We start from the raw sequence: 288,358 nt of genomic DNA, 5'->3' as shown, positions 1-288,358 counted from the left end.
TTAACTAGACTTTGATCTTGGGCTCTGTCTTTGACCCAACTAGTCCAGGTTTAGCAAAAATTCTGTTGAGTCAGTTTAGCGAAAATCCCTCAGCCTTGATATTTACTCTGGATATCTGGTCAAATTCCTTATCCTTCACTCTTAACATCTTATCACCTTAAGCTGCCTTAGGGCAAGAATCCTATTGAGTCTGATCAGCAAGAATCCCCCTAGCCTTGATGTTTCCTCTTAGTAATTTTCCATCCACTGATCCCCACCTGCTCCTTGACTATAAACCTACACTTATCCTGGTTGGTTTGGATTTGAGCTTAGTCTCTCTCCCCTACCACCAAATCTTAATTGCAGTAGTTCCTCTTGAATAAGTCTTCCTTACTGTCTTTGAGAAGTGTCATGAAAATTTTTTCTTTAACGTTACATTCACTCATTTATTCATTTGTTGTTTTATTAAGCACCTATTTCTTGCCAAAACTATGCTAGGAACTGGAAATATAATGACAAATAGGTTGACATATTCTGTTCCTTACAGAATTTATAGCCTAAAACTTATTGGTTATGTATCTTTCATTTTAAAAATATGTTGTTAATTTTTCTGTTGGGGCATTCATTTTTAAGAACTGATTGAAGATGCTCTTTTATTTATTCATTTGGTATGTACTGAACTCCTCTCATATACTAGGCACTGTTCTAGGCATAGGCAATATGATGTGGAACAAGATAAACAAATTTTCTGCTTGTAAAAGAGCCTACATTAGGATCAGGGTAAGGAAAACACAGTAAGTAAGCAAAGTCAAGAAAAATGTTGGATGATGATAAATACCATAAAATGATTAGAGAGATGTGTGATAAAAATTGTCTGAGTGACTAGATTAGATGTGCAGCTCTTTATATATTAATGATGTTCATTAAACCTGTTGTCACGTACATAGAAAACACTTTCCCCCACTTTGATCTTAGGCTTTTAGAATTTTTGATGAAGGGTTATTTTAAAATTTTTTTTTTCTAGGTAAAATAATACATGATCATTTTGTAAAATCTAGAAATAGAAAAGCAGGAAAAAGAAAAGCAGAAGGAAGAAGAAGAATAAAAATAATTAATCTCATCACTCAGAGCCCTCTGAGTGGCTCACATGGTAAGGAATCTGTCTGTAATGAGAAGACGCAGGTTCAATCCCTGGGTCGGGAAGATCCCCTGAAGAAGGGAATGGCCACCCACTCCAGTATTCTTGCATAGAGAATTCCATGGACAGAGCAGCCTGGTGGGCTACAGTCTGTGATTTCACCCTGCCTGTATATTTTGCCTTCCATCCTTCTTGGTCTGATCCCACCCTCTCCACCACTTAACTCCACTCATAAGTCAACTCTACAGCAGTTAGATGGATATTCTCCCTGTCATTTTCAGTACACATGTATATAACCTATGGATGTGTGTGTGACTAGTTTTAGTTGACAGAGAAAATACTTCATTAAAACCAACTTTTTCCACTACATAGAAAGACCTCTGAGGTCTGCCAGGCACTGAGGATTCTATAAAATGATAAGCAAAAACAGGCATGAGACCTGCATATTTTCTACTTGTATTTATATTCCATTTTTCTTTTGGCTACTCCTTGGTTTATTTTATGTTGTATTTATTTATTTACTTAATTTTGATGTTTATAATTATTTAGACAAATAGTTGGTATATTTGCTTTTTCTTGTTTCAAAATACAACTATTTAAAGCTAAAAGCTTTGATTTCAATAAATAGAGCTTTCATGTGTCACAGAAGTTTTAATTTTTCTCTAATCTTTATTTAAGATCTAAATACTCTAATTACATTTTACAATTTTTGGTCCCTCTTTATCCCAAGGGTTATTTAAAGTCATGTTCAGTTTTTCATCTTATTTTGTGTTTAAGAGCTTAGAATAATATAAATAACAATAAGAGTATAAGCTCTGGAGTCAAACTACTGGATTTGAATCTCAGCCCTGTCATTTACTAACTGTATAAGTCAAGGTTCAATTAGAAAAGCAGAAACCACGCTAAGTATTTCTAAAAGGAGATATTAAATATAGGGAATTGCTTACACAGGTGTTGGACTACTAAAAGGAAAAAAAACCAAAAACAGAGGCTAAGGTAACCTAATTCCAGGAAAAAGCTTTCACCTTATGTTAGTTGTTACTATTATGAAATTATTATTTTGTCTTTCAGTAATAGATTTCCCCATTTGAATTGTTTTGAAACCACAATTTTAAAATATATTGATGAAATTTTTCACTTTATTTAAATACCACCAAAGTATTCTTTTATAACATAATCTTTGAGGGTTTTTTTGAGTCATGTCTCAGCTGGAAATATGAGAATGATATGCTTTTAAAGGTTATCTTTAAATGATATGCTTTTAAAAGTTATCTGTGAATGTCTTTTTGTTTCTTTTAAAAGTGAAAGAGAAAAAAAAAAATGAAAGAGAAGATGCACCGGTTTGCCATGGAATTCCTGGATACAATTTTTTTCCTCAAATCTTTAGAAATTTCTCCTTTGTCCTCTAATTTCTTTGTTGAGGAAGAGTCTAAAACCGTCCCCACTTTTGTCTCTTTGCAGTAAGTTTTAGTGTAGGAATCTTTATCCTTAAAATTTTAAATTCACAAGGATAGGTCTATGTAATACATGCATGCATGTTAAGTCTCTCAGTTGTGTCCAACTCTTTGAGACTCTATGGACTGTAGCCAGCCAGGCTTCTCTGTCCATGGTATTCTCCCGACAAGAATACTGGAGTGGGTAACCATTCCCTTCTTCAGGGGTTCTTCCTGACCCAGGGGTCAAACCAGTGTCTCCTGCATTGCAGGCAGATTCTTTACTGCTGAGCCACTGGGGAAACCTTATCTATGTAATAATTTATTTTAAATATGCTTGCAGATTCAGGTATTTCTTTACCTCATGGAAGTTTTCTTCTATTATATGTTAAATTATAATTTTTTATTATTTGTTTGAATTTTCTTTTTAAGGTTTCATTTATGTCAAAGTTATATTTGGCATAATTTAAAGAGTCATCAAGTTCTCTCTAGTTTGTTGTGAAAAACAGCAGTCTCCTCCACCTTACTCTATTTCTCCCTTCCAGGAATTAATTATTTTCACTTCTCTTAGCTGATTATTTTGATTGTTAGCTCCATGTGTTTAAACAATATGTCTTTATTGCTACTTCTAGACTTTTTACTCTTTGTCCTAATCTATTGATTTCCCACTGTGGTACAGAAAGAACTTTGCTTTCTTTTTTCCTCCAGCATCCTCCAAGTTTAATTACCCTTCCCATGTCCATCTTCCAGTATAACTATATCATAATTTTGATTAGATTAATAGTGTTTATGTTATTATTAATAAGTAAACACCATTCACAGGGTGCTTCCCTGGTGGCTCAGACTGTGAAAAGTCTGCCCACAACGCAGGAGACTCAGGTTTGTTCCTGGGGTCAGGAAGATCCCCTGCAGAAGGAAATGGCAACCCACTCCAGTATTCTTGCCTGGGTAATCCCATGAACAGAGGAGCCTGGCAGGCCACAACCCATGGGGTTGCGAAGAGTTGGACAGGACTGAGTAACTAACACTTTTCAAACACTATTCACAGATGAGCTATATGATATGATTATTTCTTTTCTCACATAACCTTTTGGTTTTCCTAGCATTGATAATTGTATTCTTTTTTTCATTTCCTTAGCTTTTCCTTCTTACTAATTCAAATTCTTAACCAACTGTCAAGATGTTTATTCACATTAAGTTTTCTATCAATTTCGTCTTCTTTCTAGGAACCTTCTGACTTACTTCAATTTGGCTTAGGTGCCATCCTATGATCTCCTTTCACCATCATATTAGGAATTCCTTCTGCCTTTCTCCTATATTTGAGCCTTTCTTTTCTCTATCCCGTGTCTTCTTCCTGGTTTATCCTCTCATTTTGATGGAGTGTACCTCCAGTACCTTCTCCAGAACAATGCACACAGGTAAATTTTTGGAAAATTACTATGCCTGACTTGTTTTTATTCTACTCTGACACTTGACTGATTATTTGAGTACTATGAAATTCTAAGATAGACATTTTTTTTCTAGAAATTTTAAGATATTGCTCTATTATCCTCTAGCTTCCAGGTTTGTACTTGGGCAGTATAAAACCTTTCTGATTATTTGTAAGTGAATCAGCCTCTCTCTCTTTCCTTATAGGATATTCTATTTGACCTTAGTAATATTCTGAAAATATATATCATTCAGTTCTGGAAATTTTTCTTAAATTATTTCATTGGTGACTTTATCACTCTGTTTTCTCCTCCTAAATTTGCTCTTCTATTTTCCATCTCTCTATGTTAATTTTTTTTTTTCCTTTTCTCTCTTTCTCTTTTTGGGTTGAGTTTACTTTCTGGAGTATTTTCTCACCACGTGCTTTCAATTATTTCACTGAATATTTGTTTATCATATTTTAAATTTTAAGAGCTCTTTTTTTGTTCTTTAAACATTTTAATATAATCCTGTTCTTATTTCATGGACATAATATCTCCTCAAATATTAATGATTTTTTAAAAGTTTTCTTTTCCATATATATTCTGCTTCCTCAAGTTGTCTTTTACTATTTATTTGATTGACTTGATCTCTTTATCTAATATTAAATATCTAGAGTCCATTTCCTTAAAACTAGGCTGGTCAGATTTTCTCAGAGAAGACACTTCTAATATCCTGCCTGGTGGGTGAAGACCTGGTCACCTGTGTTGGAGGATCCAGTTGGGGAGAGACCTAAAGGAGCCAGTGTACACCAAACAACCATCCCCTAATCTTCTCAGCTTCAGGGCTGTACTTTGGGTTTCCACTTTGCTGTGTATTTTCCAGAGAAGATACCCTCTGTTTTACCCTTTTCAGACATAAACCTCCAGTCTTTTCCCAGAGCTGGAGGGGACAGTCACCTGGTCACTCAGTGTGGGGGAGAGAATCAAATTACTTCTTTAGGGTATTTTATGGGTTGTTGGGAGAAGCTAATGGACACCTAGCCAGATGCCTTCTTAAACTGGGACTCGGTGTTTTCATTTTGAAAACCTGTTGTATTCACTGAAATGGATACATTGAAGAATTGAACTAAGATGTACTTGTTATAATTGACATAAAACATAAATTGAGGCTCCTGAAGTAGTTAAGAGGAGCAGTATGAGAGTCCCTGTCCCATCCTTATTGAGTCACTTACTCTTTTTTTTAAATTGTGAATATTTTAGTCATTTTTGTTTACAACTGAAAGTCTGGGCATTCAAAATTAACATCCTTGCCCATGAGCTTCTTATAGACACCAGAAAATGTTTCAACTTTGTGTTTCACATTGTCTGCTGTGCTTCATCCAAATGAGCCTTTAGAAGCTGGCTGCTGTCCAGTTTGACTTGGATTATCTTGCCCACAATCTCATTTGGGAAAAACCAAGTCATCCAGGATCCCATTGTGCCCAGCTGTCAAAGCGAAGCTCCTGAGATATTTTTGTTTATTTTTTTGTACAGCTTTTTTGAGTTGGCTTAGGTAGAATTCTCCTCTGGACACTAAAGACAACATGCTTCCCCCTGAACTTTTTCTCCAGTTCACATACTAACTGGACTTGAGTTTTCTGAAAAGATTTCAGTTGAGGAATGGGAACAAAGATTGCAATAGCTTTCTGACCACCACCAACTTCATCTTCTTGGCTCCTGTTGTATTCAGCTTCCTTAGTGGAGCCCTGAGTTCCAAGTTGATCTCAAACTCCTGGAGAGCCTGGGAGGTGCCAGATTCCAGCTCCTGCTTCTTGCCATCAGGCGTCACAGTCTTAGTGCTCAGAACTGAAAGAAAGTGAAAGTGAAGTCGTTCAGTTGTGTCTGACTCTGTGACTCCTTGGACGGTAGCCCACCAGGTTTCTCCGTCCATGGGGTTTTCCAGGCAAGAGTGTGTTGCCATTTCCTTCTCCAGGGGATCTTCCCCACCCAGGGATCGAACCCAGGTCTCCCACATTGCAGGTATACGCTTTACCCTCTGAGTCACCAGGGAAGCTCAGAACTGAACATAGCCTAATCCTTTCTAAGGAGGCCAACACTCATTTGCCTGGCCAGCACCTGGCCTGAAAAGAGCATGGCATGGTTTGTTTTGTTTGTTTGTTTTGGTTTTGCTGGGTCTTCGTTGCTGCTTGGGCTTTTCTCTAGTTGTAGATAGTGGAAGCTACTATTTGTTTCGGTGCACAGGCTTCTGTGACTTCTCTTGTTGCAAAGCACAGGCTCTAGGCTCTAGGCACGTGGGCTTCAGTAGTTGCAGCATTCAGGCTCAGTTGTTGAGACGTATCCTTGAGATCTTTTTGCCATCAGTCCATAACCTCTTAGTTGGATGTTGACTTTAGGTATGTGATCTGTGTCTAGGGAACAACAGGAAGCTATATCTCATTCACACAGGCATTAACTTTAGGACTCTGGTCTCAGAACTTCAGCTCTGATTGCCTGAACAAACACCCAAACACTCACTGTTAGGATGCCCTCCCAGAGGTCTTATTCTGAATCTTTAGAATTATGATGCTTAGAGTGTGTGTTCTGTAGATGAATACCAGTCCATTGACTGGCCCATGGTGAGATAAGTGCAGATATTAAGAATAAAAATTTATACTATATAAATTACATATAATTTACAGAATATTTGAAACACTTTGGAAATGAAAAGGGGGATATGATTCTGCACCTCCAGTTCCAGTGTGTAGGGTTTTTCCACTCACCATCTATTCACTGACACTAGTTAGGTGTCCTACAATTTTACTCAATTTTACTCTGACACTGTCTCCTTGGAGATACCATCAGATCCCACAGGTTAAGGACTCAGTCCTACAAGACTGAAACCCCTGTTTCAGATGCCAATCACAAGTTCAGGTTGTCACATGTGCTTCTGACTGACTGATTGTGAATCAAAGGTTTAAGTGACCCACTCCTTGGGTTCCATTAATTTGCTGGAGCAGATCATAGAACTCAGAGAAACATTTTGCTTATTAGCTTATAAGTTTATTATAAAAGAATATAACTCAGGAACAGTCAGATGAAAGAGACACATAGGGCAAAATATGTGGGAAGGGGCTCAGAGCATCCTTGCCCTCTCTTAGAGCATCTACTCTCACATCATTGTCTTACAGCTGGGTGTTCACTAATTTAGAACCCCAGGTTTTGAGTTTTTATTGAGGCTTCATTACATAGGCATGATTGATCGAATCATTGGCCATTGGCAATCATTCAACTCGCAACCTCCATCTCTGATCCCCTCCCAAGAAGTGGGTGGGGAAGGGGACAGGGTGACTGAAATTTCCAATCCTCCAATCACACAATTGTTTCCTCTGACAACCAACCTTCATCCTTAGGAATTTTCCAAAAGTCACTTCATTAATATAAACTCAGATATGGTTGAAAGGGATTTATTGTGATTATCAAGACACTTCTATTGCTCTTATCTTTTAGGAAATTCCAATGGTTTTAGGAGTTGTATGCCAGAAGCAGGGATGCAGACCAAGTATATATTTCTTATTATAAATCACAGCATCATAAGGGACTACTAATAATTATGCCAGGACAACAGATATTACCTGGATTGCCAAGCAAACAGAAACATATGGTCACCTTCTCCATAGATTTCACTTGTGATAGAGCCCTGTGGTACGCCTTTCAAATGACCTCCTGAACCTCTCTCTTCCTGAGTGTAATATACCTTAATTTTCAAATTCCAGGCCCCATGCCCCTGATAAGATAGCCCAGCAATTACAGTTTTGCCCACCACTTCCTAAACCATTCTTGGAAATTGGCTTATAATTGGACATGCTGTCTTGTCTACTTGCCCCATTCTCAGACTTCCTTCCAGTGACTGTCTTCCCCCAAGAGGGTATTTCTGAGAGCAGGCTTCAGTCTTCAGCTGTACTGCAATGAGGAGTCATAAAATATGATTCATGGTCATGATTATTAAATAAACTACTGAGTGCAGCCATAGCTTCAATTAATTAGAAACTTCAGAGTTTAAGTGCTTCTTGGCAAATATTTCCTAAATAGTCCTGGTAGATTTAACAAGAAGTCAGAGATTAGACAATGGGAAAAATCAACAGTTTTTCAGCCAACCCTCTGCTAGGAGCATCTGTGAAATATCATGCATTTCTTGGGAATTAGTATAGTAGTCTTCAAATGTTTTCACTAACATAATCACTAAGTTCATTTTTAAAAACCCTATATTCCTTCATACATTTTAAAGCTGACATATAAGAATTTTCATCACAAGTCCAAATAATTACAGAGGATATAATTTATGCCATCTCATAAATACTGTCATTTAAAAGTGAAACTATTCCATCGCTCCTTTTAATGTATAGAATGGAGACAAACTACCATATATTTAATAGAATATAAATACTCACCATCATCCGTTTAAAAATACTCTAACTTCTTCTCCAACAACTAAGAATTTCACAACTATTCTTTTTTCTTCTAGAATGCTTATTTCTAATTCCCCCACAGAAGTTTATCCTACAGTAATAAATACTTGGTTTTCTTTTTTCATCAATTGAATCATTTTATTTCTTCACACTAAAAGCTAATTAATTTTTAGTTTTTAATTTCTTATAAGTATACATTTCTAAGTGTTTAAAAAATTTCTTCTGGTTGATGATTATTAGCTTTATACAACTAATTAAAACAATATAAATGTAACACAAAATTGGATAAATTGACAAAAAGTAAAAATATATTGGGAATGCTTTTTTTTTAATTTATTGATCTTTAAGGCAGGGAATGCATTTTTAATTGATGTATAATTGATTTACAATGTTGTGTTAGTTTCAGGTAAATAGCAAAGTGATTCACCATATATTTTATATATATATAATACATGTGTGTGTTATACAGTTGTTCTTTATTATTTATTTTACATATAGCAGTTTATATCCATTAATCCCAAACTTCTAATTTATCCTTTCCCCCAACCTTTCTCCTTTAGTAACCTAAGATTGTTTTCTAGGTCTGAATATGTTTCTATTTTGTAATTAAGTTCATTTGTATACTTTTTTTTTAAGATTCCACATATAAGTGATATTGTATGATACTTGTCTTTCTCTGACTTTCTTCACTTGGTATGATAATCTCTAGGTACAACCATGTTTCTGTAAATGGCATGATTTCATTCTTTTTATGGCTGAGTAATATTCCACTGGGGCTTCCCAGGTGGCTCAGTGATAAATAATCCTCCTGCCAAGCAGGAGACATGGGTTCCATCACTGGGTCAGGAAGATCCCCTGGAGAAGGATGTGGCAATCACCTCTAGTATTCCTGCCTAGGAAACCCCATGGACAGAGGAGCTTGGTGGGCTACAGTCCCTGAGGTCGCGAAGAGTCAGACATGACTTAGCGACTAAACAACAACAATATTCCATTGTTTGTGTGTGTATGTACATATGTATCACATCTTCTTTATCCATTCATCCACAGATGGACACTTAGGTTGCTTCCAAGTCTTGGCTATTATAAATAGTGTTGCTATGAATATCAGGGTACATGTATCTTTTTGAATTATAGTGTTTAATCTTTTCTGAGTATATGCCCAGGAGTGTGATTGCCGGATCATATGGGAACTCTATTTTTAGTGTTTTAAGGAACCGCCATACTGTTCCCCTTAGTGGTTGCACCAATTTACAGGAAATGCATTTCTTTACAAGATGAATAGGGCTTTTAAATTTTTAGTTCATTAATCCCATCAATTCTATGTCTAGTTTTTATTTTTATAGATGTAAACACTGGGAAAACTTGTTCAGTACATACCCAGATGGGACTTGAAGTTTCCTTCAGCAGGACCACTTATTTCCTTGCATGCCTGAAATATGCTGCTGCTACAGCTGCTAAGTCGCTTCAGTCGTGTCCGACTCTGTGCGACCCCATAGACCGCAGCCCACCAGGCTCTTCCGCCCCTGGGATTCTCCAGGCAAGAACACTGGAGTGGGTGCCCGAAATATAAGCCCCTTCAAAAATGCTATGGGATCTAGTTTCAAAAATTACTTTGAACGATATATCAACTTTAACTTGATTCATCTTTTAAAAATCTATCAAAAGCAAAAAAGAAAAGAAAAGAAAGAAAACTACTGCTCGCAGAAATTTTTTATGCAGTCATTGGAGCCATTCACATCCTTGGTTACTGGGAAATACATAAAAAAGGTTCTAGCAAGGTTTAGTAGGGCTTCCCAGGTGGCGCTAGCGGTAAAGAATATGCCTGCTAATCCTGAAGATGCAGGAGTCATAGGTTTGATCCTGGGTTGGAAGGATCCCCTAGCATAGAAAATGGCACTTCACTTCGGTATTTTCCCCTGGAAAATTTTAAGGGCAGAGGAGGCTGGTGGGCTACAGTCCACAGGGCCACAAAGAGTCTGACAGACTGAGTGACTGAACACACACACACACAAATATTTAACACATGACTGCTATTCTTTCCCTTACAGCCACCTAGTTTAACCCAATATTTTCAAGAGGTTGAAAAAATAGCAATGATGTTCATTTCAAAGCACTCTTTCCAATATTTCTTAATAAAATTATATTTTTATAATCTGATTTAAATATACTTTTGCAAAAACTATGGAGATAGATTTTACTTGTTTAATTTGTAAATTCATTTAACTTGAGTACTTCTTGTAATCTAAATAGTAAACTCACTCCTCTTGGTCAAAGCAACCACGTAAATCACACTTACTTTGTAAGAAAAGTCTGGCTTCTTTTTTCCCCCTTAACTTTATTTACGATACATATACAGTGTGTGTTTATATGTTTCAAGAAAGATTACAAAGCATTTGGAGGTAAATTATAGATAGTATCTGGCAACATTACTGAAAACAATTGAGATTAAAATACTATCGATCTAATATAGTTGGCCTTTTCCCTTTTTATTTTATAAAACAAGATGAAAAGAATATACTATTTCTTTATTATTTATTTTGGAATAATGAGCTAGCATGTGTAGCTGAAGTTACAAGAAAGTTATTTATTAAACAAGGAACATGAAAAAAAGCATTGCATGCTTTTTGCTAAATATGTGTGGCAGATATCAATGTTTGGCTTCTCATGTTAAGAATCATGTATAAAAATCAGAAATAGCCCTGATAATTCTTTAGTTATTATGGTCAAACTTTCCTTGTGTATCTAATAAAAAAGAAAGGTACTGCTAAAACTAATTGGCCTGGCAGCTGACATCTACTTTTAGTTTTTGCTTTTATTCAGTTTTAGAAAATATTAAATAATTGGATGAAATAAGAGAAAGATTGACTATAGCTGCTTTATAAAATAGATTTTAACATATTGATTCACACTGAATTTTAAACAAATTAAAATCTTCATCTAAAATCATATATTGTAGTCCCAGAAAACAGACAAATTATATTGGAGTTGTACTGCTTATTCAGTTTGAACATGCTTTTCTTTCCAGATAAGATATTCTAAGGATGACTATTAAGAGTTTCCTAAAAGAAGTGCTTGTATTTTAAAAAGCTGCTTATAGACTTCAATATTTTTCACCAATGCTTTCTTTGCTTTCCCCTCATGGGACTCCTCTTAAAAAATGATGTAACCTATGTTCAGTTCAGTTCAGTTCAGTCTCTCAGTCCTGTCCGACTCTTTGCAACCCCATGAACCTCAGCATGCCAGGCCTCCTTGTCCATCACCAACTGCTGGAGTCTACCCAAACCCATGCCCATCGAGCCAGTGATGCCATCCAGCCATCTCATCCTCTGTCGTCCCCTTCTCCTCCTGCCCCTAATCCCTCCCAGCATCAGGGTCTTTTCCAATGAGTCAACTCTTCGCATGAGGTAACCAAAGTTTTGGAGTTTCAGCTTCAGCATCAGTCCTTCTAATGAACACCCAGGACTGAACTCCTTTAGGATGGACTGGTTGGATCTCCTTGCTGATACTGTGTTACTCAATTATAAAAAGGAATGCATTTAGGTCATTCCTAATAAGGTGGATGAACCTAGAGCCTATTATACAGAGTGAAGTAAGTCAGAAAGAGAAAGACAAATATTGTATATTAATGCATGCATATGGAATCTAGAAAGGTGGCACTGATGATCTTATTTGCAGGGCAGCAATGGACACACAGACATAGAGAACAGACTTGAGGACACAGTGGGAGGAAGGAGAGGGTGGGATGAATTGAGAGAATAGCATGGAAACATATATATTACATATGTAAAATAGATAGCAAGTGGGAATTTGCTGTGTGACACAGGGAGCTCAACCTGGTGCTCTGTGACAATCTAGAGAGATGGGATGGAGAGGGGGATAGGAGGGGGCTTCAGGAGGAAGAGGACATATGTATACCCGTGGCTGATTCGTGTTGATGCATGGCAGAAACAACTCAATATTGTAAAGCAATTACCCTCCAACTAAAAAATATTTTAAAAATGATGCATCCTTTGACAATTGTTGAGGAATAGAAGAGGCAAAGTCATTAAATGAAAATTGTCATTCCTCCCCTACATTCACACTGCGTTAGATATATCCCAATGGGAACAAAATATTCCATTTCTAACCCCGAGCTTTACCTTCAACAGAAATAACTATAACATACAAAGCCTTAGAGCATGCTTTTGGTGACTACCAACAAAATTCTGTAAAGCAGTTATTCTTCAATTAAAAAAATAGACAAATAAAAAAAACTAATAAGATGTTTCCCAAATCAGTTGTTTCCCATAGTCCTTTTGTTTGGCTTTCTGGAGGATTTCACACAGTGAGGTAAATGATGACACCTATGCCTTCCATTTGTAAAGTGGGAGAAAGTCTATTGTGAAAGGGCAGGTAGAGAGTCAGCACACACCTTTACCATAGGCAGGTCAATTTTAGGACACAACTCGTATGAAAGTGGAAAAATCTTGAATTAATTTTCCTAAAATTGTATGTCCACATTCCCTTTGGCTTACAATTTATGTCTTCTCCTGTTGAATTACTACAGTGAAGATTACTACACTGAAGATTCTTTTGTTGTTGTTGTTGCTAACATTTATTTATTTGGCTGCATGCAGTCCTAATTGCAGCACACAGGATCTTTGCTGCATCATGCAGGATTTTTTGTTGTGGCACACGGACTCTAGCTGTGGCACATGGGCTCCAGAAATTGTGGAGTGCAGGCTCAGTTGCTCTGGGGCATGTGGGATCTTAATTTCCTGGCCAGGGATCAATCCCACACCCCAATCCCATGGACAGAGGAGTCTGACAGTCTACAGTCCATGGGATCACAAAGAATTGGACACAACTGAGCAATTATCAGTTCACTTCTTTTTCTTTTTTTAAATTTATTTTTAGTTGGATGCTAATTGCTTTACAATGTGTTGGTTTCTGCCATACACCAGTGTGAATCAGCCATTAGAATACATGTATCCCCTCCCTCTTGAACTTACCTCCCATCCCCCCCATCCTACCCCTCTAGGTTGTCACGGAGCACCAGGTTGAGCTCCCTATGTTGTATAGCAACTTCCCACTAGCTATCTGTTTTACATATGGTAATGTATATGTTTCAATGCTACTCTCTCAATTTGTCCCACCCTCTCCTTCCCCTGCTGTGTCCACAGGACTGTTCTCTATGTCTACGCCTCTATTCCTGCCCTGCAAATAGGTTCCTCAGTACCATTTTTCTATATTCCACGCACGCATTGCTCAGTAGTCCAACTCTTTGCAACCCCATGGACTGTAGCCCTCTAGGCTCCTTTGTCCATGGAATTTTCCAGGCAAGAATACTGAAGTGGATTGCCATTTCCTCCACCAGCTAATTTCCATATATATGCATTAACATATGATATTTGTTTTTCTCTTTCTGACTTACTTCACTCAGTATACAGGCTCTAGGTTCATCCACTTCAGTTCAACTGACTCAAGCTTGTTCCTTTTTATGGCTGAGTTATATTCCATTGTATATATGTACCACAACTTCTTTATCCATTCATCTGTCAGTGTACATTTAAGTTGCTTCCATGTCCTGGCTATTGCAAAGAGTGCTACAGTGAACATTGGGGTACATGTGTCTTTTTGAATTATGGTTTTCTCAGGGTATATGCTCAGTAGTGAGATTTCTGGGTCATATGGTAGTTTTATTCCTTGTTTTTTAAAGAAATTTCCATACTGTTCTCCATAGTGTCTGTATCAACTTCCATTCCCACCAACAGTGCAAGAGGGTTCCCTTTTCTCCACACCTTGCAGGCAAATTCTTGACTACTGAATCACTGAGGAAGTCTCTGCATAGTGAACATCACACATTTTCCCCTATCCCTCTGGTCCCTAACTTTCCTGCAGTTACTTATGCTACTAAGACATTTTTCAAAAGTTAAAAAAGTAATAGGTTAAAAAGCAATAGTATTTTTAGTGGAACAATTCCCATTACAAATACTTAGAAATGCTGGATAAAATATAGGAAAAAGTCTTTAAAAACATAGGTGAGCTTGAAAGAAAGAAGTCTGTAGATAATAAGAAAGGAAGCAGGTGTTGAAATTTGAGGAAAAAGATTCCAGCGACTATTGCAAATGAGTAGTGGGCGAGTTAGAGGGAACTACCTAAGTTAGGGACTTGGATTTTAAGGCGTATGCAAAAATAGAGGACAGGGTTCAGGACCAGAATAGAGGACATGTCCTGGACCAGGAAAGGAAACCAGAACAGAAATCTCTCTGAGAGGCTGAAACTACCAAAGGGTAGCACCCTCAACAAAAGGATAGTAGAAGGAAATCTGCTCACCAGCACAGAGAGGTAACAAGGAAGTCCATATTCCTTTGCCCATACACTGGTTAAGGAAAAATGTTTTAACTGAAACTCTGAAAACTCAGGCCTGCTTCTCACAGCAGTTTTGACTTTGACTTAACACTACCTTGGAAGTCCAGCAATCCCTAAGTTAAGAAATTAACAGAAAATTTGACCCTGGGCCAATGGAAAACCCCAAGGTACTTAGAGGAGCAAATGTAACATCCTGAAGGGATGATACTTCACCTAAGGGCACATGAGGTTCTCATGGAATAAAGCCAATCCAGGCACAATAGAGTTTTTATAATATAAGAGGATAAAACACACAAAAAAGAAATCAAACAGGAGTTCACTCAGGAGACATAAAGCAGAATTAGAGCCCTAAATTTCTGAAATATTAGACTGATAATCTAGAAAAGAATATAAAATGAGTATGCCTAAAATAATTAGATATGAAAGAAATGTTTTTAAACCCCTGCTTATTGGCATCTGTTAACATTGCACTGGCCTAGGTAAGCTATGTGGCCAAACCCATAGTCAGAGGAGGAGGGGAATACAGAGTTATATGGCAAAGGCTGTGAAGAAAGAGAGTCCTTACTGGAGGGCATTAACAGAATACACAACTGTGTTTATTATTGTTTTGTTGTTGTTTAGTCATGCCTTTGGCCACCTGATGCGAAGAGTCGACTCACTGGAAAAGACCCTGATGCTGGGAAGGACAGAAGGCAGGAGGAGAAGGGAACCCCAGAGGATGAGATGGTTGGATGGCATCACCGACTCAATGGACATGAGTTTGAGCAAGCTCCAGGAGATGATGAAGGACAGGGAGGCCTGGCATGCTGCAACCCTTGGAGTTGCAAAGAGTCGGACATGACTGAGCAACACAACCACAAGTCGTGTCTGACTCCGCAACCCCATGGACTGTAGCCCACCAGGCTCATCAGTCCATGGGATTCTCCAGGCAAGAATATTGGAGTGGGTAGCCATTTCCTTCTCCAGGGTATCTTGCCAACCCAGGGATGTTTATCTGTTTAATAAACTCCTTATAGTTCATTTCATCTTCAATTGTCATTCCCTTTCTTAAAGTAAAATTTCTTCTATTGTTATTTAAGAAACATATAAGAAAAAAAAAAAAAAAGAAAGAAACATATAAGAAACAAATCAGAATAGACAAGCAAAATGAATGTAAAGAAATATGATAATGACCCTCACAGAGACAATCACTCAATGAATAGTCTTCACAATTTTTGTCTCTCTCTACCTGTGTATATGTATTTATGCTCATGTCTAGATTGGTTATGGAATTATTTTAAAATTATGTAATATAAAAATTAATTTAGAATGGCTATTAGGTCTCAATGAAAAGTCGTGTTTCACAGAATGATATGTAAAATTCATCTGCTCATGGAAAATCATTGTCTTCAGGCACAGACTTTTATACTATATGCAACTTTTATCTTTTGAATGAGATGCCTCTTTAGCAATTGTATCTGCTGGTTTTCATGTGGTCACTGATATTACTACATGCCTTGTGGGATGCTAAATGTTTACATTTTATGAAGTTATATATTTATCCTACATTTTCTTGAGAAATTAAAAGTATTGAATTTTTATTAAACCTGCACTGTTTTTTTCCTTTGAGCTTATTTTTGTTAAAGATCTTATTGCGCAGTGTTAAAAGTGTTACTAAACAATAGCATAAATAAACAACAGTATATTATCACCGTGCAATGAATGGCAAAACCTCTGTGACAAGCGTGTCCAATCTACTTTCAATACACTCTGTTGCAGTACTGTTCAGTCTCTATTTCCTGCACATAATTCACATAATCTAACCTGGAATTTCCCAGGTTTCCTACTGACTGGTGGCCTAGCAGGCCTGGCACTGTTGTGTGGTATGCCAAATAGTCCTCAGGGACTGCCGCATCTAACACTTCCCCCACCGCCTCCCAAGGTCACACAGAGTTCACTGTCCTGGCCTGATTTTATCAGCAAGTACCCAGCATGCTGTTCTTGAAAGAAAATTCACAGCTACCTTGCCTCCGGAAAGGATTGGGAAAAGAGCTAACCAAATTATTGCTGGTTGTATTTCAATTTTAACCATGAGTTGCAGTGAGAATTCTTTTTGCTGCTGATGCATCTCACACACTAGAGATGGCAGAAACTAAAGTGCTAAGTTTGGTGGTGGTGGTTTAATCGCTAAGTTGTGTCTGACTCTTTTGCAACCCCATTGACTGAAGCCCACAGGCTCCTCTGTCCATGGGATTTCCCAGACAAGAATACTGGAGTGGGTTGCCATTTCTTTCTCCAGGGATCTTCCCAACCCAGGGATTGAACCCACGTCTCTTGCATTGGCAGTAGGATTCTTTACCACGAACTACCAGGGAAGCCCCAAAGTACAAACTCATGAGTTTACTGAACTCATTCTAGCATATTGTAATGCAATTATTAATAATAGTATGTGGTTTTAAAAAATTACAAATTTGAGATAAATGCCAAAATGGATTGCAGTTGGACCACAATAAACCTGAAGCACTGTTGCCCTAATTATAAAGCTGTGATAATTAAGACAAAGCATTGTGGGCAATAATAGACAAATAGACCATTGGCAGAATAGTCCAACTGACCAAAGGATAAATGGAAACTTGATACATTATTGACCTGTGAGGAAAGAATATTTCGTTTTGGGAAATCTGGTTATCTATGTGGAAAAAAATAAAAGTGGAGTGGACCTTTACCTTACACCAATCATAAAAATTCAATTCAGAATTAACTTAAGAGTGAAGGGCAAATGTATAAAATATTTAGGAAAAATCAGTAGAAGAGCTTTATGACTTTGAGGTGGGAAAGAGTCTTTAAATGAAACACACAAAAAATAAACCTTTAGGAAACAAGATTGATAAGTTTGATGACATTAATATCGATGACTTTTGTTCATAAAAAAAATACCATAAAGAGAGTAAAAAGAGAAGCTACAAACTCAATTAAAATATCTGTAACTCAAGTAACAGAAGTTTAGGATCCAAAATATGTAAAGAACTCCTATGAATCAACTAGAGAAATACAACACAATAGAAAAATGCAGAAAAAGACATGACATGACATTTAACAGGACAAAAAATATGAATTTCAATCAGTCCACAAAAAGATGATTGATCTCATTCATAATCAGGGACATGCAGTATGAAACCATAGTAAGATATTTTTATCACAGCCATCAGATTGGTACAAAGTTAAAATGTCAGAAACTGTCAAGTGGTGATGAAAATGTGGAGCAGTTAGAACTTTCATTCACTGTTTTTGAGACTGTACATTGTGCAAGTTTGGAGAACAGTTTGGTATTTTCTGTTAAAGATGCACAAAAATAACCACTCAGTGATTCATTCTTATGGGTATACATCCTAGAGAAAATTTTGCACGTGTGACCAGAAACAAGTGGAAAATGATCTTAAAGCATTGTTTTTAGTAGCAAACAAAATGTTTTGCAGAAACCAACACAATACTATAAAACAATTATCCTTCAATTAAAAATAAATAGATTTTAAAAATCACATTATGAACAAAGCAATTGGAAACTTTCAGATTGTAGATAAATTGTGGAATATTCATGAACTGCAGTTACATGGATCAAAATAGTTGACTGTAAAACATATTACTGAGTGAAAAAAATTCTCTAAGAAATAAAGAACAGTTTAATTTCATTTATATAAATATACACATTTCAAAAACTGCAAAATCAAACAATGTTTTTGTGATAATCTACATGTATAGAAATAGTATAAAAGCATGCCAGTGAATGACAACACCACTTTCAAAATAATAGTTACCCTTGAGGACAGAGAGCTTCTCTGGTGGGTCAGACAGTAAAGAATTTGCCTGCAATGCACGAGACCCACATTCGATCCTTAGGTTGGGAAGATCCCCTGGCAAAGGAAATGGATACCCTCTCCAGGATTCTTGCCCGGAAAATCCCTTGGACAGAGAAGCCTGGCAGGTTTCAGTCCATGGAGTCGCAGAGAGTCGGCACAATGAATCGGACACAACTGAGCAACTAACACTTTCACTTTCACTTTGAGGGAAGGAAATGGATTGGGGAAGAAATTCATGTTCCAACCATGTTATTACTTTATTTCTTTTTAAAAAAATCTGAAACATTAAAAAAAAGACTGAAACATTTATGGGAATGTGGGATGAAGCTGGTGGTGGGAACGTGAGATGAAGCTGGTGGTAAATATATGGTACTCAGTATATTATTTTCTTTTTTCTATACGATCAGTTGGCATACATAATAAATCTTTTCAGAGACAAAAAAAAATGTGCATAGGAGAAACGCACTGATCCCTGCCTTCCTGATGGGAGCTGACTTCTCTACATTTTCCTTCTTTGCTCAGCTGGCCTAGCCTCAATCATGACTGTGGGTGGCGAGGCTTCTGCTGTGGTTCTTCCTCCCTGAAGACTAAAGCACTCATGGAAACAGGAGACTGCACTGAACCTGGCCCACGCCGATGTTCCTTGCTCTGTGTCATCCCTAAGGTTAGCTGGTAGGGCTTTGGGGCCAGAGGAGGGGACCCTGGATCCCTTCACACACTCCCCTAGCCAACTTTCTACTATGATTCTCATACTGAGCCTGGCACAAAGAAGGCATCCAAGATGTGTTTGTTGAATCAACCTGAGAAATTGTCAGCACATCAATGAGCTGCTGGTAGGACATGAAAACAGTTACATGGTGATGTGGTATGTGCCAGCATCTGTTGTGTTCCCTAGTTTGGTCAGCACTCTAGCTAACATTCTCTGGGAAGTCTGGCCCATTTGCAGGAAGCTGACAGCAGGTATTCAAAAATTTTAGGATTTGGGCTTAATTTCAGATAAGCAGGATAATCTGGGCTCTGTGCCAATGAGAAACAGATTCTGCAGTCTTTTCCTGCCTTTTCAACATCTCAAGTTCTTATACTATCCACCCATATACAACTTTTCTTTAGAAAGTCATCTGAGAAACTGGCAAAAAGCACCATCTCAGTCTTTTCTATTTTTATTATGATGTGTAATCAATGGGAACCAACTGTGATAGAAATGGAGGATTATGAATTGATAAGAGCAATCTATTTCCATTTGTTTTTGTTCCTGGGCAAAATAATGAAGGAAAATGTACCTGATGCGTAGAAGTATAATGTACATTTTGTGGGTCAGCCTTTTTTGTTGGGTGTACTCAATTATTTCTGTGAGTTTTTTCAGAGAGGAAAAAATATGCTTTCTACATTTAAATTGGTTGGACTTGGGAAAAATTTTTATGGGAATAATTTTCTAGAAACATTGAGATATAAAATAATATTAGCCCTTTTTCCTCTATTTTATTAATCTGTGAATTTAATATCTATTTTCTGCTATCCTCTTACAAACAAAAACTATGTGTTCTCCAACTTGATAACACTCGTGATAATTTTTTTCAAAAGATCACATTGCAAAAATTACACCACTCTAAAAGTAAGCCATTTTTCTTTTCCTACATTCTTACTTTCCAGTCTTATTCTATACAAAAGCATTCTTTTTACATAGTGAATCACAGCATATAGATTTGTATTCTGCTATTTCATTTAGGGTATAACATGACTTCAAAATAAAATGGCACATGAGTCTCATGACTTTATAATCATGCTGATAATATATTATCACATATACACATTCACATAAAATAGACAGGTAAAGTTTTGTATATTTTAAAGTATCTCTATGCATTTTATTGTATGTGAATGTTGTGTGTACACTCTCAGTTTTGTCCTACTCTTTGCAACCCCATGGACTGTAGCCCACCAGGATCCTCTGTTCATTGAATTGTCCAAGCAAGAATATTAGAGTGGGTTGCCATTTCCTCTTCTAGGGGGTGTAAATAAATGTCACCTCCATGTAAGAAACATTTGAACTTTTAAAAAATTTTCTTTCTTTCTTTCTTTATTTTTGACTGCACTGGGTCTTCATTGCTGTGCATGGGCTTTCTCTAGTTACAGGGAGCAGGTGCTACTCTTAGATGTCGGCATGGGGCCTCAGCAGTTGAGACATGTGGGCTCTAGAGATTGGGGTTATATGGGATCTTCCCAGACCAAACCCGTGTCCCCTGCATTGGCAGGTGGATTTTTTTTTCTTCTTTGTTTAATCTATTTAGTTTTGGCTCTGCTGGGTCTTCATTGCTGCAAAGTGGGCTTTCTCTAGTTGTGGTGAGTAGGGGCTACTCTCTAGTTGCAGTTCTCGGGCTTCTCATAGTGGCGGCTTCTCCGGTTGCAGAGCACAGGCCCTTGAGCAGAGTTCAGTAGTTGTGGTTCTCAAGCTCAGTTGCCCCCATGTGTGTGGAATCTTCCCCAACCAGGAATGGAATCCATGTCCCCCGCACTGGCAGGAGGGTTCTTAACCACTGAACCAGCGGGGAAGGCTGGCAGCTTGATTCTTAGACAATGGACCAGCAGGGAAGTCCCATTTGGACTTTTTTAAGTTGGCTCTTTCAAACCAGCAGAGCTCTCAACCCAAATAGAGAAGAAATTTACTTAGGGCTTAAAACCAAACGAAGTTAAGTTACCTATTTGAGTCAAATCACAAAGTTAAAAAGTAGAATGGTGGTTACCAGGAGCTGGGAGTAGGGGGGATTGGGGAGTTACTATTTAACAGCAGTTCCTCTTGGGGAAGAGACAAAGGTCTGGAGATGGATGGTGGTGATGGTTGTATAAAAATGTGAATGTACTTACAGCCAGTGAACTTAAAAATTACTAAAATGGTAACTTTTGTTTGTGTATTTTTGCCATGAAAAATGCATTAAAAGATGAAACAGTTAATTAGCAAACTAAATGTTAAATAAACTAAACGAGAAACGCTGGGCTGGAGGAAGCACTAGCTGGAATCAAGATTGCCGGGAGAAATATCAATAACCTCATATATGAAGATGACACCACCCTTATGGTAGAAAGTGAAGAAGAACTAAAGAGCCTCTTGATGAAAGTGAAAGAGGAGAGTGAAAAAGTTGGCTTAGAGCTCAACATTCAGAAAACTAAGATCATGGCGTCCAGTCCCATCACCTCATGGCAAATAGATGGGGAAACAGTGAAAACAGTGGCTGACTTTATTTTTCTGGGCTCCAAAATCACCGCGGATGGTGATTGCAGACATGAAATTAAAAGACGCTTGCTCCTTGGAAGGAAAGTTATGACCAACCTAGACAGCATATTGAAAAGCAGAGACATTACTTTGCCAACAAAGGTCTGTCTAGCCAAGGCTATGGTTTTTACACTAGTCATGTATGGATGTGAGAGTTGGACTATAAAGAAAGCTGAGTGCCAAAAAATTGATGCTTTTGAACTGTGGTGTTGGAGAAGACTCTTGAGAGTCCCTTGGACAGCAAGGAGATCCAACCAGTCTATCCTAAAGGAGATCAGTCCTGAGTGTTCATTGGAAGGACTGATGTTGAAGCTGAAACTCCAATATTTTGGCCATCTGATGCAGAGAGCTGACTCCTTTGGAAAGACTCTGATGCTGGGAAAGATTGAGGGCAGGAGAAGAAGGGGACGACAGAGGATGAGATGGTTCGATGGCATCACCGACACAATGGACATGGGTTTGGGTGGACTCTGGGAGTTGGACAGGGAGGCCTGGCGTGCTGCAGTTCGTGGGGTCACAAAGAGTTGGACACACCTGAGCGACTGAACTGAACTGAACTGAAACAAATGAATAAAGAAAGTTTTCCTTAAAAGGAAATTAAAATGAAAGTTAACAGATGTGATTTGTAGATTCATGGGAAATGAAGACTTTTAAGCTGTGGGAGACCCAGAATTGGTGATTAGTTAACTCATCTAAAGTCTGTCTTAGACCATTCAAGCTGTTATAACAAAATACCAGAGACTGGGTGACTTACAAACAGCAGATACTGATTTCTCACAGTCCTGGAGGCTGGAAGTCAGAGATCAGGGTACCAGAGTGGTGGGGTGAGGACCCTGTTTTTGGTCAGTTTTCTTGTATCGTCAAATGGCACAAGTGAGTAGGGAGCTCTGTGCATTCTCTTTTATAAGGGCACTAATCCCATTCATCAGGGCTCCACTATCATGACCTCATAAAGCCCTCACTTCCAGATACCAGCACATTGGATGTTAGGATTTCAACATATGAATTTAGGAAGGACACAAACATCCAGTCTGTAGCAAAGTGTCAAACTTAGAAATGACAGAGACATGTAAAACCCAGGTAACTTTTACTAAACAGGAAAAAAGGATTAAGGTTTTCAATTCTCCTATGGACTTGGATTTTTAAATGTTATGTTTTAAGTGTCACATAGGATTTTAAGTTGTTTTAAAATTTGTTAAATATGTATCATTGTTCAGTTGCTCAGTCCTATCATATTCTTTGTTACCCCAGGGATTGCAGCACACCAGGCTTCCCTGTCCTTCACTATCTTCTGGAGTTTGCTCAAACTCATGTTGATTGAGTCGATGATGCCATCCAACCATCTCATCCTCTGTCACCCCCTTCTTCTCCTGCCCTCAATTTTTCCCAGCATCAGGTCTTTTCCAGTGAGTCAGCTCTTCACATTAGATGGCCAAAGTACTGGAGTTTCAGCTTCAGAATCAGTCCTTCCAATGAATATTCAGGGTTGATTTTCTTTAAGATTGGTTTGATCTCCTTGCTGTCCAAGGGACTCTCAAGAGTCCCAGTACCACAGTTAGAAAGCATCAATTAGCTTCAATTTTTTAAAGAAAATTGTTTCTCTGGTTATAAAAGTATATATGGTCTTTGTAGAAAATTTGGAAAATAAAGTATATAAAGATTAAAAATCATCTATATCTCCACCCCTAATAAACACTTGTTAATATTTTGGTGACTTTTTTCTAGGCTATTTCTTAAACACATAGTTGAAATTGCTATACATAAAATCCTTCAATCTTTTTTCATTTAATATTACAATATATGTCCTTAGTTATTAAAGATTCTTTATAAATATAATTTTACATGTCTTTAGGATATTCTGACTTATGGTTGCATCATAATTTGCTTAAATATTCTTTTACTGTTGGACATTTAAGCCATTTCCATTTTTGTTATCAGTAATGTAGTGACCTTCCTCACATATAAAGGTTTCATCTGCCTTTAAGTTATTATTTAAGAGAAAGTTCCATAAGTAGATTTACTAGGTAAAGATTATAAATATTTTTAAGATTCTTGGTTTTTGTTACTGCATTGCTTTTTGAAAAGTTATTAGGAATTTATGCTTTCAACAGAAATATTTTTTCACCACTGGAGTACAAATAAGGCCTAATATTCATTAACCTCTATTTTTTACTGGATACTAAGGTCTCCCTGGACACTCACGGACAGGTCTGTGTTAGTCTCTTGTGGGGTCACTGCTCCTTTCTCCTGGGTCCTGGTGGGCTCAAGGTTTGTTGGTGCCCTCCAAGAGTCTGTTTCCCCAGCCCTGGGTAAGTCCTGTGTAAGTTCGTAAGAAAGGCAAAGGAGAAAAAGGAAGATATACTCATTTGAATGCAAAGTTCCAAAGAACAGCAAGAAAATATAAGAACGCCTTCCTCAGTGATCAGTGCAAAAAAATAGAGGAAAACAAGAGAATAGGAAAGACTAGAGATCTCTTGAAGAAAATTAGAGATACCAATGGAACTTTTCATGTAAAAATGGGCACAATAAAGAACAGAAATGGTATGGACCTAACAGAAGCCTAAGATATTAAGAAGAGGTGGCAAGAATACACAGAAGAACTATACAAAAAAGAACTTCACGACCCAGATAATCACGGTGGTGTGATCACTCACCTAGAGCCAGACATCCTGGAATGCAAATTAAGTGGTCGTTAGGAAGCATCACTCTGAACAAAGCTAGTGGAGGTGATGGAATTCCAGTTGAGCTATTTCAAATCCTAAAAGATTGCACTCAATATGCCAGCAAATTTGGAAAACTCAGTAGTAGCCACAGGACTGGAAAAAGTCAGTTATCATTCCAATCCCAAAGAAAGGCAATGCCAAAGAATGCTCAAACTACCACACAATTGTACTCATCTCACATGCTAGCAAAACAATGCTCAAAATTCTCCAAGCCAGGCTTCAACAGTACATGAACCGTGAAATTCCAGATGTTCAAGCTGGATTTAGAAAAGGCAGAGAAACCAGAAATAGAATTGCCAACATCCACTGGATCATCGAAAAAGGAAGAGCGTTCCAGAAAAACATCTACTTCTGCTTTGACTATGCCAAACCCTTTGACTGCGTGGATCACAACAAACTGTGGAAAATTCTTCAAGAGATAGGAATACCAGACCACCTGACCTGCCTCTTGAGAAATCTGTATGCAGGTCAAGAAGCAACAGTTAGAACTGGACGTGGAGCAACACACTGGTTCCAAATAGGGAAAGGAGTATGTTAAGGCTGTATATTGTCACCCTGCTTATTTAACTTATATGCAGAGTACATCATGAGAAATGGTGAGCTGGGTGAACCACAAGTTGGAATCAAGATTGCCGGGAGAAATGTTAATAACCTCAAATATGCAGATGACACCACCCTTATGGCAGAAAGTAAAGAACTAAAGAGACTCTTGATGAAAGCAAAAGAGGAGAGTGAAAAGGTTGGCTTAAAACCCAACATTCAGAAAACTAAGATCATGGCATCTGGTCCCATCACTTCATGCAAGTAGACAGGGAAATGGTGGAAACAGTGACAGATTTTATTTTTTTGGGCTCCAAAATCACTGCAGATGGTGACTACAGTCAAGAAATTTAAAGATGCTTGCTCCTTGGAAGAAAAGTTATGACCAACATAGATAGCATATTAAAAAGCAGAGACATTACTTTGCCAACAAAGGTCCATCTAGTCAAAGTTGTGGTTTTTCCAGTAGTCATGTATGAACGTGAGAGCTGGACTATAAAGAAAGTTGAGTGCCGAAGAATTGATGCTTTTGAACTGTGGTGTTGGAGAAGATGCTTGAGAGTCACTTGGACAGCAAAGAGATTCAACCAGTCCATCCTAAAGGAAATCAGTCCTGAATATTCATTGGAAGGACTGATGCTGAAGCTGAAACTCCAATACTTTGGCCACCTCATGCGAAGAGCTGACTCATTTGAAAAGACCCTGTGCTAGGAAAGATTGAAGGCGGGAGGAGAAGGTGACAACAGAGGATGAGATGGTTGGATGGCATCACTGACTCAGTGGACACAAGTCTGAGTAAACTCCAGGAGCTGGTGATGGACAGGGAGGCCTGGCGTGCTGCAATCCGTGGGGTCGCAAAGAGTCGGTTACGGCTGAGCGACTGAACTGAACTGAAGGTCTCCCTGGTGGCTCAGTGATAAAGAATCCACCTGCCAATGCAGGTATGTGAGTTCGATCCCTGTGTATGTTCAGTGGTGTCTGACTCTTTGTGACCCCATGGGCCATAGCCTCCCCAGGCTCCTCGGTCCACGAAATTTTCCAAGCAAGAATACTGGAGTGGGTTACCATTTCCTCCTCCATGGGATCTTCCCAACCCAGGGATCGAACCCAGGTCTCTTGTGTCTCTGCATTGACAGGCAGATTCTTTACCAACTGCACCACAGATCCCCTGGAGAAGGAAATGGTAACCCACTCCAGTATTCTTGCCTGGGAAATCCCATGGACAAATAAGCCTTGTAGGTGACAGTCCATGGCGTTGCAAAAGAGTTAGACATGACTTAGTGACTAAACAGACAAACTCATTACTTAGTATGTATTAACTCAACGTTAAAATCTTTTATATTTTGGTGAAAACAAGTGGCCTATTATTTTAATTTCATATATTTAATAATTAGTGATATTGAGCTATATTTTATTTTTTAATTTTCTTCACGAGATTTTACATTTCTATGTTGTTAAATCTACTGGAGTTGTACTTTGTGATTCCTTTTTGCTTTAAAACACTTAATTGTATTAACAGCTCAGTAATAAATAAGATACATTTTATAAGTCTATAACACTCACTGCATTTATATTTCAGGCTTTTGCTGGAGGAACAACCAAACCAGATTCTTGTGCAAATATGTTACTTAACATAACTTTACATTCTTTACATAACTGTTCTTTTGAAGCTTAAAAAAGCTCTTTCTTAACAACCTATATTTTCATCCATATGGAATCGACTAACTATATGTAACAAACAAAATGAAATGAAGAACTATGGAGTCCTTAAAAGTCACACCATATACCTATATTTGGTGACACATGAGGATGTTAGCGACATTATTGAGCAGGAAGGAAGAACACAATGCAGCAAGCACAAAACGCGCCACTCCTGTAAAATTAAACATATATATGCACAGAAAAATGTCTGAAGTGACCGCCAAAATTCTGTCAATGTTTATTTCTCGCTCATGAAACTTCAGTGGATTTTTATCATTTTCTTTGTGTTTTTCTGGCCAGTTTCAATATTTTGCAATGAGCACATATCATTTTTACTAAAACAACTGACATTTTTAAAAGCATGAGCAAAACTTTTTTACATATAAAAGAATAATAATATTTGTCTACTTTTTCCTACTCTTTAATCAAATGTTTACACACATGAACAGCATTTAACATTTGCACAATTTCCAGAAAAGTATATATATAAGTATATATATTTCAACGTGTGGGCTAAATATACACGCTTATCAGTGAATATATTTTCCAGGAACCTTGGGACTTCTAAATACTGGATAATTCCTAGTGAAAAGAACTCTTAAGTGAACTATTCTTCTAATCTGCAGACCTTCCCAATACATAACTTTCTAGATGATGTCATACAAACCTCTTCCTGCATCTGGGACTGTTTCCAGTGGCTACATGTGGGAGCTTCCCGTTTTTGTTCTAAGTGAGTGATATTTACTGGAAATGGAGGTTCACTAACAAGATCTCAGTTCAGATAGCTTTGTGGGGACAGGAAAAAGTGATCGAGAGATGGCTTTGGCCAAAAACTTTTACTTTCTCCCTTGTCATTATCTTGTTTTGATAGGTTGACTTGATTTTGTTTTGAAATTACCTCTTGTGAAAAACCTAGAGGAATGATATGTGTTATCTTCCTCCTTCTCCATTCCTACCAAAACTCCCAACTTAAAAGTTTTCTTCCATTTCCCCCACTACATACCCACACACTGACTTCAACTGCAGAGAGTGGGAGGAGACAGCCAACATTTTACTGCTCTCTGCTCTTAGATCTGGAAGGGACTTACAACAATATTAAGATGTGAATAAAAAAGGCAAGGGATTTTTCAAGATTGTACAGCTGATTGGTAGTAGAACAAAACAGAAAACCTAGGCTTCATGTCTCTGAGTTTAGGGCCCCTGAGTTAAAACTCATAAACACTGTTTACATTTTTTGGAACTGTGTATAAGAGTAACTTAAAGAGTTCCAGGTAAAAGTTCCAGATTGTTCTTGCTGAATAACAGGACTTGGTTATATTAATAGGGTTTTTTTTTTTTTATAATAAAAATCAACTAAATAAAATTAAAGAAAAAAAGCTCCCAAATGTACTGAGTTCTTCCATATTTGCAGTTCCCCTTGATTGTAATTTTGTAACATCGGAACTATCTACAGTGTTTTACTAAAATACTTTAACATGAAAAATTCTCAAGACCAAATTAATAAAAAATTTAAAGATTAATATACAACATGCTATACTTGAGGAGGTAGGGAGACTGTTGTGAATTCAGATAATGATACGATATCACAGCTTATGAAAGATCAGGAATCTCACCATTTACCCATCATACCATCAAATTGTCATTACGTGTGCTAGAATATTTGTGGGACACATTTATTAGTATCAGAAAAGCTAAAGCTCCCAATATGCTCAAGTTATTCTTAAATGCTCTGTTATGGCTGTCATTTTAGAAAGTTTGATGGCTAACATCAAGTAAAGGACAGAATGTTCATCTTGGGACTACTGCCAATGGGGGACATGAAGGAAAGAGCTTTTCCATTTTCTTTGTTTCTGATTTTCATGGCAGAGACGATTTCTTCTCCACATAGAAGGTGTGAGATGAAGAGAATGAATCTTGGCAAGGGAAGATGGAAGCCCCAGATAGAGTGATGGAATGTGAAAAAGTCCAGAGCTGCTCCAAGTGACTTCAAATTCCCAGTTCAGAGAAATAATACCTCAGAGCCTTGAGAAAAACTTTATATGGGATCACCAAACAATTGTCAGTGACTTGCGGGACATCATCAAGAGAGATATAGCAGTGGGATGTCTTAATTTTTAAAAAGAAGGCAGCACCAGAAAAATTGTAGACCATTGTCTGTAACTTCAATCTCAGGCAAAATTCTAGAACCCATACTAGAGTAACAATTTTAAATACGAGGTGAAGAAGTAATGGAATCAGAATGAATTCACTCAGAATCAGCCAAGGCTGACAACCTCCTTCCCTCTTTGACAGGGTTACCCACCCAGTAGTTTGGGAAACTCCTTGTAGAGAGAGTATTTCAACATTGGTTAGACATCTAATGAGGATTTTCATGATATTCTTCCAGAAAAGATGGGGAAACATGAAATGGACTCTTGTGTTCTTTTTTTTTTTTTTTCTTTTTCTTTTTATCTTTTGTCTGTACCACATGGCTTGTGGGATCTTAGTTCCCCTACCAGGGATCAAATCTGAGCCCCTGGCATTGGCAGCATGGAGTCTTAACTACTGGACCACCAGGGACGTCTCATGGCATTCTTGATGATAATTAGTAAACCAGTAGATTATATGCAGAAGGTGCTGACTAACAAATTGATATCAAACTGTAAGGAAGCATATAACGATGAGTCCTAGGGTTGTGTCCCTCTTCCCCTCACAAATGCTTCCAGAATAAATACACAAAAAGTATGCTCATTAAATTTATATGTGACCTGAAGTTGGAGGTATAATGAATACTTGGATGATAGAATCAGTGAGCCAAATCTAAAAGGATGCAATTTGAAAGCTATTAATCGAAGATCTGATGAACTAACTTGTATCAATAAGAATGGGTTATACTTCTTTAGCAGAAGCTAAGAGCCTTAGCCCAATTTGAGTCAGAAGTATAAAGTGGTTGTCAAAAATAACAAAGATTTTAGATTGCATATAGGATGGCAACACACTCCAGTATTCTTGCCTGGAAAATCCCATGGGCAGAGGAGCCTGGTAAGCTACAGTCCATGGTGTTGCAAACAGTCAGACACGACTGAGCGACGTCCCTTTCACTTAGGAGTGCGGTGGTAAAATGTGACAACTAGCACTCTGGAGGAAAAAAAACACCTTGATTTATAGCACCTGCCAATTTCTGTAGTGTAAGTACTCCCACCATGGCCAGTTTCAAACTACCAGCATGATCTCACTTCCAGTTTGGAAGACATTTGCAGCAGCACGCCAGTGTGTGTGCCTCTGCTCAATTGCTTCAGTTGTGTCCAACTCTTTGAGACCCCATGGACTGTAGCCCACCAGGCTCCTCTGTTCATGGGATTCTCCAGGCAAGAATACTGAAGTGGGTTGCCACGCCCTTCTCCAGGGGATCTTCCTGACCCAAGGATTGAACCCGTGTCTCTTGTGTCTCATGCATTGGTAGGTGGGTTCTTTACCACTAGCGCCACCTGGGAAGCCCAGAGCACACGAGTACACGCCAGTATTTCCACCACACAAATGAGATCAATGTAAATAACCTCCAGAGAAGAGATAATAGTAATATGGAGCAAAATTATTAGGAAGTGATAAGTTTTAAGTATTTTCACTTTTGTTTATTATAACATATGTAATTGTAAGTTTAGGTAATTTAACTTGTAAGTATGGATGCTTATAACAACTGGCCCACAGAATTCTTAAAAATTGAGCACTCAGCTCTTGGGACTTTGTGTATCCAGGCTCCAGCCCAGGGTAACAAAAAAATGAGGCAACTGGAATAAGGGAGGTGATAGCCCTGATCTCTGCAGTTGTCAGACCACACCCAGATCACTTCATTCCAGAGCAGCACAAATTTACAAGTCAAACTGTTCTGAGAGGAAAGCAGAGAAGCCAGGATGGCAGGAAACCAAAGTCCTGGGTGTGCAGAACAGTGGACAGAATTAGAGCTGGAGCTCAAATGAGGGATTAGGACAAAAGGGCCAGGTGGATGCTGGTTTTCAAACATTTGAGAGACTATTGTGTGAGGAAGGGCTGGTCCTATAATCTACGGGTGGCAGAGATACCGGGAGATGGGTTTCTGCTCAGGATAAGAAAGAATTTTCAAAGCTGTCACAAGTGGAATGGGCTTAGGGTAATCCTGCAGAATGTGGGCAACAATATTTAGGAACAATGGAGAGGTGGTTCAAGCCTCAGAGGAGGGAGTAAGTTCCCCTCCAAGTCTACGACGAGTTCCTAAATTTTGATGCACCACTCTTCCCAGGTAGCGCTAGTGGTAAAGAATCCGTCTGCCAATGCAGGAGACGCAAGAGGCGTGAGTTTGATCACTGGCTTGGGAAGAGCCCCTGGAGGAGGAAAAGGCAACCCACTTCTTGCCTGGAGAATTCCATGGACAGAGGAGCCTGGTGGGCTACAGTCCATGGGGTCACAAAGAGTCGGACACGACTGAATCGACTGAGCATGAGTGCACACACGGAGCACTTGAAAAAGTTTTGTGTTTTCTTTAATCTTTTTGTTTTGTATTGAGATATAGAGGATTAACAATGCTGTGATAGTTTCAGGTGAATAGCAAAGGGACTCAGCCACACATATACATGTATCCATTCTGCACCAAGCTTCCCTCCCATCTAGGCTGCCACATGAAATTGAGCAGAGTTCTCTGTGCTAGATAGTAGGTCCTTTTTGGTTATCCATTTTAAATATGGCAGTGTGTACATGTTGATCCCAAACTCCCTAACTGTCCCTTCTTCCCATTCTCCTCCCTGGCAACCCCAAATTTATTCTCTAAGTCTGTGAGTCTCTTCCTGCTTTGTAAGTAAGTCATTTGTATCATTGATTTTTTAGATTCCACATATAAGGGCTGTCATACAGTATTTCTCCCTCTCTGTCTGACTTACTTCACTTAGGATGACAGTTTCTAGGTCCTTCCATGTTGCTTCATTATTTTATTCTTTTTAATGGCTTTGTAATATTCCATTGTATATATGTGCCACATCTTCTTTATCCATTCCTCTGTCGATGGACATTTAGGCTGCTGCCATGTCTCGACTATTGTAAATAGTGCTGCAATAAACATTGGTATGTATGTATCATTTCAGATATGTTTTCCTCTGGATATATGCCCAGGAGTAGGACTGCAAGGTCATATGGTAGCTCTATTTTTAGTTGAAAAAGTTTTTTTGTTAAGGAAAAAAAATTTTAAGTAAAAAGAATAATGCAAAGAATACATCACCTCACCAAGTTTCTATAATTATCAATTGTGTCTAATCTTGTGTCATCTATACACCTACCCTGGATCACTGTGAAACACATTCATGACTTCATCTCACTGCATCTATAATGACTTCAATATTTTTCTCTAAGATATAAGGACTCTTTGAAAATATACCCACAGTACTTCCGTCACACTTAAGAAATTAACTGATTCCCTAAAATCATCTAATATCCAGTCAGCATTTAAATTTTCCCAACTGTCTCATACATTTTAAAATCTGAATTTGCTCAAATCAGGATCTGTCTAAGGTCCACACATTGCAATTGGTTGATGTGTTTCTCAAGTTTCTTTTAATTTGTAGGTTTTACTTTTGTGTTATTTTTTTCTCCCTGGCAATTTATTTGCTGAAAATGCTGAGTCACTTGTCTTGTAGAATTTCCCAGTCTGGATTTTTCTGACTGCTTTATTATGAAGTGTTCAACATGTTCCCCTGTCCCCTGCATTTCCTGTGATCAAATCTATGTTTGATTTTGTGTATTGTTTGGTATTGTGTATTTCTCATTAGGAAGAAAAGAATGTCTGGCTCTCTTTTTGCTGTGTTAGCAGTCACTAATAAGTCCATTAATTTATTAGGAGTTTCAAATGGTGATGTTCTATCATTTTTCCCTCATTTATTAGCTGCAATGCTTCTCTAAAGAGAAATATCCTTCATCAATTATTTGTACTCTGAACTACAGATTATACAAGAAATAAAAGACAAATGCCTGATTATTCATTAATTTTCAAAATAATGACTTGGTTCCCTAGTATCTGCTGAATTTGACTGGTGAGATGCTTGATTTTGTTTTGAGTATCATTATGAACTCACGGTTTTTTTATGTATTTCAATCCATTACCATTACTATTACTATTAATATTCATTTGTGCCACATTTGGCCAGTGGGTTGGCTTCTGAGTCTTTTTCACATGATCCTGGTAATTTTCTTGTTTTCTAGTATAAGATTCCTTATATTCTAGTCTCAGCTCATGAATTTTCAGCCTCAGGTATGGAATCAGTCATTACCTCATGGGCTCTGATTCCTTTTAATGAGCAGTGAAATTTAGAGACAATAGTCTGGCCTCAGGATTCATTAGGCTACTGGGCTGATCACAGTTTCTAGGCTATCTCAGCAGGAAGAGTTAGGAAATACGCTTACTTTTTAAAAGTAGCTATGTCATGAGTTCAAATGACATTTTCAAACAAGACTACAGGATATTTCTTTCTTTCTTTCTTTTTTTGACTGCACCGCACTGCATATGGGATCTCAGTTGTCCGACCAGGGATCGAACCTGTGCCTCTTGCAGTGGAAGCAGAGTCTTAACCACTGAACCTTCTGGGAATTCCCAGGGTGTTCCTAGGATATTTCTCCTAATTTCACCAGTGCTACATTTGTATTTTCTTTCTCTCTTATCAAAAATCCCAATCTTCAAAGACATCAACACAAATTGCTTTATTTTACAATAAACATGCAACCGTCTTAGAAGAACTGTTCTAAGACTTCCACCCATAATATGATTACTGGAATCCATTTTTTTGGATTACTGGAATCCATTATGTAGTCATTTTTGTTTTTAAAGTATGTCATAACAAAGAAAATCAAATTAAAATCACTTGAAATAATTTCTTTCTGTGTTGCTACTTTTCCAACTACATTTTAGTTTATTTGTTTCATTTTGGTTTTAGTATTTTTTAAAAAATGATGAAAAAATTTTTAATGAAATTGTGTGAAATGTTTACCAGCTTCTGAAGTCAAATCCTCAAACCAGGTATATTCAGATTACAGTGTTGTCTTCTCCAGTCCCCTCCACCTGATCCTTTTCCCCAAAAGAGATAATTTAAAAACAAACAAAGAAACAAAAAGTTTTACTGTTTATTCTTTTATTTAAAAGGGAAAATCAAATATTTTTGTGTACTGAAGTCTCCCTTTTTAGATAAAACAATGGTATCACATAGACTCTGTTCCTACCTTGCCTTGTTTTCTCTAGCCCTCTACTTGCAGAATTGTTTCATGTATTTTTTCATGTATTGTTTCATCGATTTTTACAGCTGTGTTGTACTCTGTTGTGTGGATTGAACATAATGTGACTTGGATGTTACATCATGAAAATAAAAATTTAAAGCATTATAACATTGATCGTGGTCAACGGAGAAAAAATTTAGGCACCTCTCAAACTTTTCCCTCAGTTCCTCTCTCCCGTCTATTTAGGACCTTGCTCTGTCTGTCTAGTTCCTAGACCCTTACCCCTGGGACACCCTCTCTAGCCTTAGCAAATGGCCTGTATTTCTCAATTTTCTCAGGTTTCTAAATTAGCTCTTTTTTGTCCATCCTCTTAAAACCTGCTTCTTTTTTTTTTTTTTAGGTGACAATGCATGCCAAAGAGTTCATTTAAAAATAACTCCTGCAAAAGCTTTACCTCCTAATGAGTCACCTCTCTGAAGTAACCTGAGGCCCTGACTTCAAATGCACATATATCAAGGCATCGCTGGTTGCTTTATTAAGCACCATGTTTCAGTTGATAGCAGTTTAGGACTGTCTATAAAACAAACAAAGCAATTCATAATCAGAATGTATCTTGGGACCTCATTGGGAAGAAACACGCTGAAATAATTGACAAATAAGAATAATAATAAGTCATTGGTACATATGAATGCTGGGGGTGGAGACCGCTGCAGCAGTTTTCCTTATAGATTTTTATGACTGCATTATCATGATGTGTCTTATATTTTAATACTCCCTTTAGTATTTCTTATGTGGTTGTCAGAAATACAAATTTTACAAATACTCTACCCAGGAGAACCATCACTTGCATCATAAGCTTTCTGGTACAGTCTTTGCACTGAAAAACAGATGCCCCACTTAAGATGGAATGAAGGTAGGAGTTTATAGATAGAAGAGAAAAAGGGACCAGATTCAAAATTATAGGCTCAGGACTTCCCTGGTGGTACAGTGGTTAAGACTTCACCTTTCTGTGCAGAGGGTGCAGGTTTGGTCCCTGATCAGGGAGCTAAGATCCCACAGGCTTCTCAGCCCAAAAACCAAAACATAAAACAGAAACAATATTGTAACAAATTCAATAAAGACTTTAAAAATGGTCCATATCAAAAAATCTTTTAAAAAAATCAATCAAAACAAAATTGTAGGCTCAAAGGTTGAATATTAAGAAGTTGCAGTAATTATAAACACACACACACGAACACAAGCTATTTGTTGCAATGAGCCACTAAAACCTAGAAACTGCCACGGAAGCCCAGGCAGCAGTGGAGCACAGTCGGAAAAAGCCTGGGACGTGAGGCTCTAGAGCGATCCTGCTGAGCCGTCCAGATGTCACGTGAGAACAAATGTCTGCAGAATGAGAACCACTTGCAGGATCAGAGCTGTTTGGCCACTGTTGCTGGGCTTCCTAGCATATGTAGACTTTGAAGGGGTGTGGGTTAGTTGTTGTTGTTTAGAAACTAAGTCGTGTCTTACTCTTTGCGACACCTTGGCCTGTAGCCCTCCAGGTTCCTCTGTCCATGGGATTTCTCAGGCAAGAATACTGGAGTGGGTTGCCATTTCCTTCTCCAGGGGATCTTCCGGACCCAGGGATCAAACCCATGTCTCCTGTATTGGCAGGCGAATTCTTTACCATTGAGCCACCTGGGAAGCCCCGCGGGATTATTTAGTATTCAGTAATTTATCTTTCTTGAGGAAATCTCAGAATTATACCTAAATTCTAGAAAGCTCGAAATATTCTGCTGTAAGGAGACTTAACATATCAAACTCTGATTTGGGGCATGATGATTTGCATTATGCAATTTATTAAACTTTATTGAAACTTTATAAAGTCAAGGAATTTACACCTTGTTCAGTTCAGTTCAGTTCAGTTGCTCAGTCATGTCCGACCCTTTGTGACCCCATGAATCGCAGCACGCCAGGCCTCCCTCTCCATCACCAACTCCCGGAGTTTACCCAAACTCATGTCCATCGAGTCAGTGATGCCATCGAACCATCTCATCCTCTGTCGTCACCTTCTCCTCCTGCCCCCAATCCCTCCCAGCATCAGGGTCTTTTCCAATGAGTCAACTCTTCGCATGAGGTGGCCAAAGTATTGGAGTTTCAGCTTCAGCATCAGTCCTTCCAGTGAACACCCAGGACTGATCTCCTTTAGGATGGACTGGTTGGATCTCCTTGTAGTCCAAAGGACTCTCAAGAGTCTTCTCCAACACCACAGTTCAAAAGCATCAATGCTTAGGTGCTCAGCTTTCCTTATGGTGCAACTCTCACATCCATACATGACCACTGGAAAAACCATAGCCTTAACTAGACGGACCTTTGTTGGCAAAGTAATGTCTTTGCTTTTTAATATGCTATCTATGTTGGTCATAACTTTCCTTCCAAGAAGTAAGTGTCTTTTAATTTCATGGCTGCAATCACCATCTGCAGTGATTTTGGAGCCCAAAAAAAGAAAGTCTGACACTGTTTCCACTGTCTCTAAAAATTTTAGCGCCTTAGACCTCTATGTATTTATAAGTGCTAGGCACTTGGCTTGGAATTCCTGTTTCCTGAATTTTCACATCCTAACAAATCCCTGCTCACTGTTTAAGACCCAACTTCACGTCCTATAGTACTAAGTATATATCTCTTGTAACAATATCTTGTATTATCATTATTTGTTTCTTGCTTGTTTTCTACTGAACTGTGAATTCTTTTGAAAGAGGAGCCTATTCTGCATACTTCAGTGCCTGGCATAAAAGACTCAATGTTTATTAAGTGATCTTAGAGACCAAATACCCAAACCCTCTCCCTGGAGAAGAAAATGGCAACTCACTCCAGTATTCTTGCCTGGAGAATCCCACGGTCAGAGGAATCTGGCAGGCTACAGTCCATAGGGTCGCAAGAGTCGGACACGACTTAGCAGCTAAACCACCACTACCACCACCCAACCCCTCTAAGTATAAGAAACTGAGGCCCAAAGTGTTTCTTTAAATTCAGTAAAACAGCAAGCCTATGCTGAGTATTTACTATGTGCCTAGCTCTGTGTAAGTCTGAATGTCTTTAGTGTATTTTATGTGTGACTCAGAGTGCAATTTCCACTTATCCAGAGATTAAAAGATAAATACTGGTACCTGATGTGTCCTCAAAGAAAGATTAAATTATGCTCAGAATGAACTTACATAAATTAATTTTATTATATTCTCAGTGAGCATCCCCCAAATATACTACCTACAGAATGTTGACTTAATAGTCTCTGTGTGCGTTTGCAGTAAGTGTTGAATGCCCAATTCAATCTGGTAAACATTAAGTTAAATAGTTACTTCCCTGAAATTTTGATACAGTTAACAGTGATTAGTTAAATCTCTGAGAAAAGCATCTAATATAAGGTGTTTCCCAGATTCGTATGATAAGTGAAACTCCCTCTCTTTTGCTGCATTTATTAACATACACCAGAAATGGTGTTGTGAGAAACACATAGAGAGTTGGGAAATGAAGTGGTCATTTGAAAAGGGCTCATCCATGTTTAGTGAGGACGTTCGAGAAAAACAGGAGCCAAGGGGTGGCTGGTGAATTTCTAGTGGTGGGAAGTACCTGGAAGGGGAGAAGGGAAGGTTTGGAGGAAAGGCAGTGGCCAGGAGACTGGGAAGGTAGCAGGTTGCTATCCAGAAACTGAGAGTGGGGAGCAAGCTTGTAAGCTCAGTCGCTCAGTTGTGTCTGACTCTTTGCAACCTGTGGACTGTATTGCCAGCCTGCCAAGCTCCTCTGTCCATGGAATTTTCCAGGCAAGAATACTGAAGCAGGTTCCTATTTCTCTGCCAGGGGTTCTTCCTGACCCAGGGATTGAACACAGGTCTCCAGTGTCAGGTGGATTTTTAACCACTGAGCTACCTGGGAAGCCCCAAGAGAGAAAGGGGAGAGGGACCACAAACAGATATTTGAGAGATTTTTTCACTAAGCTGTGTGAGGCACTTGGGACACAAGCAAACCAGCCTTGGAGCAAGAGGTAAAATGTATTTACCGAGGGAGTGAAGAGCACTGCTGTGGGAACATCCCGCTGTCTGGGGACTCCAGAGGACATGGCACCCCGCCTGCAGTTCCCCAAGGCCTGCCGCACATCCTGGCCACAGTGCCTGTGGGCGCTGGGGAGGAAGGAAATGGAGTAGGCACGAAGTAGGTGACTGGATGGCTTCATCCACTTCTGTGAAACTCATCCCCAGAGGACCCGTGGGCATCAGGAGCGCTGAATTTAACAAGGGGTGTAGCAATGGGGAACAAAAGTAGATGGACCAAGAGCCAGGGAACAGGACCCGCTACAGAATTTGCAAGGCCCGGGGCAAAATTAAAATGTAGATCCTTTGTTTTAAAATTAAAGATTTCATGATGGCGACAGCAACACCTTACAAGGACTACCTGGAGTGTGGAGCCCTGGCAACTACATAGGTTGCCCATCCGGGAAGCTGGTATTGTTTGAGTTCTCACTGGTCCTGTGGCCCCATTTGAATGCCCTGGCTGGTGTGAGCTATGGAAACCAGGTTACACATGTGTCATGTAAAAGGCATGTTATCATATATATCATATAATATACCTGTTATCATGGAAACCCTGATTACTAGTCATTCTGGCTAAGCTTGACTTTACTCTAAGATAAATCTGTGTACACATTAAGTTTCAGGAACATATTTAGTGCCAAAATCCAGGCGCATCCGAGCTATTACCATATGTAGTTCTTACACCACAAACAACCTTCTCTCTTCTCATGCCAAGAAGAAAGAGATAAGCAGCCACACAGCAGAAACGGATAAACTCTGACTTTGTCCTGGAGTTAAACACCAGTGTTTGGTTGGTGCTGAGGCAGCATTCAGCACCCGTGCTGAGTTCTCTCAAAGTGAAAAACAAACTTAGGTGGAAAATCCGGGTCAGCAATGTCTTTTGCTATTTTTGGAGCCGGGGGAGAAAAAGAAAGTTGTGGGAAGCATTGGCGCAAACAACACAGAAGCACACCATGAGTGTGAAATAAAACAACACCTGCCAGCTCTTCTCGGTGACTAGATGGTAAGCACCCTAGTGAAGGAGAAACCACCCGGGGAAAGTTAGTGTCTGCTCACGGGGGAGCCACTGGCCTCCCAAACATCAGAAGGAAAGCATGAGTCACCTCGTGCTGTAAGATTCATCTCCAGCCCCACAGCAGTCCTGCCCCTGAGATAATTCTAAATGTCCATTTGGGGGAACAGTGACCACATGAGGATTCTCTTCACACGGAAGGTTTCTGAAGCTGAAAAAACTTCCCTTGAAGCCTCTCCACAATCTTTCTCCTCTGTGGCCTCCTTCCACTCGCCACTCCCCCATGTTTGTCCACAGGGAGTTTTGATTCCTCGAGGAAGACGGGCTGAGTGGGTCAAGTCATGCAGGGCAGCGAGTAGGGAACTACAGCAGGAGAGAAGGACTTCTGGATGGCCTGGGCCCCCGAGTGCTGTGCTGAGTCGCTCAGTCGTGTCTGACTCTTTGCTACTCCACGGACTGTAGCCCGCCAGGCTCCTCTGTCCATGGGCTTTTCCAAGCAAGAATACTGGAGTGGTTGCCGTTTCCTCCTCCAGGGAATCTTCCCAACCCAGGGATCAAACCTGCGTCTTCTGCATTGCCGGCGAATTCTTTTCCACTTAGCCACCAAGGAAGCCCTCTGGGCCCCGGGGGTGTCACCTATAGAGATGATGGCTCCTCGGGACAGACTGAGTTGTGAGCTTTGACCAGGTGGAGCAGGGAGGCCTGAGAGGTGAGCAAGAGTGAATTATTATTGCCTCCATAATACAGATGAAAAAACTGAGGCTCAGGCAGGTTAAGAGAAGAACTAATTGTGCTAGGAATTGTCCTTATTCCTCTAAGACTCACATCTTTTCTGCCCCATCAAGCTTTATCCCTGCTTCTCAGGACTATGATATAAATCACAAATGCTCTCCGAGGGGGTGTCTTTGAGTTGTGATTTCACTTAAGAGGGAAAAGAAGAGGTGTCTACCTAAACACAATAAAAATAGATTGATATTTATAATTTGAAACATTGAGTAAAAGAGGCAACATCCTTCAGCACAAAATAAGAGGATAAGGAGAGAAACCGGGAAAAAGCTAAACAACAAAGCTTGGGAAATATACTATGCTAATATCTTAAAGAGTTAGTAAATCAAAGGAAAGATTCAGGGGAGGGGGGATAACTGATATACACATGGTGAGGGCAGAAGAGGGCTTGATGCTCTCTGTCAAGTACCAGCATCAGTGGTGAGAACTCAGGGATAGCGGATAGGGGGCAGGGGTCTAGAGTTCATCTGCATTTCATGGATGAGAACACTGGATTTAAGTTAGTGGCCAAGCTGGAAGTTGGGGCTGAACTTTGCTCGCTCTCTCCCTGGCTCAAGTGTCCAGGGATCTTCTCTCTACTTGATCCCACTCTGAGAAGGAAATGAAAGGATCCTTCATGAAGACATGGAAAACCATCTGAAAAGCTAGATGATGCTCACATAGTGAGAAGTTGGGGCTTGGCACTTGCAATGGACATGATACCCTAAACACTGAGAGCTCCTGTGTGAAAAGAAATCAATGAAAGAGGTGCTGCAAATGAAAGATTCAGGACTACAGTTTTGAGACTTTCAAAACAAAAGCATCGATTGAAACCAAGAAAATTTTATTTTTCAAATAGGTACTGAACTTTCAGTTCGTGTTCTGTGTGTACCAAGTGAAAGGAGAGTTGTGGAAAGTGTGAGGCAGCACTTCCAAAGATGCCTCGATGCTGTGTGTAACAGCCACAGACTTAGTGGTTTTGTGTTTAGACAGGGAAGGGAACACCTAAGGGGAATGGAAGGAGAAAAGAATGGAAAAAAGGCAAAAATAATGTTTAATGTTATGATTTTTAAAAAAAGATTCCATTTCCTTTAAACTTAGAAAAAATTAAAATGAATTCATGCAAATTGGAGAAAAAAAATCCAAGCACTACAAAAAGATTTAAAATTAAATCTTACTCTTACCACCTTCAAGACTACTCCTTTCCCCACTATTAGCAATTCATTTAGAATTTCAGAAGAATATGTTATGGTTATATAGAAGTTAGGGTAAACATACCACATACACAAGCAACACATACATTTACTAAAATTTATACACAAGGGCCAAATCATACACACTCTGTGAAACTCTACTACCTTGATTATATAATAACATAATCTTAGAGATCAACCTGAAACACAGCAGGATCCTGCAGTGTCTTCCCAGGGACAGACCCCCTGTGCCCCCTGCTTCTTATTTGTAGAAAAGTTTTAACCTCTTTGGCCTTCCTCTTGTTCCAAAGACAAATTTACCAGAGACGTGAGAAAATGCAAAAACAAAGGTGAGCAGTTGAACAAAACAAAATAATAATAGTTTAGCCATAAAACAAAATCAAGGACCTTTAGTTCCCCCTCAAAAACTATAGATAATATCCTGAGCTATATCCCTGACTTGCTTTGAAGATCCTAAAGTCCCCACCACGTGGAAGAAGTTAACTGCCTGCTGACCATCAGCATGTAGGTCCCAGACCAGTTAGAAACAGAGGGTTGATGCTTGAGATTCCATGTTATCGCACGATCAACCAGTAAGAGAAATGGACACAACCTGATCATGAACCCTCTGAACTCCTCCCTCGCCCTGTCTTTAAAAATCCTTCCTTAAAAGCCATGTAGGAGTTCTGGTCTTTTGAACATGACGTGCCTGTTCTTGCTTGGTGCCTGCAGTAAATGTTGTACTTCTCTTCACCACAACCTGTGTCAGTGGATTGGCTAAGCTGTGCATAGCGTGTCAGGGTTCAAGTTTGATTTGATGACAAACCCATCTTTTCAAAATTCTTGCAGGATTGAATGCTGTACGGTTATGCCACAATTTATTTAACTAATTTACTATTGCTGGGCCTTTGTTTGAAATGTTTGCCTTTACTATAGAAATGAATGCACTTGGCATATTTTTGCTCATCTAACCTAGAGTAAATATTTGGAAGTGGAATTTCTGGATCAAGGGGTATGTATTTTTTCCCTATTTTTTATCATGATAAAGTACCCACCACATGGAATATATCATCTTAACCATTTTTTAAAATATTTATTTTTATTATTTATTTGGCTGTGCCGAGTCTTAGTTGTGGCATGAGGGATTTTCTAGTAGTCGCTGGCAGTCTCTTAGTTGTGGCATGTAGTATCAAGCTCCCTGACCAGGGATGGAACCTGGGGCCCCCTGCATTAGAAGCGTGCAGTCTTAGCCACTGGACCACCAGGGAAGTCCCCCATCTTAACCATTTTTAAGTGTACAGTTCAATAGTATCAAGTACACTCTTATTGTTGTGCAACCATCACCGTCATCTATTTTCAGAGCTCTTTTCATCTTGCAAAACTGAGACTATACCCGTTAAACAGTACCTTCTCGTTGCTCCCTCCCCATAGCTCTTGGCAACCACCATTCCACTTTCTGTCTCTATGATTTTGACTACTCTAGATGTAATAGGGGTGGAATGGGTGGGTGCCTATTAGCACCAGTATTAGGGGTCCTGCTCCGCCAACAGTCAGCCTCATAGTGGCCATTGCAGCAGAAAGTGGAGTGAGGGACAGGGCTGGCAGGTGAGCTGGGGGCCCGGGGACAGGCTGAGGGCTGTGTCCTGCAGAACTCTAGAGCCCTTGCCACTGCCGCCCACTGGCTGGGCCCAGGCCTTGAAGCAACAGAACCTCTCTCCTATCCCCTCCTCTGCCACCTAATGGCAGAAGCATTTTCCATGGATCGTGAGCGGTGGAATCCTCAGCAACAGGAGTGTATGGACACTGCCATTAAGATAACAGCTTCAACCAGCCTCAGTCTCCCCATTCAAGTTTCAAAAATTGGTACAGTTGAGATGGGCTGTCTTCTTATAGGAGGTGGCCAGAAGTCAGGTTGAAGTTGCAAGGACATTGGACATTGTGACTTCAGGTCCACATCTGTGGTTGGGGCTATTCTCAAAGAGGGGCAATTGTGAGCTGGGAATGAACCTGAGTGGTATTTACTACAACATATACTCCCGTTGCTCCTATGTAAATGATTCTCCCCAGTTTAATTGAAAAGCCTGAGGGCCAGCTGGGTCCTGGGCACCTGATTCCCTCACTGACGATGGCTGGGCAGGGTCTGGGGACCTGGCCCTGAGGGTGCCGCCAGTTGAGGTCTGTCTCCTCGGCTAGACCTGGGCACTGGCAGGAGGACCCAGACTGGGTCCTGGATGAATACGCCTGGGCAGGGGCCCCTCCTCTTAGCCAGGACCTGGATCTCGGAAGGTGAAAGTTGAACCTTGGGACCTTGTTTTTTTTTTTGTCAGAACAGAGAATAATATTTGTTTCGGTGAGGTTTACAGGAACTTGGTAACCTTACCATGACCTACCTCAAGAACAAAGGATCTGACACCAAGTTGTTATTGTTCAGTTGCTGCGTCATGTCTGACTCTTTACGACCCCATGGACTGCCGCACGCCAGGCTTCTCTGTCCTTCACCATCTCCTGGAGCTTCCTCAAACTCAGGTCCATTGAGTCGGTGATGCCATCCAACCATCTTGTCCTCTGTCGTCCCCTTCTCCTCCTGCCTTCAATCTTTCCCTTCATCATGGTCTTTTCTAATGAGTCAGCTCTTCGCATTCAGGTGGCCAAAGTACTGGAGCTTCAGCTTTAGCAACAACTAAACCACACCTCTCCTTCACCTTTCCTATAAAAGTGCTCTGCTGAAGGCTTTTGGGGAGTTTGGGGTTTTTGAGGCATGAGCCACTTGTCTCCTTGCATGGCCCTGCAGTAAACCTTTCTCTGCTCCAAACTGGTTTTTTGGTGTTGTTTGGCCTCACTGTGCATTGAGCACACAGACTTGGAATAGATAACACAGGTACCTCCAATAAATGGAATGACACAGTATTTCTTTCACTTAGCATGTCCTCAAGGTTTATCCATGTTGTAGCACACATCAGAATTTTCTTCCTTTTTTTAGAATGAATAATTTTCCATTGTATGTTGTGTGTGTGTTGTGTGTGTTTGTTTTATGGAACATATGGAAACAATATCTATCTAATGTCTCAGTTGTTGACAAGCATAAAAGTGAAAGCCTCATTTCTTTAAAAATTTATTGGCATATAGTTGTTTTGTAGTTGTGTGAGTTTCAGGCGTATAGCAAAGTGATTCACTTACATATATACATATATTCATTCTTTTTCAGATTCTTTTCTCACATAAGTTATCACCGAATGTTGAGTAGAGTCCCCTCTACTACACAGTAGGTCCTTGTTGGTTATCTATCATGTATATAGTAGTGCATGTTTGTTCATCCCAAGTTCCTGGTTTATCCCTCTCCCTTGACATTTCTTTTTTGGTAATGATAAGTTTGTTTTTGATGTCTCTAAGTCTGTTTCTGTATTGTAAATAACTTCACTTATATCTTCTTTTAGAAATTAGATTCCACATACGATATTATGTGATATTTGTCTTTCTCTGACTTACTTTACTTTAGTATAATAATCTCCAGGTCCATTCATGCAAATGGCATTATTTCCTTCATCTTGCTAGCTGAGTAATTGTGCTCATATGTACCACATCTTCTTTACCCATTCCTCCATCAGTGGACATTTAGGGTGCTTCCATGTCTTGGTTATTGTAAACAGTGCTGCAGTGAACATTTGGTCAGTCAGTCAGTGAAGTCGCTCAGTCGTGTCCGACTCCTTGTGACCTCATGGACTGTAGCCTACCAGGATCCTCAGTCCATGGGATTTTCCAGGCAAGAATACTGGAGTGGGTTGCCATTTCCTTCTCCAGGAGATCTTCCCAGCCCGGGGATTGAACCCAAGTCTCCCGCATTGTAGGCAGACGCTTTACCGTCTACATGCGTCTTTTTGGATTGTGGTTTTCTCTGAATATATGCCCAGGTGTGGGATTGCAGGATTATATGGTAGCTCTATTTTTTGTTTAGTTTTTTTTTTTTTTAAGAACCTCCATACTGTTCTCCATAGTGGTTGTACCAATTTACACTCTCACAAACAATGTAAGCAGATTCCCTTTTCTTCACGTTCTCTCCATCATTTATTGTTTGTGGATTTTTTTGATGATGGACATTCTGACTGTGTGAGGTGATACCTCATTGTGGTTTTGACTTGCATTTCTCTGGTAATTAATGATGTTGATCATCTTTTCCTATGCTTTTTGGCCATTTCTATGTCTTCACTGAAGAAATGTTTATTTAGATTGCCCATTTTTTGATTGAGTTGTTTATTTTTTGACATGTAGATGCATGAGCTATTTATACCTTTTGGAAATTTATCCCTTGTTGGTCACTTCACTTGCAAATATCTTGTACCATTCTGTGGGTTGTCTTTTTGTTTTGTTTATGGTTTCTTTGCTGGGCAGACGATTTCAAGTTTAATTAGGCAGCATTTGTTTGTTTTTGCTTTTATTTTCACTACTCTAGGAGGTGGATCAAAAACGATATTGCTGTGATTATTGTGTGTGTTTTTAACATGTTGACAGATACTCTGAAACTGTCACACCTCTTCCCATTTTTTTTTTGCTCAGTGGGAAATGGCATCCTATTATGGCTTCCCTTTGCTTGTATGAGTAAGGCTGATGATTTTTTCACTCTTTTTTTTTTTCACTCATTTATTGACTGCTTTGTTTCCTTTTCATTGTTCTGCCTGTTGATATCTTCACCCACTTTTTTCTTTTAGGTTATCATTTTCTTAGGGATTTGTATGAACTCTTTATAAATTAAGGAATTAGCCCTTTTAATATTTTATTAAATATCTATACCCAGTTTATCTTTTTGCTTTGTACATCATACATTTTCTTGCAATTTATTGTTTAATTTTTATTACAGAAAAATCAAACATATAAAAGAGTAGAGAGAAGAGTCTCCCATGGACTTATTACCAAGCTGCACCTCTACCCCAGGTTATTTTGGAGCAAATCCCAGACATCACATCATTTCATCCACATGTGTTTCAATATGTGTCTGTAAGCAAAAGAAAAAGCTTTCTTTTAAATTTTATTTACCTATGTTTTATTTACTTTTGGTTGTACTAGGTCTTTGTTGTGGCGCACAGACTCTTCGTTGCTGCTCCAGGATTTTCTCTAGTTGCTGCCAGCCGGGGCTACTCTCCAGTTGCAGTGGGCGGGCTTCTCAATGTGGTGACTTCTCTTGCTGTGGAGCCTGGGCTTTAGGATGAGCAGGCTTCGGTAGCTGCTGCACATGGGCGCAGTAGGTGCAGCTCTTGGGCTACAGAGCGCAAGCTCAGTAGTTGTGGTACATGGGCTTAGTTGCCCCGAGGCATAAGGAGTCTTCCAGATCAGGGAATGAACTGTGTCCCCTGCATTACAAGGCAGATTCTTAACCACTGGACCACATGGGAAGCCCCCTCAAAGTCTTTTAAAAACATAACTATAATACTATTATCACCTGTATGTGGTATTTAAAATATAAAAAGGCTAATTTCTATACAAATGGATCAGTCATTTCCCATTTGACTTCTGGGTTTCCTGCCATGTTTAGAAATGTACTGATTTCAAGATTACAAATGAATTCACTCATGTTTTCCTTTAGTAATTTTTTAGTGAATAAAAACCATTTATTAAGATTAAAATAATTGTCGGGCATGCAGAGTCCATAAGTCTTGGGAAGAAGCAGAGTGACAGAGTAATCAGAGCCAAGAGAGATAGTTTCTTTTGCTCCCTTTCTTGGTATAAAACATCTACTTCTGAAAAACACCCTTTCAGACCCAGGTCCACTGTATCGATCTCTCTACTTGGGTCAGAGGCTTCTCTGGACTCTCCAGTCTCTGGTTTTTTTCGTTTTCTTTTGTTCTTAAGGAAGAGTGTTATTGAAATATAATTCACATACCATAAAATTGACCCTTTTAAAGTGTGCAAGTGGTTTTTAATATTTTCACAGTTGTACAATCATTGGTGCTGCTGCTGCTGCTAAGTCGCTTCAGTCGTGTCCGACTCTGTACGACTCCATAGATGGCAGCCCACCAGGCTCCTCCATCCATGGGATTCTCCAGGTAAGAACACTGGAGTGGGTTGCCATTTCCTTCTCCAGTGCATAAAAGTGAAAAGTGAAAGCGAAGTTGCTCAGTCGTGTCTGACTCTTAGCGACCCCATGGACTGCAGCCCACCAGGCTCCTCCATCCATGGGATTTTCCAGGCAAGAGTACTGGAGTGGGGTGCCATTGCCTTCTCTATCTAATTTCACAAATGTTTCATCATCTTGAAAGAAACCTCACATCTAGTTATCAGTCACTCCCCATTACCCCATCCTCTAGCCTCAGGCAACAACTACTTTCTTTCTCTATGGATTCCCAGTACGTTTCACATAAATGTAATCATACAAAAGGTGACCTTTTGTATCTGGCTTCTTTACTACTAGTGCCTTTAGAGTTTCATTTTAACATTTTACCTTACATCCCTTCTGGAATTTACTTTGATGAAAGAAGTGGAGTTATACAGCTTGAATTTCCCCCCTCCCCAAACTAGCCCCAACACTTTTAAAAATAATGTATCTTTCCTCTCGTGAATTGGAAATGTCACCATTACCATTTACTAAAACCAAGTGTATTTTAGTCTGTTCTGAATTCTCTATTTTATTCCATTGGTCTCTCTACATTTTTTTCTGGAACCAAACTATTTTTAATTCTTGTGACTTCAAAATGCATTAGAATATCTAATCTGACTTCCCCCTGCTATACCTTTCTGTTCAGATATTTTCCTGTTTATTCTTAGAAATGAACCCAGTAACATTTTTTAATGTTTAATTTTTTTTACATTTTGATTGAGATCTCATTTCGTTTGTAGATTAACTTAGCAAGAATTAATATCCTTTAATAGAGATTTTGTATTTTCTTTATACAGGTCCTGTCTATTTCTGGTTACATTTATTTTCAGTTATGATGTTAGTAGTGTTGCTATTGTAAATGGGATCTTTTCTAACATTTTATTTTCTTACCATTTGCCAACTTTGTACAGTAATTGTAAAAAAAAAAAAAAAGTATCTGACCACTTTAATAAATTTCCTTGTAATTTCTCTATCAGTCAACTTTTGCTGCATGGCAAACCATTCCAAAACATAGTTACTTAAAGAATCTGCCTGCCAATGCAGGAGACACGAGTTTGCTCCCTAGTCTGGGAAGATCCCACATGCCACAGGGCAGCTAAGCCCATGTACAACTATTGAGGCCGTGTTCTAGAGCCCATATGCTCTGCAACAGGAGAAGCCGTTGCAATGAGAAGCCTGTGTACTGCAGCTAGAGAAAAGCTCGAGCAGCAACGAAGATCCAGCACAGCCAAAATTAAATAAATAAATATTTTTTTAAAAATCTAGCTATTCATAAGACAGTAAGACTTTGTGGTTTTTGTTTTGATTTGTTTTGTTAGTTTAATAAAGAACCAGTTTTGCTAAGTGGTATTTCAGTATCTATTGAGATGATTATATTGCTTTTCTCCTTTGATTTAATATAGTAGTATATTGATAAAAATCCTAATAATGAATCATATTTCCATTTCTGGCATGAGCCTCATTTGACTGGTGTGCTTTTTGTTACAGCTGGTAGAAAAATTGTGTGTCTATGAATCTGCCTAGGGTTTCCCAGGTGGCTCAGGGGTAAAGTATGCCTGTCAATGCAGGAGCCGCAGGAGACGGGTTGAGAAGATCCCCCGGAGGAGGAAATGGTGGCCAACTCCAGTATTCTTGCTGGGATAATCTCATGGACAGAGGAGCCTGGCGGGCTGTAGTCCACAGGGTTGCGAAAGTTGGACACGACTGAGCAGGAGCACGAGCATGGATCTGCCTGAACTGGACGTTTCATATAAATGGAATTGTACCGTACAGTCACATCTCATTTTACTGTGCTTCACCAATTTACTGTGCGTGTGTGCTTTTTTTAATCTGAACAAATTGAAGGTCTCTGCCAGCCCTGCATTGAGCAAATCTATTGATGTCACCTTTCCAACAGCAGTATTTCCTAATTAATGTTTTTTAAATGTTTAATTGCTTTTTTAGACATAATGCAATTTCACACTAATTAGACTACAGTGCAGTAAACATAATTTTTATATGCACTGGGAAATAAAAAAATTTCTGTGACTTGCTTCATTGTGGTGGTCTGCAACCAAACCTGTGGTATCTCCAACTATGCCTGTATGTGGTCTTTTGTGTATGGCTTCTTTCACTAAGCACGTTTTCAAGATTTCTCCATGTTGTATCATGTGTCAGTACATCATTCCTTTTTTATGGCTGAGTAATAACCCACTATATGGCTATACCACACATAAATGTTTTGTAGCATATACCAAGTTCATGCTCAAATCATTCATCTTTATTTTGCTTTTCTAGTGAATTGCATTCTTTGCAGTGTTGAAATATCCTCTCAATTCTGGATCATAGTAATTATTCTTTTAATGAATTGCAAGATTCAATTTGCCAGTATTTTGTTTAGAATCTTGGTATCTTTTATAAATGAGTTTATATTTTAAATTTCTTATGCTTTTTAATTTAGTTCTGGTAAAAGAGTTGCTCTAGCACAGGAAGAATTGGATAAGATGGGAAATACTTGTTCCTTAAAAGTTTAATAGAATCTAGTCATAGAGTCACAGGATCTGGTTTCTTTTAAGAAGTCAATCTTTGGCTACCATTTCAGTTTCTTCTATGGGTATTGGTTTATTCAATTTAATGGTATTTTTTATATGACCATACCACTAAGTAGTCATGTATGGATGTGAGAGTTGGACTATAAAGAAAGCTGAGCGCCGAAGAATTGACGCTTTTGAACACTGGTGCTGGAGAAGACTCTTGAGAGTCCCTTGGAGTGCAAGGAGATCCAACCAGTCCATCCTAAAGGAGATCAGGACTGGGTGTTCATTGGAAGGACTGATGCTGAAGCTGAAACTCCAATACTTTGGCCACCTGATGCGAAGAGCTAACTCATTTGAAAAGACTCTGACGCTGGGAAAGATTGGGGGCAGGAGGAGAAGGTGACGACAGAGGATGAGATGGTTGGATGGCATCACCGACTCAATGGACATGGGTTTGGGTAGACTCCAGGGTCGCAAAGAGTCGGACACAAACGAACAACTGAACTAAACTAAAAACACTAAGTGTACCGATGAAACAATAGTATTTTGTTGTATGAATTTGTTTAATCATTCTTCTATTGATGAACTTTGAGGGAGTTTACAGTTGGAGATGATTACAAACAGAGCTGCTATGAACTTAAGAAGATATGTTATTGGATGTCTTTTTTAAAATGTGTGCACAAATTTTTCTTGGGTATATTCTTATATATGGCACTGCTGGGTAAAAAGTTATATGTACCCTCAACTTTATTAAATACTATAAAATTTCCCAAAACGTTGTAGTAATCTGCACTCCTTCAGGACCATATAAATGTATCTGTTATCCACATCCTTATCAACACTTGGTAGTGTTGGTCTTCTAATTTTCGCCATTCTAGTGGATATAAAATGATGTCTGGTTATAGTTTTTATTTGCATTTCCCTGATTATTCATGATTTTAAGTATCTTTTCATATGTCTTTGTCCATTGGATATCCCTTTTTTCTTTTCTACCCCCAGAAGCATCTGTTCAAGTGTTCCCATTTTTCCTTTGTGTTGACTGTCATTTTCTTACTGGTTTGCAGGCTTTCTTTATGTATTTCATACATGAGCTCTTTGAAGGTTATAGGTGTTACAAATATTTTCTCCATTTTCTGTATCTTTTAGTAAAAAGAAGTTCTTCATGCTAATGTTAAATTAATCTCAAATTTATCAATCTTTTTCTCTACAATCACTTCTTTTTGTCTCCTATCTTAAAAGTCTTGCCAGGGACTTCCCTGGTGGCTCAGTGGATAAGAATCTGCCTGCCAATGCCAGGGACATGGGTTCAATCCCTGGTCCAGGAAGATTCAACATGCTGTGGAGCAACTAAGCTCAAGTGCCACAACCACTGAACCTGTGTGATAGAGCCCAGGAGCCACGATTACTGAGCCCACACGCTGCGACTACTGAAGCCCACACACCTGGAGCCTGTGCTCTGCAACAAGAGAAGGTTCTTCAAGGAGAAGACTGCGCACTGCAGTGAAGAGTACCCACTGCTCGCCGCAACCAGAGGAAGCCCATTCAAAGGAACAGAGACGCAGGACAGCCAAAAATAAATAAACAAAGAAAATTTTTAAAGACTTTCCTTACCTTTAATGAGGCTTTAAATTGTAATGTATTTAATACTCAAATGATCATTTTCTTTGTGATTAGTCCTTAAATAATCTTTCCTTGTCTTGCAGTCATGAAGTTCTTCTTCCTCTAGAAGCTTTATTTAGCCTTTTACATTTTAGTCTATGATACATCTGAAATGAATTTTTATATATAATGTGAGGTAAGGGTCAAGTTTCTCCCCATAATTTATTCAATTCTCCTAGGGCTGTTTATTGAAAAGATTATCTTTTCTTTAAAGTTTTGCAGTGTCTCTTTTGTGATAAATAAAATATCTACATATTCATTGATCTCCTTATTGATTCATACTTTATTTCATTGATCAGTATGCCTATCTTTGTGCCAAAATAATTTCTAATAGATGTAAATATATAACAGAGGAAGTTCTCCCACTTTGCTTTTCTTCAAGATTTTGTGAGTTATTCTAGGCCCTTTTTATTTCCATATTATCAAGATTCAGAAAAAAAATTGGTTAGAATTTTTTGGCTACCAAATTTTTTTTAAACCCTCTATTTGATCTTCTGAATAATCATTTAAATATTATTTCTTGGGTTCATGGATTACTCATCAGAAAACATACATCATGTGCCTGTTTTTGGTAAAGTGACTGGGCTCAAAAATATTTCTGATATGAGCTGAATCACTAATCTTCACAAAATATGTTTCCTTAGGAACCGCCTTCTTATGAGGGCCCATCCTTGCAGAAGCAGCTTAAATCCCTTCCTCTTAATAAACCCAGGAGTAATCGTCCTCTCCTTCCAGTCTTCAGAGGATAACATAAATAGCTGCAGAATTAGAAATATTAAAAATGAATAAAAGAAAGTGAAGTCACTCAGCTGTGTCCGACTCTTTGTGACTCCATGGACGGTAGCCCACCAGGCTTCTCTGTCCATGGGTTTTCCAGGCAAGAATACTGGAGTGGGTTGCCATTGCCTTCTCCAGGGGATCTTTAGCACCCAGGGATCGAACCCAGGTCTCCCACCTTGCAGGCAGATGCCTTACCCTATGAGCCACCAGGAAAGCTCTCATGAATAAAAGGACACAAATTATTTTCAGGATAAGACTTTACAGGCACAAGCCGTAGCTACAAAGTTCTTATTCAAAGCCTGACAGTTCTCAGTCCCGAGACTGATTTACTTAGGTTCTCAATTCTTTCCTCCATTTCCTCATTTCACCCTATTCTTCTATTCTTGCATCCAGTATTTTCTTCAACTCAAGACTTTTCTCTTTAACAGCCTTCATTGCTTGCCCTCCAGCTCTCTATATCTGTGTATTACCAGGAGCACAAAGGCTCTGTCTTCTAAATATTAAAGGCATGCCTGATTTCTCAAGACTATCTCCCCAAATCAGTGAACAAAAGTATAAGGGCTGTTGTGTATTTGAGAGTACATACCTGGGAAGCAGTTCCCCAGAAAGCTAAATGACAGCTTTGCTAACTTCACAGTTCTGAGTCCCATTTTAAACAGGAGTAAAAAACTGTCTGAAGTTCAAGGGCAAAGCTGGAATTACAGTTCAAAGATTTTGAGGGGGTCTGTTATGCTATTAACTAACTCACTTGGTTTTTGCATGTGTACTAAGTCACTTCAGTCGTGTCCAACTCTTTGCGACCGTATGGACCATAGCCCGCCAGGCTGCTCTGTCCATGGGATTTCTTAGGCAAGAATACTGGAGTGCTTTGCCATGCCCTCCTCCAGGGGATCTTCCCAACCCAGGGATCAAACCCCCCATCTCCTGTAGTTTCTGCATTGCAGACAGATTCTTTACTGCTGAGCCACTGGGGAAGCCCTCATTTGGTTTTTAATGGTATCACAAATTATGCTGCAGTCTAGGTGAGCATGTAAAGGAAGCACCAACCACAGTGTTAACCATTTACTTCTTTATGAGATTTTTTCTTTTTTTAAACTCAGGCTTCTTTCTGTATCAGTCTTGAAAAGAGTAGAAAAGTGTAGAGAATTTAAACACCAGCCATAATCTTACCACTCAGGGTAGCACCCTTATTATTTTGACATATACTTCCAAGCTTTCTTAATGCATAGCTGATATGACACGTAATTTTGTTTTCTGCCTAAAATTACATAAAAAGCAGGTTTCCATGTCTTTATATTTTTAGTGTTAATAAATGACTTAAATATTCCTTTGAATTTCAAGGAAGTGAAGTTTCCCTTTTATTAGATTGTAACTTCTTTCTAATTTCATCACAATTGTAAATAACATTGATGTGAAAAACCTCATGTAAGACTTTTGAATTTTGACTTATTTCCATAGGCAAAACATGTATCTGATAAAGAACTTATAATCCAGAATTTTGGGGGGCTTGCCACACAACTTGCAGCACCTTAGTTCCCTGACCAGGGATTGAACCCAGACAATGATACTGAAATCACCAAATCCTAACCACTGGACTGCCAGGGAATTTCCTATCCGGAATATTTAAAGAACTCTTACAAATCAAAAAAAAAAAAACAAAAAAAAAATTTTTTTAAAAATTGAAGAGTGGTTGATATACAATATTATATGTTGCAGGTCTACAATATTCATACTTTTTAAAGGTTATATTCCATTTGTAGTATTAAAAAACATGGGCTATATTCCAAGTTGTACAATATATGCTCATAGCTTATTTTATACCTAGTATTTTGTACCTCATCCCCTGCCTTGACATTGTCCCTCCCTCCTTCCCTCTGCCTACTGTAACCACTAATTTATTCCCTATGTTTCTGAGTCTGCTCCTCTTTTGTTATATTCACTAGTTTGTTGTATTTTTTAGATTCTGCATATACATGACATCGTACAGATTTGTCATTTTCTGTCTGACTCATTTCACTTAGTACAATACCCTCCACATCCATCCGTGTTGCTATAAATGGCAAAATTTCATTCTTTTTTATGACTGAGTAGTATTCCATTGTGTATATGTGTGTGCGTATACAATTAAAACGATGTGGTACCACATAGTTTTATTCATTTAATTGTCAACGAACATTTAGATTCCTTCCATATCTTGGCAGTTGTAGATAATGCTGCTATGAACATTGGGATGCGTGTATCTTTTTGAGTTAGTGTTTTTGTTTTTTTCAGATATATACCCAGGAATGGAATTGCTGGGTCATATAGTAATTCTTTCTATTTTTAATTTTTTTGAAAAAACTTCATACTGTTCTCCACAGTGGCTACACCAATTTCCATTCTTACCAGCCGTGTACAAGGGCTCCCTTTTCTCCACATCCTTGTCAACGTTTGTTATTTGCCTTCTTTATTTTTAACTGAAATATAGTTGATTTACAATGTCATGTTAATTTCAGGTTTACCACACAGTTATTCAGATATACATATATGTATACACACACAAACATATTTTTTCAGATTCTTTTTCCTTATAGGTCATTATAAAATATTGAGTAGAGTTCTCTGTGTTACATAGTAGTTCCTTGTTGGCTATCAATTTTATATATAGTAGTATGTATATGTTAATCCTAAATTACTGATTTATCCCTTCCCTACCCTTTGGTGATCATAAGTTTGTTTTCTGTGTCTGTGAGTCTCTTTCTGTTTTGTAAATAAGTTCATTTGTGTCATATTTTAGATTCGACATATAATATTGATATCATATGATATTTATTTGTCTTCCTCTGTTGGCTTACTTCACTTAGTATGTTAATCTCTAAGTCTATCCATGTTGCTACAAATAGCATTATCTCATTCTTTTTTTTTTTTTTTGGCTGAGTAGTATTCCTTTGGATGTATATACCACATCTTCTTTATCCATTCATCTGTCGATGGACATTTAGGTTGCTTCCAAGCATTGGCTATTATAAATAGTGCTGCAGTAAACACTGTATCTTTTTTCTGTATGTATCTTTTTTGGATTATGGTTTTCTCTGGATATATGTCCAGGAGTGGATTGCAGGATCACACAGTAACTCTATTTCTAGTTTTTTAGGATTGCCATACTGTTCTCCATAGTGGCTGTACCAATTTACATTCCAATCAACAAATTAGGAGGGCTCCTTTTTCTCCACACCCTATCCAGCATTTATTGTTTGTAGACTTTTTGATGATGGCGCTTCTGACCAGGGGGATTTCCCAGGTGGTGCTAGTGGTAAAGAACCTGCCTGCCAGTGCAGGAGACGTAAGAGATGCAGGTTCAATTCCTGGGTCGGTAAAATCCCCTGGAGTAGGAAATAGCAACCCACTCCAGTATTCTTGCCTGGAAAATTCCATGGGACAGAGGAGCGTGGTGGGCTATGGTCTATGGGGCCACAGAGTCAGACACAACTGAGTGTGCACCTAAATACACGCACACACACACATTTTGACCAGAGGGAGGTGATACCTCATTGTTGTTTCGCTTTGCATTTCTATAATAATTAGCGATGTTGAGCGTTTATTCATGTGCTTGTTTGCCATCTATGTGTCTTCTTTGGAAAAATGTCTTTTTAGATATTGTCCCCTGTTCTTTATTAGGTCATTTGTTTTTTGATATTGAGTTGTATGAGCTGTTTCTATACTTTGGAAATTTTACCCCCCTGTCAGTCACATCATTTGCAAATATTTTCTCCCATTTTGTGGGTTTTCTTTCATTTTGTGTATGGCTTCCTTTCCTGTGTTTATTTATATTCTTTTTGATGATAGCCATCCTGACGGGCAAATAGCCTAATTTTTAAATGAGAAAAGAATGTGGACAATTTACCAAAGACGGTATCCTCAAGACAAATAAGCACATGAAAATATATTTAACAACATGATTTATCTGGGAAACAAAAATTAAAAGGACAATAAGGTAATACTACACATCTACTTGAAAGGCTAATATTTTTTTAAGTGACAGTGCAAAGTGTTGGCAATGATAAGGAGCAACTGGAATCCTTATATTTTGCTGGTGGGAATAAAAATGATGCAACCCCTTTGTAAAATAGTTTATCAGTATTTTAAAAACTTAAATTACACTTACCATTCAACTCAGCAATTTGCTTTCTAGAAATGAAATAAAATTCTACATCCACGAGAAGGGAAAATATATGTCCACATAGAGGCCTGTAGGTGAGTATTCATAGCCCTTAATTCATAATATAACCCAAAACAAAACAATGCCAATGTTTATTGACTGGTAAACAGACAGTTGTGATACATCTATACAATGCAGTATTTCTCAGCAATAAAAGTGAGTGATTTATTGATACATGCAACAATATAGATAAATCTCAAATGCAATATGCTAAGACAAGAAGCCAGACACAAAAGACTATGTGATTTTATTCATATAACATTCTAGAAAAGGCAAAACTACAGATGATAGGAAGCAAACTTTCTGAGGCAGTGGAAAAGTCTTGATTGTAGTGATGGTTACGTGACTATGTACATTTGTTCAAACGCATTAGATTTTATACTTAAAACGGGTGAATTTTCATTGTATGTAAATTATATCTCAATAAGCATATTTTTAAATAAGGAAGGATTCTGAGGGTTTTTTTGTTTTTGTTTGTTTGTTTGTTTGTTTTAAACTTGGGCAGCTGACCTGAAGTAGAACCTGAGAACAGACGGGGAAATTTAGACAGAGAAGTAGGACTTGAGGGATGCAGAGGATGGTGTCAAGATAATGACTTCTGGATTTGGACGTGTTAATGAGGTTGAGTTAATGAGGGCACAGAGAGAGCAAAGAAACATCAAAAAGAGAAGGGGGAGAAATAAACACATATGCGGTAAAAAGAAGAAAGAGCATAAAATTGAGGATAGGAAAGACTTGACTTTTGTCCATATGCTTCTTTTTTTAAATTATATTGCCTGTTTTTGTCTCATCTTAATTTCTTTTTTTCCGTCTTGTCTTTCCTTTTTCAGGGGTTGGGCAGAGTGGAGAGCCTTACATACCACGTGTGACTATTCCAAAGTCTCCCTCTACACAGACCACACACATGTACTCCTACACACACACACACACTCCAATAACACAACTAAATAAGAACAAGAGGTGGGAAAAGTAAAGCAAGAAAAAACAAGAAGGCAAAGATGTTTGGTCCCGGCACTAACATGCACTGGTAGAGAGGGTTTATTCTTGGTCCTTCACATTCTATGGAAAGAAGCCGCAGAAAAGTGCCAGGTTATTTGCCTTGAGTTTAAACAGCTGAATAGAAACAGAGCTTTAATAACGCCATTAGGACCTGGGCCAAGGACTTTTCCTTTGGGTTTGTTGTGAATAATTAAAGGTTAATGATGGTATTTTTCTTTCAGCCTGCGGGAGGCAACCATGCCAGTCATGATCCTAATTGAATCCAAGTGGGAAACTCCAGAAACCTCTAGTCACAAATTTGCAATGGTTCTGGGCCTGTTAATCTGTATCCACAAAAAGCAATGAGGCTGCATTTTATCCATTTTATGGATGAAGAAATCAAAATTCAGAAAAGCCATGGAATTTACTTACTCCCTCATTAAAAAGACTGAAGGACAGATGTTCAGAGCAGCTGGCATTTTGTTCTTAGAAGAGGCAGACGAGCTTCTTGGGGTGTTGCGGCGTGGGTTCTGCATGAGTCGTCAGGATAGCACTGAGACCCTACCCACCTTCTGTGGACCAGACTTGTGACTGCTATCAGCCATGGTAGCAGAGGCTCAACACCAGGAGAGGGTAGGAATCTCTGAGATTTTCTGAAAGAGCCCATGAGCAGAGCAGCCTGACTTCTGCCCCAAGTACGTAACAAGATGCTTCTCACTCCAACTTTATTTTATACAACATCACACAGCTAGAGAGTTGTGTGAGCTGGGGTGTGAACCCAACTTCTGTCTAACTGCAGAGATCTGCTCTCAACCATCATACCCTGCTGCTTCCTGTTCGTCTCTAAAACTTCCAGTATAGGTATTATTATGAGATAAAAAAGAAAAAGAAAAGAAGGAGGAAGGAAGAGTGGAAGGGGGGGTGTCTTCTATTTCCATTTTCCGTGAGTTTCATAAAGAAACTTCAGTCTGCTTTTCGGAGGAGAACACTATCTCTAACCTGTCACTCATTCTCCCCAAGGAAGAAGCCATATGCTGGAATGATGATATTGGGAGAAAGGTCACTCTAACACACAGCAATAAGTGTTTAGTAATTGATTTTGGGGGCAGGGGAAGAACCCTGACCTTCAGCTTGGGCCAGTTTCCATGGTGTAAACACCTCCAGCCTAGCTGATTTCAAGCTACTGAAATAAGACCAACCCGTTGGCAAAATTCCTGAAAACTGAACATTCACCTCCCATGAGCTGTTATGTGACTCCAGCACATCAACACCCACATAAAATGGTCGTGGCGGCCTCAGTCCCCTGCTGTTAACAGACCCCAGAATTCCTCTGTCCTTCCACTGCTTTGACTTCTTTCTGAAAGGCATTTCCTGTTTCCTTGGGGCACCTAACTCTTTAAGGAGTTCAGGACTTGGAGAAGTTCGGCATCCCGCCCCCCCCCCCCCCGCCCCCATCCCCTACACACTTACATGCACAATTAAAGAAAAGAAAGAAATGTGTCTCAGCATCTTCTGCTCTCTACCATATAGCACAGACTTCATCTGATGGAGGAACACAAAGGCCAGGCTACCTGCCTTGAACAGAAGGAAAATTCTAATACAGTAGATAGCATGTACAAAGCCCAAGTCATAGAAACTTCACTCTCTGCTTCCCTGTCCTCCACAGGAGAAAGGACAAGGACAGTCTTCAGTCTGCGCCTCTGTCCTAAGTGAGTTCTCAGTGATGGATGACCTCTCACCAAGCTTTGTAGGACTCCAGCCTGGTCTCTGAGCACATTTCTGATCTCCCTCTTTTGGAAGCTCTCCTCCTGCCAGCTCTGTCATCCCACGAGCCCTGGATCTTTCCCATCTATTGAGGCTGGGCTCTGGGCTAGGGGTCAGGGCAGATACGTGAGGGCATCATGAATGGCAGCCCTATCCAGAGCCCATGGAATGGGAGTTGAATTCCTCTGAAGGAGGGCAGTATACTGTTTCTGAAAGGAAGGAAGGATGATGTGCAGACCAAAGGCATCTACCACAGGACTTCCGATATAAACGAGTTGATAGAATACAAGCATCTACTTCCAATAATCAAAGCCTGAGAAGGGATGCCCAAGATCAGACAGTGGCCTTCAGTGAGGGAATGTGAATGAGACCTCTCAAAGCACTATAAAGCTTTCTTTAGGGCGGGCATCCAGGTACAAATCCAGCTCACCCAGCCTGCTGTTCACAGTGTGACCACCGCTGGGCCCACAGCTACCCCTGGAGATACAGTCTTTTCCAAACAACAGCACTGTTTCCCGGGACTCAAGCAGGGCTGAAAGACTGGCTGGGGTCCCAATGAACCTGTGTTGTCCCCTCGATTCCCAAGCGTGGAAGTGTGCTTACGGTGGACCAGATCCCTGGGCTGGGACCTAATTTGTGGTGAGATGCCCTAGAATGAAACTATGGCCTGAGCCCAAATAATAGCCAGGCACCGACGTCCAGAGATAATTGAGTCAGTTTGTAGGACGCTAGGCCAGCTCCAGGTCTGAGTGCAAAACCACAACGGGTTTCTCCGTAGGTTTTTCGAGGCTTGTCACAGCGCCCCCTGCTGACCATTTCTCGTTAACCTTTCGTTTTCTGGCGTGTGTGCGTGCTAAGTCGCTTCAGTTGTGTTCGACTCTGTGCGATCCCGTGGACTGTAGTCTACCAGGCTTCTCTGTCCATGGAATTTCCCAGGGAAGAATCCTGGAGTGGGCTGCCATTTCCTTCTGGATCCCTGGTCAGTTCTGTTCATGAAACCTCATCCAGGCCCCTAGGATGACACAATGAAGTCAAATAATAGATGTCAAGAGACCCTGGAGAACCAAAAAAGTAAGACTACATAAATGCAATGGATTGTAATTGTAAAGCCAAGACTGGGGCAGACAGAACTAAATTCTTCCCTTGTCTTCAAAACTTGCCTTATCATGCACACCTTTTCAGTAGTAAATTATTTCAGTGAACAGAGATTAATTGTAATGGACTGAATTGTTTCCCCCCAATTGTATATGAAGTCCCAACCTCCATTACTTCAGAATGTGACTCTATGGAGAGACAGAACCTTCAAAGTGGGAGTGAGGTTTAGATGGCATCATTAGGGTGGGCTCTAGTTCAGTAGGGCTGGTATCCTAACAAGAAGGAGAAATTAGGATGTATTAACAGACACGAACATTCGGAAACAGTGGAAACAGTGATAAACTATTTTCTGGGGCTCCAAAATCACTGCAGATGGTGACTGCAGCCATGAAATTAAAAGATGCTTACTCCTCGGAAGGAAAGTTATGACCAACTTAGACAGCATGTTAAAAAGCAGAGATGTTACTTTGCCAAAAAAGGTCCACCTAGTCTAGGCTATGGTTTTTCCAGTAGTCATGTATGGATGTGAGAATTGCACTATAAAGAAAGCTGAGCACCAAAGAATTGATGCTTTTGAACTGTGATGTTGGAGAAGACTCTTGAAAGTCTCTTAGACTGCAAGGAGATCCAACCAGTTCATCCTAAAGGAGATCAGTCTTAAATATTCATTGAAAGGACTGATGTTGAAACTGAAACTCCAATACTTTGGCCACCTGATGCGAAGAACTGACTCATTTGAAAAGACTCTGGTGTTGGGAAAGATTGAAGGCAGGAGGAGAAGGGGACGACAGAGGATGAGATGGTTGGATGGCATTACCGACTCAATGGACATGAGTTTGAGTGAACTCTGGGAGTTGGTGATGGACAGGGAGGCCTGGCGTGCTGCAGTCCATGGGGTCGCAAAGAGTCAGACAGGAATGAGTGACTGAACTGAACTGAATAGACACAGAGGGAAGACAGTCATCTACAAGCCAGAGAAATGCTTAAGATTAAATCAATCTTGCTAATGTCTTGATCTCAGACTTCTAGCCTCCAGAACTGTAAGAAAAATCTCTGTTGTTCTAGTTGCCTAGTCTGTGGTTGTTGGGCTGCATCCCACAGGCTTGTAAGCCCTGTATTTACCCAGCCTCGAGACCAAAGCAAGAGCCTGGAGTCAGCAACAAAGACAACAATGGTTAATGGATAGGGAGATCTTACCCGTCTGAAGCAAGGTCCTGGAGGGAAACCCCATGGTGTGTGGCAGATGGTGGACAGGACGTGGCAGCAGTCTTTGCTCCCAGGGGAAGAGGGAGAGTAGGGGAACTGACATCAGGTTGGCTCATTGGTTGCCAGGGAAACCAGCAGAGGGGTGTACCTCTCACCACCGCTTTGATGAACTATCCTAGTGGAGATAGCTCTGAGCTGAAGATTAGAATAATCACTAGCTGGCGCCAGAGGCAAGAACAAGTACGTACGTACCTACTAATTCAGTTCAGCTCAGCAGTCACTAAGTGATGTCCGACTCTCTGTGACCCCATGACTGCAGCCTGCTAGGTTCCTCTGTCCTCCACCATCTCTCAGAGTTGCTCAAATTCATGTCCATTGAGTCGGTCATGCTATCTAACCATCTCATCCTCTGCTGCTCCTTTCTCCTTTTGCCGTCAATATTTCCCAGCTTCAGGGTCTTTTCCAGTGAGTCGGTTCTTCGCATCAGGTGGCCAAAGTACTAGAGTTTCAGCTTCAGCATCAGACCTTCCAATGATTAGTCAGGGTTGATTTCCTTTAGGATTGACTAGTTTGATCCCCTTGCAGTCCAAGGGACTCTCAAGAGTCTTCTCCAGCACACCTACTGATTAGGCTCTATGATTAAGAGGGAAGTGAGAAGGGTGTAGGTAGGTAAAGCAGACGCTGGTGGAGCAGGGGATGTACAGAGAGCAATAGAACAGCCGTCCTGGGTGGCCCAGCCATGCAGTGGTACTTGTTAAGACAGCGCTAGCAAACTGATACATCAGTCTATGATTCACTTGAGCTTTGCTAGTATAGCTAAGTTTTACTGTACCTAAAATCCCTGCCTCAGGAACTCATGATCTAGAAGGAAAAGATAAGCAAATATAATCAATTATTATGAGTGTTATTAACAATGCTACCTACTGTATGTAGGATACTTTGTTTATGTTGTCTTTAATCCTCACAACAAGACTAAAATGTTACACAGATGAGCAAGTAAAGGCACGGAAAGTTTTAAAATTTTCTCAAGGTCATAGAGTTATTATCAAGCCAGTAATTGAATCTATGTTCATCTGACTCAAAATTCTGTTTTGTCCCCCACTAAGCCCACTGTTTCTGCACAGCAGACAATGGAACATGAACAGAGCAGGAGGGAAGGTGAAAAAGATGATCATAATAGACATTAGTGGTCTAGTCTATTTTCCTAATAACAGCACCTTCTCTTTTATTGGAGAATGGCTCTCCATCAAAGGGAGTACTCATCCTTCTTCCCCAGGTACAGAGGGATGGTCCAAGGCCTGATCAATTATAACTCATCCCTCCATCCACAGGTCAATGACCAGTCATGTGTCTTCAGCCAAGCTAATCTTAGTCTTTCCCATAATTTAAAAAAGTTATTTATTTATATTGTTTTTGGCTGTGCTAGTTCTTTGTTGCTGAACAGGCTTTTCTCTAGTTGCTCCAAGCAGGGTCTATTCTCTAGTTGTGGTGCACAGGCTTCTCCTTGTGGATTTTCTTGAGCATGGGCTGCAGGGTCTTCAGTAGTTGTGGCTCACAGGCTCTAGAGCACAGGCTCAATAATTGTGGTGCATGGGCTTAGTTGCTCTGAGGCATGTGGAATCTTCCCAACCCAGGGATAGAACCCATATCTCCTGCCTTTGACAGGTGGATTCTTTACCACTGAGCCATCAGGGAAGCCCTCCCATAATTTTTATAATTATGAAACCAGGAGAAAGAAATTTTTGTTCTCCCTTGGGATGTGTTTAAGTCTGGAGCATCTTGTGACATTTTCCCCCAAGCAACAGAAAATGAGACCAACTTATAACAAGAAGCCAAAATGTGTGTGGAGTGTGTATGTGTGTGTGTACACAGAGACAGACAGTTAACAGCATCATTCAAGTGTCTGGATCCAGCCATTCCTGAAGCCGACTACAACCAGTCATCATTTATATGAGTTATGACATCCCTCTTTATTACTAAAGCTAGTTTGTGATGGGTTTCTGTCACTTAAAATTGAGTCTTGAGAAATACAATATTGGTAAAAACAAAACAAAAACCTTTATAGATGAGGTAACTCAGGAAAGAAGGGACTCACCAGAAGACAAGAAAGCAAGAGAAATAGAGGCTGCGGGGCAGTTACATGGAGGGAACTGCAGGCAGCTCAGTGTGGCTGGGGCTGAGATACGTGGAGGGTAGACAGATGGACAAGAGTCACACCAGTGAAGGCCTTAGTGCCCTGCTTAACGTTTATTTATTTGGCTGTATCAGGTCTGAATGCAGCACACTGGGTCTTCAATCTTTGTGGCTGCATGTGGAATCTTTTTAGCTGTGGCATGTGAATGCTTGGTTATGTCATGTGGGACCTAGTTCCCTGACTAGGGATTGAACCCTGGCCCTCTGCATTGAAAGGGTGTAGTCTTAGCCACTGGACCATGAGAGAAGTCCCAATATTTTGGCCTTGTATGACGTCAATGTGAAGCCACCTAGGAGTTTTAAGCAGTGGTATGATGTGATCAGGTTTAAGCTTTGGAAGGTCACTCAGGAAATAAATCTAAGAGAACACAACAGGAGGCAGTTATAACAGGAGGCTGCACCAAGAATCCAGGAGAGAGGTCAGAGCGGAAAACGACTCCCAAGTTCTCGAGTTTGCCATTGGGCTGGAGGGAAGCGCAGGGACAAAAAAAATTGCATTTTGGTCACTACAAGACTGAAGTATGTGTCATTGTCCAGTGTGTATATTAAAAAGATGCTTGAATTGGAGACTTTTAAAAAGTTTCTTTGAGTCTTTGACTCAACTGTTTACTACATGCCTACTACTGCAAGCACTGTGCTGAGAAGAATACAGTCAAATCCATGCCGCCCCAGGATTATACTCCAGAGAAGACAAAACAGATAATAAACACGTAGACAAATAAAGAAACAAGGAAGTACCTGGTAAACAACACAGCACTCTGTAATAGAGATGGATGTGGAGTTGGGGCTTCATTAGTTTAGGTGATCAGCTGCTAGGAAGTACAGGAGTCCTGAGGGTGGAGGAGGCAGCCACAAGATGAATGGTCTCAAATCCATGCAAATATAAACATGCCCTTTAAAAAAATCCACCTATTTTGTAGATTTGCTTTCTTTGCCTGGCTGTGCCCTCAAGGTTGGCCATCGTGTGGCAAGAGGCTTCAGGGCAGAAAACTGAGACTGGTGCTCAGGAAGTTCCGATCAATGTTTCTTCATTTATCCAATGCCTTTCATCCCACATTTCTAAAGCCCATCCTGGCATCTGCTCTGTATTTGGCAGGCCTGACTCGTTGGCACAAGCGGGTTGTATTTGATCATTATTCCTGAATCATAAATGAGGTCTACAAAAGCCAAGGTATAAAGGGCATCAGCCAAAATTATTTGTGAGTCAAAGGGTCTTACTTTGAATTGAACCAGAAATACCTGAAGTTTGTGCTGTGCTGTGCTTAGTCATTCAGTCATGTCTGACTCTGCAACCCCATGGACTGTAGCCTGCCAGGCTCCTCTGTCCATGGGGATTCTCCAGGAAAGAATACTGGAGTGGGTTGCCATGCCCGCCTCCAGGGGATCTTCCCAATCCAGGGATTGAACCCATGTCTTCTGCATTGCAGGTAGATTCTTTTCCATCTGACCCACTAGGGAAGCTTGTGAATACTGGAGTAGGTAGCCTATCCTTTCTCCAGGGGATCTTCCTGATCCAGGAATTGAACCGGGGTCTCCTGCATTGCAAGCAGATTCTATACAACTGAACTACCAGGGAAGCCCCACCTGATGTCCAGCCCTTTCTTTTTCTGGACTGTCTTTCGTCGTATCTATTACAATGGTTTCCTCTTTGAATCCAAGCATCTAAAAACTTGATTTCTCTTCAAGGAGTTTGAAGTTAGTTACTTTATCTCGTCTACTCCAGGTCTACTACTCAAGCCAATCAGCGTTTCTACTCAAGCCAGTTCTTTTTTTCTTTTGACGTGTTCACACTACTTTATTTATTCAGTTTCTTTATTTTTGGCTGGGCTGGGTCTTCAGTGCTACAGGTGGACTTTCTCTAGTTGTGGGGAGCAGGGACTACTCTAGTTGTGGTGCTCAGGCATCTCATTGCAGTGGCTTCTCTCGTTGCAGAGCACAGGTACTAGGCACATGAGACTTGTGGTTGCAACGCTCTACTGAGGGTGTCAGTAGTTGTGGTGCTCAGGCTTAGTTACTCTGCGGTATGTGGATCTTCCTGGACCAGGAATGGCTTTGTCCGTTGCAATGGCAGGCAGATTCCTATCCACTGCACCACCCGGAGTCTTCCTGAGAACATTCTGTAAATTGAAGTGCTATGTAAAATTAAAAATACAAGTTGTTTCCTTTTCAAGTGATCCTTGTATAATGGCACAAAATTCAGGAAGTAGTTAAGGTAAATTCCTGTGTTTCTAGGTTGCCTGGGCAAGAATTTTATAGAAAAGGATTGGTTTCCTCCAAAGTTAGGTAGTTCAGGTTGCCAGCTGGAAGGCTGACTGTTTGGGATAGTGAGGAAATGATGCTATTACCCTGGAAACCTGGTCAGTAAAATACACAATTTCTCTTTCTTGAGAAAATGTTTATGCAAACTAAAGAGGATTGGCATGAGATTATTTCGAGTGGAGTTTAAGCGTTTAAGATAAGACAATTATCCTCCAATTAAAAATAAATACAACTTTTTAAATTTTTTAAAAAAGGAAAAAATCTTCATAAGCACAAGTTATCATTTGTGTAAAGAACAAATTATCATTTTTATTTTATGTGTAAAATCTAAAGGACGTTTAAGTACTATGTATTACATACTAATATATTTTTAATTAATATTGTTCTCATGTTTCTGGCATGTCAATAATTATTTGACATTATTTGTGTTTCCCTAAGTCAACAAAAGTGGTTTCAGAAATAAAAATTTTTTTAAAAAGATAAAAATCAGGCAACCTTACAGACTTCTGGCTATGTCTATGTGAAGAGGTTGTTGAATCTTCTTGGCAAAAATGAGAGGTATAAAACAGGATAAAAGTATTTAAAAAATGAAGTGTTAGGGCTCTGGAAATTGACCACAGGCAGAAAACAAATTGAGAAACACTTATCCTTGAAAAATTGCTAGACCTACAGATATGAACAGTGTAAGTCTATAGTTGTAATACTTATCTATTGCTATGTAACAAATTACTCCAAAATGTAGGGGCTTAAAACAACAAGCATTTATCATCTCATAGTTTCCGTACACCGGGAATGCAGAAGTGGCATACCTGGGTACCTCTGGTCTCTCATGCAGTTGTGGTCAAGTTGGCAGGGCGTCAGTCTCATCTGAAGACTCAACTAGGAGAGGATCTGCTTTCATGCTGACTCAGGTGGCAGCTGGCTGGCCTCAGTTCCTTGCTGGATATTGGCTGGAAGCCTTTCCTCAGCATATGAAGTTCTCCATAGGGCTACCTCACCTCATTGCACCTAGCTTACCCTGGAATGAGCGATCTGAGGGAGGAAGAAGGAGAGCACCAAGATGAAAGCTGCAGTCTGTTTTTTTCAGCATATGAAGTTTTTCTAATTATGCAAGTTTTTTAGAGAAGAGGTGAAATTCTCATCTTTGTTTAGAAGCATCAAAGGATTTAATAATTTACTTCCTGGTTTAAGCAAAGCGTACCTGTAAACTAACATATGCAGCCCAGTTCAAATCAAGAGTCGCTTAGAAGGCATTTCTGCTGGGCAAAAGTCCCAAGCATTTAAATCCTGTCTCCCACTGCATGCATCTCCAAAATGTCTTCCTAATTTTTTTCATAATAAGATTCACATAATGTAAAAGTAACCATTAACCATTTTATGGTTGTTGAAATATTTATTTTTATCAAAGTCCACTTGATTTATAATATTATATTAGCTTCAGGTGTACAACATAAGTATAAAATATTTGCTGTATTTTTGTGCTGTACAATATATTCCTGGGTCTTATTTTATACATAGTAATATGGACCCCTTAGTTTCCCTTTCCATCATACCCCTCCTCCCATCACAGTGTTTCTGTTTTATTATATTCATTTGTTTGTTTGCTTTTTAGATTCTGTACTTAAGTGACAACACAGAGTATTGGTCTTTCTCTGATGTTGAGCATCTTTTCACATGCTTGTTGGCCATCTGTATCCTCTTTGGAAAAATGTCTATTCAGGTTGTCTGCCCATTTTGAAATTGAGTTGTATGAGCTGTTCATATATTTTGGATATATGATGTCATTTGCAAGTAGTTTCTCCCATTCAATAGGTTGTCTTTTTATTTTGTTGATGGCTTCCTTTGCTGTGAAAAAGCTTTTATTAATAAGTTTCATCAGGTCTCATTTGTTTATTTTTGCTATTGTTTCCTTTACCTTAGGAGATAGAGCCAGTAAAAAAAATATTGATATACTAATGTCAAAGAATGTTCTGCCTATGTTTACTTTTATGAATTTTATGGGTTCAGGTCTTGCATTTGGTCTTTAATTTTGAGTTTATTTTTATTTATGATGTGAGAAAAAGTTCTAATTTTATTCTTTTACATGTAGTTGTCCTGTTTTTCCAGTACCACTTATTGAAGAGATGATCTATTCCCCATGGTATATTTTTGCTGCCTCTCTTATATACTAGTTGAACATTTTTGTGTGGGTTTATTTCTGGGCTCTTTATTCTGTTCCTTACAATGGAGTATTATTCAGCCATAAAAACAGATGAAATAATAATACATGCTACAACCTTGAAAACACTATGCTGTGTGAAAGAAGCCAGAAAAAAAAAAGGCTACATAATATATGATTGCATTTATATGAAATGTCTAGAATGAGCAAATCCAGGGAGACAGCAACGAAATTAGTGGTTCAGGGGGTGGGAAGAGGTAGGAATGGGGGGTTGACTACTAATGAGAACAGGGTTTCTTTTGGGAGATGACGGAAATGCTTTGGAATTGGATGGCAGGAGTGGGTGCACAACCTTCGACTGCACTAAAAACCACTTCATTGTACAACTTAAGAGGGTAAATTTTATAGTATGTGAATTATATATAAATTTTAAAATTTAAGTTTTTCACTTCAGAAGACATCATTAATAAAACAATTAAGATACAGATTAGGAGAAAATATTTGCAAATCATATACCTGATAATGGACTTGTATACAGAGCACAAAAAGAACTCTTATAACTTAATCAGACAGTCTAATAAAAAAAAAATAGGCAAAAGACTTGAGCAGAGATTTCACCAAAGAAAATATTCAAATGGCTAATAACACCATGCAGAGATGCTAACTGCCATTAATCACTAGGGAAATGCCAGTTAATACTCCAGAGAATCCACTACAGACTCACTAGAGTTTCTATAAGCCAAAAAGAATATGACAAGTGTTGAGATTAGGAAGAAATAGGAACTCTCATACATCACTAGTGAAAATGTAAACTGAGAGTTACTTTGGAAAAACTTGGCAGTTTCTTAAATTAAATATACTCACAACATAGCAATTTCACACTCCTATGTATGTATCTATGAGAAATGAAAATACATTTCTACACAAATACTTGCTCACAAGTATTCAAAGTGGCACTGTTCTTAAGAGGCCCAGATTGGAAATGATCCAAATGCTCACCAGTTAGTGAAGAGACAAACAGTTGTGTTGTATCTACACAATGTAATAGTTACCAGCAATAAAAGGAACAAGTTATTGGCGGATGCAAAAAAAAAAAAAAAAAAAGGATGAACATCAAAAACATTATGCTAAGGAAAAGGACTCTGTATTGGGTTGGCCAAAAAGTTCATCTGGTTTTTCTGTTACATCTAAAAACCCAGTGAACTTTTTGGCCAACCCAAATGTTATATAATTCCATTTACGTGAAATTTCTAGATATGGCAGAACCATAGAGGGAGAAAGCAGATCAGTGGTTGCCTGGGGTTGAAGGCAAAGTAGGGACTGACTGCAGATGGGCAGGAGGGAAGTTGTGGCATGATTGTTGTTGCCGTTTAGTCTCTAAGAAGTGTCTTACTCTTTTGCAACCCCGTGGACTATAGCCCGCCAGGCTCCTCCGTCCATGGGATTTCCCAGGCAAGAACACTGGAGTGGGTCGTTTGGCATGTTGTTGTTGCTGAGTCTCCAGGCTTCTCTGTATTGAGTCAGTGATACTGTTCAACCATCTCGTCATCTGCCCCTTTCTCCTTCTGCCCTCAATCTTTCCCAGCATCAGGGTCCTTTCCAATGAGCCAGCTCTTCGCATCAGGTGGGCAAAGAATTGAAGCTTCAGCTTCAGCATCTATTCTTCCAAAGAATATACAGGGTTGATTTCCTTTAGAATTGATTGGTGTGATCTCCTTGCAGTCCAGGGGACTTTCAAGAGTCTTCTCCAGCACCACAGTTCAAAAGCATAAATTCTTCGGCGCTCAGCTTTCTTTATAGTCCAACACTCACATCCATACATACTGGAAAAACCATAGCTTTGACTATACAGACCTTTGTCAGCAAGGTGATGTCTCTGCTTTTCAATACACTGTCAGGTTAGTCATAGATTTTCTTCAGAGGAGAAAATGTCTTTTTATTTCAGGGCTACAGTCACTGTCTGCAGTGATTTTGGAGTCAAAGAAAAGAAAATCATCCACTGCTTCCACTTTTTCCCCTTCTGTTTGCCATGAAGTGTTGGGACCAGATGCCATGATCTTAGTTTTTTGAATGTTGAGTTTTAAGCCAGCTTTTCCACTTTCCTCTTTCACCCTCATCAACAGGCTCTTTAGTTTCTCTTCCCTTTCTGCCATTAGAGTGGTACCATATGCAAATCTGAGGTTGTGGATATTTCTCCCGGCAAACTTCATTCTGGCTCATGATTCATTCAGCCTGGCGTTTTGCATAATGTACTCTGCATATAAGTTAAATAAGCGGGGTGCAATATACAGTCTTGTCATACTTCTTTCCCAATTTTGAACCAGTTCATTGTTCTTATCTGGTCTTAACTGTTGCTTCTTTACCAGCAACTGAACAGTGACAACTAGCCTAATGGCTACCTCTTGAGTCCTTTTCATTCCAGATTTCACATCTCAAGGGTTGCCAATAAGATGTTATTCCAAAAACAGAGCTCTGCTATGGTAAACTGCTATGGTAAATCACTTTCTAGCAGGAAGTTTTATGGATATACAGCCTACATTAATATACAGATTTCTCAGGAAGCTGTTGGTCTGGTATTCCCATCTCTTTAAAAATTTTCCAAAGTTTGTTGTGATCCACACAGTCAAAGGCTTTAGCGTAAATCAATGAAACAGAAGTAGATGTTTTTCTGAAACTCCCTTGCTTTCTCCGTAATCCAATGACTGTTAGCAACTTGATCTCAAGTTCCTCTGCCTCTTTGAAACCTACCTTTTACATCTGGAAGTTCTTGATTCATGTACTGCTGAGGCCTAGTTTGAAAGATTTTGAGCATAACCTTGCTAGAATGTGAAATGAGTGCAACTGTATGGTTGTTTGAACATTTTTGGCATTGCCCTTCTTTGGGATTGGAATGAAAACTGACTTTTTCCAGTCCTATGGAGACTACTGAGTTTTCCAAATTTGCTGGCATATTGAGAGCAGCACTTTAACAGTATCATCTTTTAGGATTTTAAATAGCTCAGCTGGAATTCCATCACCTCCACTAGTTTTGTTCATAGTTATGCTTCCTAAGGCCCACTTAACTTCACACTCCAGGATGTCTGGCTCTAGGTGAGTGACTACACCATTATGGTTATCCAGGACATTAAGACATTTTTTTGTATAGTTCTTCTGCATATACTTGCCACCTCTTCTTAATCACTTCTGCTTCTGTTAGGTCTTTGCCATTTCTGTCCTTTATTGTGCCTACCTTTGCATGAAATTTTCCCTTAATATCTCTAATTTTCTTGAAGAGATCTCTAGTTTTCCCCATTCTATTGTTTTCCTCTATTTCCTTGCATTGTTCACTTAAGAAGACTTTCTTGTCTCTCCTTGCTTCTCTCTGGAACTCTGCATTCAGTAGGTATATCTTTCCCTTTCTCCTTTGCCTTTCACTTCTCTTCCTTCCTCAGCTCTTTGTAAAGGCTCCTCAGACAACCACTTTGCCTTCTTGTTTTTCTTTTTCTTTGAGATGATCCTCTTCATGGATCACAGCCTTGTCATGGTAAGAAAGCTTGCATAACTTAATGAAGCTATGAGCCACGCCATGCAGGGCCACCCAAGACAAATGGGTCACAGTGAAGAGTCTGACAAAACACGGTCCACTGGATGAAGAAAAGGCAACCTGCTCTAGTATTCTTGCCAGGAGAACCCCATGAGCAGTATGAAAAGGCAAGAAGATATGACACTGGAAGATAAGTCCCTCAGATTGGAAGTTGTCCAATATGCTACTGGGGAAGCAAAAGGCAATTACTAATAGCTCCAGAAAGAATGAAGAGGCTGGACCAAACCTGAAATGATGCTTAGTTGTGAATATGTCTGGTGGTGAGACTAAAGTCCAATGCTATAAAGAATAATATTGCATAGGAACTTGGACTGTTAGGTTCATCAATCAAGGTAAATTGGATGTGATGAAGCAGGAGTTGGCGAGATTAAGCATCGACATCTTAGGAAATAGTGAACTAAAATGGATGGGAATGGGCGAATTTAATTCAGATGGTCATTGTATCTACTACTGTGGGCAAGAATCCCTTAGAAGAAGTGGAATAGCCCTCATAGTCAACAAAAGAGTGCTAAGTGCAACACTTGGGTGCAGCCTCAATAATGACAAAAATGATCTTGGTTCGTTTCAAGGCAAATCATTCAACATCACATTAATCCAAGTCTATGCCCCAACCACTGATGCTGAAGAAGTTGAAGTTGAGCAGTTCTATGAAGACCTACAACACTTAGAACTAACTCTAAAAAAAGATGTCCTTTTCATCATAGGAGATTGGAATGCAAAAGTAGGAAGTCAAGAGTTACCTTGAAAAACAGGCAAGTTTGGCCTTGGAGTACAAAATGAAGCAGGGCAAAGGCTAACAGAGTTTTGTCAAGACAGCACATTAGTCATAGCAAACTCTCTTTTCCAACAACTCAAGAGATGACTCTACACATCACCAGATGGTCAATACCAAATCAGATTGATTATATTCTTTGCATCCAAAGATGGGGAAGCTCTATACAGTCAGCAAAAACAAGACCTGGAGCTGACTGTGACTCAGATCAGGAGCTCCTTATTGCAAAATTCAGGCTCAAATTGAAAAAAGTAGTGAGAACCACTAGGCCATTCAGGTACAACCTAAATCAAATCCCTTATGATTATACAGTGGAGGTGAGGCATAGAGTCAAGGGATTAGATCTGGTAGACAGAGTGCCTGAGGAACTATGGACAGAGGTTTGGCATGGCAGAGGTGTTCTAAAACTGGATTGTGGTAATGGTTGCATAACAGCATAAATTTACTTAAAATCAATGAACTGTTAACCAAAAAAAACAAAAACAAATTAAAAAAAATACAAAGAACTGCACACAAGGAAACTTTGGGATAAGGTAATTTTTTTTTTCTTGGCTTGGAAGGTAGGTGGCTACTTAATAATAATTTCTGCCCTTATATATATATATTTCTCAAACTTGTGATTTATTCCATTTATTGTATACATGTCATACTTTAATTCTTAAAAGTTTAAAATAAAAATTTAACAATTTAGATAATTTAAGCAATTCATTGATGAAAAAAATCAGGGTGAAATTTAATGTCCTGCTGATGTCTGCTGGGTCTAATCTGTGGTATTAATATTTTTTTTCTATAGGGTCCTAAGAGAAGAGTTAAAGGAGGAACAAAGGTAATGGATTTGATAATGACACTGAGTCATTGGCCACTCCTAGAGAAAATTGGGAAGTAGGCTAGGTGCCTTTAAGGAAGCTCCCTGCTCATGTGCTTCCCTCCTTTGGAATATCTTGTTCACTGTGGCCCCTCTCCACCAAAGCCCTGCCTCAACATCGGGTAGCCTGGGCCCTCATGATGCCCTCGACTGGTACCTCGTCTGATTCACTCATCTCTGGTGATGCCTAAACTCTGAACTGCCTGGACCTCTACAATGCATGCCCTTGGGGCTTGGCCTTCTTCCAGGGGACAGAAAAGCTGAGAAACTTACACGATGTATGGGATCCTTTCCCCCTAGGATGTTGTCAAAAGGTTTTCTACGGAGAAAGCCGGAATGAAAAAGAGCCATTTTAATGGTGGAAAGTCTGGCTGGGGGCTGCCCTCATGGGAACACAAGACTGTGTGTCTAGCTGGGTCTGGCACAGCTCAGCAGATTCTGAATTACACTCCAGATGTTTGGCTTGGAAGGTCCCTTGGCTATTTGGCTTCTGGAGTCCTCTCTCACCATGGAACTCCTCTGTGGGAGGACAGAACTCATCAATCACATTCCCCAAATGTCAAAGCTCCCGCTGTGTGACCCCAGGAGAACCCTGCTTTTCATCTACATGACAGAAGCAAGGACTCCACATTTGCTGGATAAAAGCTTGAACTGTTGGGCAAAGGGCTTCCCCGAGGCTTAGAGTTTCCACAGAAGGCTATAAATTGTAATATAAATGTCACCCCCACCTCTGGATGTTTGTTATTATACCCTTCCTTCTTCCCTTTCCTACAGTCTCTTAACAAAATCATATTTAATTTTCTCAATTAGATGCTATTTCTGCTATGTACAGCCAGAACTTGAGATCCCTGGAAGAGGTCACAGAATCATTCAGGTTCAGACTTGCAGAATTACTTGTACTTTCCAGAACCTGCCACATCTTCCTTTCATTCTGAAGCCTTTGAATTGCTGCTTCCTTCCAAAATAACCAAGCAAACTAGAGAATATTTCCAGAGAAAGAAATTCAATTTAGAATTTATTTCATATGCTCAAGGCTTGGCCCTTGAGGGATAAGAGAAGGGGAGACTAGCAATACAAATTGTAATCTCTGCCTTTAAGGAGTTTTCCATTTTTTAAGGATGGTACTAGCATTGGCTGCCTCCTTGGACCACATCACCTCTCTTTCCAGCAATTCCCTTGTGACGACTCTTATTCAAGCCCCTCCAATTGTACGTGTTCAAAGGCTGTTGGGTTAAAGAGTACCGTGCCTGCATGAAAATCCATGGAAAATCCAGAATCAAGGAATGCAGGGTAGCTGGAACAAAGTGCATTCATGCCGGAAAGGAGTAGAGACAGTGCTGGGAAGAGATGAGGCTGGAAAGCTTGGCAGGAGTCAGGTCTCAAAGGACCTTCCAACAGTACAAAGGAATGTATCCTGACAACAAGGAGCAGCCAAGGGCAGATTTGAACAGGGAAGTGACTTGATCAGATTTGGCTCAGTGGTAAGGATTCCACCTGCCAAGCAAGAGCTGTGGGTTCGATCCCTGGGTCGGGAAGATTTCCTGGAGAAAGAAATGGCAACCCGTTCCAGTATTCTTACCTGGGAAATCCCATGGATGTGGTGGCCTATGGTCCTTGGGGTTGAAAAGAGTCAGACACAACTGAGTGACGGAGCATGAGCACTGGATTGTTTATATTCCAAGCTCAGGAACTACTGGACTAGATGATGAAAACTAATCAAGACCCCTCAACCTCCTGCTGCTCTGTTACATTCTTGTAATCAGTTACATTTTTATAATCAGTTTTTGTAAGAAGGGACACTTTTCACCAATGATTTTTCAGAAATATTAAGAACAGCAAAATAATAAGATAAGATGAAAATGGAATTTAATTAGGAGGCAAAAGATCAAGAATTTTAAGTGATTTTGACTCTGATCCCCTTATCTTTCCTAGAAAGTATATTAAAAATAATAAGAATAAAACAGAAATTAATAAAATAGAAAACAAAGGAACAATAGAAAAGTCAACAAACTACAAGCTGATTCAGTGGAAGAGGAAAGCTAATAGAACAAATATAAACAAACAAAAGGAAGTCATTATAATAACATGCAATATATGTTATAAAAATGTTATGAAGAGGGGACTTCCCTGGTGGTCCAGTGGTTAAGACTCTGCCCTCCCAATCCAGGGAGCCTGGGTTCAATCCCTGGTCAGGGAACTAGATCCCACATGCTGCAAATTTAAAAATAAATGAATAACTAAATAGAAAAAATATCACTTAAAAAAAATCCTATGAAGAAACTCCTAAATGCAGAAGGAACTAGAGGTCTTCACAAAGATATGCTTTTTGTGAAGTTTAACTGTGAACTTGTGAGAGAAGTTTTCTAGGGCATAGAGTGTGTGTCTGTGTGTGTGTGATCACTAGGCAGAGGGACTCTTGTTTTAACACCATGGTAACCCTTTCCTAGGCCAACATCTCAAACCAGGGTACTTAAGGAATGTTTGCGAAATGAATAAGCATCTTCACTGTTGTTCCCCAGTGTTTCTTTTGTCTGTCCAGAGATTTTTAAATGTAAAGTTTCCTAAGCACTTTACCTATAACTTTTGAATTTGTTCAGTTTTATGCCACAGTCTTTCATGGCAAAGCAGTGTGACGCTATTTTCCTAAAGACACTACATTAGAGACTCCCAACATTTTTTTTTCCATTTCACCTGGAAACACCTAGGCCTGAATAGAAAGCTAAAATTGATAGTACCTATTGGAAAGAAAACTGAAATTCACACATAACAGTAGTTGCCCAACTATCTTAAGGGTACGTATGAGGGTGGGATGCCCCCATCTTCTGCCCCAGATTTTGGGCACTGGTGTTTGCTGTGGGCACCTGAGGTACTTGGAGAAGATTCTCTTGCTGCATCCAGGCTGCAGGGATGGTTGTGCAGGTTGTCTACTGCACAAGAGGTTCCGGCAGAGGTAGTGAGGAGGGCTGAAATAAAGCTGGTATTCCACTTACCAAGCTATTCACCCAGGGGCATTGTCCACCCAGGTGAAAGAAGACTTTTTTTTTTTTTTTAATTTGGCACAAATGCATCAGTGAGTAGGGGCTCATTGCAGCCCAGAGTCCTTGGCTGTCATCGATGTGCTGTTCCAGCTTGGGGAAGAGTCAGGCCTGAGAGGTTCCTTGAATGTCCTTTTAAAAGAACTCCCTTAATTCTCTTCAGCTTCAAAGAATCGTTTCAGAGGATCTTTTCAAGCCCTTTGGTGGATGACTAACACATCACTGGCAATCCACAGAAGAAGAATAATTACCTTCTGAGTTCTGGAAAAAGACAAAGCGAAGCTCGATTTCCCACATGCAGTTTGTGGCCCTGCAGCTGCTTCTCCTGCCACCAGATGGCAACCTCCCCCAGGTACTAGAAAGAGAATTTACTGAGGACTAAACAGGAAACAGGAAGCCCGGAGGCAGGGGGCTGCGTCTGTATAAAGGACCTGAGTTTGATGCCAGTTTTTTTATGTGCTTCAGAAATGCCTTATCATCCTGCCATGTAATTTTATTAAATGGATTAACAGTTTCACAGCACTCACCACGCTCATACAGAGCCCCTTCTCTTTTTCTTGTTCACCTGGCTGTTTCCATCTGCAAATGTTCAAATCCGGGAGGCACAGGACAAGCCATAGCGAACCCAACTCCCTGAGAGCTAGTATTTCTGGAAAATACTAGGAGACTTTATTGATAACACCACTGGGCATCGATTTCGTAAATTCTAACTCCAGACAACCAATGGCTATTAATTTTAAGCATTCTTCTTTTTTAATTGGAGCATAATTTACATTATACTTAAAAGCACAAAATTTTTTAAGGGGAAATTTTTTATTCGACTTTTGATTGTGCTTTTTTATTAGGTTGTAGTTCATTTACAATATTGTGTTAGTTTCAAATGTGCAACAAAATGATTCAGTTATACATATACACATATGAAAGAAATTAAGTGTTAGTCACTCAGTCGTGTCTGACTCTTTGCTACCCCATGGACTGTGTAGCTGAAGAAGGAATTCATAGGGCCTGGACTCCATCTCAGGCCTGTCCGTGCTGGCCGTGCTCGGCTGCCTCTCCAGCGGACTCTGAACTCTCTGCTTAGTGCCTGTGGGGACGACAATGGAAGGATAAGACCCCCTCCAGACAGGGGAATCTTGAAGATCACATCCAGGCTACAAATTGCCTAAGAGGAAGCATACCATAATCACCCCTGTCTCCGGACAGGTCATAAACTTTTTTTCGTATCTATCAGGATGTAATCACAGGCTTATCGATTATTAACTGGTTGGAATGTAACTGCGGGCTTATTGACTATTGACTGTTTGGACACGTACACATGGGGTAGGCAGTGGGTTTAGACACGTACACATGGGTTAGGTGGTGGGTTTAGACACGTACACATGGGGTAGGTGGTGGGTTTAGACACGTACGCATGGGGTATAAAAGATTTTCACAAATGCTGGACGGGGTCCTTGGCTAAGAGGAGACTCTGCCTTGGGCCCGCCGGTGTAATAAACTGGACTCCACTATCTGCATTGTCCTTCTGAGTGAGTCTGTTTCCCGGAAAGCGTGGCTATAACATTTGGTGCATTGGCCGGGAAACTCCTCACTTTGAGGAGACAGGTCTCATTTGAGGCCACCCCGAGGCTTTGTGGCTTGAATCTCCTAAAGCGGGGAAGGCACCTCGCCCCTCTGGAAGAATTCAGCCTTTCAAAGCCCGGTTTCTTCGCTTTGGCAGGTAGTGGACGGCAGCAGGGGAACTGAGTGCTCAGATGAGGAGGAACCCACCCGGCAGGGTGGAAGAGGGGGCCTGATCACCCTCCTGGGAGGGACTAGAAGGAGCGGGGACCCACAGGAGCCTGGAATAGGCAGGTGGCGATTGCTTGGTACACAGGTCGACAAGCGTGCTAGGGTTTAGGAAGGAAATTTGTGAAGGACATTTAGGAGGTGTGTCCACGCTGTCTTGGGGAAAATTATTACCAAGCGATCGCCAGGGGATTTTTAGGATAGGAAACTGGTCCTTGTATGTTCGTATTCTGCCCTCCCCCAGGAGGTGTCCCGTCTGCTGTGAAATTCTTGACCCCCCCCCCCCCCCCGGAATTGTTAGGCTAGAAGGAGGGGGAAGCAAAAGTGAGTATGAATTGGCTTTTCCGGAGATGGCCTGGGACATGAGATATTTAACCCATCTGTGTTTTCATCCGCACCTGATCAAGCCCACCAAGGCAGAATGGACTTTAAGGGAGAAACAGTCTCAGACCATGTGATGTTCTGGTTCAGCTGTGCTGACCAGTAGGTGAAGACACGCTGATCCCCCTTCTCCCTCTGAGATATGGCAGGTAAGGCTCTTCTCACCCCAATTAGGAAGGAGGCAGAATGGCAATTTAAGTGTCACTGAGTGGAAATATCAGAAGTACATAGGGTACTGAGAACTTCGTAGACAGAACGAAAAGAAAAAGTAGAAGAAGGTCTGAGAAGGTAAGCAAGATGGGGGAAAGTGAATCTAAGGCAACTGTATCGGAGTGCATGATTAAAAATTTAAAGAAGGGATTAGGAGGAGACTATGGGGTGAAGATGAAGCCTAACTGCCTCCACATACTCTGTGAGGTCGAATGGACCCCATGGGAGCAGGATGGCCACCAGAGAACACCGTGAACTTAAAAATAGTGGAAGCAATCTACACAGTAGTCACAGGAGAGCCAGGACACCTGGATCAATATCCATCTATTGACTCATGGCTAGGGTTAGCTTGAGACCCTCCTACTTGGACAAGGCTCTGTATCCAGAAGGGAAAGGGAAAAATATTAAGGGCACAAAAATTGACTGATGATAAAAAAGAAAATTCTACAGGATTTGGACGGGGATGACCTGACCCCTCCCCCATGCTGGATAATGATACGCCTGCCTCCCAGTGCTTCACCAGGACCGGAGGCCGCCTTAATGCCCAATCCAGGGCCAGGTGAAGTTTCTGCAACAGCCGCTACTCTTCCGCCAGCTTTCCCGGAGTTCGTAGAGCCGCTGTTTGGGCAGGCTCCGATCCCGGTGACAGAAGCCTCTGGCCAACACTTCGAGGATCCCGCTCCAACCGAACCGCCCAAGCTATACCCGCCTCTCCCGGTGAGTACTGACAAGAGGGGGAGGGAGATGTTGGAATTAAGCACAGACCGCGCTCTGCCAGAGAGCCGGAGGGAACGAAAGAGAACAGACAAGAGACTTACAGTGCTAGCTGCTGCTCTGGGAAAGTCTAACTCGGGCCCTCCGGAAAACCTCATCTGCCCCGGGGACAGGACAGTCCTTCAGCCGGTCCCAAGGGAAGCCCTGGGCCTGTTACAGCCAAACCAGTGTGCCCGGTGCCGAGCTTTTGGCCACTGGAAGAATGAATGCCCTAAGGCAAGGAAGGAAGAGGAAGCTCCCGCAGTTGTGGGGCTTGCTGACTTGGAAATTAACTAGGGCTGCCAGGGCTCAGAGATATCAGGTCCCTGAGAGCCCACGGTGACCTTAAAAGTGGGGGACCAAAACATTGACTTCATGGGGGATACAGGAGCAGAACTGTCGGTAGCAACAAAACCTGTGGCACCACTGTCCAAAAAGACTACCGCTGTTACTGGGGTATCGGGAGAAGAGATGATTAAATCGTTTTGCCAGCCCAGAAAATGTCAGATGGGGTGGGGGTGGGGGGGCACCAAGTGACATTCCTGAGTGTACAGTACTCCTGTTGGGAGGAGACTTGCTCTCCAAACTAGGAGCACAGGTGACTTTCTCCCCTGAGGAGAGGCCCACCTTCTGGATGGACTCTATGACTTACTTGCCCTCTCTCTCAATACCACCCCAAGATGAGTGGAGGTTGCATGAGCCTCTGAAGGCAGAACCGGATGGGCCAGAAGAGCATGAGAGAGCTAACTCAATTATTCCCTGAGGTCTGGGTGGAAGACAACCCCCCCTCCTTAGACAACCTGGTACCCCCGGGCTCCCCTGGAAGCCCCATGTTGGTGCCAGGCCCAGTGCGGACGCCCGCTCTACACAGCGCCAGAGTCCCGAACCCCCGGGCACCCACGATCTGCGCTTTCCGGGAAACAGACTCACTCAGAAGGACAATGCAGATAGTGGAGTCCAGTTTATTACACCGGCGGGCCCAAGGCAGAGTCTCCTCTTAGCCAAGGACCCCGTCCAGCATTTGTGAAAATCTTTTATACCCCATGCGTACGTGTCTAAACCCACCACCTACCCCATGTGTACGTGTCTAAACCCACCACCTACCCCATGTGTACGTGTCTAAACCCACTGCCTACCCCATGTGTACGTGTCCAAACAGTCAATAGTCAATAAGCCCGCAGTTACATTCCAACCAGTTAATAATCGATAAGCCTGTGATTACATCCTGATAGATACGAAAAAAAGTTTATGACCTGTCCGGAGACAGGGGTGATTACGGTATGCTTCCTCTTAGGCAATGAGTAGCCTGGATGTGATCTTCAAGATTCCCCTGTCTGGAGGGGGTCTTATCCTTCCATTGTCGTCCCCACAGGCACTAAGCAGAGAGTTCAGAGTCCGCTGGAGAGGCAGCCGAGCACGGCCAGCACGGACAGGCCTGAGATGGAGTCCAGGCCCTATGAATTCCTTCTTCATAGCCCACCAAGCTCCTCTGTCCATGGCATTCTCCAGGCATGAATACTGAAGTGGGTAGCCATTCCCTTCAAGGGCTCTTCCTGACCCAGGAATCGAACCTGGGTCTCCTGCCTTGCAGGCAGATTCGTTACCATCTGAGCCACCAGGAAAGCCCATACATATGTGTATATATAGATAGATTCTTTTTCATATTTTTTCCAATATAGATTACTATAAAATACTAAATATAGTTCCCTGTGCTATACGTAGGTCCTCGCTGTTTGCCTATTTTATATAAAGTATTGTGTATATGTTAATCCTAAACCCCTAATTTATCTCTCCCCCCTCCCCCACTTAAAAGTGCAATTTTTAACTGTAGTGTCCAGTGTGTTTTAATAAATGCATATGCCACTGGAACCACCACTCCAGTTGGGACGTACAACGTTTCCATCATGGTGGTAATGTCTCTTGTCTGCCTTCAAAATCAATCCCCAAGGCCTGAAGAAGACTCAAGGCCTAGGGGAGTGCAAACAGTGGGTTGAATGGAGAGTATGTGGCCTGGAGGTTAACATGCATTATAAGAAGCTAAATAGAACTCTTAATTGCTCACAACCTTATGTTTTTGTGTTTTCCTTGTAAAATCAATCAACTATTTATTATTAAGAAAGAAATGGCATTTAAGAATTATTTCATTTACCCAGCTGTTTTAGTATAGTTTTCTTCCAGATACATAAATATGTGAAATATGAAATTCTTTAAAATGTATTTAGTCATTGCTTCATTATTCGTTTCTCCTAAAGTTCTTTTGCTATTCATTGGTTGGGCTACAGCCAAGAAAATTATCAAAAGTGTTCAGTGAGACCACTGACTGGTTTTGAAATTAATTTTTCCAGAAAACCAATCAAAACATTCATCAGCCCAGGAGTTTAATTTCGTTTGTCAGCCTGCCCTGGCTGTGACAGTATTAGTCTGTTAGGGAAATGCAGTGATTTCTACTAAGAGATGATTTCTTTATTTTAAATATTTTATGGAAGCATAGCATACATATGGGAACGTGCAGAGCTCAATGAATTTGTAAGCATACCGTGTAATCAACACTGAGATCAAGTGACAGTTACCAGACCCCCAGAAGCCCTTCTAGTCTCTTTATTACCCTGATTTATAAGAACATTGATTAATTTTATCTGCTTTTGGACTTTCCGCCTAAATAGAATCAGATTAGGTACTGATATGGGCCTGGCTTTTATCACTCAGGACTTTAATTTTTTTAATGCATATTCCTGTATAGTCTTTTCAATTATGGTTTACCACAGGATAGTGAATATAGTTCCCTGTGCTATATAGTGGGACCTTGTTGTTTATCCATTCTCCACATAATAGTCTGCAGTTGCTAACCCCAAACTCCTAATCCGTTCCTTCCCCCACTCCACCTGCGCCCTTGGAAACCACAAGTCCATCTTCTATGTCTCTTATCACTCAATGTTTTCTTCGAGAAAGACATTTATGCTGTTTTGCTGTAATTTGTTCTTGCTCTTGCTGTTGGGTCACCATACCACAATTTATTCATCCATTCCACTACTTATGGACATATACACTGTTCCCAGTTACTGGCTATTATAAACCGTGCTGCTATATAATTTTTGAAAATATCTCTTGATGCATATCACCTACACATTGCTGGGTCATGGGATCTACATTCATTCAGCTTAAATGGATGCTGCCAAACTGTTTTCCAGTGTGGGTTCACTAACTACCATCAGCCATGTAGAAAAGGAGTAGTGACTCTGATTTGACAACATCTGATAGAACTAGTCTTTTCATTTTATTTATTTATTTTATAATTTTATTTTATTTTTATTTATTTACTTATTTATTTTTGGCTGTGCTGGGTCTTTGTTGCTCTGTGGGTCTTTCTTCAGTTGCGGCATGTGGGGGCTTCTCACTGCAGTGACTTCTCTTGTTGTGGAGCACAGGCTCTAGGGTACATGGCTTTCAGTAATTGCAATTCGTGAACTCCTGATTGTTTTTTTTCTTTCATGTTTGGACCTACAATTTACATGCAATTGATTCTCTTTTAGATAACTATCAAGATTCATTATTTTGTCATGATCTAAATTGACCCATCACCATTTATGGAAAAGTCCTTTCCTCACTGCACTGCTATCTTGGTTATAAATCAGGTGACTGTGTGGGTGATGATCTATTTCTGCCCTCTCTCTTCTGTTCCATCTATCTATTTGTCTTTGTGTGAGTACCACACTGACTTAAGGATCATATTATTGGAGTTCTCCCAAAATGTCTATGACCCCAGAGTGAGTTCCAGTTGCCTCCTGGCTCTCGGTGAGGCTCTCCAGGATCAGTAGGTAGTCTGACCCAGACTCGTTTCATATTACTACACCTGCCCTGGGTCCCAGAACATGTGAGGTTTTGTGTGCACCCTTTAAGATTGGAGTCTCTTAAGTCTCTTAAGTCTGCAGCCCTCTGGCTCTGCTGAAAGTGAGTCCCACTGGCTTTCAAAACCAGATGCTCTGGGGACTCATCTTCCTGGTGCAGAACCCCTGAGCTGGGGAGCCCAATGTGGAGATCAGACCATGAGCTCCTTGGGGAGAACTTCTGCAATTGTAATTATCTTTTCATTTGTGAGTTGATTACCTGGGGGTACAGGGCTTGACTGTACCATGTCTCTACCCTTCTTAGCCATCTTGTTGTGGTTCCTTCTTTATATCTTTAGTTGTAGAAGATCTTTTCTGATAGATTCCAGTCTTCCTCAACAACAGTACTCTGTAAATAGTAATTTTGATGTGTCCATGGGAGGAGGTGAGCTCAGGGTCTTCCTCCTCTGCCATCTTGGCCACTCCCAGTCTTGTATTTTGTACTATGTCATTTTACACAAGGAATTTCAGCATCCATGGATTTGGGTATCTTGTGGGGTCCTGGTACCAATTCCCCATGGATGATACAAAGAGACAACTGTATAGAAAAGATAGATTATCACGGTAACTCACCCTATATTATTTGCAACTGCTGTGTTTTTGTGATAGCTAACTTACCTGCAGTCATTTCAGGTCTGTCCACATTCACCTGGGGTATTTGCAAAAACAAATGAGACCATGTTGATTCCTATGATCAGAGCTAATTTTCATAATGATGGTTCGATTTTATGAGGCGTATATGTAACCTGCAGGACAGCAGCAGGAAAAATACAAGCCAAAAGAGCAGATTTTTTTGTTAGTTTAAAAAAAAGATCAACAATCTTGAAGGAAAATTACTTTCCTCATCAGCTGCCAGGCTTTTGAGTGGGGTTAAAGGTGGAAGTGGGCACTTCCCTGGAGCCAGAGATTGGCAAATGCATTGTTATTTAATTGTCAAACTTTGCTAAAGTTTATATTGATGTAATGCAAATGTTTACCCTCTTTGTGATCAAATCAACTTTCTCTTTTTGTTGAGCTGCAGCACCTCATGGTAACAAAAACAGATTTTAGAGAAGAAAAGACATTCCTCTTTTGGGGCATGGGGAAGGGAAAATGGCAAATTCTGCAGGTTTTTCTTTGATACATTTTCAGTAGGATTAGACTATCTCCTGATGGGGAGTGAGGTTCATAGAGGATTCATTGCAATTGTTTACGATGTCTGTTTTGTAAACATAAATTTCTGAGATCCTAGTATCTAAAAGTGAGGTTCATTGGGCAATACCTCTTTCTAAACACCAAAGGCATTCACTTAGTAAAGATTATTACAGTACCAAAGAGCACCCTAATTCAAAGATTGTACTAATCTAGGCAGGTTGCTCATCTGCTGCCGTGTTGTGCCTTAAATTTCTTAGGCACCCAGGCCAGAAGTGAAGCAAGTTGTAGTTGTATTGCTGCCTTCTAAATGGAGGCAGTGATCTGCTGGCTCAGGTTTGACGAGGTGGGGGAAAAGGGAAAGGGAAGGAAATTGAGGTCGCTCAGTTGTATCCGACTCTTTGTGATCCCATGGACTGCAGCCTACCAGGCTCCTCCGTCCATGGGATTTTCCAGGCAAGAGTACTGGGGTGGGCTGCCATTTCCTTCTCCAGGGGATCTTCCCAACCCAGGTATCAAACCTGGGTCTGTGCATTGTGGGCAGACGCTTTACCATCTGAGCCACCAGGGGGGAAGGGGAAAACCAGTGTTAAGCATTGAAGGTAGAACAGTCACTGACATTGGACAGGGGCTGTCCCCAAGCAGACCTGTCTTCCTGTCTATCTCCTTACCATTGTTCTTTCCCTCATTCTCAATTTAGGAGATTGGAAACACAGATTTTCTTATTTTTTTAGCTTTATTTTATTTTTAGATTGAGGTACAATTGACATATGACATTATGTTATTTTCCGGTGTACAGCATAATGATTTAATATTTGTATACATTGTGACATGCTCACCACAATAAGTCCAGTTAACGTCTATCACCACATAGTTATAGAAATTTTCTTTTCTTTTTTCTTTTGTGAAAAAAAAAGACTTTTAAAAACTATTCTTTTAGCAACTTTCCAATATGTTTTACAATATTATTAACTACAATCATCATTCTGTACATTACATTCCCATGACTCATTTATTTTATAGCTGGAAGTCTGTAGCTTTTGACACACGTTGCCACTTTGACAAACTCCTCCCTACACATCCTCCTCTGGCAACCACCAATCTGTCCTCTGTATCTGTGAGACTGGTTATAGTTGCTGTTGTTTGTTTTTTAGATTCCATATATATGTATAAGTGAGATTGTATGGTATTTATCTTTCTCTGTCTGAATTATTTCACTTCACATAATACCTTCAAGGCCCATCCATGTTGTTGCAAGATTTCATTCTTTTTATGGCTGAGTAATATTCCATTGTGTGTATATATATATATATATATATATATATATATATATATATACATTTTCCTTTTCTGTTCATCCACCAGTGAACACCTAAGTTGTTTGCATATCTTGGCAATTGTAAATAATACTACAATAAAGGTGGAGGTGCAAATATCTTTTCAAATTGGGAAATGCTAATTTTCTTTATGAGACTCCCTTTTGAAAACCTGGCAGAGATGTTATTTTAGCAAACCTTATACACTGCTATGACTTGTGATTGGGACATACTACTAAATAACCTCAGAATCAGTGGATTCTATGGCCCCAGATAAGCTTGTGCCTAAAGAAGCACTAGTTGCCTGGTAGAAATATGGAAGAGAGAGGAAATGAAAAATTGCTGTTCTTTTTGTAACAAACTTTATAGAACTACTTGTGTCTCTTCTATGTGCCTTTGCAACTTTGATAAAAATCAAAGTTATATTTTTTTCAAAATTGGTAGATGGGCTGAATAGAATGGAAACAATTGAAAATGGAATCAATGGACTTCAGAGTAATCCTAAGAGTTCCTCAAACTCAGAGCTAAAAGACCAAAATGAAAACAAAAACAGCCAATGAAAGAAAGGTCAAGTGACCTGGAGGATAAAGTCAAAAGTTCCCACAGCATCAGATAAGAATTCCAGAATGAAAGAAAGGGGGAAAAGGAAGAGATATGTAATATAGATGAACTTTTCTGAGTTTGGAAAAGATTTCAGTCTTCATAGTGAATAGACCTAAGAGTGCCAACCAGGACAAGCAAAACAAGTTTTGCTCTAAACATGCTCTTCAAGGGAAAGAAAAATCTTAAATTTTTCTAGGGAGGAAAACCAGATTACCTGCAAAGAAATAAGAATCATTTGGATATCAGATTTTTCTTTGATATCAGTGGATTCTAGGAGACAATGGAGGAGGATGGTATCAAATGGTATCAATATCTTGAAGGATGGTATGAAAGTTAGTTTCCTTAAGAGCCCCCAAACATGGTATTTGTACATTTAGTTGATAGTAAACACTATTGGCTTAAAAAAGGAATTAGTTCAAAGTTTTGTTATTGAATTTTAAAGTTTATTAACTCTGATCAGAAAACAGTTAACATTAATATAGAATTACAATGAGCCAAGAACTCTATATGTATGTACATATATATATCATTTAATTATTATAACATAGCACCTATAAGATAGGTACTGTTATTATCCCTGTTCTATGAATAAGAAAACTAAGGCACAGAAAAGATAATTGATTTTCTTAAGGTCATCAGCTAAGAAGTGGTATAGCTGGTCCACTCAAGTCCAAAGAGTAAGGACAGAGATGCTATTCTTTAAATTAATTAATTAATTTTTATTTTTGGCTGCTTTGGGTCTTCATTGCACGTGGACTTTCTCTAGTTGGAGTAAGTGGGGGCTACTCTCTAGTTTTGGTGCATAGACTTCTCATTGAGGTGGTTTCTCTTGTTGCAGAGCACAGGCTGTAGGGCCCATGGGTTTCAGTAGTTGCGGCATGCCAGCTGAGTAATTGTGACGTGTGGGCTTAGCTGTTCTGAAGCATGTGGAACCTTCTCGGACCAGAAAATGAACTTATGTCCCTGCATTGGTAGGCTGATTCTTAACCACTGAACCACGAGGCAAGTCCAGAGATGCTATTTTCATTTTGGAATTTTACGAGGTTTTCTTTGCAGAAAAATATCTTGTCAGTTTTTGCGACTATTCAGTAGATGATTGTAAAAAAAACTCTTTTCTCTCTAGAATATGGAATAATCCAATCTACTTCATAACTATTTATTCTACCTCATAAATAATGTTACTCTGATCCCTTCTATGTGTTTTGTTCTGTTCAGTCTATCAAAGTTATAGAAGAAACAGTTTCAAACTTCCTTCTGCTTCATATTGTAAAACTTGAAAAATCAGTTTCTTCTTCTGTCTCTTAGATGCTCTTTTCTATGTTCCAGAATTTTTTCATGGTTTTATATCCTTTTTTATGCTTACTCATCCTTGAATGTTAAAAGATTAATACACGCTTTGCATTTGTTCCCAAAGAGGATGAGCTAATTCTTCTTGGCTCCCTGCCTGTCTGTTTGGATGCCCTTAGAATCTTCTAATATCTTAGGCTGGAGGATCGATTACCTTCCAGCAGCTTATAAAGATTGTGAAGAGAGCCATCTGGCAAGGAATGTCACTCTTGCAAGGTTTCTTCTTAATGTTTTGCAAAGCCACTGTCCCAGAGGGCTGAAGGTTATCTTGCCTTTGTCCTCCTCTTCTGGGCCAGCAGCCAGACTGGATATCAGAGAGGAGCTTGCCACTCAGGGTAAAAATTTCCCCTCTATGTGCTGTGGGCATTTCAGTGAGTACTGGGGAGGGATATTCAGAAGTCTGGGCTAGGACCCCCCCCCCACTTCTATCTAGAAGTGTTCTGGTAATCTATTGTGACATGAAATAACACCCCAATGTTGATGATATGAAGCAATGATAATCATATACTACTGTCATCTCTCAGGATTCTGGCGATGGGCTGGGTTCCTCTAGGTGGTTCTCACTCAGGGTCTCTCACCTGGTTGCCGTGAGGCAAGGATGATGTAGGGGTCATCTGTTTTCCTCATTAGCATGTTTGCCATTGAGTCTGGGAATGTTCAAACTGCTGGGACTGAAACAGCTGGGGTTCCTCCGACTTTCTCTGCCTACATGTCATCTACCTGTGTGGTCTCCACAGCATGGTGACTTCAGGGCACTTCATGGGTCCACAAGCATATGCTCTGAGTAAGAGAACTAGATGGAAGCTGTATCAATTTTTAAGAGCCAGCTTCAAAAGCATTACTTTCTTGTGCAGTTACAGAAACTCACCCAAGAAGTCTACTCAGGAACAAAGAACAGGAACAGGAACAAAGATGCCATCTCTTGACTAAATAGGGAAGGTGGGGTTGGAAGAGCACAAGAGACTAAATATATTATTGCAAATGATTTTGAAAAATGCAACCTGCCACAGGAAGTTTAATACAATTTTGTAAATGATTGTATGCCATCCATTGTAATACTGACACTCCATGCAAGATAAAATATTATATCTAAGGGCTTCCCTGGTAGCTCAGATGGTAAAGAATCTGCCTGCAATGGTAAGTGTTTATATAAATGTTAGATAATACTCTACATTTTAAGAAAATTAGACTCAAAAACTATAGTGTTAACTAACTGCCCTTTCCTGCCATTCAATTTTCAATTGCCCATTCTGCTATTTATTTATTTTTTAAATTCTTGGTTTACCTCCTCGTTTTGGTGGAACATATCACCTGAAAGCTTTTTAAGAAAAGTTTCTTGGGAAATAAAAATTTTTTAAATATCACACATGTCTGAAAATATATTTATTTACCCCCACACTTGACTGATAGCTTGGATGGGCAAAGAATCTGTATTGGAAGAAATTTTCTCCCAGAACTGCAAATACATTATTCCATTGTTTTCCAGTTTCATGTGTTGCTAGGGAGAAATCTGATGCCATTCCGGTTCTTGGTCCTTTGTATACAACCTCATTTTTCTCTTTGGAAAGATCTACTCTAAGTACCCAGTCTTGTGAAATTTTGTCATGGTGTGCCTAGGTGTGGGTGTGGTTTTGTACATTTTGTTGGAGTCAATGAGCACTTTCAATATGGAAAATCATGCCCTTTAGTTCTAAACATATATGATTGAACTATTAATAGTTAATTGATTTCTTCCCTTCTGCTTCCCAGGAATCCTGGGCTGGCTTTTGAATTTTCTTATCCTTTCTTATATCCTTCTTTTCTCTTTGCCTTCTGTCTTTACATTTTAGGACATTTCTTCAACTTTGTGTTGTGAAAGTAAAAGTGTTTAGTCACTCAGTCATGTCTGACTCTTTGCAACCCCATGGGTTGCAGACTGCCAGGCTCCTCTGCCCATCGAATTCTCCAGGCAAGAATACTGGAGTGGGTAGCCGTTTTCTTCTCCAGGAGACCTTTCCACCCCAGGGATTGAACCTGAATCTCCTGTATTGCAAGCAGATTCTTTATCATCTGAGCCATCAGGAAAGCCCCATCTTTCTACTATTTTACCAAGTTTTAAATTTTTGCTATATTTTTAACTTGACTTCTATTTGGTCCTCTGAGTGTTCATTTTCAGAGAATCTATTCTATTTCTATTCTATTTTTATTTCTCAAGGGAGATCAATGAAAAATTTTTCAAAATTTTCACCTCTCCCTATAGCTGTTTCTTTCAAGTTTCTTTTGTCCTATTCTGTTTCATCTGAGATCCTTCCCTTAAATTCTGATGCCGTTTGGCTGTTTGCTCCTACTTAATAGTGTAAAACTTAGCAAAACAAAACAGGACACTTAGTTAACTTTGAATTTTAGATAAATAATAAATAATTTTTAATATAAATATATCTCATGAAATATTTAGGGCATATTTATTTAAGTATTTTGTAATTTAATAAAAAATTCTTTGCTCTTTATTTGAAATTCCACTTTAAGTCAATTCAGTTCAGTCATTCAGTCGTGTCCGACTCTTTGCGACCCCATGGGCTGCAGCACCCCCAGGCTTCCCTGTCCATCGCCAACTCCCGGATCTTGCTCAAACTCGTGTCCATCCAGTTGGTGATGCCATCCAACCATCTCATCCTCTGTCATCCCCTTCTCCTGTCTTCAATCTTCCTCAGCATCAGGGTCTTTTCCAGTGAGTTAGTTCTTCCCATAAGGTGGCCAAAGTATTGGAGCTTCAGCTTCAGCATTAGTCCTTCCAATGAATATTCAGGGCTGATTTCCTTTAGGATTGACTGGCTTGATCTCCTTGCAGTCAAGTATCCTAAGGGTCTAAGTATCCTGTATTTTATCTAGCAACCCTAAGACTGAGGTGTAAAATGCTACCTGGAAAAAAAAGAATGAAATCTTGCCATTTTTAACATGGATAGACCTAGGGAGTACTGTGTTAAAGTGAAATAAGTCAGACAGAGAAAGATAAGTATGGTATGATCTCACTTATATTTGGAATCTAAAAAAGCAAAACAAATGAACAAACAGAAAATGGAAACAGAATTATAGAGAACAAAGAGGTGGTTACCAGAGGGAATGGGGCTGGGGAAAGGAAAGAAAGAGATGAGGGTGATTGATTAAAAGGAACAAACTTCCAGTTGCAAAACAAATGAATCATGGGTATGAAAGTGTGGGGAATATAGTCAATATCTAAGTAATATCTTTGTATTGCAACATATCATAGCTAGGCTTATCATGGTGATCATTTTGATGTTTACAGAAAAATCACTGCATTGTGTAATAGGAACTAACATAGTGTTGGAGGTCAGTTATATTTCAAAAACAAACAAACATACAAACTCACAGGAAAAACAATCAAATCTGTGGGTACCAGAGGTCGGGGGTGGGTGGTAGAAATAACTGGATGAAGGCAGTCAAAAGGTACTGCAGGCTTCCGGTTATAAGATAGGTAAGTACTAGGGATGTAATCTACAATAAGAGAAATATAATTAACACTGATGTGTGTTACACATGAAAGTCATTGAGAGTAAATCCTCTCAAAAGAATGCTCATCACACAAAGTGTTTTTTTCTATTTCTTTAATTTTGTATCTGTGTGAAATGATGGATCCTCACTAACTTATTGTGGTAATCATTTCATGATGGATGTAAAGCCAAATCATTATTCTGTGCATCTTAAACTTATACAGTGTTGTATTTCAATTATACCTTAATAAAGCTAAAAGAAAAATAAAATTCAAAAAATTTAAATTTAAATAAAAAGCTCCCTGGAAGCTCTTTATGTCTGTATAAAGGGTGGGGCTCGACTACGGTGAATTTACTAAAGGGTAGCTCCAGTTTTCATTAATTAACTGATGACAGTCTCTTAGGTCTTTACTCTTCCCCAGAGAAGAGTATTTCAAACTCTTCATCTTGGTTGCTGGTGTTGTAGGAGTCAAGTGAAGGAAGAATACTGAGCAGCTCAATATTCTTTATGTTAGGTTTCATGTATTGATAGATCTTCAATTTCAGTACTATTCCCCTATGCTTGTGTGGTAGATTAAAGGTGGCTGCAATTTTTTTGCTAGTCCTCCCATTCAGGGATGAAACCTAATTCCCCTTCTTTGAATCTGGGTTGGCCTTAGTGACTTCCATGAGCTATAGAATGCAACAGACATAACATTCAAGAGCTGCCCAGCCTAGGTAATAAGAAGCCCAGTAAGTTTTGCTTGGATTTCTTGGAGTATCCTTTTTGGGTGCCTTGCCCTGAACCTCCATAGGAAATCTGACCATCCTGATACTGCCATGTGGTGAGGGCATGTGTATGTGTTCTGATGGACAGTGCCAGCTATCAGCCTTCCAGTTCATCTTGCCATGGTGCCAGACATGTAAGTGAATCCTTCAGACTGGCCCAACTGCCAGCTGAATACTACCAAATGAACTTGCTAAAAAGTCTTATCTGGTGTATATTTTAAACACACACACGCATACATATATATATACACACATACACATATACACACGCACACACACACATTTATATAAAAGTTCTTGGTACGTAACATAATGATTTGATATTTCTGTACATTTCAAAATGATCACCATGATAAGCCTAGCTGGCCTCTGTCACCATAAAAATATATTACATATTATTGATTGTATTCCCCACAATGTGACTCACTTCATACCTGTGACTCACTTATTTTGTAACTGAAAGTTTGTACCTCTTAACCTCCCTCATCCATTTCTCTCCTTCCCGCACCGCTTCCCCACTGCAACCAGCTGTTTGTTCTCTGTATCTATGGCTCTGTTTCTGTTTGGTTATCTTTGTTCATTTGTTTTGTCTTTTAGATTCCATATGTGAACTAAATCTTATATATGTATGCATGTGTGTGTACTCCATTGTGTCCAACTCTTTGTGACTCCATGGACTATAGCCTGCCAGGCTCCTCTGTCCATGGGATTTCCCAGGCAAGAATACTGGAGTGGGTTGCTGTTTTCTTCTCCATGGGATTTTCCTGACACCCAGGGATTGAACCCGCATCTCTTCTGTCTCCAGCATTGGCAGGTGGATTCTTTACCACTGCACCAATTGGAAAGCCCGTGTGTATGTGTGTGTATATATATGTGTGTGTGTATATATATATATATATAATTTATTCATTTATCTCTTGATGGGTACTTGGGTTGCTTTCATATCTTGGCTATTATAAATAGTGCTGCAAGGAGCATAGAGGTGAGTATATCTTTTCTAATTAGTGCTTTTGTTTCCTTCAGATAATTAGCCAGAGGTGGAACTGCTGGATCATACGGTGGTTTTATTTTTAATTTTTTGAGGAATCTCCATGCTGTTTTCTATAATGGCTGCACCAATTTACATTCCCACCCACAGTGCAGAAGTTCCCTTTTCTTCACATCCTCACTGCTACTTGTTGTCTTTTTGATAATAACTATTCTGACTCATGTGAGGCCAAGTGATTTTTGTTGATGTCACACAAAACAGAGGAACTGCCAAGGCCTGTTGAAATTCAGACCTACAAAATCACGAGATGTAAGAAAATGGCCATTGATTTTAGTTATCAAAATCTGTGTAGTTTATTGGTCAGCCTTAGATAGCCAGAACATCTTGACTATACCTTGTATGCCCCATTCCAGAGATCCTCTGCTTCATCCCCTCCAGAGACTGTTTCCGATTTTCCACCCAAATGGGAGAGAGCAGTGACACCTGTGTAGTATTGGGAAGTATGCGGAGGAGATTCATTGCTTCCAGTACATACTTAATGAAAAATCCTCCTGTTTTTTGTCAGAATTACATACCTACTTTTAGAAGGACCTGGTGCAGCAATACCTGGGTTATCCTGGGTAAATCTATAATATCATGTTGCTTCTTGGCTTTCTCTACTAGTGTCTTAGGAGTCAGTTTTCTCGGGTCTGCTAAGTCAATTACTACCTGCAGTATCTGCTTTCCAGTTTCCAAAATTTAATTATTTTCCCTCTTTTGTTCTTGTGAGTTTTCTTAAATCTACTATTTAAAAAAAATTTATTTAAGTATGTCTGATTTACAATGTTGTGTTAATTTCTGTTGAACAGCAAAGTGATTCACTTATGCATATTCTTTTTCATATTGTTTCCATTATAGCTTATTACAGACAGGATATTGAATACAGTCCCTTGTGCTATATAGTAGGATCTTGTTGTTTATCCATCTTATTTATATGTAATAGTTCACATCTCCTAATTCCAAACTCCCAATCCTTCCCTCTCCCACCCTATTTCCACTTGACAACTACAAGTCTGTTCTCTGTGAGGCTGTTTTCTGTTTTTTTAGCTCTGTTCATTCATGTCATATTTTAGATTTCACATATAAGTGATATTATATGATATGTCTTTCTCTTTCTGACTTCTCTTAATATGATAATCTCTAGGTCCATTCATGTTGGTACAATTGGCACTAGTTCATTCCTTTAAAAAAAATCTACTATTGCTTGTGTCAGAATTCAAGAGGGAGCAATGCATTTGCTCATTCTATCTTTAATTAATTAGTTAATTTATTTGACTATGCTGGGTCTTAGTTGCGACACTCCAGATCTTCATTGCGCCATGTGGGTTTTACTTGCAGTGGGAGGTTAGGGGATGTGGGAAGGGGTAGGAGGAGTGGGGTTGGAGTGGGCATGTGGGATCTAGAGGATCTAGCTCCTGCATTGGGAGTGTGGAGTCTTAGCCACTGGACCACCAGTGAAGTCCCCTGCTATTCTTAATTTAAAGGCTTCTTTGAGCTTTAATTTCAATGATTATACTAATTTTTAAATACTCATAAAATTTTTAATTAAATAAAATAAAATACTTGTAGCTCAGGTGGCTTAGAAGCAAAGCCTGAGATATAGATTCTTGTGTAAGTGCTTTAGTGAGGGGATATTCTCAGGAAAACCTATGAGTCAAGCAGGATTGCACAGAGGAAGAAACAACACAGGAGTGGTTTCTGCAGAAATTTAGCCTCAGGCTAAGCCCATGGGAGCTCTGGAATAGGAAGGCTCTCATACATCAGTTCTTGGCCTTTTGTATCCTGTCAAGTTAGCACTGACTGTGGCTTCCCAACCCAGCATGAGGGTGGTTATGTGGGAGAAAAGGGCCTCTGTGAGTTGGGTACACCTGCTTAGTAAAGGTGACCTTGGCAGGGTGCATCTGCTCAATTTCCAACCTTTTATTTTTTACTTTTTAAGGAATAAGTCGTCTTTCTAATCCCTCTGAGAAAATGAATTAACCTTTTTTCATTCTTTTTCCACTGTTTGTCTTGTTAACTTAGTTTCTTCCATGTTAGTTCATAAACGGAAGTTCAGAAACTTCAGAGTATCAAGCAGAGAAAAGGGGGGCAGAATCCAAATCAGTCTGGTTCCAAAACCCATGCCTTTAACCATATTGTCACCCTCTTTAGCTGCATCTTAAGGAAATAATTTATCGTTACCTCTACAGCTCTCAGGGTGCTAACAGCCACTTTGTTGGATATAAAACACACTCTCCAAAACTTCCTACCTTCTGTGAAATAAAGTCCGAATTTACTTATATACCCAATGGGTTCATTTTGCAAGCACTCACGGAGTACCTGCCATGAACCAGCATGGTACTGGGTGTGTGTGCAATGACCACGTAGACCCAGTCAGTGTCTTCAAGAGGCTCGAGTCCTTAGGGGAGGCAGATACTAACATACGAGACTGTTTAAGAAGGGGTAGGAAGCTCTGCTTCAAGGCCGAACCTGGGAGCTACGGACCAGCAGGGAACCCAGGTAATTTGTGGGTAATGAGAGAAAGCTCTGGAACTGCTCCAAACTCCCATTCCCAAAAGTTTCCCCAAGAAAGGGAACTCGGTTTTTCTCAAAGGAGAAGTGGAACGACTGGGAGCTTCGCGGGAATGTAAATATGCCGTTCCACTTTCCACTTCGCCCTGAGAAAGTGCAGTGTCCCGGGGAGGAAGCTTTGACTCTGAGAGGCAATCCCGGCCGCGGTGGGCGCAGGGCGCGGGCAGGAGAGGCCCGCGCGGGCCTCCGCGAGTGCAGGGGCGCCCGGGCACCCGCGACCCGAGAGTTCCACTGCTCCGACTCGCGGGAACCCGGGTGGGGCCGGCGATCTGGGATCCCGGGCGGGGACGAGGCCGGGAGCGTCATCCCCTCCTCCCCGGACTCCAGGTGCGCTTCGCCCGCGGAGGACTTTCCGGTCTCGTGGGCAGAGGGACAACCAGGAACTTAGGCTCAGTCTCCACCCCGAAGCGGGGCGGGTCCGTCCGGGATAAGACCCGCTGCCCGGCCCTGCCTGGGTGTGATCTCCGTGGCAGCAGAGAACGGGCGCCGTCCCATCTCGGCCTCTGGGGTAAGGGGGCCCCCGGGCCGGGGGTCCTGGGCTCCAGAAGGGGTGCGGCAGCTCGGGAGGGCTTCGCGGGGGTGGCCGGTCGGGCGCCGCGCCCAGGCGGAGGTGCCGGCGCCGGCATAGGGTGGAGCCGGCCGGGACTCGCTCCGGGTGGGCGAGCGGGAGGCAGACACCGCCCATATCCACCCGCCCCTCGCAGAAGGACCTCCAGAGCAGTGCGTGGAGCCTAGAATGTCAGAGGTCACTGCAGTTATTTATCGAGTTTATGTGCCAAGCGCTGTGCTGGATTTAGGCATTACAAAGAAAGGATTGAGTAATATTCCCTGGAACTGACTCTTAACACCCACATTTTGCTTTTTTAATTCTTTCTTTACTCCTTTAAAGAAACTTACTCCTTTCTCCTGGTCTCTTACTCTTTCTCTCCTTGTGGACCTAATGCCTTCAGTACAATGCCTGGCACATGGGAATCTGTTTTTACTGTGAGATCCATGAACTGAGCCTGCGAATGGCCCAGTCTTACTCTGTGGTCGTGGCTTTGACCAGCTGGAGACTCTGGAACCAAAGAGGTTATTGCTTTTCAACAATCTGCCCAACTTTAAGTGCTTCCCAAATTGATGAAAGTCTTCTGTAAGCTGTTGGGAGCGTGTGAGACCTGAGTAACCCACAGCTTTCAGGAAAAGTGAGTATCTGCCTCTCTCCAGGTGACAGTGGGAAGAATGAATAGGATCCCCCACCCCACCCCCACCCTACTCGCGTCTAAAGTGATGCATCCCATTGCCCATCAATTCTAGTACTCTCCGCCTCCTCCTTATATTGCAAGTAACTCTGTTGATAGGGAAGCTCTAGCTCTTTAGTTGCCATGGAATTCTCAGATGACAGAGGTGGAAGATTAAGCAACAGAGGAAGTGGGCAGGAATGAGGAAATGGGTAACCATAGCCGGCCAGGACCGGCTGACTTCCCAGGGTCCTTTCTGTTCAAGGCCAGGCCCCCTCCCTCAGCTTAGATCAGATTTCTTTTGCTTTGGGGATACACACATGAGTGCAAACACAGACAGACATACACACAACTACTGGGTCAAAAGTGCTGTGAATTTCCTTCCTAGATATGGTTGCATTTGGTTAGGGATATTTTTTGTCTGAAAGCTATTTAGAGAGTAACATGTGTAGCCAAGTCCAAGCAAGGCCAGCCCTCAGTGTCTGAAAGGTGATGCTGATAGGGTAATGACTACCTGGTCATTTCAAACTGTAGTTGGTGGCCCATTTCTCTTCTTATATCTACTGCTCATCAGTTTTCCCAGTGCTTGCTCATCTGCTGGTAGACTAAGCCTGCTCTTCTCCAAGGGAGATGGAGGTGAGGGCAGGCACTCAAGTAACAGACGTTCTGCCAAAGAGTGCCTGATGATTCAGAATAAAGGAGAGAGGGAATTTTCCTTGGTTGTCCAATTTTATCCAGATATTTGAGGATAAAAATTTTTTTTTTAATTAATTAATTTATTTATTTTACTTTACAACATTGTATTGGTTTTGCCATACATTGACTTGAATCCGCCATGGGTGTACATGCGTTCTCCATCTAAAAACGCTTTTTATACTAAAACAATTACAGGTATATTTTGTAGTAGGATTCAAATTTTAAATACTTTCTTTATATAAAAGAAGAAACTTCTAAAAATTTTTGTTTGGATTTTGGGCTGTGATTTGGCCCAAACGTAAGCTTTGGGAGTTTGCTTTCACTGCAATGAGGGCTACTTATGGAGGCAGTTTGGTAGATGCTGCAGTGTCTTCCCTGGAAGGACTTTGAATAGCATGCTAGTTGTAGCATGTGGGATCCTCACAACATGCGTGACCTTTTGTTGTGGCGCTTGGGCTCAGTAGTTGCCCTGCAGCATGTGGGATCTTACTTCGCCGACCAGGCATCAAACCTGTGCCCCTGCATTGGAAGACGAATTCTTAACCAGTGGACCATCAGGGAAGTCCCCTCATTTAATCCTTTTTTTTTTTTTCAACCTGAGGCAGGATTATTAAACTTGTTTTACAGAAGAGATCCCAAGGCTCCAAGTGGTGGTACAAGGGTTGGACTCCTTGCAAAAAGATTTAAATCCAGCTGCTGGATACTGGCTTCCACAGTGGTAAAGAATTCACCTGCTAATACAGGAGACACGGGAGACTTGGGTTCAATCCCTGGGTCCGGAAGATCCCCTGGAGGAGGAAATGGCAACCCACTCTAGTATTCTTGCCTGAAAAATCCCATGGACAGAGGCATCTGGTGGGCTACCATCCATACGGTTGCAAAGAGTTGGACATGACTGAGCATGCACGTGTGCGTGTGCACATGCACACACACAATGGATACTAAAGCCTGTTCCCTTAGGCTCCCTGCCTTACTGTGGCTCTGTCAGTGCTTGCTTCAGAGTGATTTGGCATTTGGATTTGCAGCTTCCTGGTTTATAAACTAATCTTGACCAAATGTTTTTCTTTTCCTTTTCATCTTTCTTCTGGTCAAGCTGATATGTAAACTATGGTCAGAAGAACTGGAGCTGACAGTAGTGTGGGGATACAGGTTAACGGCCCTAGATTCAGGAGGGACTTGGCTTGTGAATGAGGGAATCAGCTCACTGTTTGTGGCCCTGAGAAGAGCTGGGCAGGAGTGTTTTGGATGGCAGGTTCTGGTTGAATTTAAGGAAATAACTTTTGAAACCCACAGGCTGGATGGGTTTGGAGTTGGCAGAAGCTCTGTCACCAGAGATATCTGGGCAGAAACTCCACAGCCCCTTTCTGATGGAGCTGGGAAGGGGAGAAGGTTAAACTAAGATGACTTCTAAAGCCATTGTTTCCAAACTTTGGGTGCATCCCCCTCGAAGCTTGCACAGCATACAGATTCTTGCCCCCAGAGTTCTGATGCAGTATGACAGGGTGGGACCTAGGAATCTGCCTGTTGTGTTGATTTTATTGGGAGCAACTTGTTCAGTTATGTTTGAACTGGACAGAGAGCTTTGCTGTGGGAACCTAAACCACCACCTTTGAAGAATTTGTCTTAAATGTTCAAGATGCTTGAGATCAGTCAAATGCCTAGACACTATGTTAAGAATTGCCCTGAAATTTGGCAGTGTTTCCCCAAATTTTAAAATCCATTGACTTGTGTTCCATGCATTTGAATACTAGGAATTTATCTGAAAGATATGGTTGGACATGCATGTGAAAGGGCCTTCAATTGGTGGGCAGAATGTCAGTGGCCCCCACCAAATGGATAAAGGTTCATTTATTTATTATACAATGTGACAGATGCTAGATATTCAAGGGTAAAATACCCAGACCCCATCCTTAGGGAGATAAACAAGCAAATCAACAATTAAAAACTCATAGGACTGCATGAGAAGTGACTCAGTACACTGCACAGCCTGCCATAGAACTGAGGAGGTGCACCTAACCCCATCATGGGTGATCAGAGAAGGCTTCCTAGAGAGGGAATGAGAATAATCTTGGAGGTGGGAATAGGAGAAGAAGGGCTTGTGCACAGGCATGGAGGAGTGCCATTCAGCCAGAGCAGGGCTAGTCCAGAGGCTTTTTTTTTTGCCACACTGCATAGCATTTATAATTGGAGTTCCCCTATCATGGATTGAACCTGCACCCTCTGCACTGGAAGCACAGAGTTCTAAGCACTGGATAGCCAGGGAGGTCCCCAAAATGACCCATTTTTAAAAATGATTGTTCCATTCTTTGTCTCCACTCCCATCATATCCTTAAACCAGCCAAACTTAATGCATTTGACCCTTGATGCATTTCCTGCCCAGTTGAAAAATCCACATATCACTTTATACTTCCCACTTCCCCACCGCCTTATCCTTTGTTCTTGGATATCTTGGGATCTACATTTGCAGATTCAGCCAACTGTGGATGGTGTAGTGGTGCAGTGGCATTTAGTGGAAAAAAAACTCAGGTATAAGTTGTCCTGGGGAAGTTCAAACCTGTATTGCTCAAAGGTCAAATATTCTCTTTTCCAAATAAGTCTTATCAGTCATAATCAGAGCAGAAACTTCATTTTTACTATCCTCACCTACAGACTCTTTGCTGTTAAAATCCTGTCTGAGCCTTAATCAAATGAAATCTCTTTGACTCTCTTGGGTGGGGGAGTGAGGTGGGATTCCTTAGTCTGTAGTCTCTCCCTTCCTTGAAGTTCTCATATTAATAGCTGCCGAGTGCTGCTTTGTCATTGGGTTGGCTATGTACTAGTTTTGTTTCTCTTACAGGCTTACATGCTCCTTGAGAGCAAAATCATCTTCATCTTTGTTTCTTTCACAATGCCTAGTACCTGATAGGAGCAAAATAAAATTTTTTTACATTTATTTATTTGTTATTTTTGGCTGTGCTGGGTCTTCGTTGCTGTGTGGGTGTTTCTCTAGTTGCAAAGAGTGGGGCTACTCTCTAGTTGCGAAGCATGGGCGTCTCATTGCGGTGGCTTCTCTTGTTGCGGAGATGGGCCCTAGGGCCTGCGGGCTTCATAGTTGAGGCATGTGGACTCAGTAGTTCGGCTCTCAGGCTCTAGAGCACAAGTTTAGTAGCTGTGGGGCATGGGCTTCGTTGTTCCTCAGCATGTGGGGTCTTCCCAGATCTGGGATCGAATCCGGGTCTCCTGCATTGGCAGGCGGATTCTTTACACTGAGTCATCAAGGAAGCCCTGAAATGAATGTTTAAGTAAAGACGACGAGTGCCTGCACACACAGCAAGTGGCAGTTTTGAAACAGGGGGTGTCATGCAGAGACCACCTATTTGAGAGTCAGGGCTCAGAGCTGGGTGTGAGAGTAACCAGGACTGCATATTGAACCTTGATTGAGTAAGGTCTCTGAGCCCCACCCAAAATTTACTGACTCGAGCTCTAGAGTCTGACATCCCCCAGATCTGTATTTCTAAACACTCTCCAGGAGATTTTTGTGCCCATTAAAGTTTAAGAGCTTTTCCCAAGATACCATGCCAGGTGCCTTACCCTCTACTAATTAGGATCCTTTTGAAGCCATAGCTCCGGACACTGAGTCATGCCTTCTGTGCTTAGCTGCTCAGTCATGTCCGACTCTCTGTGACCCCATGAACTGCAGCCCGCCAGGCTCCTCTGTTCGTGGGATTCTCCAGGCAAGAATACTGGAGTGGGTTGCCATGCCCTCCTCCATTAAATCTTCCTAACCCAGGGATCAAACCCAGATCTCCCGCATTGCAGGCTGATTCTTTCCTGTCTGAGCCACCAGGGAAGCCCAAGAATACTGGAGTGGGTAGCCTATCCTTTCTCCAGGGGAGCTTCCCAAGCCAGGAAGTGAACCTGGGTCTCCTGCATTGAAGGTGGATTCTTTACCAGCTGAGCTACCAGGGAAGCCCAAGTCGTGCCTTCATCCAAGGCCAAAAGAAAGGGGGAAGTTTGTGGGCTGACTTAGTCATTTTTAGCATGGGGAGCACTCTTTCTCCAAGCCTCTAGACAGGCTTGCCTTTACTTCTCATCCTCCACAGGGCGTCACATGGCTACTCATAGACCACTGTGGCAGTTGGAATGGGCTTCCCTTGTTCCAGTCATTCTTTCTTCCTAGGAGAGTCCCACCTTCCTGGTTTACCAAACTCAGGCCCTCAACTCATGAAGGCTCTCTCAATGAGGAAAGAGGGTGTAATAGAGATTGATACTATTCCTAATCCTGGCAGAAATCTTGCACAATAGTCTGCCTCAGCTTGATGCCAGAATAAACTGGCTCCCACAGGTGGGGTTAGTTCTTGAAGCAAGGACTGAAGCTCTGCCCTTGTTGTGGATTCGTAGCCTGCTATCTCCTGGACTGAATGTGTGCCTTACAGCCTAGGCCAACACTCAAACGTGGGAGAAGACTGGAATCTGGGGTTTCACAGATCTTGTAAATTAACAGATCAGGCCTGCCAGGAGTGAGGTGTGCTTGCAATAGATGGTTTTGAGAACTCTGCTGCTGCTGCTGCTAAGTTGCTTTAGTCATGTCCGACTCTGTGCGACCCCATAGACGGCAGCCCACTAGGCTCCCCCGTCCCTGAGATTCTCCAGGCAAGACTACTGGAGTGGGTTGCCATTTCCTTCTCCAATGCATGAAAGTGAAAGGTGAAAGTGAAGTCGCTCGGTCGTGTCTGTCTCTTACCGACCCCATGGACTGAAGCCTGCCAGGCTCCTTTGTCCATGGGATTTTCCAGGCAAAAGAGTACTGGAGTGGGGTGTCATTGCCTTCTCCATTGAGAACTCTACTATTCAAATAATCTTTGGCAGACACATATCCTGAGTCATATTTATGCATAACTATACACATGCATGTGTATAACATATTAAAAGATGTTAATGTTATGACTCCCCCTTATATCAATAAAAGTTTGTTTGTTTTTTCCCCATTACCTTATTCTTTTTAAGATTTTTTTAATATGGACTATTTTTTAAAGTCTTTATTGACTTTTGTTAACATTATTACTTTTGTTCTTGGTTTTTTGGCCCAGAGGCATTTGGGCTCTTAGCTTCCCCACCAGGGATGCAACACATACCCTCTGCATTGGAAGGCAAAGTCTTAACCTCTGGACCACCAGGGAGTCCCCATTAACTTACTGTTGGTGAAGGATCATGAATAAGAACCTACACTTATGCCCATGGGGTGGTTTGGGAACCTTTTAGGTATCTGTAGTTGGAATCCAGAATCATTACTTTAGAGCAGTGGTTCTCAAATCTGAGAATGCATCAGAATCATGTAGGGGAGCCTCTTAACTCCACTTCCCGAGTTTTGGATTCTGTATGTCTGACGCTGGGCCTATGAATTTACACTTGTAACAAATTCCCAGTTGATGGTGATGTTCCTGGTCATGGAACCATGCTTTCACAACCACTTAGTTGTATGAACTTCTTTTAGGTTGAAATACTGGTCTGGATATAGTCAAAATATAAACATAGGGGAATTTTAATCATGCACATGGGATCTTCTACCTTTTTCAGATTCTTTCGTGCTCCCTATTAAAGCTGCCTGTGACCTCCTCACTGGGGCCATGCTTTGGGTGGACTTGATTCCCTGGGTTTTCTGTATGTTGGTGAATCTGAGGAAGGTTTATACTTCAGAGGTGAGAAGATGGTGCAACACCCGCACACGCTCCCTCCATGCTGAGCATTCATGGTGGCCTTAAATATTGGTCTTAAAACCCTGCTTTTACCTTAAGAAAGAGTGAAATTTCTGATAGGCACTGAAACATAGTTGAACTTTGAGAACATTATGCCAAGTGAAATAATCCAGACACAAAAGAACAAATATATCGTTCCACCTATATAAGGTAAAATTCAAATTCATAGAGACAGAAAACAGAATGATGGTTTGCAGAGTCTGGGGTAAGGAAGAAATGTTGAGTTATTATTTAATGAGTAGAAAGTTTCTATGTGGGATGATGGAGAAGTTCTGGGAATGGATAGTGGTAATGGTTGTACAGCATTGTGAATGTAATCAATGCCACTGAATTTTGAAATGAAATAAGATAAATAGAATAAAACATAGAAAATAGGAATAAAATAAAGCAAATATTCTAGCAATGGGGAAGAGATACTCTCAACTATTAAAAACTATTAAAATGGTAAATTTTGTCATTTTTTTTAACCCAGTTTTTTGAAAAAATATCCTGCTTCTGTTACTGTCCTCCAGTGGTGTCTTGGGGCATTCTCATACCAACCCATCAGAGTGCATGCTCAGTCATTCAGTCATGTCCAACTCTGCAGCTCCATGGACTGTAGCCCACCAGGCTCCTCTGTCCATGGGATTTTCCAGGCAAGAATACTAGAGTGGGTTGCCATTTCCTCCTCCTGGGGATCTTCTCAACACAAGGGTCGGACCCATGTCTCCTGCGTGTCATACATTGGCGGATGGATTCTTTACCGCTGAGCCACGTGGAAAATTCATCAGAAATGACTGTTAAATGTTCAGGGTTTTTTAAAACTAATTGTTAAATATAGCCATTTTTTAAAATTAAATGAATTTAGGATTAAATGAATTATATTAAGGTAGAAATATTTATCAGTAAATTATATTGAAAACACCCCATCACTTTCTTTTCTTTTTTTTTTTATTTTATTTTATTTATTTATTTATTTTTTTATTAGTTGGAGGCTAATTACTTCACAACATTTCAGTGGGTTTTGTCATACATTGATATGAATCAGCCATGGATTTACACGTATTCCCCATCCCGATCCCCGCTCCCACCTCCCTCTCCACCCGATTCCTCTGGGTCTTTCCAGGGCACCAGGCCCGAGCACTTGTCTCATGCATCCCACCTGGGCTGGTGACCATAGATAGTATACATGCTGTTCTTTTGAAATATCCCACCCTCACATTCTCCCACAGAGTTCAAAAGTCTGTTCTGTATTTCTGTGTCTCTTTTTCTGTTTTGCATATAGGGTTATCGTTACCATCTTTCTAAATTACATATATATGTGTTAGTATGCTGTAATGTTCTTTATCTTTCTGGCTTACTTCACTCTGTATACTGGGCTCCAGTTTCATCCATCTCATTAGGACTGATTGAAATGAATTATTTTTAACGGCTGAGTAATATTCCATGGTGTATATGTACCACAGCTTCCTTATCCATTCATCTGCTGATGGGCATCTAGGTTGCTTCCATGTCCTGGCTATTATAAACAGTGCTGCGATGAACATTGCACCCCATCACTTTCTAATTATTTTACCACTTTTTACTGTTACATATGTTCTTGAAGTTCTTTACGTCTCTTGCGTCTGTGTGGTGGAAATACTGTATAATGGCATACCGTTGTCTACTGATTACCAACTCTAAGTTCAGTGACACCACATAAGTAACTTGAAATGGATCATGTTGAAAATATTTACACCAAAGAAATGGCTACAAATCAGGGTTTTCTTTCCTTGGAGAGCCAGCTGTTAAGTTTATCAGCACACCCCTGGTCTTATCATGGCTCAGGAGTGGGGCAGGGTTGGAGTAAGCTTGCAGGAATAAAGCACCAGCTACTTAGGATCTTCCAGCCAAATTTTCTTAAAATGAATTCTAGCTCTTTCTAAATAGCCTTGTCATTGGGTGTTTTCCCTGGGCCCAAAACAGAAGATGTTGTGGCTAAGTTTAGTGGGTGGGAAGCAAGATGAGTCATGTAGTAAGAGAGTTGCTTTAACCTCCTGGGCAAGAGTTTCCTCAACTGGAATATGGAAGACGTGGGAGAAAAGCTGGCAGAAATAAAATAAAGTGATTATTCTAGCAGAGGGAACGAGCTACTTAAAAACAAATTTTTTTATTATAAACTTTTCCCAACATACACCCAAAGTGGCAGAATAGTAAAAGGAGACCTAATGTACCTATTCATCATCCAGCTCAACGGTTATCAACATTTCATCAAAAAAGAGACTTTTGTAACCACTGAGGTAATAAGAAGAGGGAGCAATACAAAGGAAAAGATGGATAGATATGATTTAAAAATTTTCTCCCAAAGTTTGACTCTACTAAAAGGAAAATATGAAATTGGAAAAATGCATAATAATAAATTCTGGGTATAAAAGATTAAGTTCTATAATATGTGCATAATTCCTAGAAATGTGCTAGTAAAGAATCAGGATCCCTAAAATGGGCAAAAATGCAAGCAGATAATTCACAAATAAAGTGTATATAGAAAAAGAGACGATTCGGTGTTTATTCAAAGAAGTTAAACCTATGATAAGGCTCAGTCTTACACCTAAACATTAAATAATAAATAAGTATAGCAAATGAACGTGTTTTGACTGGCTGAGAATTGGATATCCTTGTAAATTTGGAGGACAACAGGAAATATTCATAATTATCCAGGTATTGGTATCACAAGGAATAGGTCAAAAGAAGAACAAAATCTACAAAGCTAATTATGAAGATTGTAGTCATATCATAAAAAAACCTGAATAACCAAATAGTAGGGACATTGAATAAGTTATAATGTATCAATACGATGGAAGAATATAAATTTAATAAAATAATAAATGTGATGATTGTGTAAAATTAGGAAAAGAGGAGAGAGTAGAACATAAAATGATATACTTACTGTGTATGTATATACATACTGCCAAAAGATTGGAACACACAAAAAGTGAAAGTAGATGGTATGTTTACACTGTTTTAAAATGGCTTTTTCAGTGCTTAGATTTGATTTAATAATTTATAAAATAAAATGAACGGGGGAAATAAATGTGATTGCTAAAGGCCTTATAGTCTCTAAAATCCTATGAAAGTTGATCTTTTTCTTTTGTAGGAAAGAGCCATAATTCTCAGCACTGCAGTGGAACATTCTGCCTGTTCCCACATGCTTGCTGGGTTTAAGAAACAAGTTTATCAGATCAGGCAGGCAACTTAAACAATAACGACTGGAGGGAAAAAGAGGTTGATAGTGACAAATAAAATTAATGCTAACTATCCCAAATCCATATTTCATTGTTACAACCACAAAATCCTGAGGTTGCTAAAACAGAAATAAACCAAATAATAAATTTTATGCTATATACATTTTATAAAAAAGTAAAGAGTTTTTTTTTTTAAGCTAACCAGTATTATCTATTTTCTATGATCTCTCAAGGTGTTTATATTAAATTTTTCATGATCTCTGCAGATGCTTCATTTCTTTAAGAAGGACTCCTGCTGGAGGATTCTATTTTGGGGAATGGGGAATAGTTGAAACCAAACAGTAGTGAAAAGAATATTATTTAAATATTTGGTAAACCTTCTTATATTAATATTAGATTTGGTAAGCCCTCTTAAATACACATAAGTGTTTTAAAAATCAAGTCCCTTTTTATTTGGGAAGGAGGAAAAGGGTGATTGTAGAAAATTAACCTTGGCCTTGATGTTCTGAATACAGAATGCTTAAGCCAAAATCTTTAGTCTCAAAGGATTTCTTGGTGTTATACTAATCATTTTTCTCCTCCTATTTAGACTGCTATTCTTCTGTCAAATATTGAGGATGCCCAATGGTTCCCTGAATGTTTCTTCTGAATAATTAAGTGAATTATTTTCAGGGATAAGCATTGCCTTTACACATTCCAAGGCTTTCGTTCTTTTGTCATAGACAAAAAAGAACACATACTGTGTTTTTCTTTCTTTTAAAAAAAAAAAAATGGGGGAAATGAAGTCATCAAGAAGATAAATAATTTTGATGAGATTTAAAAGAGATATCTGAGATAATTATTCATGTAAAGTGTTTAGAACAATGTCTGACACAATAAAGTATATGCTCAACAGTAGCTATAATAATTATTATTAACCATAAAAAGGAACAGATATGTCAGTTGAATTGAGGTGAATGAACCCAGAGCCTCTTAAACAGAGTCAAGTAAGTCAAGAAAGAGTAAAACAAGTATCCTGTATTAACACACATGTATGGAATCTAGGAAAATGGTACTAATGAACCTATTTGCAGGGCAGGAATAGAGACACAGACGTAGAGAACAAACTTGTAGATGCAACAGGGGAAGGAGAGGGTTGGTTGAATGGAGAGAGTAGCATTGCGTATATACACTCGCATGTGTAAACTAGAGAGCTAGTGGGAAGTTGCTATAAAACACAGGGAGCCCAGCCTGGAACTCTCTGGCAACCTAGAGGGGCCGGATGGTGGGGGGGGAGGGCAGGAGGGAGGCTCAAAAGGGAGGGGATGTATATACACACACACACTTAGAGCTGATTTGCACGGCTGTGCAGTAGAAACCAATACAACCTTGTAAAGCTGTTAGCCTCCAATTAAAAATAAAGAAGAAATTTTAAAATTATTTTTGCACAAGATATGTGTAGATCAGTGCTATGTGATAGAAATATAAAATGAACCATAAATGTAAGTTTGAATTATCTAGTAGTCACGTTTAAAAAAAAAAAAAAAAACTAGACAGGTAAAATGAATATTATCAATTATCCTACCCAGTAGATCCAAAGCACTGGGTTGGAGAGAAAGTCCGTTCGAGTTTTTCTATAAGATGGTGCTGATTAAAACTACACCTGTCCGGATCACCAGTCCAGGTTTGATGCATGAGGTAGGGTGCTCAGGGCTGGTGCACTGGGATGACCCAGAGGGATGGGATGTGGAGGGAGGTCGGAGGGGGGTTCAGGATGGATGTACACATGTAAATCCATGGCTGATTCATGTCCATGTATGGCAAAAACCACTACAATATTGTAAAGTAATTAGCCTCCAATTAAAATAAATAAATTTATATTTAAAAAAAACTGTACCTGTCCAATTAATTTACTCTTATGCAAATTGAATCTCTTTTTCCTTACTGTACCAGTCACAGTGCTTCTGCCTCTTCACTCAATTCCACATCAGTAAGCCACCTTCTTTTAAAAATTTTAAAAGTGTTCATTGTTATTTTTTCACACTAGAAAATGTCATAATTAAAGTATTTAAATGTAATTATGAATTATAATTTATATAGGTATCACTGTAATTCATGCTGTCTGTAGAACATATTCAAATAAACACATTCAAAATGTTGCATTAATGCATAGATTAATTCAAAGGGAATCAATATGTTGACAGCAAGCGGATTGGTGCTGTGATTCAGTATAATACTAGAAAAGATGCAATGTGGCTGACAAGCACACCGCACAGTGTAACGGTTACAGTGAATCGTGGCCCCACCAAAAAATGCTGCTGTCCTGTGTTATGAAAAAATATTTTATACTGCTTCAATTTTAAATGGAATTCAAATTCAAATTGAGTTATTTTCTGTGTTGCACTAGCTGCATTTCAGTTACTCAGTAACTGCTTGGCAGCTTGTGGCTACCATGTTGCACAACACAGGTGCAGACTGTGTCTGTCAAGGAAAGGTGGACGGAACACCTGAGTCCTTTTCGTCTTGGCATCAGCTTTAAGCAGGAGAGAAATTGTTCGCACAGCACTCAGTCCAATTCCTGTTTCTAACTGGTTTTCCCCGTTTCCCTCTGCCTCTCTGAGATGGCATCTTTTCCTATCCCCAGTGCCTGGTTCTTTGATACATAAGGGATGCCTTTCCACCAGGATTCTTTTCTTTGGTCACCTTTGCCTGCATCTACTCTGCTTCTTGTCTGGCTTGGGGAATTAGTAGGGTCAGTAAAGGGTCCACCCCACAGCTCCTCAGCTCAAGTGGGTGGGCTGGGCTGGGGTTTTCTGGAGGGATTCCCCACTGAGCTGATGGAGACACGTCACTCATCTCACACTCCCCCTCTTTCTGGCTCTCTCTCTGTGTCTCTTACACACACATTCACGCCATCTGCCTCTAGTTAGTTTCAGTTCCTTTCAGCTTCTGATCTTGTCTCATGTCAGTCCTAGTCCTTTGGATTTTGTCACGAGTTTCTTCCATGGCCCTCCTTTGCCTTCGTGAGGTTTTTCATGGAAAAAAAAGAAAAAACGGGAGAGGCTACATCAGAAATAGCAAGTTCCCTATGTGAATCAGACATCCACCATGGAAGAATTCTAACAGTTCTGTTTTTGTATTCTTTGGCCAGAGTCAGCGTGAACGCTGGAAAGATTTGAAAATAGATCCCTGCTCTGGTCCACGGAAGGAGTGGCTGATCCAGGGGGAGAGAGAGTCGCCCACAGAGCTAGATCTCCAGTATTTACAGGGCATGGGCAGCGCCAGAAGAAAACGTGACATTTTAAGAGAGCCGTGTTTCTTCTCCGGCTGATTCCAGATTGCCAGGGTCAAAACAGCGTAAATCTATGAAGAAAACTCAGCTGCTTTTCCTGCTCATTTGGGAAGGGAGTTTTCTTCCCTTGTGGTAAATGGAAGTGGTAGTGTTGGTGAGGAAAAGCCTGGGCTATGTAATAACTGTTTTCCTACCTGTAGGCAAATAAAACCTAACAGGACAATAGGAAGCCTGGCCACTCACCACCTCTTTGCCAGTCATTCCCCTCTGGTACTTGAGTTTCTCATTGAGATCCTGTCTTTCTCCTCCTTCCAGCCTCACAAGAATTTGTAAAGAAAGATGGAGTGGACTTTAGTTTCTCTGGGACAGATTATAAAAGACAGATTATAAAAAACAGTTTGATTCAGGGTTCCTTTTTCTGATGAGGTGCTCTTCTTTACCCCTGAGGCCTAGGCTAGCTGAGACAAGAGAGAAAATCAAGAGTACTGGTCTGCCTTGGAACTGGGGTCTCAGGATATGGTCGCCTATAGTTTATGATTCATAAGGAGGGATCCGAGTGACCTGGGTGCAGGTGGACATACAGCCTTGGAATTGGGGGTCTCAGGATATGATGGCCTGTAGTCTGTGATTCGTAAGGAGGGATCTGGGTGACCTGGGTGCAGGTGGACATACAGAAACTCTAGTGTAAAAGAGACAAGAACTGGAGATCAACACCAGTAGCTTATGATCAACTGGTTGGGGTTGCTATGTGAACAGTTAGTGGGGTTCCTATCTTAGAGTCTTACTTGCCCAGAATAGTTTACTTATGGTATTTTTGAAAGAGGAAAATGGAATTAAGTGACCTTTCACGTTTCTTTGAGGGCCTCTGATTTTAAAGTAACTTGGGAAATGGAGTGGGAAAAACAGTGTAACCTGTGGCAAAGCTTAACTATGCTGGACTGATTTTTCTCTTTGAATAGCTGTTATCCCTGAGAGATGTGGCTTTACCCATGATGCTATGCAAAAGCTGTATGGATTTTTGGATTCCACTGAGTTGGATTTTTGCCTTTGAGAGGACATTGCTAAAGGAAGACTCACAGCGGCAGGCTTTACCTGAGAGGCCACCCTCAGCCTGCAAAGCTGTATACCTGTGTATTATTTTAATCACATACTTTTGGCTGTAGACATGTTTATTATTGTATTGAAGTATTATTTACATATGATAAAATGCACAGATCTTAAGTGCTTAGTTCAGTGAGGTGTTGTTTTTTTTTTAAGGAGTTCACTTTTAAAAATTGCTTCTTTTTATTTTATTTTTAAAATTTTATTTTTCTTTGTAATTGTTGTTTGTTGTAATCATTTAGTCATTAAGTCGTATCTGACTCTTTTGCAACCCCATGGACTGTAGCCTCCCAGGTTCCTCTGTCCATGGGATTTCCCAGGCAAGAATACTATAAAAATTATTTTTTAAAATTGTGGTAAAATACATATAAGATAAAACTTACCATTTTAACTATTTCTAAGCATTCAGTTTGGTGGTGTGATTACAGCTACATTGTTTTGCAACCATCGCTACCACGCTTTTCATCTTGTGGAACTGAAATTCTATACCTGCTAGACTATAATTCCTTCTCGCCCCTTCTTCCACCTCCGGCACTACCGGAGTTTGACTACTCTAAGTTCTCAATATAAGTGGAATCGTTTTGTAGTGATCTTTTTGTGTCTGGTTATTTCACTTACCATAATGTCCTCCAAGTCTGTGTCAAATTTCTTTTCAAGGCTGAATAATATTCTGTTGTATGTACCACATTTTGTTTATGTGTTCATCTATCAGTTGACACATGGGTTGCTTCCATCTTTTGGCTATTTTGAATAATCCTGCTATGAACATGGGTGTACAAATATCTCATTGAGTCCCAGCTGTCAATTTTTTGGAAAGACTATGTATATTAATATGTATGTATGTATCTCCAGATTGTATATACCTGGAATATATACCCATAAATGGAATTGCTGGATCACATAGTAATTATTATATTTTTAACTTTTCAAGGAAGTACCATGCTGTTTTCTATAGTGGCTATACTATTTTACACTCCTACCAGCAGTACACATGGGATCCAGTTTCTCCGTATCTTCACTGACACTTGTTATTTTCTGATTTGTTTTGTTTTAATAGTAGCCATCATAATGGGTGTGAAGTGAGTTCAATGTATTTTGACAAATGTATACAGTTGGGTACCACTGCCTCAATCAAGATGAGGAACATTTCAGTCACACCCTAAAGTTCCTTCCCTCACACTCCTGTGCAGGTATGTCCCCCCCCACCTCACCATTACCTCCAATCCCTGACTCTAGGCAACCACTTTTGTACTTTCTGGCATTATTCATTAGTTTGCTTTTTTTTTTTTTTGGCTTCATTCACTCAGAATAATGTTTTAGAGATTCACTTGTGTTATCACTGTGTCCATTGCATGAATATTCTGCAATCTGTTTGTCCATTTATCTGTTGATGGGCATTTGAGTTGTCTCCAGTTGCAGCAGTTCGTGTGAGTACAGCTCATGTGAACACTCTTGCCCATGTTTTCTTGTGGATATGGGTTTTCACTTATCTTAGGTAAATAAGGTGGAATTGCTGAGTCAAAGGGTAGATTCATGTTTAACCTTAATAGAAACTGCCAAATAGTTCTCTCGGGTTTACAGTGTTTGAAAGTTTCAGTTGTTCTACCTCTTCTCTAACATTTATTTATTTATTTTTAAACTTACTTTTCACCATGCTGGGTCTTTGTGGTGCGTGGGCATTTCTGTAGTTGCAGTGCATGGGTTTGGTTGCCCAACAGCATGTGGAGTTATACACAGGGATCAAACCTGTGTCCCCTTCTTTGGAAGGCAGATTCATAATCACAGGACCACCAGGGAAGTCCCTCTCTAACATTTAATAGTGTCTACTTTTTGTTTTTGTTTCTTCCCTTTTTTCTTTTTTTTTTTTTTTTTTTAACCTTTTTAAGGGATATGAATGGTATCTTATTTTGGTTTTAATTTGTGTTTTCTTCATAACCAATAACAGGCACCTTTTCATATACTTACTGATCATTCATGTGTTTTCTTTTGTGAAGTGTCTTAAGCCTTTGGCCCATTTAAAAACTTGCCTTGTTCATCTTTGTGTTACAACTTTTAGTTCTTTATATATTCTCAGCTCAAGTTCCTTTATCAGATATACGTGTTGTGAATATTTTCCCCCAATCTATGGCTTTTCTGTTAATTTTCTTTTAGTGAGAATAAAAGACACTTTTCTAATAGTGTCTTTTACTGGACAAATCTTTTTTAATTTTGCTGAATCTTACTTATATTGACTTTTATAGCTTGTGCTGTTTTGTGTCCTAAGAAATCTCTGCCTACCTTAAGATTTCAAGATTGAGAATATATTTTCCTCTGTGGTTAGAAAGTAAACCCCAGTGGGACTGGAGTAATTGAATATATGCTAATGCTTCGTTAGAGAGCACCAGGGGGCCCAGAAACAAGGCAGGAGGAGGAGACGCCCTGGGGAAAAGAGCCCTTCTTGGAGACCAGGCCTTCTGGAAGCCGGAGGAGCCAAGGCAGTTAACATAGTCCTATGGCTGCAGGAGCAACCAGTTCAGTTCAACTCAACAGGCGTTTCTTACAGCTCCACTGTGTGCAAGGCACTGCTAAGAATTAAGAGCAAGAAAGTAGGGGCCCAGGATGGGAGTCTGGTGAGCAGATTCCAGGGAAGACGCTGTCTTAGAATTCAGACAACTCTGAGAACAATGATGATGTCGGAGGACAGACACATACAGAGGACCCCATCAACTTGGTGGCCAAAAGGATCCTAAGGGAAATCTGGTTTGAACAGTTGTAGATGTAAAAGCCTGAACTCTGTACACCACAGATATTTTTAATATGGGTGGAGTTGGTAACCCACCCCTAAAACAGTTCGTTAAACTGGTATGTTGGAATATGTGTAAGTGGTGGATAAAGGTTGCTCGGAGAGAATAGTAATAAAAAGAATAGCTAACATTTGCTGAGTACGTAATAATGTGTGAGATTCTAAGTACTTGATATGATGCAATAACTTGATTCATCTTTGCCACAACCCTCCCTATGAAGTTACTGTTATTATGAATTCCATGTTATCAATGAGGAAACTCATTGAGGTACAGAGAGATTATAATTTACTCCAAATCACACAGTGAGGAAGTATGTGTAGGAGAGTTATAAACCCAAATGGTTGGCCTCTGGGCTTCAGCATCTTGGTTACAGAGGAACGATGGTGTCAGAGGAAGGATGGCTCCAAGGAAGGAGGAAGTCCTGTCTGTCTGAAATGGGCGGCTAGGCTGTGGCGTTGGCCACACCACCCTCAGGTTTGGATCTTCCCATTGCTGTTTCCTATTAGAGGGGCGGCATGGATTCTCCCTCGCTAGTGGGAACCTGTCCCACCTGTGCTACTAGCACCTGCCAGACCTTGGGTCAGAGAGTGAATCCACACGTTATTATCACACATGTTCCCCAGAGGCAGGTCTACCACTTAACATGTAGACAGGGCTGTTTCCCATTTCCAGGGAGGGTGGGGCTGGGCGTTGTCCGTAGCCTTCTCTACTCTTAACAACCCGTGGTGGCAATGAACTCTTTCTCGGGCAGGCGTTTCCACTCCATTTCTACTCCTGCTTTCTTTGTGTAGTTACAGCACAGCCTGGGAATTGCTCTCTCAGCTGTTTGCTAGACGTTTTGATCTGAATTAAGGGAAAATCAACTCTGAGCGATCAAAAGAATAGCTGTGTTTCAAGCCTGGAGGGGCTCTGCCTCTAATCGTGTAAGTAAACTGCCATCTGGGGCTTGAGCAAACATGTCAGAGCTGCGCCAAACCCCATGTTAGACTTTGAATGAAAGCCCGTGCTGTTTTCGGTTCATAGCATAAGCTGGAAGAGTTATTCCTAGCAGCCCTTCTTTCTCTCCCTACTGGTGTACCCTGGACAGTCTAAATATTGCTGATGTTAGGATAAACATAATCAAGCTGTTCCATTATTTCTAGCCTTTGACTGTCTCCATGGCATGATGCTTCAGTCAGTCTCTGAAGTGGGCAGCACCGAGGGTACTTTCCGATTGTGGGTGGAACCCATCCAACTGCGTACAGGATGCTCGGCCCTGTCATGGAGGGGAGGGGCACAGAATGTGCCTGGACGGAGTTTGGATGGAAACACTGAGTACCGCTCAGCTGGAGATGACACGACTCTGACCGTGTGTTGGCTCCAAGAGACACTGTCGCAGAGCCATGTTGCCTTGTTCTTCCACTGGAAAGGTTGGATGGCTGAACTAGGGCAGGGGCATGTAGGGTTAGAAACATGCTCTCTTCAAAGAGCCACCACTCTTGATTGGGCGCTGTCTGTCAAAGTGGAGTCCGGTGTTCAGCAGATAGGTTCGGGAGGAGTTTTTTTGTTGTTGTTTTGGTTTTTTTCATCCAGCTTGTTAAAGATACAAAGAAAAAGAAAGCATTTAGCTCAGCAAAAGATGGGACAATTTGAAGTTTTGATTCCATTGTTACTCCTAAAAGCTTCTATCACTGACACTGGCCTTAGTGTATAATTATACACGTATGCAAAGACACATGCATTTAGCATGGTATAGCATGAAGGTCTCTAGAGTAATGGCTGTGACTGAAAACACAGCTCCTACCACCTACTACATGAGAGACTTTGAGCATTATGCTTGCTGCTGCTGCTGCTGCTGCTAAGTCACTTCAGTCGTGTCCGACCCTGTGCGACCCCATAGACGGCAGCCCACCAGGCTCCCCTGTCCCTGGGATTCTCCAGACAAGAACACTGGAGTGGGTTGCCATTTCCTTCTCCAATGCATGAAAGTGAAAAGGGAAAGTGAAGTCACTCAGTCGTGTCTGACTCCTAGCGACCCCATGGACTGCAGCCTACCAGGCTCCTCAGTCCATGGGGTTTTCCAGGCAAGAGTACTGGAGTGGGTTGCCATTGCCTTCTCCAGCATTATGCTTAACTTTTCTCAAATTTAAGTTATCTCACCCAATTCACTGGACAGTGAGAAGGGGAAGCAATATAGTGTTGATAAATCACCTGTGTGCTTAGTCGTTCAGTCATGTCCAACTCTTTGCGACCCCATGGACTGTAGCATGCCAGGCTCCTCTGTCTGTGGTGAGTCTCAGGCAATAATACTGGAGTGGGTTGCCATGCTGTCCTCCAGGAGAATCTTCCCAATCCAGCGATCGAACCCAGGTCTCCCACATTGCAGGCAGATTCTTTACTGTCTAAGCCACCAGGGAAGCCCATGAGAAAGCACCTAAGCACTCAGTGTAACTAGATGGTCAGTAAATACTTATTTAAAAATAAAGCCCCTCTAGTTCCAGCACACCTAACAAGGAATACAAGGCCAACTTTCCTGATGCTGAGCCACTGAGCAGTGACAGAGGCTACCCCTTTGGAGGAGTGAGCCCCATGACCACAAGGAGGAGACCAAAGGCTGGGAGATGAACATTCAGAAAGGGTGTAGAGTCCTTGCAATGGGAAGGATGTTCAGCAGCGTTCTCGCCAACCACTGCCAGAACTTTTTTCTGTTAGGCTGCTCTTGAACAGACAAAGCACAGGGGGTAATTTTTGATAAGAAGGTAACTAGTGGAGAGATTAAGGTTGCCTTTTAGCACCTAGAATGGTACCTGGCCTGGGGCAGGCATTCAGCTCATGATTGTTGAATGACTGAGCATGAAACATCAGTGAAACTATCCTATTAGTTCCATGATTGAGATCAGTACTTGGTGTTACCAGTGCATCGCTTCTTGTTTCTATGCTAACTAGCCTGCGAGAAGGAGGGGAGTCCAAACAATTTGTCTGCAATTAAAAGACAAAATAATTTAAAAACACCTCCACCATCAAAAAGCCAGCCAACCAGAATTCCAAAGATCTCTAGTCGACAGGTGGCACTTGGAGTTACTCAGATAATGAGAGAAAATTACTTAGGAAAATTTGAAACTTTATGCTATGAAGACTTGAAAACAGTACCCAGAGAAATATTTATAAAACTTATTAGCATATGCATTGATTTGTGCCTGGGGAAACAGGTATTAATGTGAAGCAGAAAGATGTTTAGGAGGGCAGACAGTAAACTAAGAGTGCAGGACCCAGCCTGCTCTCCCAGCAATCATTAAGGCCATCTCATTACTCTTTTTATTTTTCTAATCTTATCTCTTAATACAATATAGAACTTGCCATAAACAACTTTCATTACTGTATTATCCATCTGGCTTGTTAAGTGGAGATAATGTCAGGACTGCAAAGGTTATTAGGTAGATTAAGGTCATGTAGAGGAGTGTTTAATACATGTTCTTCCTTCCTTCTCTCTGCCTTTTGAACAAAGGAATCATTGGCGAAGAAAACTTAAATAGAACTTGGGCATGATGTGGGAATGAATGGTAGAGAAAGAGTGGGGATGTTTTAAATTATATGTAAAATGTGTTTTTTAATTATTTGTGGATTGAAGTTATTATTACTGTTCCAACAGTGCCGTGAATAAGTGGCTAAAATTTGGACAAAAGACTGTTCATAAGTTACTTGCCAGATGGTGGGTTGAAAGAGATTCTTCTCTAAGAATTGCTTAGCAAGCAAATCTTCAACTTTGCCTTCACTTAGCCTACACACTTTGCTTGGATTAAATGTTTAAAAATAAAAAACCCCATCCAGGCAAAAAAATTTCCTTTAACTTTAGAAGAATCAAAAATCCAATGAAAAAAAAAAAATCCAATGAAGAAGAGTTGCTTTCATGTTCCTATTTCATAGACAGTTTTAAAAAGCCTTTAGGGCCTGGGTGGGGCCCAGTTGCACTCTCCACAAGTACACAGACTAAAAGTTTAAATTTGTCATCCTCTGGGATTTAAAGTGAAACCATGTACCAAAGAAAAATGGTGAATGAGTCACTCACATGTGATCTTCCAGGGAGGAGAAGGATTCAGTGTAAGAATGTGTCACAAGGCCATCAGACCCCTTCACAGTGAAGGGTAAGAAGTGCCAGTCTTGGGTCAATGTTGTGCATCTGAATGGAGACCAACTGCCAAGTTATGCTGGGGTCTCAAAGAAAGCATCTGGTCATGGGGTGAATTCACCATGATGTCACCTCTGGCAAGAGCAGAGAAATTGTATTTGTTAGCACATCCAGAAGGGATTCGTCTCTTAGGGACAGATTCGTATTTATAGGCTTACCACTCATAGGCACTCACATGCTTGCACACATGGTTAATTTATTTATTTACATTGAAAAATATAACTATTACTTAGAAAAAAATCCTTATACAGCAGTACTTTATAGGTAAGTCCACATGGGAAGCCAAACTCTAGTCCTGAGGTTCCTTGGCAATCAAGGAATCAGAGTAAAGAGTTTTAGATAGATAAAATTCATCTTCACAGTGGGGGAATGTCTGACGCCTGGAACATTGATCCTGGGGCCATGCCAGCCTTTCTTGAGGCCAGGGTTTTGAGAAACATTTTAGAGTAAACCTCAGTGATGGTTTTGGGTTGAGCTTGCATTGCTGTTGGACAGAATTTTTCTTTAAATATGTCTAACAGCTTTTGGCCAGCTGATTTCATCTTGAGAGCCATTCTTCCTCCTTAGATGAGTTTGCATATCATTGTTTTCATGATTATTTACTGATTTTACTAGTCGGTCTCATTTGCCTGCTGTCCAAAGTCTGGGTGGATGGGGAGGAATGTATCACACTGCTGTCTGCATGGCCTCCTGCAATGTTACCAGGAGTGGGCCTTGTTCATGCATCTGCAGTCTGCCGTAAGGACTTAAGAAACTTTATGGTTGAGTCTTCACTGGGTTGCCAATTTCTGGCAGTGATATAATAGGGCAGTATGTGGAGTAATGTAATAATTGTCCTAAACATTCTATAGAAAAATAATAGGGGTGTGATCTTGACATACCTAATTTTTCTTTATGAATTCATTGTAAATTATTTCTGAAAGTGCATGTAATCTTAACCTGAAATAGATTGAACTTATTTATAGCTTAAGGCTTCCCAGGTGGCTCAGTGGTAAAGATTCCACCTGCTGAGCAGGAGGCATGGATGGGTTCAATCCCTGGGTCGGGAAAATTTCCTGGAGTAGGAAATGGCAAACCCACTCCAGTATTCTTGCCTGGAAAATTCCATGGACAGAAAAGCCTGGTGGGTTACAGTCCATGGGGTTGCAGAGTCGGACATGACTTAGTGACTAAACAACAATTTACAGCGTTATTATTCCCTTATGCAAAGGAATATGTATTCACTTGGGAAAAGTCTCTTATGTTGAGTTACCAGCTTTCTTTCAGTTGCTCTAAAACTATATCCTAAAACCTTTGAGAGCCCTGTCCTGAGCCTAAGGTATCTGTTTCTCTCTGTTTAGTTGCTCAGTCATGTCCGACTCTTTGCGACCCCATAGACTATAGCCTGCCAGGCTTCTCTATCCGTGGGATTTTTCAGGCAAGCATACTGGAGTGGGTTTCCATTTCCTCTTCCAGGGGATGTTCCTGACACAGGGATTGAACCCACGTCTCCATTGTCTCATGCATTGCAGGCAGATTCTTTTCCACTGAGCCATCAGGGAAGCCCTAGGTGAGGAGTTCACATATTATAAAGAAGATGCAGGTTTCCACCCACATACTGGTTTTTTTAAAAGACATCTCAAACATATGGTCTCTTCAGGCTTCATCTTTCCATCTTGAAGAGTCCTGATGCTTTCAAGGTCATTTGAGCCATGCCCCAAACTGAATGTGTCTGCATTTCCCAGATGTAAAGTTTGAGGCACAGCTGCTAATAATTTGCCCCTTCCCCCCACCCATGAGCTACAAAAGGAGCTTATACAACCCCACAGTTGTATACAACAACAGAGTCTGGGTCACTGTGAACTTGGTCATACTGATCAGCTTATGGGATTGTAGGCTGGCCATCAGAGAGAAAGAGCAAAAGAATCAAGGAGGCTGAGGGAGAAAAGGTTCCTTAGAGCAGTTGTCTCCAACCTTTTTGGCACCAGGGACTGGTTTCATGGAAGACAGTTTTTCCATGGACTGGAAGCGGGAGCAGGTGCCGATGGTTTCGGGATGATTCCAGGACATTACATTTACTGTTTGCTTTATTTCTATTATTATATCAGCTGCACCTCAGATCATCAGGCACTAGATTCCAGAGGTTGGGAGCCCTTGCTATAAGAATCCTTGGCTCTGCACATGTGGGTGGGCTTTTACAGATGGAGAAGGGCCTTTCATCTTCCGGGGGCTGATGGTTCTGTAGAGTTGAGAAGAGGCCTACAGCAATTCTGTGTTGGGAGAGGGGTGTGTTCACTTCCTTCCTCACTCCTGCCTAATTATTGAGGTGCCACATACTGTACTAGTCAGCATTTGTGTGGGTTCACTTTACACGTATTATCTGCTATCTAATGAAAGAATCAAAGGGTGCCATTGACTGCATTCGTTTCTAAAATCTATTTAGAAACTCAGTTGATACTAGTATATAATAAATATACAACAGCTGTTTTTATATAAATGGACTTACTTTGTGTGCTTTCCAAGTTTTAAAATACATTGTCTGGCTAAAAGCACCCTGTGTTCAAATGTGACACAGCTTCTTCCTGTGGTAAAATATTTCTAGCTCATTGAATAATGACTCTCAGTATTTCCAGAAGGCTTTGCTCAAACCACCACTGAAATTTGAATTTTATAGAATGTTCATGTGTCATGAAATATTATTCCTTTGATTTTTGATCAACTGTTGAAAATGTTAAAAATGTTTCTTAGCTGATAGACTGTTTAAAATTAGAATGTGTCCCCTGAGCTGAAGTTTGTTGATCCTTGTTCTATACCATTATCGTATTGTATTTTCATCTTACTGGTATCAAATTGTCTTTTTTTTTTTTCCACTTATTTTTATTAGTTGGAGGCTGATTACTTTACAATATTGTAGTGGTTTTTGTCATACTGTCTTATGTAATCATCTCTTTATTTGTTGTCAGTCTTTCCTGAAACACTGTAAGCTCCTTGAAGGCAGGTTCCTTGTCTTATTCACCATATTATCTCTATCAGTTAAAACAATGACTGAGATACAGAGGTGTGTTACGAATGTTTAGTGATTGAGTGTATAAATTCAGATAATTCAGGAGCCACTAAATCCAGTAATGTCTTCCTTACAAAAATGTCATTTGTAAATCCTGTCCCAGGGGCCACATACTGCCCAGATCTTTGCCTATTTTAGTATAGATCTTTGTTCCTGTATTTTAATAGTATCTCAAGCCTTCCTGACTCCTTGGCTTTGACTCTAGTCTACCCCCTAGTATAGTAACTTGCTAAAGTATGTTTTGTCTTACATTATTTCTCTGCAAAACCCAACCCTTTCACTGTTTCCCCACTGCCTACATTATAAGTCAAACTCCTCAGGTGGACATTCAGGGCCCTTAATAATCAATTCCCTGCCTGCTTTTCCACTCGTATCTCTGAGCCTTCCCCAGAAGGAGCCGTCTGCTCCAGCAGCCTCTCCGTCTCATTGTCCCTGAAGCCATCCCTGAAGCCACAGCTTATCCCCACCTCTGCACCTTTGCTCAAGCTGTGCCTCGGAGCCAGTTGACATTCCCCACAGGAAGGGATTGACCCCCTGGTCAAACACAGTAAGTCTGCAGTAAGTGATGGGAAACAAGGAAGAGGGAGCTGAGCCTCAGAAAGTGGAAGATGAAGAGTGACTGTGGCCCAACAGGACTCGGTGATAAAGTTGGCCAAGAAGGATGCAGTTATTCTGGGGGAATGATAGAACAAGGCTTCCTGGTAGGATTGGGCTTCCCTGGTGGCTCAGTGGTAAAGAATCCACCTGCCAATGCAGGAAGCGTGTGTTCAATCCCTGGGTAGGAAAATTCCCCTGCAGGAGAAAATGGCAAACCACTCCAGTATTCTTGCCTGGGAAATCCCAGGATAGCCAGAGGAGTCTGGCGGGCTCCAGTCCATGGGGTTGCAAAGAGTCGGGCACAACTCAGTGACTAAACAATAACAACAACCTGACAGGGTTATCTAGGCCAGTGATTTTCAAACCACTGTGCAGACAGATATTCTGGGAATCTTGTTAAAATGCAGATTCTGGCAGTAGGTCTGGAGTGGGGACCTGGGATTCTGCATTTTAAAGAGCTCATAGGTGATGCCCATGCTTCTGGTTCTGGAGTAATTCTTTGAGTTCAAGGATCTCACCAAATGCTCAGAAAAGGAGCCTTTTCTGTAGGACCTGAATGTGAAAACAGGGAGCCAGTGGGTCTGCCCCACAGAGGCTCGTCTACAGTAAAGACATTTCTTGCATTCTAAATGACTGAATACATGTGTGATGGCTCAAGGCTTCTTGATGGAGGGGGTGCTGAAGAACAAAGGGCAAAACTGAGTGGGTAAGGCTGTACCTTAAAGGGAAGAAGCACCTTTAAGTCCTGAGATGGTGGCAGTGACAGTGGCCATTGGGAAAAAGAAAGGTCTAATGTGAGTTGGGCCAGTGGCCTGTCATCATATACAAATGGACACACACACACACACACACACACACACACACACACACACACACACACACACACACACACACACACACACACACACGACTCATTCAGGGTAAAGGCTGGAGTGCAGCACTTTCCCCCTGATGTAGTCAGATTATTTTTTGTCTCCAAGAGGCTCCTCTTCTGATCCACTAACACTTCCAGTTTAGAATCTAGGCTTGGCTTAAATTTAAATAATGTAGCTCACCCTAACTAAGCAAGAGGAATCATATCTGTAATGTGTTATCTCCAAGCAGAAGAGCAGCTAGGAGACTGTCTGGCATAATTCACTTGCCTCTTAGAACAGTTTTTCTTTAATGATTAGCTTGGCTCTTGTCTCTTTGGCTAATCAATAGCTGCCCTCTTGATGAAATTGGGTGTTATTTCCCTGTGGCTTAACTTTGTACAAACTGTGAGTTATCTTGATTAATGATTTTAATGGCAGTTCTCTCATCCCCTCTGCTTTTATCACACAGGAACTTCTGCTTGACTGACCGAACCGTGACCCTGACATAGAGTCATAATCATGGTAAGTTGGGGATGGGCTTCACCCTCCCTGGTGCCAGCCCCAGACAGGTACAGGATGTGTAATCAGGGCCTGCTGTCATACAAAGGGTTGTTTGCTCAACAGAGGGGAGGGAGGAGGAAATGGAAAGGTAGTTTCTTTTTTTTTCTTTTTCCAAAAACACCTTTTCAGGGCTGGTGAGTCACCTGAAACACTGGTGAAACACTCTTTCAGGGCTGGTGAGTCACCTGACCCTGAAAATTAATTCAAAGAGGGACTCCTTTGAATCCTTCTAATATCTTGAGATGCAGAAACAAGTTATTTCTCTCTGCAGAAGCACGATGTGTTCGTTGTAGAAACTGTAGGCAAATAAAAAGGAAAAATCCAAAATCCCACCACATTTCCCAGCAGGAGATGACTGCCGTCCACTTTGGGTGCTACCTTATCATTTTAGGCTCATCAGAGTGTGTTAGCTTCTCATCCACCTCCTGCTGCTAGCTGTGGCTGGACTCCTCTGAGCTTCGTTATCTGATCTCTGGGACAGGCAGGGAATTGGATCCCTTGGAGGGTTCCATAAAGCTCCCTACTGATGTGGAAGCTGAGCCGTTCAGCTGCAAATGTGGCCCTACCTGAGGCTGGCCACCTGCTCTCCTTCTCCTGCCCAAATGAGGAGAATGAGAAATGAGTGGGCAGGTGATGCTTAATCCCTGGTCTTCTGGGAAGAAATAATAGAAGTAGAATCTTATACCCAGAGAGGACCTGGACATTCTGCCAGCTCTCGACGCCTTCCTTTAGGAAAATGGAGGTGTAAACTATACAGAACAAATAGTAATATACGTTTAACTTTTTTTTTCATTAGATATTTTAGAATTTTCTTCATCATCCCTGACAGTCAAAGGCTTACTCATGTCTGTACCAAATCTCTTATGCTTTCGTGTAAAATCTATTTGTTCTTGATGGGTTCTCCCTGGACATGTACAACATTTATTCAGACATGTTTATGGTGTCCCTACTTTGTGTGTGGTATTTGACTCTGGGGACTCAAAATTAATGGATTGCTCTTCCTGTTCTGAACAAGCTCTCAGCCTTTCTACATGTCAAGTCTATAACCAAGTGACCCTTTCATGGGCTTTCCACTGAGGAGAATTGCCTCAGTTGCTCTCATAGATCCTATTTTCCCATTATGACTATTACTTATTGGACAGTTAAAGTATGTCTTTATTTTTTTTTAAGTATGTCTTTAAAGGAAAGGAAAACCATTCGATATAATAACAGTATTGTAATTCCCTATTATTTTCCATCATTTTAGTTTTAGACCCTACTCATTCGATAGTGGTTTTGAAATAGTAGCAGTAAGAACCTAAAGAAGAGTTAGTGTATTCACTCTAACCTTTGCTATGCTAACACATTGATATTACATCTGATAACATACTAAGATTATTTACTCTCGATGGAGTTATGGGTGTTTTGATTTTCTTCTTAATTCTTTTAAAAAATTTTATTGAAGCATAGTTGATTTACAATATCATGTAGTTTTCAGGTATACAGCACAGCTATTCAGATATATATGTATTCTTTTGCCTTATAGGTTATTATATAATATTGAGTAGAGTTCCCTGTGTTTTGCAGTAGGTCTTTGTTGGTTTTCTGTTTTACACATAGTGGTGTGTATATGTTAAATCCAACCTCTTAATTTATCCTTCCCCTTCCCACTCAGATTTTCTTCTTAATTTTTAAAAAATTTTTTCCAAATCTCTACAATGACCATATGATCCATTTCTAAAAGGAAAGCATGTTTTAAAAGCCACTGTTGTCATATATCTACAAAAAATTTTCAAAGGTATAATTTACATGTAGTGAAATGCACAGCTCTTATGGTTACTGGTAGATGAGTTTTGACAAATGTACCATGTATCTGCCCTCTTCTTAAGATAGAACATTTCCTCACTTCAGGAACTTCCTTCATGCCCCTTCCAGATCAGTCTCCTCCCTGTTCTCCACTCCAGTCCAGAAATACAATCACTGATCTGATGGTTTTTATCATAGATGAGTTTTGCCTGTTCTAGAAGATCCTATAAATGGAATCACAGGGCGTCTACTCCTTTTTTATGAGCATTGTATTTTTTGCAGCCCACCCATGGACTGCATGGTGCTATATCAGCAATTTATTCCTCCGTTCCTTTTTACTGCTACATATTTCTTTGTATCATGTTCCAATCTTTTGACATTTATCATCTTCATTATTATTTTAATAACTGAGTAACAGTTCATTGATTATGATACAATACCGATTTCTAGCTATTTGTTTTCATCATTCCTCCCTACATCCTCTGTTCCCTTTGCCTGTTGCCATGAGGAGCCTTCCTTGGGGGGAATCCCCTGCCTTCCCTGAACAGGTGATGATACATTATGCCCTGGAATTGAATCAGTATGGATACTTCAGAGCTAACAGGAACAAATTTCCCCAGCTTATCTTGTTCCTGAAAAAAAGAGTCCCTAAGAATGCTCACAGATAAGCTATCTTTGCATGGTCCTCTGTCAATTCATCTTGTTAAATATTAATTTTAATCCCGTACTAGGTACCCACCCCGTTACTTGCCTGGAGAATTCCGTGGCCAGAGGAGCCTGGCAGGCTATAGTCCATGGGATCACAAAGAGTTGGACACATCTGAGTGACTAACACTTCCTTAGTGTCCGTCAGCAATGCAGTTTGCTTTAAAAGGCAGTGTTTGAATACCATCCAAAATTCTTTCAATATTGGAATTCTGAAAGAACCTTGTGAAACAATCAACTCAGAAAGCTGTCTCCAGCGGGGGTCAAGGGCTGAGCTAGGCCATTTAGAATTTTGACAGCCAATCACCAACTTGCTTGTTACTATTGGTAGATAGTAGAAGAAAACAGGTAATATGCCTGCATTAATTTCATATGGTTGCCATAACAAAGTGCCACAAACTGGGTGGCTTAAAATAATAGAAATTTGTTGTCTTATGTTTCTGGAGGGTGGAAATCCAAAATCAAGGTATTGGCAGTGCCAAGGTCCCTCTGAAATCCAGAGGGGAATTCTTCCTTGCCTCTTTCTAGCTTCTGGTGGTTTGCTGGCAATCTTAAGCATTCTTCAGCAGAGACTGGAGTCAACAATATGTCACCATGTGGCTTCTCCCTGAGTGTCTTTGTCTTCACGTGCTGTTTTCTAAGGACATCATTCATGTTGAATTAGCAGCTTACCCTTGTACTCCAGTAGGACCTCGTCTTGATTTAATTTATTATAATTGATTAATTAATTAATTTAATGACAATATTTCCAAATAAGACTGAGGTACTGGGGGTTAGGACTTGAACATACCTTTTTTGGGGGAAGCAATTCAGTGCCCAAGGAAGTTTTTTTTAATTTTATTTTATATGTTTTTTGGCTATGCTGGGTCTTTGTTGGGGTACACAGGTTCTTTGTTGCTGTGCGGGCTTTCTCTAGTTGTGGCAAGCAGGGGCTACTCTCTAGTTGCGGTGCACAGGCTTTTCTTTGCAGTAGTTTCTCTTGTTGTGGAGCACAGATTCCAGGGTACGTGGGCTTCAGTAGTTTGGCACGTGGGCTCAGTAGTTGCGGCACATGGCGTGTGGCATCTTTCAAAACCAGGGATGGATGGAACCCATGTCCCTTGCATTGGCAGGTGGATTCTTAACCACTAACCAAGGAAGGTAATGTCATTGATTTCTCTTTTTCTCAGTCAAGTGTAGAAAAGTGATGAGTGTTAGAAGTTGACCATATTCAGGAGGTGAAAGGCTGGTCTTCCAGCAGATAAGACCCACACCCTCTGGGATCTGAAGCCTTTGGATGGGCTTGATGTGGACCACAGTGGGCATGAGAAGTCCAGCTTAAGGTGGACTAGCTCATAGAGCTCAAGTCTGACTTGCTCAAGAACTGCCCTATGGGTATAAAAATCCTCCATGCCTTTACAGACCACATGTACATCCTTGAATCAAATTAAAGAGAGCCTTAGATCTATTTTACATTGTTCTTGCCACCATGTACAATGCTCTATTCTAGATTTTTCTTTGACATTACCCCATTGGCTTGCATTAGGGATATTATCAGAAACAGATATAAGAATCTCACTATTACATTTATTATAGAAATATTACTGAGGTCATGTTGAATTATACTGATGAGAGCCACTCAGGCCACTGAGTTGAGTTTTTGGTTTCGCATTTACTGTTTGTACTAAGCGTTATGCTGTATTATCCTCCTTCATTATTACAACAGCCCTGTGGATTGGTATCATTATTATTCTTAACATACAGGTGAGAAAAATGAAACTTCTCCTAGACTACAGAGTTAGGACGCGTTGAAGCCAAGAGTCCAACCTGGATCTGTTCAACTCCAATGCCTGTGCTCCTTCCCACTAAGCTTACTACCTCTCAAAATATGCCCACCATGTCTCCTTCACAGAGACCTACAGGTGAAATTTCTCCCAATATTAGGATTCTCTTCACAGAATTCATGACCCCCAAGTGATGCAGAGGAGATGGATCTGACTGTCTGCGTGAATCTGAGATTTTACTGGAGTCATGGGCACCAGGCTGTGGGGGTGCCTTTCAACCAAGGCTTATATAAGATGTAAAACCCTCTCCCTTTGCAGTAATTCATAGTGATCTCCCTCGGCTGGTCTGTGCTATCACCATAACATCCTACCACTGGTAATTTGGTAAATTCTACCATTTGCCAAAAGAAGCATTATCAGAAAAGTGAGAAGAAACCTCTGTATGACCTCAGCCCTAAATTTAGCCTTGGCAATCTCTTCTTACTCTCAGCTTGTGAACTCTTAGCATCTTAAAAGCACAGAGCACCCATTACGAGCAGAGCAAGTTTTCCAGATGAATCTGAACTCCACTGCCATCTGGGAACCATGGATATCAGGCAGATCCTCCCCCATCTGCTGTCTCCACCAATCAGATGCACATCACAGTGGCGCACGCCTGACAGATGAACTAAGGGAAAGGGGATGACACAGAACAATTTTTGGAAGTGCTGGCCATGACTAATTAGGCCAGTTTCAATGACAAGAAAACAGAATTCAGAATAGCAAAGCCCAGATTGTTAACAGGTTATAGTCATATTTTGTGTCAGCGAACAGAGGGGAAGATAAATGAAAAACCAAAGCTAGTTTGATTCTTCCTTCTGCTGCTAAATCAGGAAGCCCAGAAAAGCTCCAGTAATTTAGGTTGCCTCTCACTCCGCATAGCATGGGCTTCCTTGGTGGCTCAGCTGGTAAAGAATCCACCTGCAATACAGAGGACCTGGGTTCAATCCCTGGGTGGGGAAATTCCCCTGGAGAAGAGCCAGGCTACCTACTCCAGTATTCTTGGGCTTTCCTGATGGCTCAGACGGTAAAGAATCCGCCTGCAATGCAGAAGACCTGGGTTCGATCCCTGGGTTGAGAAGATCCCCTGGAGTGGGGAACAGCTACCCACTCCAGTATTCTGGTCTAAAGAATTCCAGGGACTATCCCATGGGGTCTCAAAGAGTCAGACATGACTGAGCAACTTTCACTTTCACACACAGTACAAAGAACAGCAGAGTTTTTCCTGGGCAGATGATCTCTTTTCCTCTCATGGACACTGCAGTTCTCCTTATTGATTACAATTCTGTCTTGCTTTGGCTTCTAGGCAGAGAAATCTGTGTCTCACATCAAAAAACTACACTGACCCTTAAGTCTCTATTTCCATTTCCTTTCTACCCCCTCCTTTACTGTAATGGGTATGGCATAGCCCTCTTGGAGGAGGTTGCCATTAACCCCACCATAGAGCTGCCAGATGACTGGGGAAACAGACTCTTGGAGGACACACACAAAACCTTGTGCACACCAGGACCCAGGAGAAAGGAGCAGTGACCCCACAAGAGACTGACCCAGACTTGCCCGTGAGTGTGCAGGAGTTTCCGGGGGAGGCGTGGGTCAGCGGTGGCCTGCTGCAGGGTCAGGGGCACTGAGTGCAGCAGTGCATGCATGGGACCTTCTGAAGGAGTCGCCGTTATCTTCATTACCTCCACCATAGTTTGGCCTCAGGTCAAAGGACAGGGAGGGAATACATCCCCACCCATCAACAGAAAATTGGATTAAAGATTTACCGAGCATTGCCTGCTCATCAGAGCAAGACTCAGTTTCCCCCTTAGTCAGTCTCTCCCTGTCAGGAAGCTTCCATAAGCCTCTTATCCTTATCCATCAGAGGGCAGACAGAATGGAAACCATAATCACAGAAAACTAACCAGTCTGATCACATGGACCACAGTCTTGTCTAACTCAATGAAAGTATGACCCATGCTGTGTAGGGCCACCCAAGACAGATGGGTCATGCTGGAGAGTTCTGACAAAACGTGGTCCACAGGAGAAGGGAATGGCAAACCACTTCAGTTTTCTTGCCTTGAGAACCCCATGAACTGTATGAAAAGGCAAAAAGATAGGACCCTGAAAGATGAATTCCCCAGGTCGGTAGGTGCCCAATATGCTACTGGAGATCAGTGGAGAAATAACTCCAGAAAGAATAAAGAGACAGAGCCAAAGCAAAGACAAAACCCAGTTGTGGATGTGACTGGTGATGGAAGTACAGTCCGTTGCTATAAAGAGCAATATTGCATAAGAACCTGGAATGTTAGGTCCATGAATCAAGGCATATTGGAAGTGGTCAAACAGGAGATGGCAAGAGTGAACATCAACATTTTAGGAATCAGTGAACTAAAATGGACTGGAATGGGTGAATTTAACTCAGATGACCATTACATCTACTACTGTGGGCAAGAATCCCTTAGAAGAAATGGAGTAGCCATCATAGTCAACAAAAGAGTCCGAAATGCAGTACTTGGATGCAGTCTCAAAAGCGACAGAATGATCTTTGTTCATTCCTAAGGCAAACCATTTGATATCACAGTAATCCAAGTCTATGCCCCAACCAGTAATGCTGAAGAAGCTGAAGTTGAATGGTTCTGTGACAACCTACAAGATCTTCTAGAACTAACACCCAAAAAAGATGTTCTTTTCATTTATAGGGGACTGGGATGCAAAAGTAGGAAGTCAAGAGATAATGTGGAGTAACAGGCAAATTTGGCCTTGGAGTACAGAATGAAGCAAGGCAAAGGCTAATAAGAGTTTTGCCAAGAGAACGAACTGGTCATAACAAACACTCTTTTCCAACAACAAAAGACAAGACTCTACACATGAACATCAGCAGATGGTCAATGCCAAAATCAGATTGATTATATTTTTTGCAGCCAAAGATGGAGAAGCTCTATACAATCAGCAAAAACAAGACTGGGAGCTGACTGTGGCTCAGATCATGAACTCCTTATTGCCAAATTCAGACTTAAAGAAAGTAGGGAAAACCACTAGACCATTTTGGTATGACCTAAATCTCTTACGATTATACAGTGGAAGTGACAAATAGATTCAAGGGATTAAATCTGATAGACAGAGTGCCAGAAGAACTATGGATGGAGGTTTATGACATTGTACAGGAGGCAGTTATCAAGACCATCCCCAAGAAAAAGCAATGCAAAAAGGCAAAATGGTTGTCTGAGGAGGCCTAACAAATAGCTGTGAAAAGAAGAGAAGTGAAAGGCAAAGGAGAAAAGGAAAGATATATCCATCTGAATGCAGAGTTCCAAAGAACAGGAGAGATAAGAAAACCTTCCTCAGTAATTAATGCAAGGAAACAGAGGGAAACAATAGAATGGGAAAGACTAGAGATCTCTTCAAGAAAATTAGAGATACCAAGGGAACATTTCTTGCAAAGATAGGCACAATAACAGACAGAAATGGTACGGACCTAACAGAAGCAGAAGATATTAAGAAGAGGTGGCAAGAATACACAGAAGAACTATACAAAAAAAATCTTCATGACCCAGATAATCACGATGGTTTGATCAATCACCTAGAGCCAGATATCTTGGAATGCAAAGTCAAGTGGGCCTTAGGAAGCATCACTCAGAACAAAGCTAGTGGAGGTGATGGAATTCCAGTTGAGCTATTTCAAATCCTAAAAGATGATGCTGTGAAAGTGTTGCATTCAATATGTCAGCAAATTTGGAAAACTCAGCAGTGGCCACAGGACTGGAAAAGGTCAGTTTTCATTCCAATCCCAAAGAAAGGCAATGCCAAAGAATGCTCAAACTACCACACAATTGCACTCATTTCACACGCTAGTAAAGTAATACTCAAAATTCTCCAAGCCAGGTTTCAGCAATATGTGAACTGTGAACTTCCAGATGTTCAAACTGGTTTTAGAAAAGGCAGAGGAAACACAGATCAAATTGCCAACATCCACTGGATCCTCGAAAAAGCAAGAGAGTTCCAGAAAAACATCTATTTCTGCTTTATTGATTATGTCAAAGCCTTTGAGTGTGTGGATCACAACAGACTGTGGAAAATTCTGAAACAGATAGGAATACCAGATCACCTGACCTGCCTCTTGAGAAATCTGTATGCAGGTCAGGAAGCAACAGTTAGAACTGGACATGGAACAACAGACTGGTTCCAAATAGGAAAAGGAGTACGTCAAGGCTATATATTGTCACCCTGCTTTTTAACTTCTATGCAGAGCACATCATGAGAAACGCTGGGCTGGATGAAGCACAAGCTGGAATCAAGATTGCCGGGAGTAATATCAATCACCTCAGATATGCAGATGACACCACACTTAACGGCAGAAAGCAAAGAAGAACTTAAGAGCCTCTTGATGAAAGTGAAAGAGGAGAGTGAAAAAGTTGGCTTAAAACTCAGCATTCAGAAAACTAAGATCATGGCATCTGGTCCCATCACTTCATGGGAAATAGATGGGGAAACAATGGAAACAGTGACAGACTTTATTTTTGGGGTTCCAAAATCACTGCAGATGGTGACCGCAGCCATGAAATTAAAAGGTGCTTACTCCTTGGAAGAAAAGCTATGATCAACCTAGATAGCATATTAAAAAGCAAAGACATTACTTTGCCAACAAAGGTCCATCTAGTCAAAGCTATGGTTTTTCTAGTAGTCATGTATGGATGTGAGAGTTGGACTATAAAGAAACCTGAGCACTGAAAAGTTGATGCTTTTGAACTGTGGTGTTGGAGAATACTCTTGAGAGTCCCTTGGACTGCAAGGAGATCCAACCAGTCCATCCTAAAGGAGATCAATCCTGGGTGTTCACTGGAAGGACTGATGCTGAAGCTGAAACTCCAATACTTGGCCACCGATGTGAAGAAGCCACTTATTGGAAAATATCCTGATGCTGGGAAAGATTGACAGCGGAAGGAGAAGGGGGCGACAGAGGATGAGATAGTTGGATGGCATCACCGACTCAATGGACATGAGTTTGAGCAAGCTCCGAGAGTTGGTGCTGGACAGGGAAGCCTGGCGTGCTCTAGTCCATGGGGTCGCAAAGAGTGGGACATGACTGAGTGACTGAATTGAACTCAACTTACTGTAATTTTCTATGGTTTGTTCGTTCACTGATTTTTTTCATCTATTTTATATTGAATCATATGTATTTCTCTCTGCCGCCTCACATACATTATGCTAAGTCACTTCAGTCATGTCTGACCCTTTGCGACCCCCATGGACTGTAGCCCACCAGGCTTTTCTGTGAGAGTCCCCAGGCAAGAATACTGGAGTGGGTTGCCATTTCCTCCTCCAGGGAATCTTCCCAACCTAGGGATTGAAACTGCATCTCTTATGTCTCCTGCATTGATAGGTAGGCAAGATCTTTACCGATAGTGCCATCTGGGAAGCCCTTATAAATAACATCAATTTTAAAATAGCATTAATAATTTAGTAAATACATTAGAAGTACTCAGGGCACCTTGATCTTAATCAGTACATCATCTCTAAGTCAGAATTCAATTAAATGGTTCCTACTGGTCACTAACCCATGTTTTGCTTGTTGACGTTTTTAGTTTTTAGTCTGTATTTGCAGAATCTACTAGTCTCTACAAACTTTCTATCCCTCATACACATCAGAGTATGTCTCACTTTAAGTCATGCTGGTTTCTGGTGATGCTAGTCCTCACCTTCGGTATCTAGAGCTGCTAGCTCCTCCTCATGATGCCCCCTCCTTCCCTCTGCCACTCTGTCAGGCTTTTGTCTCCTCCATTCCACTGCTAAAGCTCTTGTCAGGGTCACCAGGACCTTCCATGTTCCCAGATCTGACCATCCTTTCTGTGCCTTCTGTTCATACCTACCTTAGCAGGCACTGACCTCTCCCTCCTTCCTCAGCCTCTGGACAACACACAGTCCTGGTTTTCCTTTATTGGCCCCTCAAGGGCCAGTCCTTCTTGGCCATCCATTCGGGTCCTTCTCTGCTAACCCTATGCCGCTAGAGAGGTCTAGGCTTGTCCTAGGACCCCTGTTCTTCAGTTTCTCCCCAGGTCATTTTGTTCGCTACCACCCGAACGCTGATGTGTCCTAAATGTATTACTGGAGACTTGCTCTCTAGATGTACATTGTACAACCAACCATTTTCTAGACTCTACTTGGATGTTTAACGAACATCCCAAACTTAACGTTTTGAAAATAGAACTTCTAAATCCCTCTCCTCACTGCCATCTCAAATCTGGTAGTCTCCAGCTTTCCCCATCTACATAAATGATACCACTCTCTACTTGGCTGCTTAAGGAAATGATTTAGAGTTACACGTGCTGCTTTTCTTTCTTCACCTCCCACATCAGTCCATCAGCAAGTTCTGCCTCCTTTCCTCCAAAACATGTGCTGAGTCTTTCTGTGTCCATTTTTGCTATTTCACCCTCGTTTACCATCACATCCCTGGATCTTGGCCCAGATTCCCAACTGGTCCTGTATCTCCATACAGTAGCCCAAGTGATCTTTCAAATGTGTAAATCAGACCTGCCAGTGGCTCATAACACATTTAGAATAAAATAGAAAATCCTCACCAACTTGTGTGCTCCCTTCGTAGCTCAGATGGTAAAGAGTCTGCCTGCAGGGCAGAACACCCGGGTTTAATCCCTGGATCAGGAAGATCCCCTGGAGAAGGAAATGGCAACCCACTCTAGTATTCCTGTCTGGAAAATCCCATGGACAGAGGAACCTGCTGAACTACCATCCATGGAGTCGCAAAGAGTTAGACACAGCTGAGCCACTAACACTTTTCACTTCTCACCAGCTTGTGAAGGCTCTCATTCTGCCCTCGTCATGTCTCTTATTTTATTATGGAAAAGCGTAAACACATACAAAAGCAGATCAAATAGTAAAAAGAACCCCTTTGTACCTATAATTATTATTAACTCATGGTCAATAATTATTATGTAATCATAACTCATATATATTAATAATATTATATTGTTATTACTATTCATTTGTGGTCAACCTGTTTCTTCTGTGTCTCCACTTCCCCTAACCTGTAATTTTGAAGCAAATTCCAATCACCTTATCCTCTCATCTGTAAACTCTTTCAATGTGTATAAGATTTGACTCCTAAAAAAATAGAATATAAGCACAAAGACATTATCATACCTAAAAATGTTAACATAAGTTGCTTAATGGCATAAAATATCAAGTCCATGTTCAGGGCTTCCCAGGTGGCTCAGTGGTAAAGAATTCTTCTGCCAGTGCAGGAGACATGGGTTCAATCCCTGGGTCAGGAAAATTCCCTGGAGAAGGGAATGGCAACCCACTCCAGTGTTCTTGCCTGGGAAACCCACGGACAGAGGAGCCTGGCGGGCTACGGTCCAAGGGATCACAAAGAGTCACAACGGAGCAGCCAAACGGCAGCAGCAGCAGGTTCTGTTACATGTGGTTGGCAGCATTGGAACGCAGGCCTCTGGAACCAACTGCCCCTCTGCATTCATCACCCCACTTTTATGTAAGGTGGTATCTATTTCCCTCCCTTTCTTGGAAAGGAGCAAAGTGGCCTAAATTTGATACCCTAAGTGCCGTTATGAAAAAGGAATAAATTCAAGTAGGCAAATAATATAAAAGCATCCAGCTTACTTTAAAAAAAACTTTCCAGTTGCCTCATAAATGTCATTTCTTTTTTTCTTTTACTATTTGATTCAGGATCCCAATAAGGTTTACCCATTATGATTATTGAAGTGCATTTTTAATCTCTTTCAAGTTATATTTCTCTCTTTTCTAATTCTTCTGGCAATTTGTTAAAGAGCATTCATCAAGTAGTGTTTCTCATAGTCTGGATCGTGCTGATGACAGCCCTGTTGTGTGGGCTAACATTTTCCTCCTTCTCTTCTTTATCATAAATTGGTGTTTGACCTAAGAGGTTTGACTGGATTCAGGTTTGATTTCCCACTTTCTGGGGAGACAGGATTACTTCAAAGGTAATGGTGTCACTTACCTTACCCCTCCCCAGCTTGCCCTCCAAGTCGAGTCCCACTGACCTCTGTTCCGCTTATCCCTCAGAAGCCAGCTCCAGCCTCAGGGCCATTGCCTCAGCTGTTACCTCTGCCTGCAACACTTTCCCCCAGATCTCTGCATAGTCATTTGCTTCCTGCCAATCAGACCTCAGCCTGAATGCCACTCCTCGGGGCATCCCCTCATGACCTCTCTCTGCCCTGTAGCCCTTTTCACCTCCGGCTGCCTGGTGGAATATTGTTTATTGGCTTCTTTACTGTGTACCTCTGGCTGAACTTGAACATCAGCCGCAAGGGAACAAGAGCCTCATCTCTCCCAGTCACTGCTGTGTCCCGCCCCTGGACAAGTGTCTGGCCCCTGATGGGTACTCAACAAACATTTGTTGTGCAAGTTGCCACTGTGCTGGTAGGAAGGCGCCTCTTGGTCACATCTTTCTGTCTTTCTTTGTGCACTTAGGCAGCCAAGGGAGGCACTGTCAAAGCCGCTTCAGGCTTCAACGCCGCCGAAGATGCCCAGACCCTGAGGAAGGCCATGAAAGGGCTCGGTAAGTGTCCCACTGGCGGTGAACATCCCCTGTGTGTCCCACATCCCAGAGTTGCCCAGAGGGCCTTGTGTCCACAAGCAAATGTATGTCTCACTCTAAGAAAACACAGTGGGAACAAGGTGACTTTTCAAGGCAAACTGGAAGGGGGGGTTTTTTACTATAGACTTTTAAATGTGATGAACTCATTCTGAACTTCCCCAATTAATTTCATTCCAGCATTATAAATCTATCAAATTTGAGAAATATATTTGTCTTCTGGTTAACCCAGGCATGCATGTTGTGCCAGAAGGTTAACAAAGCATTTTGACAAATATTATGTGAATGGGTAGATACCATAATCCTGTGATACAATGAGAGCAGCTGGTGCAGTTGTTATTCTTGCCCCATTTTACAGACAGGAAACTGAGACTCAGAGAAGTTATGTAGTAAGATACAGAGTAAGTGGAGCTGAGCCTTGAGTCACGCTCAAAGAGCCCTTCTTAAGCTGGGGCCTGCCAACTCTAAGTACACATTCTTTCCCTTGAGTCAGGCCCCTGTTCTCTGCTCCTATGACAGGTGTGGCTGGGACAGTGCCCCCGGGCAGTGTGTACGACTTTATGTGAGAAGCTTGTGTGTATGTGACCAGAAGGGGTTGTCTTCCAGTGCACCAACCTCTGAGAGCTCCCCAGGGCCAAGACCTCCCTCCAGTTGGACATAGCCATGCCTGGGCACTTCGGGTTCCACTGACCTAGACCCTCCCTCCAGACTTGCTTGAGTGGACATTTGGCCAGAGAAGTGCTCTCTGTTTCATACCTACTATTTAAAATCTCCTTAAGATTGGGATAAAGACATTTGACCATGAGGCATTATTTCCCAGTTTTTCTATCCACAAAGAATTCATCTTGCTCAGCCCCAGTACAACTAGCAGCAACAATAACCGTTAAGTTCTACTGTGTCAGGCACAATGTGTTGCATAGATTATGTTTTAATGTTGACAGCAGCTTGTTTTATTAATGAGAAAGTTGAGGTTTACTGAGATCAGCTAACTTGCCCAAGGTCTCTGGGGCAGGATGAGTCAGGATTCTAGGCAAGTCCAGGCATTCTGACTCTAGAACTGGAGGGTAAGCCGCTGTACTGTCCTGCTGCCTACCTCTGAATAGGACATTGCCTTGAATCTATCTTCTCATTTTCCCTTTTTCATAAATAAAATGGAAAAAGTACTTGGCCTACTCATTTTTCAGGTGTATCCTAATTCTTTGGTGGATAGCAAGAGCACTGTAATTTGGAACATAGACCACATGGCATTTGGAATTCTCAGAGTCAGGAGGCATTCGATACCAACCGTTTTCAGTGCCTGCTGTGTGGGCCAATGAGAGAAAGACAGTCAGGGGAGACAAGGACCATAAACCTAATCCTGTGGTCCAGTCATCCAGGGATGCTAGGCAGCAAAGGCATTCATGGAAATACGATCAGTTAGTAATATGATAAGGATAGAGGGGCACAAGATCCCATTAGAAGTCAGAGGGATCACATTTCATTTAGGGGCATCAGGCAAAACTTCTTGGAGGATATAGAAATAGAGATGGGCCTTGGGAGATGAGTTTATTCAATAAATAGACAGAAAGAATGTGTTTCAGGTGAATGGAGCAGCATGAGCAAAGCATGGGATGAAAGTGAGCATCGCCCTGTTTTGCATTTTAGCTGAGGCCTCCGGGAGTCAAGATAAATACATGGCCTGCGGCAGGAATGTACTGGCAAAATAGGTGTTGGCTGATTAGGAGACTTCCGGGAAGGGGGGAGCCATAGAGGGGTCCTAGGGTACTGCTGACATGGAGGCTGACCCAGAGGCATAGTCCAGCAAACAACAAATGCCAGAATCAGGATGCTAGATGGAGGGAGTTAGGGAGACAATAACCCATAGATTGGTATAGTAAGGAGGTTAGGAGAACAGAGTACAATATAATCGGGTCAAGTACAGGAATTCAAGAGCAAAGTCTCTGGATTTGGCTGCCTGTATCCTTTTATGTGAATATTTACAATAGTGAATGGGGTGCTATTGAGGGTCCCAAAGGCCAGACTCCAGTGCTGGTACTAAATCCAGCAGATGGTGGGGTGCCATCATGTATCCTAAGCAGAGGAAAGACACTGTGAGAATTTCTCCTTTTAGGAAAATGAATCTGGCTGGACTCTGGAAAGACCAATTAGGAGGTAAGACTACTAGCGGTAAACTTTATAGTTATCTAAGAAGAAATCCTGAACTGGAGTGGTCGTGGTAGGAATTAAAAAGAAGGGACAGATGCAAAAAGGATTTTAGAGCTAGATTTTGCATATTCAAGAACTCTGAATGTGAAGGAAGAGAGCAGTTTAAATAATGAAAGTTATTTTGAGGGTTCAAGTCTAACAGACCAGAAGAAGGGTGGTGCCTTTCACAGAAATGGGGTAAAAAAGCAAAAGGTGACGAACTTTCTCCCCTCAGCTGAAAGAGAGTTCTGGAAAAAGGATGGATGTATCTATTCAGTTCGGTTCAGTCATGACTGACTCTTTTCGACCCCATGGACTGCAGAACACCAGGCTTCCCTGTCCATCACCAACTCCCGGAGCTTGCTCAAACTCATGTCCATCAAGTCAATGATGCCATCCAACCATCTCATCCTCTGTCATCCCCTTCTCCTCCCACCTTCAATCTTTCCCAGTCAGGGTCTTTTACATTGAGTCAGTTCTTCACATCAGGTGGCCAAAGTATTGGAGTTTCAGCTTCAGCATCAGTCCTTCCAATGAATATTCAGGACTGATTTCCTTGAGGATTGACTGGTTGGATCTCCTTGCAATCCAAGGGACTCTCAAGAGTCTTTTCCAACACCACAATTCAAAAGCATCAATTTTTCAGCGCTCAGGTTTCTTTATAGTCCAACTCTCACATCCATACGTGACTACTGGAAAAACCATAGCTTTGACTAGATGGACCTCTGTTGGCAAAGTAATGTCTTTGCTTTTTAATATGCTATCTAGGTTGATCATAGCTTTTCTTCCAAGGAACAAGTGTCTTTTAATTTCATGGCTGCAGTCACCATCTGCAATGATTTTAGAACCCCCAAAAATAAAGTCTGTCACTGTTTCCGTTGTTTCCTTCCTCATTTCCCATGAAGTGATGGGACCAGATTCCATGATCTTAGTTTTCTGAATGTTGAGTTTTAAGCCAACTTTTTCACTCTCCTCTTTCACTTTCATCAAGAGGCTCTTAAGTTCTTCTTCACTTTCTGCCATAAGGGTGGTATTATCTGCGTATCTGATGTTGTATCTATTATCCTCTTTGTTTAAAAAAAAAAAGAACAGAGAGTATATTCCTAAGGTATGTAAACTTAAAATTCTATAGCTTCCTCTCTACACCTCACATTTTTGTATATCTCTAATTTTGCAAAGAATGTATGTATTTTTCATTTCTTCCTGAAATATTTAAATAGACTCTCCTCTGTAACTCATCACAACTCCCCATATAGTATAAACAATAAAAAATTGAACACTCACCCAACATATATGAACATCCGGGTGTGACTAAGATGAGGGGCCAATTTGAAGGATCAGAATAAAGTCTTTCTGTAAAAGCTGCTGCAAAAAAAAACAAACAAAATTTATGACATTTTTAATTTGAATTCATAATGAAAAAGTTTGGTAGGATAATGCATTATGGGAATTCATGGGCGGTTGTAAAAAGTTTCGCATCAATAAAGAAGATGCGGTACATATTATGGCGGTTCAGCCATAAAATGAACAAAATAATGCCATTTGCAGCAACATGGATGCAACTGGAAATTAACTAAGTGAAATAAGTCAGAAAGAGAAAGACAAGTAACATATCAGTTATATGTGGAATCTAAAATATGGCACAAATGAACCTATCTACAAAACATACTTGAAGACATAGAGAACAGACTTGTGGTTGCCAAGGAGGAGACAGGGAGAGATGGATTGGAAGTTTGGGATTGGTAGATGCAAAAAAGTATTGCATTCAGAATGGATAAACAGCAAGGCCCTAATGTATAACATAGAGAACTATATTGAATATCCTGTGATAAACCATAATGGAAAAGAATAAGTTTTGAAATGTACATATGTGTAAAAAAAGGAAAATGAGTTGGTTTCTATAACATTTACACAGGGCTTCCCAGGTGGCTCAGTGGTAAAGAATTTGCCTGCCAATGCAGGAGATGCAAGAGACGAGGGTTTGATCCCTGGGTCGAGAAGATTTCTTGGAGGAGGAAATGGCAACCCACTCCAGTATTCTTGCCTGGGAAATCCCATGGACAGAGGACCCTGACAGGCTACAGTCCATGGGGTCACAAAGTTGGACATGACTGAGCAACTGAGCGCACACACACACTGTGACATTTGCAACAACAAAAAGCTCAAATGGCTTTTTTTTTTTTTTTTAGGAAATAACACAAAATTCTATTTCTATTTATTGTGAACATTTCCAAAAGATAAGAAGTAGTCTACCATAAGAGTCACTCAAATGAAAACTTTTAATAAAGTTAAATAGTTTTCTAATCAGAGATCAGGAAAGAGAGCTTAGAAAAGAAAAACACAGTTACAGATCTTAAAAAGAAGTAGATACTATCAGCCACCAATTTAAACCCTATGAAGTGCCAAATGGTGAATTTTGAAAATTAATTTGAACTGTTTCAAAACTCAGAGGAGATAATAAAGAGATCGAAGTGAGGCGCGAAAGGTAAGAACATGGATGATAAATATGGGTGATCCAAAGACTCTGAGAAGATTTCCAGAGAAGGGGAAACAGGTCGTCCTGGTCAACATGTACTGACTATTTAGCAAGCACTGGGCATTGTGCTAAGTAATGCACTGATTTGTTTTATTTAACACTTGCAGCAGCCCTAGTAGGAAAGTACTATGATCATGCATGTTTGTAGATAAGGAAACTATTGCTCAGAGACCTTGACTCTTTTATCTAGTGGTAAATAACTAGTGGGGCTTCCCTGGTGGCTCAGTGGTAAAGAATCCACCTACCAGTGCAGGAGATGCAAGAGACAAGGGACTGATCCCTGGGTCAGAAAGATCCCCTGGAGGAGGAAATGGCAACCCACTCCAGTATTCTTGCCTGGAAAATTCCTTGGACAAAGAAGCCTGGCGGGCTACAGTCCATAAGGTCGTGAAAGAGTTGGACATGACTTTGCAACTAAAAAACAACAACATATAACTAAATCTAGTGTCTGTTTCCCTTCAAAATAGACAAACACTCCGAATAAGAACTTCTTTGCTTAGAAAGCTCTCTCTGTGTGTTAGGGTTATGCCAGTGTCCGCAGAGGAACCCAGTTTCTCATTCCTTGCTCAAATCGCACTCCCTCCCTGTCTCCTCTCCACCAGGCACAGATGAAGATGCCATCATCAACGTCCTGGCCTATCGCAGCACGGCCCAGCGCCAGGAAATCCGGACAGCCTACAAGACCACCATCGGCAGGGTAGGCCTGTGCTCTCCGCCTTGACAAGGGATCTGTCAGGCAACAGGGAGGCAGGGACCCCTTCCTACTTGATCCCTGAAGTAGTGGCCCTTTGTTTTGGATTTTTAAAAAATAATTTTATATTTTTATTTTTGGCTGTGCTGGGTCATCATTGCTGTGTGGGCTTTTCTGTAGTTGCGGCAAGGAAGGCTTCTCTCTAGTTGTGCTTCTCACTGCAGCGGCTTTTCCTATTTTGGAGCACGGACTCTAGAGCACCCAGGCTTCAGTAGTTATGGTTCTGGGGCTCTAGAACATAGGCTCAATGTTGTGGCGCATGGGCTCAGTTGCTCCTCAGTGTGTGGGATCTTCCTGGACCAGGGATAGAAACCATGTCTCCTGCGCTGGCAGGCAGATTCTTTACCACCAAGCCACCAGGGAAGCCCAGCCATTTGTTTTTAAAAGGTGGATCCCTTGCCTTGTTTAAAGATATTCTTGAAAACAAACAAACAGCTTCAACACATCCTATAGTTCCTCCACTGTCCGTAGCCAGAAGTGATTTCACGGAGCTCTTGATTCACAAAGCTCAAGGCTAAGTTTAGTCTCTTTGCACACAATTTCTTGCAGGGACTTAGTTGTGGAATGGACTCACTGCCCCCACCCCGCTCTGAAGCACTAGGCAGGGCTCTGCTTCCCATGCTCCTTACCTCAACCTGGTGGCTTCCTTTGGCCACTTGTGAACGAAGATCCTCCAAACCGATTAAAATATTAAATCCAGTTTGTTGTTCTAAATAGGCTCTCCTAGGATTTAGGGTCTATTCTGACTCTTCTACGTAAACCGATTTGTGGCATATATTCATTCCTTTGAATGATCCTCAATTGAGGGCCACCCCCGCCAGTTATAGAATGGGGTTCTGTGTGTGTGTGTATATTTTACACACAAGCATTTTACTGGCTTGTGCATTCAGAGGTGGTTCACTCACCATGTTTCCCCTTCTGCTTTGAATCCCACACCCCAGAGGAACCCTGTCTCAGTTTCGTTTCCAACAGCTCACTTAGCAGAGTCATTCACCCGGTCTTTTCATATCACTGAAAGCCTATCTGTGTGACTAGACAATCTTTTTATTGAGTAAATGTTATCAGTGAGTGCCTCCAGGTCTCAGGTGCTGTTAACTCCATGATAAGTATTTCTGTTCCTAGATAATTTATAAAAGCTAGTCAGATGAGGCTGCTTCCCAAAGACAGGCATTAAGCTGCTGGGCAGGACGGGCCTGGCTCAGCTCTTCCAGGGAGCATCTACATGCCAACCTTGGCTGGGCACCAGCAGAAAACAAGATTCTATCCATCAGGTTGCTTGGACTATCTTCTGGGCATTTTAAAGTCTCCTGAATCCCCAAAGAAGTTTAATGAACATGCCTGTGGTGTGTGAGCTAAAGTGTGGCTACATATTTGGGGTTGATTTATTCAGCTTCAGAACTAAGCTGATCTGACAACAGTTTGTTAAGATGAGTAACCTTAGCAGATTGACTGAATGCTAATTTATTTGTTCATTCATCTGTTTGATATATGTGGATTAACATAAAAATAGGTACAATAGATTAAAATACAGTGTTTTGGACTCAGGTTTGTGAGAATCTGCGATCTGAACTTGAAAGCAAATCGCCTCCTTACTAGTTAGTTGATCTTAAGCAGGTTCTTAAACTCTCTGACCTGTAAGAGGAAATGTGACTAAATGTCTTTAGAATTTGGTCCTTTGTCCAAGTAGTTATTACATTTCTTTTTAACAATTGAGCCTTAAGAATTAATCATGAATGATTACAAGAATGCAACTAAATGCGTATTTAGAAGAATAGTAGAAAAATAGAAACAGGGCATTGATAAAAGAAATTATATTACATCTACATATAGAAATTTCTGCAGCTGTTAAAAATATTGTAGGTAGATACTGACTTGGAAATATATTCAGGGTGTGTTCATAAGTGAGCAAACACACTGATCTTGGGGCCCCTTTCATTCTTAAATTATTGAAGACTTTTTTGTTTTTGCTGGTTACACCTATTAATATTGACTGTATTAGAAATTAACACTGAGGATATTTAAAACTAAGTATTTGTCAACTTATTTTAAAAACAATAAAAACTCATTGCATGCTAGCAAAAATAACAATTTCAGGAAAAATAGCTTTATATTCCAAAACAAAAAAATAGTTGTGAGAAGATTGGCGTTGTTTTACATTTTCAAATCTCTCTAATGTCTGCTGAATGCAAGACAGCTGGATTCTCATATGTGCTTCTGCATTCACCTTGTTGCGATACCTGGTGTTGGTTACAGTAGGAAGAAAACTTGGTCTTGTACAGATAGGTAGTTGGGAAGGGGAGGAGTATTTTCATAGCCTTTTCACATAACTGTGTATCTGTAGACATGCTGGAGCAGCCTTTGGCAAGCTCCACAGGACAGCTGGGAGGGGATGAGGGTGTAATGTCAGATCCCCACGTCTTAGTGTTCTTATGAAGAGGGTTTCGAGGACGTGAGCCCCCTGAGAGGGTCTTGGAGACCTCAGCCATCCCTGGACCTCACCGAGGGTGGCTGGTTTCTGTTACTGGAGCCGTTAAGCGGAGCACTTCCTTGTGTCCCAGGACCTGATGGACGACCTGAAGTCGGAGCTGAGTGGCAACTTCGAGCAGGTGATCCTGGGGATGATGACGCCCACGGTGCTGTACGATGTGCACGAGCTGCGAAAGGCGATGAAGGTTTGTGCTCCTCTCCTCCTGCTCTTGGGGCTGGGGGTGCAAAGGAGGACCGCTGCCGGGCTTTCTCAAGAAGCCAACAAGGCCTGAGAGCGTGGAGGAGGAGGGCGTGGGGGAAGGATTTTCCTTCATTTAAGACAACCTGAAAACAGGACATTACAATCTAGCAACTGTAACTTCCCCGAAAGTGAAGAAATTCTTTCTTCCCGGTGGCCCACTGGGGAGTGGTTATACTTGTGCTTGTGGTGTAACTCCAGACAATTTATTGCCATATTAGCTCCTCTTTTGAGAAATGGAACTTCTGACTGACACTGTGAGGGCCTCTTGGTCTGCTGTAAGCTCAGAACCTGTCAAGAGTTCTCAGCCTTCCAAGATGCTGGAGCCACTATGCCCTAGGCCAGGCTCTGCCGATTTTTAGCGACCAAGTACAAAATTCAGCTATGACTGCGCTCCTCCCTCACGTCAGTGAACACTCAGGCTCATGGAAGGTTCTGGGCTAGTCACTGGGAAACAGAGATAACAGCCTTTGCCAGAAGAAGATTCTGTCCTTCAAAGGAAAAGTACAGGGGAGACCAAGGCAAGACAAAACCCGCAGAGGATGGAAGCTATTCCTAACCAACACCCAAAAACAGCCCGTGAAATGTTTGTTAGAACTAATAAACATGTTGGAATTTGGATAGGAAAGTTAAAAATGAGCAAATCCTATTGCTGGAACTAGGTGAATTGTCTTTATTCTCTGCAGATTTCTGGTTGTATTCCTCCTGTGTCTGGGACTCAACTTGGTAACCTGACTCATAACGCCCTCTCCCCTGGCTTTTACATTTAGGGAGCTGGCACGGATGAGGGCTGCTTGATTGAGATCCTGGCCTCCCGGACGCCTGAGGAGATCCGGCGCATAAACCAGACCTACCAGCTGCGTATGTAGCATCCTCAGAGGCCTTGGTGGAGGCCCTGTCCTCTGAGAACTAGATTGGAAGTGGGAGGTTACCCACTGAAACACTGACCACGAGGGAGCCTCAGCTACAAGCTCCGCTCTCAGGCAGATCCCTGTTGATCCAAATGACTGTTGGCTTTTCGAGACTCCTCAGGTGTACCTGCCACTCTTCTTAGGCTATGCAGTGAAGTGTTTATTACCCTGAAAGCTGGAAAGCTGTTCTTTAGTATCAAGCAGAGAATCAAAGGTGTTTATTCAAATGTGGTGGCACCACTGAATCTTAGCATTCCAGGGACTGACCTGGAGGAGCAGTCTCCTCAGCTTCTTACCTTCAGACTAGGCTGTAGGTCCTGCAACCACCTTCAGTGGCAGTCAGTTCAGTTCAGTTCAGTCGCTCAGTGGCAATACTCCCCTCTTAAAAATCTCCAGAGGACAGTACGTATGAGGAGCCTTTAAAAGAGGCATGCCTTTTTGACCTAAGAATATAATAAAAAATGTCCAAAGGTTCAGATCCCACAGTGTCATCTATATTAGCTTAAAATGTCCAACACAGTGGCTAAACAAAATATGGCACATCCATACAACATAATCATCAAAATGTATATTGGAGGATATTATTAAACTACAATGAGTGGTATGTTATATGGATAAGGGAAAAAGACAAATCATAAAATGAGATGTTGTGATCCCATTTCTTAAAGAAACAAAAATAATATGTGATGTGGGGAAAATGAGGAAGGATACTCACCAAAATGTGATCAATGATTATTATTTCTGGGTGGTTAGATGAGGTTTTGTTCCCTGCCTACCCCCCACCACTTCATTTAACTCATTTTGTTTTTCCTAAGTTTTCTGTAATAAATGTACAGTTCAGTAGAAAGAAAACAAAACAGTAAGAGTGTTTTGGTAGAGGTTCAGAGCGGGAGATTCGAAACCTGGGAGTCTGGTTCTAGCGCTGACTCCCTGTGGTCTTCTCCCTGCGGACACCCTGCTGCTTGTCCCCAAACATAGGTTCAGAGCCTTCACGCCGTTTGCCTTTCCTCGTGCTGCTTAACCTGTTCTGCGTGTCACTGCAAACCACATTCAGGACAGGTCCCTAGACAGTAGGAACCACAAAAGAGGGGATCACAGCCCCGCCTTCTCAACCCCCAATTTAAGCAACAAGAGCATCTTGTTTCTGCTCTAATCATTTATCTTCTGCTCTAACCATCAACTTATTTTGACCATTTTACCAAGACTTTAGTTTTTCATCAGCTGTGTATGGGCTGAAGAACCTCATGATGAGCTGCTTCAGTAATCAGGCTGGTCCAGGAGAGGATGGAACACTCTGGGGTGTGACCTGGGTTTGGGCAGGGATCTTCACTCTGATGTCACTAATTTGACTCTCTTGCTAGAATATGGGCGCAGCCTTGAAGATGATATTCGCTCTGACACGTCATTCATGTTCCAGCGCGTGCTGGTGTCTCTGTCTGCCGTGAGTCGCTCCCACCTTTGATGGGGGTGGGGGGGTGGTTTACTGAGACGTTCACTCTCTACCCGCTCTTCCAGCCTTTCTCAAACTTTCAACCTCCCATATGGGAATTTTTCCCTGTGTTTTTCTGAAGCCTCTCTGTTGTTTTATATTCTCTCCTTTAAAGACTCTAGCTAATCTTGCATCTCCATTTTTTTCTCATTTATACATACAAGTACTTAATATATGCCAAACAATCATTACTCATTGAAAGTTAGGAATGTGGTTAAAAGGCAGTCCTGGGCTTTAAGAATTTATATTGTCAGAAGTGGATCTAGCAGGCCCATGTGTTGCTCTAATAAAAGCATGAAAGTATGTGCCAAAAAAGAGGCACAGAGTAGAAGAAAGGTTCAAGGAGAGATTTTGGTTGCAGAACAGAAAAGGCTTCATGGCAGAGGTGCTGGCTGAGAGAGGACCAGGAGAGTTGCTGGAATTTCAAGAGGCACAGGTGTGTGTGGGTACATTCCACGCAGGAAGAACAGTGAGGACAAGACAAGGAGTCAGGAAACACGGAGTGGGTTCAGGGAACAGTTGGCTGAGCCGGAAAATGAACTGGGGTCCCATGTTGAGGAGAGTTTGTGCTTTTTCTTTTTGGAGAGCTGTGGGGAGCCTCTGAAGGCTTTGGAGCAGTAGAGTGATGTGATTGGAACGTCTTAGAAGAGTAATGTGATAGCGGTGTGTCCAATGAATTGAACTGGAGGAGGGGAGCCCAGGCAGGAGGTTACCTTGGTATTCCAGATATCATGAAAAAAGCAGGTCTGGGCCAGTGTCGGGGCAGAGATGCCAGAAAAGAAAGATGGATTTACAAGCATTTCACACCACTTCACAATTTTATCTTTAGGCCTGACCTCCTTCCAGAGTGTGAGGCTCTCGTTTCTCAATGCCTTTTCCCTGTTTCCTTGTGGATATTCTGCCATCATCTCCTTCTGTCCGCCCAGTCCTCCTAAACTAAACTTGAACTCATTTTGCCTCCAAACCAACTCTTTTTCCTCCCTCATCTTGTTCTATTCTATTGTTTCTGTTTTTCCAACAACCAAAGCGGAAGCCTGGAAAGCATCTCCAACTCCCACTTTGCTGTGTCGCTGATGTTTACATAATCATGCCAGCCTGCTTTTCTCTTCATTTTATTTTATTTTTTTGCTTTGGCTGTGCCGGGTCTTCTTTGTGTGTGGGGCTCTTCGTTGCGGCATGCCATCTTCTCTGGCTGCAGTGTGCGGGCTTCCCTAGGTGTGGCACGGGGCCTGGAGCACACAGGCTCAGTAGTTGTTGCACTCGAGCTTAGATGTTTCGCAGCATGTGGGATCTTAGTTCCCCAACCAGGGATCGAACCTGAGTCCCCTGCTTTGGAAGGCAGATTCTTAACCACTGGACCACCAGGGAAGTCCCAACCAGCCTGCATTTCTTACTTCCTACCCATTTTTTCTTTTCCTCCCAGATTTACCACTGCAGAGCCATGCCTAGATTGTAGCACATTGGAATAGCCTAGCGATAAAATAGTGTAACAAACCAGAGAAAAGTAGCCCATTTTGCCACACTTGGGCATTCCTCTACCTTTCAGTCCTGCCCTCCTGGTGTTGGTGAGGGACAGGGCACTTTGGGGTGCTCCTCAGGCCCCCACAGTTGGCCCCAGAGTCTCTTGATTCTCCTCTTTCCCCAGCTCCTATGTGGCAGTGTTGATCAGCATAAAGTTGCCAGTTAGGGAGACATAAGTCAGTGAGCTTGAGAAAACATGGGAGTGGAGGAAGGGGAGGAAAAAGGGGGTTGTGGTCCTGGGAAGAGCACTCACCAGGCCATATTTGTCCTCCTGCCCCTTCAACTGTCAGAGACACTCACACAACATCAGGGAGCCACACCAGGCTTGCCCTCTGTTTGATCAGATCAGAGCCATGGGCGTAACGCAAACACATTTGAGGACATATGTCCTTTCTCCCTAAACTGCACTCATGACCCTTCCATCTAATTACCCTGTCCTTGGGTTCCCAGACATTCTGTCTTATCAGGGCACCCAGATCTTCTTGGATCCTCTCTCAGTCTCTGTGGTTTGTTTTTCTCATCCTCAGGGAGGCAGGGATGAAAGCAATTATCTGGATGATGCTCTCGTGAGACAGGATGCCCAGGTGAGTAGAGCTGAAGCTTCTTTCTTCTCTTTTGCCAATGAGACAGGCCGAGTTGATGGACATCTTATATTTCAGTGAATATTGGTCAGGCTGGGATTTGTTATGAAAAAAGATCCCCATAGGTGCCTTTAATAGCAGAAGTTTCTTGCAGAAATACCTGGGGCTTGGGGCTGGTTTGGGGCATCAGTATATAAGCATCCCTGGGTTCCAGATTTTCTAACATTGGGACCATGGTGTGGCTGCCCCCACAGAATCACAGAGTGTCTTCTGAATCACTAGGTGATAAAGGGACCTGCCTATGCTTTGTTGACCTCACATTTTTACTTCCCCAAAGAGAACATTTAATACAACCTATGTAAAATGGGTAAAACTAATACCAAACCCTAAGAGGCAGTTGCTTCCCTGGTACCCAGCCCACTGATGGCTGCCCTGAAACCAACTAATGGTGTTTTCACTGTGACCAGATAACACTAAAAATAATAACTAATAAAATCTAGTAAGGACCTGGTTTTGTCCTTACCAGGGGCCAAACACTGTTCTAAACTCTTTATATGAAGTATGTCATTGATTCCTTATAATAACCCTATGAACTAAGTATTGCTATTCCCATGTTATGGACAAGGAAATTGAGGCTCAGAGAAGTCAATATCTTGCTCAAGTTCCCATAGATAATAAATGACAGAACCGGGATTTGAACCTATGCAATTTGGATCTAGACTTTGTTAACCAGTATGTGACCTTAGAGAGAGATTTGTCCCATTCAGAATTAGGAGCAGAGGATGAGATGGTTAGATCACATCACTGACTCAATGGACCTGAATTTGAGCAAACTCCAGGAGATAGTGGAGAAGAGATGAACCTGACATACTACACTTCATGGGGTCACAAAGAGTCAGACACAATTTAACGACTGAACAACCATGAAGCACTCAGGATTGTGTAGGAAAGAACCTTTTTCTTTCACTAGAAGTGAAAGAAGTATATAAATCCTAAGAGTTCTGAAGACTCAGGGAGGCCCATCCCATAAGGAGATACAGGAAATTGCCTTCAATCCAGAAGTTTCGAGGAAGGAGAAGGTATTAAAACTCTCAGATGCTTATGTGCATTTCAGCTACCTCTAGGAGAACATTTGGGGGCACACTGGAAGGAACCTCCATAGCCCAGGTGAATCCTGAATTTAGTTTTTTAAATTAATTTATTATTTAATTGGAGGCTAATTACTTTACAGTATTGTAGTGGTTTTTGCCATACATTGACAGGAATCAGCCGTGGGTGTACACGTGTTCCCCATCCTGAACCCTCCTCCCACCTCCCTCCCCATCCCATCCCTCAGGGTTGTCCCAGTGCACCAGCCCTGAGCACCCTGTCTCATGCATCAAACCTGGACTGGCGATCTGTTTCACATATGATAATATACATGTTTCAATGCTATTCTCTCAAATCATCCCACCCTCGCCTTCTCCCACAGAGTCCAAAAGATTGTTATTTACATCTGTGTCTCTTTTTCTGTCTCGCATATAGGGTCATCATTACCATCTTTCTGAATTCCTTATATATGTGTTAGTATACTGTATTGGTGTTTTTCTTTCTGACTTACTTTACTCTGTATAATAGGCTCCAGTTTCATCCACCTCATTAGAACCGATTCAAATACATTCTTTTTAATGGCTGAGTAATATTCCCTTGTCTATATGTACCACAACTTTCTTATCCTGAATCCTGAATTTAAATGAAGAGTTAGTGAGCAATTTATTCCTGAAACATTATATCCACTGTCACTTTTTTTGTGGGCTTGCCAGGTGCTAGGCATTGTGCTAACTACTTTACATTTTTTTCCTTATAATAAATCTGTGAAGTAGATATTACTTCTGTTTTATAGACTATGAGACTGATTCTCAGATTTATATAACTTGTATAAGATTACATAACTGGTGGAATTGGGCTCCTTGACTCTAGGTCTGTATGATTTTTTAAAACCATGCAATTCATATTACAAAGCTACAGTAATCAAAAGAGTTTGGTATTGTCATTAAAACAGACGTACAGATCAATGGAATAGAAGAGAAATCTGAGAAATAAACCTACACATATATGGTCAATTAACTTATGAAAAAGGAGCCAAGAATATACAATGGGCAAAAGATAGTCTTTTCAATAAATTTTGTTGGGAAAACTGAATAGCCCTAAGCAAAAGAATGAACCAGAACCGACTACCTTACTGTATACATAACAATTCACTCAAAATGAATTAATGACTTCAAAGTAAGACCGAAACCATAAAGTTCCTAGAAGAAAACATATGTGATAAGCTGCCTTACATGGGTCTTAGCAATGATTTTTTTAATCTGACACTGAAAGCTAAAGCAACAAAAGTAAAAATAAACAAGTAGGACTGTATCAAACTAAAAAGCTTCTGCACAGCAAAAGCAAGCATCAACAAAATGAAAAGGCAACCTATTCAATGAGAGAAAATATTTTCAAATCATATATCTGATAAAAAGTCAATATCTAAAATATAAAAAGAACCTGTACAACTTAATAGAAGTAACCAAACAATGCAGTTTTAAAATGGGCAGAAGATCTGAATAGACATTTTTTCCAAAGACATCCAGATGTCCAACAGACACATGAAATGATGCTCAACATCATTAGTAATCAGAGAAATGCAAGTCAAAACCACAATGAGATATCACTTCACTCCTGTCAGAATGGCTGTCATCAAAAACACAATAAACAGCAAGTGTTGGCAAGGATGTGAAGAATAGGCAATCTTCATTCACTGTTGGTGGGAATGTAAATTGGTGCAGCCACTATGGAAAACAGTATGGAGTCTCCTCAAACAAAATAAAAATGGAACTAATTCATGATCCAGCAATTTCACTTCTGCTATCTGCCCCTCAGAAATGAAAACACTAACTCAAAAAGACATATGTACCCCCTTAGTCACAGAAGTATCATTTACAATAGCCAAGAAATAGAAACAACCTAAGTACCCATCAACAGATGAATGAAAGAAATTGTCATATATATGAATAGAAGAATGCTCTCTAGCCATAAAAACAGTGAAATCTTAAAATGTGCAAAAATGTGGATGGATCTAGAGGGCTTTATGCTACCTGAAATAAGCCAGAAAGAGAAAGACAAATACTATATGATCTCACTTACATGTGGAATTGAAACAAACAAACAACAACCAAGGGAAAAACAAGCTTATAGATACAGAGAGCAGACTGGTGGTTGCCAGAGGCAGGGGTGGAGGTGGGCAAAACGGGTGAAGGAGGTCAAAAAGTACAGACTCTGTTATAAATAAGTCATGAGGGTGTAATGTACAGCATGGTAACTACAGTTAATAATACTGGGGACTTCCCTGGCGGCCCAGTGGTTAAGACTCTACTTTCACTGCAGCAGGCACAAGTTTGATCCCTGGTCAGACAGCTAAGATCCTGCATGCTGCACAGTGCTGCCAAAAGTAAATAAATAAAATTGTGTTAAAAAAACACTAATGCTATATTGCATACTTGAAAGTTCCAAAGAGAATAGATCTTAAGAGTCCTTATCATAAGAAAAAATACTTTGTAATTATATGTGGTGCCAGATGGTAAAACTCATCGTGTCTACCAATGGTAGACTCATTGTGGGAGGGGTCATTTCACAGTGTACACAGATATCAAATTATTATGTTCTGCACCTGAAACTAACATAATGTTATATATCAATTATACCTAATTTTTAAAAAACACAACAAAACAGTGCAATTTAACAAATATTTGGGAGTCCTTCAAGGAGCATAGTTCTCCTTGTAAGTGACCAGGTGAAAAGGTGCTTAACAACAAATATGGGCTGGGGGAAGCTGGAAGGCCTAGAACTCATTTTTCTGTATCCTCCAAGTCTTACAAAGAAACAAAGAATTTAAGAACCACTCTCCAAGGTTTCCACTCTTCTTCCAAAATAAAACAAGAGGAAAATCTGGTCAGCCTTTGTTCTTTAAGCTGCATCAGCAAAAGGCCATTTGCAGACTTTGGCTATTATGGAACTGGATTTTGAGGCAAGTAAATTAGTTTGTGATGAAAAGAATTATCAGGACAGGGGAAATTAGGTAGTAATTTATTATCAAAGGTAGAAAATTTAAAATATAGAGAAGCTAAATGTCCAATTTTATCTATTCTTGCGATGAAAACCACACCCAAGGAAATAACAGGTAGTGTTCAGAATTCCTACTTGAAAAAGAAATTTATAATGTATTAAAAGCACTTTGAAAATGCCCTTCAGAGCTTTTGTTAGAATATGGCACATATTTGATTCACTTTGAAAAACAAACCAGGAAATACAAAAATAGAGAAAAATCTGCATCAAAACTGGAAACCGTGCCAGATGGGCAGCAAAGCTGGGCCAAGGATGCCGGAGAGTCATTGCTGCCCCAGAAAAGAAGTTAACACACACACACACACACTGCCCCCGATGGAAATAGAGTGGCTTCCTGCAAATGGAGAAACTCCTCAGGGAAGACTTGGGCTGTGTCTCAGCCACCTCCACTGGACCTGCAGCAAGTCCTCCTGATTGAAATTCATCCAGATGAAAAGTGAGGAGCTCAAAGAAGAGTCCATTGCACTGTGTTGTATGGAGAAAACCAGGTCTGGATAAACTGTTTATCATTTCAAGATCAAAGATCATGAACATCCACTAATCTCAACTCAAATACTATGTGGCCTGTGAAGAAACTGGGGCTCAAAGGGAGGCAAACAGGGGCTCACTTTAAGGAAGAGACAGATTTCAGATCGCTCTGGATCCTGACATACAAGAGAATGACAGGTTTTAATTACCTAAACAAGAGCTTTAAAAAAAAAAGATGCAGTGAGAAAATAATGGAGCTGAAAATGGAACTGCATGAAGGCAAGCAGAGATAAAGAGAAGGCTAGATAAGCGGAGGGGAAGTGTTCTTACAAGGAAAGGAGACTTCCCTGGCGATCCAGTGGTTAACAATCTGCCTTCCAATGCAGGGGACTAGGGTTCAGTCCCTGTGGGAAACTAAAATCCCTCATGCTGAGGGGCAACTAAGCCCGAGCACCGCAACTATTGACGCTTGTGCTCTAGAGCCCGTGTGTCACAACTGAGACCTGATGCAGCCAAAAATAAATAAATATTCTAAAAAGAAACAAGGAAAGACAGAATAAACGTTTATTAGAAGCAGCACTGATCAGAAATGACATTGCACAAAGCAGTCATTGTTGTCAAAGGCAATGCTGAAAATGCCTCCAATTTTCAGGGGAAAAAAAAGACAAAACAATCACATAAGATGAGGACTATAGAGGAAAGACAGTGGAGATTAGAATCTCAACAAGAAGGGTATGGACAGACTTGCCCTAATATATAGTTAAATGTATAATAAATGTACAAATGAATTAAAGCATGTGGTCCTGGTGTAAGATAGGGAGAAGTCAACGGAATAATTGGAAAGTCTAAGAGCAGAACAAGGCCTATGTGAGAATATACAGAAATATATACAGAATATATGCATTTCAAGTCAGTGAAGAAAGCACAGGTTACTCAGTGGAGTTGGAAAAATTGGCTAACCGTTTGAGAAACAATAAAGTTAGATCCCAACTTTCACCTGACAGCATAATAAATTCCAAATAGATTGAAATTTTTAGCATAAATAAAGTAAGCCATAAAAGTAGTATAAAAAAGTTGAATATTCTTTTTAAATCTGGAACTGGAAAAGGATTTTGTATGCATTTTCTTTTAAGATAGAAACCATAAAGCAAAAGGATTGGTAGTTTGGCTGAATTTTAAGAAGAAAGAGTTGTTTTACCAAACAATACCACAAACAAAATTAAAGATCAAATGACAGAATGGGGAGAAATTTCACCCTATGTATAGTAAGCTTAATATGAAAATATATAAGTAAACTACAGTTTCAATACTGTTATTGAAACTTATTCATATTTGTTCTGAATAAGAATGCCCCATTTCTTTAAAAAAAAAAAAGACATTGGACATTAACAGGCAACTCAAAAAAAAAAAAGAAAAATAGAAATGGCAAATACACCAAAAAATGACCAACCTCACTAGTTATTTAAAAAAACTAACACAAAAAGATACCGTTTTCTACCCATAACTAAAACTTTACCCTTTTCAAGTTAGTTTTTCTGGTATTTTACAAAAGTATCATTCTGTGAGAGATGGAAAGTTCCTTGTTTGCCCACATGTTGTAGTTACAACTGCTGTGTAAGAACTACCTCAAGCTTATAATGTCAGAGGTCTTAGCTGGGAAGACTTGAACTGCTAGAGGTGGCTCAAATGGCTGGGGGTAGGAGTCTCCATCACTTGTGTCTGGTGTCTGGGCTATGAACACGGGGCTCATCTCAGGCTTCGAAAGGGTCTCATACCTCAGGCCTCTTCAGGTGGTGTGGGCTTCCCAGAGCATGGCGGCTGCCTTTCAAGAGGGACCACCTAGAAAGCCAGCATTCCATGAGAATCAAAGCTGCCTGAGCTTTATGACCTAGCCTCAGAAATCAGTGTTGCCGCCACTGTACTTTATTGATTGAGGCACTCACAAGCCTGCTGAGAATCAGATTTGAGAAACACTGAACTAGATAAACCTTTTGTGTCCTCCCAGCTTTAAAATTCCACAGTCCAAAATAAATAAATAAATCAAAATAAAATTCCACAGTCCTCTGTATGGGAAAAAGAATCTAGAAAAGAGTGTATATATGTATAACTGATTCATTTTGCTAAACACCTGAAATTAACACAACATTGTAAATCAACTGTAAAATGATAAAATTCCATGATCCTGAGAACTGACTCTTTAATCATGTGGCAGTAGAGAGGGAAGTGAAGAAACAGCTGAGTAGATGGAGGTAAGCCCAAGGAGTGACAAAATGTATCAGTGAAGGGTATTTTGAGAAATTTAACAAGCCAGCTGCTGGTTATAAATGAACAGTGGGGAGAGAAGCCACGTGCCACTGGAGAGAAGTAAATCACAGGTCATTCCAGAGTGGTGTTGTCCAATAGAACTTTCTTTAATGTTGAAAATGCTCTACACCTTCTGAGTCTAGTATGGGTAACCACTAAGCCACATGTGGCCATTGAGCACTTGACATGTGGCTAGTATGGCTGGGGGGTTGAATTTTAAATTTTCTCTAGTTAATTAAAATTCAAATAGCCACATGTAGTTAGTGGCTACCATATGGAACAGCCCAAGTCAAGCATTCCTTTTGGTTCTTAAGACAAACCACGAAGTCTGCATGTTTGCTCTGACTCTCCGGGAGGTATCATAGAGTTCCGTTAGTCTTATACCTAAGGAAAAATCCTGAGTCATTTCCACTCACTGCCAACACCACTTCTACCCCCGTCACCAGGAAAATAAAACTAAGCCAACTCCCGCTCTTTGAAGTTCTGGAAGTATTTACAGATGTTCTGGCACCGTCTCTGTTGTCTTTTAAACTCGTGCTTTGTTTGGCTTCAGGACCTGTATGAGGCTGGAGAGAAGAAATGGGGGACAGATGAGGTGAAATTTCTAACTATTCTCTGTTCTCGGAATCGAAATCATCTGTTGCATGGTAAGGCACTTGGTTTTTTTTCTAAAGAAACTATTTGAAAGATAGTGAAAATGATATTACCCATAACTGATAACCTTTTTTCCTTTACTTGGTGTAAAGTACTTTACTAATTGTACTGAACTGTCTTAAATGTCTTAGGTTGAGAACTGTTGAGTGCAATGATATGCATGAGAGTCAATTGCTGGAAGATTAATTATGAGTAATTAGCGGATATGTTCTGGAGAAGGAAATGGCAACCCACTCCAGTATTCCTGCCTGGAGAATCCCAGGGACGGGCGAGCCTGGTGGGCTGCCGCCTTTGGGGTCGCACAGAGTCGGACACGACTGAAGCGACTTAGCAGCAGCAGATATGTTCATAGAGGTTTGGCATTCCTGTTTGTAGGAAACTCACTTCCATGGTCTGAAGAAGGAAATGGCAACCCACTCCAGTACTCTTGCTTGGAAAATCCCATGGACCAAGAAGCCTGGTAGGCTACAGTCCACAGGGTCACAGAGAGTTGGACACGACTGAGCAACTTCACTTTCACCCACTTCCATAGTCAATCTTTTTTTCTAAAGTAGCTCTATTTAAATTTAGTTATATAAGACAAAATCTTTAGTACATCAGCAAGTATTAAAATAGAAATATTGGTTGACATTTATTCCTGTTTAACATCCAAGTTGTAAAAGCTAATAGAAGTGATTACTTTAGTGGGTTTGTTGCATAAGATGAAGAGTGGATAATTTCAAATTTTATTTCCTATGTGTAAAGTTTCTGTTTTGCTTCTGATAATGCTAGTCTTTGTAATGTACTTTTGAGTTCTTTGGGGAGAAGGCACTATACAGCTGTAGAATATTTGTTGTCTGGTTTATTTTCTTCCTGTAAACAGTGATAAAGGTTTAGTAAGATATTTCATGTTTTATATAAGCTGTCTAGGTCTTTATGCTATATCCTAATTTTATAAACTCATCATGCCCTTATAATCACTCACAGTTTACAAAACTGGTGAGAAATTTGAGGCGAAAGAGTTTGCTAAATTGAAAACTTTAAAAAATAATTTAAAATTACAATATATTTGAAAGTTGCAATTATTTCAGGTATTCCACACTGACAGTAAGTGATTATTCCAGTTATTAAATGTCATGAACTATCATCAGATCCAGGGCTTCCCAGGTGGCTCAGAAAGAATCCACCCGCCAATGTAGGAGACCCAGGTTCAATTCCTGAGTCAGGAAGATGCTCTGGAGAAGGGAGTGACAACCCACTCCAGTATTCTTGCCTGGTGAATCTTCACAGACAGAGGAGCCAGGCATGCTACAGTCCATGGGGTTGCAAAGAGTTACACACGACTGAGCACGCACGCATCATCAGATGCACCAACTTCTGATTCAGCTCCCTATTTTTTTGCCTTCCCTTGCCTGATTATTAATAAAGCACATCTCCCCCTGGTGATACTTTTCAGGAACTGCATGTCCTCAGAAGTGGATTTAATGGAAATATTAATATATTTTCAACAATTTTCGCTTCTAGGCACAAGTCAGTAGTGTAACTTGTGCTTGTAAGCCACTGGAAGAAAATCTTTTAAGCATTATTTGAACAAACATCATAGTTTAATTACCAACCAACAATAGTGAGGATTCATAATAACTAAAATCTATCTTCCAGGTGCAGTGCTTAGTATATTATAAGTATTGTTTGTTGCAACATAACAATGAAAGCAGACATTATTTTCCCCATTTTCAGTTCAGTTCAGTCGCTCAGTCATTTCCAACTCTTTGCGACCCCATGGACTGCAGCACTCCAGGCCTCCCTGTCCATCAACAACTCCCGGAATTTACTCAAACTCATGTCCACTGAGTCAGTGATGCCATCATCCATCGTCCCCTTCTTCTCCCGCCTTCAGGGAGCATCAGGGTCTTTTTCAGTGAGTCAGTTCTTTGCATCAGGTGGCCAAAGTATTGGAGTTTCAGCTTCAGCATCAGTTTTTTCAATGAATATTCAGGACTGATTTCCCTTAGGATGGACTGGTTGGATCTCCTTGCAGTCCAGGGGACTCTCAAGAGTATTCTCCAACACCACAGTTCAAAAGCATCAATTCTTCGGCACTCAGCTTTCTTTATAGTCCAACTCTCACATCCATACATGACTACTGGAAAAACCATAGCCTTGACTAGACAGACATTTGTTGGCAAAGTAACGTCTCTGCTTTTTAATATGCTGTCTAGGTTGGTCATAACTTTTCTTCCAAGGAGCAAGTGTCTTCTAATTTCATGGCTGCAGTCACCATCTGCAGTGATTTTGGAGCCCAAAAAAATAGTCTGTCACTGTTAACACTGTTTCCCCATTTGCCATGATCTTAGTTTTCTGAATGTTGAGCTTTAAGCCAACTTTTTCACTCTCCTCTTTCACTTTCATCAAGAGGCTCTTTAGTTCTTCTTCACTTTCTGCCATAAGGGTGGTGTCATCTGCATATCTGATGTTCTTGATATTTCTCCTGGCAATCTTGATTCCAGCTTGTGCTTCATGCATCCCAGCATTTCTCATGATGTACTATGCATATAAGTTAAATAAACAGGGTGACAATATATGGCCTTGATGTACTCCTTTCCCTATTTGGAACCAATCTGTTGTTCCATGTCCAGTTCTAACTGTTGCTTCCTGACCTGCATACAGATTTCTCAAGAGGCAGGTCAGGTGATCTGGTATACCCATCTCTTTAAGAATTTTTCAGTTTATTGTGATCTACACAGTCAAAGGCTTTGGGATAGTCAATAAAGCAGAAATAGATGTTTTCCTGGAATTCTCTTGCTTTTTTGATCCAACGGATGTCGGCAATTTGATCTCTGGTTCCTCTGCCTTTTCTAAATCCAGCTTGAACATCTGGAATCTCATGGTTCATGTACTGTTGAAGCCTGGCTTGGAGAATTTTGAGCATTACTTTGCTAGCATGTGAAAGAAAGAAAAGTGAAAGTCACTCAGTCATGTCCGACTCTTTGCCACCCCATGGATTATGCAGTTCATGTAATTGTCTAGGCCAGAATACTGAAGTGGGTAGCCTTTTCCTTCTCCATAGGGGATCTTCCCAACCCAGGGATGATCGAACCCAGGTCTCCTGCATCGCAGGTGGATTCTTTACCAGCTGAGCCACAAGGAAAGCTAGCATGTGAGATGAGTGCAATTGTGCAGTAGTTTGATCCTTCGTTGGCATTGCCTTTCTTTGGGATTGGAATGAAAACTGACCTTTTCCAGTCCTGTGGCCACTACTGAGTTTTCCAAATTTGCTGGCATATTGAGGGCAACACTTTCACAGCATCATCTTTTAGGATTTGAAATAGCTCAACTGGAATTCCATCACCTCCACTAGCTTTGTTCAGAGTGATGCTTTCTAAGGCCCACTTGATTTCGCTTTCCAGGATGTTTGGCTCTAGGTGATTGATCACACCATCGTGATTATCTGGGTCATGAAGATCTTTTTTGTATAGTTCTGTGTATTCTTTGCCACCTCTTCTTAGTATCTTCTGCTTCTATTAGGTCCATACCATTTCTGTCCTTTATTGTGCCTGTCTTTGCAAGAAATGTTCCCTTGGTATCTCTAATTTTCTTGAAGAGATCTCTAGTCTTTCCCATTCTATTCTTTTCCTCTATTTCTTTGCATTGATCACTGAGGAAGGCTTTCTTATCTCTCCTTGATGTTCTTTGCAACTCTGCATTCAGATGGATATATCTTTCCTTTTCTCTTTTGCCTTTCACTTCTCTTCTTTTCCCCATTTTAGAGTAGAGAAAACTGAGGTTTAGAAAATGTGTCAATTGGATTTTTTAATTCCAAGTGATACACATTAAATAATTACATAGGAAAAGAGGAGACAATATAGAATGGGATAAAAAAGAAATGGAAAATGCTAGCAGTCCACTGTACTGAAGAGAGCTGAACAGCTCTAAAAAGACTAGAAATCAAGGCAGTTCTGGGAAATCTCAGTAGAAGGGAGTCATGGATTTATTTCTAAGGCAGAGTTTTCAAAAATCAGGTTTTCATTAAAAGTGCTGATTCTTGGATTTCCCTGGTGGTCCAAGAATCCGCCTACCAATGCAGGGGACATGGGTTCCATCCCTGGTCTGGGAAGATTCCACATACCGTAGAGCAGCTAAGCCCGTGTGTTACAACTGCTGAGCTGGCACTCCCTAGATCCTGTGCTCCCTGCAAGGAGAAAAGCCACCGCAGTGAGAAGTCCGAGCCCTGCAACTAGAGAATAATTCCCCCTCACTGCAACTAGAGAAAGCCCAGGTGCAGCAACCAAAACCCAGTACAGGCAAAAATAAGTAAAAATAAAATTAAAATGCTGATTCTTGAGCCTCTACTTCAGATAGGCTGATTTAGAATTTCTGAGAGTGACACCCAAGTAGTTTAACGGGTTTCCCAGATGATGCTTACATTCTCTAAGGTTAAAAATTACTGTGCTTTTAGCCATCCTCATGGTCTGCTCAGTAAAAAAATATCCAGGAGAGTAAGGCTGATTGGTCCTAGTTGAATGAACTGCTCACTCAGTTGTTAGAGCTTATGATATATGTTCAGTGAAAGGAGTGTCCCTGGTTTGACAGTCCTGTGAGAATGACTGATGCGGTTGTGGGATAGCATTCCAAAGAAAGCAGTGTTAAGAAGATAAAACAGATACACACACTAAGTAGGCTCCAGAGGAGGCAGCAAGAGAGGAAAATATGTACATAATATTTTAAAGTGTGTGTGTGCGCTTCTTTGCTCAGTTGTGTCTGGCTCTTTGCAACCCCATGGACTGCAGTCCACCAGGCCCCTCCACCCATGGGATTTTCCCGGCAAGAATACTGGAGTGGGTTGCCATTTCCTCCTCCAGGGAATCTTCCCTACTTAGGGATTGAACCCATGTCTCATGCATTGGTAGCTGGATTCTTTACTACTGCGACACATGGGAAGATCCTTAACATTTAAAAATATTTGTTAAGAAAGGAGAGAATTTTTAGTTATGTTAAAGTCTATTAAAAGATGCAACCAGATATTATCAAATGTGACTAAGTTTAGAAAAGGTTGAATTGCTCTAATTTTTTTAAAAAATATAGTTGATTGACAATGTTGTGTTACTTTCCACTATACAGCAGTGATTCAGTTATGTGTATGTGCACACGTATATATATTCTTCTTCAGATTCTTTTCCTTTATAGGTTATTACAAGATACCAAATATAGTTCCCTGTGCTCTACAGTAGGATATTGTTGCTTATCTATTTTATATATAGTAGTTTTTATCTGCTAATCCAAAACTCCTAATTTTTCCCTCCCCCACATTTCCCTTTTAGTAACCATAAGTTTGTTTTCTATATGTTTGAATCTGCATCTGTTGTATAAATAAGTTTATTTGTATCATTTTTTTAGATTCCACTTGTAAATGATATCGTATAATATTTGTTTTTCTCTGACTTCACTTAGTATGATAATCTTTATGTGCATCCATGTTGCTGCAAATGGCATTATTTCATTCTTTTTGATGGCTGAGTAATATTCTGTTGTGTGTGTATATGTGTGTGTGTGTGTGTGTGTGTGTATTTATATATATCACATCTTCTTTATCCATTCACTTGTTGATGAACATTTAGGTGCTTCCATGTCTTGACTATTGTAATGTAAATAAGAATTGCTCTAGTTTTAATGAGCTGAAAGGAAGATGAATATACAGGTGATTACCAAGGCAAAAATTAAAGAGACACATTCTGCTAAGAAAGTGTATCTCTCCAGAGGTAATCTCCACTTTATGTGGTGAAAACAGATCCCACAGAAGGGAAATGACTTGCCTTATGTCTTCCAAGATTCGCAACATTCTTTCCACATCTCTGGCCCATTCCACTTGTCATAGGCACCCTGGTTCTCACCCACATTGCTAACTAGTTTCCTCTTGAAAAATGCTGGAGAATAACCAGTATAGTCTAGTTAAAAATGCTCTTTCTCTTAAACATTTTAGTTTCCTCTTTTTTTTTATTTTTTATAATTTCATTTTGTTATTTTTTGTAGTGTTTGATGAATACAAAAGGATAGCACAAAAGGATGTTGAACAGAGTATTAAATCTGAAACATCTGGCAGCTTTGAAGATGCTCTGCTGGCCATAGGTAAGCTGGTAGGGAGTGGGGAGTGGAGAAACAAATTTTTACAGGCTTTCCTTCTTGTTCTCAATTTGTCATCATGGGTTGTAGAAATTTTTTTTGGGGGGGTAAAAATTTTTTAAAAGCACTCATGATGTGCAAGCCAGAATTTTAAGTGAGAAATACTATATACAGCCTGATTGTTATTGTACCATGTGGCTTTATATATTTTTATATCCTTTGTGCCTTTATATCTCAGTACATGGAAGGGTTAATCCTATACTAGCTGCTTCTTGCAAGTCTGTGAATGGTTAGAACTAATAACTATTTCATATGGTACAGATAACAATAATCTGTTTGAAATTTTTTGGTGTCTTTGCTTTAATGGCCGTTATTAAGTATTTCTTCAGGAACTTGACAATAAATTGAGGGTACTTTCCACCTGTGAAAATGCATTTAGCATAGCCTATGCTCATAAAACATTGTTGGCTACATTTTTCCAACAAAACAATCAAGAGATACTATTTCAGACCTTGTAGAAACAATGGGAACAACTGTCACTTTTTTCTCGTAGATTTTATCTGTAAGTTTTTCATTTCTTTTTTTAATCTCTTGACAGTAAAGTGCATGAGGAACAAATCTGCATATTTTGCTGAAAGGCTTTATAAATCCATGAAGGTAAATGGCCTTGTTGTTGGCGTCTGAATGGCTCTGAGGGTCTTACATGTCCACCTTCATATGCTTATTTACATACCCCACACAAAGTAGCCAAAATCAGCTTGAGCTATTCAGTTCAATTCTTCAAATACTTCACCGAGTGCTTGCTAATAATAATGCTAGATAATATGTACTGAGTACTTATATAATGTGTGATCACTCTTCCTAATGCTTTATATGTATAATTTTATCCCCACAACAGCTCTGTGGGGCAAGTACCATTACCAACATCCATTTTATAGTTGAGAAAACTGAGGCATAAAGAGGCTAAGCAATTTGCTCAGGGTCCTAATGGAGCAGGAATGCCAACACTGGCAGACAGGCTTCAGAGCCCCAGCTCCTAACCATGAATGGTACTCTGTGGAAGCACTCTTGCTGAGGGGCAAGAGAGATCAAAATCTGTCCTTGCTCTCAGAGAGCTTCTAGCCTTGACAGGAAGGCAGGACTTCTAGACAGGAAGGCAGGTATGTGCAAAACACCATAAGAACAAAACAGAATGTAAGACAGTCACTGAGGATCCAAATATCTTAAGGACACAAAGGAAAGGGTATTTTTAAAAATGCTTGTTTGGGGGTGAGGATCAAAAATGAATTTATAAGGAACTGGTATATTTAAGCAGAACCTTAAAGGAAGTTTTATGTCAGAGGATTTTACATGGTAGGAAGGATGGTGAAGCTGTGAAGGATAACATGGTGGGTGGATCTCTGTAGGTGAGGCAGGCGGGCTGGAGAGCACAGGGTGTGTCTCCAGAAGGGCAGAGGGTGGTCCCCTCTGGTCAGCACACAGAGGGTTGAAAACATAAGTTGGAGAAAGCCTGCAGCTCTGTGAGGAGGGGCAATATTCCACAGGCCCCTAAGGTTGTAGTCCAAAGGGTGTCAATGGAAGACTGATACCTAGTCTTGCCTTGATAGCCTAACGAAGGGCCCTGTCTGAAAACCAGCTCAGCTCTGTATGCAGGGATCTGGTTTCTTCCTTAGGGCTTGGGCACCGATGACGACACCCTTATCAGAGTGATGGTTTCTCGAGCGGAGATTGACATGTTGGACATCCGGGCAAACTTCAAGAGGCTCTATGGAAAGTCTCTATACTCCTTCATCAAGGTGGGTCACGGGAGCCAGGGGAAAACACTGATGAAAGGAGCAGGTTCTGACCTAAGTATTTAGACACTTCTTATCATCTCCTTCTTGTCAGATATCCTTCCCTTTAAAGTGGTACTCTCAAATATTTCCAGTCTGTCTCCTTTCACATGGATGTTTAAATCTCTGCCTGGTTAGAAGCTGAAAATATTTGCCTTCTAAATATAGTAATTATTTCATGTGGATCCCAGACAGAGAAAGATTATATTTTAATGAATGGTTTTAAGAGCACAATTTCCATTTCTACCTGCTTACAATAAAAGTTAAGCTATTGAATCAGTCATCCAGAACCCCATCCTGGGCCAGCTGAGGTCTGCTGAAAATAAGGGAAAACACGACAGTTGTCCTGGATTGCTGTTCTTTACCTGGCACCAGACATTGCGTCCTAACATGGCATGGGGAGTAATGAGAAATGATTGACATTGCTCAAAACCCCTCATTACTGCAGTTTTGCTCTTTGAGGAAACCAGAAGGAACATGAAATATGAAGCCAAGGAATATGAAACCAAGACTCATGTCCCTAGAAGCTGGTGTTGCCAGCACAGTAAATGTCAAGTCAGGATTTGATCTGTGAATTAAATATTCTGAATCCTACTCATAGCTTGGAGAGGTGTAGCTACTGGGTGATTTGAACTGCAGAGTCTGTAACTATGTCTACAAGGCATTCAGAAAGTTGTTTCTATTTCTGTACAATCTGTGAGGTCATTTTATTTTGCAGTGCTGAAATATAGCTACCTGTAAGTAAAACAATTTTAAGATTCAAGGATGACTGTAAATGAAGCTATGGGAAAATATTTGTAACATATAATATAGGGTTAATATCCCTATCTGAAGAGCTTGTACAAATTACTAAGAAAAAGGGGGGAAAAATCCAAAAGGAAAAACCTGAACAAAAAGAAAACATGAGCTCAATGAAAGATGAAACACAAAATGGACATTAAATATGGACAATGTTTAATTTCACTAATACATAATAGATTACAAATAAGAATGGATCATCATTTTTCACTAAATACCTTAACAAAGTTTAAAGAGCTCATAACCAGCATTGAGAAAGGCTTGGGGAAAACTCACCAGCTATTACAGAAGCACTGTAAACTAGTCTAACTTTCCTAGGAGGCGATTTGGCAATAAATGTTTAAAAAATAAACTATACCTCTTATGTAGCTATTGTTAGTGTTTAGGAATTTCTTTAGGGGAAATAATAAGGTAAAGGTGCACTAATGCACAGAGTGGGAGAAAATATTTACAAATCATATCTAGTAAGAGTTTACTATCCAGAATGTATAAAGAACTCCTACAGCTCAATGGCAAAGAGACAAACAATCCAATTAAAAAATCACAGAGGGTTTGACTATCTTCATACCTACTAAGATGGCTAAAATTAAAACAAAAATGGAAAATAACAAATGTTGGTGACAACGTGGACAAATTGGAACCTTGTGTATTGCTGGTGTGAATGTAAAATGGTGCAGCCACTGTGGAAAACAGTTTGGTACTTCCTCAAGTAATTAAAACATAGAATTACCACATGACCCAGCAATTCCACTCCCAAGTATATACTCAAAAGAAATGAAAACAAGGTTGTACACCAATGTAAACATTATTCATAATAACCAAAAAGTGAAAACAACCTAAGGGTCCATTAACAGATGAATGTTTACAGTGTGGTAGATACATACATAAAATGAATGAAGTTTCTGATACATGGATGAACTCTGGAAATACGCTAAGTGAAATAAACCAGACACAAAAGGACAAATACTGTATATGATTCTACTTACATGAAATATTTAGACTAGGTAAATTCATAGAGACCAAAAGTACACTAGAGGTTATAAGGGGCTGGAGAAAGAGGGGAACAGGAAATTCTTACTTAGTGGTTACAGAGCTTATTACATATTATTTTCATTTTTATTAACCAATAGGGGATGACTCAAATTATGGAAAATCTATACAATGGAATACTACACAGACCCTAAAATGATGGGGTAAAAAATATTGACTTGGGGAAACAGCTCAACAAATATATTTACATTATGTGTTTGTATATGTATAAATATGCAAATATATGTGTTTACACACACTCATATCATACAACACTGGAAAGTCTAAAAATAAAGACTCCATGGCCCATTCAATAACAATTGCCAAAAGGAGCAGGATAGAAATAGAAAATATGTAAATAATAGAAAAAAGACAGAAGTGAGGTTAAAAACATAAGTTATGATAATATATAAACTCCCAGTTTAGGTAAAAATACAAAATCCTACTGCATACTGTTTATAAAGAACAACTGAAATACAGTGATATGTAAGAAGCTTTAAAAGAAAAAGCCAGGGAAAAGAACATTAGACAAATAAAAGGAAAGCAGGGGTTATATTAAAAGTAAAAAGAAGAATTCAGGACTTCCCTGGCAGTCCAGTGGTTAAGACTCTCGGCTCCCGATGCAAGGGGCATGAGTTCAGTCCCTAGTTGGGATCCCACGTGTTGTGCAGCATGGCCAGAAAGAAAAAAAAAAAAAAAGAATTTATGGGGGAAAAGCATTAAACAGAGAAAAAGTGGATCACTGTATTTTGATAAAAGCTACACATTACAACCAAGATTAAATTACCATGAAACTTTAGGTGCCAAACAGTATTGCATTCAAATATACAAATAAGAAACTTGAGACTTCAGAAGAAGATGTTGATGGGGATACTTTGCTGGATGTGTTTAACACATCCTTATCTTTTGACAGATCAATGAGGCAAAGTATCAACAAGGGTGTATTAAGGTTGATTTGAATAATATACAGTAAACTTTGAATCCAATCCCATCTTTTCTAGTCACCCATGAAGCACTAACAAAAACTGATCTATTATTTAGACCATGAAAAATTCTACATAAAAATTATTTCTTCTTTCCAGAAGGCTATTTTGCAAACCATATTAAAGGAAAATGCATGATCATTAATCTGGCAATTCCCATTTTATGAAAATTTATTCTGAATAAATCATTAAGAAAATGCACAAAAATGTATGTTTATTACAGCAGTGTTTTTAATAGTGAAAAATTGGAAACAACGTAAATATCCAATGGGCGGAGATCAAATAAATTATTTTACCTATGTAAAATGGAATACTCTGTAACCATTAAGGAAGGATGTTGTGGAGGAATATTTAATAATAGGAGATCAGCAATATTAAGTAAAAAAGCAGAATACAGACGAATACTACAATCTCATCATGTAGGAATCTATATGCATAGAAAAAAGTCAGGAAGGATATACAAAAACCAAAATGTTAGGCATAGTAATCTCTAGATGTTGGAATTATGGATGATCTTTATATTCTTTTATGTCTTTATTTTCTACATTGAACAAGTGTTCTTTTTGTAATAAAAATAACAAATGTCATTTAAAAATAAAAAAAAAATAAAAAAAACCAAAAACACTTCTCCTAGAAAAATCCAGGCAAGATTGGAAAAGTTAACCTAGATGACTTTGAGCTGTATATTCTATTTTGAAGCCCATTTCTCTGACTGAACTCTGCTTTTCTTGCCCCCCCCACCACCAGGGTGACACATCCGGAGACTACAGGAAGGTGCTGCTCATTCTCTGTGGAGGAGATGATTAAAATAAAATCCAGAAAGCACAGGAAGATTCCCTACACTTTGAATTCTTTTTAACTTAATTTTTCTACACTGCTATTAGCATTATCTCAGAATGCTTATTTCCAATTAAAACGCCTACAGATGCCTCCTAGGATATAGCCTGTATTATTATTCATCTATAATTACCCACTATGATGCTTTAAAGCTGTACTTGCATTTCAAAGCTCATAAAACCTAAAAGGAGATTTCAAATTAGAAATAAGAATGTGCTCCATGTTTTCAACAGATCTCTTCCTGTTTTTGTTTCACAGAAATTGGGATATATGACGTTATTTCATATTTTCTTTTTGGTGAAAACTATTGAAGTGGAAGACCGGAAGACTGTTCTAAAACCTCTTTTATTCCCTCATTCTATTGTTAGAGTGGCTAGTCATTTCTTGATTTGAAATTGTCAGCGTCTAGTTAGTAAGAATATCTATCCAGTTTGCTATTTTACAGTCATTGTTTGAAAGCATCTACACATCTGCTTTGTTTAGGTTTTCATCTAAAGTGCTAGTTGATCTTAGTACTCAGTTCAGCATTGGAGACTCCCTCCATCACATCTTACATTTAGGTCAGTTAGACTCTCCAGGTTGAAGTATAACAAACTCACTGACTTGTCTGAATAAATTCAACTCTGTGTGGTTATACAGATCATATATGTCTGACTACCAAACATAAATGCTGAACATTCCACAATATTAGGGTTAATAATAATAATAATATAATAATAATAATGGTCTTAAAGCCAGCTTGAAGATGAATGTGAAAAAATTAAGTGTCAAACTACATATTCTGGTGATGGTGTAGTGCTCTGAATTTACAAATTTTTGTGCTAAAATTAATTTTTAAAATAATTTTTAATTTTGTTGATTTGATTTGAATACTTGCATTTTGTTGATTTACACTTGCACTGTGCCTTTCAACTCTAGAATTATTGTAAAGGTATACTTGGATTTAATTTAAAAGTTCAGTTTGCATACAACACAGAAAAATAATTCCAATAAAATATGGTGTCTTTCAAATGAGGTATATGCTTTCTCTGATTGACTTTTCTGCTTGTGAGTTTTTTCATCCTGGATTCTGAAGTAAGATCTTTTTGAAGGAGTTATATTATTCAATTTCTATTAGAAAGTACAGCATTAAGGAAAATAACATATTTACCCTGTAAAATTAATGTTCACATATACCAAACTCTACTTAATGATAGAAAATAGTATATTTAATTTATCTCTGGAAATGAGTGATGCTCTCAGTTCTAATAAGTAGAACATTCATATTAAATAAGAATATTTGTCTTCTTTGTTCATTCTGTAATATTTGTTGTATTTTGATGGGTGAAATATAGGGATTTGTTTCTTCTTGCCTACTGCAAGTGCTTGACTATTGGTGAAAGCTATTTACATGAATATTTAGTCATTGCAGTTAATTGTAGGAAATAGTACTGCTGCTTCAATACCTACCTAGAAAAGCATGCAATCTCCAGGTCAACTTTATTTAGCTTTGGAAGCACTCCAAATTTTTGGTGATTTTATGTTTAAATTACATTGGTTGACCAAAAGAGTCCATTCAGGTATTTCCATAAGATGTTACAGAAATACCTGAATGGACTTTTGGCCAACCCAATATATGACTTAGCCAGAATTTTAAAACAAATTGTATATGTTGATGAGAAGCTTTCTAGAGAGGCGGTAAAGCCACCCTGGAGGGAATGATTGTTAAGTTGAATAAGCACAACTTTGTAATATACTTAGAAAGCAACTTAGTTTTTTTCTCCCACTATCCATTTAGATTTATTCATTGGGTCTAGCTCTTCTCCTGTCTTTAGATGAAAATTCTAGATAGAGGATAGGGTTGTGACTTTTCTGATCATTCTTAGGTTTTAAAAAGTCCTACTGTGCAGGTCATAAATATGTCATTTCAGTAATGAATGTTTTCAGTTAAAATTCCAAACTTCATTTACAGCTGAGGCTTCTCCCCTTGTTCAGCTCTGGTTTATTGCCAGCAAGAAGCTGGCATTTGGAGACAGTGGGCTTCTTTTTTCACCTTGGCTTCCTTCTAAACCTCCCCCCCCCCAACCTAGCAGGAAGAAGAGTAAAGGGGAACAGGAAACTTTTTACCTACTAGTGCTGCGATGGTAGATGATCAATGTTGTGTGATGCTATCAGATGTTTAAAGGCTAATTCTTAAAGACAATCCTGCGTTCCTTTACAACTCCATCGTCAATGAACTACTCATCTTTGGTTCCTTTCACAAGCAAATGCAGTTCTCCTTTTTCAGCCCCTAGAAACTCAGGCTCTGTGCTAAAGTCTGTCATGCCACCCAGTCCTTTCAGACAGGATCTAAGATGATCCCATGTTTGCTGTCTTATAGTGACCCACAACTGTTCCATGTGTATCCTTTTGTGCTGACAAAAGGTATTCTGGCGGTGCAGCAGGGGATCCGCTCCTCCCCTCCCCATTTCCCTTCCAAGCTACCTCAGCCAGCCTCTCTCAGTTCATATTTCTGAGTGAGTAACTGGGACCCTAAGTTACATATACCACTGATGGGAGTATAAACTAGTGCAATCATTTCAGAGAGTAATTTGGCAATAGATAATAAAGTTATATAAAGTTCCCAGCAAACACTTCTGGGGATCTATTTAGTGAATCTCTGCATATGGTATTCATTGCTGCTCTTATGTACACTAAAGTAGAAACAATCTAACTCCCTCAGTGAAGGAAAAGATAAAGAAATTTTGGATTAGTCACAAAATGAGTAGTGAAAATTAACTAGAGATTTGTCAACTGATTAAGTCTCAAAAGTATAATTTTGAGAGAAGAAAGGTGCAGAATGATAGGTATGAATGATTCCATTTAATTACATGTCTAAACACGCAAAAGAAAATATATTGCCATGGGTACACATATAAAAACATGCATGGGAATAATGATCTAACCATTCTGAGGATAGTGTAGAGGGGAGTTTCTGCCTATCTGTATTGCTCTACTTGAATGAATCAAAGCTAGCATAATATACTGAAGTTTTTACTAAAATTTAAGTTATATTTGTGGTGAGTTCATAGGTATTTATCATATTAGAGTAATTCATTTTAAGTATTCCATTTACATTTCATTATAAATACTGTCATTATAAGGGCTTCCCTTGTGGCTCAGCCGGTGAAGAATTTGCCTGCAATGCTAGAGACCTGGGTTTGATCCCTGGGTTGAGAAGATCCACTGGAGAAGGGAAAGGATACCCGCTCCAGTATTCTGGCCTGGAAAATTCCAAGGGGGTCTCAAAGAATCACAACGGAGCGACTTTCACTTTCACTGTCATTATAAATATTTCATTTAAAAACTAGCAGAAGGTAATCAGAGAATGAAAGCTGACTGCCCAGTCAGCTTTAGCTGATAGCAATGGCTGCATACTCCATGTGTACAACTTTAATTTTTGCTCAGCACCTGTAAGTTTTGCTTGAACCTCCAGAAGGCACTTTAAACCTTGACAGGCCCGGTATGAAGCCTATTCAGACATCCCACTGCCGCTGGGAGGGAAGGAAAAGAGTCCTGGGAATGACTCGCCGTAATCAGTTAAGAGCAGACAAGAGGTGCCCCTTAACAAATCCAAGGGCTGGAAAGGGACATATGCATACCGATAGTTGATTCATGTTGATATTTGGCAGAAAACAACAAAATTCTGTAAACCAATTATCCTTCGATTAAAAAAAACATTAAAAAATAAAACACACATACACAAAAATCCAAGGGCTTAGCAAAGCTCCACATTCGAGGTCCTCCTCTCTTGGAAAGCCTGAGCAGGGCGTGACCCTCGCACAAGGTTGGTGTTCAGTCGCTCAGTCGTGTCGGACTCTGCAACGCCAAGCTCACACATGGTGAGCTCCTCCAAAAAAGACCCCCAAACAGCAATGTCTTTTTTGCCCCGTGCCGGTCACAGGGCCCAGAAGACATCTGAAGTTTAGGGAATCTTTGCAGAAAGAACGAATAAGCTAGAATTGTCAGTCTTGCTAACACAAAGTGATGTCCAAACTAAAGCTAAACGGCAGTTCTGCCTCCAACTCAGGATTGTTGTAGAGAGCAGCCAAGCTCAGCGTAAATACCCCGGGGACAGCACACGCGCTGCCCGGTTCCCGCCCTCAACCCATTCTGCGCAGGCTCCACCTGTGACGTACGCGCGCTTTCCCCCGCCCCTTCCGGAGGCTCGCCGTGCGCATGCGCCCTACGTTCCGCGCTTTGTTGCAAAAGCTAGGGGGTGAGGTCCTGCGGTTCGCGCGAGTGGCGGCCAGACGCAGCGGGCGGGGCGGAGGATGGAGGCTGTGGTGTCCACTGCAACGGTCGTGGCCGCGCGTGAGAAGGTGGCTGTGTAGGCAACTCGGGCTCTGTGGAGGCTGGCGGTGGTGGCCGGGCCATGGCGGGAGACCGTCTGTGTTGGGCTCCCTGAGGTGCGCTCCCTGCCGTCTCGGGGAGCCGTGACCCATGGGCTCGCTGAGCAGCCGGGTGCTGCGCCACCCAGGGCGAGCCCGAGCCCAGCAGGAGCCGGCTTCTGGGGCTGGGGGCTCCGCCCGGAGGCCGGAGACTGGTGGCGACGCGCCCGGCCATGGCTTCTGTTACTGTCCGGGCAGTCACAAGCGCAAGCGGAGCAGCGGGGCCTTCTGCTACTGTAACCCCGATTCCGAGACCGACGAGGATGAGGAGGAAGGGGACGAGCAGCAGCGGCTCCTCAACACCCCTCGAAGGTACGGGGCGAGGAGGGGGACACGCCCGCACTGTCCGCGCTCGCACCTGTTGGGCGGCTTCCGAGGCCCGGCCTGGGGATGAGCCCTGGGGGCTTCGGGGGCTGCGGCGCTCCCCAGCCTGTGAAGAGCCGGACGTGCCCTTGACTGGGTAGACCTAAGAGTCGGTCCGAGGTGGGCCGGATGGGGTGCACCTGGGGAGACGCCCCGTGGTCTGGCTTGTAAACCGCAGACGCCGCCAGGGTGGTGCTACCGCCCCAAGATGAGACTGAGAAACGCCAAGCCAAGGCTTGCGCCTCGTTAAACCTTAGACAGGGCCAGCCGGCCGGCCTTCCGTAATACACCTTGGTCCTCTCTTGAGTGGGTGGCAGTAGAATTAAGTTGTTTTGCATCCGGCTGCCTTGAATAGTACGAGACACGTACATTCAGGCCCTGAAATGGGCACCCCTGTTGTCCCACAGCGGAAGGGAAATGATTACATACAGGAGCTCTTTTTAACTGTAAAGGTGAAATTTATCAGTAGTGTGTACATTTGTTCCTCAATAGCAACAGAGTCTTTTCAGCGTCTCTAGCACTCAGATTCGTTGAGCAAGTGTAAGGCAGCTTGCTTAACCTTTTTTTTAGAAGAGTTGAAAAACGTAATGTTTACTTGGAAACTAAAATGTCCTTTGTAAGTTGAATATATTTTCACATAAACAGTCTCGTTGCTACCTTTTTTTGAGGCTATCAGTGGGTCACATAGATGTAATTTTTTAAAGGAAACTTTAAAAGAGTGTAAAATTTTATGCTACACGTACATGTTTATTGTAAAATAAGAGTATCATAATACCCTCTAAGTAATTTGATTTTTAAATCCTTTCATACAGTTTTATGTTTATATTTACAAAAATGGACCCGACTGTCAAACTGTTCAGTTCCCTTTTTGGAGAATTAGTGCAGTATAGTTTTAGGAGCTCAAGTTCTGAGTTCTAGTCTATATTTTGCACTTAATAGCCTTATTTCCTCATGACTAAAATGGAGATGCTAATACAATGCACAGTGCCTGGTATGGAAGCAGTCAGTAAATATTATGTCTCCTTGATGAATCGGCTCCCCTTATCTTTACAAAATATAAAGATATTTACATCCGTATTACTATAGCCAGTACCACTTTGTTTTGATTCCCTTTTAACCTGTGTCTTAAAGTAGTATTTTGTAGACAGCATTTAGTTGAGTCTTGTTTTTGAAAAAATCCAATACGATAATCTCTGCCTTTCAATTAGTATTTAGACCTCTGTATTTAATGTCACTATAAAAATATATGGGACTTCCCTGATGGCTCAGATGTAAAGAATCTGCCTGCGATGCAGGATACCTGGGTGCTATCCCAGGGTCAGGAAGATCCCCTGGAGAAGGGAATGGCTACCCACTCCAGTATTCTTGCCTGAGAATTCCATGGACAGAGAAGCCTGGCAGGCTACAGTCCACAGAGTTGCAAAGAACTGGACACAACTAAGCGTCTAACACACACACATAGAAATATATGTGTCCGGGTCCGTTTGAAAGAAATTACATAGTAATTTGAGTAGAGAAAATTTAATATAACCATTATTGAAGTAAAGAGATCTCTGAAAAATACAAGAATAGAGGACATAGGGAGCAGTCACTACTTCTAGGGCTGAGACAGACTATCCAAGGAAGAAACAAATTTGGAATAGGGACACCTTTTCCAAGCTGAGATTCAAATGTTAAAGGAGTTGTGGCCCTCTAGATGGTAGAAAAGTTTGCTAAGATGTGGAAGGCTGAGACAGGCTAGCAAGAAACCACCCACTGGCATGCCATCAAAACTAGCTTGAAGGCTGTCTGGCTCACAAAACTGAAAATATTTACCATATAGACCTTTATAGAAAAAGTTTGCCGACCCCCAGATTACATGAGTAGAGTGGAATGGAAAATCTAATAAAGCAAATCTTTATTAGGAAGTGTATATCAGAATCTAGTGTGTTATACTAGTATACCAGCATAAGATGCCTAGTTTATTCAGCTCAGCATGGACAAAGGGTGTAAGAAAATTTTAAGATGAGGAATTTTGTGAGTTATCGCTGATACACTTCCTGAGGTTGTCTCGTGTGCACTTCTACCTCAGCCACCACTCCATGAAAAGCTTTGGTCTCCAGGCCCACTTTCTACCTAATACCTTTTGTCAAGTTCATGTTTTACTTTTACATTAACAAGACTTAAAATTCAGCTGTTCTGCAACCAGATCTTTAGTTTCTTTTCTACAGAGTGTCTCAAAATGGAAATCTAGTGAACAGTTATTTGTTGTTAGAGCTATGTAAATGTTGTTCACCGCAGAGTCACGTAGTGTGCTAGGATTATAAATCGTACTTCCTGGGTCCAAAGTCACAACCACTTGTTTTTCTCTTGGGAGAAATCTTCTAACCTCATAATTAAATTAAATCTTTTTTCTTTTTTTCTTTTTTTTACATTCCATTAAGCGTTTAAATTCAGACCCTGTTTTCATTTGTAGCTTATTAGAACAGTACTCTTTTTTGTGTGTGTTGCTTTTTTATTTTCCTAGACTTCTCTGACTGGCTTCCACCCCTACCATTGACAAAAAAATAATATTCCTTCATCCTGTCTTCAGATTTTTCTCTTTCCAAACACACTTGCGTGGAGTCTGTCTTATTTAAACCCAAACCTCCCTCCCAGGTCCCTTCATCCTCCTGTTCCAATCTGGATTCATTGCCTGCTAGGTCAACACTTATCTTGGGACAGACATTGACCCTGTCTGTAGGATTAGACCCTGTTTTCTATAGCCTGTGTCTTTTCTGAACTCTTCTGAGGGAACTACATCCTATATTTTCCTAAGAAAATTGCTAACGAAGGTAATTTGTGCTTACCTAGTTGTAAATTTAGTCTCTCACTTTAGTCATCTTTTGACTCAGTATAGAAGTCTAATCTGAAATAACTTTTTATATCTTTGATGGTATTAATTCATATGATACTGGTCTAATTCTCTTTTCTTTTTAGGTGACTTTTTTTTTCTCTCTGGAGCTTTTGGAATTTTTTCTTTGGTATTTTGGAATTTAGAAGGTGCTTAAGTATAGGTCTTTTAATGGCCTTGGTGCTTTGTGGATCCTTACAGTCTAAAGACTGCTTTGGGGAAAGTTTCTTCTGTAATTCCCTTTCTTCTATTATCTTTGTTTTTTCTTTCTTGGACCCCTCTTAACTGAATTTTGGATCTCTTGGACTGCACCTCTTTCTCTTTTTTTTCTTTCTAGGTCCTTTTTGCCTTATGTTCTAGGAAATTTTCTTTAACTTTGTCTTTCCTCTTTTTTTTTAACTTCAGCAACCATGTTTTTGGTCCTGAGAGCTCTTTTCTCCCTCTTCTTCTGAGTCATCCTTTATCATAGCATCCTATTTTATAAATGTAATAATCTCAACTCTCATAGCAAACAGATGGGGAAACAATAGACACAGTGACAGACTTTATTTTCTTGGGCTCCAAAATCACTGCAGATGATGACTGCAGCCATGAAATTAAAAGACACTTGCTCCTTGGAAGAAAAGCTATGACAAACCTAGACAGTGTATTAATAAGTAGAGACATTACTTTGCTGACAAAGGTCCATCTAGTCAAAGCTATGGTTTTTACAGTAGTCATGTATGGATGTGAGAGTTGGGCTGTAAAGAAGACTGAGCACCAAAGAAATTGATGCTTTCGATTGGTGGTGCTGAAACTGAAGCTCCAGTATTTTGGCCACCTGATGCAAAGAGCCAACTCATTAGAAAAAGACCTTGTTGCTGGGAAAGATTGAAAGCAGGAGGAGAAAGGGTTGACAGAGGACGAGATGGTTGGATGCCATCACCACTGTGATGGACATGAGTTTGAGCAAGCTCCGGAAGATGATGAAGGACAAGGAAGCCTGGCGTGCTACAGTCCTTGGGTTTCAAAGAGTTGGACTTGACTGAGCGGCTGAACAACAAAAAATCTCAACTCTGTAGGTGTGCTAGTTATAATTAAAGTGTTGGGATTTTTTTTTTAAAGTTCTCTTTCCCCTGAATTATACATTTCCTCTGATGCCAAATTCTCTCTTTTTAAAAATAGTCTTTAATACTCCTAATTTTCCTCATGTTGGGAGATCCTTGGTTGTCTGCCTCAAAATGGGTAGCTTGTGTGTGTGTGTGTGTGTGTGTGTGTGTGTGTGTGTGTTGAGTAAATAGATTTATTACTACTGAGCCTCCCCTTTGAGTAGGAAGATTGTCTACTAAGTTGTATATGGTTGTATATGGGTGCAGCATGCTCTGTTTTAGAACAGAGACTCCTAAATGTTATTGGTTCACAGTACCCTTGGTGTCTCAGTAATATTTTTCTTGGCACCTCTGGCCCTAAAGAAATATTTAATAGTCAGGTCCAAACAAGTTAATAGTGTAGATCACATAGTATCTGAATGATGTTGCTGTGATTTCCTTTAAGTTTGGAATATTTCACATGCCTCCCTGAGTTTGCTGTGGTGCTCCAGGTGCTTTGGTACACTGTTTGGGAACCAGGATTAAATCCTGGTGAATAGGTTGGCAAGTAACACGTTACAGATTGCTCAAATGCCAGGATGAGGCTCCAACACCTACACCAGAGTCTTAATTCTTCCTGATAAATATATTCTGTTTCTTTCTAGAAAAACCTTGGATTCTGTTTGCAGGAGTTACCTATGCTCTGTGTTCATAGTGGTGGAGGTCATTAGGGGAACAAGTTTCCCCATTTTCTACCTCACTTCTGCCTTCTTTTTCTCTTGACATCTCGTCCTCCCAGCCCCATCCCCACCCCACAGTTCTGAAGGGCTTCACCCTCCATTCTAGATCCTGATACATTTTGGGCTGTGGCTTTCACTGCTCTTTTCCATTCCAGTTTGTTTTCTAACTTCCAGATCCATGGAATTTTCTCATCACGTGATAAGCCCAACCTCACCTTATTCCTGTTGTGGGTTTATTCCTTTCTGCACTTTTAACCTTCATATAATCTAGAGAGAGTGCTTTTAGGAACTGGAGACTACTTGTCTCATTTATCTCTTACAGTAACCCAATGGAGTGATTATTTATACCCTTTTCTCACATGTAAGGTAACTGAGCTGTCATAGAGCTGGGACTCAAAGCCAAGTCTGTCTACCACCAAAGCATGTGCAATTTTTATTGTCTGTTGGGAAGAGGTATTCAATACACAGATTTAAGACGCCGTCAGAATGATTACTGATTTTTTTTAACATGTAATAAAAAATGTAATCAATTATTAATTTTACATTTTCATTAATAATCAATGATTAAGATTTTTTTTTTCTTTTAACATTTAAAAGTTTTACTAGGAAAGCTGTCAGAATTGGCCAGGAGTATAAAAAATATTGAGCAACCTCTGCCTAGGGGTTTCCTCACCTACTGGATGGACCGTCTTGATCACAGATTGTCAAAACAAAAATTACACAATTCTTCCTTTAAATTAAACCTTATGCACAGATCCAGGATATTTACAGATGCATAATAATATGTGATGCTGTTCTGGTTGAGGTTAGATGGGATACCCAGAGTTCACTCCTCACTGTCCTTTGTAAAGCCTAAGACACTGCTCCATTGAGCATAGTTTTGAAAACCTTTGGTCTGAGGCTGTGAACTATTTGTCTAATTTAGGGAAAAACACATTTTTAGGAGTTTAAGAATAGTTTGGGGGCTTCCCTGGTGGCTAAATAATAAAGAATCCGCCTGCCAATGCAGGAGACATGGGTTCGGTCCCTGGTCTGGAAAGATTCCACATGCCACAGAGTAGCTAAGCCCATGTGCCTCCGCAACTGAGTCTTTGCTCTAGAGCCCCAGAGCTGCATCTACTGAAGCCTGCGTGTCCTAGAGTCCATTATCCACAATGAGAGAAGACACCACAATGAGAGAAGACACCACAATAAGAAACTCGCACACTATATAACTGGAAAGTAGCCCCTGCTTGCCGCAACTAAAGAAAAGCCCGCACAGCAATGAAGACCAAGCACACCAAAAATAAAAGTAAATTACATTTAAAAAAAGTTGTTTGGTACTAAAGTAACAGCAAATGTAACTTACTTTTAAAATACTTGGGTAGGTCTTATTCTTCATTTTGTAGTTGCAGTATTATTGCAACTATATTGACATTGTCCATAGTGCTGATTTCTAGACAGGGAAATAAACAAAATCATCATGCTGATTTATCTTTATTGAATAGGTAATTGACTTAATTCAAAAATCAAAAATTGCAAAAAGGTGTATAGTGAAAGGTTTCCCTCCCACTCCACCCCCCTCTATCCACTGTTGCTCCTCTTGGGAAGAGTACTCCAGAGATCACCACTATTATTAGTTTTTTAATGTGCCCTTCCATACATAAGCATATTTGAATGTATAATATCTCTATCTTTACACCGTGGGCAGATTGGTTCTATTTAATAGAAATTGAGCAAAAGGAGTATTTAGAGTTACATGCAAAATAAGTAAAATACTCAGTATTACACATATATAATGTTTGCATTTCTTTTAACAGGAAAAAACTGAAGAGTACATCCAAATATATTTATCAAACATTATTTTTAAATGGTGAAAACAGTGACATTAAGATTTGTGCTCTAGGAGAAGAGTGGAGCTTACACAAAATATATTTATGTCAAGTAAGTATTTTATTTTTCTCTTTGAGTAGCCAAGGTAGTCGCTTAAAACAACTCAAATTCTTTTAAGTCTTGTTCTTTCTCATTGTATTTCACAGTAGTCTTCTGCATGAATATTTGTCCTGTCTGATGGAAAGTCTCATTCTGTAAGAGATACACTGTGAATATTGTTAGTGAAAACTTAGTTTGGTCTAGGAAACAGATTTTGAGTTTTCATTGTCACAGCAGCCTAGGAGTGTGTTTTTGTCATTCCAGTGAGGTACTTAATTTAGTGCCTTCTGTTGACAAAAGTGGAAAAAGTTAGGGGAAGAGGATAGAATAAGGACTCAACAGTGTTTAGTTTCTTTTCTCTCTTCCTTAGTATATTATTTTATGTCCATCTTGTGTGCAGTCATATGTTTATGAGATACTTAAATATATAATTTCTATGCCTGAATTTAGAGTACTATTGAAAAGGAAAACATATATATGTAATATACTCAGAAATTGTTCCACTTAGTGAAAAGCTTAGTTGGTTCAAGTAGTAACATAAGAATTCAGTTCAGATAGTAATATAAGAATTTAGTTTTCTTTAATTAAAAACATAGTATTTTGATAAGCCTAATAGTGTCTTTATCATAATTTCTTTTTCATTTTGTTAAGTCTGGCTACTTTTCTAGTATGTTCAGTGGTTCTTGGAAAGAATCCAGCATGAATACCATTGAACTGGAGATTCCTGACCAGAATATTGATATAGAAGGTAACTGCCACCATAATTACTATTATGTAAAAATGATTAAAAAAAATAACCTTTTTATCCTTTTGGCAGAAAATATTTTCTTCTAACCTTGTTAACCAGGAAAAAAGCTCCTTTTAACACTCCACAGTGACAATTTTTTATTGATTTACTCTATACTTTATCAATTCTGTTCTGTATCTTACTTTGTCATGTCAGCTTTATCTATCTGTTTCCTTCATGTTTAAAAATATATCTGCCTGGGATATAGAGGATGCAGAGTGAAGAAAGGAGAAGTATGACCAATAAACAGTAAGCCAGTAAACAGTATTCATTGATTATTCCCTATACATAAAGATCTTTTCTGGGAACAAGTAGATGTATCAGGTAGTCAGTATTGTTTTAGAGTTATAATGGCCTTTAGATGAGGAAGCTGAGGCCAGGAGGATTTAAGAGACTTATTTTAGGTCTCAGAGCAGCTTAGTGAGGTAGGATCAGACTATAGTTCTAACTCCTATCCTGGTGCTCCCGCTTCTCTCTTTGATAACTGAAGTGGAAGTACCCAGTACTGACCTCATAGGCAAAGAATATTTATAAAGCAAACCCTGCAGGACACACATGAGAATGGCAGTAGAGAGAAGGATGGACAGGTTCAAACAACTGTGGTGGCAGGATACGCAGGAGATGCAGGTTCAATTCCTGGGTCAGGAAGATCCCCTGGAGGAGGAAATGGCAACACTCTCCAGTATTCTTGCCAGGAAAATCCCATGGACAGACGACCACCTGACTGGTTACAGTCCGTGGTGTCACAAGGAGTTGGACACAACTGAGCACTCACTCACAGGACCAGGATCCCATGCTCCGCAGTGAAGCACTGAAACACCAGGGTTAAGATTGTCATTTGGTCTGTGTAGTTGTACTTAATAATTGAACTACTCGGGGATATCGTCATAAAACTCTTTCCAAGGGTGTCTTAATTCTGACCACTAACTGATAACAAGGTTAGATGTAGGAGAATCCAGCATGATTTGATAGAATTGATGGAAATGTATAACATTGTTATTAAAGCATCATCAGTCCATAACCATTACTAGTAGTTTTATTAGTGATAATCATCTTATCCTTTTATACTAGATTTAGACATATGTCTTAGTGTATAAAGACTATCCTTATTCTTGTAATATTCTTACAGCTAAAATTGTTATTTCATTCTATCTGTGTATTTTGATTTCAGCACTTCAGGTGGCATTTGGGTCATTGTATCGAGATGATGTCTTAATAAAGCCAAGTCGAGTCATTGCCATTTTGGCAGCAGCTTGTATGCTGCAATTGGTAAGTATGCATATTACTCAAAAAAGAGTAACACTTGTGTCTTTGTTTCAAGGTATCCCTTCCAAAAACAATAATAAAACCTAGCTTTTTATAATTTTTAAAATAAATATATAAATACTTCTTTTGTGATAAGTCCTTTAAAATGTTTAACCAAAAACTTTACTACAAATGAGGAGGGTCTTGATACTTGTGTAAAATGAATGCAGGCTGTTTCTATGTAGAGATCTTAGAATGACTATAATGTGGAACAAATATACTTGTCTAAATCCATTTATAGATTTCTATGCATTAATGGGGCTTCCCTTGTGGCTCTGCGGGTAAAGAATCCACCTGCAGTGCAGGAGACCTGTTCAGTCCCTGGGTTGGGAAGATCCCCTGGTGAAGGGAACGGCTACCAACTCCAGTATTCTGGCCTGGAGAATTCCATGGGTTATATAGCCCATGGGGTCCGCAAAGAGTCAGACATGACTGAGTGACTTTCAGTTCTTTCTGTTCATTAATGACTTCCTTGACTATTATGAAGCAAGTGGCTTATGATTTGATTATTAATTCATATAGTTCATGGATTCGGAAAACATTGAGTGCTTTCTATGTAAATGTTTTCTTAGGAAATGATTGTGTGTAAACCACCTAAATGTATATAATCTATTGGTAGAATGACAGATTTGTTCATTCAACAGACGTATATTGAGCAGTGTGTCAAGCTAGGCATAGAGATCCAGAGGTAAATAAAGATATCTATGCCTTCAAGAAGCTCACAATGTAATGTGTATAGAGTCAAGGAGGAAGGGTTGATATATAGGCCCAAAGAGTAAAGTAAGAGCTGTCCAATATTATAGATATGATGATAAACTTTCTGTAGCATTTAGTGGATGTGCAAAGTGGTCACTTTAACCTGGTAGTGTCAAAGAAGGAAGTTGTGTTTGAGGTTGAGTCTTAAAAACTAGATATGTGTTTATCTTGTAAAGTAAGAATAGAGGGGAAGAAAGAGCATTTCATGCAGAAAACTAAGATATAGAAATGAGAAAATAATGGAGCATTAGAGAAATCTGAGAGGAACACAGATCTAGCATAGAACAGAAGAAGGGTTGGAGAAAAGGAGGCAGAGGCCAGATCACGAAAGTCCCTCAGTACCTTTTAAAAAGTTAACACTTTGCATATTATAAGTGCTTTTGAAAAGTTCTACTCAGAGGAAAGACAGAGTTGTATTTTAGAAAGAATGCTTTATCAATGTGAAGGATGAGCTGAAAGGAAAGTTGAGTATAAATCCTATTGCAGTAATCCACGGGAGGGTCTAGATGAGGGTAAAAGCATGAAGAGGAAAACTGGATACTTGCAAGGTTAAGCAGGGATTATGCTCTAGACCTGATGACACAGATGGATGTTAAAAGGAAAAGGGCGGAGTCTAGAATAGCTTGCCGGAAAGTTTAAAATCCCAATTTGAGTCAACATTTTATTTCGATCATTTTAAAAGGTTAAGTTTCTTTTGATGTGGCATTTTTATACTGATTTATTTGAAATAATAGTTAATAGCTTGTTAAATATCCTTGGCTGAGGTAATTTGATTTTTTTAATGTTTTGATCCTTTCAATACTTATTTTCAGTAATTATACTTTTTAAACTTTAATCCTGTTTCGGTTTTATTCTAAATTCACTTTCTGCATTATCTGTGTGACTTGGCTGTTTAACAATAATACTCTTGCATGGTGGATGTAGTTCAGAAATTTGAGTAAATTCACTTTCTGCATTATCTTTGTGACTTAGCTATTTAAAGTAATACTCTTGCATGGTGAATATAGCTCAGAAATTTGAGTAAAAAATGACAGAATTCTTTCCCTATATTAAATAAAATTAGCTATTTGAAATCTTCTATATAAACATTTTAGATTAAAATTTCAACATAAGTTTAAATTGACTCATACTGTGTACTTGCCTAGCCCATTACATAGTCATCTGACTATGTAAAAAGGTCTTAGTTTTAAAAGAACAGGCAAAACAGAATGCTGCTTAAGTTTGCAAAGGTCCAGAGAGGAGGAGAACAGAAAATAGAGTAGCAATTTTTATCTGTTTTACTGCTTTTACCTTCTCCCTTCCATTTTTCAGTTCAAGTATTTAGTTGAATACTTGCTGAATTTTTTTTTTTAGGAAGTTTTACTGGACTTTCAAAAAAAGACTTAGGCTTGCTGCACTTAATGGTTTTCTTTCTTCCTTTTTTTTTTTCTTTTTAATATGTGAAAGCACATATTCAGAGCTAATTTTTCCCACATGAAATGGGCCTTTCCAGTGCTTATTTATATTTACAGGATGGTTTAATACAGCAGTGTGGTGAGACAATGAAGGAGACAATTAATGTGAAAACTGTGTGTGGCTATTATACATCAGCAGGGACCTATGGATTAGACTCTGTAAAGAAAAAGTGAGTTACCTTACTTGTTTTTCCTCTCATTCCACTTTTGGGAATTTGACTGCTTTGGTTTCTTACGAGAATGTATAGCTATTAAAAAAAGAGAGAGAAAAAAAAAGAATAGAATTTGCTATAAAAGGTTCCTTTTTATATTTGGACTAATTAGTAAACTCCTCAAGTGTGGTCTCTGTGACTGTGGGTGGGTTATACATGCTTATAAAAACTATGATCCCTCTTTACAGTACATTTCTATTAAATGTTTTAAAGCAGTAGGCATAGTAGCTATTACAGTCGTCCCTCACTATCCGTAGGGGATTAGTTCCAGGACCTGGGTGGATACCAGAATCTGTGTTTGCTCACCTCCCTTATTTAATGGTGTAGTATTTTCAAATAACGATCCTTCTGTATACAGTGAATCATCTCTGGATTATTTATAATACCAGTATAAAGGCTATGTAAATAGTTATAAATCCAGTATAAATGCTATGTAAATAGTTGCTGTCTTGTGACAAATTTAAGTTTTGCTTTCTGGAACATTCTGAAATTATTATTTTTTCTCCAATATTTTCAATTCTCGGTTGGTTGAATCCACGGATAGAGAACCCGCGGATACCGAGGGCTGACTGTATATCAGTGCAACTACTGGCAGTGTTTTTAACTCTTGAGAATTGCAGTACCCATTTTCAAATTATAAAGAAGGTAACAGAAGTATGTAAGGCCCTTCATAAACCATTTAACACAAACTTGAAGTTGTCTTAATTAGAAAGGCTCTTATTAATATTAAGGGAATATTCCCTTACTAACTGCTGACAAAAACAGTACTAAATTTCCAGTTGTTAAATTAAAATATTTGAGCATGTCCTAGCAAGATTAATATTCTGTTTTTACTTTAACTGTATGTCCTACTTAATAAACCATAAATATATAATGTATAATGAAATAATTCCATGTTTTAATTTCAGGTGCCTTGAATGGCTTCTGAACAATTTGATGACTCACCAGAATGTTGAACTTTTTAAAGAACTCAGGTATTTGAATTTTAAAAAGCTTCATAATTATCCAAAATACTGTTCTTCATTTGTTAAAGTATGCAAGACATTTTTGTATAAAACAAAAATATATTATGAAAAAGTGAACTTAACGAAATGTATCTAAGTTTCTTTCCTTTGTTGTAAATGATACAATGCATTTTTTTGATACAGTGCATATTATGTCTACTGTTTTGATCAATTTTAATGGAAAAATTCATTGCTGCTGTAAAACTATAGAAAGTCTCTAGGGTTATCTCACTTTTGCTGGACTCTTAGAGAATCTAAACATTTATTTTAAAAACTACCATCTCTTATTATCCAGAAATTACATTTGAGAAAGTTGTCTTAAACATGTTACTAAGACTGATGAAACTAAATTCACAATTAAGGTGGGCTTCTGATCTGGTTTGCTTGTTCTTCCTTCCTCCCTTCAAGTAGCTTCTGAATGGCTGCTATATGTAAAGGTGCTCTGTTAAGGGCTTTGAAGGAGGCAGAGATAATTACGTCATGGTCTCTGCTCTCTCTGAATTTATTTGTAATAAAGGAGCTAACAAATCTGCTATGGGTCTGAGAAATTCAGAGTTGGAATGAACTTTTAAAGACCAGAGACTCTGTAAACACTTTCAGGGTTTCAGGGTTGCAGAACAGGGTTCAGTACCCTTTTCTGAAACAGGGGTACAAATGTCCCTGGGAGTATATAGCATTCTGATAGAAATGTACAAAACCAAAGGCTTAACATTGAGTGGCTTACTGGTTTGTCAGTTTTGCTGACTTTTTGGGGGAGAAGAGTAGGGAGGAGTAGGAGAGAAGTAAACATTTTTATGTTTAAATACATCGTGGAATAGAGAGAATTCAAGTTTCTTTGGGCTTATAAGTACAAAAATTAATAGGGATGTTATTTTTATGACTAGCCTTCTCCTAGATTCCTGGGTCCTTTCCTTTCATCTGCCCTTAAGAGGTACTTTGATAGAAAGATTTGAGAAGTATTGTATTCAACTAGAAAATCATCACCTAAATGATGTCAAGACATAAACAAAGTCATTAGAAACACTTTTTCTCTTCTCACTGAGCTTTTTTCCAAAGGAAGATAAATCATAGTGGTCACCTTAAAAATTCAGATGCTCTTCTGGCTTGTTGAGGGTAGTGGGGGGAAAGGGAAAAAAGGAAAGAGCTAGTAATATCATTTCCATTCTAAATTTACACTAACACTTATTTCTTGATATTACTTCCTTAATAAAATAAAAATTTGTTTTATGACTAAACAATTCTCTCAAGCCTAGAGGTAAAAGGTTACTTTGAAGATATATCTCCTTCAGTGAATTTTGACAGAATTTTTGTTAATTGAATAAAAGGGAAAGGCAAAAGAAAGGGAAGGCTGCCACTTTATCAGAGTATGCTAAAACTTATCTTATTAGGACTTTGCTTCACCATTATTAATCAGCGGAGCAAGCTCTTTGTTTCCTCAGCAGTGCAAGAAAAAACCTTTTGCAGCATACAGTCTGAATTATAAGTATCCTTACATTCAAATAGATTGTTTTTGTCTAAGATTCTTTGTCTTGGGCAAAAAGACTGATGTAGTTTTTTAATTCCGTGTTTTCTTTCAATAAAAAAGACTTTAAAAAGTTTTCAGTTCCACCAAGGTCTTTAACTTTGGTATAAAGCGAGGCTCACTACTTCTGTTTTATCTTCTCTAGTATAAATGTCATGAAACAACTCATTGGTTCATCTAACTTGTTTGTGATGCAAGTGGAGATGGATGTATACACAGCCCTTAAAAAGGTATTTCCATAATGTGATGTGTGTAAAGATAGCCACTCAGCGTTGCTTATAATAGTGAAAAACTGAAAACAGCTAGTGTCCAGTGGTAAGAGAGTGATTATACATGCAAGAAAAGGAAAAGGAAATATGCCAGAATGCTAAGTCTTTAGGCTTTAGGGAATTGGTATCATGAGTAATTTTAATTGTATTCTTTATACTTTCCTCTTCTAGGAATACATTTCTGTTTTTTCCAAGGTTTTTTTTTTTTTCAATAATTAACATGTTATTTACATGATCAGAAATGTTAAATATTTTATATGGTTTTCAGAAATGTTTTCAGAATTGAGCTTTAGTTGAATTAATAACTTTATGATGAATTTTTCACACATTTTTCTAGAGAACGTTGAGATTCTTTTAAAGGTCTTTTGTACTTAAGGCATATGTCTCACTTCATCCTTTTGTAAGGTTTCAACATTTTTAGTATAATTTTGTTTTCACAACTCTGAAGAGACAAATGGGCTATTACTTTTGTTCTGTAGATGGTAACACTTAGACAGAACCCAGGTCTGTGAGTTCTAGTCTGTTGCTTTCCCCACTGCGTGATTTTGCTGTTAGCCTTTTGTCCTTAGCACCAAGTTTACATTAATACGGTCATGAAACCTGGGAATGAGTCACCTTCTGGCTGAGAGTCTATTACTATTTTTCCTCAAAGAAGTTTAGTAATGTGGTCACCTATCATTAAAGGAAGGTAGACAGCCCATTTCTATCTCTGAGCCACTGGTAGCACTCTTTCTTTCTCGTAAGTATTGATGAATGCTTACTATGTGCTAGGCACTGCTCTAAGTGTGTTACCCGTATTAATTCTAATATCCTGTGAAGTTGACATATTATCATGCTCATCTTGCAAATGAAGAAATTAAAGCCCAGAGAAATTAGGTGATTTCCCTCTCTATTAATTGACAGGGCCAGGATTTAAAAATTCATGTTCTTCATTACTGTGCATACTGTCTCAACAGCAGTTAGACAATGAGAAACTCCTTTTTCCCATATTTAATTTCTTTTTTAACGTCACATAGTATGTAGTGAAATTTAATTGTTAATTGAGTAAAATAAATTAGTAAATTTTATATACTGTATATATATGTGTGTATTGTGTCTACACTCTATAATATAGTATATTTTATATGTATGTGTGTACCCACACACATGTAGAACATTTACCTTTTCCATACTAAAACTATAGTGCATTTGAAGCCATAAATATTTTTCAGGTATTAGCTTATTCCTTATATGCTCATCTAGTTTTTCTCTTTGGACCACAATTAATGCCATGATGAATTTAAGGCTTATCATGAGCATATCATGTAATAGTTGTACTTCTTTCAGTTGCTTATAAAATGGAAATTACATGTTTTAGATACTATGTTTTAAGAGAGCAGTTTGAAAATGTGAACTCAAAATGATGAAGTTTTACGGGTTTTTTTTTCTTACTTATTTTTTTTAATCTAGTGGATGTTCCTTCAACTTGTGCCTTCTTGGAATGGATCTTTAAAACAGCTTTTGACTGAAACAGATGTCTGGTTTTCTAAGAGGAGAAAAGGTGTGACTAAAATTGTTATTCAAACTTTTTTTTTTTAATTGAAATTTAATTAAAATTGAACCCTGATTTATTGATAGAGAATTTTAGCACTGAAGAGGACCTTGGCAATGATCTAACTCAGTCCCTTATTTATACTGAAAAAATTTAGGTTGGATAAAAGAGATTACAGAAAAAAAAAATTTAATGGCCATCAGGAGCAAAAAAGTGGATAAAAATGACAGTCCTTAGTTCATGATTTTCTTAATTCACTATCATTGTTTACCTATGCATAGCTACCTTTTTCTTTAAAAAAAACAGTATTGAACCTCAATGAACTAATCAAGTACTAGAGCATTAATAATTCAGTCTATTCATGTGCTTCTTTCCTGTTGTGTCACTTCAGCTTTCCCCAACCACTGTCTTTAATTTTGTGTTTATTTTTCCCTTGCTTTTAAAAAATAATGTTATGGCATTCTACACATGTCTTAACATGAATGCATAACATAGTGATGTGCTGGTAAGCTGGCTTTCTGAAAAAATAATCACTTATTTATAGCATTTTTTTTTTTTTAATTTTAATGATAACAAATTTTCTTAGCATGACTAATTTCAGGCTAACATGATACTACTGAATGTGGAGTTGGAAAGAAATGCATGCCATCAGCTCCTGTGAGCCAGTACAAGCCAGATTCAACTTACTCCTGGACAACATATCATCCTATTTTTGTTGTTATTGAACTATTTCATACTGTGGTATTGCTTTTCACTTCTTTGAAAACTAAAGAGATTGAACAGCTCTTTGTGTGTTTATCAGCATATGTTTCTTCTGTGAAATGTCTGTTCAGGTCTTTTTCCTATTTTAATATTGTAATTGTCTTTTCTTACTGATTTATGGGCATTCTTTATATATTCTTAACCAATTCTTTGTCACAAATATGTGTTGCATTTATCTTTCAGTTTAGATTGTTTTTTAACTTTTTTAAAGGTGTATTGATGAATAGAGACTCTTATATTAAAATTCAGTGTGCTCTTTTAGTCTTATTTAAATAAATTTTCTAGAATTATGTAGTGAGATTTACTAGGTAATTATTTTTCCTTGAAGCTCATGACCAAAAATGTGTAAATGACCATAGCAATAAAATCTAACTTGATTTGCTTTAAGAATAAAACACTAAATTTCCGTCTTAAGTTATACTTTATGGAAGTTAAAGAGGGATTTAAGAAATTGTAAAGGAAAAAAGTAGAGGAGAAAATTTAAGTTAAAAAACAGAAGTTAAAGCTGGAAAAGATAAAGAAGGTAGAGAAGTTAAAAAGACAAAGAGGCTCAATAGAAACAGTAGATGTTAGATAAATTTTGACATAAATTTATGCTCATTTGAGCTCCAGTTGGATTAACTGCAACAGTCTATCAAGAGAGAAATTACTCTGCAGCCTGAGTGGCAGAAACTAGAATAGGAAGCTGTGGTCCCCTCTGCCTTCTGGTTTTCCCACTCTAGGCCCTCTGTGTCAGCCTCAGTAGTATAAAAGTATACAGTTTAAGATAACTTTTCAGGGAAACATTTACTGCATAAGGCCTGATGCCCTTGTTTTTCAAAGAGGACTTCAGAAGTTTATTTCAAACAGTCTTTAAATTATAAAAGTGACAAATACCCAGAAAATAAGCCCAAAAAGATCACTTGTAGTCCCCTTACCCACTACATTTTACTGTATTCCTCTTTGTTGTTGTTTAGTCACTCAGTCGTGTCCGACTCTTTTGCGACCCCATGAGCTGTAGCCCACCAGGCTCTTCTGTCCATGGGATTCTCCAGGCAAGAATACTGTAGTGTGTTGCCATTTGCTTCTCCAGGGGATCTTCTTGACCCAGGGATTGAGCCTGGGTCCTCATTGCAGGCAAATTCTTTATCGTCTGAGCCACTAGGAAAGCCCGGGGAAGCCCAATATTTCTCTTAGGTTATCTTAATTATTTGTCTTTTCAGATATATATGCATCAGGACCAAGAGAACAATAGAAATTTAGAAAATTTTCTGCATAGTTATACTTAAGGATTGCTCCTTTTATTTCCTATCCTTAATAGCAACAAGGCTGAGTCCACTGCTGTGGGTACACCTTGTAACAGAAAACAGGCTAAGGATTATGTGCAACTCCACGCTTGATAGCAGCAGACCTTTCCTTCCCACTCATGAGAGCATATTGGAATGCAGCTGAGAGTATTTTTGGAAATAAGCTTAAATTCTCCCTGAAGAAGAAATTCATAACTTTGAATTATTTTAACAATAAATACTACCCTTGTGTTGCAGATTCACAGCTACAGTGTCTTTGTATCTTATTTTGTATTGTAGTACAGAATTAAGGTTTTAAGTAATGTTCATCACTTGTAACTAAAGTATAAATTAGAAAGATGCCAAGAAATGTTCCAGGTCCTTTGTGTCTTGTGAAGACCCTTGAGTGAGGCATTTGGGCTCGAGTTCCACTGAAGTGTTCAGTCCCTGGGAAAAGGGATTCTGGAAAGATATCCTACCCTCAACCACCATTCTTAAGCCTTCCTTTTCCACCTTGCTGGGCTATGTTCTGTAAGCTCCAATCCCCAGAAAGGCATCAATTGAATTCCCAGCCCAAGGGTCTAATTAGGACCAAAGTTAATTTCCTGGGGCTTTTTTCTAAATCTCCCCAAGTTCAAATAGATAAATTAATAGATTTTGAAAAGAATGGCTATTTAGTTTAAGCTTTTTTGTTTGGTTTTATTTGTTCTGTAGATTTTGAAGGTATGACCTTCCTTGAAACTGAGCAAGGAAAACCATTTGTGTCAGTATTCAGACATTTAAGATTACAGTATATTATCAGTGATTTGGCCTCTGCAAGAATTATTGAACAAGATTCTCTAGTACCTTCAGGTAAGAACATGATAAAATTGTGATTTTAAGTAAAATCTTTCTGATTATAATAGTAATATATATCATAGAAAAATAATAATGAAGAAAATAGAAGTTATCCTTAATTCCAGTAAGGATTTTTATACCACGCAGAATCATACCATGTAGATAATTTTCTGTGTTCACATTATATATTGTGAGTATCTTCCCATATCTTTAAATACTCTTCAGAACATTTAAGTGGATGTATAGTATTCTATAATGTGGGTGTTCTTTAATTTGCTTAACCAGTACACTATTTTGGACTAGACTTTGACTTTCGAAGTGTTATTTAGAGGTCAATTTCTTTTTCTATTAATACTGCTTAAATTTGCTGTTTTCTGTTCGTATCCTAGTCTTAAACTTTATGTCAAAGCAAATATAATATCTTTACTAGTTATGATTAAAACTTGTGAAACAATTACTGTTTTAATTTTCTAAGTTAAGTGTCTAGTGCTTGTGTAGGATTAAATTTAGTACTATATTCACATTTAAGAAATAGAAAGTAGTATTTGAAGATTTACTTGTAAATTTGTATAGATTTGTCTGAAAATTACAATTTTTTGACACCTTAGTTTTTAACATAATTGTGTTTATAGATTTAAATTGTTGTTGAAATCTGTACATTTATTTATAAAGGTATTCAGTGGAAACCAGACCGAGAGTTAACATTTCTGGTAGTTAGAGTAATGCGTTTTGTAATAAAATTACTCAGGCAGGTTTACAGACAGAGTGCTTTTTTGCTAATTTTGTATTATTCGTTTGTATTATATTTGTGTGGTTGTGGGTCTGAGATTTGTTTGTTTGCTCAGTCTCCATTTCATTTGAAGATCATGTTCCCCTTTAGTATAGCAGCTTTATAATAGTTTTAGTATATATTTCAATTATGTAGCTGAAATTCGCTGATCATTTTTCAGAAATAGTGCCAAATGTGTTAACATTATTCACAGTTAATATGTTCAGTAATCTGGGGAATTTTAATATATACATCTTTTATCATCTTTAGGTCAGAATTAAATTCAAATGGAAATTAAAAGAGAAAAAAATTAAACTTTTAATAGAGATATGTTAATTCCAAATTAAATCCAGACTTTGTGTAGAAACATTGTAGTGTTTAGGATTTAACTGTGTTAAGCACAGTTGAATTCCATTATTTCATAGAATTAGATTTGTTGTGTTCAGTCGTTCAGTTGTATCTGACTCTTTGTGACAACATGGACTGCCCCACACCAGAATTCCCTGTCCTTCACCATCTCCTGGAGTTTATTCAAATACATGTCCATTGAGTTGGTGATGCTATCTAACCATCTCATCCTCTGCCACCAACTTCTTTTGCCTTCAATCTTTCCAAGCATCAGGATCTCCCAGTGAGTAGACTCCTTGCATCAGGTGGCCAAGGTATTGCAGCTTCAGCTTCAGCATCAGTCCTTCTAATGAGTATTCAGAGTTGATTTCCTTTAGGACTGACTGGTTTGATCTCCTTGCAGTCCAAGGGATTCTCAGTAGTCTTTTCCAGTACCACAATTCGAAAACATCAGTGCTTTGGTGCTCAGCCTTTTTTGTGGTCCAGCTTTCACAAATTAGATTTATCTTAAGTGAGGTCATTAAGTCTGTTTTGTTCTATACTCTCATTGTCATGCTTCCCTCCCCGTTGATACCTCTGACCTATCTTGTTACCATCTCTCCCAGACCTTTCTCTTTACATCCTCTCCTATATTCCCTCCATTTTATTTAGCTCTCTCAGAAGAGAGTATTTTCCCTCTGTGGAGGACTTTCTCTCAACACATCCTGCTAATAAAGGGTTAGGAGGCCACATAGTCATCGGCCCAGCCACCTGAGTGCCCTTTCTAAATCCCTGTTGCATGTGATCCAGCTCATACTCTCTTCTTTCTCTTCTGAACCCCAGTCTTTCTTTCACATTCATTTAAGACCTGGACACTTGATTTCTGGCTGCTTCTCCACCCTTCTTCAATAATGTAATGTGTCCATATTATCATTACATTTACTAGCCTCCTAGTAATTTGACCTTAACTCCTGTAACATTTATCTGCTAATCATTAAGCACTTGCTACATTTGAATCTTCCTGTAACCTAAAATTTCTCAGCATCAGAAATCCAGTAGTTTGCAGGCTATAAATAACCTTCTAGATGGTTCGTAGTCTCATCCCTCTTACACTGTTATTTGATTTCCAGTCCATTCTGAACTCCATTTTCTGCCAGTCTTTCAAGCCTCCTACTTTTTTCTTCCTTTCAGACCTGGATTTCATGTTAGATCATCTGAACTGCTCTCTCTCACAGTTGCCTTCAACTTTTTGTCCTACTTTACAAAATTCTAAAACTAAATTAAACCTTCTTTGTTCTTAATACCCTCTACTTTGTGCTGAGTACTGCTCCAGAACATTCTATAACTTTATATTGGTGCCGCTGCAAACTCATATTTCATTGCTAAGCTTGGACCTTGCAACTCCTTATATCACTTTTACTTGGTGACTTTTTAAAATTTGCTTCAGCAGTTGTTTATCAAACCTCTGCCCCTCTGTTCAAGTTTCCTCTCCAGTCACCTCACTATCAGTGGGTGGTGGTGGTTTAGTCGCTAAGTCGTGTCTGACTCTTGCGATCCTGTAGGCTATAACCTGCCAGGCTCCTCTGTCCATGGGATTTTCCAGGCAAGAATGCTGGAATGGGTTGCCATTTCCTTCCCCAGGGGATCTTGCCCAACTAGGAATCGAACCTGAGTCTCCTGCATTGCAGGCAGATTCTTTACCAACTGAGTTACAAGGGGAAGCCCATGGGAACTCTGTTGTTTTTATATAAATTCAAGGTAATCAGGCAAAGATTTATTCAGATTTCTAGTCTTACTCACCTCTCCTTCCTGTCCTGTCCCAGAGGTTGAAGTGCTCCCTTCCTATTCAGGCCAGCTTCCTACTGTGTTCATAATCCTATAATTTTATGCTATCATTTAATAATCTGTATCTTCAGCCCCTCCTGTTCTCCCTCAGCTTATAAATATGGTCAAACCTCTTATTAAAAAAACAAACCAAATCCCCCCACTCCCGTCTGGACCCTGAGTCCCCTTCATAGTAACTATTCCTCTGCCTTAGAATCACCTTCTTCAAAGTAGTCTATAGTTGCTGTCTCCATCTTCTTACCTTTCAGACTTTTCTCAACCCACTACAATCTGTCTTTTGCCCCCACTGTTTTACTGAAACTTTCTAGCAAAAGTTAGGACTGTCCTGTTTTTAAAATCTAGTGGTCTTATGTTAGTCCTGTTTTAACTTCCCTAGCATTTTATATCATGGTTTATTATTTTTTCTTTCAATTCTGTACAGTACTTAGTTTAGAAATACTATACTCTTCTGATTCTTTCCCTGTCTGACCATTCATTTTCTTTTGTAAGCTTCTCTTACTCTGCCCACCTCTTAACCTCCTAAGTGTGCCCTTGGCCCATTGATCTTTTCATTCTACATAGTGTCCCCAAATGATTTCCTTCATTCCTATGATTTATTGAAAGAAGACAGTTCTGACCTCTTCCCTGAGTTTCATACTTAGATATCTAACTGATAGCTTGCCATCTATAAATTGCTTCAGTTCATCTATTCAAAAGAATACTTAATCTTTCCCCTCCAGTCCTAATCCCTGCATTCTTTTTTCTTCCTATATTTGCTTATCAATCATCAACATTAATAACTTGCCCAGCCTCTCAAAAATGGCAGAATCCTGGAAGTCATCCTATTCCTCCTCAGACTCTTTTCTTCCACATCCATTGACCATGTCCTGTATATTTTTTTCTTAGATAATTCTCAAACCTTTTTTTTTTTTTTTTTTCGGTACCTGCTACCACTTCCTTGTTAAGGCATCATTATCTCTTGCTAGGTTACTCTAGTACAGAATATATCTGTGGTTCTCTTGGGCCATATGTTTTTCATCTTTTTCTCTTAGGTACTTGATAGGTAGTAGGCACCCAGTTTGTGTGAACTAAAATTGTGTCCTAAAACATACTAACTTACATATGGCCCAACACTGCATTTACTCTATCAAATAAGTTCATATTCTAATTCCTAATCTAAGAAATTATAAAGAGGAGAAGAAAAAGTAAATGTGTAAATTCTTTAGTGTCCCAGTAACATGCCAGATTATGCATTTAATGTCTATTATGTAACATAATCTTTAAAATTATCAAGGTAATTGTTCCGTATTATACATGAAGTATTACTGTCCTGTCACACAGCTAGTTAGAAGCAGAGCTCAAATGCCAGCCCAAGTCTTTCCTGTTCTAAAGCACCCCTCCCCCCTTTTTTTTAACTGCATCTTGTGTGTGTGTTAGTCGCTTAGCCTAAGTAAGTGTGTGTTGGACTCTGTGACCTGTCAGGCCCTTCTGTCCATGGAACTCTGCAGGCAAGAATACTGGAGTGGGTTGCCTTTCCTTCTGCAGGAGATCTTCCTGACCCAGGGATTGAACCCAGGTCTCCTGCATTGCAGGCAGATTCTTTACCATCTGAGCTATAGGGAAGTCCCCAACTGCAACTTACTGGTTACTTAAAAGAATTCCACTAGGTTTAATCTCTTTAAAATTACATATCCAATTGTGTAAACTTAAGCAGTAATTTTGAGTCACCATTCTTTCAAGTATGTTTGATTTGGCTCTTGATAACAAAGTAGTGAAATAGATTTAGTCCCTTATGGGTATCCTTGTAACTTTTTAATGTCAGGAATTACTGTTGTGGGTATAATGGGGGAACTTTTAATATTTTTGTAAGTTAGGTAGAGATGATAATCATTAAAGTATGAATTTTATGAAAATAAGTTGCTTAAAATGAAAGATATAATACAGAAATTCATATAAGTAGTTTTATTGAAAAATACTGTACTCAGTAAGTTAAATTGTCATCTTTTGGAACTAGATTTTTAGATTATTATACATGAAGATCTTTGGGCTGAACTACTCCATTTTTATACTAATATACCTAGATGCTCTGTACAAGATATTCTTACTTATCCAGATAGGAATTTTTATTATGTAGGCTTTTTCCTACACCTTCATGATCTAATTCTGACAATGTGCTTCATATAATAGTTCAACCTATAGGCTGTTTTTTGCTATAAAGCTTTACTGGTTGTGAATAGATTTTTGTATGTTGTGTATACCTGAATATCAGTTCAGTTGAAACGCTCAGTTGTGTTTGACTCTTTGCAACCCCATGGACTGCAGCACGCCAGCCTTCCTTGTCCATCACCAACTCCCAGAGCCTACTCAAACTCATGTCCATTGTGTCAGTGATGCCATGCAACTATCTCATCCTCTGTCGTCCGCTTCTCCTCCCGCCTTCAATCTTTCCCAGCATCAGGGTCTTTTCAAATGAGTCGATTCTTAGCATCAGGTGGCCCAAGTATTAGAGTTTCAGCTTCAGCATCAGTCCTTCCATATTCGTTCAGGACTGATTTCCTTTAGGATGGGCTGGTTGGATCTCCTTGCTGTCCACGGGACTCTGAAGAGTCTCAAGACTCTCTTCTCCAACACCACAGTTCAAAAGCATCAATTCTTCTGCGCTCAGCTTTCTTTACAGTCCAACTATCACATCCATACATGACTACTGGAAAAACCATAGCTTTGACTAGATGAACCTTTGTTGGCAAAGTAATGTCTCTACTTTTTAATATGCTGTCTAAGTTGGTCATAGCTTTTCTTCCAAGGACCAAGTGTCTTTTAATTTCATGGCTGCAGTCACCATCTACAGTGATTTTGGAGCCCAAAAATGTAAAGTCTGTCAATGTTTCCATTGTTTCCCCATCTATTTGCCATGAAGTGATGGGACCAGATGCCATGATCTTAGTTTTCTGAATGTTGAGCTTTAAGCCATCGTTTTCACTCTCCTTCACTTTCATCAAGAGGCTCTTTAGTTCTTCTTTGCTTTCTGCCATAAGTGTGGTGTCATCTGCATATCTGAGGTTATTGATATTACTCCTGGCAATCTTGATTCCAGCTTGTGCTTCATCCAGCCTGGCATTTCACATGATGTATTCTGCATATAAGTTAAATTACAGGGGACAATATACAGCCTTGACGTACTCTTTTTCCTATTTGGAACCAGTCTATTGTTCCATGTTCAGTGCTAACTGTTGCTTCTTGACCTGCATACAGATTTTTCAGGAAATACCTGAATATACACTTTTTCATTTAAGCAAGTTAGGGGTGTATCTCATCTTTCTGTTTGTTTTTTAAAGTTTTGTAAATCTAAGACATTTAGATTTTCAAACGGTTTGCTCTTGGAGACCCCCTCCCCCATATCCTTTGTATAAGATAAGAGAAATTATCTAAATAAATTCATTCTGACCTTTTTCTATTAGAAAAGCACTGTGTTTACATTTAAGACTGTTATCATTACATATGCAACTGCTGATTTATAGTGCTATCCGGTGCCACCTTGATGTGCCAATTTTGAGTTTGTTTTGGATTTTGGTCCGATAAAGTTTAAAATAAGTGGTTGAACTTATTTTTACTAAGTGGAAGTTTCTTGAAGGCACTTTTTCAGAATCTTTCCACAACACCAACTGCTGAAAAGGATTCTGGCAAACATATAATCTGTCTGCATATAATCATATTAAAAGCTCTACATAAAGGCAGTTGTTTCACTTTTCATCCCATGTTTTTCAGTCTTGTTTTTTTCAGGGATTTCTCCTTATGTATCATCTGTCAGCACTGCATTCGAACCAGTGGTTCTGTTGACTTATTTGAAGCTGATGCTATTGGATGAACTACCAGTGACTGAAAAAATTTCTAGTTTGACTTTTTACCTTTAGATTAAGGCAAGAAAGGAGGGACAAAAATATCTACATACATTTTTAACTTGTTAAAAATGTTTTTAGGAAACTCCATAGCACAACCAAAAAAAAAATGTTTTTTAGTTTTAAAGGAGATTATTCAAAGTTGTTGAAACTAAGTTTTAAATCATTTTCATGGGATATAGCTTATATATTTGTGAATGTGAATGTATAACCTTTTCATTCCATTTTTATAAGTGAATAATGAAAAGCCATATTCTATCTCTAAATCAGTGAATTTCAAACTATCGGCATAACCTGCAGTGAGTTGAGAAATCATTTTAATGGGAAGGGGTCAGCTGTTTTTTAAAAAAATAAAATACAGTAAAACAAAACTTAAAAATCCAAATACATTGCAAGTAAGATTGAATATGTTTGTAGTTATACTGAGTCACATAAACTTTACTGTTAATCTTTACCTACTAAAGATGAATTGTTTATCACCTAGATATTTAGCAGTTATTCTTTATAATGGCAACATTATTTTGAGGAAAGAAACACTCAAAAGTATATTTATGGAGGATATTGAGGAAGGACACTAATAAATCAGTGCAAATCATCTGGGTACCTTTATTAGGTAGAGAATTATGACATGAACATCCAGATTTTAATTGCAGTAGGGTTTTCCCCCTGCCTTTCAGTAGAGATAGACAAATCACTTACCTTAAAAATTAGAAAAACTGTCCTTTTAGTTGGGAATAAATAAGAACAAAAAAATAAATATGGTGCTAAGCCAGTTCTACTTAGGTTTTTAGTAAGTCCATGTTTTTATGTAAAATAATTAAAATCTCAGCTTCCAAAATCTCATTTTATAGAAAAATTAATATGCTTACTACTGAAGGAAAACATCTATTATATTGCATTTATAGTAATTTTAATTATAATAGTTATCTAAACCTAATGTGTCAGAATTATTTATTGAGTGTGCTTGATTCATCTAATAATTTAGAAATGGTTTACTTCTCATTATTTAGTTGCTTTTAGATAATTCAGTACAGGAACATTCCATTATTCAATTTTCTATTAAAGCTTTTGTAAACACTGAAAAGAATACTTTTGGTATGTTTCTCACATGAAAATCAGTATGAGCTATGAAGAGAAAACCATTAAATGTAAGAATATACTTTTATCTAAAGATTTAAATATATGTGATTAAAGTAGAGTCTGTCCTAAGGCAAAGGAAGATAACGTTTACCACTTTAAAGATCATGAGGCCATATGTTGTAGCATATTTGTAAAATACAAATTACCAGCTTTACTTATTGCCATTTGAAATTTGAATTTTAAGATGGTAAAAATTTTATCAACCTCTTAAAATTTTAAATCCTTTGTTTTTCCATATTTCTTATTATATTATATTTGTTTTTACATTTTAGAATGGCTATCTTCTGTATATAAACAGCAGTGGCTGGCTATGCTCCGAGCAGAACAAGACAGTGAGGTGGGGTAAGTATAGTATATCGTGTGTGTGTGTGTGTGTGTGTGTGTGTGTGTGTGTGTGTGTGTGTGTGTGTGTTAGACACTCAGTCATGTCCGACTCCTTGTGACACTATGAACTGTAGCCTGCCAGGCTCCTCTGTCCATGGAATTCTCCAGGCAAGAATACTGGAGTGGGGTGGCCATTCCCTTCTCCAGGGGATCTTCCTGACCCAGAGATGGAACTCACATTGCAGGCAGATTCTTTACTGTCTGAGCCACCAGGGAAGCCCCCATGGTACATCATAGCATTATTTAAAAAAAAAGCATTTTTTTTAAATACTGAATTTAGTTGATTTTACAATATTATATTTTAGGTATACATCAAAAAGATCCAGTTATATATATATATATATATATATATTTATTTATTTATTTATTTATTTTCAGATTATTTTCCATCATAATCTATTTCAAGATGTTGAATGTAGTTCCCTGGGCTCTACCGTAAATCCTTGTTGCTTATCTGTTTTATGTATAGTTGTTTGTATCTGTTAACCTCATACTTGTAATTTATCCCTACCCCCCAACCCTTTCCTCTTTAGTAACCATAAGTTTGTTTTCTATGCCTGTGAATCTGATTCTGTTTTATAAGCAAGTTTGTTGGGTATTTTTGTATAGATTCATTTTTATTGTTTTTTAGATTCCATGTATAAGTGATATCATATGATAATTTGTCTTTGTCTGAATTACTTCACATAGTACAGTATTCTCTAGATCCATCCATGTTACTGCAGATGGCATTATTTCATTCTTTTTTTATGGCTGAGTAATATTCCACTTTATATATTTATGTGTGTGTACACCATATCTTTCTAAGACAATCATCTGTTGATGGGCCCTTGGGTTACTTGGATGTCTTGGCTACTGTAAATAGTGCTAGGGTGCATGTATCCTTTTGAATTAGAGTTTTCATCATTTTGGGATATATGCCTGGGAATGGCATTGCTGGATCATATGGTGACTCTAATCTAGCTTTTTAAGGAACCTCTGCACCATTTTTTCATAGCAGCTGCACCAATTTGCATTCCCACTAACAGTGTAGGAAAATTCCCTTTTCTTCATACCCTGTCCAGATTTATTATTTATAGACTTTTTAATGATGGCCATTCTGACTGGTACAAGAGTATACCTCATTGTAGTTTTGATTTGTATTTCTCTAATAATTAGCGATATTGAGCATCTTTTCACGTGCCTATTGGCCGTCTGTATTTCTTCCTTAGAGAATTGTCTATTTAGGTCTTCTGCCCACTTTTGATTGGGTTGTTCATTTTCTTTTTGAGTTGTATGAGCTGTTTGTATGTATCGGATATTAACATTCCTTGAAAGTCAAATCATTTGAAAGTATTTTTTCCTATTCAGTCGGTTGTCTTTCCATTTTGTTTATGGTTTCCTTTGTTGTGCAAAAGCTTTTAACTTTGATTAGGTCCCATTTGTTCATTTTTGCTTTCATTTCTTTGGCCATGAGAGACTGATCTAAAAAAAATACTGCTTGGGTTATATCTGAGAATGTTTTCCTTATTCTTTTCTAGGAGTTTTATGCTATCATGTCTTTATACTTAGGTATATAAACTATTTTTTCTTTTTGGTATATAGTATGAGGAAGTGTTCATATTTCATTGATTTACATGTAACTGTCCAGCTTTCCCAACACCATTTGTTGAAGAGACTATCTTTTCCCCTTCGTATATTATTGTCTCCATTATTGTAGGTTAATTGATGATAGGTGTGTGGATTTTGCTATGAATTTTTAAATGGACTCATTATGTTGGAAAAAACAGTAACAGTATGAAAATAAATAGCTGTTAGAGAAAAGATCATGTAATCAACTTTTATTCTTATATTTCTTTAACTGTCAATATTATAAATATTTATCTTTCTGGTCAATTAGTATAATGGGGTATTTGCATTGTCATTTGTTTTATTAGTAAAATTGAATAATTTATGTGCTTTGTCTCAGTGTTACAGTTTTCTTTTAACCTAATTGAAATGTTACTTGGAATAATGCTTTCATAAAGCATGATCTGCATATATATGTATAGGTAAAGCTGATTTTCTCATTTGTGGTGATATTGTCAAATTTTCACTAATGTGATAGGTTTTTTGAAGGTGAATTAACTCATTTAGATATAGGTGTCTTTGTCAAAAGCACATGACGCCTCTACAAAATATTTCTATACTGTAATTCATTTTAAGAGGAAGCATATTATCTGTTTTATCAGTGTGTAGTGCTCTGCAGTTCACAGAAGTACTTCCACATTTATTGTTTGATCTTTATACTAGCTCCTTGGTATAGGCAGTATGAATAGACAGTCCACCTATAAGTTTATAGAAGGGCTTTACATTTAATTTTTTTCCTGCCCCAGTCTCTCTTAATTTATTTTTATATACCAGAAAACTTACTAAAATAATAGTCTAGTGTGTTTATATCTAAACAGTGAGTATGTGAAAGGATTCTGTAAACTCATGATAATGATTACAAGATTGTTATCCAGGGTTCTTAGTTTCTATTTACTTATAATTTATATCTCATCTTCTCCCAGATATATTCACAGCATACTTACTTTGCAGAAATATAGTAAGATAGTTGGAATAGGAATAAGAAAAATCCCTCCAAACAATGAAAGTAAATTATTTATTAGAATTCGGATGTGAATTTTGTAATGTATGAAATATTTTATAAACCATCCTACCTACTTCTTTTGTATATTCAGTTTTTATATGATGGATGGTCTTTTTTTTTTTCCCCCAAGATTTTTCTCATGTATACCCTTTTTGAGTTTATAATATAGAGTCTTACCTAAGAGTCTGAGCTAGAATAAGTGGTTTTCTTGCCCTCAGAAGTATATGACTATATTGCCCCTAATGAAGCACTCTATTCCACACATGCTGAGCATCTTCTTGCTACTGCAAGGCCAGTAAAGTGAGAAAAACAGTGTACTCCCTGGACTCTAGGGAGTTATCATCAAGTAAGTCTCCCTCCAGGGTTCTCCTCTTCCAAACTCTTTTCCACATTGCCAACAGGATTATCTTCCTACGTATAAATATAATTTCACTTTCCTGCTTAAATAGGACCAGGGACACTTGAGGTTAGTTAGGGATTATTGCTTCATGTGTGATAAATCTGTGTCAATATTTTTTGAAAGTTCTTATTCTTAAGAAGTACATACTGAACTATTTACAGATTAAAGGATATGGTGTCTGGAGGATCAGCCTCAGAAATAGTCAGTTGGGAGGAGTGTGGGGAGAAGTGGGTTGAGAGTAAAACTAAAAATTACTGAACCTAGATGGTAAGAAAAAAATTGGCTCATTATGCTGTTTACTTTTACATGTTTTAAATTTTTCATAAGAAAAAAATTTTAAGTAATAAAAAATACATGGGAACTCTCTCATCTTAAAGCTTACATTAGTGTAGCAGGGGCAGCCCTTCAGCAGTCTGTCCCAAATGCCTTTTGCTTCGTCTCTCATGTTCGTTTTAGGTTCTGCCTGCACTACATTCTTCAGACATTTGGTATCCTTTCATGCTCTGGTCCTTTTCTACCTACTGAGCTTCTTCTGCATGGAATGGCCTTCTTCTGCAGAGGTCATCCCTGACCTCTACCTCAAGAAACTCCTTCTCATGCACAAATAATACTTCCTCCATGATGATCCCACTCTAACCCCAGGCAATAAACCTGTGTCTTCTTCATGCTCTTAACATTAGTTCTCTCCACATTATTATACTATTACTTAAGTCTAGCTCCCTACTAGACTGGGGTCTTGGATGTCAAGGGCATGTTTTATTTTATCTACATTTAATTAGTTTTTATTTGTTGTATTTGTTTCAGTATATTTATGAGATGATGATAGCCCCAGTATCTTGGTACTTAACAAATGCTATATATGAATGAATATATTACATTACTTTTATCATTTGGTATTCTAAGCTAGTAATAATGTCATTTTATTATTTCATACTAAAATAACACTGTCTATCTTAGTTGATTATGGTTTTTAAAGGGCCAAGTAAAGATTAATTGATAAAGTTCTACAGCAGTTTTCTGTTAAATGCTGAACTTGGTTTTTCTACTCTTAAAAAATGGGTTGTGTGTGAAACAGTAATAATAGATGATACCAAGTCACATCTTATATAATAGATTTTAATAAATTTTACTTAATAGTTAGACTTTAAGTATTTTTCTTTCTTAGTAAGCAGAATTTCTCATAGATTTCCCCCACCTCTTCTCTGGTTTTACTGTGCTCTTGTAAAAGTGTTCTAGAAGTCAAGGCAATAAGTGAAACACTAAAGATTTAAAATTTTTTTATTTAGCAAAGGTAATGGGCTAGGTTTAATCCCTGCATTTTGATCTTTATCTATACCACAAAATTTTGAATGTAGTAGCAATTGATTCCTATTGCTTTGAACTCACAATTATTTTTCAATTATTAGTTGCTTATTTTCTATGAGATTTCATGTTTTATGTATATTTCTAGGCCTCAAGAAATTAATAAAGAAGAACTAGAGGGAAACAGCATGAGGTGTGGTAGAAAGCTTGCCAAAGATGGTGAAGTAAGTATGAGTTATAACTCAGTTGTATAGTCTTATACAAATTGCTATACTGTTAGTGCAAAATATGCGTTCAGTAACAGTCATGATATATGTTACAACTCAGAAGAGCATTTTTGTGTGTTTTAGTTTCTGTAGCATGATCTCCTGGGCAAGGAGTTACATGCTTAGTGGTGACTGATTTGTCAGCCTTTCATGAGACTGTTGAACTTCTGGAGTCTAGATAAAAGATATGAGAAGATCCCTCAGTAATCCAGAAATTAAGATAAATAAGTTTATCCTATTAATATCTTAATATCTTTAATGAGAGCCATTACATAGTCTTAAGAGTGATTCTATTTTATAGTTACAACCCTAGATCAAAGATATTCAAACCTTTTTGATTTGATTGCCATCCACATTAAGAATTGTTTTTCATTACCACCCAGTACAAATGCTTATAAGGGAAACAAAAGTATTACAAAACAGTGCTTACAGCTTCTGTGTCCCAAGCTTTGTTTCTACTTAATTTATTTTTAAAAACTGAGTGTGACTCATTAAATTGATTTTACAGCCATTAAGGAGACATGAACTACATTTTTTTTTTAAACTGTACCCTAATTGTAATTTTTATCTTTAAAAAAAAAATCAGCCTAATTTTTTTTTTTAACTTTTTATTTCTATGTGTTCCCCATCCTGAACCCCCCTCCCACCTCCCTCCCCATCCTATCCCTCAGGGTCATCCCAGTGCACCAGCCCTGAGTACCCTGTCTCATGCATCAAACCTGGACTGGCAATCTATATTATCATATGTGAAACAGATAGCCAGCCTAATTTAGATCACCATTTGGTTATTTTTCTCCCAGATTTTTCCTCATTTCAACTTTTAAGTTTTGAAAGATTTATTATTTTATGTTTTTGTTAACAGTTGTGATAAATGATAAGAATATGAATGAGAAATAGCATCTTCCTTAGTCGTCCTAGTTGCCGCTCCCAGACCTTGTTCCACCCTCATCATACTTGAATGATATCTCCTTTGACAAGCATACTTCTTCACCACTCAGTACTCTGACGATGGCCATCACTCCCTGGGCTCGCTGGCTTGCTTTCTCCCCACTTTTCTTAGCAGTCTCAGTGGTTTTAGTATCTTTTCCTGAACCTTCCTTCCCTCCATGATCTTGTGTTCCACTCTACCTCAGGTACCCATTTCCTATAAGCATATCCTCTGTTTTTGTATGCCTAATTCATACACCCCCTTCAAAATCTCCATTTTAAGCACACCATTTGCAGAGTGTATCTTTGTAGCGCTCTCCCTCTAGTATTTGACCTCCCAACATCTTTCTGACCCCACTGGAATGTACATTACATTGTCCTTACTGTCTTTTTCCCATTACCTTCTCACCACATCCCTACTTCTTTCTTTACTTGACTTAAATTTTATGTTACGTCTTGAAATTGGTCCTTGGCTTATACTCTTAATTTCTTTTTTCCCTTTTTCACTCTGTCACATTCACCTGGCTAGTGCTCAGTTCTTGTTAAATCCCCCCTTTCCATGCTCTCCATGCCAGTTATTGTTGTTTAGTCGCTAAGTCATGTCTGAGTCATTTGAGACCCCATGGACTATAGCCTGCTAAGTTCTTTTATCCATGGGATTTCCCAGGCAAGAATATTGGAGTGGCGGATTCTTTCCCACTGAACTGCCAGGGAAACCCCTGCTTTCCATGCCTGCTTCCATACAAATGAATTCAACTAAGGAAAAACACCAAATATACCCCAGCAGGTTTTGTGTGTAACTGTAAACTTCAAGCAGGTCTTTAATGCTGTGTGATCCTTGCATCTCCCTAGTGAACTTATCCTCCCACACTTGGAGTAACTCTCATACCTTCTCAAGGGCAGTGCTCCCACCCTTATTCTTACCCAGTGGCATTGCTTCTTTCTTTACTCAGAAAATAAAGGCAATAGGAAGAGAATCTGTGCATCTTCTACCAACAATACTACCAGTCTACCTGCATCTGTAGCCGTGTGTTGTACTTTTATCAGAATGGATGAACTGTATGTGTCTGTCCTAATCCATCCCCTCCTCCTGTAACGACCCCGTCCCTTCTCACATATTCAGAAGGTTTGTTCATATAGTCATCACCTCCCTTTGCTGCGTTGTCAGTTTTTCTCTTCTGCATCATTCTGATTTAGCATATAACATGCTATAGCATCACCCATCTTAAACCATTCCCTGACCCACATTCCACTCTAGCTCCCACTCCATTTCCCTGCACCATTTTTAAGCAAAACTCATTGAAAAAAGTTGCCTATCTTCATTCTAATTCATTTACTCCAATAAACTCAAGTGAAACTGCCATGCCACTATCACCACTGATTCCTATATTACCAAATCAAATAGTTTTTAGTCTTCTGAAAGTTCTTGGCAGCGTGACCTATCTGCTCACTCACTCCTTGGAGATTTTCTCTGTGACTTCCAGGAAAGCACACTGTGCTGGTTTTTTTTTCTACCTAATTGGCTGCTTCCTCTAAGTCTTTGCTAGATCCTTCTCTTTCTCAACAAATGTTGATATGACTGGAGGATCAGTACTTGGACTTCTTCCTTGTCTTTGCTCTTTGGCTGGCTCCTAAGTGATCTCCCCTAGTCCTGTGACTTAACACCAGTTTCTAACTCCTGTATCCAGTTTCTCATGTGACATCTTTCTTAGAATCCTAATAGCATCTCAAATAGAATGGGCCCAGTTAAACTCTGATTTTCATTGCCAGACTCCTCCTTCCCAAGTATTCTCCAACCCATAAATAGCTCCTTTGTTCATTCATTGTATAAGCTCCAAATTTTGGGTTCTTCTTTCTTTCATTCCACACCTGTTGTCTGTAAGAAGTTCCTTTAAATATATAGCATCAAAATGTACTTGCCCTCTTCTTCTACTGTGACCCAAATCCCAAGTCATCAGTAACCCTTGCCTGGGCTATATTGTAGCTTCATAACTGCTCTCCCTGTTTTTACTCTTGTTGTATATTCTGTTTTCCATACTACAACAGTCAAAATCATCTTTTTAAAATGCAAGTTAAATCATGTTACCTCCTCTAAAATTTTCCATTAGACTTTTATCACATTTAGAAGAAATCCAAACTCTTCTCTACTATGGACACTAGGCCTTATATTCTCTGGCCCCTGACTGGCTCTCTGAACTCATCTCCAGCTTCTATCCCCCTCAGTTATTACACTAGCCACATGGCCCTTTTGCTATTCTTCAGATATGCCAAGCATGTTTTTACCTCCAGAGCTTTGGACGTTGTTCCCTTTGTCTAAGTCACTTTTTCCCAGATAGCTACCTGGTCCGCTCGTTGGTTGACTCAGGGTGCTAGTCATGTAGCATCTCCTTAGACGTCCCCTGACCAGCCTGAACCGGTAGGCTCCCCAGCTGCCAGCCCCCATCCTCTGCCCTGTCACGCTCTGCTGGAATTACATTCTGTCCTCCTCCACAGAAACATACATGTATTAAAATATACATTTACTAGGGCTGAAACTTATTTACTGCCATCTCTTCAATGACTAGAGCAGTACCTGGCACAAAATATGTGCTCAATAAATAATCAATGAACTGTTGATTTAATGTTGTAATTCATAGTGTCAACCAAGCACTCAAAGCCCTAACTTCAGCTTCATTGTAGCATGCCACTTTACTTAATAGTGTCTGTTGACTATTAGTTAATAGAATAAACACACTTGTGAGCCTCATGATGGTTTTAGTTATTTATTTTTTGGCTACACTGGGATCTTGGTTGCTCTGTGGGCTTTTTCTCTAGTTGTGGTGCATGGGCTTCTCATTGCGGTGGCTTGTCTTGTTGCGGAGCACAGGCTCTAAGGGCGCGTGGACGGGGTGGTTACAGTTCCCGGGTTCTAGAGCACAGGCTTAATAGTTGTGGTGCACTAGCTTAGTTGCTCCACAGCACGTGGGATCTTCCTGGGTCAGGGATCTAAACCTGTGCCTCCTGCATTGGCAGGCAGATTCTTTACCACTGAGCCACTAGGGAAGTCCCTCCTGATGGTATTTAAAATATCTCAGTTGGTGATTGTGTTGGTTAGTTTAGAGTATTTTTATAATTTAATTTAAACTTTTTTTTTTTTAAAAAGCAGTATTCATTCATTTCTCCTACTCCCTACCTCTTAACCTCTGGCAACTACCAAGCTGTTCTCTGTAATTGTGAGCTTAGGAGTTTAATACTTTTTTTTTTTTTTTTTAGATTTTACATGTAAGAGAGATCACACAAGCTATCACTTAAGATATTTCAGAGTATTTTTAAAGCAGGAGAAATTTTAATGGATTCTTACTACCTTTATCTAGACTCCTAGTTTCCTAAACTATATAGCTCCTTTGAATTGTAGTAAAAAGCCATATTAGTTATGATAAAATTACAGTGTGGAGAGTTGATGAAATAGATCATAAAGAGACAATATTAAGAAACTACCTTAAGGAATAATGATTATAAAGGCTGCTTTTGCTGGCTTTGATATATACCATGTCTGTGTAGTAAACCTTTCATATGTCTCACAGATATATTCTGTGTGGTAAGTCTTAAGGCACTGACAAAATTAGGAAACCACGATAGAGGAATATTTGAAATGAATTAAAAAAAGCAAAGACGTTTTGATCTTTTAGTTTCTGACTTGCTAGTATGATAAACTGAAGTTAATCTTTCTCCTTTGTATTCCAGTACTGCTGGCGGTGGACAGGTTTTAACTTCGGCTTTGACCTGCTTGTAACTTACACCAATCGATACATCATTTTCAAACGCAATACACTGAATCAGCCATGTAGTGGATCTGTCAGTTTACAGCCTCGAAGGAGCATAGCATTTAGGTAGGATGAAGTTTTCCCACCCCACGGTTCCTCACTCCAGAAGAACTATAAAAATGAAATAAAACCATAATTTATACCAACAGTGGTAGAACTTTGGTAAGATACAATATACAATGAAACGGGAAGGAAATGATAAAGCTCCATTCCTATAAAGTGTATTAATAATCTAAAGTATAAAACCTAGATCTAATATATCAGGAAGAAAGAATGTGCTAAAATATAAATGGTATAGGCTTGATACTGGGCTTAAAGCTATTTCCTTGCTGCTAATCCTAAAAGGTCCAAACTGGAAATACAACAAGGTACTTTTATAAGAAAACATGTCTCATATTATCCTTAACTTTCTATAGGATTTCAGATGTCCAACTTTGCCTAATAGTTGAGCTGGCAATATTTTTCTGGAAAGGATGCTGACAAATTGGAAAATAGCTTATTGAACAGATTATTTAAAAGTCCTGGATTCATATTTACCTTGTGTGTGTGTATGCTTAGACATGTCTGACTCTTTGTGGCCCCACAGATTGTAGCTGGCAAGTCTCCTCTGTCTGTGGAATTTTCCAGGCACGAATACTGGAGTGGGTTGCCATTTTCTTCTCTAGGCGATCTTCTCGTATCAAAGATCAAACTCTTATCTCCTGCATTGGCAAGCAGAGTCTTTACCACTGTGCCACCTGGGAAGTCATATTTATGTTACACCATACACAAAAATTAACTCAAAATGAATCAAAGACCTAAACATACGAGCCAAAACAATAAAATAACTCTTGGAAGAAAACAGGAAGAAAGCTTTTTGATGCTAAATTTGACAGTGATTTCTTCAATATGATACCAAAACACAGGCAACAATAACCAAAAAAAAATGTTGAACTTATCAAAATTAAATCATGTGCCAGAGGACACTTAACAAAGTGAAAAGGTAACCCGTGGAATAGGAAAAAAATATTTGCTAACCATATATCTGATGAATTAACATCCAGAATACATAGAGAACATCTAAATTCCACAACAGCAATAAAAAACTGATTCAAAAATGGGCAAAGAACTTAAATAAATACTTCTCCAAAGGCAATGTACAAATGACCAATAAGCACATGAAAAGATGCTCGGCATCACTAATCATTAGGAAAATGCAGATCAAAACCATAGTGAGACATCACCTCATTACTGTTAGGATGGCTAATATCAAAAATAAAAGTGTTGGTGAAGATGTGGAGAAATTTAGGAATGTTAAAATGATGCAAACTCTGTGGAAAATGGTATGGCATTTCCTCAAAAAATTAAACATAGAATTACCATATCACCCAGCAATTCCTCTTCTGGTTATTTACCCCTAGAGAATTGAAACCAAGGACTCAAACATATTTGTATACATAGCAACATTATTCACAATAGTCAAATGGTGGATGCAACCCAAGTTGTGGATGCACCAACAGATGGACAGATAAAACATAGTATATACCTAAAACAGAATATTATTCAGCCTTACAGTGGAGGGAGATTTTGACATGTGCTGTAACATGAACCTTGAAGACACTATGCTAAGTGAAATAAGCCAGTTAAAAAAGTTCATACGCTGTATGATTCCACTTACATGAGGTACATAGAGTAGACAAGTTTATAGAGACAGAAAATAGGATGGTGATTGTCAGGGGCTGAGGTAGAAATGGGGAATTCATGTAACTGGGTACAGAGTTTCATTTGGGGAAGAAGTAAAGGTTCTGGATGGATGGTGGTATTGACTACAACGGAACAGTGTGAAATGTGTTCGGTGTTAAGAACTATACACTTAAACTTGGTTAAAATGGTAAGTTTTATGTATATTTTATCACAATTAAAAAGGCATAACATAAATTATTTTTATATCCCAGATATATATAATAGCACAAGCTTAAAAATATAAATGGAATCAGTTTATAGTTTGAAAAGACTTTGCAAAGTATTACCAGATAAAAGACTTCTAGAGAGTAAGTAAATACAAATTTAAAAATAAAGTAAAAGAATATGGAAGAAAAAAGTAGAAATTAAAGTAGGGCTTATTTAATCTGCACTGTAAAAAATCATTTTTTTTTGTTGTTCGTGTGTTTTTATTCTAGATTACGTTTGGCCTCTTTTGATAGCAGTGGAAAACTAATATGCAGTAGAACAACTGGCTATCAAATACTTACACTTGAAAAGGACCAGGTATGTCTGATTATTTTTGTTAATTTTTTATTGTAGTATTTGTCTTTTGACTCCTTTTTGAAAATTCGTAAGAAGATTTTAATATTTAAAGATTGGTTTGAGAGTTTTTTGAAAGTAAAGATGGAAGTGCCATGTTCACTCATTCAAATTTACTCCATTCTAGCAGAAGTGTAACTAAGACAAAAAAGAAGGAAACTCAATTTGATTTGGGGAGCAGGGAAAAGTTGACAGTACGGAAATAATTATTCATCTTGAACATGATCTTCAAAAAGTTATGACTCTTAATTGTTTTCTCCATTGTGTTCATTATTGCATTTATTATACATTAATAACAGATACCTTAAAAACAATCTGCTAAGTTTCCATAGATCCTGGATATTAAGAGAACCTAATCTGCTAGCACAGTGGGTTTCTAAAATGACAGACATCTACAGTGTTCCTAAAATTATCTCTAAGACCATTTGTTTCTTCATCAATCACATGCATGTATAAGTTTCAAAACGTCATGATGCAAAAGTAAACCAGTTTCAAAAAATAAAATGAGTGCTGTTAAAAATCAAGGAAGTTTGTTTCTAGTAAAGCTAACCATCATTTCAAAGGACATACTGTGTTTATAAAGGGTTTGGAGCCTATAGTTTACATAAATTATTAGAAGTTAGCAGTTTTGAAAGAAAAAAATAGAAAATAAAAAGCAAAACACACATACAAAGAAGTTAGCAGTTTTCATCAGACTGAAGAGCCTTTCATAGAATATCAGAATTTAGCACTGCATGGAGCAGCCTTGGAAGTGATAGTTCTGACCTCTCTGCCTTGTATGAGAACTTCTTTAACAGCATTCTTATGGAGGGTCTTCAACTACTTTTGGAACTCTTAAGGATGAAAAACTGATTCTGTCATGTGAGGTAGTAAATCACAAGGTAGATACATAATAAGTTCAAATCTGCCTCCACTGAATTTCTCTACTGGTCTCTCTCTCACCCTCTGGAGCTGCATGAACATTGTCTGTCTTTACCTTCAACTTAGAACTTCCGTAAAAAAAAACACTGTCATGGCCCAAAGCAGCCAGAGACTTAATTAAAAATCACCAGGCCAAGATAGTTGTATTCCTAGTGTTCCTTGATTTGTTCATTCAACAAACATTTGTGTCCCTGTTACATGCTAGGTTTTATGCTAGGAGTGGAGGAAATGAAGAGAAGCTTGTGTTATAAAGCTGAGTAGCACAAGAGAGGTGGGCTCAAAGAGTGTGACATTGAGGGAGATATCTCTAACCTTTACTCTGGTGTTGGGGAGTGGTGAGGGACAGCTCAGGAAAGCCTCTTCTGGACAAGTTGAAAAGTGAATGGATACCTGAACCAATCCTCAGATGGAGCCCAGGGAGCATATGGGTCCTTCAAAGCACTGAGAGGTTTGAAAGAGGATGAGATCAGGAGTAGAGCAGGGCATATGGGCTATGGATTGAGTTTGGACTTGTTCCTGAGATCTGTAGAGAGCTATGGGAGTTGCATGTATGTATTTTATGTAGCTTATGGAGGTTATAGAAAATAAAAATAAACAGGAAAAAAATCATACATGGTTTGCTGAGAGATGACACTTTTTTCATCTCCTATATTCTTTTTCCTGAATTTTTTTTTCTTTTTCCAGAATTTTATCTTACAGTTAAACTACTCTGTAACCTGCTTTTTTCCACTCTGTTGTATGTAGCTTTTCTTGTCAATAAATGTATATGTGCAACATCATTTTTTTTTGTCCTGAAGTTTTTTTTTTTTTAACTTATTTTTAATTGAAGGAAAATTGCTTCACAATACTGTGTTGGCCTCTGCCATACATCAGGATGAGTCAGCCATAGGTATGCGTGTGTCTCCTCCCTCTCTGACCTCCCCCCGCCTCCCACCCCTCTAGGTTCTTACAGAGTCCTGCTTGGAGTTCCGCGAGTCACACAGCTAATTTCCATTGGCTGTCTGTTTTACACATGGTAGTGGATGTGCTTCCATGTTAGTCTCTCCATGTGTCCCACCCTCTCCTTCCCTCCCTGCTGCCCGTGTCCGTAAGTCTGCATCTCCATTGTTGCCCTGTAAATAGGTTCCTCAGTACCATCTTTCTCCATATATATGGGGTAATACATGATATTTCTCTTTCTGACTTCCTCCACTCTGTATAATAGGCTCTAGGTTCATCCACCTCATTTTAGAACTGACTCAAATGCATTCCTTTTATGGCTGAGTAATATTCCATTGTATGTATGTACCACGGTTTCTTTATCCATTCATCTGATGATGGACATCTAGGTTGCTTTCATGTCCTAGCTATCATATATAGTGCTTCAGTAACATTGAGGTATATGTGCGTTTTTCAGTTTTCATTTCCTCAGGATATGTGCCAAGTAGTGGGATTGCTGGTTCATATGATAGTTCTAGTCCTAGTTTTTTGAGGAATCTCCATACTGTCTTCCATCGTGGCTGTATCAGTTTACATTCCCACCAACAGTGCGAAAGGGTTCCCTTTTCTCCACACCCTCTCTAGTATTTATTGTTTGATGTTGGCCATTCTAACCAGTGTGAGGTGATAACTAATTGTAGTTTTGATTTGCATTTCTCTAATGAGTGATGTCAGAGAAGGCAATGGCACCACTCCAGTACTCTTGCCTGGAAAATCCCATGGATGGAGGAGCCTGGTAGGCTGCGGTCCATGGGGCCGCTAAGAGTCGGACATAACTGAGCGACTTCACTTTCACTTTTCACTTTCACACATTGGAGAAGGAAATGGCAACCCACTCCAGTGTTTTTGCCTGGAGAATCCCAGGGACGGGGGAGCCTGGCAGGCTGCCGTCTATGGGATCACACAGAGTCAGACACGACTGAAGTGACTTAGCAGCAGCAGCAGCAATGAGTGATGTTGAGCATCTTTTCATGTGTTTATCTTAGCCATCTGTATGTCTTCTTTGGAGAAATGTCTGTTTAGTAGGTCTTTTGCCCACTTTTTGATTGAGCTGTTTGTTTTTCTGGTGTTCAGTTTTATGAGCTCCTTGTATATTTTGGAAATTAATCCTTTGTCAATTGTTTCATTTGCTATTATTTTCTTCCATTCTGAAGATTGTCTTCCCAGTTTGTTTATGTAGTTTCCTTTGCCATGCAAAAACTTTTAAGTTTAATTAGGTCTCACTTCTTTTTGTTTTTATTTCCATTACTCTGGGAAGTGGGTCATAGAGGATTTTGCTGTGATTTTATGTTTTATACAAGGTTCTGCCAGTGTTTCCCTCTAAGAGTTTTATGGTTTCTGATCTTACATTTAGGTCTTTATAATCCATTTTGAGCTTGGAGGCATGATAATGGCAGGAAGACAGGTTACAAACTATTGATATAATGCAAATTATCAGCAGTAAAAAGGCATGAATTATTGGTACACACAATAACATGGATGAAATAATTAGGCTAAATGCAAGAAGTGAGACAAAAAAGAGTACATTCCGTATGATTCTTTTTATTTAAAACTCTAGAAAAGGCAGGCTATGGAACAGAAGCAGGCAGTTGGTTTCCAGAGTGGGGAGGAAGCATCAGGAACCTAAGGACACTTTGAGGGTGATGGATATGTCTATTATCTTGAGTATGCTGGTTTCTCAAGTGTATATACATATAGTAGAACTTATTGTATATTTTATATAACTTGTATGTTTATACCTCAGTAAAGACCCTTTTAAAAAATAAAGAAACCAATATCCAACTTCAAAAAAAAAAAAACATAAAGATGCTCTTGCTGTAACCCAGATCAGAAACGAGAACCTTAACTTAAGGAGGATAGTAGTGGGGTGAGGAGATGTTGATGGGTTCTCAAAATTAAGGGGTACACTTGGTAGAATTTGATGCTTAAGTGTGTGTGAGGGTGAGGAAGAAAGCAGTCAGAGATAGTACCTGGCTTTCTGACTTGGGCAACTTTTTTCCCTTATATTTGAATCATAGGAAGGAAAATGAACATGAGTTGGGGGTAAAGAGATGATGAATTCCGTTTAAAGCATATTTGATTTGAGGGCACTGAGGTAAAAATTGGTACGCTGGTGGATAAGTGGGTCTAGAGTTTATCAGCAGTGCCTGGGCTAGGAATAATGATTGGATCAGACAACCTACAGGAAATTATGTTGACAATATGACAGGATGGAAACCTAAGGAACATTGGTATTTAAGGTGTGGGCAAAAAAAGTAACCTGGTGTGAGGTATTTAAGAACTAGGATCAGGAATCAAAACCAGTTGCAAGCATGACAGTACTGATGGCCCAAAAAGAATGGAAACGGTAGGTAGTATTCAGTAGCTGATGGTTTAAACTTGAGTTGCTTTATGTCTAAGCGAAGATTTCTAGTAAGGAGTTGGACTTAAGGATTCTGGAATTTAGAAATAATAGAGCTATAGTAGAAATAAGTAACATGAGCCTCAGAGAAGCAGAAAAGATAGAAAAAAAGGGTGTGGAAACAGATGAAAACTAGGAAGATACCACCACTATGTCTGATGCTGTGATGTGTGGACTTCACTGCTTCCATGCCATAGTGGAAGAAGGAAAATGGAGCTTTTCTAAAGATAAAGGTGCACATATGGATATAAACTGAGCCATCAGGCAGCGTTAAAGGTTTTAACAAAGCAAGAGTTAGGTGTCTAATGGATGGGAAATGGGGATTAGTACAGTGTAATAGTCAGAAGTTGGTATGTCCATTCAGTTCCCAAGTGATAACTGCATGGCTCTCTTTCCCCAGAATTGGATCTTTGACCTACTTTCCCCCACCAACCTTAACTATATTTAGATACCAGAATGCTAATTTTCTTAAGAGTTGTGGGTAGAGAATCTTGCTTTTATCATCAGATACACACATCATCGAAGCCTTTGTCCTCAATAGACTTGGTAAATCTGCCTTGACTCAGGTTATTGCTACAGATGTTGACTAGTCCAGGGTGACTTAAGCATCTGAAGGTCAACTGTGCTTTGACATGCTTGCTCTCTGCAACCCTGTCAGCCTAGGTGATGCCTCATCTGACTTGTCATCATATCCATTTTGTTCACTTAAACAACAAAATATCACTTTGCCCATTTTGGAGACTATAGTGTGTGTGTGTGTGTGTGTGTGTGTAACATTTCTGTTCCCTACCTTCTTTATCCAAATTTATATTGCTGCTCCAACACAGAAGCTGTATCTAGTTGAGCCTTTGTCTGTCACTCAAATGTTCCAGTTTTAGTCCCTCTTCATTGTAGGAACACATGCTTCAGTAGATAATATAAAATTCTAGATTTAAACAGTATTTTATTTTATTTTATTTTTAAACAGTATTTTTAAAGTATATTCTTCAGGGACTTCCTTGGTGGTACAGTGAATAAGAATCTGCCTGCCAGTGCAGGGGACATGGGTTTGATCCCTGGTCCAGGAAGATTCCATGTACCGCAGATAATTAAGCCCGTGCACCACACCTACTGAGCCCATACTCTAGAGCCTGTGAGCCACAACTGCTGAACCTGTGAGCTGCAACTACTGAAGACCGCTCTCCTAGAGCCTGTGTACTACAATGAGGAGTAGCCCCCACTCACCACAACTAGAGAAAGTCCACACACAGAAACAGACCCAGAACAGTCAAATATTTTTTTAATTCTTTCTTTAAGAAGTTTATTCTTTAGAATGTATAAAGATGAAACAAATGCATATTAGTTCAGAGAATATATCCAACTATTGAAAAAATAGAGGAGTTCCCATTTCAGGGCCACTGCTTATACTCTAAGGATTTATTCTTTTCACAAAAACCTGCTGGTAAACGGTTCCAGAGATCTGTAGCATGAGTGAGTGAGGGTTCCGTTTGTAGCTCTCAGGTGTAGCATCAACTCCTGGCTCTGGAATCTCAAGTTGCTCTCATGTGTATTGATGTAACTGAACTTGGAATTGATTTTACGTGGTAATGTATTTTAGGTTCCAAGAGACAAATAACTTGTTTGCATTAGAGATGGTGGGATATCTTAGACAAGAGTGGGAAGGAGCCATGCTTATTGGTGACAATAATGACTCCCCAAGTCATTATTAATGACTCATATCAAGTATTTGCTGTACATAAAGACCATCAGACATAGAAGCCAAATGAGAAGTCTCTGTATTTCTGGGCCGTATCTGTTCATAAAATATTTATAGGTACTTGATAGAAATTTTCCAGTAATGAAAATAACTACCGTTATTGGTTACTTAATATATAGCTGGCTTTGCTGAGCCCTCTATGTGCACTCTCATTTAATCCTAGTATAATCCTATGGAGTGGTTATTCTCCCCCTTTACAGTGAGGAAGCTGCAGTTGATAAAGTCAGTGACTTGGCCGAGGTCACAAAGCTAGTGGGTGGAAGTCTTGAGATTTGAACAGTGACTGTTAGATTCCAGATGCAAACTTTTAACCACCATACTAACCTTTAGTTCACTCGATTCAACAGTTTGGTTCTCTGTTTTATTTTTATACTACTACTATTATCATTAAAGTAACAAATTTGTTTTATAGGAACAAGTAGTGATGAACTTGGACAGCAGGCTTCTGATCTTCCCTTTATATATCTGCTGTAACTTCCTGTATATATCGCCAGAAAAAAGAACTGAAAATAGTCATCATCCAGAAAATCCAGAAAACTGAAGATCTCACCAGTTGGAAACAGTAGCACTTTGAAAACTTTTTGGCCAGCTTTAATTTAATGGCCCTGTAGATATTCACATCTAAGGTGACTAACAATGACAAAGGCCTTACGAACTGTACAGATAATACAGAAGACTACTCTTATCCTCATTACATTTCTATGCATATATGGAAAAGCATTTTAAAGCCAAGAGAATATCTGTCAAACCATTTGCTAATAAAGATATCAACTCATGCTTTTTAATTTAGCATCAGTAGAAAATTGCTATAGGTAAATTTCACATTTCTCTGCAACCATACATAGAGTCAGTTTTCAGCTTGAACTTTGATCCTACTTAATGTTAGTGAACCTCAATAATCCATCTGTTAGTTTCATTTTTATTTGACTAAAAGAATGCTAAAGGAATAACCTGGCCAATTATAAATGCTCTTTCAATTGGTGTATTTAAAGCTGTCCTTAATTTTTTTTCAACTGCTCTTTATGATTCCTCCTACTAGTCAGATATTCTTCCAATCTTTATATGTTATTAATCATTAAATTTTTTTTCATGGTTTTGAAGACTAAGCTGAGGAATTTTTATTTAACTTAAGCATTTTCATGCTTTTTTATTTTGCTTTCCTAGAATTTTAACAAGAAAAAAATCAGCTTCAGACTTTCAAATGATCTTGAATAGGGGAAGAAAGTTAGTTTGATTCTGAGGGTAATCCTTTGCCTTTAATGGTCTTTTCTTTGATTTCTGTACAACTTTATCATTAGGTCACAGATTATTTATGTACCAAATATTATACTTTAAACATTTTCATATTCTGTGATCTTTGAATTATTTATTTTCAAATTTCAGTTGGGAATCCTATTTCCTATTTAAGCTCAGGACTTTATAATCTCCGAATTGAGTGCCTTTGAGTTACACATAATATTAGAAATCTCATAGTAAATGTAAATAAGGTCGGAGGATATCATATAGAAGCTGATAATAAAGCATTAATGTATAAATAGAACTTATTTTTGTCAAAAATGAGATGTACATTTTTCATGATTTATATATGTTCGGTTCTTGGATTTACTGCTATTTTGAAAATAACCATGCTCATCATCTTTCCAGTCAAAGTGAGTACTTTTTGTGGTTAATATATATTTTTAGTATGTTTTAAGAAAAATGGGAATTACTTTTGTGTATCTGTACAAATAATAAATACCCATTTGGAGAAAGAATAAATAACATATAAAATGAACCAAAAAAATAACTCAGTTGAAACCAGAATTTTTTTGCCAAGTTTGATTTTTTTCTAGTTAGATTTAACTTTTAGAACTAATTGCTAGTTTTTATTCCCTAATGATATGTCCATAGATTCATAAAACACTTTTGTTCTTTCAAAATTGATCCTCATGGTGAATTTAAAGGAAGCTTTTAAATGCCTTCCCTATTTCTACCCCTAGAACTGTAGTTTGAATGGTTTTAATACAATAATTTGGCTGTATCAAGAGACTACATTTCTTGTTTTTGTATTTGGCTATATCTCTTTCATGAGATGCTTTTGTTTTTTTCCTGTCTTATTGTAACATCAGAGATTCCTTACCCTTACATAAATTTAAGTCAAATTATTTAAATAACTGAATTTTTACAAATCTTGGGAGTAAAGATAATTAAAGTTTGAGTATATTAGTAAAATTATTTCATTTCACTTGTATGAATTAAATCAAATTGGAATTATATATGGTTCCTGCCCCTTGTTTGTTTCCTAGCCAAATTGCTTACAAACAAAATAATTATTTCTTCAGTCACAAGTAAGTTGTATTCTCACTGGAGAAACCGGTAATTTTCAGCTAGTACTTCACACTGATAGTAAGATCTGTTTTTGTTTTCTTACCAAATACTTTGCATACTTTTCATTCTTTTTAATTGGAATATTTTTAATAAAGTATTAAGTGTCAGCTGAAGTCTTATATGAACTAATATATATGAAGATTTTTTTGTGTTTGTCACCTTTTGCCTTATAACCTTTGCCAAGTCTTTTTTTAAGCTGCAAGGGCTAAAAAATAAGATTTAGCCAACTAATAATTATTTTTACTTGGCTATCAGTAAAGAAGAGGTCCTTAAGAGGAAATATTCTAGAGTTCCATGCTAAATTACTAGAGATATATAAGTATACCTTTCTTTTTCAAAAAATCAATTTGGCTTGAAACTTAGCAAGGTAGTCAAAATTAAATGATTAGTGGTAGTCATTGGTTTTTTACCAAGCATTTAGTAGCCAACATTTTATCACATTTCAAAGTCTTTAAAGAGGATTGATTGCCATCATTAATAAGTAAATTTCAACATCAGATGTAAAAACAGGGTCACTGTGGCTATCTAAGCTAATTAAAAATAAATAGAATTTAAAATTTACTTCCTCAGTCACACTAGACACATTCCAAGTGCTTAGTTAACCACAAGTAACTAGTGGCTACTGTATTGGACAGTGCAAATATAGAGTCTGTTCATCATTGCAAAAAGTTCTATGGAACAGAGGTGCTCTAGAATATTGGACTGTTAACGTTGAAACTGTCAAGAGTTATATTCCCTTAAAGAAGAACCCATGTAAAGAATAGAAAAGGATAATAGAGTGCAAATGGTAGATAACTTATCAATCACCTAGAATGATGTGTTGAATCATAACTTCAAGTAATTTGGACCTAAATCCATTAACTACATTAAAAAAAAAAAAAGTCACAGTAGTTTCCTCCCAGCCACAGAGTTTGCGATTCTTCTGAAAGTCCATGATAAAAGGATACAAAAACAGAAAACCTCAAACACCATCAATCACTGTTAACTAGTGGTCAAACTACCTCTAATTGGTGGTGAAATTACTGACTCAACAGTATGCATTCATTTGTAAAGATAAAGTGAAGTTGCTCAGTCATGTGCAACTCTTTGCGACCCCATGGACTGTGGCCCACCAGGGTCCTCTATCCATGGAATTTTCCAGGCAAGAATACTGGGGTCAGTAGCCATTTCCTTCCCCAGGGGATCTTCCCAACCCAGGGATTGAAGCTGTGTCTCCTGCATTGCAGGCAGATGCTTTACCGTCTGAGCCACCAGGGAAGCCCCCTGTAAGGATAAAAGTAGGATGCTTTTGTAAAGGCTGGTGATTTTACATAAAATAGGACTAGAAAAGGTAAAACAATTTAACCAAGGCTCAAGATAGTACATTTGTAGGAATCACAGATGCTTAATGTTGATTCTTACATAAAGTACATACACTTTTTGGCTTCTCTGGTGGCTCAGTGGTTAAAGAATCCCTCTGCTAGTGCAGGAGAAGCAGGTTCAATCCCTGGGTTGGGAAGATCCCCTGGAGAAGGAAATGGCAACCCGCTCCAGTATTCTTGCCTGGGAAATTCCATGGACAGAGGAGCTTGGCAGGCTATATAGTCCATGGAGTCACAAAAGAGTCAGACACAACTTAGTGACTAAACAGCAACATACACAAATTTGCCATTATTGAAAATTGCCCTGTCTGGTTAGGGAGGGAACTTGTAAATATGATCACAAGAGTTGACAGTACTCCAACCCTACCCCACTGAAGTCATTAAAAGAACCATTAGAATGAGGGAACCTCAAAACGGGATTTTTCTTCAAGATAACAGTGCTAAAAGTACACAGTGACGGATAATCTATATTCTGAGAGAGGGCAACTTGATTAGTAAATAAGGAAGCCTTAGCAGAGCACAGTTTGTGTCCCACATCTTCAGGCAGGGGAGAGGGGGCGCTTTCTTTTCTGCCTGAGGTAAATCTCAGGGCTGTCCCTGAGGAAACTTTACTCCTTTGGTTTTCTCTTTCTCTTCTGTACTTTTTCCCCCCTTTATTTCTCTAAACTGACTTGTTCACACTAATATTTTAAACATGCTTAGGTTTCTCCCATCTTCACAAAACCTCCGGATTTACCTCCACCCATATTTTGCCCTGCCATATTTTGCCCTGCATAAGCCAAACTTCTCAAGAGGATTATGCAAGGAATCCCCTGGTGGTCCAATGGTGAACCTGGGTTCAATCCCTGGTGGAAGAACTAATATCTCAAAAGCAACACAGACCTAAAAAAAAAAGAGGGAGTATACAAATTCTCTCTCCACTGTAAAAGTCATTCACAACTCTATAAAACTGAGTGAACAAAGACTTTGTTGCTAAATCTTTTAGGTTAGATGTGGGTGAGGCTTGGTGTTTTTTTTTGTTTTTGTTTTTCATTTTAACATTTTAAATTAACCACTTTGTTCTTAAAACAGCAGGCTTCTCTTAAAACTTACCTGATAACACTCCTTCTGTTTCTCTGGCTACCCCTTAGTCTCCTTTTGGGGTTCTTCCTCTAGCTGTCTCCAGGCCCTTTTCTCTCAGCCTCCCTGAGTGGCCTCATGCCCTCTCATGGCTTCAAATGAACATCTGTATTCTGATGATTCCTTTTCTGTGTGGTTGCAGCCGAGAGCTCTCCTCCAAGCTCCAGATACACATCTAGTTGGCATCTCCTTTTGGGTGTTCAGAATGGCTCCTCAAATTAGGTCAAGATACATAGCCTTCACCCAAAACTTATATGCCTTATCTTAGCAAATGATGTTACCATCTGCCCAGTTTCACAAGCCAGAATGGATGTCATGCTTGAATCTTCGAACTCTCATGCAGACATCTAAGAATCAAGCTTTTCCAGTTTTACCAATTCTCAAATTCAGCCACTTTCACCTTACCTACTGATAACCACTCCAGTGTAGGTCACTGGAGTTTCCAATCTAGACCACTGTACCTTCCTCCTTAGGTGTTTTGCACCCCCACCTCCCAGTCAAGTCTCCACGTCACCCAGCGTGTTCTCGGAATAAACTCAAATGTGAGTCCCTCCAGTCCTCAAAGCCCTTGAACGAACAGCTCTCTGTTGCTTTTACATCAGGGTAACTTGACCACAGCCTACAAGGCTTCCAGTCTGGTCTTCACACGTTCACTCCTTGCTCTGTAGGTCTCTACTTTTAGCCCATCTGCTCCCTTACCTCTTGCCCTGGCACATGCAGTCTCCTCTGCCTGGACAATCTTTCCCTGTCCCCACCACAAAAGTCACCCCATTTGACCTGGCTAATTTCTACTCATCCTTAAGGTCTTATTTGGACATTATTTCCTCCTGGACACATTCCTTGAGAACCCTTCCCCTCAAACGAGTTAGGTGTCCACTTCATGTGAACTCCTAGTATCTTGTTCTGCCCCTCTCGTGCATCTTGATACTGTTTACTTGTTTGTATCCCTCAGTGGACTGCAAGTACTCAAGAACAGACTTGCTTTTTTCATTGATTAATCCTCTGGTACAGGACTTCCCTGGTGATACAGTGGATAGTAATCAACCTGCCAATGCAGGCGACATGGGTTTGATCCCTGAACCAGGAAGATTCCACATGCTGTGTAACAACTAAGCCCATGTGCCACAAGTACTGAGCCTGCCTGCTGCAACTACTGAAGCCCGAAAGCCTAGAGCCTGTGCTCTACAACAAGAGAAGCCACAGCACTGAGAAGTCCGCGCACTTCAACTAGAGAGTAGCTCCTGCTGGCTGCAACTAGAGAAGGCCCATGTACAGCAACAAAGACTCAGCGCAACCAAAAAATTTTAAAGTTAAAATTTTTTTAATTCTCTGGTGCTAGGTGTGCAATAAATATTTTTGTGAATAACTGTATTAATCATGCCTTTTTAATTGCTTACATTTTCTGGTGTTTTGACATCTGGGGCCTTGCCAAGACTGCCCTTCCCAGGACTAGCTAATTCTGCGAGATAGCAAATGAGTCCCCTTATGAGTCTGACTTTAGTATGTAAGCCAGCTAGTGGGAAGCCCCTACTCTCCTATCACCTCCTTTATCAAACTCACAAGTCAAGGCATTATTCCTCTGCCACAGAACCCAGGGCCAGGTACCAACAGCTCTGGACAGCCCTTAAATCTCAAGACCCGCTGATCAGTCTTAGAGAACCTGCTTAGCCTGCTTCCCAGCCTCTGCTATTCCCGCCAACAAAACTCAACAAAAGCTCTCAGCCATGCTTTTTTCCCCTTGCTCCCTCTGCCTCCTGACCCGCCCTACTGCATCCCCGTGTGGACTTAAAACTTTGCATATGGTAAGTTTAGATTGGTTTGATACGAAATATTTTTTGCCTATGGACAAGATAGTCGGAAAGAACAATGGGGGCGGGGCGGGGGTGAGAACTGTGTTAGGGTGGTTTATATATGGCTTTTTCCTTACATTTCTAGAATAACAACAGGGAGCAGAGGCTTTCCTGGTGGTCAGTGGTAAAGAACCCGTCTGCCAATGCAACAGACAGGATTTCATCCTGGAGGAGGAACTGGCAACCCACTCCAGTATTCTTGCCTGGAGAATTCCATGGACAGAGGAACCTGAAGGGCTACAGTCCATGAGGTCGCAAGAGTGGGACACGACTTAGCGACTAAACAACAACAAAGCACATTCTAATGCCCACCTCGAAAGACGGGAGAGAAGATAGTGAAGCCACCAGGAAAGAGGGGTTGGAGGAGCAGAGATGACAACTCTGTTCTCGAGGGAACCTCTGGGTTCGGATGAGGCGGTATCAGGTTGGAGCAGCCTCTCTTCGCCGGAACCCTGGCGAGTCGTTTGGACGTTTCCCAGTCGGCCGTGAAAGCTCGGTTCCCGGCCCTCCCGGAAGTTGTTGCACAGCCGTTTCCGGGTCGACTTGTACTGGAGGATTCCAAATGGGTCGCAGCCGTAGCCGCTCCCCACGGAGGGGTGAGTCTAGAAGAGACTCTGAGGGTCTGGGGCTCGGTTGGAGATTCGTTTCCACGTTGGTTCCCAGTCTAAGGGCCGCGGACAGGGGGGAACCTTCTCTTCTAAGGAGAAGAGAGGGGGTCTATTGGGAACGAAGACCTGGGCCCTACACGCTTTCAGCCCTCCAGTTTGAAGGCAGTCTTTTACCCAGCTGGGGTTTGGCCGACTCTTTGTCAGCTTCCTGTAATAACTTTTGTTGTACTTGTGGCTTGGGAATTTAGAGTCAGGCCACGGTTCCTCCAATTTCTGGGTGACCGAGTGCAAGTCATCCAGCCCTCCTGCGTCCGAATTCCCGTAATTAGACATCTAGGGTAAATACTACCTTTTAAAAGCTAACATGAGAATGGATGCCACACTCCGTAACGCTCAGCATGTGCTGCCGCCAGATTCTTAAGTGCTCAGGGTTTCCTCCCCAGCTTACAGTAGGGAAATCGACGTTTAGGAGTTTGCGTTCAGGGTGCTCACCTCTTAATGACTTCTGGCCCCAGCCCCCTAAAGGAGAGAGGGGAAGATTTCACATACAACCTCGATTCTGCCCCCTCGTTGGTTTCTATCACCTTCAGCTAATCAGGGTTTATCTTAAAAGTTAAATGAGCCCTCGAACCACAGAGGACTATTGAGCACTTAACAAGTTCTCAATCCGAATTGAGAACTGATGTTTAAGTGTCGAACACACCGGTTTTCCTTGGTTAGTGCGGATAAAAAGAATATGTTTATATATATATATATGTTTTATATATATATATATATAAAATGCATGTTGAAATGGTGGTGGGTGGTTTGGGTTAAATCTATACTGTTAAAATTAATCTCGTGTCTTTACTTTTTAAATGTGACATCTAGAAATGGCTTGCATTATATTACTGTTGGCCGGCTCAGCATCCAGTAGATGTTTGGGGTAATTTTCGACTCTGCAATTTTGTTTTTATTAGAGCGTAGGCGGTCCCGGTCCACCTCCCGGGAAAGAGAACGCAGGCGCCGAGAAAGGTCCCGGTCCCGGGAGCGAGATCGGAGAAGAAGCCGCTCTCGCTCCCCACACAGAAGGCGTTCCAGGTAAGTGCAGCAGAGCAGAAGTTTTACCACAGCTGCGTAGTCGCTGCTCTTGACTTTGTTGTTATCGCTTACAAAGGGACCTACGGTTTCATGACATCAGCGGAACTTTATCCCACTTTATTCTAAACCTAACATTCCCATTGGTAAAATGGGGTTGATAACATTCCACATAGTAGAGTTGCCTTGAGGAGTAAATGAGAATACATGAAAAGCACTTAGCAGGAGTAAGAAATAAGCGTTTTGTATATTATAGTCTTATTTTTTTATAAACTTTTGGTGATAATAGTTTGGTCAACCATATAATCAAGAGTGTGAGATCTTGGAAGAATCTTAGAAGTGGACTCTGATTCTTAATAACCATCAAATACACTTTTTGTTTTCTTTTTTCTGCCTTACAAAAACGTTTTTGTCCTAGCTATACTGAGTGTAACTGATAAACAATGAATAATTTTTTGTTAATAGTCAGGGCCTAGGCAGAACTTTCTTCCTCTTTCTGCTTTGGGGAACAAATTCCTTCCTCTGGAGTCCGGCTTTTGTTCAGCCTTTACCTTTCATGCATTCATGTATATCTGTGCTCGTCAACACAAGTCACCAGGTATGTCTCTGTTTCTGACATCTTTCCTTATTAAATATTAGGTCTCCAAGACGACATAGATCCACATCTCCTTCCCCTTCTCGACTGAAAGAAAGAAGAGATGAGGAGAAGAAAGAAACAAAAGAAACAAAGAGCAAAGAACGTCAGATAACTGGTAATATTAGATAAATAACTGTAGGAAATGTACAGCCTTGTTTAGAAATTCAATTAAGAAATTAAGTATAATTTTTGAACATTTAGCTATTTAAGTTTTTGACAGTATTCAATAGGGGCTTCCGCAGTGGCTCATTAGTAAAGAATCTGCCTGCAATGCAGGAGACACATGTTCAATCCTTGGGTTGGGAAGATCCCTTGGAGGACAAAAAGCAACCCACTCAGCTCTTCTTGCCTGAAAACTCACATGGACAGAGGAGCCTGGCGGGCTACAGTCCATGCCGTTGTGAAAGAATCAGATATGACTGAGTGCACACACACATAGTGTTCACTGCATATGGTTTTGAGATTTTGTTTTAATTGTACCCTAATTACTAGTAATTTGGTGCTCTTGATACAGGAAGGACAGTTAAAAAGATGAAAATATTCTATTTTGGAAGTCTCTTCACTGATGTTGAAGGTGGTCCTTCCTAAAGATGCCAAGCATAAAAAAAAAAAAAAAGATGCCAAGCATATCCTTTTAAGCAATCTCTTAGAATGGAGGATGGAGACCACACTTCTTCCTTGCACCTTAAGTTATATTCTATCCAGTTTGAGGGATTTTTCATTAAATTCAAGTCTTTAGCTAATTGTTTAGTATATTCTCTGCTGGTAAAGTGGAACAACTATTAATCTATTGCCAGCTCTCTTTTTTATGTATAAAATTAGTTTAAAATGTATCACTTATTTTTGTAGAGGAAGACTTAGAAGGCAAAACAGAGGAAGAAATAGAAATGATGAAGTTAATGGGATTTGCCTCCTTTGACTCCACAAAAGTAAGTAAAACATGTAGCCAGTCAAGTATTCTTAATGTGAATTGATCTGCCCCATTTTTCAATATTCTTTTACTATCACTTGTAATTTCTTCCAATGATAACAAGTTTATTCTGTTAGAAGACAGTAACTATTTGTGTGAAGGGATTTGAAAGCAAAGACAAGGAAGTTGTGGGCTGCCATTGGAATTCAAGGAGTATTTGCTTGGGATATTTGAATTAGATCTTAAAGGGCCAGTAGAGGTGATCAGACAAAGAAGAGGAGGAAGATCATTTGAAGTAGAGGGAAAAGCTCACAGAGATGCCCTGTCAGCGTGAAGCAGCATAGAGTATTGGAGGAGGTTCAGATTCAGTGACTAGAGAAAGGGTGTTGATGGGCTGATGACTATAGATGGGGCTAGAAATAGAGGTAGGAGGCAACTCACAGAAGGCTGATATCCTTAGCCATACTGAGGAATATAAGTTGATTATTTTGGTGATGAGAGGAAGCAATGGTATTTAAGCAAGGGAGCAACAGAATATATGTATGTTTAGAAAGATGACCTGAGACCTCATGGAGGACAAACAAAAGACTGGGAGTACTGCCCAGTCATGCAGTGAAAGATGATGAAGGTCTGACCTGAGGAGAGAGGCTGGAATACTGAGAACAATTCAGAAGCAAGAGCTAGTGGTGGTGGGAATGGAGGTGAGTAGTCAGTGATGACTCTGAGGTGTCAGGCTGATAGGGTTAACCAAAGAAAGGATTGTAGGAAAGGGAAGTGCTGTGAAACAGAATGAAAAGCAGCTGCCAGATAAAGATGGCGTTGCAAGCTGCATACATATCTCATAACTCAAGAAGAGGGATTGACAGGAATTTGAATGCTCTCTAGCCCTGACCATCGTATTGAAAAGAATAAGGAGGTGGGGAGGCAAAAGAGGGAAGGGTTGTGGAGTGGGAGATGGGGTAGAGAGAAATAGAGCAAAGGGGAGATGGAGGGAGAGAGGAAATTGAATGAAGAGAGAAGGGAGGATAGAGAGAGGAAGCTATTAAGAATAGACAAAGAGAGTGTGTGTGGAGAGAAAATAAATTTTTAAAACTTTCTTTATAGAATTTTGAGTCCTTTTCATTTTGCAAGTAGAAGTTGTAATCTCTGAGGAGAGGTGTCAAAAGTAATCCACTTCCCCTAATCTTGTGTTCCATTATGTCATGAATGGAGTGGGGTAATCGCAGATGCTCTAAGAGCATCTAACTAATGTCATTCTGTAGGATTCCCGTGTATTTTTTAAATGACAGTGTGTGGCCTAAGAGGATTACCAGAGGCATGACTGTTTTGAGGTGAGAAAATTAAGAATGAGCTCTTTGATTCTCACAAATGGTTATGTGAACCCCATTTTAAATTTAATGCAATTTCTATATCAGGTTTTTTTCTTGACTATACCAGTTCCTTATTTGCTATTCCAATGAGGGTTTTGTAAGTAAACTGGTTTATTAATACATATATTGGATGAATAAAAATATTTTCAAAATGAGACAACTAAATTTCACTGTTTTTAGAAGAATAGTGAAGGACCTTATTAGAATTCCTGGTTTTTTGGTTTTTTTTTTTTGGTTTTACTATTGCCTGACATGTTTAGAATTCTTGAGAATCAGATGTAAAGATGGAACCACTACTTTTAAATGTAGTAGTCTGTGCTGAAGATGTTTGTTTATAAAGGAAAAATTAGGTGAGAATTTATAGATTCCATAAAAATTATGGAGTACCACAAGAACAAATGATGTCAGTTGTTTTTTTAATGACATCAACAAGGATGTTAATTCATACGCAGTTGGCTTCAGGACTGTCAGTTATAGTTTCTCAGCTCATTTGTATTTTTCAGTAATGTGTATCTTGTAATATTTCATCATCATTCTATGGTGGAACCTCTTCAAATGCCAAATTAGTCACTTATTTTCCCTTCTATTTTAACATTCTAAAAAATTTCAAAGTTGGTTTTGTTTATTTATGGACAAATTTTCTATTCCAACATGTAAATGAGAAGAGAGCTGAAAAAAGAGCTGAAAATATACAACTCTACAAATAGTTTTAAAAAATCAGTTAGCCTTTAGTAATTGAACTTAGTAAAAAAGATTAATGGACTTTCCTGGTGCCTCAGTGGTAAAGAATCAGCCTGCTAAATGCAGGAGACTTGAGTTTGATCCCTGGGTGGGGCAGATCCCCTGGAGAAGGAAATGGCAACCCACTCCAGTATCCTTGCCTGGGAAATCCCATGGACAAAGGAACCTGGCAGACTATAGTCCATGGGGTTGCAAAGGGTCGGATGTGACTTAGTGACTAAACTACAACAACAGTGTGATGTTACACATGGTGATCATGTAGATGTTATCATCATGATTAGACATCGTGATAATTGGAGGGTAGAAAATGAGGGAATTGTGAGGAAAGCACAGTTAACATTCTGTGGGAGTTAGAGGAGAGAGCTCTTCCTAGCAGCTGGGTCATTTGACTTGGGCCTTGAAGAATGCACAAGAACCAGAGGGTTGAAGATTGGATGGGCGTTAAGAAGGCAGTTTAGGCATGAGGAACAGAAAGTGGTGAGTTCATTTTGCTGAATCAGAAGACCCATAAAGGAATTAATGAAGAAGAAAGTCTGAGATACAAGTGATACAACATTAGTACCTGTTACCCTGATTCTTGATTTAAAAATCAAAATTTCAAAGCCTATGCAAGAAATGGGATTATGTACGAATGGTGACTGATTGAGAATCCCATCAGTTCAGGTCATAAGTTAAATTTTTGTGAATGTGAATTTTTCTAGAGGAGATATCCATAACTTGTATTTGGTTTTGAAGAATGCTCTGACCAGAAAAGGTGAGGCTCTGCTACCTACTTTCCCTGCATGCCTTGCACATAATACATATGAGCATTTGTTGGTTTGAATATTGGTATTTGCTTATATGTGACTAAAAATGTGAACAGAGTTATAACACTTGGGAGTTCCTGGGATATCATCAGGATCTGAAAATTCTTTCAGTCATTGGACTACATCATGCTTAAATGAATCTTGCCATTAAAGAGGTCTGTGGAATCCAGCTCTTTGATCAAGTCATTTACTGTATTCTTTCTCTTGTGTGTTTGTTTGTGTATGTGTTTTGGTTTTTGTTTCTTGCTTTTCTCCAGGGGAAAAAGGTGGATGGCTCTGTAAATGCCTATGCCATAAATGTGTCTCAGAAGAGAAAGTATAGGTATGCATAGCTGCCATTATTACGTTTGAACTAATATAAATTATATGCTTGGGAAAGAATTGGTTTTGGGATAATCATGTTTCTGGAAATGTAGCAGTTTTCTATACAATCCCTTACTTTAGTGAGGTTTCCATATTTTTCCTTGATTTAATCTTCCTTGTTTATATTGTTGTATGTTAAAATAATTTTAAATTTACCTGTGAACCAGAAACTATTACAGAGAAAGGGTAGTTGGCTTAAATATTTTAGATTATAAGTAGTTCTTTCTTCAAAATAGCATAATCTCAAGTCTTTAGACTTTAATTTCATTATAATTATAGGTTTTAAAATAGATTCCTCCTGAATTATTTATCTAAATTGATTATGTAAGGATTTCAACTATAAATGCCTTTCTGTTAAGTATAGGCATATTTTATTAATACCACAAAACAAACCAATCCATACTTGAAATCTCAGTGCATGAACAGGAAAGTCAAGACATCTTCAAACGTTGTCTTTTTCTCTACATTTATCACTTCAGTTAATTTAGACTAATACTTCAGTTAATTTAGGAATATGAATGGTGTGATTTGAGACTGCTGTGAGTTAAAATACTAGAATCAATAGTCCACTGTAAAATTACCTTCAAATAAGGTCTTATGGGGGGAACTAGTACAGTGTGTAATCAGATTTGCTTGATAGGTACCCGTTTGAAACTCTTCTCTGTTTTCCTTAAACTTGGTAGGTGTTTAGTGTTACTTAAATATGGATTTTCAATTGATTTTTTTTTAAGTCTGTAGAATCTTCCCAAATAATATGAAAATATATTTCCATACTTTTGTTTAGATTTTGACTTTGAATACTTATTGCCCTAAACGTTGCCATTTTAGAAATAGTTTATAGTTTTAACTTCTGAAGCATATGATTATTTCTTTTATAAGACAAACCCACAATTTTTTTAATAAATAAATTTTCTCATCATAGGCAGTACATGAATCGAAAAGGTGGATTCAACAGACCTTTGGATTTCATTGCATGAGCTGAATTGTTGAAGAATGATGTTTTTTCCCTCATCTTAAGAACAGTGGATTTTTGTATTTAATACGCATCAAAAACAGGATCACAGTCCTTCCTCCTTGTAAAGTAAGAAAATTTTATTTATGATGTGTGTAGTTCACTTACCCTGCCTCAAGAAAAAAAAGTTAAATATTACATTTTTTTCCTTTAGGAAATATCGTTTGGGGCAGTCATCAACCCCATTTTTTTGTCCTTATTCCTATGGAAACTGTATATGTTTTTCTCTTGGATGCTCTTTATGACTTTTTAAAATACATAAAAGTGATTTGGAAGTAAGTTTCTCAAATAAAGCAATAATTTCTACCCTTTTGTATTTGATATTTTTATAACTAGAAAAAAAAGGATCTCCCTACACATTTTCTTTTTTCATCCATAGATTTAGATATCATGATTCTTCATAGGTTTAAAAGTTAGAATATTGAAAAAATATAACTGGATTTTTTGTGTCTTCTGTGTTTTTTGCCCCCTGCCCCAATACTGTATTTCCCCAGTTAAAAAGCAATACATGCTTATTCAGTTCAGTTCAGTCACTCAGTCGTGTCTGACTCTTTGTGACCCTATGGACCACAGCACGCTAGGCCTCCCTGTCCATCACCAACTCCCAGAATTTACCCAAACTCATGTCCATTGAGTTGGTGATGCAATCCAACCATCTCGTCCTCTGTCGTCCCCTTCTCCTCCTGCCCTCAATCTTTCCCAACATCAAGGTCTTTTCAAATGAGTCAGCTCTTCGCATCAGGTGGCCAAAGTATTGGAGTTTCAGCTTCCACATCAGTCCTTCCAATGAACACCCAGGACTGATCTCCTTTAGGATGGACTGGTTGGATCTCCTTGCAGTCCAAGGGACTCTCAAGAATCTTCTCCAACACCACAGTTCAAAAGCATCAATTTGTCAATGCTCAGCCTTCTTTATAGTCCAACTCTCACATCCATACATGACCACTGGAAAAACCATAGCCTTGACTAGATGGACCTTTGTTGACAAAGTAATGTCTCTGCTTTTTAATGTGCTGTCTAGGTTGGTCATAACTTTCCTTCCAAGGAGTAAGTGTCTTTTAATTTCATGGCTGCAGTCACCATCTGCAGTGATTTTGGAGCCCCCAAAAATAAAGTCAGCCACTGTTTCCACTGTTTCCCCATCTATTTGCCACGAAGTGATGGGACCAGATGCCATGATCTTAGTTTTCTGAATGTTGAGCTTTAAGCCAACTTTTTCACTCTGCTCTTTCACTTTCATCAAGAGGCTCTTTAGTTCCTCTTCACTTTCTGCCATAAGGGTGGTGTCATCTGCATATCTGAGGTAATTGATATTTCTCCCAGCAATCTTGATTCCAGCTTGTGCTTCTTCCACCCCAGCATTTCTCATGATGTCCTCTGCATGTAAGTTAAATAATCAGCCTTGACATACTCCTTTTCCGATTTGGAACCAGTCTGTTGTTCCATATCCAGTTCTAACTGTTGCTTCCTGACCTGCATACAGGTTTCTCAAGAGGCAGGTCAGGTGGTCTGGTATTCCCATCTAAATAAAAAACACCTTGGGAGAAATCAGAAGGTAGGGGAAAAAACCAAAAATCACCTATAATCTACCCCCAGAATGTTAACATTTTGGTATTTATATTTCCAGGCTCCTATGGGTGTATATTTCTTGCCCCTAGCCAAAGAGACCGGATGCTGCTTTCTTTGCTAATCCTTTTTCTCCTGTGTACTATGAACGTCTGTTAAATGCTCTTATAAATTCTTTGGAAACTTAGGTTTTAGTAGCTACTTGGTTATACGGTAATTTATTAACTAATCTTTTATTGGTGAACATTGGCTTCCCTTCCAAGATTTGCTGTTATAATTAAAGCTATGAGTAGATTATTTAGGTTGTAAGGGAAAAAAAGCAAAACACAACACCCATGAAGTAGTATCCCTGTTGCATGTATCTTTTTGTACTTGTTGCCTTATTTGCTCATGTTTAGTTCTTGGAGGTGGCATTGCTGGGTAAGAGAAAGGTGCATGCTTTACCCTTTATGTGCATGCTTAAGGCTTTTGATACATGTATGGTTAGAAGGCTAACACCTAAGCATCACCAGTAAAGTATGAGCATTCCTGTTTTGTATACGTGTACCAGTATTGAGTGTTTGGTTTTTTTAAGCTTCCAGTCTGATGGTTAAAATAATGGTATTTGGTTTTGTTTAGTTTCTAAGGAAGATGTATGTTTTTAGACTGTATTAGCCCTGTGTATTTCTTTTGTGAAATACTAATTTCAAACCTTGGCTCCATTTGTCTTTCAGCAAGCTTTTCTTTTTCTTATTTGAAGGAATCTCCTTTTCTAATGACCATTATCTATTCTGTTTCCTGTCTCACTGATATTTGAGGCTTTGTGGCTAGATTTTTAATTTGGTTGGGGGTGGGGGAAGTGTTGAGTAACCAATATAAACACATGGAACACAATATGATGTGCTAACTGTATCCTTTTGGAGATATTCCATGAATACATAAGCATATAATTTATATGTATATGTGTCTTTTATTACTCAAATTTAAGCAAACTTTACACTCTATTTTGCACCTATTTTTTCACTTACTACCACATCTTAAGATTGTTTCTTATCAGAGTAGGTAATATTCAGTTCAGTTCAGTCACAGTTGTATCTGACTCTGCAACCCTGTGGACTGCAGTTCGCCAGGCTTCCCTGTCCATCCCCAACTCCTTTTCTAATGATTTTATTTATTTTATTTTTGGGTGGGCTGGGTCTTTTTGCTCTGCAGGCTTTTCTCTAGTTGCAGAGGGTGGGGGCTACCCTGTAGTTGTGGTGAGCTGTAGTTGTTGTAGCTGTAGTGAGAAGCATGGGCTTCTCACTGCAGTGGCTTCTCTTGTGGAGCACAGGCTCCAGGACGCACAGGCTTCAGTAGTTGTGGCTCTGGGGCTCAGAGCACAGGCTCAGTAGTTGCGGTGCACAGGCTTATCTGCTCCACGGCACATGGGATCTTCCTGGATCAGGGATCAAACCTGTGTCTCTGTCATTGGCAGGTGGATTCTCTTCCACTGAGCCATCAGGGAAACCTTATTGCCTCTTTTTTTAAGGGTAGCAATTATAGTTGGTTAAATGTGCTACACCAGCTGTACAGCCTGTAGTACCCACTGCACAAGTGTCACTACCCCAAGCAGTTGGGGTATTGGGTTATTTTGCTTAGACTTTTTGCCAAATGAGTTGAGTAGATTCCCATATCCTGACCCTCCGAAATACAGCCTATCTGTAAAGTATCTGCGATAAGGACTGTTTCTGATCCCATTTGTGCACATCTAAAGAAAAGCACACCCAGTTGTCTTATTGGGAAGCTAAAATTTCTGGAATGAAATAATATGCTCCAAATCAAACAATGGGTATTTAGATTGTCATTTTAGTGTGGTGTTCGGTATGATTGTCATTTCAGCACACTAACTTGAGATCCTCAAGGCAGCATACTTTGTAAAGAAATAATCTGAGAATACCTAATAGAGCAATAGGTTCACTCTCTGTGAGCTAACACCAAAGAAATGGAAGAGGAAGAAATCTTTAAAGATCTAGAGATGAGATCAAGTCTTGCTTTGAAGGAACTTTTATCCATCAGATCATCTGATTCTGTAAGAATAACAAAGATGGAGCATTCTTGTCTTCTTCTAACAGGCTGCTCCTCTCAGAAGACATAAATTCTGCCAAATCTTCTAAGTATCCAAATGTCAGAGTGCTCCAGGGCCCAACCCCTAGACTCTCCTGTCTGCCTCTGGTGAGTTATCCCTTCACAAAGCATCAAATGTCTTCTGCTGTGGCTCTCCATTGTATACTTCTAGCCTTACTGTTTCACTGAATTCCAGTCTTGTAGATGCACTTGGATTAGTAGGCACCTCAAATTTAAGATGAATTGACTTCTCATTTCCCTGCCCAGTCATCTTCTCTCAGGCTTCCCCATCTCAGTGAGTGGCCTCTCCATTTATACCTTTGCACAGAGCGAAACTCCCTAGGCTCATCCTTCGCTCCTCTCTTTCTCCTGTGTGGCACATTTGATTCATTAGAAATCCCTTCAGCTCTAACAGAGTATATTTTGAATCCAACAACTTTTTCCCCCCATATTTATTGGTATATAATTGACAAATGCAAGTTTAAGATATTTAAAGTGTATATTGTGGTGATTAGATGTACATCAAATCTGACCATTTTTCACCCACCTATACTAACAGAAGCCATCTCTAATAGATTTCCTTCCCTCCCTTCTGCCTCAGTTTATTCCCTACCTAGCAGCAGAGTGAACCTTATAAATGTACATCTGGTCATTGCTTCTGGCTCTGATGGCTTTCTATCATTTAGAGTGAAGACCAGTCCTTATTGTGGGTCAACACATCTGTATAGTTTGGACTGTGGCTTCCTGCAGCCTCACCCCTTGCTACTGCATGCAGCCACACTACTTGCCTCTTTGCTGTTCCTTAAAAATAGATATACATCTACCTTAAGAGTCTTCCTACTTGCCTTTCCTCCTGGAATATCCCTCCTCTCCCTCCTCCCACCTTTCAAATTTACATGGTTAGCTTCTTTATATTGTTCAGGTCACTGCTTAAAATAAGGTCATTCCTGACTACCTTGTCCAAAACAGCAGCCTCCCCTTCCCTCTCTATCCTTTTACCCTGTTTTACTCTTTTTTATTTAGCTTATTTTATTTTATTTTATTTATTTATTTTTTTTAGCTTTTTTTAAATTGAAATAAAATTCAACCTATTAAAGTATATCATTTCAGAGACTTCCCTGGCGGTCCAGTGATGAGGACTCTGCATTAACTTGCAGGAACTAAGATCCCACAAGCCCCATGTGGCATGGCCAGAAATAAATAAAAGTATACCAGTCAGTGGTTTCAGTATATTGACAGAGTTATGTATTTATTGCCAGTAATTCTAAAATATTTTCATCATCCCCAAAAGGAACTCCATGCTCATTAACAGCTGCTTCTCATCCCTCCCCATCCATCTTACCCTCCACCCCAGAAACCGCTAAATGTACTTTGTCTTTAAAGGTGTATCTATTCTGGACATTTTCATGTAAATGGACATTTCAAATGGATGGAATCACACAATATGTGACATTTTGTGTTTAGCTTCTATTGCATAGCAGTGTTTCCAGATTCATTCATCTTGTATCATAAACAGTACTTAAAGGGCTTCCCAGGTGGCTCAGTGGTAAAGAACCCGCCTGCCAGTGCAGAAGACAGACTTGGGTTCAATCTCTGGGTTGGGAAGATTCCCCTGGAGGGGGAAATGGCAACCCACTCCAGGATTCTTGCCTGGAGAATCCCACGGACAGAGGAGCCTGGCAGGCTACAGTCCATAGTGTTGCACAGAGCCAGACATGACTGAAGGGACTTAGCGCACACACATCCCTTTTTTATAGTTTATAATACTCTATTCTGTGGATGTGTGTGCATGTGTGTGTGCATGCTCAGTCGTGTCTGACCCTTTGCAACCCCATGGATGTAGCCAGCCAGGCTCCTTGTCAGTAGAATTTCCCAGACAAGACTACTGGAGTGGGTAGCCATTTCCTTCTCCAGGGGATCATCCCGACCCAGGGATCAAACCCGATTCTGTCTCCAGCATTGGCAGGTGGGTTCTTTACCACTGTGCCACCTGGGAAGCCCCCACATGTCACATTGTAATTTATAATTCATCAGTTGATGGGAATTTGGGTTGTTCCACTTTTTTGGCTATTATGAATAATGCTACTATGGACGTTTGTATCCAGGTTTTGTATGAACAAATGTTTTCAGTTCTCTTGGGTATATAGCTAGGAGTGCTATTACTGGGTTATACAGTTAAACTCCATGTTTAACTTTTTGAAGCACTGTCTGTTTTCCAAAGCAACCACACTGTTTTATATTCCCACTAGCAATTTGTGAGGGTTCCAGTTTCTCCACATCCTCTGCAGTTTCCTTTTCCTTATAGTCTATCAGTGCCTGACACACTCTGTATTACTGTCCTTGAACTTTCAGAAGCAGGGCTTCTGTCTTGTTAGCTGCTGCAGCCCCAGCACCACAAGTGCCTGGCACCCAGTAAAGCACTCAACGAATACCTGTACCTGAATGTAATCTAGTGACATTTCTTCACTTAAGGACTTCTCAGTGTTGTTTTTAATTTTTATTGGAGTATAGTTGATTTACAATGTTGTGTTAGTTTCTGCTCTTCAGCAAAGTGAATCAGTTATACATATATCCACTCTTTTAAGATTCTCTTCCCATATAGGTCATTATGGAGTACTGAGTAGAGTCCTTTGTGCTATACAGGAGGTTCGTATCTATTTTATATATAGTAGTATGAATTCGTCAATACCAGTCCCCCAATTTATCCCTCCCCCCTTTTCCTCTTGGTAACCGTAAGTTTGTTTTCTGCATCTGTGACTCTATTTTTGTTTTTTAAACAGGTTCATTTGTACCATTTATTTTTAGATTCCACATATAAGTGATATGTGATATTTGTCTTTCTCTTTCTGACTTAAACTTCATTCCACTTCCCTAAGTTTTTAAGTTAACCTTTAGTTATCCAACTCTTAAATGAGCACATTTTTCCTATAAAAATTTTAAAACATGACTGCTTAATCCCTTTTGAGCAGGCCTGATTCACTGTGAATCCTTTGTAGTGTTTCCTTCCAGACGTGCATGCGTGTGTGTATATATATATATATATATACATACACACATGTAGCAGACTTAGTGTTAGAAATGAGGGGGAAAGCCCAGTTTGAGATGTTTGGTTTGTTTCTTGTTTTTTTAACACAGATAATATGCTACAGGGATCATCTTATAACTCAGCTATTTACTCAGCACTGCCTTGGAGATGTTTCCATGCATATATATATATATATACTCGTCTTTTTTTTTTTTTAACTTCTGCATAGTGTTCTGTGTAATGTGTGTACCCGTTTAGCCATTGCTCTGTTTTTAAAAGTATCAAATATTTGTGGAGTAATTAACTTTTGCAGATCAGTGTTTTTAAAGGTTTTTACATTTTAATTTTGTGATACTGTATATCATTATGTTAGAGTGTCCCAGGTAGCCACAAAGAAAGGGATTAATACTAAGACAGTAAATCACAGTCCTGATTTTTACACTTCGAAAAATAAAATCAGTTCCTCAGAAACTTAGAAAACAAAATTCATTTTAATGTCATTGTAAGTAGTGTTTTTTAATTCAACATTCAGCAGTTCTGAAACTTTTTAGACAGTTAAGGATTAGAATACCAACAGTTGTCTTCTCTGCACTCTGAGGTACTCAACTGAAATGCACCTGTCTGTCAGAAGTTCCATTGCATTTAATAAACCTGCCATTCAGCACTGGTATTTACATACTGTCCTTTGCCCACCTAGAGTATAAACCCCTCAGAGGAAGGAAACTAGGGCTTTTAAAAAAAATACAGTAAAGATTATTTGACAAATACAGTCTTTTGTGCTTCCCATTTTCAATATATTTTTAGTTTCCAGTTCTATCAGTTTAGCTTAATACCTGCTCAAGGATATAAACTGTTGTCAGCCTATGTCTATCCTATTTCACATAGCTTTTTACTTAAAATTCTGGTCATAAAATTTAGGTTAAAACATTCTGGAATTTCAAGTTCTTATTTTGAGGGTTTTGCCTATCCATCTGTTAGTGCTTGTGTAATGCCTTTGAAGTGCTAGATGCTGGGGGTAATCACTTCTTCATTTTAGGATTTCAATTCTTCAAAATCTATACTTTCAGATTATCTAACTGGTCATTGTAATATATTTGTATAAAATAATTGCTAGAAAAACAAGAAAAAACCCTTTGTTTTATACTTACTGCTTGATGTCCAGTAGGTGGCATCAGACACCATTTGGAGTTCTTCATGATACTAATTTCCTAGTTGGTGTTTCTGGATTACTGATTTCTCCCTCCGCTGCCAGGGAACAGAAAGAGGTCCATTCCTTAGTCTTAATTCTCTGATTTTATATATTATATAATTTATTTTTGTTTGGAATTTAAGCTAAACCTGTCGGTGTATAAATGGTTCCTTTGCTATATCTGACTCAGATTTCAACCATTTTTCCTTTTTTAATTTTATAAGTGTGATTTTCAGTCAGGCTAACTCCAGGGGAAGGATCATGATTTTGAAATAAGACTGGCTTTTTTAAAAAAAAGAGTTGAGGGTAAGAGAAAGAATAAAGAGATGCTAAATGTTCATAATAAAATCAAAGAGAAAATATGGAAGTATACAGAATCCAAAATTAAGAATGAAATCAGTGTTTTTACTATCAGTAAAAACTATATTCATTACTATTTTCAGATTTGTTTTACAAATAACGTGCAGTTAAAAATAATATCTTCATAATTTTTATAAACTTATATCCCCAATTCTAGCTTTTTGTGTTTTGAAAACTTTTATCTTCAGTGTATTTATTAATTGCCGTAAAGAATCAGCTTTTAGATCCAATTAACCATTAAAACCAGAAAATGTGTTCTATATGTCAGGACTGGGTTACTCTATTCTTCTTCTTTTGAGTTTAATGGATTTATCAACCATTAGAAAAGACATATTTAAAACTTACCATCATGATTACATGTTTTTCTTTCTTTCCCCCGTGTTTGTCAGTGTTTGTGACTCATGGAGATCCGGTTCTTAATTCCTGTTTTTTAGAAAAACTATCACCTATTGTATGGGCTTTGGGTGAAACAGATCTAGGTTCAGTTTCCATTTCTGCCTGAATAGATGTCTAAGAAAGTCATTTAGCTTCTCTGGGCATCAGTTTCCTTATGTGCAAAATGTAGATAATTAACCTATCTAATGGGGTTATGTTGAGGATTAGCAATAATGTAGGTAAATTACCTTACAAGCTATTGTTTTCACATATTGGCAACAATAAACTTTTTTAAAGCTTTGTTAAATATGTTCATGCTTTACTCATTTCTATATTCAGGAATCTCAATTTACCAAGAGTTTTATTTCAGTTTTTTTAAATGGAGTTGTCAGTATATTAACAGCGTAACTTGGGTCTCAGATAGCTCAAGGAACAACTCTTAAAATTTTTAGTTCTGTTCTACGTACATTTATATTGGTACCACACACACAAAAACATCATTTATAGCCATCTTGAATAGGAAGTATTCTTTTTGAATGTTTTCCTCTAGAATTAAAAGGGAAGGAAAGACTGAAAGAGATGTCAAACAAATCTCAGAATTCAACGTCAGTCTGCAGGTACGGGAAGTTTCTGAGCTGTTAAAATCCACTCGCAGGAGGGAGTAATTGGCCAGCACTCAGGGCGGGGTGTACAGCCTCACGATTCCAGTGCTTTCTGGAGAGAGAAAAAAAACGCTGGGTGGCGAGCACTGAACACGAGACAGTCTCCCCCGCCGAGTGCTACAGCCACGTGGCGCTAGCCGGAGCCCCAGGCCCACCGCCCTACCGGGCTGTCGGCGGGGCTTTCGGCCCCGAAAAGCCTGGAACCTCCGGGCCGCAGCTAGCAGGCCCGGGGATCTGGCCCCGAACCCGAGCAGGGCAGAGCGCCCAGGTGAAGCGCGGTGCCAGCTTCCACTCTAGGGACGTCCAGCAGATCCCCGGAACTTTTACCCGGAGACAGGTTCCGGCAACAGGTCCGAGGCGGGGTCGGTGAATCAGCGCTGCTCGGTGCCCGGGTCAGCCCTGCGATCCAATGCCAGATTCGGGTAGGAATAGCCCGGCGTCTAACCTCCAGCCACTCAGGGATCGCTAGCCAGGGCAAAGATGACGTCATCGTAGCTGGGCGGTGTCGGAAGGTTCCACCAATGGGAGACAGGCAAAGTGGCTTGCTTTCTGTAGCTCTTGGCCAATACTAACAAAGCAAAAGGGGGCCCGGTTGTCCGTATAGAACCAATGGAAAACAGGGAAGGAGCACGAGGCGGAGTTGAGAATCCTGTCACCAATTGGAAAGAGGAGGTGGAGCCCGGGCCTTGTCAAGCGTGACCAACCAGGGAGAGGAGCGGACTCTGAGGGGTGGGGCCGTAGTGCCTTCCCCCAATCGGACAGGTCCGAGGGCGGGGAATTCTTTAGGGCGCCCAATGAGGAATGCAGCCGAAGTGGGCCTGTCAAGAGAAGGGCCTGGGGGCGGGGGAACGGTGAGTCGGGGATAAACACTCCGCGGCGGTGGCGGCTGCTGCTCTTCTGGAGGTTCTGTCACGGTGTCGGTGGTGCCCAGCTCGCCGGTCCCCTCCCCCCTTCCGGCGAGCGTGGTCGCCAGAGAGGCTCTCTCAGCCCTGCTCTGCGGGGTCCACAGCGGGGCGCGGGTGTCCGGCTGCGGCGGCGAGCCCGTGTCCAGTGGGGGTTGGTCCCGTGGCTCCGGCCCCCGGTGCAGAATGGCGGCGGCGGTTCGGATGAACATCCAGATGCTGCTGGAGGCGGCTGACTACCTGGAGCGACGGGAGAGAGGTGCACGGGGACGGGAGGGGTCCGGCCCGAGCTAGTGCCGGGAGCTCTGAGGGGCCTGGCAGCGGATCCAGGCGCCCAGCCGCTCCGGGGGTGGTTGGAGGAGCTGAGAGCGCGACCCGCGAGCGCTCCCAACCCCTCCAGCTTTCCCCACGCGCGGTCCGAAGGGAGGCCGTCGCTGCCCCAAAGTCAATGAATGGGAGTGGAAAGGGACCGCTGCCCCCGGGATTCTGAGCGCTTCCCCCTCCGCATCCCGTCGTGAGTGGGGTGCCCGGGGCCCCTTCAGCCAAGCACTTGGTTTACCTCACCCGGCTCTTCCCGGTCCGCCCCCAAGTGGGCCTGGCGCCGGGTCTCCCACTCGGCGGAGCAGCGCCTCCCTTGCCCCGCATCCTCCGTCCTCGGCTCTGGCTCCCGGTGTCTGGCCCCGAACCTTCGTCTGAGGCCGGTCCCACTTAATATACACCAACCTGCTGAACGTTGCCAATGGGAAACCCAGGCTCCATGAGACTTGCTGTGTCTTTCTCAACAATGAGCAGCTGGAATGCTCCTTACACCTGCTCCGAACTGAGGGTATTCACTCAATTAAAAAAACAATCATTGTTCTAAGAATTCCACCTTGCTCCTTTTAATTATTTCCAGTCTTATTTTAATGAAAAATAAATCCATTTTTAAAAGGAAATATTGTGAAGGGGAGAGAGTGTTGACTGTTCTGGGTTCATTCATTAACTGGATCCTCCGGTTTTCTAGAAGCTGAACATGGTTATGCCTCCATGTTACCATACAATAACAAGGACAGAGATGCCTTAAAACGGCGGAGCAAATCCAAGAAGAATAACAGCAGTAGCAGGTAATTTGGTAAATATTTCCCTTTCTCTTTTAGGTTATGCCGCAGATGATACCGGGTTTTAACCCCATAAATGAAGCGGCAGTCGTGATTCAGTAATGTATACATAGTCCTAAGGCATTGGAAGAAACCCTTCTGTTTGAGTTGAGGGGACTGAAAAGAAAAGAGAAATGGAAGTGTTTTCTATTTCTTTATGAACTTTTATTTTCCAGAACTTAATTTTGCTTTTCATCCCTTTTGAAAAAAAAAAATATGTGAAAACTTCAAGTGAGATTAGCCGCAGTGACAGTATTTTGTCTTCAGAAGTTGCAGATTCAGGGCAAGTTTTCTATAGCTGAAAATCCTGGACATTACCCACTTTTTACTTTTCATAGTGAAGATTTTATAAATATGTTAAAGTATTGATTTGGCATAGGCGGTAGGATTTCATATTTGACATGTAAATTAAATACAGTGATATGTCTGATAATCTGTCACTCGATTTATAATGGCAAAGAGGAATGATTGAGGTTCAAACCTGCTTGTTGGTGATGGAGGAATAGATTGATATAATATTAAAATATTCATATGCCACAAGTTTTTTACGTTAATCTTGTAGTTCTTGAAATTTGTAAGTCTCACTGGAAAGTATTTGGTTAATGGTCAATGAAATCACATAATAAAACCCTGAATGTACTTCCTGATATGAGTACTCCATTAATGCTGTTGCACCCCCTTTTTCCCCTCTTTGCCCTTAATATATACATTAGCTGGGAAATCTGTTTTTATTAGACTCATTGAATTATACCTTTTATCCCAGTAATTGAAAATCATTGACATTTTCCTTACTGATTTAGAATCCTTGTCTATCTCCCATTCTCATGAATACTCTCTGCAAATAACTGTATTTGGTTAGCGTCTATGACATTATACAGACTACTAAAAGCCAGAAGTTTCCCACTTAAACCTTTAACTCCCTTGTTCTTCCTTCCTCTTCTGTCCTTGGTTCACCCCATTGTCCGTAGCATTGGAAGAACCACAGGATATGAGTGAGCAGCACATATGTGCCGACTCTTGAATAGGAAGGCATGGGAAGGATGAACCTGTTAATGAGTTACCTGGTGGTTTTTCCTTTCCCTCCCACCTTTGGCATTATCTGAAGGTGGTAGCAAGTAGATCTGTGAACGAGTACTGACGGCCTTTAAGAAGAAGGTTAATGCTGACTTGTAGTGTGCAGTGGTATGAAGCAATATCTGTGTTGCTTTTTGTTATAGTATTTTTTTTTATAACTTTTTGACAGGACAGTGAAGGCTTTGGCTTTATTTTTATGGAAAAGTGTAGTTCATTTGTTACTTTTACTCTTGTCCACTCATGGTTTGAGAGGAACTGTTCATATTAACAGTCAAAGCTTAATCTGTAGTACTTAATCCTAGTACTTAAGTACTTACTACTTAGTCCAAGTACTTAGTACTTGTTTTTTCCTAAGTTTCACAGAAAAGTTGTTGAAGGGATGTTCAGTGGTGAGGAGAAGGAGGGGATGTTGTTGGTGAGAAGTAGCTTGGCCCCAAAAGGTGATTGCCATGCTATGCCATGCTAAGTTGTTTCAGTTGTGTTGACTCTATGCGACCCTATGGACTATAGCCCGCCAGCTCCTCAGTCCATGGGATTCTCCAGGCAAGAATACTGGAGTAGATTGCCATTCCCTTCTCCAAAAGGTGATTAGGAAAGAAAAATAATGATAGTTGAGAATTTCAATTCAAGAAATAGATTCTTTCTCTTTTCTTTAGTATCCAGCTTTATTCCTGGGAAAATGATTGCAACTCTGGATTGGGGGAAAGCTCTATTATTTCTGTCAACGGATTTGGTTTGCTTTCCATGGTTAGAAACAGGAGGCTCTCACAGTTTTTCATGTTCTTGACTAATGATCAATTCGTGCAGTAATTTAAGTGGTGCAGGGATCTCTGCGAGACCATGATTAAACCTGGAGATTGCACCAAGCAAAACAGATGAAGCAACAGCAGGTTGTTTTCTTTAAATGTAATCACTTCCTTCATGACCTGTTTGGAATGACCCTTACCTGAGCAATGAGACATCTCCCTGGAGAATGCAGTTTGACCCCTTGGTTTGAATCAGACTTATATCCAAGGCCATGTATGGTCAGAATTTTGAACTGATTTAAGAGCTATAGATTACTTCTGGTTTACATAACCATTGGTAACAGTGTATTCTTGTTAACTCAGGTTCAAGTGCTGGGCTCTTTGCTTGTAGCATCTGGGAGTTACTCTTCCTTGGACAACAATTAAAAAAAAATAAGATTTAGCTGCATAGCAAACTTCTTGGAAACTGAAAATGCAGATCTTAAATTTCTCTAATTGCTTGTTTAAAAAACAAAAACAAGTGAAATTGTGAATGTTGATTGTTCTCGAATCATCTGGAGAACTACAGGAAGATGGAACTTTTTTTTTCTTTCCTACTGATTTTTTAAATCAGTTACTTAAACAATTAGACTTGAAATCCAGAGTTTTTAAAAGTGTGTTTTGTTACATTGGTGAAGCAGGCATTGGCACTCATGTGAAAGAGGAAGCTCAGCCCTCGTCACCCAGTTCTTTTATGAGACAGTGGTCATATAGCTGACTTGACAGGGTGAGTCTTTTTTAACCCAGGGACTGGTTTGGCTTAGTTACATTTTTGTTAAAATATATTTTTAAGTGATGACATTTGACCTTTATCAATGAATCCAGAGTTATCCAATCTTTTCAGTAATCACATGGAAAATGATTTTGATACAAGGTGTCTATATATTCTTATGATTCTTAAATTAAAAATGTAAATGTTTTCCCATCAACAGAGTTGACAGGGAGTCTCTGAATGGCCTTTTTTCAATGGCCTTCCTTTTATTAAAGACAAATTTAGTTTCACTAAACCAAATGTACTTCAGTAATGTCCTAGCTGTTAGGTATAAGTCCCCTTGTAAAAATCACCATGTGGTCAACACTCTTAAGTAATCAAATAAGATCCATAGTTTCCAAAACTGTTCAAAGTTTGGAAGGAGTTGTGCTGCTTATGGAATTTGTAAAAAAAAGATAATCTTGGGAATTCTGAATTTTTTTATATGTATCTTCAAAGAATCCAGATGGGATAAGGGTAACTTGCGGTGCTCTGATTTTTCTGTAATCAGACACCATGTTCTTTTCAAATATCCACCCTTCTCTTCTCCACCTCCTCAGAATGGTCCTTGTCTACAGTTAAACGGGAAATTTTGACCACCTGTCATCATATATTTTCATCCATCTAAAAAACCTGTCAGACTTTGAACTTGTTATTCTCTGTTAAAACCAGAATGCCATGTGCTATCAAGGCAAAGGTTTGCAGTTGCAGGCCAGACTCTTGTTAACTGTGATATCCTGCTGGCCATTGCAGGAAGTGAAGTATACATCAGAAAAACATAACTGAAGAACACTGAACGGTAACCAAGCGAATCAATTTAAAGCTTTCAAGTTAACCAGTTTTAAGGTTCATATATCCCTTATCTAGAAAACAAATATTCTAAAATTTAAAATACTGTCATTATTGTCTTGTTTGTTTTTCCCTGTGAATGAAAATTGGTATCCCAGAAGCCTTGTGGAAAAAAAGTTTAGTGCTGGATTAGAAATTTCCCATTTCAAGAATGCCCCAGATCCCACAACTAGTCTCTGGTGTGAATGAACGTGATGGTGGTGCCCCTTGATGTGAATGAGGGGTTGAGCATTCACAGAAGTACGGTTTCTCCATGATTACTGTGAGAATTTATTTCCAATGCCCAGTAAAGTTCCAATTATTGCCCCACAGAATTCTTGACCTGAGCCAGGGTGTCATCTCTCCTGAACTGATTAGATTCTAGAGAATTTCCAAAAATAAGGTCAAGATTCAGTTCATTTATAATGCTGGGAGGTTCCTCAAGTTTATTTTTAACTAGTTGGGATGAGTTATGTGAGATGGACACTGAGATAGCCACACTGACTGACTTCTTGTGACATCTGTGAAAACCTGCCCATAAATCCATAGGCCAGACCTTATATTCAAGGTCAGCTATAAACACACTAATAGTCTGATTTCACACACACCTGTGCTTTCATCCAAGCCTCTCTCATCACTTTTACAGTTGCTACCTCACTGATCCACATATGTTCTGTAGATAATTGGCAATCATTTTTATTTCCATTTTACAAAAGAGTAAAGGACAGGATGGTAAGCGTTTTTATTTCTTCCACAGTATCAGTCAGTGGCAAAGCTGGACCTCAGATTCCACCCAAAGGGCTGCCTTGACCAGCCTGTCATCTTTACATTGAACTGAGTTTTGGAAGCCGCTTCCTAAAAACATTTGGTAGCTCTTCAACAGTAGCATCTTTGGGGAGGTTGCATGCAATAAAATAACTTCAAGGAGTAGAAAGATTAAGGGAAGAAAGGTTATATTTATCCTTTTAAAACTGTGTCCTATAGTCAGACAACTTAGCGTACAATTTTGGTGTACAGTACACCTAGAGAACTGCAGAGTTGGGTGGGGATGCCAAATTTCTGGTGTTCCATGCTCAGCCTAAAGAAAGCCTTGTGGTATTATATAACCCAAATTCACATCTCATTTTGCAGCTGTTTTCCCTTTGTATAAATAGAACCCTTTTGTTTCCTTTCTTAAAATGGATTACTTTTCCACTAGGGATTGCATGCCTCTCAGTTTCTCCCTTCTCCTTGAACGCTGTTTGAGATATTTACATTTATCTATTTCCCCAGAGGGACTAATTTCTTTAGTAGAGCCCTTCCTCTGTCTTCTCTCCCTCCAGCTTGAGAGAGAAAGAAGTTAAAATAATTGTGTTGGCATTGGAGCAGTCCTTTAAAACAAGAATAATGTTTCTCTTATTGTTCCCTCTTTCAGATCGACTCACAATGAAATGGAGAAGAATAGGTGAGTTGGGGGTTCCGGGGGTGGGATGGGGATAGCTTTGATGTATTTTTTCATTGACACTTGGTTGCTGCTCTTGACTTCTCACAATGAGCTCCTGATACTAGAGTTCACTCAGGACCCTCTAATCAGCACTGTCTGTACAGCCCTTAGATAGACGGGCTCACCAGTTCCCAAGATGACACCCTCAACCCTCACCCCTGCAGCCTGCTGTTCCCCAGCAGGGCTTTCCATGTGACTATTCTAAGGCCAAAGTGTTTTAAGTCAGAGGTAATGTTTCCGCAAATAGTGTTTTTCAAAAATTACATGCTACTGAATATAATTGGTAGTGCTGTCTTAAATCATGTACACACACAGATATATATACATACACATACAGAAGTTCCCTTGTGAATAAAGATGCTCAAATTTTAGGTAAATATATGCAAAGCAGAAATTGGAGATAGTGAGGCGCTCAGACAAGGCGGGCCACCCACCCTGGGCTCCATCTTACCACATCTCACCTGACTTCCCTTCTGCTGCCGATTTGACTCCTTATTTTTCAAATGATGTGGCCTAGTCACTCTCAACTCTGGTTGCATGTTAGAATCACTTGCAAAGCTTTTAATGTTTTTAAAAAAATTTTTTTCCATTAAATATACTATACACATACACTCATATGAGTTGGGAGGGCATGGCTCCCCACTCCAATATTCTTGCCTGGAGAATCCCATGGACAGAGGAGCCGGGCAGGCTACAGTCCATAGGGTCAAAAAGAGTCAGACACAACTGAAGCAACTTAGCATGCACACACAGTCATATACTCTTTGGGGTAAGAGAACACATTTTTATTTTTTCTCATTTTATAGAGTAACTTTTTATTATAGAATTTTTCAAATATACAAAAGTAGAGTGAATATGTAATCCACTTCTATGTATCCATCACACAGCTTCCACAATTATCAGCATTTTACCAATCTTGTATAATAAACTCTCTCATTCTGGTCTCTGAACTCCCATCAGTTTGAAGTACAGGCTGCCCATCCAAACTGAGTGCTTTCTCGGTGCTCTGCGTGAACAGGCTGATGTGTGATGATGGTTCTCTAAACACATGCGGTTATTTCATGCAAACCCTCTTTGAAGAGAGTCTGACTCTGATAGTCAGGTTCTGAATGGCATGTTTCATCAGTGAAAGGGAATACCAGACCTGACAAGGGAGGAGAATCTTGGAACAGGCCAAACATTTAGCATTACGTGTGTGTGTGTGTGTATGTGTGTGTGTGTGTGTGTGTGTTGAACTGGAAATCTTGGAACAGGCCAAACATTTAGCATTATGTGTGTGTGTGTGTGTGTGTGTTGAACTGGAAACTCCAGAGTATCTCTTCTGAAGGCAGAAAGGTAGTCTGATGTGGCTTCTTTTTTTCATCTTTAGATTCTCTTACAATTATGTGTGTGTGTGTATATGTGTGTGTGTGATGAACTGGAAACGTGTGTGTGTGTGTGATGAACTGGAAACTCCAGAGTATCTCTTCTGAAGGCAGAAAGGTAGTCTAATGTGGCTTCTTTTTTTCATCTTTAGATTCTCTTACAATTACGTGTGTGTGTGTGTGTGTGTGTGTGTGTGATGAACTGGAAACGTGTGTGTGTGTGTGTGTGATGAACTGGAAGCTCCAGAGTATCTCTTCTGAAGGCAGAAAGGTAGTCTGATGTGGCTTCTTTTTCTCATCTTTAGATTCTCTTACATCTCCATGCTTTTTAGGGGAACTGGTTAACTGGGACTGTTTCTGCTGAAAAGCCTCCTAGTTCTCCTCCTCATAGGCATTTATTTGTATTATTAAAATGTCATCCCTTCGGGTAAGGGCTCTTAGGTGTACTCAGCTTTGTGCTTCACCCTCTGCAGGAATACCACAGGCTGTCAATTTTATCATTTATTTTAGCAGTTCAAGAATGTTTATTTTCTGCCTGCCATGTCTTAAGAGCTTGTGCTCAGTACTGGGGTACTAAGTAAGTTCATCCTGGGGTATGAAATCAGCATGGTCTCCATCTTAGAGAAGTGTAGTTTGTCTAATGAGAAACATACAGACAGTCTGCACGGGAAGCGATGGAGGTAAAGGTTCTAGAAAACTGGATTTGAAGTCATCACAGGGCCGGTTGCTTATAATTCAGATTGTGACCAGTCAACATTTGCTTATTGAAGGGCTAGTGATCTAGGTTCCTTATTGTCCTTCCTTTTTTGGAATTTGGTCTTCTATGGTCTTGATCATTTTTCCTCTAGTCTAAAGCATGTGAGCAGAAGAGAGGGAAGTAAGGACTCACATTTAGTTAATTTAACCAAGTGCTGGTTACTGCAATTGGTGGTCGGGGGGTGGGAGGGAGTTAAAGTTGTTGGGTTCTTCTCTTGTAAAGAGTAGATGCTTATGATTTTCAGGTTTGATGGTCAGTTGAACAGCTGCAGTCTCCTTGGTTTTCATAGCTGAATCCTACAAAAGAAGACCAACTTGCAAAATGCTAATACAATTAGGCCATTTTTTCCCTTAACATCACATTAAAAAAAAAAAAGATTGACATGGCTCTCAAAAAAAAAAAGCAATTGAGGAAAAGAATTCTAATAATTGGATTTTTTTTTCCTCTTTAACATTGCAGAGTTAATTAAATTTGTGTTAAGTTTTTTCACACCAAAACCTTTTCGGTGGCTTTCTAGAGATTCTGAATAGTTGGTGTGCATCAGGACTCCACTATGAGGACATTATATTCAAACTGCCCCTTTGATCATCTTGGCAGTGGTGGAACAATTAAAAGATTTCCTGAATGGTGGAGATGGAGGTGGTAGTGGCAGAGGTGGCAGCGCTGATTTTCATTCGATAGATTAGGCATTCGTGGAGCGCCGTAGATGCTTAGTACTAGGTGCTGGGATCCAGAGCCCAGCAGAACCCAAGCCCCCAGGGCAGAGGGCTCAGTCTAGCGTCACTGTAGATACATCTGTCACTTGGCATGTGCTTCTCTGCATTTTAACTAATTTTGTGAGTCTAGCCTCCTAAGGAAACACCCATGCTGAGTGTGTGGTCTTTCTTTCGCTTTTAAAAACTGATCTCATAGAAAATTTTGAGAAATATATAGTATATTGTGTGCTCAGTCGCTTCAGTGGTGACCTACTCTTTGTAACCACATGGACCGTAGCCCGCCAGGCTTCTCTGTCCATGAGTTCTTCCCGGCAAGAATACTGGACAGATCCAAGGGATCTTCCCCACCCAGGGATCGAACATGCATCTCCTGCGTCCCCTGCATTGCAGGCAGATTCTTTACTCCTGAGCCACTGGGGAAGCCTTGAGAAATATAGAAAATCATATACTAAAAATTAAATCATCCATAATTCTAGAAGCCCAAGGAGATCAATGAAACATTGAAAGGTATCTTTCAATGGTTTTTTGGAAAGAAACATTTAAAATAGTTTTGTGTAGTAAGTTGGAAAGTTCAGAAAAGCGCAAAGAAAATAAAAATCACCGGTAACAGACCTTGCAGCAATAACAACTGTCAACATTCCTGCTAAGTTCTGTATCCACTAGACTTTTGTGCATACTTTTTAAAAATCAATATTACATCATATGGTGTGTCATAACTCATATAACCAGCCTCCTATTTTAGGTTCTTCCCAGTATTTTGCTAATATAATTGATGCTTCCTTAAACTATCATATAGATAAATCTCTATCCAACATCATAATTATTTCCTTAGGGTAAGTTCATGGTTGTGAAATGAATGGTATCCAAATGGTTGTGGTTTTTGATGTTGACTGCTGGATTGCCCACCAGGCAGATTATAGGCCATATTTTCCTTCTACCTTCACAAGTTTATATTTTAGCTTAAGACTTTTATAAATTTGATAGATAAAAAGCAAACACACAACTTGTTTTAACTTGCATTCTTATATTACTAAGACAGTTTAACAGTTTTCATTATCTTTGACAGTTTGTATGTGTGTGTGTGTGAATTACCTGTTAAATAAGTGTTAAGTTGCTCAGTTGTGTCCAACTTTTTGCAACACCCTGGACTATAGCCCACCAAATTCCTCTGTCCATGGGATTCTCCAGGCAAGAATACTGGAGTGGGTTGTCATTCCCTTCTCCAGGGGATCTTTGCAGCCCAGGAATCCAACCCAGGTCTCCTGCATTATAGGCAGATTCTTTACTGTCTGAGCTTCCAGGGAAGCCTGATAAATAACCTTTGCCCAATTCTCTACTGAGCATTTATCTTTTTCTTTATTTTGAAAAGATTCTAAAATATGAAGGGTGTGTGTGAAAGAAATTGTCCCTTGGTGGACTTTCCTGGCAGTCTAGAGGTTAAGACTCCATGTTCCCAATGCAGGGGCGTGGGTTCAATCCCTGGTTGGGAAAGTAAGATCCACATGCCATGTGGCTAAAAGAAAAAAAAAAAAAGGTATTGTCCCTTCAGGTATCATACAGCTGTCCTGTTTGTCATTTACCTTTACAGAATCGATGTTCTCACACTGTTTAAAGTTGCTGCCTCTTTTTATACTAAATTCTTGTTTATGGCTAAGTTTGGTTCTAGACTTGTTCTTCTGTTCCACTGATCTGTCTGCTCTTCCTGCACCGGTGTACAGTTTTAATCATTGTGGTTTCATGCAGTTTAGGATCTGGTAAAGCAAATCCCTATTCTTCCCTCCTTCTCCTTTTTTTTAAATTTTACTAGTTTATTTTTCTTAATTAATTTTGTAGTTAGTCTTTCAATTCTCCATGCCCCAAATTCTTTGGGGATTTTCAAATTTTAAACTAAATAATTTCAGTATAAATTAACCTTTAAAAGTACATGTTTACATATTAGAGTTTTCCATCCAGGATTTGATGTGTATGTTCATTTACTCAGATCTCTCTTATGTCTCTAAGCCAAGTTTTGTTGTGTTTCCGTGTAAATCTTACACATGCCTTGTGAAAGGTATTCCTGGATTTATGTGTATATATTTTAAAATTGCTACTTGTTTCCCACTGTTACTACTACTAATTAATTATTGTTGGGATGTGGGAAACCTTTTAGTCTTTTTTTATGCCCTTTATTGATGATAATTGTGCTGTCTGTTTTCCTTAGCTGGTAGTTCCTCTGGTTTGAATGCCCTTCAATACGCTGCTCAGCAAAATGGAGGCTGAGTGAATGCAAATACACTGCAGCCTGTGGGTCAGGAGTCAGGTGCTTGAATGGGCTCCTTTTCAAAAGAAGTCTCTAGCATCTTCTTTAATTGTAGACACCCGTTTTTTCTGGAATGGTACACACATGCAGGCCTTTCTGGAATTAAGCAGCTGGTCTAGAGAGATTACCTCTGCCAGAGTCTTCTGACCCCATGACAAAAGATTTCTGTGTGTGCTCTGTGAGAGAGACTCGGCAGCCTGACCTAAGCTGTTGTTTTCATCTGGTCAAACAGTATTTCATGGCATCTGGTCTGACTTGAGAAGCCATTCCAGTCAGGTTTCTCTTAGAAAGATATGCTAATGGACTGCAGTTCCCTAGAGTTGTTTCTTCTGGAGTCTTGCTTTTCAAATGGCCACACTCCCACGGAAGGGGTAGGGGCCTGAGTTGTGATGGGCATTGCACCACTCTTCCGCTTTTGAACGCCCTTGACCACATTCACATTTCACTAGAATATTGTAACAAATCCACATTGTTTTGTTGCCACAGGGGGCTGAAGACACAGCCTGGTCATTACAAAGGAAAGGTATAGGTATTAGTGTACAAATCTCTCTGGTGATGGTGTGGAGGTACACCCTGATTTGTGCTACTAGAATCCATTTTCCTGGACTGTACCTCTTGGAAGAACTTGTAGAAGAAACAAGCTAGTTATTCAGCCAATTTCTAATTCCCTACCAGAACACTGGAGGCACTCCCTGACTTTTTGTCCTAGACAGTAATAGTTGAAGGGTGAGATAGAGCTAGCAGGTATTAACTATAATCTACATTTTGTGTTTTTTAAAAATTGGGCTCTATAAAGGAAATATTAAATAGATGATTATGTATTTAATACTTTAATAGAGAATTGACTTTATTAAAATGTAGTCAGCATGAATTACTGTTTATGCATTGCTCACTTAGTGTCATGTTCCCATACAGTGAGGATGTATGGCTATCTTTGTGTATTTCATAAAGCTTACTATCACAGTTATGAAAGATCTTCAAAACCTTCCAAGATTCCACTTAAGTCAGTAATAAAGATGCATTTGGCAATATTTATAAAGGGACCATTTTAGAAAAAGGAGAGTACTTTTTTCACTCAGAGAGTGACTTGTATTTTTCCCCTGGATTTTTTTGTAATCCAGTAAGGCTTTGGTCTCAACTCAAAATCTGGAGAAGGTTATGATCTCCATGACCTGTAGTCACTTTTAGGGGAGTAAATTTTGACACCATAAGATTTATTGCTTCTTAGACTATACTAAATATTCTATTTTAAAATCACTACACAGCTCATACATACCCATATTGGAAATTATCTTTATTCATCCTCCAGTTATTCAACCTTCCTTGGCTCGGGAAGATCCCCTGGAGAAGGAAATGGCAACCCACTCCAGTACTCTTGCCTGGAAAATTCCATGGACAGAGGAGCCTTGTAGGCTACAGTCCATGGGGTCACAAAGAGTCAGACACGACTGAGCGACTTCACTTCACTTCACTCTACAGTTATCCTATAGGATTTACTGTTTAATTGGCTAAATCTGTGTCCACACAAAAGTAGAAGAGGAAATAGGCATGGTTTATGTAACTTATTTTCTCCCTTCTAATAGTCTTAGGCCCAGTTTTAATGAAAACTAATACTCGGTGAGGTCCAGTGGATCATGTTCATTAAGCACGGCTTTCCTCAAAGAGGAGGCATGTGAATTACCAAAGAGATCAGATTCTACTCTTAGGACAGCATCTGCAGGTGCTTTATTATTTGTAGACTCGAGTGGATTAACACGAAATGGAAGACAGTCACTTCTGTTAGTTGGTAATGGAAGAAACAACAAATAGATACACAGGAGGTCTACAGCATGCAAGTGAAAGAATAAATGAATGTTATCTATTTGGAAAGGGAAACAAGCTTCTAATAAGCTGTGAAAGCTCTGAAAACCCTTATGGAGAAGTTAAGTCAAACAAGATGTGGATAAGGGAAAAGAAAAAATAATATTTGGTAGAGGGCAAAGGAGGGTCCATTCTAGAACTTTCAGTGGGAGCTGTTATTTGTCACAGCCTGAAGGTAGCTGAGATAAGTGATTCTGCAATAATTTGTTTACATGTTTGATGTAAACTTCAGCTAAACTTTAAGTACTTCAAAGGCAGTGACTTTGTCTCACTTAGCATTCTATCACCAGCACCTAGGAAGGTGGCAGTGCATAGTAATCCTTTGAGAGATGCTAGAGGTTAATAAGTGAATGAAACAGCCAAGTGTATGTTTCAGGATTTCCATCTGTGAACCTCATTACTTATCTGTCCTCTTCACTGGCTACCATCCTGTTCACTCTGCCCCAGCCTGATACGTTTTTGTGTCATACATTTCACTGTGAAAATCTGGCAGAGAGAGTTCAGTTACATCCTCCATAAAGAAGAGTAATGTCTGATAACATGCCTTTCTCTCAGTACACTCACACACACGCCTGCACACCTGCTTTTGTACCATTCCTCCTGGTCTTGGCGACATACAAGTCAGGAAGAACTTCAGGGATCACAGAGAAATTCAGGAGCACTGTCTGCACATGGCATCATCTCTACCTGGAGACTTTTTTTGTTGCATCTTTCCATCAATTTACAAATCTGCTCACCTGAGCGAGAAAGGTGTGGATAGAATCAAAGAAGCTTGAGTCTGGAAGCAGAAATAAAAAGGGCAGCATTCGGAATTGTCTGAGAGCACACTGGTGAACCCACGTGCCTTCTGTCAGTGCCAAGCTTGAATGACAGGAAGTGCCCCCAAAAGACCAGAGCCCACTTCACTGATGACCCTCATTCACTTGCAGGTTTAATTTTCCATAATTCGTGGCTGACGTGAGTTCAGGAAAACTAACAACAGAAATAAGTCATACCCAAATATACTTTATATTTAAATGTTTAATATATTTAGACTGTCTTTTGATATTTATTTCCCCACTCCCCTGCTATTTTCGGAGTAATCTGTTCTTTTCCAAGGATTTGCAGTGTTAGCTCCATTATATGCTCAATTCACATCTATTCCTAAGTCTGATTCTGGGAATTTTTTCTTCTCTTCCTTTGATTTGTCCACCTTTTCCTATATTAGTATATTCTGTTTTTAATTATTGATACTTTGTAATACAACTTAATGTATAGCACAGTCCTCTTCATTCTTCTTTTCTAAGAATTTTGGCAGTCTCTTTATTCTTCTAGATGAAGTTTAATTTCCCAGCATTAAAAAGAATGCTGTGGGGATTTTTTTCTCTTGGAATTACGTTAAATTTGTAGAAAAAGTTGGGTAACATTGATATTTTTATTTTGAGGGTTCATATCTAGGGATGTGCTATTTTTTCCATTTATTCAGATTTTCTTATGTCTCTCAGCAAAGTTTTATAGTTTTCTTCCCAGAGAGCCTTCCCAGACTATTTTAAGTCTGTACTTAGACGTGCTTTCCTTTCTTCTTGCTATTGTACATGAAATATTTTAGGTTTTCTGGGTATAGATAACACATCCGGAAATGTACTTGCATTTCCAAGGTCAGTACATATTTACCCCGATTTTTACTTGCCTTTGGCCTTTGCACTAGAGATGTAGGCAGGAGTCTTCATGTGCTTTAGATGGTTCCTTCCACACCGCGGAATCCCTTCCAGCCCTGCCTCCGCATAATGGGGGTGGCCCCAAGCGAGTCTTTCCTTTGGCATGGGTTGTTTTGTAAAGTCCCTGCTAATTTTTTAAATGTTAAAAAAAAAAAAAATAGTAACTTTGGCATAAGCAAGATCTGTGTCTCCATAGAAAATGGATTAGATTTTCCACTAAATCTTTTAATGACAAAAGATGTCCGTTTTCCTTAAGGAAGAGTTGAGTGAACTGGATTGTAACCAGACAGCCTCTGTTTACCTAGTGAGACACTCTGAGTTCCCTGTTGATTTTGAAAGGAATATGATAGGGTTATAATTATCTGTGTTTGCTCCCAGCAATTATCCTTCCTCAAAGGAAGCTAGCTAGGATTGAAAGAATAACTGCTACCATATACAGAGCACTTCCTGTCAGACCCTGGTCTGGGCTTCCATACCCCGTCTCAGTTAACACTCATGACAGGCCTTGCGGGGAGGCACTGTCATCCTCCTCTACTGCCAAGGAAACGGATGCTGCTTGGAGTTAAGTCATCTGCTCAAGGCCACACAGGAAATAAGTGGCAAGGCCAGAGTCCCAAACCTTTACCCTTAATCATTACGCTAATATTTGGTTGTATAGTGACTGACACATTCAGAATATAAAAATAATTAAAAACAAAAATAAAATTTGAGATACTAAAAAAAAAAAAAAAGCATAGCAAAGAGAAGCTGTAGTTTGCATCTAGTTTAATTATCACTTGTTATAGGCCACACTTGACTCTGAGCATCCAGATCAAAGACTGGTTTCTCTGTGCTACTGTAGACCAAAGGTGTATCAACCTATTCACAATAACGAGAACAATATTTCTGAAGAGTCAGCAGCTGAGGTTTGTCAAAGTCTATCACTTACAAAGCAGTTGGATCAGTGCAAAGAGGAGGCAGTTGGGGCAGGAGGGGGCCATGATTTGACTACTCTTTTCTGCTGGGGGCGGGGCGGGGGTGGGGAGCTGGGAGGCAGCTCTTGACAACAGGAAGAGGTCTGTCTGAATATGTGATTAGAGGGGACCCAAGTAAGGGTCAGATGGAGGTGTCGAGTGGCTTCCTGTTGAGGAGATGTAGCCAAACCTGCTAATTCCTGGAAGAGGGGGTTAGGCCAGGTTCACGGTGGGACAGTAGGATCCTTGTAGAAGGCCAGAGCCCTGGGCAGGGGAGGGGTCAGGACTGAGGACAGAGAGCTGAGACAGGAGCTTGTTCTACTTGTTTTAGATCTAGGCGCTCCATGGGTGCTCACGGCTGGCTGACGGATTCCGGGTCCCAGCTTGGGGGTAGGGGTGTGTCTTGGAGTCAAGGACCCTCGGTGGAAGCTGCTACCACCAAAAGGGGGGTCTGTTTGCTTTTCTGCATCTGGCTCAAGAATTGAATTTCACTGCTCTGTGATGGAACTGAAGCTTCCTCACACACCTCATCCTTCCCCTGAGGTCGGTGCAGGCAGCAGCCTGCGGATGTGTGTGCGGCACGTGGGCAGGTCAGCTGTGAGGCTGGAGCAGTGAGGCACTGTAGCAGGCCGAGGCAGGCACTCCAGAGACACCAGCTGGCTTTGGATCTCTACAAAAATCCAGCAAGCACTGCGGTCCTATTTTCATAAAACTAGGTCAGCAAATACTGAACGAACATGTATTACTCTAAGCTTGAACCAGTCAAATGGATGATTTCAAGTTTCACAACTGGGAGTGTTCTTCGGCCACCCACACTTGGGGAGTGAAATTGTCCTTTCTGGGCCCGACTCCCTGGATAACTAGAAATGACACTGCATGGAAAGATGACTTTTATTATTTTTATCAGAAAACAAACTTCCTTAAGAATTTACATACTCATATCTATAGATAAACCCACATCATAGAAGGACTAATATGACACTATTCTGAATCTTGCAGTGTTTGCAGTGAGCAGGCTGAAAAAAATGTCTAATTTTAATTTTTGAACTTTTAAAAAAATTTGTAAACTTTATAGTGAGAATAAGTTAGATAGCTATATATGACTAATCATAGTTTTTCATAGTGTTTCTAATAGTAGGATCTGTTTTCATGGCTCTTTTATGAAGAGGTGAACAAGTACATTTTATATACAGGTCCTGTGTTTGTGTTTCTCCTCATGTAGTAGTTGAAGGAGCAAACTTCTAATGTGAGTCTTTGTTTGCAGCCATTCCACGTGGGCAGGTTTTCAGAGCAAGCAGAAGTCTTATAAAATAGTACAGAATTTATACCACTACATCTTCCTAGCTCAGGAATGGACACCAGGGCTTAGGGGTCCTTGGAGAGCTTAGGGCAACCTCGAGAGCTAGATGAGGAAGGAGCTCAGAAGCAGATGAGGCGGGGGCTCAGAACCACTCAAGCCCCGAGAAACTTAGTCCAGTGGAATAGAAGATACCATCCATGCAACAAACATGTATTAAGCATATATATGAGAGGGGAAGGCATCAAGGGAAGCCAACAATAGTTAAGTTGTAATCCTGACTTTCTAAGGAGTTAGCAATGAATGGTTAAGTCACAAATAACCAAAAAATTCAGGCAGAACAGTGAATTTCCCAATGAATAGTATGAAAAGTACTCAGGAAAAGGAGGAAGCCCTGTGGACTGGAATGGCCTGTGAAGGCTTTGAGGAGGTGGAGTTTCACTGAAGCAAGAACCCTGAACCTCAGCTGTTTCTTATATTCACGGAATCTGCTCGGTTCCAGGTTAAAGCCTAAACCAGGGTTTCAGTGAAGTATTCATTTCCAAAATTCTAGAGACTCTTGTGCTTCTGTTCTGTAGTAAATGCTGTCTCTTCAGTGAGTGTTTGCAGCTTCTGCCTCAGGCAGCCTTCCTCCCGTTCTGTCCTGCTCCAAGACATACAGCATGCTTGTTGGTATAGCAATACCACTGATAGGCTTTTTCCTTATTTTTGAAAAAAATGCATTTAACTTTTTGAATGGCTGAAAAACCAAAACCTGTAACAAATTATTCAGTAAAAATTCCCTCTCTTTCTTTGTCCCTGTCCAGCTAGCCCTGATGCCTCTCTGCCCGGTCGCTGTTACTAGTTTCTTATGTATCGTTTCAGACTTTCTTTATGTCACACAAGAAGATATGAATATAGATAATTATTTTTCTTCCATTTTTACTCAAAGCTAGCATGTTATAGGCATAGTTTGGTATCTTGCTTTTCTTTTCTTAACAGCATATCTGAGTGCTCTTTCCTCATAATGCATAGAGCATATTTTCATTGTCTTTCATAGCTGCATACTACTCTACTGTCTAGGTGCACCCTAATTCACTTGACCAGTTCCTATTGATGATGGGTTGGGCTGTTTCAATCTTTGCTATTATTAATAAAATTGTAATGAATAACCATACACATTTGTCATTCACAAGGATAAATATTATATACAGCAAGATAAAGTTGTCATGATTTAGTGGTCCTGAAAGGGGAAAGAGAGGTATGGGTTCAAAGGATTCTCTCACTGACATGTATAGTGTATAGATATCAGTGTTTACCCTTGATGTGTGTTATAGACTTAACTTTAGAAAACCATGGATTTTGCATCTCCTTGGTTTTTATCAGAGTTGCCTAATTTCAAAAGATGTTCACTTGGCCAGAAGTCCCTGGTGGCATTTGCCTTCAGTGGGCCTGGGCAACTTCATACTCTGTTAGAGCTTGTTCTTCTGGGTGCCTTCTGGCCAGCTATGAAAGTCTCAAGTGCTTCTGTGATCTTGTTTTTGTAGACGGGCCCACCTTCGCTTGTGCCTGGAAAAGTTGAAGGGGCTGGTGCCACTTGGTCCAGAATCAAATCGACACACTACACTGAGTTTATTAACAAAAGCCAAATTGCACATAAAGGTAAGTGCATCCTGAGGTGCCTTTTTGTCTTGACCTGCCCACTGAGAGTTTGTTTGTTTGTTATGAGAGACTGTCTCCAGGACAGTTCCCTCTGCTGAACTCTTCCAACCCACCTCTTGGACGAATCACAGACTAAACCTGTCCAGCACCCAACTGAGTAATTCTCACCCCCAAGAACCAGAAGTTAAATTGTCCATCCAGCTGTCCGTGTGATGTACGAGCCAGAAATTCAGGGTCACCCTTGATCATGATATCATCTTGCTCCTTAGCCACATGCCTTTAAGACTCACATATGCCACAGACTGCTCTGTTTCCATAAACACCATCATGAACTGCAGCAGACTCCTCAGAGGGCTCTTCCAAACTAATCTCCCTGCTTCCCAAGGTCAGTCCTGCCAAAGTTCAAATCAACATGTCACCACATGTAAAAGTGTTGCATGGCTGCTCAGGACACACTGTGTCACCAGGCCTGCCTTACCCGCCCCCTCCCCACTCCCTTGCCTGTGCAGCAGCAGCGCTTGCCAGACACTCTCCTCTCCCCCCCCCCCCCACCCCCGCCCCCGGCCCTTCTCTCAGTCCCTTGCCCTTGTCAGGCTATCTCACCACAGGGCCTTTGCACATGCTATTCCCTCTGCGTGGTGCACTCTTCCCCTCCCTTCTTCACCTAGTTAACTTCTTGTCATCCTTCAGACCTCAGCACAGGTGTCATGGTGCAGTGACACCTTCCATGACTGAGTCACCTTCTTCCTGTTAAGAGATGGTCCTTACTGCTGGATCTCTCTCTTTAGGACTCATCACAGTTGACATCTGACCATGGTTTGTGTGACTGTTCACTTGTCTCCATCCACTATGTTAGGATACAGACAAGGATGGGACCAGATCTTTGTATTCACCTTGTATCCCCAGCACCTCCCAGAGGATCTGAAACAAAGTCAGCACACAGTATGTGTCTTGAAAAGCAAAGGGTAACTCCTGAGCCAAAATCACCGTTTAGCGTGTTTTTATAGTCATAGTCACAAGTGGACACATGTCACTTGAATTATAGTTAGTAGCCTGCATACATGGCAGTTCTGCGGCAGTGGGGCAAGAACCTCTGTTCAGAGCAAAACAACCACAATTACACAATCTTCCTAATTATCTGAAGAATTATCTGAGAAACTAGAGAACAGATTTGTGAAAACAAAGTGATCTATGAAAATGTGTTTTCTAAGCTCTTATTTGGACAGTTTGGAATGAGAACTTCAAAAGGAAATATCATTCCTGCCAACAGACAAAAGTTAATTGAGATTTGGCATGACACAAAAAAATCACGAGTGCAATTGGGATGCGTACTTGAATAAACGTACCTTTACAGGGAAAGGCATGTTTCTGAAGTTTCTGTCACACACAGTTGCTCAGAGAGTAGGTGTTGGGGGAGGCGTCACCACAGACAGGGGAGACCAGCTTGGGGATTCCCGCCAGTCTGTTCACTGTCGTGGCTGAGGGGGGCGGGTGCCAGTGTGTCAGCTCACCCCGGAATCCACACGACGGTGCAGGTTCCACCGTGCGGCTGACGCTGATCAAGTCAGATGAACACGGGGTCAGCAGCCAGTCAGCTGCTTCCTGTCCCCACGAGAGGCTCAGCAAGGGACACGGCAGACGGCTTCTGTGGGAAACTGGCACATTTCACCTCTAGGCAGGGAGGTGCGGGGCCATCACCGATTGTGAAATCTGCCCACGCCCTTCAACAACTTGCCCCTTCGACCCGCAGAAACTTGAAGACTGTGACAGAAAAGCCATTCACCAAATCGACCAGCTGCAGCGAGAGCAGCGGCACCTGAAGAGGCAGCTGGAGAAGCTGGGCATCGAGAGGATACGGATGGACAGCACCGGCTCCACCGTCTCCTCCGAGCGCTCTGACTCCGACAGGGGTGAGCGTCCCCCCGCCCCCGCCCCCGCCCCCTCCCACCCGGGCAGAGCGGGGACCAAGAGGCCCCCTGACTTAGAGAAGTCAAGGTGTGACCTGCAGGAGCCGGCCTCCCGGTCCCTCGGCGGCCAGGCCCCGCAGCCGAGCTTGTCTTTCCCAGAGCGGGCCCTCACCGCGGTCTGTCTCGTCCCCACAGAAGAGATCGACGTGGACGTCGAGAGCACAGACTATCTCACGGGCGACCTGGACTGGAGCTGCAGCAGCGTGAGCGACTCGGACGAGCGGGGAAGCATGCAAAGCCTGGGCAGTGACGAGGGCTACTCCAGCTCCAGTGTCAAGAGAATAAAGCTCCAGGACAGTCACAAGACGACGTGTCTTGGTCTCTAGGAGAGCGTGGTCGCTTCGGCTGCCGCCCGGATGGTCCTCCCTGTCGGCTCCGATTTAGGTAGCGTATGGGACCTGCCCACAATCCCCTCGCACGTCGGCTTCCGTGTACCACGTCACCAAGAGCAGCTGCGTTTAAAGTTGTCAAGGAAGTGATTAGGATTGTGGGTTTCTGTTTTTTTCTTTTTCCTGTTTTTTTCTTTTTCCTTTTTTTTTTTTTAAATCCCCGATCCCCATCTCGAAAGGGGTTGAGCAGCCTGCGCCGCTGAGCCAGTCAGTGCAGCCAGGACACCCAGGGGCATCTCGACTCTGTGTTGCTCAGTTTGGGGTGGCTGAACGCTGCTTAGCCCCGCAAGAAGTTGGGGGACGCCGACCAGGATCGTGGATTTCTGATTGCATCCTCTAGCTTCTCTCTTTCTCTCCACAAGTCTCTCTGAGAGACCGTACATTCCAATCAGTTTGAAGCATCCAAGAACTCTGAGGCCGAATAAGCACCTCTGACATCTCGGCAGTTTCCCCCTCTTATTTACTGTCCTGTGTGGTCTTCTAGACCTTCCTTAACGTTTTCTGGCTTCCTGTGTGACATGCCTAGCAGAAACGTCCGAATGTGTCTTGTGCTTAGGAAACTGAAGGAAACAAACTTCTCAAGTTGAGATTCTGATCTCAGAACTCCAAAGTAAGCTTTGAAAGTGGCATTTAAGAGCACTTAGCCCTGGCCCTCACTACCCGTGACAAGTCAGGAATACCTCCAGAAAACATGCCCTTCACACACACACACACACACACACACACACACACACACACACACGTACACACATCCCGAGTGAATGCCCTAACCCACGTGCAGACAGGAGCAGTATTTCTCACCTTCAGATGGACACCTTGCTTATAAAAGTTCCAACGTTATTTGTTCTCACGAACACAATGGTACAATCTATTTTTGTGTGCTGTCCCTGGGTCCGTGCTGTGTCCTGCTCTCCGAAGGCACGTTTCCCCTCCAAGTTGGTTTTGCTACTTGTCTCTGGAGCATTTTTTTTTTTCCTACCTCAGAGATAAATGAGATCTCCATTTCCCACTTAACACAAACTGATTATGCCTCTTTTTTTTTTTTTTTTCCCGAATAAGTGACATTTGGTCCAATCCTTAAGTATTTTCCTATGTAACTTTCAGCAATAACTGAGCTTTGGCACTAGCTGAGCTAGTGTCCATCATCAGTGAAAGGGGAAAAGTCCACATTTCTACTCTCTGTTGCAGGTGAACAGGAGGGGATGGTACAGTGTTACTAGAATCCCTCTCCTCACTGTTTTTGGACGCACCCAGAGACTTCTTTATGGAGGCTTTTGGGTTGATAGTTTAAAAGGCTGATTTTTCTTTCTGGTTAAGATTTCTCCCTTAAGTGGTCTCCCACTTTGTAGCATTTTTATTTAAGCTAAAACAGAGCACATGTATATGTACATAAGACACATTAAATCTATAAATACTATTTATTCATTTTATATAAACTAATGTAATGGAAAATAAATTCTTACGACTTTGTGCTTTTATAGATGTTCTAGAAACTTTGTATGTAGGTATCTACAAAATTGGTTCATTTCCCCTTAATATTTTTGCATTCATATTTTCGAGGTCTCAATGTTTTCAACCTCTGGCGAACCTTTTTCATTGAATTTGAACCATTTGTAATAACTGTGACGCTGAAACAGAGTGTATGTCACAACGTGATGAGAACATTCCTAAAATCTACAGCCGCACTGCAACCTAAGGGCTCGCTGGCTGAACTGGTAGTGGGGGCCGCCTGTGCCCCCAGCTGGCCTGCGGTCTCCCCACCACAGCCTCGCACCTCCTCCGTGCCCCCTCCTTGCCCACAGCTAAAAGTTCAAACGCACTCCACACGGAAGCTCATTCTAGACGTGAAGAGCAGTCTGAAACATTACCTTTGTGTTTATTTTTGCTTTTTAAATGATTTCTTAATGTATTCAAAAAATTTTAATTGGAAGTAGTGGATTCCTAAATGATTCCAAAGTCATTTCTAATTCTTCTATTTTTGTTTTGTTCTGTTTTTCTCTTCATTTCAGCTTTGGGTGGGGGGAGGGGCAGGTGATACAAAAGATTTTTCTTTCTTTTTTCTGTTTTTTAATTGTTGGAATCTTTTCCAATTACCAGCTGAAGATTTGCACTGAAATACAACTTGTATGCCTTTTGCATTTTTAACCTGCTTCCTGAATTTAAGCAGAGTGATAGTGTTCAAAGAGCCAGCTCAGCCTGTAACATGTTTGAAAAAAGATATAACTGCACTTTGAGGTCCCTTTTGAATGCCATTCACTAGACCTCGAAAGCATTTTAATTGCTACCTTCAAGCGCCTCACAAGTCCATGATGCTGGATGCTGTACGGCATCGAAAACTCAAGACTTTGGGAAAAGCTTGTGGGCTTGCGTTGAGGGAGGGAAGGGAACAAAACTCATGTATTTTGTTTGTTTAATTTAGAAATAAGGCATCTGAGAGATGCCGTTATTTTCTGTGTTTTCATTGTTGTGCCTTTTGAGTTAAACTGCATTTTTGTCTTTTGGTTGAAATATGAAATGTACTGTCCCAATATAAAATAGTAATTATTTGACCTTTGCACTGTTTGTCTGGTCCTTTTTAATTTGATGGCATATAAATGTGGAACTTGATAGATCTCTATATTTTTTATTGACTTGTGATAAACTGACACCAGGGTTAGACACAACTTTCAAAGCTCGAGGTAGACCAAATCGGCGTGCCAGACAAGCCTCTCTCTAACCAAAACTATAAGCTTCAGGACCAGCAAACTCAGCCCAAGGCAGCTAATCCTCTTCCCCATGTGGCTGATCAGCCGCCCTGATTCGCCAATCTGCCCTGCCATTCACTTATCCACCAGCATGACTGTTAAGAGCTAGACAGTCTTTTGGGTTCTGGTTTTTCTTTTTTTTTTTTTAATTTTTTAAGCAAAATGAAAAACCTTTCTATTAGGGTTGTTGGGGGGAGGGAATGGGCAAAGATATAAACCCCAGCCTTTAAGACTTTGACTGTTGTACGTAAATAATAGATGTGTGTAAATATAGGCACATGCATATTTTTATGTGAAAACTGGTTTTAAGAAACTAGGAAGAAATCTACACTCTTATTGATACCATTGCAATGCAAGTGGGAAAATAAAGAGTATGTAGTGCAGTTTAATTTCATGCAGTGAGAAAATCTCTATGTGTGCTTCTGCTAACACCCAGAAGACCTAACTTTCCCTGCCTGTTGGCTTAGAATGGCGGGCACGCACCCAGGGTGTTTTTGGTTTCTTTTGCTAAGCAGAGATCTGGAATCAAGGTGGTGATAGTGACCGCGGCTCATTTCTCTAGTCATGTATCTTATGATAGTGATTCAAAGAGCGTCACCCTTTAGAGCAGGACCTAGATTTTTCTTCCTGTCAACTCAAAGCTAAAATAATTTCAGTGTTGATTCAGAATTGAGCTCTAAGAAGGCCCTGACCCTACACTTGGCCACTTAAGTGGCTTGAGGATTTTTTTTTTTTAAAAGATGGGCATTCTCCTTTAACCTCTACTTTTTTTCAAAAGAAACAAAGGGTCCTTCCCTGGGTTTCCTATGGGTCTCTTCTCTGTCCCTGAAGTGGCCAAAAGCAAATCTTGGGGTGTGGGGGAAAAAAGTATAAACTGGGTAGGATTGTGATGTTCAGAATAACTGCCAAGCAATATCTCGGGACTTAATAATGCATTTTGTGGACTTCCTTCTTCCTCTCCCCCATCCTTTAAAGAGAAAACTTACTTTTGAAAAGTATATACAGACACATAACTTAGGTTTTTATATCATACTGAATTGGCAAGGATACCACTTTCATTGTGCTTTATAATCCATTTAGTCCCCCAAATCTCACTCCTTTCTTTCTTCTTTGTTTCCCCAAGTGTCTTCGTCTTCCCCTTTTACCTGCCCTGTGTGTTGAACACCAGAAAGTCAAAGGCTGCAAAGCAATTTCCTGCATGTCAGTTTCTTATTTTTGTATGTCTAACTCTTGGATGCAGTAGGTTTCAGTAGCTGGTTACTCCTGATTTTAAAAATCCTTCCTGGGAGAAGATGACCCAAAGACCCTTTTAGATGAGGTGTTTTTTCTCATTTTACATGATCAGATCTCTGTAGACTGTGGGATGTTTTGTTTTTGGAAATATTTGGGGATGGGGGCAGGGGGGTATGATATGTGATTTATCATGATTTTTTCATTAATTTACTACATGGATGATTTTCTTACCCTATCTTCTGAAAGAAGAAATAATTGCCTGGGACTGTTATCATCAGCTATTGAGTGGCTGAAGAAATTGAGTATCTTTGTCTTCTCTCAAAATCATAAAATAAGAATTAGTAAAGCACTTGTTTCTAAGATTTACCCAGATTTTAAATTTTGATTTTATATTCTGTCTGGAGGGTATAGAGGATTGAGAGGGTTTTCTTCATTTTAGCTTTCACCAGAGAACCAAGCTTGCCTTGACCCCTGTCCTTAGAATTGGTGCTCTAGGAATGTTGCTGTCAACCATCAATGTTGGGGGCCATCACCCTAACAGTAAACACAGCCTAAACAGGGAGCAGCAGACAAGAGTGTGAATTTCTGTTTCCAGATGTTTATTTCTTGATGTAAATATGATGCCAATGTAAATCCTGTGTCAAGACATAGAGAATGGTGCTTTTTACTACAGTTAGTACATGCATTTTGAGAACTACTCCATGTTTTAGAGAATCTTTGCTGTGTATATGTAAACTTCTGTATTGTTCAACCGTTAACAAATAATAAATTATTTCATTATTAAAGAAGTTTTCGTCTTCCTAATGTTCTGTACCCAGTTTAACCTTTCGTGGTTTTTTACTTAGAGAACTGAGTTCATCAGGTTTCTCTTTCCTTTTAATAATCATGGAAAATTTGCTGGCCAAAAGTTCTCAGGACTTGGATTCTGTAGTGGGAGCTTTGATCGTGTGGCTCCGATTGAGGCCCTTCCCCGCTGCTTTCCTCCTGTTCTCCTGCTCAGGCACTCGCTCTTGGCTCTGCTCCACCGTGTTACATCTGATCATGCAGACTGTCTGGGGGACCACACAGCAAACCAGACTACCCTGTCTTTCTGGTAGCCCATGGTCGGTGTGGAAGAGGGCAATGTACTCACCACTCAATGCAATACAGTTGGTGGTGGGATAAAGTCATACAGGGACTGGCTATGAGAAATCATAGAAGTGGTGACATCCAAGTTGGGCCCTGGAGAAAGAGTTTTCCCTTGCAGGCAGAGGGAAGAGTCAGTACAACCAGGCAGGTGATGGAGAAGGGAGAGCTCCTGGGGCTGGGGTGTGGCTGGGAGCCCGTGGTGAGTGATGGGGTGCAAAGGGGGACACCGCACCAGGAAAGACAAGTCACTGAGAGGAGAAAACACACCCAGTTTAGGAAATTTGTTTTTTCACATATTAAACCTTTTGGTTAATTCACATTTATTCATTCATTTTTTAAAAATTTGTTTGGACTTCATTTGTTTTTCTTGATCCATGATCCTACCAAAGACACATGTTAAATCCCAATCATCTCTCCTTCAGACTCCTCTGGCTATAACAGTCACTCAGACTTCCCTTGTTGCTGCTGTTGTTCTGAAATATTTATTATTTTTTATTCATTTATTTGGCTGTGCCAGGTCTTAGTTGTGGCACTTGGGTCTTCAGTCTTCATTATGGCATGTGGGATCTAGTTCCCCGACCAGAAATTGGACTGCCCCCTGCATTGAGAGCACAATCTTGGCCCCTGGACCACCAGGGAAGTCCCTTTCTATTCATTCATTTGACAAACAGGGATTGAGTGCCTGGGCTAAGCCAGGCTCTATCTTCGAGCTGAAGACATACCAATGAACAAAATACACAACCCCCCTGCCCTCTTGGAGCTCCCTTCTAGAGCATCAGGCTTCGTGTTCTTGGCCAGGCAAGTCTGCTGAGCTGAGTACACCACCCTGACCTGCCATTGTTCCCTCAGCAGAGCACTTGTTCAGTTAAGGAAAAAGGTGTCTTTCTTCTTCTTGGCCAGTGGCTTCTTATTCTAAAACCACCTAAAATTTTTGAAAGGTTTTTATTGTACCCCAAAAGTGAACTATGATGACTTGAGGGTGTTATGAAAAAGGATCCTTCTGGTATTTCTACTTGGGAAAAGCTAAGGCCTACCTCTTCTGTTTTCTCCCCAAAAAGCAGAGCTATATGGTAGGCCTTCCTAGGACGTGTGAGTCCTGGGTCCATCTCTGTGGACAGGCTCCAAACTGAATCCACCAAAACTAAATCGCCAGCACCATGGACAAAAGCTACATTCTGCCTCGCATCAGGACCCCTGTTTACTGTGGCTGAGAGAGGAAGCTTTAAACCACAGATAACCAAGACAGCTCTCACATAAAGAGAACCTCGCCCACAAGATGACAAATCTTATTTTCAAGGTTTCCTGACCTTGTTTGTTCATAGTAGCCTGATGAAAAGAGTCCTCTTCTGCTATTTGGGCCCACGGTCAACTCACATGTGCTGAGTGCTCATTGAGCACTGAGTGCTCTGCTCTGTGCCCCTCGACCCTGGCCAGGAACTCTCATAGCCCTGGGGATGTGCCATCATTATGCCCACTTCACAGGTGAGGACTCAGCGAGAGGGCTGAGGCATCTTGCCTTGAGTCCACGGAGCTGGTGACCTCTGGCCAGAGTCCCGCTCTCCCTTGCCTCAATTTTTGCAAATTGCAGTTGTGTCAAGTTCTAATCAGTTTTTCATGCATAGTCACCTTTTCTGTTTTAAGCCTTTGAATGCAGCTACCTACTTTCTGTGGAGGCACTTTCAGCTCCAGTTAGTGGGGCAGAAACAGGGAAAGCACAAGACAATTGTGGATTGTCATGGCTTGGTCATCACCCTCCCCTAGATCTCTCCTCTCTGAGCTGGCAGTGAGGAATAACCACCCTCTCTGGACCCTAACAAGGAGCCCGTGGCAGCAACCCAGGCAGCTCCTGAAGGAGGATGTTCTGTCCAAGAGTTAAAGATGCTCTTTCTCTACCATGTCTTTTGGGTTGAAGACCCCATGACGTCACTCTACTGATTCTACCAGCATTACCACATACAGATCTGCTTGGCCTTGGAGTCCCCATCACGCCATCATCACCGAGCAACCGCTTTGTCCACCTCTTAGGTGTCATGTGACCTAGACGCGGACGGGCACACCGAAGCTCCCTACACAGAGACCCTGGTTTAGCAGGCCTGGCCGTATAGCCCTCTTGGCCTTCCCCTCTGCTTGGGAGAGTCAGCTTCCAGGGCTCAAGGGCCCCACAGGAAGTCCTGTTCAGGGCTCAGCATTGACTGGGTGGAAAGTCAGCTCTCTGCCCCCTCGGTCCCAGGTGAGACTTCTGGAGTGGCCGTGTGGAGCCCAGACGAAGAGGTTGGGGCTGCTGACTAGGGGTGACAGGCTGCCCAAAGGGAAAGGAAGCCACATGCAGGAAGAGCATGAGGGACCCTCCTTCAGGCGGATGGGAGGGTAGTTTCTGTCTGGCTGAAGCTTCCGCCAACCTCCCTCCTTCTGAGCAAAGTCAGCGTCTCTATGAACACAGGCTGTAGACTTGGTGGGTAGCTGAGGCAAGAGCCAGCACTGGAGCAAAGGGAGTGGCCCCAAGACCACGGAAGAGCTGAAGGCCAGGGAACCTGGTGGGTTGAAGAGGCTCACTGTGGCCCTGGCATGGGTGCTAAGTAATTTTAGTCATGTCTAACTCTGTGTGACCCCATGGACTTTAGCCCGCCAGGCTCCTCTGTCCATGGGATTCTCCAGGCAAGAATACTGGAGTGGGTTGCCATGTCCTCCTCCAGGGGATCTTCCTGACCCAGGGATTGAACCCCATCTCTTAAGTCTCCTGCGTGGCAGGCAGATTCTTTACCACTAGCGCCCCCTGAGAAGCCTTGGGGTGGTGGTGGGGTGTTCTTTTGTAGATTGCTCTTGGCCGCACCTGGGGCAGAGGTGGATGAGGACAGTCAAAGCAGAGAGCTCTGTGTCAAGGCTCCGCCTACCTTCAGAGAAAGCATGACCTGGGAGAAAAGACGCCTGGAGGCTATCCCCAGCCCCGCACAGAGGGCCGGGGGATAGGAGACCCAACATCCATCTGCTGGGAAGTTTATTCAGTTAAAAATAGAATGTCTGACCAACTCCTGCCTTGCCTGGTTGATATTCCCATCGCCCAGAAGGCAGAAGATGTTTTCATGAAACACCAGACCGAATTCTGATCCACGAAGACAAGCAGGATGGCCAAGTGGGAGGAGAGGTCCTCAGGAGGAGCACCATGTCCCTTAGATGCCTCGGAAGGGGGTCCCAGGTGATGGTCAAACACACACACTCTGGTCAGACGGATCCCACCCTTTCCACTCTGGGTGACCTGGCCCTCGTTTCCTGGGTCTGCATAGTGAACATATAATAGTATTTAACTTCTTGAGGCTGTTGAGGGGATTAAGGGAGACATGGTGTGGAAAGTCCAGGGCCTGGCGGTCAGGAAGCTTAGTGTCTCTGAACAATGACAGTTAGTTCACTAGCAAGGATAGAAGCTGGAGGAGTGTCAGGAATGTAACAGATTTTCAGGAAACAAAGTTCTGACTTTCCGAAAGAAATCAGCCTGGAAGGTAAAATTACATTAGAGGGTAGGGAAGTATTCAAATATGTCACTCTGACTGTGCTGTTTAGACAACAAATTGTGGGCAGGAAGTGGTTAAACTGAAAGGAGGAGCAGAGAAAGGCTGACTCAGGGACAGGAGGTGACTGACTGTGGGGGAGGCGCCAGTTTTCAGGTGGTCCCTCACCCGGGGTGCTGTTCAAAAGGCAAAATTAGCCCTAATGGGACTTCCCTGGTGGTCCAGTGGCTACACTCCAAGCTCCCAATGCAGGGGGCCCAGGTTCAGACCCAGGTTCAGTCCCTGGTCAGGGAACTAGATTCCACATACTGCAACTAAGAGTTCATGTGCTGCAACTATAGAGTCCTGTGTATCACAGCTAAGACCCAGCGCAGCCAAGTAAATAAATATTAAAAAAAAAAACAAAAAAAACAGCCCAGAATCCCCCAGCCCGGTAAGGGCAACCCTCAAAGAGAACGCAGGCAGTGCAGGGGTGGCTCTGAGAGACGTTTTCAAGTAACTCATCAAAAGAGTGCTAGATCCTCAAGTCCTGGCCTTTGCATGCATCTTTCTAACAGCAAATTCAGACCAATCATAGCTAGAGTGCTAGCCAGACAGTCAAGGAAAAGCCACACTTCAGGTGTGAACTCTGAGCAACTACAGACATGGTGACATTCTCTGCAATTTTGGGGTTAAAAGCTTGAGTCAAAGCAGTTGCCGGTCAAGTGCAGACCAGCACCAGGCAGTACCTGCATGGGGCCTAGAAAAGGCACCAATGGAAACAGATCATCAGGGCAGGGCCTCTCTCTTCACCACACTTAGATCCTTTAAGGGCTTCCCTGATAGCTCAGTTGGTAAAGAATCTGCCTGCAATGCAGGAGACCCCGGTTCAATTCCTGGGTCAGGAAGATCTGCTGGAGAAGGGATAGGCTACCCAATCCAGAATTCTTGAGCTTCCCTTGTGGCTCAGATGGTAAATGCGGGAGACCTGGGTGCAATCCCTGGCTTGGGAAGATCCCCTGGAGAAGGGAAAGGCCACCCACTCCAGTATTCTGGCCTAGAGAATCCCAAGGGGGTTGCAAAGGGTTGGATGCGACTGAGCGACTTTCACTTCACTTCACTTCAGATCCTTTAAGGCAGGGCAAAAATTCGAACCCAGTGCAAGTATCCCAGCGCTTTCCCTGAAGAAAGGGTGTGTGTTTCCTCAGAGAAACGGTGAATCATGAAGTTGATCATCTTTCTCTTCTTGCTTTGGCTGCCAGGAAGCTCAGAGTTAAATGCACACCTCACCTTTAGTAATTATGTGAGACCATGTGGTTTATAATTAGTGTTCTAAATTCCCCCTAGTCTTTTCTGTCACCTTGATTTTTATTTAAAGTTTCCTACTTTAATATATGTAAATTTGGAAGTCATTTCAGATTTACTCTTGTAGAGAACAAAGAGGATGGTCATATAGGAGCACTGCCTGTGTATAATGAAAAAGTTTCCGGTCTTTTCTTTTGCAAGCAGGGGGAAGTGAGGTTGACTAAGCCAGGGTGAGGTTATGAGGGTCAACAATGAGGACAGGGAAGGTGAAGTGTTTTTCTTTAAGTAGTGGAAATGAATTTGCCAAAGTATAAAAGAGAGCTGCCTCGGGGCGGAAGGTAACCCCACCTCATCTAGAGAAACTGGGCTCCTCCGGGACTTTCCGCAGAGGCTGGAGGCAGCCGCAGAGTTGACCTGGGTCTGAGTCACCTGTCAGAAGTGGAAGGAACACCACTCTTTCTTCCCAACTCAAGAAAGTTCACTGGATTGAAAGCAAATGAGAATAGTGTTTTTATGGGACTAGCCTGGAATCCGCGCTAGTGCATATTTTTAAAAAGTAAATCACCCACAAAGGTCAGCATTTTATTAACAAATTATTCGTGGCCCCACCAAGTGGACCATGGGTTAGTGGACACAGGCCAATCTGCAAGATGGTGCCCGGCTGTGTAAACAGAACACTGTCTTCAGCCCTGGGCCATTCAATACAGCTGTGGGAACCTGGAGTTGAGTGTGGCCGGCACGGTCTCCACATCTGCGATGACCCCTGGATAGCAAGTTGGCACGCAGACCGCCTGACAGAATCAGGGTCCAGTCATTCTTGACAGGCTGCCGTGAGGGGTGTCGTGGACCTGTGAGGGGTGTCATCATGGACAGATGCATTTGAAGAGACAGTAGAGGCTCCTGTGTTCAGTCGTGAACACACCAGTCACAGGGGGCTGTCGCCAGGTGGGCTGGATGCCAAGCCTCCACTGTGAAGGGGCTACCACAGAGCAAAGCCCTCAGGTCTCATAAAGAGGCCCACAGGGGAAACCAGAGCAAGTAGGGGCCCCCAGAATTGGGGCTAGGCTCAAGACAGCACGGGGCCCAGCAAAACTTCCTCCCTGGCTCTGCTCCCCTCACTCCACCCCAGGCTCTCCCCACCCCCATCCATGAGCATTTCAAAACAGACTTCAGATCTCAGCCTTCCTTAATGGCCCAAACCCCCTTGCCGAACTCCACCTGGCTCAGCAGCACATCTGAGTCCCCACCTGACCTGGTCCCAGCCACCCTTCCTGACACCTCTTTGCCGATTTCAAAGTCCGTATAGTCAAAGCTATGGTTTTTCTAGTAGTCATATATGGATGTGAGAGTATATGACAGAATCTTTATGGTTGAACCATAAAGAAGGCTGAGAGCCAAAGAACTGATGTTTTCAAACTGTGGTGCTAGAGAGCCCCTTGGACAGCAAGAAGATTGCACCAGTCCATCCTAAAGAAAATCAACCCTGAATATTCATTGGAGGGACTGATGCTGAAGCTGAAGCTCCAATTCTTTGGCCACCTGATGCAAAGAGCTGACTCATTCGAAAAGACCCTGATGCTGGGAAAGATTGAAGGCAAAAGGAGACGGGGATGACAGGGGATGAGATGGTTGGATGGCATCACTGATTCAATGGACATGAGTTTGAGCAAACTCCAGGAGATGGTGAAGGACAGGGGAACCTGGCAAGCTGTAGTTCATGGGGTCGCAAAGAGTTGGACACGACTGAGCAACTGAACAACAACCCTCCCTGAGCTCAGATCCTACCATCCTACCCCTCACTCATTCTGTTTCACCTGCCCTGGCCTGGGGGCTGGGCCTCTGCCCAGAAGGCTAGCCTGGCCACCTCCCTTCACTCGGGTCTCTGCACAAACATCAGCTGACCCACGAGAACTCCTTGACCCCCTTGGCATAAAACTGCATATCCCCCATCAGTTCAATCCACCACCCACCCACCCTGATTCATTTCTCTTTATCATCACAGGACAAGTCATTTTTTTTGTCTGTTTGGTATTCAAATACAGCTGTGCAAAAGCAGAGGCTTGACTCTGTGGCTCTGTCCTAGCACCTAGGCCAGTGCCCAGCACACTGGATGGATGGATGCTTGAATGGATGGATGGAGGGATGGATGGGTGAGCGAGTGAATGAGTAAGAGACCAACTTCTAATTCATAGCAGAAGCAGACAATAGTCTCCACAGTCATGTGCCCCAAAGGCAGATGGTGATACATGGAGTGAGGTTTCTCCTACATGTTAAGGACATTATCACCATCAAAGCACAATGAAGGCAGCATGATGAGAGTCGTGGAAATTGCCTGAGCTTTAGAATAATCCAGATGACTTGGCCAAAAAAAAAAAAAGCAATTTGATAGAAAATAATTTGGTTTAGAAGAAGTCGAGAGGAAAACAATTATGCCTGAGGGACAATTTGGTCTAAAAAACACATTCCACCTTATTTTCCAAAAACTGGAATTCTGATGTAGCATAAGAGGAGCGCATTCTTTTGTGCCTTTTCAAGTATGTTGCTTAAGTTTCAGAATAGTTTTACTCTCTGCTTTAAATATCTAGTTAATATTTTAGCCAATTATTAATATTTTAATTCTGTTCATTTAAAAATTTTATCATTAAATGTCACACATATGGATAAAAGTCCATAAAACATAAATGTATTGCTTAGTGAATTATTATAAACACCCATACAGACATGACCCAGTCGAGAACCAGGACACTGTCAGCCCTCAGGCGCCCCCAAATGCCTTTCCCAACATAGAACCCTCATTACCCAAAGGGATAGGGCAACCCTGCTTCTGCTGTAATCATATCCTTTCTTGCCTTTATAATTTCCCTCCTGAGTAGACATCTGTACACACTGCAGTTTAGTTTTGCTTGTTGGTTTTAGAATATTTTGTAAATGGAGTCACACCATACATGTCTGTGTCTGGCATATTTTTCACTTACCAGTGTAGCTGGGAGGCTTGTGTGTGTCACATGTGGTTGCAGTATGCTCTTTTCATCACTGTATTGTGAGGTTGGTAACAGCAAAAGGTTGGAAACAATCTGAATGTCCGAAAATAGGGAATTGGCCAAATAAAGTATGAGTTTACAAAACAGAAAGTACTGCATAATCCTATTTTTGCTAAAAAAAGAAAACCAAGAGTTAGAGAGTGAAAGAGAAAGAATGAAGGGAAGTACATCCATATGAAAGTCTACAGAGAAAGGTCTGGAAAAATATGCCACATCTGACCTAGGCAGAGTGAGTGGGTACAAGGCTCTTTGCAAAGTTTCTTCATATATTTTTGGACTGACCTAATTTTCTGGTTTTCCCAAATGAGCAGTATTGCTTTTGTAAAAGAAAGGGAAAAAAGGAATTTAAATAATGAAAAGCTCATCAAGCAATAATAAGCAACAATCAGAAAAAAAAGACTGTGGAATTTTGGTGAGGTTTAAGGGAGGGTTTTCCTTCCTAGTTTATTTTAACACCAATATGTCTCCTCTACATGTTTGATGATTTTTGTGAATTTTTTTCATAAAGCGATAGAATCAATGAATGTTTCCAACCACAGTTAACAGGTTAGTGAGTTCTGCAAATACCTTACACACTGTTTAGTTAATGAAGACCTCTTTGTTGAACATTTCAACTATTCAAATTCATTTTCACCCACTTTGTCTTGTCTTGCTCTATTTATAATAGATGCAAACAACCTAAATTCACTTTAGCCAAATCTGTTTGTCCAAACCGCTCCAGTGGACTGAACTGAATATTCTAAAGGCAGGCAGGCTTCAGTGCCAACCTCAGTTCAATCATTTACCGTGAGAGCAGCACAGCAAATTAACCTTTCCCAATTTCAACTTCCCCATCTGTTAAAGGGGGATAAAACCTACACCGTAGGGGTTTTGTGACACTTAGAAAGAAATGTCCACATCAGCACCCACGAGTCACCTCAGGCCAGTCTCTCCGTCTCAGCACTGTTGATGAGCAGGGCTGGGGGATTCTGTGTTGGGGGGTCGGGTTGGGGGGTCGGGTTGGGGGGGTGGGGGTCATGTGCACTGGAGGATGCCATCAGCAACCTCCCCACCCCCAGAACTGTAACAACCAAAACTGCGTCCAGACGTTGCCAACTGCACCCTGAGGGCAAAACTGCTGCCTTATGTAGACTTGTACCCCTCTCACAGCCTGTCACTGAGGTTCCCCAAGTCCTGCTGGTTCTTCCTCCATGTTATCGGCCCCTTTCCCCACTAAGCCTGCTTAGCCTCATCAGCCAATGACTGAGCAGCACAAAAATCCCAAAAAAATCCTAGACAGCCTCCCTCCACCCCTACTTGTTCCCTGTGCTCCATCTATGGGTAGTGGGACAGGAGAATACAAATGTGCGCTTTTGTTGTTGATTGTTCCATCTAGAGCAAGTAACCAGGGTTTTAGGACTCTCTTACGTCCCTGGGCCGAAAGCCAATGTCGCCTGTAAGACAGAAGATACGTCCCTTCCCCATCCTTTGTACCTGCCCGAACCCACGGATGACAATATGTTCGAGTGTCCTGAAAGGGAGGTGGCGGGAGGCCTGTAGGTGAGTGAGAAAAGATGAGGACAGATCTGGCCGGACAGGGGGTGGACAGCAGTCAGTCCTGGAGAGAAGAGACACCCACACACCGCGCAGCAGCCTCATCCCAAAGAAGTGACAAGACAGCACAGGGAGTGGCCAGCCTGGTGTCCCTACTGGCGGGACCTGAGACCTGGGCCTCTTGTACAAGCGTGCATGGCACAGACATCAGCTCGGCCACGCGGCCTAAAGGAACCTGTGGACAGAGACGCGGGCATCTGTGACTTGCAGCCCTTCTCCCGCAAGGCTTCAGTGCTGCCTAAGATTCTGGGGCTTTTCCCCAATCCAGAGCAGGAAATGTCCCCAGAATGACTGACAGTGACTGTCTTAAGAGCCTAGTTAAATGGGGACTCAGAGTAAGACATAATTAGCTTTAATATTGGGGGAAAATATCTTTAAGTGGCATTTCCCACACATCTCTGAGGTTGCGGAGAGGCTCAGATGTGTTACAAATGCAGATGTCAACATGTCACTTCCCTGCCCTCCCCTTACCTGAGAATGAAGCCCCCTGACTGCACACAATGGAGGAAGCAGATGCTTATTCTCCACACTTGCTCCCGGGACAGACATCACCAATCAATTGTGCCATCTTGCTGGCAGTGTCTGTACACAGTCCCAGAATCTTTCGCAGTGCCTCCGGGCAGGCAGCGGTGTGGATCTGAGCTGGTACTCGAGATGAAACCAACTGTTTACTTTAGGACCCACTGCGCCACCACCACCTCATCCTCCACAAACACATTTTACCACTTTTAACGTTGGGCTACACCATTGATACATACGTTAACATTTACGAGGTTTAGTTTTTCTTTCTCCAAAAAATACTAAATTTATAATGCACTCTTGAATTGAGTGCATCTCAGAGCTGAAGAAATCCAGCGTTGGCTATTCCTGGCCTTCTGGAGGTTCCTCAAAGGCCATTTAGGACCCTGCCCCTTTGTCCCCAACCCAAGTCACCCTGTTAGCCAGCACCAGCCCAGCTTGTCTCCCTCCCTCCCCTCACGTTTCTCTCTCTACCCTGCATCGTCTTGGGAAAGAACCACTTGTCTTTCAAGACTCAACTTAAAGATCTCCTCTGGAGCCCTTCCTGACCCCCAGCCCCACCACATGACCCTCCCCGAGCCCTTGTGCACATGGGCATGAGGAGGGGACGCCACACTGGGCTTCCTTTGCCTGGCTGCCTTCCTCCTCTTCAGACTGTGAATCCCTGGAGGGCAGGGCTCCTTCACACCCTTCCCAGGGCTGGAAGTGAAGTGAAGTCGCTCAGTCGTGTCCGACTCTTTGCGACCCCATGGACTGTAGCCCACCAGGCTCCTCCATCCATGGGATTCTCCAGGCAAGAATACTGGAGTGGGTTGCCATTTCCTTCTCCAGGGGATCTTCCTGACCCAAGGATCAAACCCGGTCTCCAGCATTGCAGGCAGATGGTTTAACCTCTGAGCCACCAGGGAAGAGGACTGGAAGATGCTCTAATTGGAACTCAGAGAGACAGGGCAGCGCAAGGCTGGCCCTAGGCAAGTCCCACAAGCAGCAGGTGGAGAATTCACCCCCATCCAGGCTTAGGCAAGGCTGGTCCACAAAATCTGAGCAATCAGAACTCAAGAACCAATTTATGAGTCCACAGTGAGAAGCAACAGCCAAGTGGAGTGGGTGGTCATAGTGGCCTGAGCAAGGTTTGTCCTCCTTGCGACCAAGCCAGGGAAGCCACATATATTACCCAGGGTTGCTTGGTAGCAGTAGATTCTGGCCAGGACAGTGACTGATGGGACCAGAACATGTGGCATCAGCTCTGACAGCTGCCTCAGTGTCTCCTCGGGGGCTGAGGACCAGGTGGGTAGACCAGGTCACCTCTCTGGGGCATTGAGGCCGGCCAGTCCCTCAGCATTGCCATAAGAGAAGGACATGTGGCCTTTGGTCTCTGACTCCAACTGCCCTCCTGATGGACACATTATGTCCTCAAGGTAAACTAATGGCCACAGACAGGCACCTAAGCACACCTGGGAGCCTTAACTCGCCTTGTGATGACTGCAGTCTGATTTGATTGTTTATCTTTCTTATTTGTTGCCAAGGACCACCCACACCTGGCACTGAGTAGGTGATTAATAACTGGTTGCTTCTGGCTTTGTTTTTCATAGGCTTATGGGTTAGCAATTCTGAAACTACTCTCTGGGTACTTAGGATTGAGCAAATAAGTAACCTGGAGTCAGGTTTCTCACTGGAGAAAAAAGTTGCAAATATGGAAAGGAGGGAGATTAGAATAAACTCTATGGTGCTGGGTTGGAATTGGAGGTTCAGTATGAACTCAAATTTTAAATATATATATTGAGAGATACATACAGAAGCATACATAGATGAACTATTTTTTTCTTAGTTCTGATACTGAGAGGATCTAAGAGTATTGACACCCTAGTAGTAACAAGCATACCCAACACCCAGCTCCTGGTTTCTAAATACCAGACTCCACCTAAAGGGACCAGGGCTCTTGGAGAAATGACCAGTTTCAGGGGTGGTTCAGGGAAGGTATAAGATGAACCTAGAACATCTTGTGACAGAAAATAAAGAAGGGCTCAGATGATGGTAGGGACCTGTCCCAGAAACACAAAAACTAGTTGAAGAGTTTCCCACGGCCAAATTTAAAACAATGTGAGCATCAGAATGATAGTAACAGAGTTCAGTTCAGTTCAGTCGCTCAATCGTGTCCGACTCTTTGCCACCCCATGAATCGCAGCACGCCAGGCCTCCCTGTCCATCACCAACTCCCGGAGTTTACCCAAACTCATGTCCATGGAGTCAGTGATGCCATCCAGCCATCTCATCCTCTCAGTAACAGAGTACAGCTCACCAAATAAAACAACAGTCTGTGAGTCTACAATTATTTAAATAAACAAACAGGAGGGAAAAACTTTTCTTCAGAGTTGACTGCCAGCTAACAAATGTAGGAGGGTAGAATTAGAAAATCACCATTGGCAGGCAAGGACCTTCAAGGGTCTAATAGGTGACTGATGAGAAAGGCTATTTGTATAGTTTCAGAGCATCAGCCTGGAAGACACTCATTAATTATACAGAGAAGGGACTTCCCTGTGCTCCAAAGGCCAAAATTCTGCACTCTCAATGCAGGGGGACTGGGTTTGATCCCTGGTCAGGGAACTAGATCCACATGCCGCAACTAGGAGTATGCATGCCACAACTAAAGAATCTTGTGTGCTGTAAATAAGACCCGGAGCAGACAAATAAATAAGTAATAAAGAAGATAAATATTTTAAAAATTTATACAGGGAAAATATATGTAGTTTACAGGGGGAAATCTGGCACCATTTTGACCAGCTAATTCAAGTTAACATCACCAGTAATAGAATAAATAGGTGTCCCACACCACCTGATATGATCCAAGGAGAAGGATACAATACCACTTTTGGGTATTCTTACCAAAAATGCATAACCTGAATCTAATCCTGAGAAAATATCAGAGTCACCCAAATGTAGGTTCACATTCTGCAAAATAACTGACCAGGCTCTTCATAAATGTCAAGATCATGAAAGACAAAGTCTGAGGACTGGTTCAAATTAAAGGAGACTGAAGACACATGACCCCTAAATGCAGTGTGTGGCTGGCTTGGATCCTGAACCAGAGAACAATTGTTTTCTTTCACTGTAAGGGTCATTATTGGGCTTTCCCTGGTGTCCAGTAATTAAGACTCTGTGCTTCCAATGCAGGGGGTGCAGGTTCAATCCCTGGTCAGGGAACTAATTTAATTAAAAAAAAACAAAAAGAGCATGAAGAATTCTCTAGCAAAGTTAGTAGACTTAGTAGGCATTTAGTATATGGGGTTTGCATGCACGCTCAGTTGTGTCCAGCTCTTTTGCGACCCCACAGACTGTAGCGGGCCAGGCTCCTCTGTCCATGGGGTTTCCCCAGGCAAGATATAAAACTGGAGTGGGTTGCCATTTCCTTCTTCAGGGGATCTTCCCGACCCAGGGGTGGAACCTACATCTCCTGTGACTCTTGCAGTGACAGAAGGATTCTTTTACCCCAGAGCCACCTGGGTCATCATTAAAGAGGGTGTCTGGTGGGCATCATGAGTTGCCCCTTAACTAGAGGCATCAGGAAGTTCTAGGACAGGAATTCTCAAACATTTGTGTGTATAAGAATCACCTGGAGATTTTGTTCAGTACAAGTTCTGCCGCATGTCTGGGTGGGGCTCAGATCCTGCACTTCTAACAACTCCAGGTGATGCTCACAATGCCTTTCTGCTGGCCCAGGGACCACCCTATGGGTCGCAATGAGGCGGATATAGCTGGGATTAAGACCAGGCCTTCTCGAGCCTGGCTGCACTTCAGGACCACCAGGAAGAAGCAGATTTTATTGATCCTCCCAGGGATTCTGATGGGCAGCCAGGATTAGACCTTCACAGCCTCACCTGTGTCTGTCTTCTATTCACTGTCTCAAGTTCAGACCGGAAGTCTGAATGCTGCCATGGCTGCCAAGCTGAATTTGTTGCTGCTGCTCTACTCTGTCCTGTTCCAAGAAGCCAGGTGAATCTTGCTGCTCCTTCACAGTTCAAACACTTTCATACAAGTTAGGTGCAACTCCCCACGCAGAGATCAAGCCCTCTGAGATGTGTGGCCTAAACCCACGGTACCCGGCTGCTCACCACCCTCCCCCTAGAGCGTCCCCATCCTGCAACCCAGGTTCCCTTCCCGCTCACATCACCTGTCTTGTCTCAGTCCAGTCTCCAGGTAAGAGGAACCCTCTCTCAGCACCTTCCTCCAGGAGGCCTGTGCTGTGATGTCAGTCTGGCTGGGCCCACCCGGGTGCTCGCTCCCCCTAGGAGAGAGAGCTGGCTGAGAGCCTGGTGACAGACTCACTCATAGCAGGAGACGAAGGGTCTCTGAGGCGGGGACACAGGCCATCCTGCTCCTGTTCACACAGGCAGGGCTCTGCAGCCCGTGTCCGTGGGGAATCACAGGGAGGGGACAACTTGGGTGTTGCCCTGAAATTCTGACCTGGCACCCAACTCCCCATTCACCTGTTCACCTCCCACCCACTCTTTCCCTTCCCTCCTCCAGCTCAGCAGGTGGCTAGGATCTGAGGGACCTAGAGGAAAATAGGTCACAGGGAGGTGCCACCTACGTTGTCCCCTCTGGGGAGGGTTTGGCCTAGGAGAGAAGATGTATTTGTCAGGCATTGAAAACCAAATTTGAGATGGGGAGTGGGGGACCTGAATGCCATGAGACCCACCTCCTTCTCCCCTTCCCCTTGGCTCCAAGGCAAGGGCCAGGGATGGGCCACCACTTCTCTGGTCCTCACATTCCTGAGGTAGAACTTCCTCTTGATCCAGCACCCACTACTGGCCCATGCGCCCTGGGGCTGATGTAGCCGATCCCTGTTAGGATGCTGGGGAGCCCAGGGAAGGGGCTTCATAATCAAGGGGATTAGAGACTGGGGGTGCCGCAGTTTCCAGGAGAATCATAGCTGGAATCTGAGGGAGGAGCAACCACTCTTGTCTCAGACAGGTTCAAGGTCAAGGCCCCAAAGTCTTAGAATAAAGAATAAAGCTCGTCCCCACCTCTGACTCCCACTCAGGCTCTTCCCCTCTCCCTCAGGAATGTCCAGATGGAAACTCCCAGGAGAGGCTCATTCCACCCTCATGTAGGGAGAAGACCCTTCCCGCCTCCCATCAAGTTTCTTGAAGCTTTGCACCCTTAGTCTCCCTTTGGACCAAGGAGTTTTCAGAGTCCCAGTCCTGCTGAGTTCTAGAGAGAGGGGCAGGAAACTGGATGCAAATATGAGGTAGATCCCCTAAGAGAGATGTACCCCATTCCTTGATCTAGAGTGTCCTCCCCCCACCCCGCCTCCACTATCCTGCAGAATGCCCTTGGGCTGCCCCAGGCAGGGTAACACTTGCCCCCAATCATGCTTTCTGCCTCCAAGTCCCAGCTCCCAGGTGGCTGTTAAGAACCTATTTCCAGGCAGAGACTTTATCAGTTGTTTACAATAATCATAATTTTCCAATCCCCAATCAAGACCACAACTTGAGGGTCACTCTTGGGCATAAGAGGCATGTTGGATACTAAAATATTGCAGTTTGTAATGATTAGAGGAATCAGGATTAGATTGGACATGACAAGAATTATGGAGGAAATAAGTCAAGCTATTTGAAATCGAGGTTGTCTTGGAAAATCCAAGCTATATCGTTTCTATACATGTATTCTCTTCTGTTTTCCAGCGAGACCCTCTGAAAATACTTGAGCCTTCCTTCTCTTCACCACTCATTCTCTGCCCCAACCTCTCACATCCATTGCATTCATTCCCCAATCAACACATTACATGGTTTTTCCATGAGTCATCCTTTATTGCTGTTTGAAGTCATGAATTATTGGCACAAGACACAGTGGGTTTCAAAGCAAATGACAGAAGGAAACAGTTTGCAGGTGGGAAGACCCAACAGTGAAGAATCCTAGAGCAGCCATGACCTTGGCCTTGAGGGTTGGGTCTTACTTGTAAGGACCCTGCAGCCAGGACCTAGCCCAGTCGAGTCAGACTACCTGGCCCACAGGTGATAAGCCACATCTCGGGGGAGCTGAAGGGGTCCCCCAGTCCTCTCTCTAAGACCATCATTGTAGCCTTCTTGGAACCTTCTTCTAGCCTCCAAGTCTTTTGCCACCAACAGCAGTGTGACAACCACAAGGACCCCCTCTGAGACAGCCAGCCTGCTCTCCTCACCCATTCCTTTTCCAATGGAAGCTTCCCCTAACCAGGGCAGATAAAGGCCCCTGCAGAGGGAGGAGCGGGGAGGGGAGCAGGAAAGTGGGGAGCAGGAGGGAGGGAGTTGGTTTTAGAGGACTGGCCAAGTCCAGTGGCCCCCTGAGGAGAGGTGCCTGTCCCCTCCACCACAGTGGGTCCTCCCGCCAATATCTGAGGGGTGAGGCAAAGGGGGCTTCTCAACAAGAGAGTTGCTGCCCCCCCTCCTCTGAGGAGGGCTCCTCCTCTATGAGCTCCAGGTCGAACTCATCTTCCAGGGACCCTCCCACCGGCAGAAGGCGGAACTTCTTCCCTTTAAGTGTGCATGTGCGATGCTGGAAGTCCAGGACGGCGTTGTGATCCTGGAGAACGTCGGTGCCAATGATGGCTTCCTCCGCACTCGCGTTGGCCACTAGGAAGGCTGCCTTCAGCTTCAGCTTGCCCAGGGACACCACCGTATCCCAGACGCCCAAGATCTTCATTTCGGCCCCGTTGGCCACTTTCACCACATTCTCAAAGGGCCGCAGCGTATCTAAGTCGCCATCAGTGACCTCCTCCCACAAGCTCGGGTGGACCACGGAGACCTGGGCCCCGGAGTCCACCAGGAACCTCACGGGCACTTTGCCAATTTTCCCCTTGAGGTAGTAGCCCTTACCCATGCTGTTGGCAAAGACGATCTCCTTGGGCAGGTGGCTGTGGGCAGCCTCGGGCCCCCCAAAGGTCTTCAGGAGGGTCTCTTTCACAGCCCCGTAGTTTCCCTGGTCCTCGGGACTGAGACTATTGAAGGCCCCCAGGGCATCTCCCCTGAGAGACTCTTTCAGGAACCTCAGCTTGGTGATGTGGTCCCAGTGGTTGAGGTCGTTGATGACCTCAAAGCGATGCAGCCAGAGGTGTGGGGCCATGTTGGCTCCATCGAAAAGCTCTGGGACGAAGGCTCGCTCACGGCTCCTGGCTCCGCTCCCGGCCATCCCTCTGCTCCCTTCTGGAACTGCAGCAACAACCCACGGCAGGTAGAGAAAGCCACAGAGCAGTGTCAGCGCAATCACGCTGGAGAACAAGGCTTCTCTAAGCAGACTGTTGCTGGGTGCCCGCTGTTGGCAGGCTGGAGGGACCAGGCGAAGGCTGTCTGACGGACTGCTGGGTGCAGAGCTGTGGCCTGCTCACTCTGCAGAGCCTTTTTGATACCCAGCCTGGGCCTCCAAGGCTCCCCATTCGCCTTTGTTCTGGAAGCTCCGCCCCTGCTCCTCCCACCCCCCTCCCTCCAGCATCCTGTTCGACGGGCAGGATCAGTGCCCCGCCCTTCTGCATCCATCAACGGGACAGGCCGCGGGCAGCCCACGTTGCAAGGAAGGCCAGCCTGGGTCAGAGGGGGCCTCCTCAGGTACCCTCCCCAGCCTGTGTCCCAGAATAACAGATGAGGACAGGACGACGTTACGACATCCAGGTGTTTGTCATCAGCTGGAGAAGGAAGGTGGAGGCAGGGACCAGAGGCAGGGACCAGAGACCATCAACTTCTAGACTGGGGAGGCCCCTTTGCCCTCAACCTTGAGTGATCCCCTTTGAGTGGCTAAGGGGAAGGAGCTTACATTTACTGTGTTTCTGCTCTGTGTGAAGTGAGAGGCTGGGTGTTTCTCATGAGCTCTGAACCAAGTACAGAATCCCATAAGATTCTCTGGAGAGATGGAGGAGAGTCCCCAGAATCAAGAATGCCCATAAATAGTTTCTTTAAATGAGGGAACACATGCACACATTTTCCATGAATGCAATTGCTACAGTAGTTTTCCCTCGTTGATCACACCTAATTCAGAGTCAGTCTGCCTTCTGGAGTGGGTGCCAGAATCTGGAGTCGGGCTTCGACTCCAGCTCTGGGCAGGCCCCCTCCTTGGCTTCTCCCCTCTCACCTTCCAGAAGCCTTTATAAGAGTCTGTTCCCCAGGTTCTTCAGACCACCTCTTCATCTGGGCATTTGTGGAAAGAGCAGCCAGAGAATTCCACTCTTTTTATTCCAAGAGGGGGAAGCATCCACTTTGTTGGCAGAGCCAGCAGTGAGAGTCTGGATGGCTTTAGATGGAGGAGGCTGGCTGTGGGACCTCTTGCTGGGCTTGGGGGTGGGAGGGTGGAGGGCCGTCCCAGGCCACCCCATGGATACCCAGAAGACAGATCTGGGAGTTCATGGCTGGAGTCTGACTGGGGCTGTTGGGGGACCCACATTTATGACCCTGTTTAAGTGTCGCCCCTCCACAGAGCCCTACTCTGGCCTCACCAGTGTGCCCACTCCCAGGTGACAACCGTGGCTGTGTGGTTCATTCATTAAGTCTGTGTCCTGCGCATGTACGACTGCCTCCAGGCCTGGTAGAAACTGACTCTGGGGAAGTAGGTGCTCTTTACTGGGCTCCAAGCCTGCTGAGTGCTGTCACCAAACAGGACAGATGAAGACAGGAGAGGAGCAAGAACCAGCGGCACACCTGTGGCTCTGGGCTGTTTTTCCTGGCCCAGAGCCTGTCTCTCACCAACTCCCTGTCCCACTGATCACCCAAGCCTGGTTGAATTCCAGAGGACCCTGGCTCCAGCCCTGCCCCTGGTCGGTCCCAGGGCCTCTGACTATGCCAGAAGACCCTTAGCCCCTGTGGCTGTGTCAGCCCCTTGCACCTGACGCAGTGAGCCAGCACAGAGGCAGCTGGGTCAACACCTCTCATCACAGCTGCCTGGCTGAGGTGGGGCCATCGTGCCATTCCAGACACCCAGAGGAGGGGGAAGTGGAGTCACTGGGCAGGTGGGTCTCCCAGAGGATTGCACAATGCAAAACCTGCACCCAGAAAAATGGCCCTGCACCCGCAAGACCAGGAAGCCCCTTCTGCAAGTGATGTTTGTGGATGGACTCCCAGTCCCTGGAATGGGCGTTGTTCTGTGGCCCAGGTAACTGACCTTAGTGGCTTTGTGGCTCCCTGGTATTCATCACCTTGAACCCTTGGTCCCCTGGAAGTGGGAATGAGTTAGGAGGCTGCCATGTGACCAAGGGAATTAAGAAGTAAGATGGCTTCTCAACTAGCAACTAGGACTGCTGGACGCCCCCACTGTGGCCTTTCAGACCATCATGGTGGACAGTGACGTCAGGTCTCCCTGTTGCCATTGTCTGGAAATAGGACATCCCTGGCACCTGGGTCATGGTCCTCACTTGATTGGGTTTGGTGTTCACTTTGGCCAAGTCATTCAATGTCTATCCCCACAGTGAGCGTCAGGACAACCTGCAGGGCAGACCAGCCTGCACTCCACCGTTCTGAAAAACAAGGCGCTTGAATGGCTAAATGGTTTGTCTCAGGCCCAAGCTGCCAGTGCATGTAGGGGCATTTTGCAAATAAAGGCAGGGAAGCAGGTGTATTGGGCTCAGAGAGGCATCCAGCTAGGTCCTGGGGCTTTGCTGTTGATGGCCTCTGATGAGGGCAGTGATCTAGCAGGCAGTGAGAGCTGATGGCTAAATATTTGAGAATTTTCTGAGTCTTTTTTTTTTTTATTTATTTTTATTAGTTGGAGGCTAATTAATTTACAATATTGTAGTGGTTTTTGTCATACATTGACATGAATCAGCCATGGATTTACATGTATTCCCCATCCCGATCCCCCCTCCCCTGAGTTAGTATTAAACCAATTGGTAGCTTGAAACCAGACATGGTGGGAGCATTTATACCACAGAAATTGGCAAATTCTAAATCAAGCCCCCCTTTTTCTGGAAAGCCAGCTTGTCATCACATTCCTGCCTGCGGACCTTGGTCACTCCCTCTGGGGCAGGCAAAGCACCACAGCCAGTGATTAACAAGCTTCTAGCATCTCCACTCCTGCCCAACCACTTGTGCACAAGTCCCCTCTCTAGCCCCCCTTGCCTCACGCTCCCCAACAGCCCTTATTCTTCTGGGTCCTTGGACCTGAGGCCCTCCTCAGCGAACCCCTCCAGGCTAGCTGTCCACACAAGTCCCACCTGGGGTCCCCAAGATGGAAGCACACAGGGGGTCTCATGGTTACTAGGCGAGCTGGCAAGGGTTGAGATTAGGGAGATTCTCTCATGAAGATCAGAAAAATGGTGACCTCAGTCCTCCGGCTCCCTTCAGCCTTGGGAGAGGCCCATCCCTGGAATACCTCAGAACCACTCAGGAACCTTGGGATTGCCGTGTCAGTGTTGAACTGATGCGCTAGCCCAGCCAGGGCAGGACAGACGCCACTGCCTCCTCCCAGGTCCCAGGAAATCGTGGTTAATTATTGACAAATATAGGTATTGGGGTGGGAACACCCTCATTATTACCCACTGGCATCTCCAAAGTGTGCTTGGAGGCAGGCACTTATCCCAAGAGGAGGTAAATCAGGATGATAAACAGGAAGGACTTACGGGGTCCCCACCTTCCACACCCCTCCTTGAGATTTTGGGGCTGTGAGCTCTGCTGGCCCCACTCCCTGCCTCCCCTTTGCCATTTCACCCCTCCCCTGCCCTAGGGGTGGGGGAGTGGCGTGTGACGCATTATAAGCCAATGAAGGGGCCCATTGGGGGCCCCTGAGAATTGAAGCCCTTGGTGAGCAGTGGGGACACCCCAGAAGCTGCATGCCCCTTCTCTTTACTATTTCTTCTGCCTAACCACTGCTGGGGCACAGTGGGGCCCAGAGAGGAACCCAACCCCTCAAGTTCTGAGATTAGGGGGGTCCTGAGGTGCAGGGTGGGCAGTGGCGGGGGCTGGGGGCTGGGAGGGGACCTGGCATTCTCAGGAGGTCATTTTGAGCAAAGAGGCTAGAGACACCCTACAGATTCCAGGGCTCCAGGTGAGGCCCAGATGTAACACCAGGAGGGGCAGAAAAGGCACCACCAGCCCTTGCTGTGCCAAGATAAGGGGCTCTGCAGCTCCTCTCCAGCTGCCTGGCTGGCGCCCCACACTCCCAAGATCAAGGTCACCCTGGGAACTGGATGGGGCGAGAGCAGACACGAATTTGAGGAGTTTTCAAGGCAACAAAGAAGGTTGAGGGGAAACAGAAGGTGCGCTTTCTGTAAGCGGGGACGGCTTCATGAGCATCCAACCTGTGAAGTCCCAGGGACTCTGCTCTCAGAAAGGCCAGGGTTGGTCTGATGTGCTGCTGACTTTAAATTCCCAGTAGTTTGGAACAAGGAGACCCATGCGAAATTTTTCCAGGCCCTGTAAATTATGTAGCTGGTTGTATCTCCAGCCCATCTGATGAGACTTCACACACATGGACTTATACACACATGTACATGCACACATGCACACCCTCCTTACCACA

The 288,358-nt window shown here is 40.6% G+C and overlaps 5 protein-coding genes, 1 long non-coding RNA gene and 1 pseudogene across 12 annotated transcripts; 4 read left to right on the top strand and 3 right to left on the bottom strand.

The window, feature by feature from the left end:
• Positions 1-5,229: 5,229 nt before the first annotated feature.
• On the bottom strand, positions 5,230-13,411 carry LOC133064218 (small ribosomal subunit protein eS7-like; annotated as a pseudogene).
• An 82,436-nt stretch (positions 13,412-95,847) lies between these two features.
• On the top strand, positions 95,848-168,419 carry ANXA4 (annexin A4). 2 transcript variants are annotated; one of them, XM_061155132.1, is made up of 14 exons: positions 95,886-95,981; positions 96,424-96,657; positions 122,608-122,660; positions 135,437-135,524; positions 140,883-140,977; positions 143,590-143,703; positions 144,527-144,617; positions 146,029-146,108; positions 148,205-148,261; positions 155,730-155,823; positions 161,837-161,932; positions 162,525-162,583; positions 163,600-163,722; positions 167,316-168,419. In XM_061155132.1, exons 3-14 carry the CDS (start codon positions 122,658-122,660, stop codon positions 167,373-167,375), a joined length of 960 nt encoding a protein of 319 aa, XP_061011115.1. In that variant the 5' UTR covers positions 95,886-95,981; positions 96,424-96,657; positions 122,608-122,657; the 3' UTR covers positions 167,376-168,419. The 2 variants fall into 2 exon arrangements, with proteins under 2 accessions (XP_061011114.1, XP_061011115.1); XM_061155131.1 differs by lacking the exon at positions 96,424-96,657 and having other exon boundaries at positions 95,848-95,981.
• Positions 168,420-171,612: 3,193 nt separating this feature from the next.
• GMCL1 (germ cell-less 1, spermatogenesis associated) lies at positions 171,613-218,490 on the top strand. The gene is made up of 14 exons (XM_061155130.1): positions 171,613-172,126; positions 178,656-178,779; positions 179,419-179,515; positions 180,726-180,823; positions 183,127-183,239; positions 184,190-184,255; positions 185,953-186,037; positions 187,526-187,616; positions 190,349-190,486; positions 198,700-198,769; positions 203,273-203,348; positions 208,041-208,186; positions 210,280-210,367; positions 216,872-218,490. The coding sequence occupies exons 1-14, from the start codon at positions 171,867-171,869 to the stop codon at positions 216,998-217,000; spliced, it is 1,581 nt and encodes a 526-aa protein (XP_061011113.1). The 5' UTR covers positions 171,613-171,866; the 3' UTR covers positions 217,001-218,490.
• Positions 218,491-223,550: 5,060 nt separating this feature from the next.
• Positions 223,551-235,558, top strand: SNRNP27 (small nuclear ribonucleoprotein U4/U6.U5 subunit 27). 2 transcript variants are annotated; one of them, XR_009694688.1, is made up of 8 exons: positions 223,551-223,752; positions 224,724-224,844; positions 225,481-225,593; positions 226,328-226,407; positions 229,563-229,627; positions 230,591-230,749; positions 234,337-234,436; positions 235,426-235,558. XR_009694688.1 is itself a non-coding variant. In XM_061155128.1 (6 exons), exons 1-6 carry the CDS (start codon positions 223,566-223,568, stop codon positions 230,643-230,645), a joined length of 621 nt encoding a protein of 206 aa, XP_061011111.1. In that variant the 5' UTR covers positions 223,551-223,565; the 3' UTR covers positions 230,646-230,986. The 2 variants fall into 2 exon arrangements, 1 of the variants encoding a protein (XP_061011111.1); XM_061155128.1 differs by lacking the exons at positions 234,337-234,436; positions 235,426-235,558 and having other exon boundaries at positions 230,591-230,986.
• Positions 231,120-240,717, bottom strand: LOC133064708 (uncharacterized). Of its 4 annotated transcripts, XR_009694692.1 has the most exons (4): positions 240,267-240,638; positions 239,248-239,991; positions 238,502-238,598; positions 231,120-232,202 (listed from the first exon to the last, which is right to left on the bottom strand). It is a non-coding gene; the product is annotated as an uncharacterized LOC133064708 (long non-coding RNA). The 4 variants fall into 4 exon arrangements; XR_009694691.1 differs by having other exon boundaries at positions 238,502-239,991; positions 240,267-240,649; XR_009694690.1 differs by lacking the exon at positions 231,120-232,202 and having other exon boundaries at positions 237,770-238,598; positions 240,267-240,635.
• Positions 240,718-240,790: 73 nt separating this feature from the next.
• MXD1 (MAX dimerization protein 1) lies at positions 240,791-265,315 on the top strand. 2 transcript variants are annotated; one of them, XM_061155126.1, is made up of 6 exons: positions 240,791-241,100; positions 241,845-241,944; positions 246,830-246,859; positions 259,368-259,482; positions 261,233-261,392; positions 261,585-265,315. In XM_061155126.1, exons 1-6 carry the CDS (start codon positions 241,028-241,030, stop codon positions 261,773-261,775), a joined length of 669 nt encoding a protein of 222 aa, XP_061011109.1. In that variant the 5' UTR covers positions 240,791-241,027; the 3' UTR covers positions 261,776-265,315. The 2 variants fall into 2 exon arrangements, with proteins under 2 accessions (XP_061011109.1, XP_061011110.1); XM_061155127.1 differs by lacking the exon at positions 240,791-241,100 and adding an exon at positions 241,126-241,667.
• Positions 265,316-283,282: 17,967 nt separating this feature from the next.
• Positions 283,283-284,394, bottom strand: ASPRV1 (aspartic peptidase retroviral like 1). The gene is given in 2 exon segments (XM_061156103.1): positions 283,283-284,226; positions 284,229-284,394. Coding segments are annotated over 2 exon segments (1,110 nt in total).
• Between the last annotated feature and the right edge of the window lie 3,964 nt (positions 284,395-288,358).

The sequence above is a fragment of the Dama dama genome, chromosome 11 (assembly GCF_033118175.1).
Source record: "Dama dama isolate Ldn47 chromosome 11, ASM3311817v1, whole genome shotgun sequence".
Lineage (NCBI taxonomy): Eukaryota > Metazoa > Chordata > Mammalia > Artiodactyla > Cervidae > Dama > Dama dama.
This window is presented reverse-complemented; position numbering and strand designations above follow the sequence as displayed.

What these genes read in the sequence shown, in the direction of transcription:
- SNRNP27 (XM_061155128.1), top strand. Translation starts at nt 223,566, where the DNA reads ATGAGGCGGTATCAGGTTGGAGCAGCCTCTCTTCGCCGGAACCCTGGC. An exon ending in TAGCCGCTCCCCACGGAGGG is followed by an intron (nt 223,753 to 224,723) that starts GTGAGTCTAGAA and finishes TGTTTTTATTAG; the next exon opens with AGCGTAGGCGGTCCCGGTCC. An exon ending in TCTCAGAAGAGAAAGTATAG is followed by an intron (nt 229,628 to 230,590) that starts GTATGCATAGCT and finishes TTCTCATCATAG; the next exon opens with GCAGTACATGAATCGAAAAG.
- MXD1 (XM_061155126.1), top strand. Translation starts at nt 241,028, where the DNA reads ATGGCGGCGGCGGTTCGGATGAACATCCAGATGCTGCTGGAGGCGGCT. An exon ending in CCTGGAGCGACGGGAGAGAG is followed by an intron (nt 241,101 to 241,844) that starts GTGCACGGGGAC and finishes CCGGTTTTCTAG; the next exon opens with AAGCTGAACATGGTTATGCC. An exon ending in AAGCCAAATTGCACATAAAG is followed by an intron (nt 259,483 to 261,232) that starts GTAAGTGCATCC and finishes TTCGACCCGCAG; the next exon opens with AAACTTGAAGACTGTGACAG.
- ANXA4 (XM_061155131.1), top strand. An exon ending in AAACCAGACCTACCAGCTGC is followed by an intron (nt 144,618 to 146,028) that starts GTATGTAGCATC and finishes CTCTCTTGCTAG; the next exon opens with AATATGGGCGCAGCCTTGAA. An exon ending in GGCTTTATAAATCCATGAAG is followed by an intron (nt 162,584 to 163,599) that starts GTAAATGGCCTT and finishes TTTCTTCCTTAG; the next exon opens with GGCTTGGGCACCGATGACGA.
- GMCL1 (XM_061155130.1), top strand. Translation starts at nt 171,867, where the DNA reads ATGGGCTCGCTGAGCAGCCGGGTGCTGCGCCACCCAGGGCGAGCCCGA. An exon ending in CCAGAATATTGATATAGAAG is followed by an intron (nt 179,516 to 180,725) that starts GTAACTGCCACC and finishes TTTTGATTTCAG; the next exon opens with CACTTCAGGTGGCATTTGGG. An exon ending in AGCTTGCCAAAGATGGTGAA is followed by an intron (nt 203,349 to 208,040) that starts GTAAGTATGAGT and finishes TTTGTATTCCAG; the next exon opens with TACTGCTGGCGGTGGACAGG.